Here is a 271,259-nt window from a genome sequence, read left to right as displayed (position 1 = left end):
TGGGGCTGGAGAGGCGGCTTGGTGGTTAAGAGTGCTTGCTCTTGCAGAGGACCTGAATTAGGCTCCCAGCACCCACATGATGGCTCACAATCCACTTTTAATTCCAGCTCCAGCAGATACCACACCCACTTCTGGCCTCTGGGTCACTGCTCTCCTGTGCACAAACCTATCCCCCCACAAACAGGTAATTAAACCCCCCTACAGCTGTGGGTGGTGGAAAGCACAAGGTCCTACCATGCCACCCTGGGTCCACCGGTTTCTCTGAGGGCACTGTCTCCTACCCAGGGACACCAGAAAGTATTCCAGTCAGCCCTGGTCCCACCACTTGCACTGATCAAATGGTGACAACAATGGGGTGAATATTCCCTAGCCTATACTCTTGCCAGTAGCCAGAAGACAAGGAAGGATTGTCAAGACAAGACTGGCAGGAGTAAAGTCATCCTTGCTTGCCCACCACATAGGGGCAGTGTGTGACAGAGTATCAGGTGCATGTATGTTTATAAAGTTTATTGAGTACAGTATAGGAGGGTATCGAGCTGGGCAACAACTAGAACATCACCTGCAACACAGGGTCTGGTCAGTGTCTGAGAATTATACACATTGTACAACACTGTGATCATATCCCCTTTCCAGCCTGGTTTTAAATCTTCACTATTCTAACTGTATTTTTGCTTCCCACTTCTCATCATTTGTAGTTCTTTGGCTGTCTTATTTCTGCCCCCACCATTCCTGTCATGGTTGGTGGTATCATGGTGGGTGTTTCTCCCTTTTCCTTGTTTTTATCGTCTGCATCCATACACTTTTGGTATGCTAGGCAACAGCTCCTCCACTTAGCTCTCTGCTCCCAGACCTCACCTTTGAGGTATCTACCTTCTCTGCTGCCACGTGACAGCCATGGATAGGGTAGCCCTAACCACTGTCCCTTTCCCACCATGACAGAATGTATCCCTGAGACTAGGCCAGAATAGCTCTTTCTACTCCACAGATACTTGTTCAGTTACATAAAACAAATGCACTGCTCTACTCCAATGTCAACATTTTCTTTTAAAGACAGAGGGGACATAAAACCCCAAGCCAGTGACTGTATCCAAGTGGGGACAGCTAGGAAGAAGGAAGGGAGGGGAGGGGCTCAAAACCCATTGCTGGACATCCACCCTACTGCAACAGAGGGAGAAACAGTAAGCTTGCATACCACCCATACGTGAAGAGCCGCACATATCTCCATATCCCTTCCCACCATATTGTTCACAAGATGAGGAGGAAATCTGAGTAACCCCATAGACACCACTGTCTAAACCTATCTGCCTACAAAGTACCAACTCGGGAGCTCTATGGAGAAGCACCAGCACAGTACTCAATGTGTCAAAATACACTCATCACTGAGCAGTGAAGGGAATAAGCACAGAATAAAGTTCTACTCTAAATATTTAGTTAGATGAAATTCAGGATAAGGAATTCTGAAGGGAGGTCTATCAAGAAATTTGATTGTAAGTAGCTGGAATCCAGAAACCAGGTAGAATAGCCAAACTCAGCTTAACAAAGCATAACTAGAAAAATAAAGATCATCATTATCACATATTGGCAAGGGGAACAATACATCAAGATATGCAAAAGGTAAAAAACAAACAAGAAAACTTCTTTGCCCAGTGTGGTGTTTCATCCCTTTAATCCCAGCACTCAGGAGGCAAAGATGGGCAGATCTCTCTTAAATTTGAGGCCAGTCTGGTCTACATAGTGAGTACCAAGACAGCCAGGACTACAGACATTACATAAAGAAAATAAACAAATGAGCAGCTGGCAAGATGTCTCAATGGTTTAAAGCACCCACTGCCAAGCCTGTCAACCAGAGTGTGATCTCAGGGCTCACATGGCAATCCTGCCAGTTGTCCTATGACCTCTACATACACCCCGTGGCTAACATTTCCAGTATCCAAATGGCCACTCACTATAATGTCAGTTCCCAGGAGATGCCATGTTTCTTTCTAGCCTGTGAGTTCCAGGCATGCCTGTGTTGCATTTACCCATGTTAATAACAGGACATTCATACACATAAACGTACTGTCAATGAAGTGACAGACACGGCAACTTCTTCAAACTATCCCAGAAAATACTGAGACTTGCTTCCTGTTGGGGAAGTCTTATGTCAATAAAGCACTGTTGAGCCAATAGGGAACCAAGATAGGCGGGACTAAGAGTCCAGGAGGACTCTGGGAAGGAGAAACACAGGAGAGTCGAGATGTGACGCCATAGGGTAGGAAGCCCGGAAACTTCTCCGGTAAGAGACATACTTAGATTAACAATTATGGGGTAATTACTTAAGTCAGAGCTAGCTGGTAAGAAACAAACAAGGCCAACAGCTTCATTGTGGGGAGCCGCCCCTACATTCTCCATTACAAGATGGCGCCGACATCCGGCTGTTATGCCTTGCAAACATGTAGAGTGCGCATGTGCCTGGTACTTTTCCATCCCTTACTCTCTGCCTCTCCCGTGGCGTCATATGGGCTGACGAGCAGGAGCCAGTCAGGAGATGACACGTCCGAGGGAGGGACTGTTGGGCTATATAAGGGTTGGGTTTTTCACTCCCCGGGGTCTCCGCTCTGTAAGTTTATGCTCTCCCTCTCAAGATGCATTAAAGCTGTTCTGCAGAAGGATCCTAAGTGTGCCGCATCGTTCTTGCTGGCGAGACAGTAGCGCGGGACACTTCATAATTAATATAGCCTCCTGTGTGTTTATTTGGGACTGATGCGGCTCTAGAACCAGGCTGGCGGGAAGGCTCCTCTCAAGGAAAAGCTTCTCTTTACAGAATGGTGTCAGAAGTGGGATTGAATTTCCATGTAGAATGACAAAAGCTTTAAAGGAATTTTAGAAACAGAAGAACGGAGAGAAGCACAGATTTTTGATAGCAGCATTTTTCTCAGGTGTTTTGCTAGCAACAAGCCGAGATTCACGCGGCTCGCTTACCGCAGTCTTCCTGACTCGGCATAAAAAGAAAAAAAACCAACAAGGTTCTTTTAAGAGACTCTGCTAACGATTGAAAGGTGTTTACATACAGCTGTAAGTGGCAGCTTTTGCTGGATGTCAGCATGGACTGAGGCAGTAAGCTGGAATCAGGCAGTTTAAAACAGACGCGGTTTTACAGATAAGACACGTGGCCAGAAAAACGTAAAGATTTACAGTAAAGTCAGACTTGGATGAACAAAACCTCTAAAGGTTTACAGTGTGTTTAAAAATATACGTGAGATTGAGAGGGAAAATGAAACGACAAAGTGGTATATAAATACAAAAGCCTGCGTTGTGGTGGCGCACGCCGGTAGGATTTACTCCAGAGGCAGAGGCAGGCCGATTTCCAAAGAGAAATCCTGTCTCAAAGAAAAATAAAGTAATAATAGATAAATAAATAAGCCACGTAAAGATGGAAAATACACAGAGAGTTTGGATACTGTATGCTATTGTGTTTTTCAGTTGATTGCTAAGGAACAGCTACTAAAGTACACTTGATTATAAATGCTGCTAAATTAATCCAACTTCTATCTTTTGAAAATGCCTTGACTTCAAAATTTAAGTATAATGATATGTTACTTGGGAAAGGAGATTTTATTTATGTTTCTACAGAAAATGAAAAGCTGAGGATTCCTTCCAGGCTTCTGTGGTTTGACGAACCAAGACCCCCGGAAGCAGTGGACCAGGTGTTCCAACAATTGAGACAGCTAAGATGATGCAGCATTACAGACCCCGAAAATACGGACTTATGCAGGTTTCTGAGTTTTGTCATGATCCCCACGGTATGAACAGCGCCCCCTTCCAGCACGAAGCAGTTTGGAATGAGCGATGTCCTAATTCCCATCTTGTTTATAAACCTTTGTTTTCATTTAAATGGGGTTGTTTATAATTGGCTAATGATCACATCCGATCTCTTGTTAATGGTAAAAAGGGGAATTAGGGTATGGGTATTGTTTTTCACTTATTGATACAAATTCAAGGTCAATTTTGTGATATGTATATTTCTCCTCTTGATTAAGTATTGTGCTTATACTGATCTTTTAAAATGTAATGCGTAATTAAATACAGATTATAGATAGTTACTTATTAATAGTCAGAACTTATAGTTAGGTAAGTTAGTTTTTCTAGATATACAGAAATATATTTGAGATAAATAAACAGTCTTCAAACTTCTCAAAGACCTTCAGAAAATGGCATTTAAAATGGTTTAGGGTTTTTCTTGACAATGAGAAATGTCTGCTCCTGGCAGCACCAATTACGTCTGAGAGGAAGATGGGCATCGAAGAAACTTGTTATGGAGTTTGCTTTCAACATGTCAAGATTAGCCATTTGGGCAAGAAACTGCTCTTGCCTGTACTGCTTGACTGTTGTTGTATAATCTGGACATGCAGGACCCACAGAAAAATGACTGCTGAACTCAGTCTTACAGGGTTCCTGCTTCATGGAAGAGTCTACTAGACTTTCTGCAGGACAAAGAAAATGACTGACAGACCAACGCAGATGGACAGTTTGATATCCTTCTGTGGTCTTTGATGGAGTTGAAGACAGATAGTTATAATTATAGTTTTCCTTAGTTATGATAAAAGATAAGCTACATACAGGACTTTGGACTCACAAGAATGAGATAGATGATATTTTCTTTAAATCTTGCTAAATGTTGGTAAACAAAATATTGTAACTATGTTCTTACTTGATAACTGTTCTGTTATATACAATTTGACTATGTTAAAGTTAAGACCTTTTTGTTTAAACAGAAGAGATGTTGGGGAAGTCTTATGTCAATAAAGCACCGTTGAGCCAATAGGGAACCAAGATAGGCGGGACTAAGAGTCCAGGAGGACTCTGGGAAGGAGAAACACAGGAGAGTCGAGATGTGACGCCATAGGGTAGGAAGCCCGGAAACTTCTCCGGTAAGAGACATACTTAGATTAACAATTATGGGGTAATTACTTAAGTCAGAGCTAGCTGGTAAGAAACAAACAAGGCCAACAGCTTCATTGTGGGGAGCCGCCCCTACATTCTCCATTACAAGATGGCGCCGACATCCGGCTGTTATGCCTTGCAAACATGTAGAGTGCGCATGTGCCTGGTACTTTTCCATCCCTTACTCTCTGCCTCTCCCGTGGCGTCATATGGGCTGACGAGCAGGAGCCAGTCAGGAGATGACACGTCCGAGGGAGGGACTGTTGGGCTATATAAGGGTTGGGTTTTTCACTCCCCGGGGTCTCCGCTCTGTAAGTTTATGCTCTCCCTCTCAAGATGCATTAAAGCTGTTCTGCAGAAGGATCCTAAGTGTGCCGCATCGTTCTTGCTGGCGAGACAGTAGCGCGGGACACTTCATAATTAATATAGCCTCCTGTGTGTTTATTTGGGACTGATGCGGCTCTAGAACCAGGCTGGCGGGAAGGCTCCTCTCAAGGAAAAGCTTCTCTTTACAGAATGGTGTCAGAAGTGGGATTGAATTTCCATGTAGAATGACAAAAGCTTTAAAGGAATTTTAGAAACAGAAGAACGGAGAGAAGCACAGATTTTTGATAGCAGCATTTTTCTCAGGTGTTTTGCTAGCAACAAGCCGAGATTCACGCGGCTCGCTTACCGCAGTCTTCCTGACTCGGCATAAAAAGAAAAAAAAAACCAACAAGGTTCTTTTAAGAGACTCTGCTAACGATTGAAAGGTGTTTACATACAGCTGTAAGTGGCAGCTTTTGCTGGATGTCAGCATGGACTGAGGCAGTAAGCTGGAATCAGGCAGTTTAAAACAGACGCGGTTTTACAGATAAGACACGTGGCCAGAAAAACGTAAAGATTTACAGTAAAGTCAGACTTGGATGAACAAAACCTCTAAAGGTTTACAGTGTGTTTAAAAATATACGTGAGATTGAGAGGGAAAATGAAACGACAAAGTGGTATATAAATACAAAAGCCTGCGTTGTGGTGGCGCACGCCGGTAGGATTTACTCCAGAGGCAGAGGCAGGCCGATTTCCAAAGAGAAATCCTGTCTCAAAGAAAAATAAAGTAATAATAGATAAATAAATAAGCCACGTAAAGATGGAAAATACACAGAGAGTTTGGATACTGTATGCTATTGTGTTTTTCAGTTGATTGCTAAGGAACAGCTACTAAAGTACACTTGATTATAAATGCTGCTAAATTAATCCAACTTCTATCTTTTGAAAATGCCTTGACTTCAAAATTTAAGTATAATGATATGTTACTTGGGAAAGGAGATTTTATTTATGTTTCTACAGAAAATGAAAAGCTGAGGATTCCTTCCAGGCTTCTGTGGTTTGACGAACCAAGACCCCCGGAAGCAGTGGACCAGGTGTTCCAACAATTGAGACAGCTAAGATGATGCAGCATTACAGACCCCGAAAATACGGACTTATGCAGGTTTCTGAGTTTTGTCATGATCCCCACGGTATGAACAGCGCCCCCTTCCAGCACGAAGCAGTTTGGAATGAGCGATGTCCTAATTCCCATCTTGTTTATAAACCTTTGTTTTCATTTAAATGGGGTTGTTTATAATTGGCTAATGATCACATCCGATCTCTTGTTAATGGTAAAAAGGGGAATTAGGGTATGGGTATTGTTTTTCACTTATTGATACAAATTCAAGGTCAATTTTGTGATATGTATATTTCTCCTCTTGATTAAGTATTGTGCTTATACTGATCTTTTAAAATGTAATGCGTAATTAAATACAGATTATAGATAGTTACTTATTAATAGTCAGAACTTATAGTTAGGTAAGTTAGTTTTTCTAGATATACAGAAATATATTTGAGATAAATAAACAGTCTTCAAACTTCTCAAAGACCTTCAGAAAATGGCATTTAAAATGGTTTAGGGTTTTTCTTGACAATGAGAAATGTCTGCTCCTGGCAGCACCAATTACGTCTGAGAGGAAGATGGGCATCGAAGAAACTTGTTATGGAGTTTGCTTTCAACATGTCAAGATTAGCCATTTGGGCAAGAAACTGCTCTTGCCTGTACTGCTTGACTGTTGTTGTATAATCTGGACATGCAGGACCCACAGAAAAATGACTGCTGAACTCAGTCTTACAGGGTTCCTGCTTCATGGAAGAGTCTACTAGACTTTCTGCAGGACAAAGAAAATGACTGACAGACCAACGCAGATGGACAGTTTGATATCCTTCTGTGGTCTTTGATGGAGTTGAAGACAGATAGTTATAATTATAGTTTTCCTTAGTTATGATAAAAGATAAGCTACATACAGGACTTTGGACTCACAAGAATGAGATAGATGATATTTTCTTTAAATCTTGCTAAATGTTGGTAAACAAAATATTGTAACTATGTTCTTACTTGATAACTGTTCTGTTATATACAATTTGACTATGTTAAAGTTAAGACCTTTTTGTTTAAACAGAAGAGATGTTGGGGAAGTCTTATGTCAATAAAGCACCGTTGAGCCAATAGGGAACCAAGATAGGTGGGACTAAGAGTCCAGGAGGACTCTGGGAAGGAGAAACACAGGAGAGTCGAGATGTGACGCCATAGGGTAGGAAGCCCGGAAACTTCTCCGGTAAGAGACATACTTAGATTAACAATTATGGGGTAATTACTTAAGTCAGAGCTAGCTGGTAAGAAACAAACAAGGCCAACAGCTTCATTGTGGGGAGCCGCCCCTACATTCTCCATTACAAGATGGCGCCGACATCCGGCTGTTATGCCTTGCAAACATGTAGAGTGCGCATGTGCCTGGTACTTTTCCATCCCTTACTCTCTGCCTCTCCCGTGGCGTCATATGGGCTGACGAGCAGGAGCCAGTCAGGAGATGACACGTCCGAGGGAGGGACTGTTGGGCTATATAAGGGTTGGGTTTTTCACTCCCCGGGGTCTCCGCTCTGTAAGTTTATGCTCTCCCTCTCAAGATGCATTAAAGCTGTTCTGCAGAAGGATCCTAAGTGTGCCGCATCGTTCTTGCTGGCGAGACAGTAGCGCGGGACACTTCATAATTAATATAGCCTCCTGTGTGTTTATTTGGGACTGATGCGGCTCTAGAACCAGGCTGGCGGGAAGGCTCCTCTCAAGGAAAAGCTTCTCTTTACAGAATGGTGTCAGAAGTGGGATTGAATTTCCATGTAGAATGACAAAAGCTTTAAAGGAATTTTAGAAACAGAAGAACGGAGAGAAGCACAGATTTTTGATAGCAGCATTTTTCTCAGGTGTTTTGCTAGCAACAAGCCGAGATTCACGCGGCTCGCTTACCGCAGTCTTCCTGACTCGGCATAAAAAGAAAAAAAACCAACAAGGTTCTTTTAAGAGACTCTGCTAACGATTGAAAGGTGTTTACATACAGCTGTAAGTGGCAGCTTTTGCTGGATGTCAGCATGGACTGAGGCAGTAAGCTGGAATCAGGCAGTTTAAAACAGACGCGGTTTTACAGATAAGACACGTGGCCAGAAAAACGTAAAGATTTACAGTAAAGTCAGACTTGGATGAACAAAACCTCTAAAGGTTTACAGTGTGTTTAAAAATATACGTGAGATTGAGAGGGAAAATGAAACGACAAAGTGGTATATAAATACAAAAGCCTGCGTTGTGGTGGCGCACGCCGGTAGGATTTACTCCAGAGGCAGAGGCAGGCCGATTTCCAAAGAGAAATCCTGTCTCAAAGAAAAATAAAGTAATAATAGATAAATAAATAAGCCACGTAAAGATGGAAAATACACAGAGAGTTTGGATACTGTATGCTATTGTGTTTTTCAGTTGATTGCTAAGGAACAGCTACTAAAGTACACTTGATTATAAATGCTGCTAAATTAATCCAACTTCTATCTTTTGAAAATGCCTTGACTTCAAAATTTAAGTATAATGATATGTTACTTGGGAAAGGAGATTTTATTTATGTTTCTACAGAAAATGAAAAGCTGAGGATTCCTTCCAGGCTTCTGTGGTTTGACGAACCAAGACCCCCGGAAGCAGTGGACCAGGTGTTCCAACAATTGAGACAGCTAAGATGATGCAGCATTACAGACCCCGAAAATACGGACTTATGCAGGTTTCTGAGTTTTGTCATGATCCCCACGGTATGAACAGCGCCCCTTCCAGCACGAAGCAGTTTGGAATGAGCGATGTCCTAATTCCCATCTTGTTTATAAACCTTTGTTTTCATTTAAATGGGGTTGTTTATAATTGGCTAATGATCACATCCGATCTCTTGTTAATGGTAAAAAGGGGAATTAGGGTATGGGTATTGTTTTTCACTTATTGATACAAATTCAAGGTCAATTTTGTGATATGTATATTTCTCCTCTTGATTAAGTATTGTGCTTATACTGATCTTTTAAAATGTAATGCGTAATTAAATACAGATTATAGATAGTTACTTATTAATAGTCAGAACTTATAGTTAGGTAAGTTAGTTTTTCTAGATATACAGAAATATATTTGAGATAAATAAACAGTCTTCAAACTTCTCAAAGACCTTCAGAAAATGGCATTTAAAATGGTTTAGGGTTTTTCTTGACAATGAGAAATGTCTGCTCCTGGCAGCACCAATTACGTCTGAGAGGAAGATGGGCATCGAAGAAACTTGTTATGGAGTTTGCTTTCAACATGTCAAGATTAGCCATTTGGGCAAGAAACTGCTCTTGCCTGTACTGCTTGACTGTTGTTGTATAATCTGGACATGCAGGACCCACAGAAAAATGACTGCTGAACTCAGTCTTACAGGGTTCCTGCTTCATGGAAGAGTCTACTAGACTTTCTGCAGGACAAAGAAAATGACTGACAGACCAACGCAGATGGACAGTTTGATATCCTTCTGTGGTCTTTGATGGAGTTGAAGACAGATAGTTATAATTATAGTTTTCCTTAGTTATGATAAAAGATAAGCTACATACAGGACTTTGGACTCACAAGAATGAGATAGATGATATTTTCTTTAAATCTTGCTAAATGTTGGTAAACAAAATATTGTAACTATGTTCTTACTTGATAACTGTTCTGTTATATACAATTTGACTATGTTAAAGTTAAGACCTTTTTGTTTAAACAGAAGAGATGTTGGGGAAGTCTTATGTCAATAAAGCACCGTTGAGCCAATAGGGAACCAAGATAGGCGGGACTAAGAGTCCAGGAGGACTCTGGGAAGGAGAAACACAGGAGAGTCGAGATGTGACGCCATAGGGTAGGAAGCCCGGAAACTTCTCCGGTAAGAGACATACTTAGATTAACAATTATGGGGTAATTACTTAAGTCAGAGCTAGCTGGTAAGAAACAAACAAGGCCAACAGCTTCATTGTGGGGAGCCGCCCCTACATTCTCCATTACAAGATGGCGCCGACATCCGGCTGTTATGCCTTGCAAACATGTAGAGTGCGCATGTGCCTGGTACTTTTCCATCCCTTACTCTCTGCCTCTCCCGTGGCGTCATATGGGCTGACGAGCAGGAGCCAGTCAGGAGATGACACGTCCGAGGGAGGGACTGTTGGGCTATATAAGGGTTGGGTTTTTCACTCCCCGGGGTCTCCGCTCTGTAAGTTTATGCTCTCCCTCTCAAGATGCATTAAAGCTGTTCTGCAGAAGGATCCTAAGTGTGCCGCATCGTTCTTGCTGGCGAGACAGTAGCGCGGGACACTTCATAATTAATATAGCCTCCTGTGTGTTTATTTGGGACTGATGCGGCTCTAGAACCAGGCTGGCGGGAAGGCTCCTCTCAAGGAAAAGCTTCTCTTTACAGAATGGTGTCAGAAGTGGGATTGAATTTCCATGTAGAATGACAAAAGCTTTAAAGGAATTTTAGAAACAGAAGAACGGAGAGAAGCACAGATTTTTGATAGCAGCATTTTTCTCAGGTGTTTTGCTAGCAACAAGCCGAGATTCACGCGGCTCGCTTACCGCAGTCTTCCTGACTCGGCATAAAAAGAAAAAAAACCAACAAGGTTCTTTTAAGAGACTCTGCTAACGATTGAAAGGTGTTTACATACAGCTGTAAGTGGCAGCTTTTGCTGGATGTCAGCATGGACTGAGGCAGTAAGCTGGAATCAGGCAGTTTAAAACAGACGCGGTTTTACAGATAAGACACGTGGCCAGAAAAACGTAAAGATTTACAGTAAAGTCAGACTTGGATGAACAAAACCTCTAAAGGTTTACAGTGTGTTTAAAAATATACGTGAGATTGAGAGGGAAAATGAAACGACAAAGTGGTATATAAATACAAAAGCCTGCGTTGTGGTGGCGCACGCCGGTAGGATTTACTCCAGAGGCAGAGGCAGGCCGATTTCCAAAGAGAAATCCTGTCTCAAAGAAAAATAAAGTAATAATAGATAAATAAATAAGCCACGTAAAGATGGAAAATACACAGAGAGTTTGGATACTGTATGCTATTGTGTTTTTCAGTTGATTGCTAAGGAACAGCTACTAAAGTACACTTGATTATAAATGCTGCTAAATTAATCCAACTTCTATCTTTTGAAAATGCCTTGACTTCAAAATTTAAGTATAATGATATGTTACTTGGGAAAGGAGATTTTATTTATGTTTCTACAGAAAATGAAAAGCTGAGGATTCCTTCCAGGCTTCTGTGGTTTGACGAACCAAGACCCCCGGAAGCAGTGGACCAGGTGTTCCAACAATTGAGACAGCTAAGATGATGCAGCATTACAGACCCCGAAAATACGGACTTATGCAGGTTTCTGAGTTTTGTCATGATCCCCACGGTATGAACAGCGCCCCTTCCAGCACGAAGCAGTTTGGAATGAGCGATGTCCTAATTCCCATCTTGTTTATAAACCTTTGTTTTCATTTAAATGGGGTTGTTTATAATTGGCTAATGATCACATCCGATCTCTTGTTAATGGTAAAAAGGGGAATTAGGGTATGGGTATTGTTTTTCACTTATTGATACAAATTCAAGGTCAATTTTGTGATATGTATATTTCTCCTCTTGATTAAGTATTGTGCTTATACTGATCTTTTAAAATGTAATGCGTAATTAAATACAGATTATAGATAGTTACTTATTAATAGTCAGAACTTATAGTTAGGTAAGTTAGTTTTTCTAGATATACAGAAATATATTTGAGATAAATAAACAGTCTTCAAACTTCTCAAAGACCTTCAGAAAATGGCATTTAAAATGGTTTAGGGTTTTTCTTGACAATGAGAAATGTCTGCTCCTGGCAGCACCAATTACGTCTGAGAGGAAGATGGGCATCGAAGAAACTTGTTATGGAGTTTGCTTTCAACATGTCAAGATTAGCCATTTGGGCAAGAAACTGCTCTTGCCTGTACTGCTTGACTGTTGTTGTATAATCTGGACATGCAGGACCCACAGAAAAATGACTGCTGAACTCAGTCTTACAGGGTTCCTGCTTCATGGAAGAGTCTACTAGACTTTCTGCAGGACAAAGAAAATGACTGACAGACCAACGCAGATGGACAGTTTGATATCCTTCTGTGGTCTTTGATGGAGTTGAAGACAGATAGTTATAATTATAGTTTTCCTTAGTTATGATAAAAGATAAGCTACATACAGGACTTTGGACTCACAAGAATGAGATAGATGATATTTTCTTTAAATCTTGCTAAATGTTGGTAAACAAAATATTGTAACTATGTTCTTACTTGATAACTGTTCTGTTATATACAATTTGACTATGTTAAAGTTAAGACCTTTTTGTTTAAACAGAAGAGATGTTGGGGAAGTCTTATGTCAATAAAGCACCGTTGAGCCAATAGGGAACCAAGATAGGCGGGACTAAGAGTCCAGGAGGACTCTGGGAAGGAGAAACACAGGAGAGTCGAGATGTGACGCCATAGGGTAGGAAGCCCGGAAACTTCTCCGGTAAGAGACATACTTAGATTAACAATTATGGGGTAATTACTTAAGTCAGAGCTAGCTGGTAAGAAACAAACAAGGCCAACAGCTTCATTGTGGGGAGCCGCCCCTACATTCTCCATTACAAGATGGCGCCGACATCCGGCTGTTATGCCTTGCAAACATGTAGAGTGCGCATGTGCCTGGTACTTTTCCATCCCTTACTCTCTGCCTCTCCCGTGGCGTCATATGGGCTGACGAGCAGGAGCCAGTCAGGAGATGACACGTCCGAGGGAGGGACTGTTGGGCTATATAAGGGTTGGGTTTTTCACTCCCCGGGGTCTCCGCTCTGTAAGTTTATGCTCTCCCTCTCAAGATGCATTAAAGCTGTTCTGCAGAAGGATCCTAAGTGTGCCGCATCGTTCTTGCTGGCGAGACAGTAGCGCGGGACACTTCATAATTAATATAGCCTCCTGTGTGTTTATTTGGGACTGATGCGGCTCTAGAACCAGGCTGGCGGGAAGGCTCCTCTCAAGGAAAAGCTTCTCTTTACAGAATGGTGTCAGAAGTGGGATTGAATTTCCATGTAGAATGACAAAAGCTTTAAAGGAATTTTAGAAACAGAAGAACGGAGAGAAGCACAGATTTTTGATAGCAGCATTTTTCTCAGGTGTTTTGCTAGCAACAAGCCGAGATTCACGCGGCTCGCTTACCGCAGTCTTCCTGACTCGGCATAAAAAGAAAAAAAACCAACAAGGTTCTTTTAAGAGACTCTGCTAACGATTGAAAGGTGTTTACATACAGCTGTAAGTGGCAGCTTTTGCTGGATGTCAGCATGGACTGAGGCAGTAAGCTGGAATCAGGCAGTTTAAAACAGACGCGGTTTTACAGATAAGACACGTGGCCAGAAAAACGTAAAGATTTACAGTAAAGTCAGACTTGGATGAACAAAACCTCTAAAGGTTTACAGTGTGTTTAAAAATATACGTGAGATTGAGAGGGAAAATGAAACGACAAAGTGGTATATAAATACAAAAGCCTGCGTTGTGGTGGCGCACGCCGGTAGGATTTACTCCAGAGGCAGAGGCAGGCCGATTTCCAAAGAGAAATCCTGTCTCAAAGAAAAATAAAGTAATAATAGATAAATAAATAAGCCACGTAAAGATGGAAAATACACAGAGAGTTTGGATACTGTATGCTATTGTGTTTTTCAGTTGATTGCTAAGGAACAGCTACTAAAGTACACTTGATTATAAATGCTGCTAAATTAATCCAACTTCTATCTTTTGAAAATGCCTTGACTTCAAAATTTAAGTATAATGATATGTTACTTGGGAAAGGAGATTTTATTTATGTTTCTACAGAAAATGAAAAGCTGAGGATTCCTTCCAGGCTTCTGTGGTTTGACGAACCAAGACCCCCGGAAGCAGTGGACCAGGTGTTCCAACAATTGAGACAGCTAAGATGATGCAGCATTACAGACCCCGAAAATACGGACTTATGCAGGTTTCTGAGTTTTGTCATGATCCCCACGGTATGAACAGCGCCCCCTTCCAGCACGAAGCAGTTTGGAATGAGCGATGTCCTAATTCCCATCTTGTTTATAAACCTTTGTTTTCATTTAAATGGGGTTGTTTATAATTGGCTAATGATCACATCCGATCTCTTGTTAATGGTAAAAAGGGGAATTAGGGTATGGGTATTGTTTTTCACTTATTGATACAAATTCAAGGTCAATTTTGTGATATGTATATTTCTCCTCTTGATTAAGTATTGTGCTTATACTGATCTTTTAAAATGTAATGCGTAATTAAATACAGATTATAGATAGTTACTTATTAATAGTCAGAACTTATAGTTAGGTAAGTTAGTTTTTCTAGATATACAGAAATATATTTGAGATAAATAAACAGTCTTCAAACTTCTCAAAGACCTTCAGAAAATGGCATTTAAAATGGTTTAGGGTTTTTCTTGACAATGAGAAATGTCTGCTCCTGGCAGCACCAATTACGTCTGAGAGGAAGATGGGCATCGAAGAAACTTGTTATGGAGTTTGCTTTCAACATGTCAAGATTAGCCATTTGGGCAAGAAACTGCTCTTGCCTGTACTGCTTGACTGTTGTTGTATAATCTGGACATGCAGGACCCACAGAAAAATGACTGCTGAACTCAGTCTTACAGGGTTCCTGCTTCATGGAAGAGTCTACTAGACTTTCTGCAGGACAAAGAAAATGACTGACAGACCAACGCAGATGGACAGTTTGATATCCTTCTGTGGTCTTTGATGGAGTTGAAGACAGATAGTTATAATTATAGTTTTCCTTAGTTATGATAAAAGATAAGCTACATACAGGACTTTGGACTCACAAGAATGAGATAGATGATATTTTCTTTAAATCTTGCTAAATGTTGGTAAACAAAATATTGTAACTATGTTCTTACTTGATAACTGTTCTGTTATATACAATTTGACTATGTTAAAGTTAAGACCTTTTTGTTTAAACAGAAGAGATGTTGGGGAAGTCTTATGTCAATAAAGCACCGTTGAGCCAATAGGGAACCAAGATAGGCGGGACTAAGAGTCCAGGAGGACTCTGGGAAGGAGAAACACAGGAGAGTCGAGATGTGACGCCATAGGGTAGGAAGCCCGGAAACTTCTCCGGTAAGAGACATACTTAGATTAACAATTATGGGGTAATTACTTAAGTCAGAGCTAGCTGGTAAGAAACAAACAAGGCCAACAGCTTCATTGTGGGGAGCCGCCCCTACATTCTCCATTACAAGATGGCGCCGACATCCGGCTGTTATGCCTTGCAAACATGTAGAGTGCGCATGTGCCTGGTACTTTTCCATCCCTTACTCTCTGCCTCTCCCGTGGCGTCATATGGGCTGACGAGCAGGAGCCAGTCAGGAGATGACACGTCCGAGGGAGGGACTGTTGGGCTATATAAGGGTTGGGTTTTTCACTCCCCGGGGTCTCCGCTCTGTAAGTTTATGCTCTCCCTCTCAAGATGCATTAAAGCTGTTCTGCAGAAGGATCCTAAGTGTGCCGCATCGTTCTTGCTGGCGAGACAGTAGCGCGGGACACTTCATAATTAATATAGCCTCCTGTGTGTTTATTTGGGACTGATGCGGCTCTAGAACCAGGCTGGCGGGAAGGCTCCTCTCAAGGAAAAAGCTTCTCTTTACAGAATGGTGTCAGAAGTGGGATTGAATTTCCATGTAGAATGACAAAAGCTTTAAAGGAATTTTAGAAACAGAAGAACGGAGAGAAGCACAGATTTTTGATAGCAGCATTTTTCTCAGGTGTTTTGCTAGCAACAAGCCGAGATTCACGCGGCTCGCTTACCGCAGTCTTCCTGACTCGGCATAAAAAGAAAAAAAAAACCAACAAGGTTCTTTTAAGAGACTCTGCTAACGATTGAAAGGTGTTTACATACAGCTGTAAGTGGCAGCTTTTGCTGGATGTCAGCATGGACTGAGGCAGTAAGCTGGAATCAGGCAGTTTAAAACAGACGCGGTTTTACAGATAAGACACGTGGCCAGAAAAACGTAAAGATTTACAGTAAAGTCAGACTTGGATGAACAAAACCTCTAAAGGTTTACAGTGTGTTTAAAAATATACGTGAGATTGAGAGGGAAAATGAAACGACAAAGTGGTATATAAATACAAAAGCCTGCGTTGTGGTGGCGCACGCCGGTAGGATTTACTCCAGAGGCAGAGGCAGGCCGATTTCCAAAGAGAAATCCTGTCTCAAAGAAAAATAAAGTAATAATAGATAAATAAATAAGCCACGTAAAGATGGAAAATACACAGAGAGTTTGGATACTGTATGCTATTGTGTTTTTCAGTTGATTGCTAAGGAACAGCTACTAAAGTACACTTGATTATAAATGCTGCTAAATTAATCCAACTTCTATCTTTTGAAAATGCCTTGACTTCAAAATTTAAGTATAATGATATGTTACTTGGGAAAGGAGATTTTATTTATGTTTCTACAGAAAATGAAAAGCTGAGGATTCCTTCCAGGCTTCTGTGGTTTGACGAACCAAGACCCCCGGAAGCAGTGGACCAGGTGTTCCAACAATTGAGACAGCTAAGATGATGCAGCATTACAGACCCCGAAAATACGGACTTATGCAGGTTTCTGAGTTTTGTCATGATCCCCACGGTATGAACAGCGCCCCCTTCCAGCACGAAGCAGTTTGGAATGAGCGATGTCCTAATTCCCATCTTGTTTATAAACCTTTGTTTTCATTTAAATGGGGTTGTTTATAATTGGCTAATGATCACATCCGATCTCTTGTTAATGGTAAAAAGGGGAATTAGGGTATGGGTATTGTTTTTCACTTATTGATACAAATTCAAGGTCAATTTTGTGATATGTATATTTCTCCTCTTGATTAAGTATTGTGCTTATACTGATCTTTTAAAATGTAATGCGTAATTAAATACAGATTATAGATAGTTACTTATTAATAGTCAGAACTTATAGTTAGGTAAGTTAGTTTTTCTAGATATACAGAAATATATTTGAGATAAATAAACAGTCTTCAAACTTCTCAAAGACCTTCAGAAAATGGCATTTAAAATGGTTTAGGGTTTTTCTTGACAATGAGAAATGTCTGCTCCTGGCAGCACCAATTACGTCTGAGAGGAAGATGGGCATCGAAGAAACTTGTTATGGAGTTTGCTTTCAACATGTCAAGATTAGCCATTTGGGCAAGAAACTGCTCTTGCCTGTACTGCTTGACTGTTGTTGTATAATCTGGACATGCAGGACCCACAGAAAAATGACTGCTGAACTCAGTCTTACAGGGTTCCTGCTTCATGGAAGAGTCTACTAGACTTTCTGCAGGACAAAGAAAATGACTGACAGACCAACGCAGATGGACAGTTTGATATCCTTCTGTGGTCTTTGATGGAGTTGAAGACAGATAGTTATAATTATAGTTTTCCTTAGTTATGATAAAAGATAAGCTACATACAGGACTTTGGACTCACAAGAATGAGATAGATGATATTTTCTTTAAATCTTGCTAAATGTTGGTAAACAAAATATTGTAACTATGTTCTTACTTGATAACTGTTCTGTTATATACAATTTGACTATGTTAAAGTTAAGACCTTTTTGTTTAAACAGAAGAGATGTTGGGGAAGTCTTATGTCAATAAAGCACCGTTGAGCCAATAGGGAACCAAGATAGGCGGGACTAAGAGTCCAGGAGGACTCTGGGAAGGAGAAACACAGGAGAGTCGAGATGTGACGCCATAGGGTAGGAAGCCCGGAAACTTCTCCGGTAAGAGACATACTTAGATTAACAATTATGGGGTAATTACTTAAGTCAGAGCTAGCTGGTAAGAAACAAACAAGGCCAACAGCTTCATTGTGGGGAGCCGCCCCTACATTCTCCATTACAAGATGGCGCCGACATCCGGCTGTTATGCCTTGCAAACATGTAGAGTGCGCATGTGCCTGGTACTTTTCCATCCCTTACTCTCTGCCTCTCCCGTGGCGTCATATGGGCTGACGAGCAGGAGCCAGTCAGGAGATGACACGTCCGAGGGAGGGACTGTTGGGCTATATAAGGGTTGGGTTTTTCACTCCCCGGGGTCTCCGCTCTGTAAGTTTATGCTCTCCCTCTCAAGATGCATTAAAGCTGTTCTGCAGAAGGATCCTAAGTGTGCCGCATCGTTCTTGCTGGCGAGACAGTAGCGCGGGACACTTCATAATTAATATAGCCTCCTGTGTGTTTATTTGGGACTGATGCGGCTCTAGAACCAGGCTGGCGGGAAGGCTCCTCTCAAGGAAAAAGCTTCTCTTTACAGAATGGTGTCAGAAGTGGGATTGAATTTCCATGTAGAATGACAAAAGCTTTAAAGGAATTTTAGAAACAGAAGAACGGAGAGAAGCACAGATTTTTGATAGCAGCATTTTTCTCAGGTGTTTTGCTAGCAACAAGCCGAGATTCACGCGGCTCGCTTACCGCAGTCTTCCTGACTCGGCATAAAAAGAAAAAAAAAACCAACAAGGTTCTTTTAAGAGACTCTGCTAACGATTGAAAGGTGTTTACATACAGCTGTAAGTGGCAGCTTTTGCTGGATGTCAGCATGGACTGAGGCAGTAAGCTGGAATCAGGCAGTTTAAAACAGACGCGGTTTTACAGATAAGACACGTGGCCAGAAAAACGTAAAGATTTACAGTAAAGTCAGACTTGGATGAACAAAACCTCTAAAGGTTTACAGTGTGTTTAAAAATATACGTGAGATTGAGAGGGAAAATGAAACGACAAAGTGGTATATAAATACAAAAGCCTGCGTTGTGGTGGCGCACGCCGGTAGGATTTACTCCAGAGGCAGAGGCAGGCCGATTTCCAAAGAGAAATCCTGTCTCAAAGAAAAATAAAGTAATAATAGATAAATAAATAAGCCACGTAAAGATGGAAAATACACAGAGAGTTTGGATACTGTATGCTATTGTGTTTTTCAGTTGATTGCTAAGGAACAGCTACTAAAGTACACTTGATTATAAATGCTGCTAAATTAATCCAACTTCTATCTTTTGAAAATGCCTTGACTTCAAAATTTAAGTATAATGATATGTTACTTGGGAAAGGAGATTTTATTTATGTTTCTACAGAAAATGAAAAGCTGAGGATTCCTTCCAGGCTTCTGTGGTTTGACGAACCAAGACCCCCGGAAGCAGTGGACCAGGTGTTCCAACAATTGAGACAGCTAAGATGATGCAGCATTACAGACCCCGAAAATACGGACTTATGCAGGTTTCTGAGTTTTGTCATGATCCCCACGGTATGAACAGCGCCCCCTTCCAGCACGAAGCAGTTTGGAATGAGCGATGTCCTAATTCCCATCTTGTTTATAAACCTTTGTTTTCATTTAAATGGGGTTGTTTATAATTGGCTAATGATCACATCCGATCTCTTGTTAATGGTAAAAAGGGGAATTAGGGTATGGGTATTGTTTTTCACTTATTGATACAAATTCAAGGTCAATTTTGTGATATGTATATTTCTCCTCTTGATTAAGTATTGTGCTTATACTGATCTTTTAAAATGTAATGCGTAATTAAATACAGATTATAGATAGTTACTTATTAATAGTCAGAACTTATAGTTAGGTAAGTTAGTTTTTCTAGATATACAGAAATATATTTGAGATAAATAAACAGTCTTCAAACTTCTCAAAGACCTTCAGAAAATGGCATTTAAAATGGTTTAGGGTTTTTCTTGACAATGAGAAATGTCTGCTCCTGGCAGCACCAATTACGTCTGAGAGGAAGATGGGCATCGAAGAAACTTGTTATGGAGTTTGCTTTCAACATGTCAAGATTAGCCATTTGGGCAAGAAACTGCTCTTGCCTGTACTGCTTGACTGTTGTTGTATAATCTGGACATGCAGGACCCACAGAAAAATGACTGCTGAACTCAGTCTTACAGGGTTCCTGCTTCATGGAAGAGTCTACTAGACTTTCTGCAGGACAAAGAAAATGACTGACAGACCAACGCAGATGGACAGTTTGATATCCTTCTGTGGTCTTTGATGGAGTTGAAGACAGATAGTTATAATTATAGTTTTCCTTAGTTATGATAAAAGATAAGCTACATACAGGACTTTGGACTCACAAGAATGAGATAGATGATATTTTCTTTAAATCTTGCTAAATGTTGGTAAACAAAATATTGTAACTATGTTCTTACTTGATAACTGTTCTGTTATATACAATTTGACTATGTTAAAGTTAAGACCTTTTTGTTTAAACAGAAGAGATGTTGGGGAAGTCTTATGTCAATAAAGCACCGTTGAGCCAATAGGGAACCAAGATAGGTGGGACTAAGAGTCCAGGAGGACTCTGGGAAGGAGAAACACAGGAGAGTCGAGATGTGACGCCATAGGGTAGGAAGCCCGGAAACTTCTCCGGTAAGAGACATACTTAGATTAACAATTATGGGGTAATTACTTAAGTCAGAGCTAGCTGGTAAGAAACAAACAAGGCCAACAGCTTCATTGTGGGGAGCCGCCCCTACATTCTCCATTACAAGATGGCGCCGACATCCGGCTGTTATGCCTTGCAAACATGTAGAGTGCGCATGTGCCTGGTACTTTTCCATCCCTTACTCTCTGCCTCTCCCGTGGCGTCATATGGGCTGACGAGCAGGAGCCAGTCAGGAGATGACACGTCCGAGGGAGGGACTGTTGGGCTATATAAGGGTTGGGTTTTTCACTCCCCGGGGTCTCCGCTCTGTAAGTTTATGCTCTCCCTCTCAAGATGCATTAAAGCTGTTCTGCAGAAGGATCCTAAGTGTGCCGCATCGTTCTTGCTGGCGAGACAGTAGCGCGGGACACTTCATAATTAATATAGCCTCCTGTGTGTTTATTTGGGACTGATGCGGCTCTAGAACCAGGCTGGCGGGAAGGCTCCTCTCAAGGAAAAAGCTTCTCTTTACAGAATGGTGTCAGAAGTGGGATTGAATTTCCATGTAGAATGACAAAAGCTTTAAAGGAATTTTAGAAACAGAAGAACGGAGAGAAGCACAGATTTTTGATAGCAGCATTTTTCTCAGGTGTTTTGCTAGCAACAAGCCGAGATTCACGCGGCTCGCTTACCGCAGTCTTCCTGACTCGGCATAAAAAGAAAAAAAACCAACAAGGTTCTTTTAAGAGACTCTGCTAACGATTGAAAGGTGTTTACATACAGCTGTAAGTGGCAGCTTTTGCTGGATGTCAGCATGGACTGAGGCAGTAAGCTGGAATCAGGCAGTTTAAAACAGACGCGGTTTTACAGATAAGACACGTGGCCAGAAAAACGTAAAGATTTACAGTAAAGTCAGACTTGGATGAACAAAACCTCTAAAGGTTTACAGTGTGTTTAAAAATATACGTGAGATTGAGAGGGAAAATGAAACGACAAAGTGGTATATAAATACAAAAGCCTGCGTTGTGGTGGCGCACGCCGGTAGGATTTACTCCAGAGGCAGAGGCAGGCCGATTTCCAAAGAGAAATCCTGTCTCAAAGAAAAATAAAGTAATAATAGATAAATAAATAAGCCACGTAAAGATGGAAAATACACAGAGAGTTTGGATACTGTATGCTATTGTGTTTTTCAGTTGATTGCTAAGGAACAGCTACTAAAGTACACTTGATTATAAATGCTGCTAAATTAATCCAACTTCTATCTTTTGAAAATGCCTTGACTTCAAAATTTAAGTATAATGATATGTTACTTGGGAAAGGAGATTTTATTTATGTTTCTACAGAAAATGAAAAGCTGAGGATTCCTTCCAGGCTTCTGTGGTTTGACGAACCAAGACCCCCGGAAGCAGTGGACCAGGTGTTCCAACAATTGAGACAGCTAAGATGATGCAGCATTACAGACCCCGAAAATACGGACTTATGCAGGTTTCTGAGTTTTGTCATGATCCCCACGGTATGAACAGCGCCCCCTTCCAGCACGAAGCAGTTTGGAATGAGCGATGTCCTAATTCCCATCTTGTTTATAAACCTTTGTTTTCATTTAAATGGGGTTGTTTATAATTGGCTAATGATCACATCCGATCTCTTGTTAATGGTAAAAAGGGGAATTAGGGTATGGGTATTGTTTTTCACTTATTGATACAAATTCAAGGTCAATTTTGTGATATGTATATTTCTCCTCTTGATTAAGTATTGTGCTTATACTGATCTTTTAAAATGTAATGCGTAATTAAATACAGATTATAGATAGTTACTTATTAATAGTCAGAACTTATAGTTAGGTAAGTTAGTTTTTCTAGATATACAGAAATATATTTGAGATAAATAAACAGTCTTCAAACTTCTCAAAGACCTTCAGAAAATGGCATTTAAAATGGTTTAGGGTTTTTCTTGACAATGAGAAATGTCTGCTCCTGGCAGCACCAATTACGTCTGAGAGGAAGATGGGCATCGAAGAAACTTGTTATGGAGTTTGCTTTCAACATGTCAAGATTAGCCATTTGGGCAAGAAACTGCTCTTGCCTGTACTGCTTGACTGTTGTTGTATAATCTGGACATGCAGGACCCACAGAAAAATGACTGCTGAACTCAGTCTTACAGGGTTCCTGCTTCATGGAAGAGTCTACTAGACTTTCTGCAGGACAAAGAAAATGACTGACAGACCAACGCAGATGGACAGTTTGATATCCTTCTGTGGTCTTTGATGGAGTTGAAGACAGATAGTTATAATTATAGTTTTCCTTAGTTATGATAAAAGATAAGCTACATACAGGACTTTGGACTCACAAGAATGAGATAGATGATATTTTCTTTAAATCTTGCTAAATGTTGGTAAACAAAATATTGTAACTATGTTCTTACTTGATAACTGTTCTGTTATATACAATTTGACTATGTTAAAGTTAAGACCTTTTTGTTTAAACAGAAGAGATGTTGGGGAAGTCTTATGTCAATAAAGCACCGTTGAGCCAATAGGGAACCAAGATAGGCGGGACTAAGAGTCCAGGAGGACTCTGGGAAGGAGAAACACAGGAGAGTCGAGATGTGACGCCATAGGGTAGGAAGCCCGGAAACTTCTCCGGTAAGAGACATACTTAGATTAACAATTATGGGGTAATTACTTAAGTCAGAGCTAGCTGGTAAGAAACAAACAAGGCCAACAGCTTCATTGTGGGGAGCCGCCCCTACATTCTCCATTACAAGATGGCGCCGACATCCGGCTGTTATGCCTTGCAAACATGTAGAGTGCGCATGTGCCTGGTACTTTTCCATCCCTTACTCTCTGCCTCTCCCGTGGCGTCATATGGGCTGACGAGCAGGAGCCAGTCAGGAGATGACACGTCCGAGGGAGGGACTGTTGGGCTATATAAGGGTTGGGTTTTTCACTCCCCGGGGTCTCCGCTCTGTAAGTTTATGCTCTCCCTCTCAAGATGCATTAAAGCTGTTCTGCAGAAGGATCCTAAGTGTGCCGCATCGTTCTTGCTGGCGAGACAGTAGCGCGGGACACTTCATAATTAATATAGCCTCCTGTGTGTTTATTTGGGACTGATGCGGCTCTAGAACCAGGCTGGCGGGAAGGCTCCTCTCAAGGAAAAAGCTTCTCTTTACAGAATGGTGTCAGAAGTGGGATTGAATTTCCATGTAGAATGACAAAAGCTTTAAAGGAATTTTAGAAACAGAAGAACGGAGAGAAGCACAGATTTTTGATAGCAGCATTTTTCTCAGGTGTTTTGCTAGCAACAAGCCGAGATTCACGCGGCTCGCTTACCGCAGTCTTCCTGACTCGGCATAAAAAGAAAAAAAACCAACAAGGTTCTTTTAAGAGACTCTGCTAACGATTGAAAGGTGTTTACATACAGCTGTAAGTGGCAGCTTTTGCTGGATGTCAGCATGGACTGAGGCAGTAAGCTGGAATCAGGCAGTTTAAAACAGACGCGGTTTTACAGATAAGACACGTGGCCAGAAAAACGTAAAGATTTACAGTAAAGTCAGACTTGGATGAACAAAACCTCTAAAGGTTTACAGTGTGTTTAAAAATATACGTGAGATTGAGAGGGAAAATGAAACGACAAAGTGGTATATAAATACAAAAGCCTGCGTTGTGGTGGCGCACGCCGGTAGGATTTACTCCAGAGGCAGAGGCAGGCCGATTTCCAAAGAGAAATCCTGTCTCAAAGAAAAATAAAGTAATAATAGATAAATAAATAAGCCACGTAAAGATGGAAAATACACAGAGAGTTTGGATACTGTATGCTATTGTGTTTTTCAGTTGATTGCTAAGGAACAGCTACTAAAGTACACTTGATTATAAATGCTGCTAAATTAATCCAACTTCTATCTTTTGAAAATGCCTTGACTTCAAAATTTAAGTATAATGATATGTTACTTGGGAAAGGAGATTTTATTTATGTTTCTACAGAAAATGAAAAGCTGAGGATTCCTTCCAGGCTTCTGTGGTTTGACGAACCAAGACCCCCGGAAGCAGTGGACCAGGTGTTCCAACAATTGAGACAGCTAAGATGATGCAGCATTACAGACCCCGAAAATACGGACTTATGCAGGTTTCTGAGTTTTGTCATGATCCCCACGGTATGAACAGCGCCCCCTTCCAGCACGAAGCAGTTTGGAATGAGCGATGTCCTAATTCCCATCTTGTTTATAAACCTTTGTTTTCATTTAAATGGGGTTGTTTATAATTGGCTAATGATCACATCCGATCTCTTGTTAATGGTAAAAAGGGGAATTAGGGTATGGGTATTGTTTTTCACTTATTGATACAAATTCAAGGTCAATTTTGTGATATGTATATTTCTCCTCTTGATTAAGTATTGTGCTTATACTGATCTTTTAAAATGTAATGCGTAATTAAATACAGATTATAGATAGTTACTTATTAATAGTCAGAACTTATAGTTAGGTAAGTTAGTTTTTCTAGATATACAGAAATATATTTGAGATAAATAAACAGTCTTCAAACTTCTCAAAGACCTTCAGAAAATGGCATTTAAAATGGTTTAGGGTTTTTCTTGACAATGAGAAATGTCTGCTCCTGGCAGCACCAATTACGTCTGAGAGGAAGATGGGCATCGAAGAAACTTGTTATGGAGTTTGCTTTCAACATGTCAAGATTAGCCATTTGGGCAAGAAACTGCTCTTGCCTGTACTGCTTGACTGTTGTTGTATAATCTGGACATGCAGGACCCACAGAAAAATGACTGCTGAACTCAGTCTTACAGGGTTCCTGCTTCATGGAAGAGTCTACTAGACTTTCTGCAGGACAAAGAAAATGACTGACAGACCAACGCAGATGGACAGTTTGATATCCTTCTGTGGTCTTTGATGGAGTTGAAGACAGATAGTTATAATTATAGTTTTCCTTAGTTATGATAAAAGATAAGCTACATACAGGACTTTGGACTCACAAGAATGAGATAGATGATATTTTCTTTAAATCTTGCTAAATGTTGGTAAACAAAATATTGTAACTATGTTCTTACTTGATAACTGTTCTGTTATATACAATTTGACTATGTTAAAGTTAAGACCTTTTTGTTTAAACAGAAGAGATGTTGGGGAAGTCTTATGTCAATAAAGCACCGTTGAGCCAATAGGGAACCAAGATAGGAGGGACTAAGAGTCCAGGAGGACTCTGGGAAGGAGAAACACAGGAGAGTCGAGATGTGACGCCATGGGGTAGGAAGCCCGGAAACTTCTCCGGTAAGAGACATACTTAGATTAACAATTATGGGGTAATTACTTAAGTCAGAGCTAGCCGGTAAGAAACAAGCAAGGCCAACAGCTTCATAATTAATAAAGCCTCCTGCGTGTTTATTTGGGACTGATGTGGCTCTGGAATCAGGCTGGCGGGAAGGCTTCTCTCAAAGAAAAAGCTTCTCTTTACACTTCCAAAGTTATTCCATGAAGGATTATGCTGGTTCCAAACTCACCAAATGACACAACAACAACAAAGAAAAAAAGAAAGCAAGCTAGAGACCAATATCCTCAATACAAAAATTCTCAAAATACTTGCAGACTGAATTCAACATTAAAAAGGCAATTTACCACCAAACTGGTTTAATTCCAGGACTGCTTGGGAGCCCAAGTCAAGAAGGTCAGGTCAGGTTCAAAGTCATCTGCACCTACATACCAAGTATGAGACTCTGTTTCAAAAGAAGAAGAAGAAAAAAATCCCTTGCTGGACTTTTAATCCCAGCACTTGGAAGGCAGAGGCAGTCCTCTATGAGTTGCAGACCAGTCTGGTCTACAAGCCCTATTTCAGGACAGGCTCCAAAGCTACCCAGGGAAAACCCTGTTTGGGGGTGGGGTGGAGATCAAGATCCTGGTATGGTAATGCATACCTTTAATCACTTAGTGGCATCTACATTTCAAGACAGCCTGACTTACATAGTGAATTCCAGGTCAGGCCAGCCAGCAGGATTTGCATAGTCCTATACTTAAGAACACCCTGAAGACTCTAAGAACTTTAAGACCTTATAAATTCAGTCAAGTGGCAAGACTACAAAACCAACATTTAAAAACCTGTAGCTTGAGACATTTCTGCAGGTAAGCCTAGATCCACATAAAAATGCAAGTTGTCCTCCAACACACACACCATGGCACACCCAGTCAGAAATATATCACACATTAGTGATAAAATATTACTAAAGAATCAGTATTTTTCATATACTAAAAACCTATCATGAAAGAAATAAGAACAATCTCGTAAGTTAAAAAAAAAATATCTAGCAACAAACCTAACCAAGGAGAAAGACCCTACAGCCCTGAACAAACACAAGACACATTTCCAGAATATTGTTAAAATGGCTGTATTGGGCCAGGTGGATCTCTCCGAGTCCCAGGTCAGCCAGGGCTACATAGTAAGACTACATCTCAAAACAAAAACAAAAAGTCATATTATGGAAAGCCATATACACAATCAAGGTATAGAATGGAAAGCCAAAGTACCCCCTCTTCTCTCTCTCTCTCTCTCTCACACACACACACACACACACACACACACACACACACACACGAAAAATGTCACAATGAAACAGTATCTTTACAGATCTAACATACAAAACCAAACTAACAAGAGGCATGGTCATCACTAGTCAGGCTCAAATGCATCTATAACTTTTTTTGAGACAGGGTTTCTCTGTATTGTTTTGGAGGCTGTCCTGGAACTCGCTTGGTAGACCAGGCTGGTCTCGAACTCGCAGAGATCCTCCTGCCTGTGCCTCCCCAGTGCTGGGATTAAAGGCGTGCACCACCAATGCATTTATAACTTTGACAAAGGATATTTTTTAGTTTTTTTTTTTCAATACAGTTTCTCTTTTAAAAGTCCTGGCTGTTCTGGAACTCACTTGTAGGCCAGGTTGTCCTCAAACTCAGAACTGCCTGCCTCTACCTCCCCAGTGCTGGGATTAGAGGTGTGTGCTACCATGCATGGGTGATGAAGGTTGTTTTTTTAAAGATTTGTGTATTGTGTATAGTGTTTGCCTACATGCCTGCATGCCAGAAGAGGGCACCAGATCTCATTACAGATGGTTGTGAGCCACCATGTGGTTGTTGGGAATTGAATTCAGGACCTCTGGAAGAGCTACCTCTCCAGCCTGACAAAGGTTATTTTTAACATAAGCACAACTGTGAAAAAAATTGAAGTTTATTTATTTTTGGTTTTTGAGACAGGGTTTCTCCATGGCTTTAACTAGCTCTTGTAGAGTGGCTGTCTTGAACTCACAGAAATCTGCCTTCCTCTGCCTCCTTAGTGCTGGGATTAAAGGCATGCGCCACCACTGCCTGGCAAAATTGAAGTTTATAAAGGCTAAAAATAGTCGAAGAACTATAAGAGATTAAGAGGTTAATAAAAAGCAGGTTAGGTCATGAGAAAAGAACCCACTTCAAAACTAAGCCTGTTACCAAACAATTGGTTATTTCTAGGAACATATTAGTAAAGCCATTGTTACCCCAAAAGACACCACCAAAAGACACCACAAAACTCCAGGTGTAGTTGGCAAACAAGCAAGGGTTCTTTTTTTTTTTTTAAAGATTTATTTATCACATACATAGTGTTCTGCCTACATGCCAGAAAAGGGCACCAAATTGAATTGTAGATGGTTGTGAGCCACCATGTGGTTGCTGGGAATTGAACTCAGGACCCCTAGAAGAGCCATCTCTCCAGCCCTGGTTCTTTAAGACAGGTTCATGCTAGGCATGGTAATACACACCTTTAATTCCAGCACTTGGAAAGCAGAAGCAAGTGGATCTCTCCAAATTAAAGGCCAACCTGGTCTATACTGAGTTTCAGGACAGCCAGAGCTACACAGTTAAGACCCTGCCTCAAAAAAACAAAATTGTCTCACTATGCAGCCCTGGTTGGCCTCGAACTCGAGATCCACCTACCTGCTTTTGCCTCCCAAGTGCTGAGATCATAGATGTGTCACCATGCCAAACGAAGCAGAGGTTCTTTTTTTTTTTTTTTTGGGTTTTTACGAGACAGGGTTTCTCTATATTGTTTTGGAGGCTGTCAGTCCAGCCTGGCTTCGAACTCACAGCGATCCTCCTGCCTCTGCCTCCCGAGTGCTGGGATTAAAGGTGTGCGCCACCACCACCCGGCCCAAGCAGAGATTCTTAACCCTAGATATACTTATGTCCAGATTTTCCTCCAAATAATTTAAAAACCTATATGGATATCAAGATTGAAAACCACAGAAATAATTGTTTCTAATGAAGCTAGGTCATTCTGAAACAAACAAAACCAGAATATAGACATTACACTTCCATTCAAAGCACATCCACTAAAACCAGCAAGTATTCAATATATAGTCAGGAGGGGATGAAGATGGCTCAGAGGTTAAGAGCACTTGCTGCTCCTCCACAGGTCAAATTGGATTTTCAGCATCCACACCAGCAGCCCACAACTCAGAAGCCCCAGAGGATCTGATACCATCTTCTGGTTTCTGTGGGCACCACACACATAAATAAATCAGAATAAGTAACCAGCCAAGAAAAGGAAAAACCTTTTGCAGGAGTAAGGAAGACCCTCCAACCACAATGATAAACACTTGAGGCATACTTTGTTTGACTTAATGTATAAGCCTCAAAATATTACTTGGTATCCTTTAATGAGATTGTTATGTATGTTTTTTAAAAATTATGTATATTTCCTTAAAATATTCAAACCCAACAATAAGCTTTGTAAGTTCAAACTTTTAATTAAAAACGTATTTATCTTAAAATTATGCATGTATATGTGTGTGAATGCTGATGTCCATGGTAACCAGAAGCACTGGATCCCTGGAGCGGGAGTTACAGACAACCCTGTGAAGTTTCAGATGTGGATGTGGGTCCTCTTCAAGAGTAGTTCATAACCATGGATCCATCTCTCTAGACCCCAATCTTGTCTTAACATCTGTGTATGTGGGTATACACATCACTGTGTACAGAGATGAGGGGACAACTTGTAGGAGTTGGTTCTCTCCATCTACCCTGTGGGTCCCATAGACTGGAGTTTCAGTTTGGTGATTAAGTGTGTACCTTTATGGTTTCACCAGCTCTGGGGTAAGCTTCTGTACAGACTACACATGTTCTTAATCACAGAGATCATCACCTGCCTCCAAAAGGCTGGGGTCGAATGTGTGTCACACACTTAGAGATGGAACCCAGGGCACAGCATACGCTAGGCAATAGTTCTACTAACACTTCTTTAAAAAAGATTCACTTTTATTTTATATATATTAAGTATTTTGCCTGCAGTTATTGTACACCACGTGTGTGCCTGGTGCTATGGAGTCCAGAAGAGGGAATGAAGCTGAAGTTACAGGCAGCTGGGAACTAACTGCTTAACTACTAAGGGCCTCTCCAGACTCCTTCATAACACTCATTCAACAATTCTTCGCTCTTAATCAAGAAGCTTAAAAATTTATGGCAACCTCATTATGGTACCCATTAAGAGATTCTTTTAGTGATTCCTATCCAAGGCTAATTAGATTTTTAGAAGAAATTACGAAGCTCATACGTTTTACTAATTTTACAATCAGGTTAAACTATTAACAACTTCAAGTTTAGATGAGAAGCCTTGTAATTTGCTCCAACTCACAAATGATTTGAAAACCAATCTTTGCCACAAGCTCCATTCTGAGAATTTGTATGTAGATGGCACATGTCAACTCCAGGACACTGTCTCTATTAGAGTGTACTCTATTATTACCAGGTTCCTTAAAGCAGCTGCTTGGTGTCCAGGGCACTTCAGGGTTATATCAGAAATTCTGTACATTAAGTGGCATGGGAAGGCAGGATTATCCACGAGTTCCAGGACAGCTTGGGCTATACAACAAGCTCCAAGTCACTCATGGCCACACAGTAAGACCCTGTCCCTCCCCATACCCCACCTTTACTTAAGAGAAAGTGCTGTACATAGATGATATTTGTTTGGTCAGGAAGAAAAGACAAAGTAGCAAAAGTAATAAGTAATAACAGGCTGGAGAATGTGTTTCTTTTAACTCAGAAAAGATACCTAGAAAAAAACCAAGGGCCTTTTGATTTGGACAATTAACTCATAAACCGGTTTGTTTATGCAGGGCAATGTTGTAACTTCACTATTGGTTCCAAATTCAACACAGTATAAAGCAAGGAAACATTTATTTACTACACTCACACAGTAATGATTAAGCATCCTGATGTTTGCCCAGGGAGCTTAAAATAGCAAATATTCAGTCCCCACAGAACTGTCTTCGTTTTTTAAAGCCAAGTCAAAGAATAGTACGGAAAACTCATTATTCACTGAGCATGGCACTCAGGCACCATTCTCGGGATCTGAACAAAACACGAACCATAACCCAAAAATCTGTTTCTACTTGGCTTCACTGATTTACCACTTAAGGAACTTAACACAGGCTAAGGTTCTAACTAACAGCTTATCTGAGACAAATTGAACTCCAAGATCACATGACTTGACAAAAAATGTACAAATGTTTGTTAAGAACTTACCATTCTGTCAATCATTTTAGAGTCATGAAATATACATAGCAATATATTTATAACCAGAAACTACACTAATTAGACACATCATTTAGTTTGTTAAGTTCTACCTGAAAACATGCCATTTTAAGTAAAATCCTAAAAACAAACTCTTCTATGGTTTAACAATCAAGTCCTACTGAAGCAGCACAGATTCCTTTCACAAGCGCAGGCCAGCAACAACACAAACTGCAGTATATGTCATATGTCAGACAGACAGGTCCCCAAGTTCTTCTGAAGAATGCCAAGGAGTTGCCAGAGAGGTTACACAGTGGCCTTGATCTTTATTTTTCTTTACCTGGAATTCTACAAATTCCAAAATTGATCAATTGATTTATCTTGTTTAATAAACAGCACCAGTCGTGCCCACTGATACAATTCAAACCTGACTTTCTCAGTTCTCAAGTTTATTATGAAAACACTGCGGTGACTTGTGCAGTAACATCATCTTACAGGAGGGAAACAGTTCTGTTCAAAACAACTCACCAGGTTTTCCGACAATAACAAAGAACAAGGTGGGGCTGAGATTTGAGAAGGGGATAAACTGAGTGCAGACAAATCATACAATTAAATTAAATGGTATCCCTGAAAAGAAACAAAACAAGAGGGGACGCCTTGGTACTTATTTAAAAATGTTCATTAAGCTCCAATGATTGTTTGCTATCCTCATCTACAGTCATGCTGAGTAAGCTACAGCTAAGTGGAAGTCAACTGGACTCACAGGTGTTAATGTTTACATCCTATTTCTGCAGTCTCTCAAGAAAGCAAAAGTAACTACAAATAGCGCTATGCCAGAAACTGGATTCTTGACCAACAATGTCGCGTCAGCATGCAATGAACTGGTTCATTCTAAAGTGGTCACGGCTGTTGATGACAAGAGGCTTTGTATTTTTATATGGCACATCTTTTGGTCCGTGTGAAAACAAGTTTTTTGAATGTTAACTATGTTCTGACACTTTGAAGTTACTGTTGCTCTTCCCATTTCCATTAGGTCAATATACGGTTCATGGCAATACTGTACAAGTTTAAATTTTCATTACAGGAAGTAGTCTGGGGTACGACGAGTGACGTGTGGCTCGCCTCTACGAGGTGCTGGATCAAACTGCAAGCTGAAAAACAAAACAAGATTCACCATTTCTATTCTAAGAAGACATCCATGTACTTATCAAGATTAAGATCTTCAGCTTTTCAGATGTTATGGTTTATTTTCTATCCAATTTCTGCCTATTTTAATAGGCAGAACCCAACTTTAGAGCTGGGTATACTGGGGAACATCTCTAAAAGCAGCATTTAGAGTTCTAGATCAGCTTGGGTTATAAATACAAAAAATGAAATCACCTTTAATTCTAGCACTTACGAGGCAGAGGCCAGTGTTGAGTTCCAGGCTAGCCAAAGCTACATAGCAAGACCCCATTCCAAGAGAGTAGGGAGCTGCTCATACATAGCTTTAAATGTTAACCTGACACAAGAAAGTCATTACCTAGGGACAGTTTTAATTAAAGACTTGTCTACATCAGGTTGGCCTTGTGGGTGTGTTTGTGGAAGACTCTCTTGACAACTGATATAGAAACACCAAGTCCAAGCCAGGCATTGGTGGTGCACACCCTTAATCCCAGCACTTGGGAGGCAGAGGCAGGCGGATCTCTGTGAGTTTGAGTCTACAGGGAGAGTTCTAAGACAGCCTCCAAAACAATACGGAGAAACCCTGTCTCGAAAAAACAAAACAAAAACAAACAAACAAACAAAAAAAGAAACACCAAGCCTGTTGTGGCCATTACCATTCCCTAGACAGAGGGCCCTAAACTGCCTAAGAATGAAGAAAGCTAACTGAGCATAAGCAAGGACTCACACATTTATCTCCACTTCTCTGTTTTGAGTCAAGGTTTCTTGATATAGCCCTGGCTGCCCTCAAATTCAGAGAGAGCATCCTGCCTCTGCTGTAATTAAAAGCATGTGTCACTATACCCAGCTCTGCTCTTGACTGTGGATGTATTTATTTGACTGCAGCCGTGTTTAGTTCTTGCTTCACCTTGACCTCAGTGGCAGACTATAACTTGAACTGTAGGCTGAACAACGGCTCCCTCAAACACGTGTTGCTTTTGGTCAGTATATTTTATCGTAACAACAGGAAAAGTAGTCAAGGATGCCCTTAACTTCCCAATACTCCTGCCTCATCTCTCATGTACTAAGATTAGAGCTCTCAGGCGGATCTCTGTGAGTTCGAGGCCGGGCTGGACCGATAGCCTCCAAAACAATACAGAGAAACCCTGTCTCGTAAAAACCAAAAAGATTAGAGCTCTGAGCCTGTGTTGTAATGGTACTTCAAAAACAGCCAACTTCAATTCTAGAGGCTACATTATCATACAACGGGCCCCTTCTAATAAGATCATTTAAACGTCTGACACATTGATCTGATCCATAATTAAAAACATGGGTTTAGAAATTGAAGATCACTGGTACAGGCCTTTAGTCCCGGCACTTGGGGAGGCAGAGGCAGGTAGATCTCTGTGACTTCAAAAGGCCAGCCTGGTCTACAGAGTGAGCTCCAAGACAATCAGAGCTATGCAGTGAGACTGTTTTAATAACAAGAAATTGATGACCTAGTGATTCATTCTGGGTTCCAAGTAAGAAAGCTAATTCCCATTACATGTAGGTCCATTCCCATGAAAATGCAATCAACCTGTAATTTGATTTACCAAGAGCTGGAGAACATGCAGCTCTAGCTCAGGGTAGATACTTACAAAGAATACTTAAGAGTATCGTCAAGTTCCATGATTGCAGCTTGGTTACCACAACGATAGCAATAGTTTGGAGCACTGAAAATTGTTACTACATTCCGGTCATGGCACCAGTTATATCCCTGTGAAAAAGAGGCAGGAAAAAAAGTTACTTAGCTACCTACACAGGTAAATAAGACAGGGGAAAAAAAAAAAAAAAAAAAAGAGCTTCCCTCCAAGAGAAATCGTGGCAGCCCATGTTGAAAGTTAAGAATCCACTAGAGGCTTCTTTTAAATCACCTACAGCCCAGTTATCTAAAGGACTACAACGCTGCTTTGATGGTCTTTCCCTTTCCTACACACAGCCATCCTAAATATGTATAAACAAACAACTGTACTGTACTATACCCTTTTCCATCTCTCTAGACCTTAACTCTTTCACCTTTAAATCCAAGTCCCTCCAAGTCATTAAAAATCTGAAGATACATTAAATATATGCTCCTACCACCACAAATTTGTCTTGTATTTGACTGCACATCTACTTAAAATAGTTTAGCTCTAGTGGCAAATTCTATAGGAAAAAAGGACTGTCTCACTAACAGTACCAACGTCAAACTCCTTTCTTCAGGTTTCAAAGAACATACCTCCATCACCAGCTGGTGAGCTCTGGACACCAACGTGAGGCCATTGGCATGATTAAATGTCTCAGAAATATCTTGGCCAAAGGTATAACCAGCTCCTCGAGGAGATATCCCCCATCCACCACGGTCATCTGGATCTGACCACAGCAAGTCACACATTGGACCCTAAAAGTTACAAGTTATAAACTGATTTTTACCAAAGTGGAAAAGTCTTGATTTGATAATTCACCAAACACAGCACTCTATAAAATCACTTTTTGAGCAGTGTCTGCTGAAAAAACTGTGAACTTTGCAGTTAAGGTCTCTCCAAAATTAGAAGCAATTCTAACAAGGCACAGTGCACATCAATAGGCACATTCCATCAGTAACTTATTCTATAAATCCAAGTTTCACTATTAGACAGGATGGGCTAATTTAATAGTGACGACACCAGAGGCTTCTAAACTTCTTCTTAGCAATAAGAAGGGCTCATATGTCATTTAATCTTGAAAATCTGAGTTGACATATAATGGATTAAGCTACAGGTCAACAATTTTCCTTTTTTCCTAAAGAGCTTCTGAGGAGAATTTATCAAAGAGAAGTCATACCTCATGAGGAACTTCTTGTAGACGATCAAGTGCTCGGATGTGATCCAGTGTGTCTATGGATGGAGACAGACCACCATGTAGACAGAAGATCTAAAAAGATGGATTACAACTGGTAACTATACCTGAGAAATCAAAATCTTGGGGTACACTTTAGCCAGGAACCTTCACCATTTGGCTGCATCAGTTCCTAGGTCCTCTCTGTTTCCATGAAGTGAAGAACTGGCCATTGTTTTGCACTACCCCCGACTACTGAGGATCCATCCATCCTTCTTGATCAACTGCCATCGCTGAGGGTCCTTACTTACAGCCCCACTAGACTACCAGGATTAGCAAACGGCCCCTCATATCTCCCAGGCTCCTCTACAAACAGCCTCCAAAGCTGAATGGTTTACATTTCCATCCCATGATCCCATTCTGTACAGTTCAGCACCTAATAACATAAGGGGAAATATATATATAACAATATTTACCAAAAAGCACCCCAAAAGGATGTGAGCTGTTAAGGGAGGAAAGTCAGCAGCTCCTAAACACTGAGAAAACAGATTACTGGAAAAAGGAAAAGCCAGCATGAGTTTTAAGATGCACACACCTGCCCATCCACCAAGGCAGTGAGAGGAAGATAGTCAAAAAGGTCTGTGAAGTATTTCCAAACGTTTGCATTTCCGTATTTTCTTAAACACTCATCGTAGAAACCATAAACTTGTGTGATCTGTCTGCTCTCATGGTTCCCTCGGAGTATGGTGATACGTTCACGGTAACGAACCTAAAGCAAAATAGACAACAGACAGTGAAACCCAGAGTTCTAATTTTGAAGAAAAAAACCAAAATACACATTTATACACTTCAATGAACTGAAATCAGATTATAAAAGGTTTTTTCCAGAAAAGGTTTCTCTATGAAGCTCTGACTGTCCTAGAACTTGTTCTGCAGACAAGGCTGGCCTCAAACTCAGAGATCTGCCTGCCTCTGCCTCCCAAGTGCTGAAATTAAAGGGGTACACCATTACGCTTGGAGATTATAAACATTTTTTAAAAAGTGTTTATCAATATCACCTTAATTAAAATCAAACCCCCTGTACCAGCCTCTGTGAAATAAAAATCATACATTTTTTCTATGACTTTTACTAAATTTATAGTTAAGCAGCAATCACCACAACCCAATTTTAGAGGTTTGTATTACTTACAAAGATCCCTCATGCCTATTTGTAGCCCCTCCCCCCTACTTCTACTCTCCCACCTCCCTTACATTTGTCTCTTGAGAATGACTGTTCTGGACATTTAATGTTAAGTGAAAAATTACAAAACAGTTTCTTGTGTTGTATATTCCTTAGAGCACTGTCCCAAAGTCACCATACTGCAGCATAGATGGGGTAAACACCTTTTACAGCTGTACACTAGCTCACAGGGTAGCTACACACCACAATTTCTGAATTTGCTCACATGCTTTCAAATTTCTCGAGCATATTCCTAGTGTGTGGCTGTTGGGCTACATGACTGGTTTATATGCAACTTTATCAATATTCTTCTAAGTGGTTGGACCATTTCACATTCTTGACAGGAATGGATGAGGAGTCTAACATCTTGGCATATTCATCTATGGTATCTGTTCACTTTAAGGTAGGTTTCCCTAATGAGTAATGAATGATGTTAACTAACCATGTTCTTATTAACCATCTATCCTTTAGGATGAAGTAGCTATTTAAGTACTTTGCCCATTTAAAATTAGATTATATATCTAAGGTCAGGCATAGTGGTCCATGCAGAGGATGAGGAGCTTAAGTCTTGTTCAAGTTATAGTATAATAATCCTGTCTCAAAAAAATCTGTTTTAGCTGGGTGGTGATGACAGACACCTGTAATCCCAACACTCGGGAGGAAGAGGAAGGCAGATCTCTGTGAGTTCAAATCCAGCCTGGTCTACAAAAGGAGTTTTAGAACAGTCAGAGCTGTTACACAGTGAAACCGTGTCTCAAACAACAAAAAAAGAAGAAAAATCTGTTGGGGCTGGAGAGATGACTCAGAGGTTAAGAGCACTGACTGCTCTTCCAGGGATCCTGAGTTCAATTCCCAGCAACCACATTGTGGCTCACAACATCTACAATTCAACCTGGTCCCCTCTTCTGGCATGTAGGGAGAACACTGTATATGTAATAAATAAATCTTAAAAAAAGAAAAAAAATCTGTCTTAACATGGTTGCCCATGCTTATAACCCCCAACACTAAAAAGACCGCAACCAACTGGAGAGCAGCCTGGGCTAACTACCCTGTAGAATAAACACCAAACCAAACAACAACAACAAAAAAAAAGAAACAAACCCCCACAAACAACAAAAACTTTATTATTAACTAAGAGGCTTTAAAAAAGGGTATATACAGGCAAGTGAGATGGCTAAGGGCAAATGTGTCTGCCATCAAGCCTAATTTTAAGATTACATTTCATTTATTCTAAGTGCATGTATTACATGCCTACGTGTATTCCAATGATCAAGTTTAGTGGCAACTGCCTTTACTCAGCCACCTCACTGGCCCAAGACAGCTATTACAAGACAAGCTATACACTTTATCTGTTAGGTACCAGTTTGCTCTCTAAGACACATATGGTAGAAAAACACAGTGTAAGAAATGTTTTACATTTGAAGTGAGGCTATGTTTCAGTGGTGAACCTGTGCTAGAATGCAAGAGGCTGAGTTCAACCAGAAGCGCCAAGAAAGTAATAACTGAACAAACTTTCTTTTTCTTGGCAGTATCTTTGAACTGCTCCTCCTACCTCCATTTCCTGAATGCTAGAATTACACATATCTATCAACACATACTTATACTGTGCTGGGGGTCAAATGCAGGGCTTCCTGCATGCTAACCAAGCACTCTAGAAACCTGCTGCATCCTCAGCCCTGGATTATCATTCTATGAACACAGCTGAGCAATCTGAGCCTAATTAAGAGTGCAGATATTTTTTTCTTCTTAAATTTACAGCCTTTGCTATTAATTTAGGCCAACAATCTGTTTTGATGCATTTGTTCAGACACTATTTAGGAAAGGGCCACCTTCCCCATAATGTTCATTTGCTAAGGACTGCCATGAGTTTTGGAGTGGGTCCATACACTACAGAGGCATTTTTCCTTAAAGTATCAGCAGAGCTGGGCCTTCTAAAGTCTTCTCTTAATTTTTTCCATGTGGTCTCTCATCTTCTTCCCTATGTTCATGTACAGCTGAAGGCAAGAGGACAACCTTGGGTGTCATGCTCAGAATCCACGTGGCCATCCTTGGAGACATCATCTCATTGACCCGGAGCTCATTAGGCTAGCTGGCCAGTGAGCCTTAAGGACTTTCTTGTCTCCAATTATTCAGGACTGGATTATAGGTACATGCCTCCATGATTGGCATTTTAAAAAACAATGGGTTCTGGGAATTGAACTTAGATCTTCCAAATGAGTTATCTCCCTAGTCTCTTTTAGAGAGAGAGGAACTACTCAGAATAAGACCTACCCTTTAAGGTACATGGAATTAGGGTTTGGGTCTATGACATGTATGAGGACACAATGCAGTCTAGTCCTTGGTACATAAATCTTTTTGTTTTGAGACAGGGTCTACTATGGAGCCTTGGCTAGTGGGAGCTTTGTGTTAAATGAGACTACCTTTGAACTCTAAGATCAGTTTGCCTCTGGCTCTGGAGTACTGGCATTAAAGCAGAGCCAACCAGGCCTAGTGGTACATGAATTCTAATAGGAAGTGGTAAAGTTCCCCACCCGAAGATTAAATCAAGCAGCTCCCTAAGGTAGAGGCAGCATTCACTCCACTTTAAAATCAATGCCACCATGCTTCAGGGTTGATTCTTCATCTCTACATTCAGAGCTACAAATGACAAGCAAGGATTCTGAAATGTGATTCATTCATTCATTCATTCATTTAAAGGAAAGATGTTTTTGTATAAGTCAGGCTGGCCTCAACTCTCAAGGCTTTTACCTGAGTCTCACCAGAGCTAGAATTACAGACTTCAGCTCTTATGTTTAACCATTATTACTCCAGGGGAAAAAGCTATTGTTTAAGTATTTGCTCACTTTGTACATTTAGACCAAATTCCTTTTCTAATATTAAAGACAACAAAATATTCACTTTATAAATCTCATCTTCTCTCAATTCTTTGTGAAATTTTCATAGGACTGTCAAATGTGTAAGTAATCCAACACATTTGTTCAAACTCTCTTAGCAATACGGTTATATTATTCCCATAGCCAACGCACTAAACTAAAACTTCTACTTGATCATCTTGTCAATCACAGCACTTGAAAGACAGAGGCAGGTTATGAACACTTTGGGTTTGAGGCCAGCCTAGTCTACATAGTAAGTTCCAGGACAGCCAGATACACTCTAGAATAGTGAGATCTTGTCTCAAAACAAAGGAAAACAAAACAAAACCCTGGGGTATCCCAAAACATCATGTTTTGAACCACCTTCTGGCTCCATATGCAGATGAGTAAGTTTGACACTCCCTGAACTATTTACATTGCTAAATATAGAAGTTTGTTCTAAAATTTAACATTCAGATGAAGAAAACAAATCATGGTAGGAAAATAACATTCCAGAAGGCTCTCACCCCGTTCAAAGGCCCAAACAGAAAAATTAAATTTACCTTAAGAGCTACAAGCAGTGTAACTGTTTCAACTGAGTAATATCCTCTGTCCACATAGTCTCCCATAAACAAGTAATTTGTATCTGGTGATTTGCCACCGATTCTAAAGAGTTCCATGAGATCATGAAATTGCCCATGCACATCTCCACACACAGTGACTGGACATCGAACCTCTTGCACGTTGGATTCTTTTGTCAGGATTTCTTTAGCCTACAGATAAAAAAAAAAATACATTCAGCATTAAACGGTGCTAAAAAGATGCTTTTGTTCATATTAATGCAAAGGGCAGACTTAGCAAAATATACAACCACAGGCATTTGCAACCCAAGATAGACATTAAAAATTTTAAATTTACATTTTGTGCTGGTTGGTGGAGGTGCACACTTTTACACAGAGAAGCCCTGTCTTGAAACTTCCCCCATCCCCAAAGCTTACATTTTATATATTTTATGTGCAAGTTCTCATTCCACCCATATGTGTTCTAGTGTTCAAATCCAGGTTCTTGGGTTTACTGGAAACACCAGTACCACCCATTCAAGATCAATGAAAATGATCAGGACGTGTGGTCTGGAGAGATGGCTCAGTGGTTAAGAGCACTGGCTGCTCTTTCAGAGGTTCAATTCCCAGTACTCACAGGGTGGCTCACAACTATTTTGTAACTCCAGTTCCAACACCTCTTCTGGCCTGAGGGCACTGTATGAAAGTGGTACAGACATACATGCAGGCAAATAAATAAACTTGGAGAGAGAGAAAAAAAAGCACTTGAGGTTGCCTCTCAGGCTTTGACATTTTTTGATCTAGACTTTTTTGGAGGTTAAGACATTTAAAGTTTTCTCGCATCTCATTCTATTTCTTTATAATAGAATATTCAAGATAGCACACATGCTTTCTAGGCTGCTTTTAGAAACCATCATTTAGTCAGACAGCTACATATGCTAAAAATGTATAGAGGGAGATAACTATCTGCTAAACCATCTGAATAACTCTGCCCTGTGCTAGCTAGCCACTGGACACTGGTGTACAAAACAGGTCATTTATATGGAGGAGGGGGAAAAGGAGAACAGACTGAATGAACAAAGCAGACTACCCTAAGTCTTAAGAAGGAAAAGGAGACTACTTTAAAATGGCCAATTGCCCATACCCAAATTTTGCAACCCTACAACCCCAGCATTCAGGGCCAAAGACAGGAGACTTGCTACAAGTCCAAGGCCAGCCTGGATACATATGGATATCACCTCTCAAAAGAATCCCCCCACACACATACACACACAAATAGAGAACAATATTACTAATGAGCCAACCTGTGACAACTAACATCACCACAACTTAGGGTTATACATTTGAAACACAGGTCTCTATTTCTTCCCCAAAATTGTAATCTTTGAAAACAGAATCCAAATCCAACATTTAAGTCTCTCCCCACACCTACCAATGTTGTCATCAGCACAACCATATTAAACAATTACTATTCCCTACTCTCCAAAGACTTTGGGGGAGCCTATTTCCAGACACTACGTTTAGAAGAATATTTTCAGTTTTAAAAAGAGATACTTCTAGAAACACTGGGATTAAAGGTCCCTGCTACCATGCCAGGCAAGATACACTCCAGTATTTAAAACACAACAACAACAATAAAATCACCCCCACACACATAAGACTAAACATTCCCATAGACCATAATCCTGAATTTCTTAGGTGAAATAACCATTAGTGGCATTTTGTTGTGTTCTTTCAAACTTCAGATATTTTACACATCTTGTATACAACAACTGGCAGTTTTCATTTGCATTCTATTCTAGAACTACATTTTCCACAGCCCACTTTTCTTTTTTCCAAGACTGGGTTTCTCTGTGTAACAGTCCTGGCTGTTGTGGAACTCAGAGATCCGCTGTCTCTGCTTCCCAAGTGCTGGGATTAAAGGTGTTCGGATTTATTATGTGTTTGTATCTAGAGAAGTCAGAAGAGGGCATCAAATCTCCTGTAATTGGACTTATAGGTGGTTGTGACCCCACCAGACATAGATGCTGGGAGCCAAATCAGGTCTTCTGAAAGAACACCAGGTGCTCTTAATTTAATTCAGTCATCTCTTTAGTTCCAGTTACACACAACAAAAAAGCCCCCAAGCTTATAAAGAACTAGTTTTATGTTTCAATCTTTTTTTTCAATTTATCAACACTAAGATAATGGCTACAGCAAGTAAATTATTTTAAATGCCAAGACAATAAAGGCTGCAAATGCACATGTTAAAGATTACTGTACAACTAGGAAAACTATTTGTGTAATAAGGCTGGCCTGGAGAGCACCATTAATCTTTACTGTTATTTGGTTTTTCAAGACAGGGTTTCTCTGTATTGCTTTGGAGGCTGGGTTTTTTTTTTTTCAGTTATAATATCTTATATTTTTATGTCTGTGTACTTCTCCCCTTTTTGGCCATTTGACCCATAATCTGACACTGTAGATTGTTACATTTCTCACTAGAACATCCCCTTTTATCAACATATATACAGACAAATCCTGCATCTTCTACATGGTGGGGATTCAGGTCATGAAAGGAGAAAACAAACAAAAATCAGGCTTTCTATATTTTCTTATGGGAATCAAGTTCTTCTGAATCAATGCAGAATTTAATTTTTTAAAGATTTATTTATTTATTACATATACAGTGTTCTGTCTACACGCCAGAAGAGGGTACCAGATTGAATTGTAGATGGTTGTGAGTCACCATGTGGTTGCTGGGAATTGAACTCAGGACCTCTGGAAGAGCAGTCAGTGCTCTTAACCTCTGAGCCATCTCTCCAGCCCGCAGAATTTATTTTTCAACTCTAGCTTTATTAATTCTATCTTCGATGATCATTTCTTTAGTTCTCGATAGTTTCCTTCCCTCCCAACCCATCTCCCGTGCCCTTGAAACTTTATTATTTTTTTATTTTTCAAGACAGGGGTTTCTCTGTGTAGCTTTGTAGACCAGGCTGGCTTCTAACTCACATAGATCCGCCTGCCTCTGCCTCCTGAATGCTGGTATTAATATACTAATAAAGACGTGCATCACCACCGCCCATGTTATTTTTTAAGTCAAGGTCTTGCTATGTATACCAGGCTAGCCTCCAACTCAAGATACTCTGCTGCCTTTGCCCAGTGTTGGGATTAAAAGTAAGCACCACCACGACCAGCTTCTATGCCTTTAATGGTACCCTCCAGAGATGTAGGCCTTTATCAACCTGTTTTCAAAGACAAAAATACTTTATTTTATGTGCACTGGTGTAAAGGTGTCAGACACCCTGGAACTGAAGTTACAGAAAGGTTTGAGTTGCCATGTGGGTGCTGGGAATTGAACCCCGGTCCTCTGGAAGAGCATCGATGCTCTTAACCACTGAGCCACTTCTACACACACACACACACACACACACACACACACACACACACACACACACACACACACACACACCCATGACAGAACCATTCAAAGCAATTTGATTTATGTTAGAACACTGAAGTGTTTATTAAAACAATCAACTTCACGCTGGCATTTTGAACCCAAAGCAAAAGAAAACATTTTAAAAGTTATTACTTTTATTTAGTGGAGCAGAGGAAAGATACACCTGTGAACAACTTGTGGAAATCAGTTTCTCTTCCCAGTATGTGCAGCCTGGGGATCAAACTCAGGCAGTCAGGTTTGATAGCAGACACCTTTCCCACTGAGCCATTTCGATAACCCACTTTTTGCTTTCACCAAAACATTTTCCCCAGGCTGGGTGTAGTGGTGCAAAACTTTAATGCCAGCAATGGGGAGGGGGAGGCAGACGGATCTCTGCGATTCTGTTCTACACAAATGAGTCCCAGAACAGCTAGAGCTATATATACACAATAGAGACCCTATGCCTAACCCAGCACTCTGCACAGATATCTATTAGGCATGTTTGTTGTTTTCCAAACCTACAGAAGAGGCACAAATCACAAAGCTACCCAAGCAGCAATTTGAGGGAGATGGTCATCTTTGTGACTCACCCAGTAGGTGGCAAAAAAAAAAAAAAAAGACCCCTGGGGCTTGGGAGGAGGCTCACAAGTTAAAAGCCAGTGCTTGTGCAGAAGACTGGGATTCGGTTTCCATACCTATACTGGCAGCTTACAACTGCCTGCAACTCCAGCTCCTGAGGATCGGACACCTTTCCTGGCCTCTGCAAGTAACTGCCTCTACATGGTGTGTGTGCGTGCACACAAATAATAAATCTTTCCCCTGCTCAGTGAGTACACTAGGAGAGTGTTCACTGCCATCGTCACGAGACACCACTGAGTTCACAACTGATGAGGAACCTGAGTCCTCCAGTCAAGGGGGCTGGAAGTCCTGATCCCAGGCCCAGTGATGCCAGATTCTTCACATCTAAGACCAGTTAGTTCGTGTCAGCTATCCTCAGTGTCCCTCAGCAAGGGTAGGAGCCATAACTTTTATCCAAAGCAAAACCCAAAGAATAAGACAGCATCCACTGGGTTGAGTAGATGGCTCAGCAGATAAAGCACTTGCCAGACAAGCCTAAAGACCAGAGTTCAAATCCCCAGAGCCCAGTAAATGCTGTCTGCATAGCAAAAGTATCTGTAATCCCAGTAAATTTCTCTGCAGAGATGAGATGGAGAGACAGGAGGCTCACTGAAGCTCAAGAGTCAGCTAGCCTGGCATACATAGCAGTGAACAAAAGGAATCCCAGAGAGATGGCTCAGTGGGTAAGAGCACTGGCTGCTCTTCCAGAGGACCCAGGTTCAATTCCCAGTACCCACATGGCAGCCCACACCTGCCTATAACTGCAGTTCCAGATAATACAACACCCTCACACAGACATACATGCAGGCAAAAATACCAATGCACAGAATAAAAATACATCATTAAAAAAACAAATAAAAGAATTAAAGTTATAGTTCAGATAGGAACAATCAAATCCAATGGAAAAAAGAGATTTCATAGAAATATCCTAAAATAAGGTTAAAACTAGAAATAGGCTATTCATTCAACAAGATCTCATGATCAGGAAATGCAATCCAAACAATGTGGAAATTCTGGAAGGAATGTAATCTTTGGGGATCATTAGCTTATTACCAAGATCCTTTCAGTATGTTTGAACAGTTTTGTTGTCAGCCTGCTGTTAAGTGACCCACAGATTAGACCTCCTCCTCATTTTTCCCCCTAAGACAGGGTTTCACTGTGTAGCTTTGGCTGTCCTGAAATTTTTTTTGGAGATCCACCTGCCTCTGCCCAAGTGCTGGGATTAAAAATGTATCACCACGCTTAAATATAGGCCATCCCAACCATCAAATACAATAAAATGAAAACAGGCTTATGTGAACTAGACTTTGTAACTCACCCACAGAATTATTCAAGGAAGACAATGAAAAGAAAAATCCAGCCAGGCAGTGGTGGTGCATGCCTTTAATCCCAGCACTCAGAGGGCAGAGGCTGTCGGATCTTTGTAAATGTGGGGCCAACCTGGTCTACAAAGCAAGTTCCAGGACAAATAAATCCTGTCTCAAAGAAAACCACACACAAGAAAGGGAGGGAGGGAGGGAGGGAGGGAGGGAGGGAGGGAGGGAGGGAGGGAGGGAGGGAGAAGGTAAGAGGAAGAGGGCGATCCAATTACTTAATCATTACCTTGTCATTTCTAGTTATACTGTAGAAAGAAGCCACCCATCTATTTAAGTTAAAACACAGTAGAATAGTGGTTCTCAACCATCCTCCTAATGCTGTGACCCTTTTTTATACAATTCCTCATGTTGTGACCCCCAACTATAAAATCATTTCATTGCTCCGTCATTAACAATTTTGCTGTTAATCAATTGTAATGTGAATCCTTGATATGTCAGACACGAGACCTCCCCCCAAATGGGTTGACTTACAGGTTGAGAACCACATTGACCTAGAAGCACAATACTCCAACTGTGTCAAAATCCTTGTATGCACTTAATGTATCAAGCTATTCATCAAAATGACACAGAAAGCACAGATGTTATTTCTGCTATCTCTAAAGCCAAATCCATGGCTTTGAAAACTGAAAGGTAGTGCTGAGACATCCATGACCATGTCTGTCATTCACCTTCCCCTACCTCCCAGCACTCCAAGCAGCCACAGCTCTATAGGAAGTCAAAACCCTCAGAATGCCCCCATGGAAAAAAGGGAGCTTTTCCAGTAGAAGACCAACACACTTGTACTCACTGTGGATGTCAAGGCCCAAATGAGCAACAGATCACCAAAGTGGCAAAACCCCACCTAGCCCCCACTGGGGAAGACTACACCCAGCTGCCTCCTGACCATTAAATGATGCTCAGGTGTTTAGAATGGGATCATCTCCTGGATCTCAGTTGGTTGTTTAAACAGACATAGTCCCCCCTACCCATTTAAAAGCATTTTGGAAACAGGCAGGATTGGGAAGAGGCAGGGGAATGGGGAGTTAAAGGTTGTTCTTGGCTACTAGATTACTTAAACCCATGAGACATTGTTTCAAAAAGTTCAAGTCCTAGACAACATACTAATATCATCCCAAACTAGGCTAATTAATGGCTGCAAGCCTTTAATCGTAGCAGTTGGGAGAAGAAACAGGGGATCTCAGAGTTCTAGGACAGCAGGGTCTACATAGAGAAACCCTGTCTCAAAAAACAAAACAAAAACCAACATTGAATCACATACCAAGAATCGTGATACTTTAGTGTACCAAAACAAATCCCTTGTTTCCAATACTGGCTCAATCATCGTATGCTCATTTTTTGTTCTACTTAAATAAAGCATGTTGAAAATAGGAGTCTTCTTTCCTTCTTAGCCAAGGGTTCTGCCACTCATCTACAGTCCCGCCCCTTGACATTTGACAGAGCTTCCCTAATAGTGTGGGCAGGTCTTAACTTCATTATATGGTCTAGGTTTGTCTACAACTTGGCCTCACATGGCTTAGATGCCTCCTCCTCCTTTTGAGACTAAGTATTTATATAGCCCTAAGCTGGGGAGTTTTTGTTGTGTTCTAAGATTTTTTTTAATCTTATGTGTGTTTTATGTTTTGCCTTCATGCACATTTGTTTGAGGATGCCAGATCCCCTGGAACTGGAATTACAAACAATTGTGAACTGCCATTGTGAATGCCAGGAACTGAACCTAGGTCCTTTGGAAGAGCAGCTACTGTTCTTAAATGCTAAGCTATCATCTCTCCAGCTCCTAGAAGCACTATCTTAAAGGTTCATGACTATAGTGTTTTCAAAACAATATACTCATGAGGTTGTGAGGAAATATGCCTGTAAATCCAGTACTCAGAAAGCAAAAGCAGCAAGATCTCAAATCCTAGGACAAGCTGGGCCACACAGTAAGACCATCTAATGCCCCTTACAATAAATAAAAATAAAAAATAAAATTTAACTAAAGTTCCCCAAGCAATTCCTATATTATGTAAAAAGTAGAATTTTAAGGTCTTTACTGAGGGAAACATGATACAGCTCACTGGATGATTAATGTTATGTTTTACTACAGAAATAATTCCGTGTTTCACAAATTCTGCCCTGGGTAGAAGACACTGCCATCAATTCTGCCCTGGAAGGAGACACTAACCATAAATCATCTTCGTGAAGAAGCTAACATTGGTTTTAATTTTTCTTCTTGTTTTGTTTTTTTTTGCTGTCCTGGAACATGGTCTGTAGACCAGACTGGCCTCACTACCACTGCCAGACTGAAACTTTGCTATTAATTAAAAAAAAAAAAAATCAAGGGCTGGAGAGGTGGCTCAGAGGTTAAGAGCACTGACTGCTCTTCCAGAGGTCCTGAGTTCAATTCCCAGCAACCACATGGTAGCTCACAACCATCTACAATTCAATCTGGTGTCCTCTTCTGGCAGAACACTGTATATGTAATATATAAATAAATCCTTTAAAAGAAAAAAGAGAGAGAGTAAAGTAATATAAAAAAATCAAACTGAATCTGTGTAGAGATATGCCATCAAGTTCAGCAGTGAAGGCCTAACTGAACCCACAGCAGCACACAACAGCACAACCAAGTTTGCAGTCCGTGAACTCAACGCCACACTTGGTTTTATCCAGGTAAACAATCGGGACAGTCTAGAACCAAAGTCTGCAGCCTTTAGCTCTGCCCCAACACAAGGGTAAAAATTATGACCTGTGAGATAACAGTAACCTGAAAATACAAAGCAGTTAATCCCAGACTGTTCAACAGTCACCTCTCACCCCCCAAACTGGCAGCTAGAGAGTTCTCCCTACTCCTATGAAGAAAACTATTTAAAACAATGACACCACCAACAAAATATTTCCCTCTCCTAAACCCAGTCCAGATCAAATATAGCTCAAGAATGAGAGGGCTTTTCCAAAGATGAAAAAATATTTTAATTCTTAAAGAAAAAAATGGAAACAAGTCACACTAGGAGAAAAGTGCTGGTCCCTTTAGAAGACTCAACTCAAAATTCAGTGTTTATTTTATGGCAAACTTGACTTACAATGAAAAAGAGAAGATATCGTTTACAATGAAACAGACTGAACATAGAAATGAATTTGCCCTACTGATTCCTACAGGGTGGGAATAAATAAAGCCTCTTTCTGTGGCTGGGCTTTGTGCATGCCAGGCAGGTACTGCACGGCTGAACTCCATCCCTTCGCTTTCTCTTCATTTATTTTCAGACAGGATCTCTAAACTAAGTGATTGCTTTTGCATATGAAAGCCTCCTGTTTGAACCTCTGAACAGCTGGGACTCTGCACTACCAGGTCTGGTTTTCAGGGCCCATCATTCTTTTTTTGATTTTTCGAGACAGGGTTTCTCTGTATTGTTTTGGAGGCTGTCCTGGAACTCACTCTGTAGACCAGGCTGGCCTCGAACTCACAGAGATCTGCCTGCCTCTGCCTGCCTCTGCCTCCCAAGTGCTGGGATTAAAGGTGTGCGCCACCAATGCCCATCATTCTTGATATAACATGAGACTCATCTTTATGGCCAATATTTGAAGACAGAATTCTGGGCTCTTGGCAGAGGACAGGGAGGACCGAGGAATCAGCATGTGAGCTTAATTAACTACGCCTTCTCATTCAGTTAACCCAAGCTGCAATACAACCCTATGCTGAGAGCACATGGACCGAACAAACCCTCACCGGTGTGTGGGGGCTTTGGAGATGACAAGAACATCATTTTCTGACCTCAGTTTTCATCTCACCAATCTTATTTGAGGGACAAATGAAGTTAGTCACATGTTTTCAAGAGGGGTAGGACAACCCTATCTGACGAATGGAGCTTTGTAGCAGAAGGAACACAATGCTTCAGTTTACAGAATCACTGAGCCCACAATTCAGGCTGACCCATCTACATGCACCTTCATTACCAACATCTCAACAAGGGTCTGCTAACAAAATGAGACCATTGGGACTAGAAGTCATAATTCATGCAACCTTACTCCAGCTTCCCTCACCAGCCACGGAACCTTTTGGGGTCTCTGCTCTGCATCTACAACCAACAGCAATGACTACAAAGTATAATGAAAACACTATGGAAACAGCCTTTTAAATTAAACCCAGAAACTTATTACACTTCATCTAAGAATTTTATCTTGGGGGATGGAGAGGTGGCTTGGTGTTTAGGGCACTAGTTGCTCTTGCACAGGACCTGGGTTTGATTCCCAGAACCTACTTGATGGCTTACAACTATCCACAGTTCTGATGCCCTCTTCTGACCACCTAAAGCACCAGGCATGCACATGGTCGGTGCACATACACATACACAGGCAAAACACCCATACACATAATTTTTTTTGTTTGTTTTTCGAGACAGGGTTTCTCTGTGGCTTTGGAGGCTGTCCTGGAACTCACTTGGTAGTCCAGGCTGGTCTCGAACTCACAGAGATCCGCCTGCCTCTGCCTCCCAAGTGCTGGGATTAAAGGCGTGCGCCACCAACGCCCGGCTTAATTTTTTTTTTTTGAGACAGGGTTTCTCTGTATTGCTTTGGAGCCTGTCCTGGAACTCACTCTGTAGACCAGGCTGACTTTGAACTCACAGAGATCCACCATAATCAGAATGACCATACAGGGTTTATTTCTATCTTTACATAAGGGAGAAGGACTCTGATGCTATCATTCCTTCTTATAAGGAGATCATCCATAGTTATTTTTGATGGGTGTAGCTCTTTAACAAACACTACTAAACTGATGGAAGATTTAGCTTATTTTTCAAATTATCTGTTAAGCTGGACATGGTGGCACATGAATCAGTAATATATCTCAACAATCCCAACATTTGGGAGACTGAAGCAGGGAAGACGCTGAGTTTGACATCAACCTTAAGCACACAAACATATCTGTCTCACTAAACAAATAATATTTAGAAGGCAATCACGCCAAAAGCAAATGTAGTTTTCACCTAGAGACAGAATTGGCAATTAAACATTACCTGTTTTATTTTACAAACCTTGTACAAGGTATACCAAGGCATGCATCACCCTACCTAATAAAACATTTTAGTCTTGTGTAAGGCTTACATAGTTACAAAAGTTGAAAAACGATTAAAAACAAGTCAGGCAACAACATTCATCAAAACAATCTACTTCAAGGAAACTTCAAAATACATTTAAGAATTTTTATTTTCATTTACCTTTTTTTTTTTTAGATGTCTCACCCTGTAATTTTGCTTTCCCCAGTATTGGGATTAAAGGCATGCACCAACCAAGTTTGTTGTTGTTTTTTTGGTTTGTCAAGACAAGGTTTCTCCATGTAGCACTGGTTGTGCTGGAACTAGCTCTATAGGACCAGACTGGCCTCTAACTCAAGAGATCCGTCTGTCTGTCTCCCCAAGTGCTAGGGATTGAAGGTGTGTGCCACCATTGCCTGCCAAGTATTATTTCTTTTTTTGCTTGTTTGTTTTTGTTTTGAGACAGGGTTTATCGGTATTGTTTTGGAGGCTGTCCTGGAACTCCCTCTGTAGACCAGGCTGGCCTCGAACTCACAGAGATCTGCCTGCCTCTGTCTCCTGAGAGCTGGGATTAAAGGCATGCACCACCAACGCCTGGCTTCAAGTATTATTTCTATGTGTCTCTAAAACTAAAACTTTAGGTTACTGAAATGGCTCAGTGGTTAAGAATCCATGCTGGTCTTGCAGAGGATTGAAGTTGGGCACCCAGTACCCAAGTTCAGTGGATCAAAATGACCAAACTCCAGGGATCCAACACCCCTCTGGTCTCCATGGATGCCTTCACAAATAATTTCATACACAATACACACATGCATTAAAACCCTAAAACCTGCCCATACTGAGAAAAAGAGATCTAAGCTGACTAGCCTCACATCTGAGTTTCACGAAGATGTGAAAAACATTACTGGATTCATTAAGTTTCAACCCTCATCATCACATCTTTCCAATGTAAACCTCTGACTTACTAGGTTCATGTCCCATATTTCGTGTAGTTTCCTCTTGCTGTAATAAAGACACCCCGACAAACACAACATTGGGGAGATAGTTTTGTTTTTCCTTCCAGAGATGGTTCTCTGGGGAGCCCTTGCTGTCCTTGAATCCAGAGTTCTGTAGACAGGGATCCTTCTGCCCCTGTCTCCTGAGTGCTGGGACTAAAGAGACACACCACCACGCCAGGCTGGGAGACAGTCTCAGTTCATCACAGCAGGGAAGTCAGAATGGCAGGAGCTCACATCACATAATCAGAAACAGAGCAAAGCTTACACATTTAAAATTGCATCTATTTGTGTGTGCAGGTCAGAGGAAAACTTGAAGGAGTAAGAGGTTTCTACCATACAGGCCCTAAGGGGTTAAACTCAGGTCACAGGGGACCTCTACTATAGGGAGCTTCCTCTATGCTTACACAACTGAGGGGAAACAACCCCCCCCCATCTAGGGAATGGTCCCACCTACAGTGGGTGTGTTTTCCCATCTCATCCTAATGAAGGCACTCCTAAAACATGCTCATAGGCCAACCTGATCTAGACAATTCCTGGAGTCCCTTTTCTGGTGACTCTGGAGCAGCCGTTCTCAACCTGTGGGCTGCATGACCCTTTCACAGGGGTGGTATATCAGATGCCCTGAATATCAGACATTCACATTATGATTCATAACAGTAGCAAAAATACAATTATGAAGTAGCAACAAAAATAATTTTGTGGTTGGGGGTCACCACAACACGAGGAACTTTATGTATTTAAGGGTTGTAGCATTAGGAAGGTTGAGAATCACTGACTTAGAGTGTGCCAAATTGACAATATCATCCTAATCTTTCCAACTAGTTTAAAAGTTCCTTGAGAATATGTATAGTTTATTCTTCACTGTCTTCTGATTCCCTCCATAATAGCATGCAATCTTAGATACTCAAAAACACAAGTGCCAGTTTAGGGCAAAATCCTCTCAGATTAGAAGTGACCTCAGAACATGTTTTAACTATTTTATAATAATTGGTCATCTGAAAACCAGTTACAATCACTTAGTTGGGAAACAAGCAGTGGTGGTCCAGTCTAACAGTCAAATGAGTGGCCTTACTTTTTCCATAGAAATGACTAGCTGACTCAAAATGTTCAGAGTCAGTAATTTGAAACTAAGACCAGGCAATACATATTAAGTTATTTTTTAGGATAGTAATTTTTTAAAAAGCTTATTTCTAGCCAGGCAGTGATGGTGCCTGCCTTTAATCCCAGCACTGGGGTAGCAGAAGCAGGTGGTTCTCCATGGGTTCAAGATTAGTCTGCTCTAGAGTTCCAGACCAGCTAGGGCTACACAAATAAACCCTGTCCCAAAAAAACAAAACTATTTCTAAATTTTAAAAACACCATCCTCATTTGATGTGAGAGAAACAACGATCAAACTAAATGAGATTCAAGTGGGATGTGTTATAGCACACACTTGTAATCCCAGCACTTGGGAAACTGAGACACAAGAATTGCCACAAGTTCAAAGCTACCCTGGCTACATAACCAGTACCAGGGCAGCCAGAGATACCTGGGAGGGAAGGAGGCTTTGTACAGAAATAAACCCACATTTGACTTACACCCCAATTGTTCTCAGCAGTTTCTGAAAAACGCATCAAATGCAAAAACCTCCCTTTTACATCAAACCACAAGGGAGTGGGTACACAGTACTCCAAAAATTCTTCCTAACACAAATTACTAATAATACTTAACTTTACACTAAAATATTAAAACTAATCGTGAAAAGTGAACCCAAAATGGAGTGAAGACGAATATTTTATACTAGAAAATTGTACTAATAAGACTTCAAAAATACAACACGACCGAAAGCTTAACAACCTGCTTTTCCAAGTCTTGGGGAAAACCAATGGAAACGAGATAACCTCAGATACATAACATAGTTATCACTTTGCTGAATAGACTCAGCACCACGCCTGAAATACAATAAGAAGTCAACTCGGGAGATTACTAACACTACTTGTAGCCACAAAAATACTGCCAAGAAACTTTTTTCGAAGAAGGAAAGACACAAGATTTGACTCTCTTCCCGTTTGTGTTGCTCATTCCAGAAATAAATGGCACCATGCCAACCAAGTACGTTACACCGAAAAGGATTTCAGACTCTCAATTTGAGTCAGCATATACATGATAAATTAAAATGACACTGGATTTCCAATCCCAAAGGTCTTCATGTAGTATGACTCACCAAATCCTCCATTTATTCTAACTATGAAAACTTTATACTCTCCCATGAAACAACCACTATGACCTTCGTAGAAATTGGGTTAGCTATTTTGTTTGTAATCGTTAGGAAAATGCACACTTGAAACAGGGCTCCGGGGAAACCGACAAGCCGACCTGAACGCGACGTGACCTTTCCACAGAAGCTGGGGTCTGGCCTAAAAGCGTGTGGTGGAACCCTGTAGGCGGCTCCGGCTCATTGAAGCAAGCCAGGGTGCAAGCGCAAGGCCTTTTCTCCACCTCGCCGCAGGTCCGGGTCCCGTTTTTGGGCCCAAAGCAGAACCAGTCCCCGTGTTCCCGGCTGCCCTGATTTTCAGCGTCGGGCCGGGCCGGCTCGAAAGCCCGGAGTCCGGCGCGCGGCGCCATCTTAGGCCGCGGCGGCGGCGCCATCCAATCAGCGCGCAGGAGGCGGGGGGCGCAGGGTCGCCCGCGAGTCGCCGCGGGCAGCGCCGGGCGCCGGTGTGCGAGGTTCGAGGGGCCTGGCCTCAGTGCCGCCATGTTGCACCGTCCCCGCGGCCTCCTGATCGGGGAACCCGGGCAGCGGCCGCACCTGGGGCCTAGAGTAGCTCACCTTCTCGCAGAGGCTCTTGACCTGGGACTCGGAGAGCTGCTTGCACTCGTTCAGCTGCTCGATCCACTGGTCCAGCTCCTTGGTGAATAACTTCTCGTCCATGATGACGCCCGCCCGAACCGGCTGCCGCTCCGCGCTGCTCCCGCGCCGCCGCCCGCACCCGGGCCACACGCACACGCCGCCGCCGCTCCCCGGGGTGCTTTCTGCGGCCCCTGGCGGCTGCTAGGCGCTGGCGCCGGCCCGCTGGCTCGCTCCGCAGTACTGGGCCGCCGGCCGCTGTGCCTCCTCCTCCGCTCGCCCTAGCTCGGGACTCGGCTTTCTGTAATGGCGGCCGCCCGGCGTGGTGACGTCACGCCGGCGTCAGGGGGCCGCGGGGAGGGCGTCGGAGCCGGGCCCGGACCCAGAGCGGCGCACCGTGGGGCCCCTGCGCAGGCGCAGAGGAGCTGGACGCCGGAGGAAGTGCCTCCGATTTCGGGGCGTGGTCCTTCTCCGGGGAGGGCGGCGGGGGAAGGGAAGAACGGAGTTGGAGCAAGCGCAGTGCTCGAAGCGCCGAGCCAGGTTAATCCTGGAGCTCCAGGCTCTGAAAGACGCCTGTGCGATCTCGGCGCATGAGCAGTCCGGCTAGGCAAGGGCTGGCTATCTGTGATCTGGTCCCTCTGGAAGGCCGCCAGGTAACACCTCTCAGATGAGTTCTTGGCGTAGCAGCCTGATCAGTGAAACAACAGTCACAACCCTAAGGCGCGTAGTCCAGCAGCCGTGGAAACCCACGTCTTTGAGGACAAGAACTGATGCCTAATGGCCGACTGCCTGGAGTGACCTTCCCCACCCCAGGGCGTTGCAGGCTGCTGTAATTAGGTCATTCGTAGGCGGAGGAAGGTGTACCTGCTTGGGGTATGTCACTCGCTCACCTGACATCCCCAGCAGACACCTGTCCTGGTGCGATGGCAGGGCCCTCGATCGTGGCCTTGTCCTGAGCCTAGCTTCCTCTCCTGTAGCCTTCCGCAGCTATGGTGTGCACTTTTCTCCAAGTCCTGTGCTCACTGGAAATGAGCCTGGCTTACTTTCTAGAGGACACATCGGTCCTGCTGTGTTCTGGTGCTGGTAGAAACAGAGACAGTAAAGGAAGCTGATACTCGTAAGGATCGGCCCTTGACCTGGTTATTGAATCCCTTTAGGGCTTGCGAAATGTTTTCACATTGCACTGTCCCTGCATTTACAGAGATACTTGGCTCCACAGAACGCCAACTATTTACCAGATCCCATGCCTAGAGGATAGAGGGGTCATGCGGACAAACAAGGGCGACTTGCCCTAGTGAAGCTTTAATTTTCCCTATGGTAGAAACTAATGGAAGGTATGGATGTTGCACACTGCTCTCCGCAGAATTTGAGAGGTAGTGAAAACCAAAGAATAGTTAACCATGACGGGCAAGGCAAGAGCTGGTCTTTTAAGCTCTACTGTGGGAAGCAACCACGTCTGGCACATGCTGGGCAAGACGCATTTACCAGACTCACAAGCTAAGAGAGGGCCTCAGTGGCCCCATCCACAAATGGCAGGGCTTAAAATCCTCCTTTAACAAGGACAACCTGCTTGGCGAGGCAGACCGGCTTGACCAATTCTGCTTTCCCTGGGTACCTCCCTCTAGTGTGCCAGAAGAAAGTACCTAAGATGTACTCTTCTAGAAGCCTCCTTACATACTTGTTCTGCCAGAGTGGGGTTAAGGTAATTTCAGATCAAATTCTGACTCTAGTTTGCAGTGAACAACCCCAAATAACAGACAGAGTATAAGGGTTAAGACTGTGTGAGATGAATAAAGAAATGATTGTTGGGTTCCCGTAGTTATAAAGCCATGTTCACTGTGTTGTCTTGTGGACCCGTGTGAGAACTGGTCCAGTCTTAAAGAGTAGGAAGCAGACGGAAACACACAAAACAGAAGGGATTTCTCCAAGGTAATGGTCAGGCCTAAGAACTTCATATTGCCAAGGTCTCAGCTACAGTCGTACAGGTCCTGAAACACAGAAGAGGATCAGCATTTGTCCTTTGCCTGCATTTTTTCACCTGTACAGACAGTGATGATGTTAGTTGGCAGACTGAAAAGTAATCAACACCCACTCTGTATGTGAAGGTTATATAATGAGGGTTCTTCCAAAGTACTAGCTAGGCACTCCTTGCTGGTAGCATTAATGTGTTATTTATTTCCTCTTGATGCAGGTTACTTGGCTCACCACCCTCACAAAATGGAGGGAAGATATAATTATATGTACTTAAAACATCCTGCCAAATAATTAGATGCTGTGACTTAACTTCTTGAGGAATGACTTCTAGGAAGCTCTCATTAGCATTCAGGCAGTGGAATAAGGCAGATCAGATCATAAACAATACAGAACTATGCTAATCAGGGTACCTTTTTTTTCCCAGCAGAAACCAAGAATGCTTCCATACTCTGTAGAGCCTCAAAATAATCAAAGGATCTGAAAGTTGGGTTTGGTTAATCTGGTCCCAACTAATTTGACCCAAATGACTCAATTTGAGAGCTGATGGATACTTGGAATAAAAATTTAAAAACAGCTAGGAGTGTTATCTCATGTCTGTAATATCAGCACTGAAGATGATGAGGAAGGAGGATTTCCTCCATTTCAAGGACAGCCTGGGCTACACAATGAGTCCAAGGTAAGTGGGGTTGCAGTGTAAGACCCTGTCTTGAAAGCCAAAAGATAATTTAAAAGAGGAAGAATTAAGCCGGGCGCACTCGGGAGGTAGAGGCTGAGGCAGATGGATCTTTGAGTTTGAGACCAGCCTGGTCTACAAGAGCTAGATCCAGGACAGCTTCCAAAGCCACAGAGAAACCCTGTCTCAAAAAAAAAAAAAAAAAAAAGAGTATCCTTTTAACCTCTGGACAAAACAAAAACAAACAAATACAAATAAAACATTTAAGATAACTCTGAGAATCATGGTTTAGATGACAAATCCAGGGTATTGTGAGTCTTCGTTGCCGTTGCCCAGGATGTTTAAACACAGCTATAAATAAAAGTCATCTGATGATGGGGGCGGGGTAGGAGGCAGATAACCTTGAGCAAATAGCTTTATAATAGGCACCCTTAGCCAAAATACTGAATTGACATTAAACATGGAGAAAGAATAAGTTGTATTTTGCCAGTGTTCTCTCCAACTACAATTTATTTTGTTGGTGGTCCTTCCCCAATTTAACCCAACTGACATGGAAAGGAGAGGAGTGTGAGGAACAGCTCTAGGGTCAATGGGACTGGGTTCAAATTCCTGTTTTACTGATGCCAAGCCAGGGAGGGCGCCCCTCCCTCCCCTTGTCTCTCCCTTCCCTCTTTCGGCCTTTTCTTTTTTTCTTACTTTCTTTTAACAGGATCCCACTGTGTAGATCGGTCTGGCCTAGCAGTCATAGAGCTCTGCCTGCTTCTGCCTCTGAGGGCTGGGATTAGAGGCACAGTCACTACACCCAGTGTCAGTTAGATAGTCCAAGTCCTGCTTTCCTTATTTATAGAGTAAGATAACTGTAAATAAAGTTTATTCTGGCGGTTAAATGAGATCATAAAGGTATAGCAAAGAGCAGCATAGAATACATAGCCGATAAATGTTTCATATCATTTTTATTGTAAATACGATTTTAAATATGCCCATTGCCCATTAGAGTCCCCCAGGTATATCAAAAACACCATGTGTAATAAAATCATAGCAGAAGGGGAAAGGGGTGAGGAAATTCAAGCAAGGAAAGAACTAGAACAAAAGAGCACTCCCTCTCTTCCCTTGTCATCAGAGACCGTTGTATAGAGACAGTTACTTAGGAATAAATCCAGTAATTAATATTTTGTCAAGCTCATGCCCCACTTAGCTCCAAATCCTGTGTCTAAAGAGAGCACCAGACCTAAAAAGGAGAACATGTTCTTTGTGCCTGTGTCTCCAATGTCTCAGAAGCCCCAGTCAACAACTTACTGGCCCTGTTCAGGAGAGAAGGCCTGTGATGCTCGGCAGCCTGGGCCTGCCTACCCACCAGCTTTCTGGACTCCACATTCCCAAGGCTATGGGCAATATCCTTTGTGCAGTCTTCAGGAAAAGAAAATATGCCTTTTCACCTAGACTGAGCTTTATAGTTGTGGCCAAAGTTTGTGGCTGGGAACTTTGTCACAGATACACTACTGACCTTCCTCCTAACTCCTGTCACTTGATTAAAGACAGAAAAAGGATCATGTCCCTGCCTGATGCCCATGACGTCCAGGCAGGTCTCAGTTACAGAGGGAAACAGCACAGGAAAAGAAAGGCAAAGTTCACCATCCAGAAGGCAGGACAAGCCTCACGAACACTGCCACCAGCCCTGCAGTTCCCAGGAGTTCTGTCATAAGTCTATTTATTGACACAGGAGACTGTTTACAGTCTAATATAAAACAAGAGGCATACCTAGGTGTAGTGGGACACACCTGTATGTACCAAACATTCAGCAGGCTAAGGCAACAGGATTGTGAGCTTGAGGCCAACCTGGACCGTAAGTGAGACCCTGGATCAAAGCAAACAAAAAACAACAGCCATTTATATGATAGAGTTTTATGAAGCATCTTGTTTGTTTGTTTGGTTGGTTTTTAGAGACAAGGGTTCTCTGTGTAACAGCCCTGGTTGCTCTGGAACTCACTCTGTAGACCAAGCTGACCTCGAACTCACAGAAATCCTTCTGCCTCTGACTCCCAAGTGCTGGGATTAAAGACCCGGCTATGAAGCATCTTTTACAAATACATGCTTCTAAGAAACACCAGCAAGCTACACAGGAGGTGGTAATAGTTGAGTGGGATTTTTTTTTGTCTCTGCTTACTTGATTCTTCTGTAATGAAAACATATTACCTCTTACCTCTATGACAATGAAAAGAAAACATCCAGGATATCTTAATAGATAAACCATATCTTCAGAGCGTCAGGGATTCAAAGAACTCATAGGTAGGGGCCAGAGAGATGGCTCAGGGGGTTAAGGCACTTGCCACTAAGCCTGAGAACCTGAATTTGATCCGGGCAGGGATCCACAATGGTGAAAGGAGAGCACTGATTTCCTGAGGTTTGTCCTCTGAGCCCAAATGTGCTGCGGCATGTGCAAATGCACACATAGACAAAGAGCAAAATTTAAAGGAAGAAATAAAACCTCATAGCCAGGAGGTCAGCTAGGAAGCAAATGAGAAGGCCACAGCAAAGCTGGGGTTCCTTTCCATAAGGAGGGGGGCCATACGCAATGACATCCTCAGGCACATTTGCTTCCTAACCTCCAACTTGTTGTCTGTGGTGCCTTTAATCCCAGCTCTTGGGAGGTAGAGACAGGCCAATCTAAGTGAGTTTAAGGACAGCCGGCTCTACAAAGTGAGTTCCAAGACAGCATAGCTATATAGAGAAACATAGTCTTGAAAAACCAAAAAGTAGCCGGGCGGTGGTGGCGCACGCCTTTAATCCCAGCACTCGGGAGGCAGAGGCAGGCGGATCTCTGTGAGTTCGAGGCCAGCCTGGTCTACAAGAGCTAGTTCCAGGACAGTTCTCCAAAGAGCTAGTTCTCCAAAGCCACAGAGAAACCCTGTCTCGAAAAACCAAAAAAAAGAAAAAAAAAGAAAAAGAAAACCCAAAAAGTGAGGAGAGAGAGAGGGATAGAGGGAGGGTGAGAAGGAGGGAAGGAGGGAAAGAAGGAGGGAAGGAGGTCGGAAGAGAGAGGATTCCAACCAATCTTTTCTCCTGCCTTCCCTGAAGGCTCTGTCCTAGGTGCTTGGGCTTCTTACCCCTCCTCCTCCCTGCCCCCACTGCCCAAGCTGTTCTTGCCCACCCTGCTCCTACTCTCAGCCTTTGCTTTTGGATGCTCCCTTGTGTCTATATGAGCCCTACCTGTCCACAGTTGGTTTGAACTTCCCTTATGACTTTAGGTCTCTCGTCCCCATCTTTTATGTTTGTTTGTTTTCCTGTCTCTGTCTGTCTCTGCCTGTGTCTCTGTGTCTCTGTCTGTCTCTGTCTCTCTGTGTCTCTGTCTGTCTCTCTGTCTCTGTCTCTCTCTGTGTCTCTGTCTGTCTCTGTCTCTCTCTCTCCTCTTTGCATGCAAGACATCACACCCAGTGCCTCTCCCATGCTAGGCAAAGGCTCTGTCACTCACAGGTCCATATAGCTCTCCTGTCTCCTTTCTCAGGGACATTTGTTCTCTAAGTTGACAGGGGAACCAGCAGGCAAGATAGCCCCTTGATTATTATGTATTTGTTTTTAAAATTTAAGTCAAATTGTGTGTGTGAGTGAGTGACAGAGCCACTTAGAGGAGTTGGTTCTCACATTCCACCATGTGGGTCCCTGGGGTGGAATTCCAGTCATCAGGCTCAATGGCCAAGTGGCTTTACCCACTGAGTCACCAACCTGGTCTTTCTGTTTTCATTACTAAATTCTGATTCTGGGGGATGACAGTGGAATTGAGTCCTAAAACTAAAGAAGGAACAGATAATGTGTGCAGAAAAAAAGTGATGGTTGACTTGGTGTCTACAAGCTGATGGTCAGTTCTCAGATGGAAGCATGCTAATTATTTACCTCATCTTTGGGGGAACAGACAAACGGCAATGAGCCTCTGTCAATCACTAACACTAAGAAGAGACAGCATTTGGTTTCTGGTTTTGTTTAGTTTTTTTTTTTTTTTTTTTTGAGACAGGGTTTCTCTGTGTACCTCGGCTGTCCTAGAACTCACTATAAAGACCAGGGTAGCCTCGAACTTAGAGATCCACCTACCTCTGCCTCCCAAGTGCTAGAATTAATAATGTGCACCACCATGTCTGACAAGAGCCAGCATTTGTTAATCATTGCTGCTCATCTCTGAGCTAAAACTTCTAAGTCACCTTGCTTGCAAATGAGACCATCTCTGAATATAAGCAGCCTGGGAAGGAATGAAAAGAGAAAGATTAGCAAATTGTTAAAATGAATTGCCAAAAGCAAAATAAAATAAAATATGAGTTGTCTTTGCTTGACACTGCTGTTTCCCAGGATAGGGTAATTGCTCTGAAGTGTTGATCTGCCTTGCCTTTAAACAAGTAAACAACCTATCAGGGACAGCACTCTCTTACTCAGGTGAATCGGCTCTCCTATAAGGAAAAAAAAAAAAAAAAAGCTGTTGTCATCTCCCTCCTGCCACCATCAATCTGAATGTCTTCACACTTCACACTAACACTGTGGAGACTGTATACATTTAAATTCTCAGTTCTGCTGAGAGAAAACCCTGTCTCGGAAAAGAAACAAACACAAACAAAAAAATTCTCAGTCCTTAATTCATGGATAAATGTAGACATAGTCTCTCAACCCTCAGGGGATGTTTGGTAATTTAATTTTCTTTTCCTTTATTTCTTATTTTCTTTTTTTCCTTGGGATCTCACATAGCTCAAACTGGCCTTGAACTCATTATGTAGCCAAGGAAGAATTTGAACTCCTGATCCTTCTGCCTTCACCTCCCAAGAGCTGGGATTACAGGCATGCAACACTATACCTGGTTTAATTTTGTTGTTGTTGGTTTTTTATCTGTTTTGTTTTGGTTTTGGCTTTTCAAGACAGGGTTTCATTGTGTAGCCCTGACTGTCCTGAAACATACTCTGTAGAACAGGCTGGCCTTGAACTCACAGAGATCCATCTGTCTCTGCCTTCTGAATGCTGGGATTAAAAACATGCACCATGACTACCTAGCTTGTTGTTGTTTAATAGACATTTTTATTGAGAGATTTTAATGAATTATTTATTGTTTATTTCATATGAATTTGTGTTTTGTCTGCATGTATGTCTGTGTGAGAGAATCGGATTCCCTGAAACTGGAGTTGTGAGCTGCCATGTGGGTGCTGGGAATTGAACCTGGGTCCTCTGGAAATGCAGCCAGTAATCTTAACCATTGAACCATTTCTCCAGCCTTGAGAAATTTTAGATCTATTTGCAGTAGTAGAAAACTAGTAGGAAGAGATCACCATTTTCCAGCACCAACATCTTTCAGTGTTATAATACAATGCTACAACTTGGATGCTGTCATTGACTCAGCCAGCATGCGTGACTCACATTTCCCCAGTTTTACATACACATTTGTGTGTTAGTCTGTATATAGTGTTCTACAAGCTGGCATCTTCTTTTGCATGTACCTTTTTTTTTCTTTCCATAAAAAGGACCTTAACCTTCACAGTTATAATTCTCTCAAGAGCCTGATTTCCAAAAAAATAATTTGGTTCCTAGTTCCGGGGATTCCAGAAGACTAAGATCCCCAAATCTCTACAGCTCTCAGGTCCAATAATAAGCCTGAACAATTTTGAGACAATGCCCGACTACTCTGTTGCCCAGAGTAGCCTCAGACTTGCTCTATAGCTCAGGCTGGACCCAAACCTGTAATTCCTCTCTTTCAGCCTCCTGAATCCTGGGACTACAGATGTATGCCACCATGACAGGCATAGGAATATAGTGGGTAAAAGGTGATAGGAAGATAGGGGAAAGGAAGGAAAAGTCAAAGGCATAATATATAGCCTGTCGTGGTTTGAATTCAAAATGTCCCTCCCAGGCTCTTGTCTGAAGTGCTTCTTTCCTGACTGGGTGTGGGTCCCGCTGGTAGAAGTAACTTACTAGAGAAAGGCCTTGAAGATTCTAACCCAGACTCTTCTTCCAACCTTCTCTGCTTCCTAGCCCACCACTGTGGTGGTCTAAATGAGCCCCCGTAGGCTCATGAGTTTGAACACTTGGTCCCCAGTTGGTGTCACTGGGACAGGGACAACCCAGCCTTAGGAGCCCATGTGATGTCACCATATGGCCATGAAGCCATAGCACTTGCTTGCTGGCACACTTTGGGTCTTGATTTGCTGCAGCACGGTGCTGCATTCCTATTCTTCCCTCTGGGGCTTGGGATGTCACTCTGTGGCACCGCATGTTGGAAGTACTTACTTTTGTATTCTACGAGGTCTCATATGTGAGAGACTGCCTTGAGTCTCAGAAGAACATTTGGATTTCTGAAAAGTGGTGAGTGGGACTGTTACACTATGTGAAATATTCAGGTTGAACTAAGTGCACTTTGTATTATGAGATGGCCACGATCCTTTGAGGGACCATGGCAAGACATTATGAATTAAGTCTGAGATGTGCCACACGGGCTCTTGAGATTGTTGTTGTTTCCCAGCGTGTTGGAATTATAGGCATGAACCACCATGCCCAGCTAAATTCCAGTGCTTGTTCCCTAGCTCTTGGCACTATTCTGGGAGACTTTAGGACCCTTAGGAGGCGGGCCAGGCTAGTATAGCTCACAAGGGGCAGGCTTAAGGCAGTAATAGACCAGACCCTGGTTCTAGCTGCTCCTGACCGGTCATATCCTTCCCTACCATAAGAGATGTAACCCTCTGAAAACATGAGTCCAAATAAATCTTTCCTCCCTTAGATTGCTTCTATCGGGTATTTTATCATAGTACTAAGACATGGAATATTACACAGTCCACTGAGCTTAGGGTCCAGAGGGAGGCAGGCTGTCCAACAGCTAAACAGATCACTTATTAATTATGCACCCAAGAGATAGGACATTGCTTTGGTGATACTGGGAAAGTCTTTTGACAGAAGCTGATGCTTGAGCTCCATTTTGAAAGATATCCTGGGATTCTTTAGATGAGAAGAGAGCTGTTAAAAACCATTCCCTCGATGGGCTGGACGGTGGTGGTACACGCCTTTAATCCCAGCACTCAGGAGGCAGAGGCAGGCAGATCTCTGTGAGTTTGAGACCAGCTCTGGTCTATAAGAGCTAGTTCCAGGACAGCCTCCAAAGCCACAGAGAAACCCTGTCTTGAAAAACCAAAAAAAAAACCCAAAACAAAACAAAAAATACAACAACAATAAAAAACATTCCCTCTTAAATCATATCTAGTCTATTCTCAGTGCTTGGAGAGAACACAGGAAACCATGTCTACCTTTGTTTACAATGTTAAGGTGTCAAATTCTTCAACCCCTGTATGCAAGTGCTAAGGCCAAGAGATTTTTTTCCCCCTTGAGTCTGTTTTCCACTATCTTGTCCAAATTGGACACCAGATCCTGCCCGCTGAGTTTGGTAAAGGCATTTTATCTCTGGAGCTTTGATCACATCAGAGCTTATATTTAAAGCATGAGAGATGAGAAGAGACCGCAGCTATGCCCTTGGCTTTGCCTCACAGCTGCGCTACCCCCCTCCTCTCTACTGAAGACTCTGGAAGCCAATCCTTCAACACTTGGTGAGAGTCAGAGCTGGTCCAGCCATGAATAAAGCATCTTAGCCCTCCAACTCCGGAGTTCTCCTTTTCATCAAGGGCTCATCAGAAACCACCATAGGCACGGGGTTTGCTCTTCCTGTGTTTGTTGGTTAGCTATCTTGTGCGTACTCTGGCTGTGACACCCAGGGATTTCTGTGAAGGCTTCAGGTTTCCCCATAAGGCTGCTCAGTTCTCAGCTCTGTTCTCACAGAAACCACACACTCTGCTGCAGCCATTTCTGGGTGTGGGAGACTGACTCCTAGCAGACCCATACTTAGAACAGCCTTTGGTAGCCATGTTCAAGGCACTGTTTTTTGTTTTTGTTTTTGTAAGATCTCTGTGTTCTGCAGGTTATTTAAGTCCCAAACCTCAGTATTTCCTCTGGAGCACCATCCTCATAGGGTTAGTTTACTCTTTAAATAAATGGCCTGGCTTGGTGTGGTGCATTCCTTTAATTCCAGCACTTGGGAGACAGAGGCAGGTAGATCTCTGTGAGTTTGAGGCCAGCCTGTCTACATAATGAGTCCCAAGACAGCCGAAGTTACATAGTGTGACCTTGTCCCAAATAAACAAACAGTCTAAGCCTACCAGAAGGGTCACTTTTAACCACTGTTAAAAGCATGCACTAATTTTTCAGAAGACCCACATTTGATTTCTAACACCGATATCAGGCAGCTCACAATTGCCTGTAACTCCAGCTCCTAGAGATCTGAACACTGAGGGCACTTGCACAGAAACACATATACACATAAGAAAAAATAAAAATAAAAAAGGTCCATATGAAGCGCTTAGCCTGTAGCCTATACTCCATCTATATGAGCTCTTATTAACATTATTAACATTATTTTGAGACAGAGACTCAGAAAAAAAAAACATACACTCATACACATTCATACCATACAGCTGTGTCTTTCTGCATATTTGTTTTTGTTTGTTTTAAAGTGGGGTCGTTCTATATAGACCAGGTTGGCCTGAAACTTGTAACTGTCCCATCTCAGTCTCTCAAAAGCTGGAATGACAGTATGTACCACTGTGTTCATTTTCCCAGCTTGTGTGTATGTGCTTGTGTGTGTCTATATACTTAGAGGAAATTGAAAGCTGAGTTCATATTATATCACCTGCTTTATTCATTTAATGGATCACAAGCACTGCCTCATATATTTAGTTATTATGTGACAATCATATTTTCAGCTACTGTCTGTTTTCTAACATTGATATTCATACAATTAATTCATAATGAATTATCTTGGCCTTTACATTGTTTCTTATTTTCATTTCAGTATACCGTGCTGTGGTAAATGTCCTTGTTCCTAAGTTTGTGCCTCTGGATCTCTCTCTTCAAGACAGACGCTTACGAGTGTTGTATCTCTACTCTGCTGTTGCTTCACTAATATTAGGTATGCAGAATTGCACCGTAATTCCTGGCTCCTGACACATTCTCATAGTTGGCAAGTGGATGGTCAGATCTTACTGACTAAGGTAATACATTTATTAATTTAATAATGTAATCAGAAACAAATATCTAGCCATAGTCTGTCATCTCCCTCTCCTTCCTATACAAGGGCACCATCTTGATCTATGTTCAGTCCCTTACTTTTCTTGTTAAGTTGTTTCATTGTTTCTATATATATTCCTGAAGAGTAATTTTAAAAAATTATGCTTAGCTTTATAAATAGGGTATCATGTTGTAAGTAATTGTTTAGGACTTTTTCTGTGTTTACTGTGAACTGACTAATGTCCAACCATATTACTACTGCACAATGCTGTGGGTTACTCACGTTGATGGATACAGAGGTATCCAAAGCATACATCTACCATGGTTCGTCATCCTCTCGCTCTCCCATGGATGACAAACACCATCTCCACGGATGTGATCTTCCACACAGCACATCTGTGGTGTCATCCACATCCCCACACTCGCACCAGCCACAAACTTGAGACCCCGTGGATACTCATTCTCTGGTGTTCATGCTTCTAGAGCCTGAGAGTCACGTTGTCAGGCCACTCTCCAGAGGGAGGGAGCAGTTTCTCCTCCTCCAGGGACAGAGTGTGCACCTTCCCACACTCTTCCTAATGACAGGATCATTTAAGCCATTTTGACCATTTCACAGACAAAAGGTGACTTCTCCTGGCTCTGTGGCCAGGTACTGATTCCTCTTGAAGCTGAGAACAGGTTTTTGGTTCTGAGAATTGTCCCCAGTCTGATGACATCAGTAATTTCTGGAAACCATTTCCCAATGGCTCAGCTGCTTTCCCATGTGCTGAAAGAAGTGACACTGTTGGAAGGAGGCTGTGAGGGGAGCCAGGGTGGGAAATGTGCCCAGCTTACCACAGTGGAAGATTGTCTCCTGGTCCCAGCCCCTGCCAGTGTCAGATCACGACTAATGAAACAGGCATTCTCTCTCCCTACTCACTATCCTAGGAAAGCCAGCATAATGCTACCCTTTGTTCTTGAATTGATAAATTTAAACCTCCTGCTTTGCTCTGCAGTAAAAGAACTTACTATTTTCGGCTTGGTGACATAGCCAAAATCCAGCAAGAGCAGCAGGCTGCAGCATGAGTTAATAGCTTTCTTTAGGGGAGACAGGATCCACAAGCAAAGGGAGAACCTTCCAAAGCGTGTCTTCTGCATAGCAACACGCAGCCCGTTTGTCCATCTTTCTGCTGACAGATGTATTTTGAGACTGAAAACTAAAGACTACTTAACATTCAGAGTAAACTGGGGGATTAACCCTCAACTGACAGCTACCCCTCCTGCTTCTTGAAAGTATCTCCTATAACCAAGACTGGCCTTGAATTCCTGATCCTCCTGCCTCTATCACTCCAGCTCTGAGATTTACAGGCATGAGCCACCATGCTCAGTTTGGATTTCTTAGTCAAATGCAAGAATTTGCTGATGCCCCGTGTCCCTAGAACTCAAAAGGCACTGTCAAAGAAGGCAGTTCTATCCTTATGAGATTCCTAGCCACCAAAAAAAAAAAAAAAAAGATACTAACTTGAGGAGTGTCGGAGCACTACCCAAGAATAGGGTTTTTTTTTTTCCTTCTAGTCTGCTTCTCTGTGAGGAACCAGCCATACTTGGGTAGGGACTCCAGAAGATCCAGGCTCCCAGAAAGGGCATGCTCACATCTATCCAGACTTGGTACCAGTTAGTACAAACCCAGGTCTGGAGAGACTGGGCAGCGGAGAGTGAGTCCTCTCACTCTCTCTTGTTACCATTTCTCTTATGAGATGTTTCAAGTGTGTCCAGAAGTACAGATGATAATGAGATTGACTCTGTTAAGCTACTGTCTGGTTTCAGCAACTATCAACATGTCAGTCTTATTCCATCCATACCCACCCCCCCACACCCATTTTAAAGCAAATTAGAGTCCTTTTTATCTTTATATACTTTATATGTACCTGGAGGAAACAGACTTTTTCAACAATTACTGTATGGGGGTTGAAAAAACAATGATGTATTAGTGTCATCTAGGGTCAGAGGTCAAACTGACCTGGTGTTCCTTGTTCTTCACTGACTTCCTGAAATGACAGGGATCTGACTCAGAGCAAAGCAATGCCATTTGAGCAGCTGGAGTAGGATAAGCCTGTAACTGCAGCATTTCAGAGGTAGACGCAGGAGATGAGGAGTTCAAGGCCATCCTCTGTTATATACAAGTCCCAGACCAGATTGGGCTACTTGAGACGTTGTCTCAAACAAATACATGTAAAACAAAAACTAAAATAAAAAAACAGGCCCACAATATGGCTTAGCTTGTGGACACTTGCTGCCAAGCCCAGGAACTCACATGATGGAAGGAGAGACCGCTGACCTCCACAGCTCAACGCTAACTAACTAACTAACTAACTAACTAACTAAAGGTAAAACATAATACTACTGCTTGCATTTGTTGGTGTCACTCATTGCCAAGGCCAAGCAGGGAGCAGGATTCTAGCCTTTGTTCATAGTTTCAGTTCCATTTAGTTAATAATTTTTAAAATTTTGATTTGTAACAGCATCCTCTACCCTTGCCTTTCCTATTTGTAATTTTTTTTGTTTTTTCCTTTTTGAAATTGTCTTACTCTGTAGCCCAATCTGGCCTCAAACTTACTAATAAACTTCTTGCCTCAGCCTCCTGAGCCTGGGATCACAGGTATGAGTCACCCTTCTTGGCTAGTTGCTCTTTCTTTCTTTCTTTCTTTCTTTCCTTCTTTCTTTCTTTTTTTTTTTTTGGAAACAGGGTTTCTCTGTATTGTTTTGGAGGCTGTCCTGGAACAGGCTGTCCTGGAACTCACAGAGATCCGACTGCCTCTGCCTCCCCAGTGCTGGGATTAAGGGTGTGCGCCACCAATGCCCGGCTACTTGCTCTTTCATATTGTCCACTTTCTGGTAGGATGGAAGACAACAGGTCTTCTACTTGCTGTGGCTATTTAACAGACTACTCCAGTCTAGTGGTATAAAATAACCACAAGTTTATCACACACTCTGGAGTCTATGGACAGGAATTCAAAGATGGCACTGGGGAGATGACTTCTCTCTGTTCCATACTTATTTGGGGCCTCCTCTGGGAGTCTACAACGTTACACCTGAGGTCTAGCAGCACCTGAAGGCTTGGTGACCCCCAAACAAGGGCTGTGGCCCGAACCCTGACACAGCTACTCTCTGTTTTCTGACAGCAGGATGGATTTGAGAGAGTCAGACTTTTTTGCTTTGTTTTGTTATGTTTTATGGGGATCAAAGTATTCCAGCCAACAAGCCAGAGGCTGTATCATTCTTTACAACCTCATTTCAGAGCTTAGTGCCAGTCTTGCTTCCTGTTGTGCTCTAGTAGATAAAAGTCAGGAACGATCTCAAGTGGGATGGGTCAGACTCTACCTTTAGAGTGGCAAGACCCCAGCAGAGCTTGGGGGATGACCCAGCGGGAGGTCAAGATGGCCAGTTGAGGTTGCCTCTCTTGCACCAACCAGGAATGATGTTGTAAACGGCAGAACCCTGGTGGAGGAGAGAAGAGGAAGTCAGGCACATCCCATAGTTGTGCACACTGCATCCTAGACACGTAAGGGGCTGACTGAGCTGAAACTCGGTTCCAACTGTGCCCACATCTCCAGGAGGAATAAGGGTATTCCCCACTTCATGTAAGACAGTACAGCATGGCAGGCTCCTAATAGTCTGCAGCCATTAGACACCACACAACTATTGAACATAAGTTGTTACGGAGCACATTAGGTCTTTTGTGCCTTAAGCTAGACCCACCATAAAACTTGAAGCTGTTGTTATTTAATATTGCTTTAAATTATATGTGTGTGCTTGTGCATTAGTGTGGGTGCCCAGAAACCAGAAGAGACCATCACATCCTTGAGAACTAAAGTTACAGATGTTGTAAGCCATCCAATGTGGATGCTGAGAACTGAACCCAGGTCCTCCACAAGAGCAACAAGTGCTTGTAGCCTCTGAGCCATCTCCCATCCCTCAAATAATGTTTTTAAATGGTATGACCTTTTACTTATAGGTCTTGCACACTTGTTATTGTGGTATTGGTCTAGAATGCTATAGCACTGTCTCAGAAGTTGAGACACCATGTCCTAACATCTAGGGACCCTAACTTGACCCATCTGCTGTCAGGCTTAGCTAGATATAAAATATGGACATCAGATTTTTAGGAAACCAAGCAAACATAATTAAAGATTTTCTTTCCTTTTCCTTATTATCTTTATTTTAGTCCTTATTAGTTGTTAGCATAGCTTTTGCATTTGGTATAAATACAAGAGTAAATACTTACATTCTACTTCTGGGTGTCAGGAAGCTAATATAAAGTAATTTCCTGGGGGCTGAGAGATGGCTTAATGGTTAAGAGAACTGTTTGCTCTGCCAGAGAACCTGGGTCACATGGTAGCCCACAACTGTCTGTAATTTCAGTCGCAGGGGATCTTCTGGCCTCTGCAGGTACCAGGCATGCATGAGGTGCACAGACATACATGCAGACAAAACACCCATATACATAAAATAATTTAGTTTAAAAATATAGATTTCCACACTTAAAGTATGTATTTTTAATTATGTGAATGGGGGGCATGTGTGCATGTGTGAACATAGATCCCTCAGAATCCAGAAAAAGACAAGGTGTCAGATCCCCTGAAGCTAGAGTTACAGGCTGTTGTGAGCAGCCAGCTCAGGTCCTCTGCAAGAGCAGCACATGCTCTTAACCACTGAGCCATCCCTGCAGCCCAATGTCTAAGCATTTTATGGAGCAGAGTAGCATCATACACCCCACACCTGACAAGGACAGTTGAGTTCCAAAACACCCCCACAGGAGCCACATCTAAAACTCTGTCAATGAAGCCTTCAGTAGGGGCACACACCTTTAATCCCAGCGCTCAGGAGGCAGAGGCAAGTGGGTCTCTGAGAATTCAAGGTCAGCCTGGTCTACAGAGAGAGTTCCAGAACAGCTAGTGCTACACAGAGAAACCCTGTAGTGAAAACAACAACAAATTTCTCTCAATGGGATTATCAAAACACTATGATAACACTATAAAGCTGATAAAGATGGAGTAAACACACAGGTGGGGGAAGCCTGGAATGCCATGATCTGGGCACTTGATTTTTATTTTCTTTTGAACTTTAAAGTTTTTCTAACTCATTAAACTTCAGATAGAGGACACTCAACACATTTTTTCAGTTCATAGCACATTATACCCTAGTCAGTCCATGAAAGTCTCCTCTCTTGTGTGTTAGCATGTATGCATATATTAGTATGTGTGTATGCATGCATCTGTGTATTTATGTAGTAGTATGTGCATATGTATGTATCTGTGTATGTATGCACACACACATGTATTTGCCCCATTCCTCTCTGGTCTTCTCTCTCAAGCAATCATTCTCATATACTTGATGTTTCCTGGTTTGTATGTGTTCATGTGTGCTATGGTTTGCATGCATTTTCACTTATATGAACAGTACCGAGTTGCATATCTCATTTTGTCTCCCTTTTCTTCACCCCTCAATATGTTTTCTAGACCTGCCCACATTTCTACCTGCACATCTCATACATTAGCTCAACTGCTGAACAGCCTTCTATAGGATACACCCATGACATTCGTCATCTCTGCTTCCCTAGTCATGGGTACCCAGTGCCTCCAGCTTCTCTCCCCAGACCAATGCTGCCGGGAGCAGCCATCTGAGTGACCCACATCAGACTCACATGGGAATCTCTCTCTTTCTCTCTCTCTCTGTGTGTGTGTGTGTGTGTGTGTTAATTTTTTCTAACTCATCATTGTCATCATGTGTACGTGTGTGTGCCCGCACACATGAGTGGGCATGCGGCTAGGGAAGGAGGAGGTCAAAGAACAGCTTCCAGGAGTTTGCTCTCTTCTTCCACTTGGTTGAGCCAGGGTCCACACTCAGGAGGCTGCAGGTGAAGGCTTTTCCTTATTAGCCCCTTGCTCTAGATCCCCTGAGCTGAGACAAAGGACTTAGGGACAACACTGCCTCATGTTGTAATGAAGATGGTGGAGACACATGTCCCCCTTACTACTGCTTCACTCTCTGTGTGGACACAGGCAACATAGCCACCATATTCACTGAGCAGCTTTGCCAGTGTAGAGCCCTGGTCCTGAGCCACTCATGTTTGCCCCTTGGTGAAAGGCTTGTGACAGAAACAAATAAGGGCAGTTTCCACCGAAGGACACCAAAATAGGCTTGGCTACAGCCAGCTGGTGAGCTTGTAAAATTGGTCCACACTGAGATCCAGCAGTAGTTTCACTGGCTGTACACAGACACATTTAAGTCCTCTTAAAATGTCTGTGTATGGAGGAGATGAAATACCTAGGTATAAAGAAAGCTGCCATTGTTGCTTATTTTATATTTTTATTGATTTAGCTTTTGGAGATAAGATTTTACTCCATAGCCCAGGCTGGCCTGGAACTCAGGATCCCCCTTCTTGGCATATCTAGTGCTAGTATTACAAGTGTGAGTTACCCTTCCTGAGGGGTGCCTGCAGCATAGCTTTGTTTTTCCTTGCAGCAGACCTGCGTTTGGTTCCTAGTGCCCACATTGGGCAGATCACAACAGCCTATGACTCCAGCTCCAGGGGATCAGCTGCTGGACCACACTGGCACCTGCACTCATTCAGAGTCTCTGAGCCAATGTGCTGGACAACTGAACATCAGAGAGGACACCCAATGTCCCTGAAGGTCCCTGAGCTGCTCAGAATGCACGATGAGTGTCCATCTAGCCCTGCAGTCCCCTCCCCTTGGGTCAAGCCCTTGTGTGAGAAAGTTTTGTGTGGTTGCCTTGTCAACAGCCCGGGACTCCTAGCTCCACATACCAGGCTTCTGAGGTCTTGATTAGTCAGCTCCTCTACTTCCTTACTACCAGCATAGCTCAGTTTCAGCCTGGAACCAGGAAGGGCTGCTGACAGTATCATACACTCCCACAGTGATTCATTCGGTTGTTTCAACAGCTTGCTTGAAAGAAAAGTTACCCCCCCCAAAAAAAAGAAAACCTATTTGGAAGTCCAAACTAGAAATCATGATTCTCAAAATCTGCATTCTAGTAACCAGTCACTTGATTCCCCACAGCCTCTAAGAAAGCCATGGCTGCGGTTGGCTGTGGTACTGCACTGTGGAGGGCACCTGGCATGACCTCAGGTACAGTCCCTGTACACATAAGGACTTTGGATCATATTTAAGATAGTGCGATGACATTAGCTATAGTATTTTCTACGTCTTTATGATAAAAGAGAACAAAGAACTGTAGGAATAACAGGATCACCTAGCTCTCCTTTTTCTTCCACCCAAAGTCAGATTATCCCAGCCCTCTTGGGCTTTAGACACAGAGCATCATGGAACCCAGTCTGGCCTTAAACTTACTATGTAGCCTTGAACTTCTTTTTTGTTTGTTTATTTTTCTAGACAAAGTTTCTCTGTATTGTTTTGGAGGCTGTCCTGGAACTTGCTCACTAGACCAGGCTGGCCTCAAACTCAGAGATCCACCTGTCTCTGCCTCCCGAGTGCTGGGATTAAAGTTGTGCACTACCAACACCCGGCTAGCCTTGAACTTCTAATCTTCCTGCGTCTACCTCCCCAGTGTTGGGATTACAGTTATGTGCCCCCATGCTTATCTATGCTAGCTAGTTTTATGTCAACTTAACACAAACTAGATTCACTTGGGAAGAGGGAATCTTAATAGGGAAAATGCCCATTCCAGACTGGCCTGTAGATAAGCCTGTGGTGCATTTTTTATTAGTAATTAATATGGGAGGGTTCAGCCCATTGTGGGTGGTGACACCCTTGGGCTGGTGATCCTGGGGGTATAAGAAAGTAGGCTAAGCAAGGCATAAGGAGTAAGCCAGTAAGCAGAACTCGTCCATGGCCTCGGCCATCAGTTCCTGTTTCTATGTCCCTGCCTTGAGTTCCTGCCCTGGCTTTCCTGGATGTTGGTCTATAAGCTGTAGGATGGAATAAACCCTACCCCCAATTTGCTTCTGGTCATGATCCTTATCATGGCGATAGAAACCCTAACTAAAACACTGCCCTTAGATTATTTCTATTTTGCAGGAAAAAAACAAAACATGCTGTGATCCCCTAGTTTCAGAGAGGAGCTCTGTCAGTGTCAAAATGAGCTAAGACATTTTAGACACTGAACCCAGCCTCAGATAATCACCATTTTGGGAACATTAACTTACATTCTTTGATGTCTTATTTTATCCTTAATATATCATTTTATAATCCTTGGGACACTCTAAAATGCAGTCAGGGTTACAAGGTGAGGGGCTGGTTGGGTAGAAAGCCCTGTAAAGAACAAAAGAAGCCAGAGGTGGAAGACCTCTGAGCACACAGACAGACGGTGCAGAGAAACGCACACACAGCTAGACACCGCTCAGTGGCTTAGGTGAGTCCAGGCTCGACTGAGATGGCTGATGGGCTAAGAGGATGCCACACATGAAGATGACATGGTACTGTGCACACGAGTCTCTGGAAACAATCAACAGTAGTTCTTTTTCTCACAGCACTGCTAATCCTGCCCTATACCTAAAGAGTGATTCATTGAAAAATATTCATATTTTCAAATATGCATATATGCATATATAATTAAACAAATGTAACATGTATAATTTCAAACACCTATAAAGCTCATAATTACTCACTAATTTATGTAATACAGTGAACAGTATAATGACTCCACTTCCCCAGGGAAGGCCTCATTATCTGGCTCCTCAGTCATCAACTCAAAGCCATTGTTACTTTTCTGCATCCTCCATGACACTCATCCTGGGCCATTCTGAAGGAAATCCCATGCATTAGAATCTCACTTGTATATATTTAATATTTGTCTCTAAAAGATAAAATTTCAGCAGGCAGTGGTGACACATGCCTTTAATCTCAGCACCAGGGAGTTAGAGGAAGGTGGATCTCTGAGTTTGACACCAGCCTGGTCTACAGAGTGAGTTCCAGGACAGCCAGGGCTACACAGAAACCGTGTCTCAAACAAACAAACAAAACTAAACTAAAGCCAGAACACCAAAAAAAATTCAATCTTATCACTGCTATACTTAAATTAATAGCTCCATCTGTCTTCATTTTAGGCAGCAAATGAAGCCCTGGTGAGTGAAGGCAGAGCTGTAAAATGCAGGTCAGTCAGCCCTTATCTCATGTAGATGAGACCTACAAATTTGAAAAATTTATATAGACTTTTCAGGTTGATCATCTCCAACCTGAAAACCACAAATGCTCCAATTTTGCACTTTGAGATGAAGGGTGTTCAACTATGCTGCAATCCCCATTGGCATTTATTGAATGAAGGACATGTCAGATTTGTTGCTAGGACCCCAGAGTAGGCTATGAGATTTCAAGAAGTTCAGTTGGGGTGGGAAGTCATGTGGACACACTCAACATGAAAATATTAGAGTCTGCTCTTCATGAGCAATCCCCTTTGTGACTCCATGCCATGGTGACACACATTACCTCAGGGTGACACATACAGCTCAGGAATGTGAGCCAGCACAAAGGGCAAGGGACTCACATGTGCATCCAGGACACAGGCAAGAAGCCACAGTCTGTGAGAGCTTTGCAGAGTCCAATGTTGTTGGTTTCTGTCTCCTTGGAAGTAGGAACACACACTTATTTGGCATGTAATAACTGTGCCATTCATGACAGGTAGAAGGGCTTCAGTTGTAAGGGATGCATGTGTGCATGTTCTCTATATTCCTTGCAAGGATTGGTGAGTGGGCCCTAAAGAATACCACATAAACAGGTCTTTTCACGAAGCTCCTGAAGATCCATGTGCAAAAATTTCTCTAGAACAAATTCCCATTCATTCTGTTTGTTTTGAGACAGGGTCTCACTATAATCCAGGATTCTCTGGAACTCGTTATGTAACTCAGGCTGAACTTGAACTCATGACAATCCTCCTGAGTGCTGGGACTGCAGGAATGAACAACACCTGTACTAATTCTAGTTCTCTAGTTGCTAACTGGTTTTCATGCCTCCTGTACCGCCCTTCACACCAAGTTGTCTTCCTAAAGCTCATATCTGGTCCTGCCGCCTCATTAATAGGCATCTAAGATTCTCTCACTTCCTTAGCTCAGCACCCTAAATTCTCCGAAATCCAACCCTGACTTACCGAAGAGCCCACTGCTCTCTGCCCACCACTCTAGCCTCCTGACAAGCAAAGCTTTCACAGCAGAGCATGCTTCCCCACTGAAGTGAAACACTGAATTCACTCCTAGAACAAAGAACAGGACAGCCCAGTATTAAAAGCTACCCTTCGTGTCAGACTGGATTGAATCCTGCCTGTGTCATTCACCAACTGTGTGTCTCTGAGAAAAATCACTTAATCTGACACAAATTTCTCCAGTTGTAACATGGGATAATGATAAATGATAGCACACATCTCACTGAGTTGCCAGGAGGGTTCAGTTGGATGAGGCAGGTACATGCTTAGCCCAACATCCTCACACGTAAACATTCAACCTACAATAACCTGTGTTAAATCCATCTACAGCTCAGCTGACTGCCATTCCGCCTTTCCAGCACCCCAGCCCCCAGAATCCCACGGCTCTTCCATACCTCAGCCTTCTTCCTGCCTCGTTATAATTATTTGTAGACACAACTGCTGTGGACCAATCTTTGTACACTGGAAATATATATTACTTTCATTGGTTAATAAAGAGCTGACTATAGCTGGGCAGGAAGAGATTAGGCGGGAGAGCCTGACTAGGAGGATGCTGGGAAAAAGGTCTCAGGGGTCACCAGCCAGACTTGGAAGGAGAAACGTGGAAAGTACATAGAGGTAAACAAGCCACGGAGTAGCACATAGATTTAATAGAAATGGGTTAATTTAGGTTATGGGCTAGCTAAAAATAAGGCTAAGCTATCAGTGGAGCTTTCATAATTAATTTTAAAAAAACCCTCCATGTGGCCATATGGCTATCTGGGATCTACTGGTGGGACTGAGCTGACCAGTGGTCCCAATAAAAACCCCCACCAACACACAACTTTACTGAATCCCTGCCCTTTGACACATGCTCTAAGAAAATAAATTGAGGAAACTTTAATCTGTAACTATGGAAAATCTAATTAGCAAACAGACACCAGCAATTCAGGAATAATTCACCAGTTTGCTGAATGAAGCAGTGGTTCACTGTCATCTATGTGATGTTTAGTTGCCCTGAGGATTTTTTTTTAATGACACAATCTCAGTTGGAGCTAAATTTCAAAGGGGAGCTGTTTCTCCTCCTACTAGGCAAAGTTTATTCCCCAAGAGCAAAAACTGAATTATAGTTGATCAAAGAAAACCTGTCAAGAGAAAAGCATTATCAGTAATATAAGGCTCAAAAGAGACTTTTGTAAGTAAGTAAGGAAGTAAGACTTTCCTACTCCCTAAGCTTTCACCAAAAGAAATACACAATGTGTTGGAGTTACAACATAGCAGAGGGCTGCAATCACTACCAGTCTCCCTTGCCTGATGATATGGTTGTGATGTGTTTTCTTGGCGTATAGATGACATTGAGAACAGGTGATGTCGTCTACATAGCTATGCTGTACCTCACATCCCCATGTCCTGTCTATAGACAGTTAAAGTTATGAGGGCTTCAGCTACAGCACGCCAGTAATCCTACCTGCTGCAGCAGTCATGTACCTTATATTGAATGATGCCCTGTCACTGCTGGGTGCTCACTGTCATCAAGACTTCAAGCAAGGCTATTTGAGCTCTGCCTCACCCAAATACCTGAAGATGACACCCACGCCTACCACAAGAGGAAGCGATGCACCTGGGCAGCATGTTTCTACCGTGTGAACTGAGTGCATGTCATCAAAGTGACTTCTTATGAAGTGACTTCCCTGGGCTGGCAGAGTTGAAGTGGCTTGCCTGCTGGGCACAGCTGCTTACTATCTTCCTACTGCTGCATTCATGCCAGGCTAGGCAGCATGGTCTGGTGGGAGGGTCTGCCTCATTGCCTCACCCCATCTCCAGATTTCTACCTCTGCCAGGAATTATGGAAGGGGGGGCTTTAGCTAATTATGGCCAGTTCTGTTTCTGAACATAGTTTGTTTCTAAAACATGGAACCAAACAATAAGCTATTCTAAGGACAGGTCATTCTCAGGAAGCTAGACTCCCTGGGAAGCCCCCGACCCCCTCCCCCATCCACATTCAGGCAATGACCAGCTGTCCTTCATTCCCTCCCTCCTCCCCTCCCTCTTCCCATTCTCCTCTCCTCTGCTCCTGCTCCTCCTCCCTCTTCTCTCCCTCCCCCCCACTTTCTCTCAAGTAGCCCATTCTGGCTTAGAACTAAGTGCCAAAGGCTGACCTGGATTCCCCAGTGCTAGGAATGCATTCATGTGACACTGCCCACTTTATGGGGAGCTGGGAATCAATTCCAGGGTTTCATGCATGCTAGTCAAATACTCTACCAACTGAGCCACATCTACAGCCCCAACCAATATATTTTCCACATTTTTAGATTGCTTTCATCTTATTGTACTTAGGAGTGGAACATATAAGGAATAGCTGTGACCAAGATTCAGCTGAGACTCCAGGTGACCTGCTCTCATTACTTTGAAGGAGTGAACCTCTCTGAATAGTATGACATTGCTGTGGGTGCTGGTTCTAGCTGTACCTGTAATGGCCTTGTCTGCTTCCTGCTCTATTCATTTCTGTTTTTCTCAAACAAGAGGGGGAAAAAATAAAACTGCCACAAAACATCACAGTGCTTACAGTGGAATCAAATTAGCAAGATTGCATCATGGGCCTGACAGCTGATGCCCCACTGCAGCAGCCCAGATGCTGGTGAGAGCCTGAACAGCCCCTGATGAGTAAACAGGGGGAAGTTTCCTTAGAGTTAGTATCAGATTTAAAAGGTGAGCCCTGAGCGAGGAGGCTGCCTGTTCTCTTTAAACACCTTTTGCACAGCACTCTCCTGTTGAGAATCACTTTCAGAACGTTATCTTGTTTGGTGAGTACCCCAATCTTTCTTCTTAGTTTCATGGACGAGCAAGGGTGGTAAGACCATGCAAATCAGTATTTGTTTAGGGAATACTGAGAAACTGCAGACATTTAATGAGATGGGAACAAGGAAGACACTAAAAGGGCATTTTCACAAGACCAAAGAAGGAAAAACAAGCCACAATATCTGATAAGCATTACATCAGAGATATGTAAACCACGCATCTGTGGAAATGGCTGTTGGCACCTGCAAGCCATGTGGAGTCTGGAATTACAATCACACCATGAGGTGAACAAGCTACTTAGTGCTTACAGTGACATGTTCAGCCCCAGATATGTTCAGCAGACTCTTACTCAGTGCCTTCACAGCCCATTACCAACTTAGGAAGATTAACAGGCACTTGATTCCAACAGACTATAAAACAGGATACATGAGAAACTTGGAAACTTAAATGTTGACTAGAGTGTCGACCGTTTAAGACAATTTGTAGGTGAGGTAAGTAATCACATATTTTTAAAGATACACCTAACTTTTAGAGATACATTTTGAAATATTTAGTGAAGAACTGATATCTAGGATGTGCCTCAAAATAATACAAGAGAGAAGGAAATGTCGGAGTGAATAGAGGGGACAAAAATCGACCATGTGTTTAAAATTGTTAAAGTCACACGGTAAAGGGGTGGGCTCCCTCCCTATGAGATATTGGTTAAGGGCCCCTGAGATCCCCCAAACAATACAGAAATTTGATACAGCTGTTGACTGACCACCAGAACTAGATGGTAAGACTCTACTGCTGAAGATGCCACATGCTTTGGTCACAGAACTTAAGAGAAATTCAACTGAAATGGGATGGAGGCTTCTCCTTGCTGGCTCATGGTGCCAGCAGGGGTTATACACACTGCTGGGGAGAACTGTCATCAATGGTCTTAATCAGCTGTGGACGGGGTGTATAAAGTTGCTAAGCAGCCAGGCAAGGTGCGTTCCCTGGTGCACGAGTGGCAAGTCTGTTATGGGGGTAATCAGGTACTTTCTGATTGGACTTGAGGCCCACTTCATAGGAGTAATTCATATCTGGTATTGTAAATCCAGTCAAAATCCTGTAGCTGGGAAGGTCTCAGACCCTAGTGGGGAAGTGACTATAGCTGTTTTTTCTAGGTGGACATGATAATGCCTGTCAGCTGCCTTCTAAGTAACTGTTTCTGCCCACAGGGCAATGCCCTTGTCAGCTTTGCTCAGAGAAGCTGTTCTTCTTCTCCTGGAGGCAGCAGTGTCTCAGAGGCTCACACTGGTCAAAAGCATTGAGAATAAATGAATATTGAGTGGGGAGCCACAAATGGAGCATCTACATAACCCTTTCAAAGCTGAGGAGACATTGTGGAAGTGGGGGTGGTGGAAGGAACCTAAGAAACGGAACAGGAAACACTGACCTCTGGGCTAGCTATGGCTGTCACATGCTTGAGCGCACAGTAGTTGTGACTGCCTGCATAAGAGCTGCATGAGATTGGTTCTGTCAACACCCTGACATGGAGCCGGGAAGGACCATTTCTGCTTCCTGAGGATATTATTTGCCATTAGTGATTGACAGGGAAAGAAACATATTCTTCAGTGGTGTGTCCACTACTAAGGTGCACATGCTCCTACAAATAACCCTAACAAAATTCACCAGATCACACATGCACACACAGACACAGGAATAGAAGGGGTGGGGGAGGAGGCGAGGGAGAGGGAGTTGGGATTGACATGTGAAGCAAGCTTGTTTCTAATTTACATAAATAAATAAAGGGAAATAAAAGAACCAGAAGGGGGCTAGGTGGGAAGAGAATGGCAATTAACAGACATGGGTAATAGGGGTGAATATGATAGAATACATTATGTATGTGTATGAGACTGTCATAATGAAATCCATTATTACATGTAATAAAAACATGCAAGTAAAACATTTTTGAAAAGCTTTATGGTAAGAACATGGGATGGATCATTATGAGATTCTATTTTCTTCAGCATGTGTGATTTACCCACAGTAAAAAGCTTTTAAAAATCTTAGAGGATTGGGTGCCTAAATTAAAAGTGGACACAAAGAACCCTGTCGTATTCATATTCCATCACACACACACACACACACACACACACACACACACACACACACACATACAGAGAGAGAGAGACAGACAGACAGACAGACAGACAGACAGACAGAGAAAGGAGCTGCACATGTCCCACATTATATCCTCATTAAAATGCCAGCCTAGCGGGGCGTTGGTGGTGCACACCTTTAATCCCAGCACTCGGGAGGCAGAGGCAGGGAGATCACTGTGAGTTCGAGACCAGCCTGGTCTACCGAGCAAATTCCAGGACAGCCTCCAAAACCACAGGGAAACCCTGTCTCGAAAAACAAAAACAAAAACAAAACAAAACAAAACAAAACAAACAAACAAAAAAAAGCCAGCCTAAGATAGGCAATGGCAGCACACACCTTTAATCCCAACACTCAGGAGGCAGAGGCAGAATCTCCGAGAGTTCAAGGATAGCCTGGCCTACAGAGTGAGTTTCAGGATAGGCTCCAAAACTACAGAAACCCTCTCTCAAAAAAAAAAAAAAAAAACACCACCACCAACAACAAAAATGCCAGTCTGATCTATGGAGCAAGTTCCTGGACAGGCAGGGATACACAGAGAAACCGTCTCAAGGAAACAAAAACAAAAATGGTACACACAGTTTGGTGTTTAAAAACATCTGCTTTTCTTACAGGTTACCTGGTTTCAGTTCCCAGGCCCCCCTCACAGCCATCTGTAATTCCAGTTTCAAGGGATCTTATGTCCTCTTCTGTCTGTGTTGAGCATCCACATGCACATACACAGATACACATAATTAAAAAAAAAACAAGATGACAACAAATATGCCAAACAATACAACCTATGGAAAAATTTTTAAAAGATTTATTTATTTATTACAAATACAGTGGTCTGCCAGTGTACATATACAGTGTACATACCAGAAGAGGGCACCAGATTGAATTGTAGATGGTTGCGAGCCACCATGTGGTTGCTGGGAATTGAACTCAGGCCCTCTGGAAGAGCAGCCAGTGCTCTTCACCTCTGAGCCATCTCTCCAGCCCTACCTATGGAAATTTTTACAGGCATGAGCATATTTAGACTCCAACACAGGGATGCTTCCCCCACCCCAGGTCCAGCCAGTCAGGGCCTCACAGTGAGACCCTGGTTCAAAAAATTTAGTTAAAATGCATTTAACTTAAACACATGACATCATACTATGACTTGTTTTTGCTTTATTATTAATTTACAAACCTGTGTTGTATTTTATTTATTGTGATGTGTACACATGCACATGCCACAGTACACATGTGAAAGTCAGAGGACAACTGAGTCAGTTCTTTCCTCCCACATGGGCCCCAGGGATTGAACTAAGGTTGTCAGGATTGGTGGCAAACACCATGTTGCTGTTCCAGAGTACATTTTAAATTTTTATGTATCTGAGAGTTTTGCTTGCATGTATCTGTGCAGCATGTGCATTTCTCGGAGATCAGAAGAGGGTGTTGGATCCTCTTGGGGCTTTCTACAGATACTTTTTTTTCCCTTTTTAATAAAAAATTGTGTGTATGTGTGTGTGTAAGAGAAAGAAAGAGATCTCGTGTGGGCACTAGGAATCAAACCGGGTCCATTGGAAAACAGGTGCTACCCACTGAGCCATCTCTCTAGTTCACTAGATTTTTGTTGTTGTTGTTGTTGTTTATCCCAAGACAGGGTTTCTCTGTGTAGCCCTGGCTGTCCTGGAACTCACTCTGTAGACCAGGCTGTCCTGGAACTCACAGAGATCCGCCTGCCTCTGCCTCCCCAGTGCTGGGATTAAAGAAAGGTGTAAGCCACCACCGCTTGGCTAGATTGTTTTTAATATTTTACACTTGTTTATGCAAGGCTACTTCTTTGCAAGTGAAATATATATATATATATATATATATTTTTTTTTTTTTTTGGTTTTTCGAGACAGGGTTTCTCTGTGGCTTTGGAGGCTGTCCTGGAACTAGCTCTTGTAGACCAGGCTGGTCTCGAACTCACAGAGATCCACCTGCCTCTGCCTCCCAAGTGCTGGGATTAAAGGCGTGCGCCACCAACGCCCGGCCTTTTTTTAAAAGATTTATTTATTTATTTATTTATTTATTTATTTATTTATTTATTATGTATAGAGTGTTCTGCCTGCATTTATTCCTGCAGGTCAGAAGAAGGCACCAGATCTCATTACAGATGGTTGTGAGCCACCATGTGGTTGCTGGGAATTGAACTCAGGACCTCTGGAAGAGCAGCGACTGCTCTTAACCTCTGAGCCATCTCTCCAGCCCCGTGAAATATATTTTTGATGAGATACTCTGCTACCTTCAACTTTCACACAGCTCCCCCTTCTCATAACTACATTTTTATGAAAGATGTAAGCTTTATCCATGTGAATGGCTGTAATTGCAATTAATTTTCACTGTGTAGAAATAACCGTTCATTAATACATTTGTGAGCTGCTGCAACATTTCCAGATGTTGTTGTAATAAACACTGCTGGGAACATCATCACACACATCTGAAGCCTGTGTCCAAGACTTTTCCTTAAGGTATAGGCTTCAGCATATAATGCCAGATTGTTCTCCAGAAAGGCGGGTCCACATTCCACTCCCACCAGCAGTGTACTGGTTCCCTGTCACTCTGTGTCATCCTCACTGACATCATGTGCCATGATTAGTCCTTGACAAATGGGCGAGAATGAAAAGTAGAACCTACTTTTCTGCTTTCTAATAGTCTTTTCTTGTTATTAGCCAGTTGTCTTCTTTATTATCTGAGGTCTTTTGTTTTTGTTTTGTTTTTAAAGAAAGGGTCTCCTGTGTAGCCTTTGACTGAAATTGCTATGTCCCAGGCTGGCCTGGAGCGTGGAGAGCTGTCAGTTTCTGCCACTGAGCACTATGATGGCCACTGCACCCAGCTTATCTGCTCCCCACTTTTTGCTGTCTTATTAAAAATATTTTAGGAATTCACTATATTCTAAAGATAACTGTAAGTTTCAAGTAGTGACTTTTCCATTCTTTTTATTGTTCTGCAATGAAAACCATATACTTAAAAAACGGGTTTTGGATTTTTTTTAAGTGTAGGTGTGTTTTGTCTGCACTGTTTATCTGTAAACCACTTTCCTTCAGCACTATAGAGGCCGGGAGTGGACACCGGATCTTCTGGGACTGGAGTTACAGACAGTTGTAAGGTACCATGCAGGTGCTGGGAACTGAACCCCAGTCCTCTGCAAGAGCAACCGGTGCTTCTAACAGTTGGGTCCATAGATAACCATAAAATTTTGTTTGTTTGTTTGAGATAGGTTTTTTTGTTTTGTTTTGGGGTTTTTAAAGTTTGTTTTTAGAGATAGGGTTTCTTTGTGTTGCCATGGCTGTCCTGGAACTTACTTCGTACACCAGACTAGCCTCGAACTCACAGATACCTGCCTGCCTCTGCCTCCTGAGTCCCAGTACTAAAGGTGTACACCACCACCGCTTGCAGATAACTATAAGTTTTTCTTGTTTTTAATATTTTTTATTTCATTACTTTTTACATTCCAGATAACCATAAATTTTACAGTTCCATTTGTCCATCATTTCCCCCTCTCTTTTTTCCTTCTCTTTTAAGTAATATGCATCTACCCCAAAGCATTAAGTGTATTTTAAGTTAAATGGCTCAGCAGGTAAAGGCACTTCCTAAGCAAGCCTGACTGACTGCTAGAGTTTCACCTGGAACCCATCGTGGAAGGAGACTCGATAGTTCTCCCACTGACACACACACACACACACACACACACACACACACGGTCTAAATTTTCATTTTAAACCTTTCAAGTTTCTTCAGTCACAATTCTTAATACAAAGTTGGTGTTTCTAACAAGGAAAGAGCCCAGTTCCTCTGTCCTTTTACCATAGTCCTGCCCCACTTTTAAGGGTGTGGTGTCTCCCTGGTGATTGGGAATGTCAATGGCTGAGTTTCTGAGCATGAATGGGCCTGTTTCCAGGCTCTTCATCAGTTACACTGGCTCATTTCCCACCCTTCAGCAGTGACTTAATTACAACTTCAAAACTGTCTTCAGTCTAGTTAGACAAGTTCTTTTACTCTGGTTTTTATGATGTGCTGGTAGCTCTCAGTCCTTGGATGGTCTGTATGAGTTTTAAAATAGTCAAGATCCCATACAAACTGTTGAGTTTTATTAACATGCCCTGTGAGATGCTGACACTTTTTTCACACTGAGTTCCTGTTGAAGAAGGAAGGTTCTCAGGGAACCCTTGTCTTTTTGCTGGTCCCTTGATATGTATATGGTATTTCAGTGGATTTTAGTTTAGGTTCCTTTTCAGATTCATAAAGTTTTCTGCCATTTCTATTTAGGTGTTTTCTTTTTCTTTTAATTGGGAATAGATATTGAACTAAATACTTTTTCCTGCAGTGACTAATATAAATGTGCCTTTCCCTCCCTCTCCCTCTCCCTTCTTTTCTTTCTCTCTTGGGATAGGGTCTTCTGTAGTTCAGGCTGGAATGGAAGTAGCCAAGGATGACCTTGAACTTCTGATCCTCCTGCCTCCACTTCCTGAGTGCTTGGACTCCGGTGATAACCCAGGCTTATGCAGTGTTGGGTATCCAAACCACCAAGGCCCCACGCATGCCAGGTAAGCATTCCACTGAGTTATACCCCTAGTTCTGGATTGTTCTTCAGTCTTTCCTTAATATTCACAGCCTTGATCCTTAGAGGGTTACAGGCAACCATCATTATAGTGTCTTCACCTGATACTTTCTCATATTTAGAGTCAAGTCACTTATCTTTTTGACAGGAATACCAGGGAAATAATGCTATAATGCTGTTCCCCTTGCTACACAATGTTATATATATCATGTGTGTCTGCTGTGCTCACATGCATGACGGCACCCTTGGACACCAGAAGAAGGGTCAAGGGAACACTCAGGTTCTCTACAAGAGGGGAGCCTTCTTACTTACCAGTGGACATCTCTCTAGCCCTTACTTTACCCTATTCTAAGCATGCTCGTTTTGATAAAGTTATAGATGCCTTCTAATATTCTCTTGGCACAAATCACCCATTTTGTGTATGGATTCATAAATACTGTTACGTGGGAGCCAGTCTACTCCAGTCTTATAACTGTAATTGTTTTAGTGCCCCATATTCAATTTTAGGAGCTCCTTCTGATTGGCTTCTGTGTCCTTTTGATATGCTGGCATAATTTATTTAGTCACTCATGCTTTGTGGCACAAAAACATTTCCACTGTGTCTAATAAAAACATGACTTCATTCCACAATATATTTGCCCAACCCTATCCTATAACACACGTAATTTCAGAATTACTAACACATACTGATATGGAACAAATTTACAAACTAGAGTGTAATAGTGGCCCACTATTCTTTTTGTTTTTAGCCTTATAGTATATAGGCAAATTTTTCTTTTCCAAATTCACCTAGATTAGTCTTTTTGGGTCAGCTACATAGTGCAGTGGATAAAGGCACTGCCAAGTCTGATGGCCTGAGTTCCACCCCCAGGACCCAGATGGTAGAAGGAGAGAGCTGACTCCTGCAAGTTGTCCTCTGCCTTCCAAATGAATTCTGTGACATGGGCATGCCCACAACACATATACATGTGCACACACAAAATAATACAAAATGTCCTCTAATCACCTCACAAATCATGCATGCATCTCTCTCTCTCTCATACGTGCACAAAATATATTAAAGTGTAATAAATGAAAACAGACTAGCCTTTTTCTTTGAAGAATGACTATGTTAGTCAACAGTTTGTTTAATTTGTTAGTGCTGGTGTTCTCTGTGGAGTCCTTTCCTTCCACACAAATACACCATGCCTGGTGCAAATCAGTTCAGCGGGAGAGCAGTTTGTGTGTTGTGTGCGTGTACTGTTCACATATGTGTGCACACACACATGCAGATCCAGAGGGGCATGACTAGGTGTCTTCTTCTGTCACTTTTTACCTTATTCTCTGAGATATGATTCCCCTGGGCTCACAGATCCACATTTTTTTAAATGAAGGTTCAAATAAAGATGCCTAAGTGCTTACCAAGGTTGGCAACTCACAACATGACTGATTATTAGGAAGATGAACACATTTCAAAACCACAGAGAGACCCACCACCCCATTCACAAAAACACCATCAAAGGAGCAAACAACAGCAAGATAACAAGGAGGACCCGAAGAGGGATGCATGGATTTCCCTGGGGAGGGAAAATAGAAGAATCTCCTGGGTAAACTGGGCCAAGATGTGGGGAATAGGAGGATGGGAACTTGAGAGAGCAGGTTGGGTGGGCTGGGCACAGGAGGCTGGTTGGGGGTGGGATGGAGGAGGAGAGTAAGAAAAGAGCCATCTTGATGGGTGACCATTTCAGGGTTAGGGAGAAACCTGGTGCCAGGGAAACTCCCAGGGATCCACAAGGATGACCCCAGCTAAGACTCCTAGCAATAGTGGAGGGGGTGCCTGAACTGCCCATCTACTATAATCAGATTGGTAACTGTCATCAGAGATACTCTATACAGTAACTGATGGATGCAGATGGCAGAGATCCACAGCCAAGCACTGGGCCTAGCTCGGGAGTCCCTCTGAAGAAAGGGAGGAGGGGGTATACAAGCCAGGGTGTCCTGATGGGGGACCTACAGAGACAGCTGACCTGAGCTCCTGGGAACTCATGGACTTTGGACCAACAGTTAGGAGCCTGCATGGGACTGACCTAGGCCCTCTACATGTCAACAGTTGTGTAGCTTGGTCTGTCTGTAAAGCTCCTAGCAGTGAGATCAGGACCCGTCCCTGGCACTTAGCCGGCTTTTGGGCACTCCTTCCCCACACAGGATCACCTCACCCAGCCTTGATGCAGGGGGAGGAGCTCCGTCCTGCCTCAACTTGATGTGCCCTGCTTTGTTCAAGACCGTGGGAGGCCTGTCCCTTTCTGAATGGGGATGGAGGAGGGGTGGATGGGGAGGGGGGGACAGGAGTGGAGACAAGGGAACAGGAGGAGAGGAGGGAGGGGAAAGTGAGGTCAGTACGTAAAATAAATGAAAAAATGTTAGTTAAATAAAATTAAAAAATAAAGAAAAAGTAAAATGAAAAAGAAAGAAAAAGCAGAAGCAAGCTGTGCAAACAGCACCGAGTGTTGGTGAGGAAGCAGGGACACAGACATAAAGGGTTTCAGAAAAACATGGCCTCAACAGATTTGTTAACAGGGTCTGCACTAAGGGAAATGCCAAAGAGCAGATTTTAGGAAGAGAAAAAATGAGCTTGGAGATGCAGGGAGGGATAAATAGAAAAAAATAGATAAATGTCAACCATGTAAACAACAGTAATGCAGGGTGAACACACACACACACACACACACACACACACAGAAGACACATGGCACCCATTGTTAGCACAGGAGTAGGGAGAGGAGGCATTCTAAGACATTTCACTGTGCCTAAATAATAGGAATGCAGCTGAGCTATGGGGGCACACACCTTTAATCCCAGCACTCAGGAGGCACAGGCAGGCGGATCTCTGTGAGGTTGAGGGCAACCTGGTCTACAGAGTGAGTTCCAAGACAGCTAGGGCAGTTATACAGAGAAACCCCACTTTGAAAAATCAAATAAAGAAAGGAAAGAAGAAGGAGAGAAAGAATAGAAATGCAAATTGTATCAAGCCCTGGTAAATCAAAGACACATGTAAAGAGAGAGGTGCAGCTCAACAAGAAAACAAACCTAAATTTCATGTACCTAATATGAAAGCCTTAATGAAGCTCTAAAAGAACAGGGATGGCTTGATGGATCCGTGGAGAAAGGTGCTTGCCATCAAGCCTAATGACCTTAGTTCAATCTCCAGGAACCACGCGGAAGGAGACAATCAACTCCCACAAGTTATCTTCTGGTCTCCATATGCACATACACCCAATAAAAATTAAAAAATGTAAAAAAAGTTAAAAAGAAACAGACAGGGCTGGAGAGATTGTTCAGAGGTTGAGAGCACTGGCTGCTCTTCCAGAGGTCCTGAGTTCAATTCCCAGCACCCACATAGCAGCTCACAACTGTCTGTAACTCTGGTTTCAGGGGATCTGACACCTTCATCCCAATGCAAATAAAATAAAGTTAAATAAATTAAAAAAAAAAGAAACAGACAAACCCACAATCATACTTGGAAAATTTAAATACACCCTCTAAAACTGTTAAGAGTAGGCACATGTCAAAGGATCAAAAAGTGACCCAAAGACCCAAAGAAGGCAATTCCACTCTTGGCATAATAGATGCTGCATCCAGAATGCATGCGTTTTTCAAGTTGAAGTTCAAGCACTTACTGTATTCTGGTAAGCAGAATCAAATACATTTCAAAGGATCAAAGCACTACAGAGCAGAGTCTCTGACCATGCAATATCAACCTCAAACATTCCCGAGTGTCCATAAACTGGGAAGTGAGTCCCTAAATAACATATGGTTCAGAGAAGTTACTGTGTTGGAAACTAGAGAATGCATTCACTGAGTAACAATGAAAATAACATATAGTAAATATAGTAAGTCTTGTCTGATGAAGCTAAAGATGCTCCTGGAGGCAAATGTGTGACATCAATGTGTTTCTTCTCTCTTTTTAAAAATTATTTATTTATTTATTTCGTTTTTTGAGACAGGGTTTCTCTGTATTGTTTTGGAGGTATTTATTTATTCTTATTTTATGTACACTGGCACTTTTGCCTGCATGTATGTATGTGTGAGGGTGTAAGATCTTGGAGTTACAGACAGTTGTGAGCTGCCACATGGGTGCTGGAAATAGAATCGAGGTCCTCTGGAAGGATGGTTAGTGCTCTTAACCACTGAACCATCGCTCCACCCCCAATGTGTTTCTTATTAACACATTCTTATTAGCAGCTGTTATTCAATGAGCTCTGCTAGACACTAGCAGAACTGTCCAGGTGTGATAGTGGGTACCTTTGATAAAAGTAGGGCAGACGTTAAAGGTGTAGAAAACAAACATATAGCAGAGCATCACTACTCAAAAAGTGATGAAGAAAAATTAGAAAACTCACAAATTACAAGGTTCTGGGGGTTTGTTTTGTTTTTGAGATAGGGTTTCTCTGTGATGCCCTGACTGTCCTGGAACTCATGCTACAGACCAGGCTGACCTCAAACTCACAGAGAACCACCAGCCGCTGCCTCCAGAGTGCTGGGATTAAAAAAAAAAAAAAAAAGGCATTCACCACCACTGCTCAGTCAAGATTCTGGATTTTTGTTTGTTTGTTTTTTGTTGTTTTGTTTTCCCAGACAGGATTTCACTGTGTAGCTCTGACTGTCCTGGAACTCACTCTGTAGAACAGGATGGCTTCAAACTCAAGATTCTGGTTTAAACATCAACCAGTAGATCAATTATCAATAAGTAAAAAGGGATTATCAACTTAAATCCTATAGACTTTTATAAAATACCGCGAGAACATTGTGAATATTTTCTTTTTTGAGACAGGGTTTCTCTATGTAGCCCCAGCCATTCAGGAACTGGATCTATATATCAGACTGCCTTGAACTCAGAGATCCACCTGCCTCTGACTTCTGAGGGCTGGGATTAAAGGTGCAGCCACTGCTGCCGGACATATTGTGAATAATTTACACTGATTGCTTTTCTTCATTTTATGTGTATGGGTGTTTTACTTGCTTGTATGTATGTGCACCACATGTGTGCCTGGTGCCCATGGAGACCCCAAGACAGCATCGAAGGCCTTGGAACTAGAACTAGAGATGGTTGTGAGGCAGGGAGTCAAACTGGAGTCCTCTAGAAGACCATGGAGTGCACCTGAGTCATTTATTTTTGAAAATCTCACGACACAGCACAGGACCACTAGTCTATGCCACACAGCTGCAGCCTCCGACGAAGCCAGTGTTAATGTGGGCTTTCATCTTAGCTTGTGCTTCTCACCAATCAAGGCTCCACCTCTCCAATTTAGATGATCCATGTAACCACACTATTTCCTACTCTCTTCTCTACTTGATATAACTCATAGCCCCCTGCTGCTCCAACACACCAGCAGAGCTGTGCTATCAGTGGGGCTATTGACATTCAAGTATCAGCAGGGCACACCTTTAATCCCAGCACTGGAGGCAAAGTCAGGCAGCTTTCTGTGAGTTTGAGACCAACCTGGTCTGCAAGAGCTAGTTCCAGGACCGCCTCCAAAGCCACAGAGAAATCCTGTTGTGGACCCCCCAAAAAAACTGAAAAAACAAAAACAAAATAAAAGACATCCAAGTATTACATATCACCATTGAATTCTAGAAGTTTATGCTGGTATTAGCATAAGCTTTAGAAAAGTTTGGGGGTGGTTAAAAAGTCCCTATGTGTTTGTTTAAAAACCAAAAGGGGTTGGTGGTGCACCCCTTTAATCCCAGCAGGGAGGCAGAGGCAGGTAGACATCTGTGAGTTCAAGGCCAGCCTGGTCTACAGAGTGAGTTCTAGGACAGGCTCCAAAGCAATACAGAGAAACCCTGTCTCAAAAAACAAATGAGTAAATAAATAAATACCAAAAGAAAAAAATGAAAAAGCAGTAGATGCTTCACAGTTCAGAAAATAACTAGTTCTGGTGTACCGGTGCTTCACCTCCAAAACAACCTATAAAAGGCTGAAAGATGGCTCAGTGGTTAAGAGCACAGAGGAGGGCTGGAGAGATGGCTCAGAGGTTAAGAGCACTGACTACTCTTCCAGAGCTCCTGAGTTCAATTCCCAGAACCCACATGGTGGCTCACAACCATCTACAATTCAATCTGGTGCCCTCTTCTGGCATGTAGGCAGAACACTGTATATGTGATAAATAAATAAATCTTTAAAAAAAAAAAAACAACACAGAGGAACCAGGTTCAGTCTCCAGTACCCACATGGTAGCTCATAATCACAGGTAACTCCAGTTCCAGGGGACCTGACACCCTCTTCTGGCCTCCACAGGCACAAGGCATGTGTGTGCTATACACACATATGTACAGACAAAATGCTTATACACAGAAAACAAAAATTCTTTAAGAAAAAGTAAAAGGAGTGGATGAAAGAAAAAAGGGAGAGAGGGAAGGGGATGCGGAAGGAGATAAAAGTAGAAATGAGAGAGAAGGGGATGGTGGAGAGGGAAGAAGGGGATGGGGAAGAGAGAAGGAGGGCAAAAGGGATGGAGAGACGAGGAGGGCAGGAGGTGTAGGGAGTGAGCTCTCACCAAGAGAACTCCATGGCATTGATGGGCTTTTTTCAAGGAGATAAGAGGTGAAACCAAAGCTACACAAAATTTTCAGATAACCATTTTAAAAAGATTTATTTTTAACTTTTGATTGTGTCTGTGTGTGTACATACACATACACTGACCTTGGAGGCCAGAGGAGGGCAGGCCGCCTGGTGTGGGTGCTGGAAAACAATTTTGCTCTGCAGGAGCAGTGTGTGCTCTGATTAGCTGAGCCAACACTCCTCTCCAGACCCTCAGAGATTGATTATATGTGTGTGTGTATTCATATATACATATACACATGTATACGTGTACACAGACACACACACATACACACACACACACACACACACACACACACACACACACACACACACACACACACACGGTTTTTCAAGACAGGGTTTCTCTGTGTAACAGCCCTGGCTGTCCTGGAACTGGATCTGTAGACCAGGCTAGCTTTGAACTCACAGATATCCACCTGCCTCTGCCCCCCAAGTGCTGGGATTAAAGGGTTTCATCACCGTTGTGTGATTTTTTTTAAATAAAAAGATACTTATTTGTTACTGGGAACTGAACCTAGGCACTCCCACATGCTAGGTAAGCACCCCACCACTGAGATGTGCTCCCAACCCAAAGGAACATTTTCACTATCAGCTGAACTTTCAACTAGGTGTGATGTAATTTAAGGAAAGTGGCAGGTGAGAGAAAGACACCATGTGACAAGGTTCAAGCAGAGGGTTTTTTTTTTTTAATTAGGGAAAGGGATCATAAAAAGGAGAAAGGGAAGTGGGGAGACTGGCCTCGGCAGACAGGAGCAGCAGAAGAGAGGAGAAAGGAAAGAGGGGAGAGAGGGGGAGGAAGAGAAGGAGAGAGAGGGGAAGAGACAGAAGGAGAAAAAGAGAAATGGATGGGAGGTGGGCAGGACCCTTTTAAAAGGGAACATAGTGAATACACACAGGTGCTCTCGGTGGCTGCTGCTGCGGTCAGAACCCCAAGGACAGGCTAGTACAGATGCGTGAATACTTCTAACAGGGTCCACTTGGGAGGCTGAGGCAGGAGGATCACAAGTTCAAGGCCAGCCTGGGCTACATGATGAGACCTTGTCTCAAATAAACCTCATCAACATAAATAACCCTCAAGTTGCATTAACTCAAGATGAGAGAGATTCCTTTGTTTTCTCACATGTCAGCTGGGAATTTGCTGTGGCTCTATCTCTGGGCTGAGGGCAACTATGGCTTTCAGCCCTGTGGCTTCTTTGGCCTCTGTCTGGGACTTGCTGTTCTCAGGAGTTGGCAAAAGAAATGATGACTTTCACAACTGCTGCTCAGATGAGGTACTTGTCCCATCCATCCACCTACTGGCCAAGCAAGTCACTGGGCCAGGTCTCAGCCTGCTGGGACAGGGGTACTTCTTCCAGAAGCATCTCTACTAATCACACTATGGAAGACAGGCATATACATTCTTTTTGGAGGAAGGAATGGCTACTTGTGAATAGCAATACACAGCCCACTATCCAGCTAGCCTTGGTAAATCAGCATGACCTTGATGTGAAGTTTTTAAGATTGCTTTACAAGAAAAACCTTACACTCCAGGACCCCTGGTCACATAGATATAGATGCTCTCACATGGAATCAAATTCATATTGGTAATTTGTAAAAAGCATGGGAAAGCATTAAAAAAAAAAGATTTAAGAATGACATCTAGCTGGGCTTTGGTGGTGCATACCTTTAGTCCCAGCATTTGGGAGGCAGAGGCAGGTGGATCTTTGTGAGCTTGAGGCCAGCCTGGTCTACAGAGCAAATTCCAGGACAGCCTCCAAGACAATACAGAGAAACCCTGTCTCGAAAAACCCAAAAAAAAAAAAAAAAAAAAAAGAATGACATCTAGAAACTTAGTGGGGAGGGAAGAGCCTCTGCGTAGCCCTGGCTGGTCTGGAACTCACTATGTAGACCAGGTTGGCTTCAAACACATTGAGATCTGCTTGCCTTTGACTCCTGAGTGAGTGATCAGGCACCACCCCGCCAGGCCTAAGAAACATTTTTGGGGGTGGGTGGGTGGGTGGCTTATTAAGAAGGGTTTCTCTGTGTAACAGTCCTAGCTGTCCTGGAGCTGTAGACCAGGCTGGCCTTGAATTCACAGGGTTCCACCTGCCTCTGCCTCCTAAGTGTTGAGATTAAAGGCACGCACTACTACAGTCCAGCTCTAAGAAACGTTTCTAAGGCATTTGTTTTTAGTTTATTAGTTACTTACTGTGTGTGTGTGTCTGTATGTGTGCCACAACCTGAGGACAACCTGAAGGAGTCAGCTCTCTCCTTCCCTCATGTGGCTTCTGGGGACTGAACACAGGCCATCTGACTTAGCAGCAAGTGCCTTGACTTACAACACCCCCCTCTCTGGCCTGAGGGAGGGAAAGCTTGTTCCCATCTGGGGTCAAACTTATTGGCACAAAGTTTATTGTACACCCTATGGCTTTAACACCATGCTTTGTGCACAGCACTCTGCCTGCCCTGTGTCTGCACCGCGTGGGTGTCTGTCACCTTCAAGGCCTCATGTCTGTGGACTCTGCAATTACATCCCCTTCATCCCACATACTGAGGAATCTCTTTTTCTTTTTTCACTTTATTTTTCCTTTTTTTCTTCTTCTAGTGTTTTATTTTTAACGTGCATGGATGCATTGCTTGCATGTATGTCTGTGCAGCACACGTGTACCTCAAGTCCACAGGATCCAGAAGAGAGCGTTGCATCTCCTGGAACTGGACTTACAGAGGGTTGTGAACTGCTGTGTGGGCGCTAGGAATTGAACCTGAATCCTCTAGAAGGGCTGCCAGCGCTCTTCAACAGTGAACCATCTTTCTGCCCCCCCACTTTCTCTTTTATTTTATTTTATTTTTTTATTTTTTATTTTTTGGTTTTTCGAGACAGGGTTTCTCTGTGGCTTTGGAGGCTGTCCTGGAACTCGCTCTGTAGACCAGGCTGGCCTCGAACTCACAGAGATCCGCCTGCCTCTGCCTCCCGAGTGCTGGGATTAAAGGCGTGCGCCACCAACGCCCGGCCACTTTCTCTTTTAAATGACATTTATTTTGTATGTATGTGGTTATGTGCTCAGATGTGTCTTGAGGACAACCCAACATGTGGGTCTCAGGGACTTAATTCAGATTGTCAAAACGGCTACAAGAGCCTTCACCTGCTGAGCCATCTGGCTGGCCCTCTCTCTTCCATTTATTAATTCCTTTAAAAGCAGTTGTATGGTAGCAATCCTTGAAAATGTATTGTTTTATGTTCCCATATATGGTTGTCTTAGTTAACGGTTTCTGCTGCTATGATAAACACCATGTCCAAGAGCAACTTGAGGAGGAAGTGTTTATTTCGTTTACGTTTCCAGGCAACAGCCCATTACTAAGGGAAGTCAGGGCAGGAACCTGGAGGCAGGAGCTGATGCAGATGCCATGGAGGGGTACTGCCTACTGGCATGTTCTTCCTGGCCTTCTCAGCCTGCTTTCTTATAGCATCCAGGACTACCAACCCAGAGGTTTCCCACACACAGTATGCTCAGCCCTACCATATCAACCATCAATTAAATAAATGTTCCACAGGCCAATCAGGTCGGGGGCATTTCTCAATTGAGGTTTCCTCTTCCAAAATGACTCTAGCTGGTATCAAGTTGGCATAAACTAGCCATCACAATGGTCTATGGAGTAAAGGTTATATTCACACTTTTTTTTTTTTTGGTTTTTCAAGACAGGGCTTCTTTGTAGCTTTGGAGGCTATCTTGGAACTAGTACAGTAGACTAGGCTGGCCTTGCGCTCACAAAGATCCGCCTGCCTCTGCCTCCTGAGTGCTGGGAATAAAGGTATGTGCTGCCACCACCGGGCTATATTCGCACTTTTAAAAGTATAGTTCTTGGGGCTGGAGTGATGGCTTAGTGGTTAAGAGCACTGGCTATTCTTGAGAGAACTGGGATTCTGTTCCCAGCACCCACATTAGCTGGCTTACAATCACCTGTAACTCTAATTCCAAGGAATCTGATGCCCTCTTCTGGCTACTGTAGGCACTCACATGCAAGCATACATACACACAGACACACAAAGTGCATATAAATAAAAGAAACATTTTTAAAATGTGTATGTCAGCTATCTTAAGTGTAGTATTCTAGAAGCATCTGTTATTCAAGCTGGCTGGTTTATTCAGCTTACCTATGTCCCTACTAACTTTCTTATCACTTGTTTGAAAGAGTGCTAAAGGTGGTGTAGTCTGTAATCCTATTTACCTGGGAGGCTGAGACAGGAGCACAAGTTCAAAGACTGTCTAGGTGTGAGTTCAAGGACAGCCTGGGCACTCAATGAAATTCTGTTTCAAAATAAAAGGTAAAAAAAGAGGGCTGGGGTTGTCACTGCTCAGCAGAGCACTTCTCCAGCATGCGTGAGGCCATGGGTTCAGCCATCGAAACACAAAAAAAAGGATGAAATATCCGTTATGTTTATGAGCTTATCTACCAGAGTTGCTTTGTGCATCTCAAGGCTCTCTTATAGAGTGCATTTGCATTTGAAATAGCTGCATTCTAAGAATGGACCGTTTATCACCATGAAATCTCTATTCCTGCATTCCCTGTCCAGGATTTGACTGCCAGACAACAGACACTTCAGTTCTCTCATGATCACTGTTAGCACACTTTCTCCTTCCTTTTCTTTTTATGATGCATCTTCACAATGAAGCATGTTTTGACTAGTGAATAGGACTCTTTCAACTGGACAATTTTTGGTCTTGTAAATGAAGTATTTGAACCATTTATATATTTGAATTTTTTTTTTTTGGTTTTTCAAGACAGGGTTTCTCTGTGGCTTTGGAGGCTGTTCTGGAACTAGCTCCTATAGGCCACGATGGTCTGGAACTCACAGAGATCCACCTGCCTCTGCCTCCCGAGTGCTGGAATTAAAGGTGTGTGCCACCAACGCCCAGCTTATATTTGAAATTTTTACAAACTATTTTGGTCAGACTCTTTTCCTTCCTAAGCCATTTGTATCTGTTGTAACTGTTTACATGGCTGGAACATCAGTTCCCATAACACCACGTTTATACTGAGCCAAAAATGATGCTAACCTGTATTCTGCCCTGATACATTTCCCTGAACTGAATACTTCACATGAAGAGAGTTGCTATACTAAGTGGATCTTGTAGCTTTCTTATTATCTTTGTTTGGTCTCACTGTGTAGCCTTTTGTGCCCTGGGACTCACTATGTAGTTCAATCTGGCCTCAAACCTGCTTCTGCCTCCGGAGTGATGGGATTAAAGATGTGTGCTACCAAACCTGGCTCTCTTTCACTTTTTTCCTGAGGTTATTCCATGTTGTAGCATGGTATCAGTTAATTCCTTAAAATGCTATTATCATGTGTGTGTGAACACATGTGTGGTGTGGAGGGGTGATGCATGCATTTGGGGATCAGAAGATACTTGTAGAGTTGATTCTCTTCCTGTGGGGTCACACTCAGGTCACCAGGCTTGCACATCTTTGCCTGCTGAGCCATCCTGCAGCCCCTTTGTTCCTTCTCATGAGCAAGTATCACTCTATTCCATGAGTATGACACAGTTTTACTCATGCTTCTTTGTAGACGTGTGCTTTCACTTCTGATGGACATACACAGGAGTAGGATTTCTGTGCAAGAAGCTAAGGACTGATGAGACCTTTTCCCAAACCACTCGAATCACTTTATACTCTACCTGCAGTATGAATAAAGATTCCAGTTTCCCCAGGTTCTGATTAGTGTTTGTTATTAACTGACCTGCTAATTCTGTCTAAACTAAAAGATGGTAAAGTTGTATCCAATTTAAGGTTTGATGTGGCTTCTCTGAGAACTAAGGATATTGCAGTTTTTGAAGATACTAATCACCTGTACATCTTTTTTTTTTTTTTTTTTTTTTTTTTGGTTTTTCGAGACAGGGTTTCTCTGTGGCTTTGGAGGCTGTCCTGGAACTAGCTCTTGTAGACCAGGCTGGTCTCGAACTCACAGAGATCCTCCTGCCTCTGCCTCCCGAGTGCTGGGATTAAAGGCGTGCGCCACCAACGCCCGGCTAATCACCTGTACATCTTATTCAAGTCCTGTTTCAATCAGTGTGGGTTCCCATAATCCACATTCATACACAGAATCATTCCACAGACATTTATGTTCTCATAATTCTGGAGGCTGGAAATCCACCATCATGTCAGCCTGGCAGGGGCTGGGAAGGGCTCTCCTGGTTTGCAGGTGTTCACTGTTCACTGTGTACTCACGGCCCTGCCTCAGAACATGCTCAGTTGTTTTTATTGTTAATCTACACCCTGAGTCTCCCATGGCTCTTCTTCCAATGACACCAACCCTATCAGATCAGGGTCCTGTCCTTACAACTTCAGTTAGCCTTAATTACTTTAGCAAAAACTCTGTCTCCAAAACCAGTACACATCTGACAAATGTGGGAGTGGATGGGTTACAGTAACTCAGCCCACACAAATTCCTTTGCTCATTTTTAAAATTGGGTAAATTGTCTGAGTTTGCTTTCTGAGCTGTGATAAACACTATAACAAAAAAAAACCAAACAAACAACAAAAAACAAAAACAAAAAACCTTAGAAAAGGGCCTACTTCAGCTAATACTTTTTTTTTGGGGGGGTGAGGTTTTGAAACAGGGTTTCTCTGTATTGCTTTGGAGGCTGTCCTGGAACTCACTCTGTAGACCAGACTGGCCTCGAACTCACAGAGATCAGCCTGCCTCTGCCTCCCGAGTGCTGGAACTAAAGTCATGGGCCACCAACACCCAGCCCCTTTCTTCTTTGATGTTAAGCTATTTCATTTTTAGTTCTAGGAGGTTCCCTTTGTTTTGTGAGGTGTTGGGGGATATCAGTCATGGTCTTAAGCATACAAGGCAAACACAGTCTTTGATTCTTTGGCTGGTTTTGCAAACTCCACCCTCAGCAGAGTTTGTCAGCTTGAGTGCACAAAGAGCCATATGGCAAGAAGAGGACTTGACATGTAAGACATCTGTCAAAGGAACTGTGGTAAGACAGTGAGAAGGAGCCGGGGCAGCTGAAAGGGAGACAGGCTGAGTGGAGGACACAGACAGACACCTGTGTTCTCCAGAGGACAATCTTCTCATCCCTGAGAAGCCAGTCAGAGGTGGATACAGGCAGTGTGGCCTTGTGAAAATACAATGAACTGCAGAGCGCAGCAGTGGAGGCCATCAGGCCACAGTGTTCCCCCCACAATCCCAGAGGTACGTTTTGGAGGCCTCCACATATCCGCCAAAATACATGTGTTCCACATTTGGAGAGGGGCATTTCCATGGTTCCCATTACCCTTTCTTCCTGAGGGAAAGTTGGGAAAGTGACATCTGATCTCAGGCCAGCAGCAAATCTATCAGTCTTCTCATGGGCCACTGAACTAACTGAGCTCTCAGGGCAAATTTGGTGGTGCGGAAAACTCTTGGCAAGCATATCTTCCCAGTTGGGCTTCCGTATGTGTCCACGCACAGCTAACGGAAGTGTAAGGTAACACAAGAGGACTGATGTGGCTACTTTGGGTTCACTCTGTCATCCTTGTTTCACAGTAGTCCTGCCCCATCCTGCTGACCACAGCAACGTGCTCCTGTTCTATCACAGTGGTGACTTCCTTCCTGTCTGCTGGTCCCTGGACACAAGGAATGCCTTGGCAGTTTTTTAAATGGGATTCTTGCTGACCCGACAGGGGCTTGTCTTTTGGAGACAAGGAACTCCAAGACTCCAAAGCCCAAGATTACAGGAATGGGAGCACAAAACTTTCTAAAAGGGGTGTGAACCCCTATGTTGGGAGCGATGGTCAGTGGAACTACTTCTGGTTCCATGCCTGGACTTCCAGACTCAAATATCTTGTCTGCTGGGAACCCAGCACTCAGGTCTCTGGCTTAATGCACAGCTCACAGAATAGCTCATCTTTCTTTTCATGTATTTCCTCTGACTTATTTAAGGCTGGTCCTGCATTCCACAAGGCTGGCTGTCTTAGAATGGGACTCAGTGTGACACTACCAGTGGACATCATGATCAAGAGCACTCCCTACCTCCTTCACAGTGCTGTGTGTGATCCCATGTCCGGGGATTAAATATTCTATGAACCTCAGGCAAGAATCCACATGCAATAAAGACACAGCTACACACACTGTCCCCATAAGTATGAAATCCAAGGACAAAGGGGCGGACATGTAGGACTTGGTCTTCCCTGGGAAAGCAAAGTGTCTGTTGCTATGGTTTTCAGCATACAATGTTTATGTGGGGCTTTCTTAGTGGCCACGGTGAGTGGGTGCTGTCTTCTGTAGCCTCATGTGGAACACAGTTCTCAGTTTGGGCATCTGGCTTTCCACAGTACATTTACTTATTCTAGCATGCTTACTCAGTCTCTTTATGCCTTCCTCTGCCATTTATAAATGCAATCCAGGCCTTTCCATTTCCCTGAGTGTTGAGATCTTTTCCCGAGCTTCTTAGAGCCACCTCAGTGGTAGATCTGCCTTATGACCTATGTCCTGAGAAAATATGTTAAAATCAATGAACTGTCTTTATCTAGGGGTACATTCTCATCTCTGATTAACATCCTAAAAAACTAATTCCAAGGGTTTTTTCTCCCCTGGCCCCTGCCACATGCAAGCTACTTCTCTCAATTCTTTTGTTGTCTTTCTGTCCTCATCAGGTCCAGGATGTTTTCACTGGAGCTGCACGACCTGACTGACACAGTGTCACTGACATAGCGGTAAGAAGTCAGGGCAGCAGCTGAAGCGTATCTGCAGCACCCAGCAAGGTGGAAGAGCTAGTTCTTGCAAAGGAGAACGGTGCCACCCCCACAAGCCCACAGGAACCAAAGGCTGCTGCACAGACACCAGTATCCTCACACACATCCACCCAGATGTTTCCATTCTGCTGCTGCTGCTTCTTTTGGGGGCGTGTGATGAGACAGGGTTTCTCTGTGTAACAGCACTGGCTGTCCTGAAACTCGTGTTGTAGACCAGGCTGGCTGCATACTCTCAGAGACCTGCCTGCCTCTGCCTCTCAGAGTGCTGGGATTAAAGGTGTAAGTGACCACGCTTAGTTTACCATTCTCTGTTTCTGAGTTCTGGGCTTTCCCTCCATTCAGAGCCCCTGAAGTTCTGCAACTGTAACAACTACACATTCCCCCCACTGCACAGCTACCTCTGTTCTCCTGTTGAGATTTAATAAGACACTGAGGCTACTGGCTTTGACATCCAGCCTCAAATTCTGAAGGACTTTGTTTCTTGGGCTGGAAAGATGACCAGGAACTTAAGGACACTTGCTGCTCTTTGCAGGGGACCTGAATTCAGTTCCTAGTATCCATGTTGGGTGGCTCAAAACTACATGTAATTCTTCTGGCTTCTATGAACCCCAACATGCATGCACCCAACCCACACAAATAAGTAAATCTTCAAAAGAACTTTCAGTCTGTCCCTGTGCAAGGAGCAACACAGCTCAGTGAGCTGTCAACTCTATCCCTGTATCATTCTCCCTACCCTGCAGGTTTCACAGGCCCTCATCACACCCTATAGAGAATTCCTCCCTAACAGAACACCCTTCAGGTCGTCAGCTATGAAATACTTAGTTGTTGAGATCCAATTTGTGCCAGGATCTATCTATGGCTCATATGACAATCAGAATGATGTCCTTTCTGCCTAACCCAAGGTGTTCCAGCCAGTCTCAGATCCTAGCTTAACATTTTTGCCTTGGCACCACTGTCTTGTCCCGGATAGTCTGAGGAATGGGTCAAAACAGAGAATCAGGAATTCAGGAGATTTACCAGGGAAAAAACAGCAGTCGGAGTGCAGGGTAAACACACCACAAAACATGTTTGGCTTTGTGAGAAAAAGACAAGTTGAAGGGCTGAAACCTGGTCTGTAGGGCAATTTTAAGGAAGACTGGCAAGGCTGATGAGGAAGTTTTCAGCCAAGACTGCAGTACTGCCACAAACAGGCCTGCCTTCTTTATTCTCTGCAGAGTCTTGTTTTGTTAGTGTTGTCTCATCGAGTCTCACCACCACAGCCTCTTGATGCTTCTATCCTTACTTCACTTCAGCAAACAACCAGGCTTTGTTTGGGTCACTGCTATGGTTCAGCAGCTGCCTAGATCTAGGTAGAAGCCCTTTGTGACAGTTAGCTCACCTCTGCTCCAGACCCCTCAGGCCAGTGTGTTACCCAGCAAGACTAAGCATCACAAAGCTGTTCCCTCATGGCAGAAACAAAGCCCCTTAGTATTTTCTTAATTTTCCAGTTTCCTTTAGAGTTTACTGTTTTTGTTTTGTTTTGTTTTTGTTGTTTTTCGAGACAGGATTTCTCTGTATTGTTTTGGAGGCTGTCCTGGAACTCACTTTGTAGATCAGGCTGGCTTAACACTCACAGAGATCCGCCTGCCTCTGACTCCCAAGTGCTGGGATTAAAGGCGTGTGCCACCAATACCTGGCTAGAGTTTACTGTTTTTGACGGGCTTCTCTGAGTTACAAACTTAGGTCTCCGGTTGGTTGCTATGGATTCAGTAGGCACCAACAAAGGCCTGTGTGTTTAAAGGCTTGGTCTTCACCTTCTATGCAGGAGGTGAGTGGCTGTGGGTTCCCACCAGACAGGTCCTGAAGAGAGTAAATTAACTCATGAGGGTGCCTTTGAAAAGAATCCTGCGACCCTGGTCCTCCCCACCCCAACCCCGTTTCCTGGCTACCAAGAGGTAAAGCTTGTGCATGGCAGGTATATGTTCCAAGAAATCCCGGAGTACACCTCTTCATCCCATCTTCACTGGCTGAGTTGTAGGCACTTCCTAATTTCTATTCTTTGAACATGTGGATTATTTTTAAGTGCACTGGTTAAACCACTTTTTCTAGTTATTATTTTCTATCTTAATCCTAGTGTGGCCAGACGACATATTCTCGAATTTGCTTTATTGTCACTTTTGATAAACTCACCACATAGTTAAAAGTAGTGCTGTTCTAATCTTGTGTGCAGTGTTCTGTTGTGTGGATAGGGGCTCGCTCATTAGTTATTTCTGTCTTGCTTGCATGTCGTTACTGATTCATGTACACCGTTTTTTAAGTTACTGGGAGAGCCGTGTTGACTGTTATTACTGCAGACTGCTCTGTCGTCTCCTTCTAGTTCTATTTCTGCATTTTGTGTTCTGAAACCATGTTATTCAGTGCACACTAACAGGATTTAAATCAATATATTCTTTTGACAGACGCCTTCTTTGTGATATCCCTTTTGTCTCCTCACTCTTGCCTTAAGATGTACTGTCAGTTTTCTTTTGTCTCCTCACTCTTGCCTTAAGATGTACTGTCAGTTTTCTTTTGCTTCATGTTGGTTACTAGATTTCCTCCATCTTTTATTCTCAATATTCCATGCAAAGCTTTTTCAGAAGTAGCATAGGGGTGGATAGTTTTTAATCTATCCTGATACTTGGAGTATTTGTTCCATATAATTATTAACATAGTTGTGCTTATTGTTTTTGATTTGTCTAGGTTTAGTATAGATAAAAAATGTTCACTCTCAAAGCTAAAGCACATTAGCTGTATTGACCCATTCCTCGTGGTCTTCCTGTGGTCTTTTATTTTTACATTCTTGTAGTGCTGGAGACTGGATCCAGGTGTCCATGCACATTAAGTAGACATTCTACCACTCAGCTACACTCTCAGTTCTCCACACACATTAAACCCTTATCCACACTTTTCCCCTTTGTTCCTTATTTTCCCCAAATTTCCCATTTCCATTTGGGGCTATTTTTCTTTGATCTAAAAAGAGTTCCCTTCAAGGGACTGGCAAGATGACTTAGCAGGCAAAGGAGCTTGCCACCAAGTCTTACAGCATGAGATTGATACACAGAATCCACTGGAAGGAGAGAACCAACTCCCGTGGTTGTCCCTCTGACCTCCAAAGGAGTGCTACAGCACACTCTCACACACACAGACACACAGACGCACAAACACAAAAACACACAGACACACAAACGCACAGACACACAGACAAACACGCAGACACACATGTAAGATTGGGGGCTGGATGGCTCATTGGGTAAGAACACTTGCTGCTTTTGCAAAATACCACAGTTCAGTTCCCAGAACTCACACAGGGAAACTCTCAGACACTTAACTCCTATTCTAGGGGACCTGATGCCTTCTTCTGGTCTTCATGGGCAACCCCAGCATGTGGCATGCATTCACAAACACAGTTTTCTTTTTTAAATTTTAAGTAAAATAACAAGCATTGACAAAAATGAAAAAAAAATAGAAGAAGCTATTGCCTTAAGGCTAAACTGCTGGTAACATGTTCTCTCTGCTTTTGTCTGTACAGACAAAACTTGCTATTTTCCCCTCATCTTTGAAGTAAACCTCACTGGTTGTCAGAACCTCGGCTGGCAGCTCTCTTCTCTCAGCACTTTACGCCTGCGTCTGTTTGTCAGGCATGGTGGACCTTTGCAGGAACCACGCTCCGATGTCAGTTTGTTCTCTTGCTTTTTAATTTTATCTGAGGCTTTACATTGCTTGCTGATGTCTTCCTACAGTGTTCTCCTGTTGCATTTTATTTTCCCTTTTGGGATCACAGGGTGTCTGTAATCCAGACTGCTTGTCCAGCGCTTTGGGAGTGGTTTAGGGCATCAGCTCTTTAGTTTGGTTTCACCTCTCTGGCCCTTGTGAACTCCTACTTACATCTATGCTAGCACATAGTTTTGAAAGGGAAGCTGAGGGTGATGCTCTCACTCTAAAAGCCTAAACAGTGCCATTCGTTTCTCTGAACACCCCTCTTTTTTTTTTTTTTTGAGACAGGATTTCTCTGTATTGTTTTGGAAGCTGTCCTGGAACTCTCTATATAGACAAGGCTGGCCTCAAACTCACAGAGATCCACCTGCCTCTGCCTCCCGAGTACAAGTGCTGGGATTAAAGACATGCACCACCACCGCCGGGCAAACATCCCTCTTTTAAGAAGTTGGAAATTTCAGTTGTTTCTTGTTTCAAGATCAACATATACTCCTGAGAACTGAGGACTGTGGGTCATCATACAATGCTTCTGAAATAATCCCCTCAAACTATTTTTTGCCATCAGTTTGTTGTCTGGGTGCTGATCTGAGGCAGGCTCTCACGTACACCACACTTGATCATAAACATGCTATATAGCAATGAGGACGACCTTGAATTTGATGCTGCCTCCCAAGCACTGAGGGCATGGCATGGGCCACCATGCCCTGCTTACCTTTAAACAACAGCTTCTTTTGTTCAGCTGTCAATTCTGTTCTAAGCTATTGAAGTCCACCCAGAAGCACAGGTCTACTGTCCTGTGTTAAGATTCTACCTTCATTAATGCTTTTTTGTTTTCTGATTCTCATCATTATTTATTTCTTGACACATTTAGAAAATATATTTAAAATTTCCTATGTATGGGTTATTTTTCATTTCTGGATAAAAAAAATTCTCCCACATGTGCATCATAGCAAAGTTAAATATTGCACTACTCAAATACATATTCATGTTTTGTTTGGTTCGTTGTTTCATTTTGATATGTTTGCTCTGGCAGAGGCAGAGGCAGCTCCTTATGTTTGAAGTCAGCCTGGACTACATGAGTTTCAAGACAGCCAGAGCTATGTAAGAGACCCTCAAAACAAACAAAAAAGAATCTGATACTTTGATAAGACTTCAATAGTACTCCTTAGGCTCACTAAATTTGTCTTTTATGTATTCTGAAAATATGCTGTTAGATACAAGACCTTTTTGGGTGGTGTTGGACATGCAACCTGGGGCCTGATACATGCATGCGCTCTGCCACTGGGCTACACCTCCAGATGGTTGGTGCAAAACGTCAGCATTTAATCATAAAGTGCCTGTCTTACATATACTGTTTTTTCTTTATAATTTTATGCTTATTTAGTGTGTGTGTGTGTGTGTGTGTGTGTGTGTGTTGTTCTGTGTGTAGCATCTGGCAGAATTCTGTTCCTCATACTCAGGCAAGCTTGGTAGCAAGTGCCCTCCCTTACCTACTCAATCATCTTTCTGGCCTCAAATTTTTCTGATTTAAATAGTTACCAAAAAACTACTTTCCTCAGTGTTCTCTGTATCTTTTTAAAACAAATGTTCTCTCTTTCCTCTCTCTCTCTGAGACCGGGTTTCCCTGTGGAACCCTGGCTCTCCTGGAACTCACTCTGCACACAAGGGTGTACTCAGATTCAGAGATCCACCTGCCTCTGCCTCCTCAGTGCTGGGATTAAAAGTGTGCACCACCACTGCCTTGCTGTTTTCTCTATTTTTTTTTTTTTTGGTTTTACGAGACAGGGTTTCTCTGTTTTGGAGGCTGTCGGTCCAGCCTGGCCTCGAACTCACAGAGATCCGCCTGCCTCTGCCTCCAGAGTGCTGGGATTAAAGGCGTGCGCCACCAACGCCCGGCTGTTTTCTCTATTTTTGTGTCCTAATATTTTATGAATTGTGGCAGTAGCTATCTATTAATACCTTACATTTTACATTTATACCTTAGCTAGTCACAAATTTTTTATCTCATCTATATATCATCTATCTATCTATGTGGGGTGTGTGCATGCATGTGCATACATACATATCCCAGTATATATGTATGCATACATACATACCCTAGCAGACAGTTTATGGGAGTCTGTTCTCTCATCTCACCATATGGCTCCAAGGAATCAAACCCAGGTTGTCAGGCTTGGCAGCAAGTGCTTTATCTGCCGAGACATCTCACCAGCCATAGATTATGTTTTTAAATTACTGACTGACATATTGAACTAAATTATGTCACTGTTTTGTGTGGTCGATCCATTTTCTATATCATTTCTTTGTAACTTTATCCTTTCCTTGGGAAATGTTGATGGCTAATATGGTTGTTGGTCTGACTTGATGAAGTGGTATCTAGAAGATTGTAAAAGAAGAGCTGGGGTGGAGTCTTCTAGAGAAGACTACTGTGCAGGGTGGTGACATGAGAGGTACAACCATGAACATGGCAATCCCCAATAGGCAGGCGACAGACGGCGCAAACACGAGGCAGAAGCGCGGAGCTGGCAACTGTACACTCAACTGACCCTTCCTGAGTGGATGTGCTTTTGCCATTACTGTGTTCCGTGGACGCCAGATTCTTCAGTCTCTAAGGATAGATTTGCACCAGTGTCCTTCAGGTGTCTGGCCTCAGACTAGGGCTGCATCATGTCTTATGAGCTGAGGCTTCCAGCTTCCTAGACTGAGCCACCAGTTTTACCTGGCTTTGTGTGTGCAGATGGCCATTGTGTAACTGGTCTGCCTCTGATGATATCAGCCAGCATAATGACCCTCCTCTTGCAATCATATTCTATTCTATTTGTCCCACTTCTCTGGGGATCTCTAACACAAAAACTAAGCATAAAAATGTAGATGTTTATCTCACATAGACAAACTTAAGAGTTAACTCATGTCACAAAACAGGATATGAATTAGTTAAAAACAATTCAAAAGAAGTGAGAATCCAGAGGGAAAAGAGATGACTATATATATATATATATATATATATATATATATATATATATATATACACACACACTCAAATGTGGAAAACTTATAATTTGGGAGAGCTAGAATGTGACAGCAAGAATAAATTAAGTATGCCTGCTGCCTAAATGGCTATCAGACACACAAGAGACTGAAAAGCACCAAGTTGATGCCAAGTTTCAGACTAGGGAGAACCATGGGATTGAGACAGGAGTCAGCTCCCATGGGAAGGGAAGGACAGTAGTAAGCCATGAGATAATTAAGCAGTTTGGAAACAAAAAAGATGGTTGCCACTCACAACCATTCCCCTGACTGGATGAGTAACAAGTGATAACCTTTCTGGTTGAACCAAGGGAGCATGCATAGAGGGTATAGACTCCTCGCAGGTACAGCCCATGATACAACCAAAACTAACCAATCCCAGAAAAGTTCACCTAAGTATCCACCCAGGTCCTACCTCACAACAGAATGCCACTAGGCAGGTCCACAGCAGTATCCCTCTTGAACCCCTCCCCCATCCATTCTCAGTTTCTTTAGTAAATCTGTGTTCCCTTTGCTCACTTCTTGTTCATATTTCCTTATTATTCTTGGGCATAATAAGAAGCCAGGGGCTGGGGGCAGCTTTGGTGACTGTTACTTGCCCAGATCCCTGGGTTAGGCTGATCAAGAGCCCAAGACAGATCCCTTCACATCCAAGGAATCCACATCAGCTCCACTTTAAAAACAAGAAAACCTAGAAGGAAAACATGGCTTATGGATAAGTCAATCCTGTTTAGAACTGAACGTCTGTGGGGACCTCAAGATGATGAAGTGGACTTGTTAGCATACATACAGAGGCTAGAGCTTCAAATAAAGGTCAGTGTGAGAACTACAAGGTTCTGCTCTCCACTCCTGGGAAGCAGCAAGCTAAGCTCTCAAAGAAATGGAAAGAACAAAGAACTGAAGACTTGTACTCCAGAAAATGCTGACAGGGAACCAGGTAGGAAGATAAAATTATCCGAAGAGCAGAAAAGCATCTGGAGGTAAAAAGAGAATGATGACATGTGACAAAAAAGATGAGAACTGTTCCAGAAAGGGAAGATGATTCATGGTGTCAAACGTGACAGAAAGGTCGGGGGTGGGGTGGGGGAGCTATTTGAAGAAAGCCACTGAACTGAATGATTTGGGAGATAATGGGAGCGCAGTCAAAGCAGTATTTTATGATGGGTGAACAGCAGCCAGACCCACTTATTTAGTGGATCAAATCTTATTCTTCAAGGCGTTAGTGCAGCAAGGCATGCCCTAACAGTACATCCTGTTTCTTTTTAAAAGTGGGTACCACACAGCAATACCCACTGAGCCACCAGTTGTCACCCTTTCTGCTTGTGACAACTGTAGGCAAAGGACTGTAGCCAGGACTTCTGCCTTCATCCGATGAATGGCAAGCCCACAGATTTAAAAATCCAAGCACCCAATTACTGGTTCAGTTGCACTGTGACAGCATGCTTGCAGGAATGAGTTGGTGGCCAAAGACTCAAGTGGCAGTAATCCTGTCAGCAGAGGCCTACCTGCTGAGAGGTCATGTGACCCATCCCTTACCCACACTCCTTCCAGGGCCACAGAAGAAGCAAAGTAATTTTGCATTTGAAATGTGAAATTCTCCTCAAAAAAGACCTCTCCTTTAAAAAGTTTCAACTTCTGTAAAGCCGAGAGACACCTAAAGTAAGTAGAAATCCACTAACCATAGCCCTGTTTGTAACATCACTTTAAAAACTCCATGAGCAGGGTGGTGATATACACCCTTAATCCCAGTGCTCTGGAGGCACACAGGCAGGTAGATTCTGTGAGTTGCAGGCTACCTTAGTCTACAAAGTGAGGTCCAGGCAAGCCAGGGTGAGACCCTATAAAACAAGAAAACAGGAATGAACTCCATGAATGCACAAAAGTTCTGAGGGAACAACAAAACAAAACAATGTAAACCCCCCAAAAAGAAAGACTATGACCTGTGGTCTTGATGGAAAATAACTACAGCACTAACTAACATCTTCCCTATGAGAGGAGGTACAACACCAAAGAGCCACCGTGTACCACACTGGCTTTCTTTCCAAGAACAGTAGATGTGAGTGTTTACCTTTAGTATAGTTTTATTATTTATTCAATGGGTGTCTTACCTGTGTACCACTTGCATGCCTGCTGCCAACAGAGGACAGGAGAGGGTGTTGGATTCCCTGAAACTGGAGTTACAGATGGTGGTGAGCCACCATGTGGGTCCTGGGAATTGAACATGGGTCCTCTGGAAGAGCAACCAGTGCTCTTAACCTTTGAGTTACCTCTCCAGTCCTGTCTTTTTAAAGTAGCTCAGACCTGTGCTCTCAAACACACGGGAAGGTGAGGTTGGAGAATTTTGAGTTAGAGGCCAGTCTGGGATACACAGGGAGATTAAGTTAGCCTGTGTTATACAATAAGATTCTGAAAATAAAACTAATCAAACAAACAAACAAGCCTCCCCTGAATACAGCATTTCTTCTATTTAATGAAATACTGAATGTACACAGAGCAGACAGTGGATATGTTATTGCTTGTGCCAGCTTCATGTCTAAAGCAAATGGATCTACTTAGACAGTATACCACAGAACAGAGGGCACTTCTGGACTGAATTTATTCCCAGAGTAGAGAACTCAGGATGTACTCTGACAACTTAGACATCAGAAAACCAAAATAGAATAAAGCCCACAATCTGCCTTCTTGAAGGAAATTCTGCAAGTCCTACAAATAACTGACTTTGATCAGTGCAAACCTACTATACCTTAAGTGTATCAAGTGTCATCTCGAGAATCCTCACAATAGTTCCAAGAAATGGGGCTCAGTGGTTAAGAGCACTGGTTGCTCTTCCATAGGTTCCAGGCTCAGTTCTCAGCACTCACATGGCAGCTCACAACAGTCTATAACTCTGATGCCCCCTCTGACTTCTGTATGAGTCCAGCACATGGTGTACATGCACACATGCAGGCAAACACTCATACACACTGAAAAAATAATATTCTAAGAAAAAACTATTCTTTTTATGTTAATTTACTTGTTGTGTGTGTATATGTGTGTAAATAAACTATTGTCCCCTTTTCCAACCAGAACACCTGAGTCAACACAACAATACACACACACACACACACACACAAACACACACACAATCCCCCTCTGAAGAAGTGGTTAAAGGGGATGGCTCAGCAGTTAAAAACACTGGCTACTCTTCCTGAGGATCTGGGGTTCAATTCACAACACCCACATGGTGGCTGATTACCATCTATAACTCCAGTTCCATGGTGGCTGATTACCATCTATAACTCCAGTTCCATGGTGGCTGATTACCATCTATAACTCCAGTTCCATGGTGGCTGATTACCATCTATAACTCCAGTTCCAGGGGATGAGGTGCCCTCTCCTAGCTTTGTGGGCACTAGGCACACATGTGGTCACAGACATACATGCAAGCTGACTGCCTACACACATAAGATGTAAAGAAATGGTGAAGGGCCGGGCGGTAGTGGCGCACACCTTTAATCCCAGCACTCGGGAGGCAGAGGCAGGCAGATCTCTGTGAGTTCGAGGCCGGGCTGGACCGATAGCCTCCGAAACAATACAGAGAAACCCTGTCTCGAAAAAAAAAAAAAAAGAAAAGAAAAAGAAAGAAATGGTGAAGGTGTTGAGCACTGAGTAATTTACATTTTCATTCAGTCAGTCTGACGCTCTACTGGACTCTGATGGTTACACTCTTAGTGGCTTTTAATAAAAACAGTATTTGTTCAATAAGATTTTTTTTTTTGTTTTTCAAGGCAGGGTTTCTCTGTATTGCTTTAGAGGCGGTCCTGGAACTCGCTTTGTAGACCAGGCTGGCCTGAAACTCACAGAGATCCGCCTGCCTCTGCCTCCTGAGTGCTGGGATTAAAGTTGTGTGCCACAAGCACCCGGCCCCAATAAGATTTTTCAAAGAAAGGATTTGCAGAATTGTATAGTATAGTTTCAATGAATGTTCTAGCTAGATGGTGTCTTTGCAGAGAAAGATGAAAGGAAATTATTTTCCATACTGGACAACAATCCAAGGACTACTGGTAGCAAAATGATTCCATAATAAATCTTTCCCACAAGGTATCAGATGCTTTTAGTGTGGTAATAACACATTTCAATGTAATAATTAATAACCACAAAGAAATTACCCAAAGGAGCCACCCAAGTGTAAACACAGCTGGAACCACATGTGGGTTCTTCCAGGGCTTGCTCTGCAACATCCCAAGATTAGGAATCATTCACCTAAGGAAACCAATCCCAAATCTTGTCTTTTATTACATCCTCATTTAGGGGATCTGAGCAAAAAGCATGGAGGCATAGGTGCCCATCTTCACAGCCTCGCCCAGTCCAACAGGCACTAGGGGCTCTGAAAAGGCTGGACCTTGGGCTCCCTCTGGAGGAGACTATCTTCAGGGAGGGAAGCACATGTAGTCCACTTGGCAGCTACTATAAGGACCTACTATAATCTATATACTGAGATGAAGAAAATGAAATTAATATTATCACATGGTATCCAGGCCCAGTAGCACATGCCCAGTCCACGCTACACAAGAAAATGAATACGAAGAATCACTTGAGTTCACGGATTCAGAACCAACCTGGGTTACGCAGTGAGACCCTGTTTCAAACAAACAACAGAAAGATATATATGGTGGCATGCTACTTTTGCTTTATCAATGACTTAGTATGTGTGGTGCTTACATTCATTCACCACATATCAAATGTTATTGAGTGCCAATATATGTTAAGCACTACTCAAAACATGGGAAATACGAGAGTGAATAAAACAGTAAATCCATGACTTCCCAAAGGTAGTTTTTAGTAGGTGAGATAAACAACATGAACAGCTTACCAGACTGGAAATGCTGTATGAAAATCAAACAGGAAATGGGAGTATGGATGGAGCTGGAAGCAGCAGGGTGTCTCACCCTGAGTACAGATGGGTGAGGAGATCCTTCGGTAACACCATTGGGGGTAGTGTTTCTAAGCAGAGAAACCCACAAGCACAGGAGCACTGGACAGCTGACTTTCACAGGTCAGGGTGGAATGAGGTGAGGTTTTTTTTTTTTAAGCAACATTCTGGCCATGTTCTTGGGAAGAAACTGAAGGTTGAACAAGGGTAAAAGCATGAATACCTGTTAGGGAATTTCTACGAAGCTTGGGCAAGAGATGTCATGAAAGACAATAGGGGGCTAAGTAGTTAGACCCTGGAAATACTTCAAAAACAGAATGCAGGTAAGAGGAGTAGAAATTTACTTGACAGTTTTTCTCTTGAGCAACAAAAAAAAATGGAGTTCATGTCAACTGAGATGTGGAAATCACTGAGGGAGTGAGGAAGGTGATCACAGACCCTCTGCCTCTTATATGTTTCAATGGCACTGTCAGACAGTTGAAAATCTTAATGTGGAGTTTGGGGACCATTTAGGTTAGAGAGAAATAAATTTGTTCTTTTTGTGATCTAAGACTTTTTTCAAGACACGGTTTCTGTGTCTTGGCTATCCTGAAACTCACTATGTAGACCAGACTGATCTGGAATTCATGGAGATCCTACTGCCTTTGCCTCCTGAGTGCTGGGACTAAAGGTGTGACCACTGCCACTGCCCAGTGATCTAACAATTTTTTTTTGGTTTTTTGAGACAGGGTTTCTCTGTATTGTCTTGGAGGCTGTCCTGGAACTTGCTTTGTAGACCAGGCTGGCCTGAAACTCACAGAGATCCACCTGCCTCTGCCTCCCGAGTACTGGGATTAAAGGTGTGTGCCACCAACGCCTGGCAATCTAAGACATTTTTAAGAAGAGTGGTATGCTAGTTTCCCCTTAAGAGGTTGCCCAAATAAGAAATTAAAACTACAGGCATACATGAGAGTCTGCTTCAAAAACAAAACGAAATAGAAAAGATAATACAACACCCAGAGAGAAGAGATGAAAACTAATCTATAACAACTCTTTCTTAACAATTCTAAAATAAAAACTAGTGTACTGGACAAGCCTGACTAAGCATACCCTGAAGAACTTGTCAGTATGGTCTGAGTGTCACCTGTCACAGATGCCACTCCTGGTTACCTGACCTCAGAATTACCTTTTCAGAAAAGAACTGCTGTAAACCTGTCTCCATGGTCAGTTTAACCCCTTCCCTACCTCTGCATGGAAAGAAAGCTGGGTAGTTAGTAGGAGATTGGTAACAGAGAGTATTTTCTTTCTGTGCTTTGATTTCCAATAAACCAAAGAGTGCTTTCTTGAAATCACATGGCACATAATGTGTTTATGTTTGTTTGTTTTTGAGTGTTGTTTTGTTTGTTTGTTTTGAGACAGAGTTTCTCTGTGTAGCTTTGGAGCCTGTCCTGGAACTCACTCTGTAGACCAGGCTGGCCTTGAATTCACGGAGATCCACCTGCCTCTGCCTCCTGAGCTTGGATTAAAGGGGTGCAGCACCACACCCGTCTATGTGCAGTGTTTTTCTGTTTGTTTTGGGGTTTTTGAGACAGGGTTTCTCTATGGCTTTGGAGGCTGTCCTGGAACTAGCTCTTGTAGACCAGCCTGGTCTCAAACTCACAGAGATCCACCTGCCTCTGCCTCCCAAGTGCTGGGACTAAAGGCATATGCCACCACCGCCCAGCCGTGTAGTGTTTTTAAAAACTAATTTTATTTAAAAATTTTTAAGGCTTTCTTGTTTTTAATCATCTTGACCACAGTTCCTGTATCACTTAAGATATACATTATTTCCCTATACAATCCTGTTGACTGTTTTAGTAACATGGCCCAATTTCCATTTAGGGCACTTTAATTTGCACTTCAGACAATGTGGTTCTGAATTTGGGCAGCTTTCCTTCTCTTGATGTTTCTACACAATAGTGTCGTGTGTTCCTATGTCCATGCACAGCCACAGTGTGCTCCTATGTCTGTGCACTGATGCAGTGTGCTCCTATGTTCTTGCACTGATGCAGTGTGCTCCTATGTCTGTGAACTGATGAAGTGTGGTTCTATATCTGTGCACAGATGCAGTGTGCTCCTATGTCTGTGCACGGATGCAGTGTGCTCCTATGTCTGTGCACAGCCACAGTGTGCTCCTATGTCTGTGCACGGATGCAGTGTGCTCCTATGTCTGTGCATTGATGCAGTGTGCGCCTATGTTCTTGCACTGATGCAGTGTGCTCCTATGTCTGTGCACAGATGCAGTGTGCTCCTATGTCTGTGAATGGATGCAGTGTGCTCCTATGTCTGTGCACTGATGCAGTGAGCTCCTAAGTCTGTGCACTGATGCAGTGTGGTCCTATGTCTGTGCATGGATGCAGTGTGCTCCTATGTCTGTGCACTGATGCAGTATGCTCCTATGTCTGTGCAGTGATGCAGTGTGCTCCATGTCTGTGCATGGATACAGTGTGCTCCTATGTCTGTGGACTGATGCAGTGTGCTCCTATGTCTGTGCACGGATGCAGTGTGCTCCTATGTCTGTGCACGGATGCAGTGTGCTCCTATGTCTGTGCATTGATGCAGTGTGCGCCTATGTTCTTGCACTGATGCAGTGTGCTCCTATGTCTGTGCACAGATGCAGTGTGCTCCTATGTCTGTGAATGGATGCAGTGTGCTCCTATGTCTGTGCACTGATGCAGTGTGCTCCATGTCTGTGCATGGATGCAGTGTGCTCCATGTCCGTGCATGGATGCAGTGTGCTCCTATGTCTGTGCATGGATGCAGTGTGCTCCTATGTCTGTGCATGGATACATGTGCTCCTATATCTGTGCACAGATGCAGTGTGCTCCTATGTCTGTGCACGGATGCAGTGTGCTCCTATGTCTGTGCACGGATGCAGTGTGCTGCTATGTCCTTGCACTGATGCAGTGTACTCCTATGTCTGTGTACTGATACAGTGTGCTCCTATATCCATGCACTGATGCAGTGTGCTCCTATGTCTGTGGACTGATGCAGTGTGCTCCTATGTCTGTGGACTGATGCAGTGTGTTCCTATGTCTGTGCACAGATGCAGTGTTCTCCTATGTCTGTGCACTGATACAGTGTGTTCCTATGTCTGTGCACTGATGCAGTGTGCTCCTATGTCTGTCCACAGATGCAGTATGCTCCTATGTCCTTGCACTGATGCAGTGTGCTCCTATGTCCTTGCACTGATGCAGTGTGTTCCTATGTCTGTGCACTGATGCAGTGTGCTCCTATGTCTGTGCACTGATGCAGTGTGCTCCTATGTCTGTGTACTGATGCAGTATGCTCCTATGTCTGTGCACAGATGCAGTGTGCTTCTATGTCTGTGGACTGATGCAGTGTGCTCCTATGTCTGTGCACGGATGCAGTGTGCTCCTATGTCTGTCCACAGATGCAGTATGCTCCTATGTCCGTGCACAGATGCAGTGTGCTCCTATGTCTGTGCACAGATGCAGTGTGCTTCTATGTCTGTGGACTGATGCAGTATACTCCTATGTCTGTGCACTGATGCAGGCCAGAATAGGGGATCAGATCTCCTGGAACTGTAGTTACAGGCAGTTGTGAGCCTCTGTGTGGGTGCTAGGAACCAAACCCAGATATTTTGCAACAACAACAAATGCCCTTAATCACTGGTCTATCTTCCAGCCCTCAAAATGCTTCTGGAGGTAGGAGATCTTTTTTTTTTGACAGGGCCTCATGCATGTCACAGGGTTTCATGCATGCTAGACAAGCACTCTGCACTACATCACCAGCCCTGAACCAAAACTTTCCTAAGACTCCCAAAACCATACAGGCTATTGCCATTGTTCTTGGTTGCACACTAGAACTTAATGATAAGCTCCTGTTTTGCTAAAGACAGCACACGTTTTTGTTTCAGGCTGTGGAAAAATCAAGTTTGTATTTTCCAAGGAATTTTCCTCCCAGCCTGGCTAGTTACCAGAGTACTAGAAGGTGTTATGTAGGCTGATAAGGGGAAAAGTCATCAGCAGTCTTACCTAGCTATAAACTCTGTGCACTACAATAATGACTGGAATGGCAAGAGATGCCAATGAGTACAACAGTCGCATGAATGTTATGGGGATTAACAACAACTGCTTCCTGATTGCATATAAGGCCTGCAAAGGAGGAAATGCATACCTGGTACTGCTAATCTAGTTAGGAATCTACAATGGAGAGTTCATAGATTCCAGGGTTGGTTCTAAATGGACATAGTATCAAACTGTCCTCTAAATTCATGTCTCTATATCCATAGATTAGTGTGGCTCTCAGAAGCCACTAGGGAAGTTTCTTTGTGCAGTGGATGGTGGTTAATGAGAAACTCACACAACTGGCCAGAGTACAGAGAATAAGTGTCAGTAGAGTGCTCAATCACAGAGGAGACATCTCTATCACTCAGACTCTCACAAGGCTCAGAGAACATCATGGAAGAAGCAGTAGACCGATATAGGAGCCAGAGGTCAGGGAGGACTGGAATCAAACAGTATCTTCTAGATATGTCATAATCCCTGCTCTCAAGATCTCATGGCAGCTGTGGATGCCTGAGCAGGATCAAACCAGTCATTCTAACATGGAGGGTATGGAGCATCATAAGCCCTTACCTCTGATTGTGTAGCCTTGGGCAACTGATGGCTTCTGGAGGAAGGGGAGTCAGTTTTCTTTAAGGGTGTGGCCCCTGGTGGGTTGCTCACACTCCAGTGGATGACCCCACCCCCAGGAGAACATAGGCAGCACAAATTGAACTTTACAGGTTATTAAATATAAAAATAAATACATTATATGAAATTGGGAGTAGGATAGGAAGGTGGGGATGTGGCGCCTAAAATGGGACACAAACCCACGACCCTGGGATTAAGAGTCCCGTGCTCTACCGAAAAATGTAATGCATAATTAAATACCGATTATAGATAGTTACCTATAATAGTCAGAACTTATAGTTAGGTGTTAGGTTTTCTAGATATATAGAGATGTATTTGAGATGGATAAATATTCTTCAAACCTTTCAAAGACCTACAGAATACATGGCATTTAAATGGTTTAGGGTTTTTCATGATAGTGAGATACAACTACTCCTGGCAAACCAATTACATCTGAGAGGAAGATGGGCATCGAAGAAACTCATTATGGAGTTGGCTTTCAACATGGCAAGATTAGCCATTTGGGCAAGAAACTGCTGTTGTGTGGAATGATTGACTGTTGCTGTATAAACTGGACATGTAGGACCCACAGGAAAGTGACTTCTAAACTTACAAAACCAGATGGACAGTCCTACAGAGTTCATGCTTCATGAAAGAGTCTGCCAGACATTCTGCAGGACACAGAGAAAAATTACTGACAATCTGCCAATGTAGGTGGACAGTTTAAAATTTCCTACTTTGCTGAGAAGTCTGTCAGACACACTGTGGCCTATGGGCTGAAGATGGATACCCCAACGTTACAGAGGAACTTTGGGTGACTGTCCACGTAGCGAGATTTCTGTCAATTCTAGAGTTTATATATTATCCTTCTGTGGTCTTTGATGGAGTTGAAGACAGATAGTTATAAGTATAGTTTTCCATAGTTATGATTAAAAAATAAGCTACATATAAGACTTTAGACTCACAAAGATAGGATAGATGATATTTTCTTTAAATCTTGCTAAATGTTAATGGACTAAATATTGTATTTATAGTTCTTGCTTAATAACTATGTTAAAGTTAAAACCTTTCTTTTTATTTAGACAGAAAAGAGGAGATTATGGGGAAGTCCTTCTGTATAAATGTTGTCCTATTGGTTGATAAATAAAGCACTGGTGGCCAATAGGGAAGCAAGATAGATGGGACTAGGAGTCAAGGAGGATTCTGGGAAATGTAGTCAAGAGTAGAGAATCGCCATGTGATCCTGGGAAGAGAGGACACATGAGGCTGCATCCTCAGTAAGATAAGACCTTATAAAAATACATATTAGTAATTATGGGTTAATAATTAAGTCGGAGCTAGCCATTAAGAAACCATACCAAATGGCCAACTGCTTCATAATTAATATAGTGTCTCATGTGTTATTTGGGGGCAGAGACAGTGGTGGGACCCAGGCAGCTGGCAGGAAAGAATACACGTTACAGGGATGGATTTGGGAGTTGTTAGGGAAATGAGTAGGAAGTAAGTATGATCAAAATACATTGTATGAAATTCTCAAGGAATTAATAAAAATAATGTATTAAAAAGAAATTCCTGGCTAGGCAGTGGTGGTACATGCCTTTGATCCTAGAACTCGGGAGGAATTAGCAGGCAGATCTCTGAGTTTGTGGCCAGCCTGGTCTACAGAGTGAGTTCCAAGACAGCCAGGGTTACACAGAGAACCCTGTCTCAAAAAAACAAACAAAAATTTGTTTTCTTTTCTTTTTCATATTTATTTAGTAACTACAAAACTGGATTTTAAGCCTGGTAAAACACCAAGTAAGATAATTATTTATATAATTGAATAATTTATTCCAATGTATTTTATGTGCATTGATGTGAAGATGTCAGATCCCCTGGAACTGGAGTTACAGACATTTGTGAGCTGCCATGTGGGTGCTGAGCATTGAACCCAGGTCCTCTGGAAGAGCAGCCAGTGTTCTTAACTGCTGAGCCATCTCTCCAGCCCATAGTTTTATATTTTTTACAGGGTGAAAAAAAAACTAGAATTTTGGTAGTACCTTGGTTTAAATATATTCTTCAAAAGTTCATGTGTGAAACATAGCTATACTCCGAGCATTCAGGAGACTAGGAAAGGAGGATTGCTCCAAGTCTGAGGCTAGCCTGGACTACATACAGAGAACTAGGTCAGCTTAGGCTGTATCCAATATGAAACTGTCTTAAAACAACAACAAAAGGTTCATATTCTAGCTCAGGGGCAGAGATCCTGCCTCCCCCATGTGCATCTTGAATTCATTTCTCAGCATCCCCAAAGGAAAAAAATTAATGTGCTATAAACTTAATCCCCAAGCTAATATGTGAACGGCCTGAGGCAGCTAGGGTCTTAAGGAGGTAATTCATAACAGATGAAGTCATGAAGTGGCACCTTCATGTATTGTGGATTGCTCTGCCTCTCCATGTAGTGACCTCCACCATGCTTGACTGCATCAAGGCCCTCCCAGATGCCAAAAGACACCGGCCTGTGTCAGTGGAGTTCTAGCCTAAAGTACTATAAGTTAACTACCCAGTTTTTTTATATTAACTACCCAGTATTTATTATTCAGCAGCAGAAAACATCCCAGGAGAGAAAGTAAACCTTTTTCCAGGTCACACATAATTTCTTTTCAGAATTTCTTCCAGTCTAGGAGACTGGGAGAATGGAGGCAATTGATTCACTTACAGGAATTTAACACTGGAACATCATATCACTGCTAAATGTTATTTAACTACTATAAATGCTTCACTGCTGACCAACAGCATGTCTTTCCTCATGTGATGGTAATGAATAGTTACTAAGACAACAGACAAGAAGTTCATTAAGCATTCACTTGAAGAGGCCAGGGCTTCCCAGGAGACAACTGGCTTGTGAAATCTGACTCTCAGCAGGCTGAGAGCAGTGAAAACAGGGCACATACTGTGACGTTGTGCTACCCACTCAGTAATCATGGCAAGGAAGGAATCAAGCAGTGGTAAGGTGACTTTATAATTCCAAATCACAGCATCAAAATAACAGTTTTTAGAAGAAAGAGAAAAATGGTTAAAATTCTGCTAACAAAACCAAAAAAGCAGATGATCTGATGCAGATAGGATGGATGGCTATCTTAACAGCAATCTATATTACATTCTATTGTGTATAAAATAAAAAGGAAAGAGTTGCCAAGATTGTATTTTTAAGATTACTTAAAAGACAAAACACTATCGGGAAAAAAAAAATCTGTTCCTCTTCAAATTCTTCCCCTCACAATCGCCATCTCCACCCTAAAATTAAAAACCAAGCCAGTAAGAACCAGGGATAAGAAATGTAAATATCTGCTGTTAAAGCCATGTCCATACTAATGTTACACTACAGGCGATCTACCGAATGGTAAGAGCTGCTCAGTAAGTCCCATCCTTTCAATCAAACTATGGGACAGGACTCAGTGTCTGGCAAGCATGTTCAGTGTGGAATCCAACACCTCCTCATGCTTATCTTATTTGCTCAGGAATCTTTGGCACCTAGAAACTGGGACCTAGGAAATGTATTACATATTTGCATTGGGATTCTCTGCTATTACATATTTACAGTGAGACTCTATGTATTACATATTTACAATGAGACTCTGTATTATATGTTTACACTGGGACTCTCTGTATTATATATTTACATTGGGACTCTGTATTATATATTTATATTGGGACTCTCTGCGTTACCTATTTTACACTGAGACTTCCTGTATTACATATTATATTACATATTTATATTGGAACTCTGTACTATATATTTATATTGGGACTCTCTGCATTACCTGTTTTACACTGAGACTCCCTGTATTACATATTTATACTGGGACTCTATATTACATATTTACATTGGGACTCTCTGTATTACATATTTACATTGGACTCTGTTATATATTTAGTAACTTTCCATTCTATACTTATAAGGTTCTTAACCAAACATAAGAACAAGTGCTAATCAACATGCTAGAAATAATGTGTGATTAAATAAAATCACATCTTGATGTGAGATGTAGTTCTATTAACAGACATTGGTGAACTAAATGTTCAAATTAAGAAAATAGGAACAATATTATAAATTTAAAAGCAAAAATAGGAGATTATACCCAGATATCCAGGCTTCACTGCTAGTCAGCACTTCTGTGTATGAAGCATTAACAAAATGGTTGTTTTAATCACACACACATCTGAGGTTCCCTGAATTTTCATCTGCCGTATTTTCTATTCTACAGCTAAGAGGTTCCTCTCCTTTTAGCTGCTGCATTTCTTGCATCCTAAAAACAGGAGGTGATGAGTCACTGGCTAAGGGAACTCAAGGTTGAGATAAAATATCTGTACTTTGCCCTAGGGGTTGCTTCATAAAGACACAGGGGGACTGGTGGCAAAGGACTCTTCCTCATCAAACAGAGCTACTTTCTAATGGTCTCCCCACGGCTCTTTCGCTCTTGCTGAGGCTATCTACCTACAATCATGTGGGGTTCCTTCTGTGCACCTACATTTTGTCAATGTATTGCTAAGCCTCCTGAAAGGGTTTAATACACATCAAGGAAGTGCTTATATCTGATGAAGTAATTAAAAAACTAAGTTAATGTAAGAGTCAAGACTAGAACACATAAGTTTCTATTCCCTGTCTTCTGGTTTTTATTTGTTTCGGGGTCCTGTTGACTAAGCCCATGCTGGATGAGCACTAGCAGCTACATTTGTAACTCCTATCCCATGTTTCGATATTCTCTCAAACTATAAAAGAAACTACAGACTGAAAATTTCTAAATTTCTAAAAGGTTTTGAGATAGGGTGTCACTATGAAGTCCTGGCTGGCCTGGAACTCACCATATCGGCCAGGCTGTCCTGCCTCTATCTTTCTCTCAAAGTGTTCTCTGCTTATTTTTTGTTTTGTTTTGTTTTGTTTTGTTTTGTTTTGTTTTTCGAGACAGGGTTTCTCTGTATTGTTTTGGAGCCTGTCCTGGAACTCACTCGGTAGACCAGGCTGGTCTCGAACTCACGGTGATCCGTGTTCTCTGCTTCTTAAGTACTGGGATTAAAGGCACCTAAAACCATACATGGATAAGGACATTTTTTTAATTTTACATATATTTACTTTGTATGCGCATGAATGTGTATGTCATGATGTTCGTATCAGGGTCGGGGCCAACTTGTGGGGTCTCGTTCTTTTTCTATTATGTCAGTTCTGGGGCTAGACCTCAGGTCTTCTCACCTGCTCAGAAATTTTCCTAACTCTGACATTAGCTCACCAAACTGTGTTAGGACTAGCATTACCTCAGTCCTAGTTATGCACTGGTACTGTGTCTGAACGGTGTACAGTTAAGCTCTGAGCAGCCCTGACAGCTCCCGGGTGTTCCTAATAACTGTAACTGGTTTTGGTTACTCTCTTTTCAAGACTGTCTTTTTAGGAATTCAACACCATGTAAACACCTGAGAGCTCTGTTTTGATTTATTTTTCCCTGCATGTATATGTGGTTTGGGTTTCTGGGCCTCTCATGGAATAGCAAGATGAACACTGGTGGCACATCACAAGTCTCTTCAAACCTAAGAGCCCTAATTCACCCAATTAGTCAACGTATCTGCAAATGGTGTGTTCTGCAGGCTTCCAGGACATGAGGACACCCTTAAATGCACAAGCTTAAAGGATCTTGTGACTTATAACAAACTCAAAGATGGTCGTTAATGGCTTTCCTGTTCCATAACAGCGTTGGGTCTGCAAAGTAGACTGTGACATATGGAAGAAAACCTGGGACTGTTGAAACAAAGCTACAGCTCTAAATGTCACAATTAAAATACTTTCTTATAGGGTTTCAGAAAATTTATATATGCATATATAATGTTTGTTTTTCTGAGACAAAGTCTCTTAGTCCAGGAGAGCCCCAAAGTCACTGAGAATGACCTTGAACTTCTGATCCTTTTGCCTCTACCTCCCAAATTCTGGGATTAGAGATCTGGTTCATGTGGAGCTAGGGCCTCGTGTATGCTAGGCCAGCACACTACCAAATGAGCTACTGTCTCTCCCCAGCCTTCCATATGTTTAATTTACTCAAATTTCTTTAATAAAGTAGAAATAGCTTTATCATGAATTAAAACGTAGTCAATTGTATTTGTAATGGGGATAATAAAACTGATCAATTATGCAGAGATGATCTCCCTGGGGAATCCAAGGCCACATGCATGCTGAGACTCAGTGACTGTCAGATCAATCTCCTCTTAAGAGAAAGCATTCAAATGGGTATTGACAACTACAAGATTTCCAAATAAAGTCTAAGAATCACTGTGGTGGGTGGGGGTTGGAGCTGACAGCAGATATTTGTGAAAATAGGACAATCTCCAGGGAACAGTCAAAGACAGTAAACTGGAAGAAAACAGAAAGGAAGAAGCCAAAGGCAAACACAGCTGGGGCAGCCAGCTACTACCTATCCCATGGCATGGGTCAACTGAATACGGCTAGCTGAGGAACATAACACAACTACTATTTGTCCTGGATGCTGTCTTTTCTAACCATTAAAAGTTCAATGAGAGATGGAGTACCAAAAACCAACATTTAGAACATAAATATTTGGGTATGGTGGCACATGCCTTTAATCCCAACACTGGGGAGACAGAAGCAGGCAGATCTCTGTGAGTTTGAGGCCAGCCTGGTCTACAGAGTGAATTCCAGTCAGCTAGAGCTATATAGTGAGGACCCTGCCTCAAAAAGCCAACAACATATATAAATAAAATAAAAACAAACCTGTTTCTAGAGTTTAAAGATTATAAAAGTTTTAATTTTTACAAAACTTTCCAATAAGAACTAAATTCAAGCACTAAGGAAAAGACAAAACAATATTCTATAAAATAGTATAAATGTTTACCTCTTGTTTTTCTTGATTTGGGTCCACAGTAAGTAAAGTTGGTATTTTAGGTGAATCTGTTTTCTTTGACTCTCTCTTCAGCACTTTTATCTGTTTAACTTTTGAAAAAAAAAGAAAAAATAAAGAGGGGGAAAAAAAAGTAATTTGTTGGCCTGCCCACCTAGAAACTATCGTTTTAAGGCGTTCAGGTTGGTACTCTAACTGCCAGTAAGCCCACTTTTGAAGTTAGCTGCAAAGGAACTGGCACCTCTAAGTTGTAAAATATGGTACCGTTTATTTCACAATCTCATCAAGCAGGTCTATTATTTTTACTGAGAGGCCCTCATGTGGCACATGTTCTACACCTAGCTACTGCATCACATTTTCATAAGGTCTGTTTTCCAAGGAAAGGAAAGAACATTTGCTCACATCAATACATTTCATCTTAAGATAAATATCTGTTTAATTATTACATTCCATTTATCATTCCTTTGTTTATTGAAATGAGGCCAATCCTCTCCTTATACAATGTGAATCCCATGGTCAAACTCAGGTCATCAAGGCTTAGCATCAAATGCCTTTACCTGCTAAGCTGCCTCTCCAGCCCTTAAATTAAATCTTAAGATTATGATAAATTTTAAATGTATAAAATCTACCCAATGTCAGCATGCCCAAAGCATCTATAACACTTTTGGGCAAACAACCAGGGAAGGTGCTTTTCTACAGGTTATACACTGGACCAAATTCATCTTCCTCAAATTCTGCCCTGCATCTCAACACCAAGCTAATAAAATGTCTGCCCTCTGGAGCTGTCTTTACCTGTCTTTGAAATTATCTCTATTAAGCCAGGCAGTCTCAGCACTCCAGAGGCAGAGGCAGGAGACTCTGTGTGAGTATCAGGAGAGATACATAATGAGACTGTCTAAAATAAAACAAAACAAAACATCTGACCCTTTACTTAACTATAAAAGAAAGAAGTCTTATCAATGGAATTTATTTTTTCAAACCAATTTACTACTTTCTACAAAGATCACATGCAAGGTACCTTACAAAAAGAACCACCCAGCCAGGCATTGGTGGTGCACATCTTTAATCCCAGCACTCGGGAGGCAGAGGCAGGTGGATCTCTGCGAGTTCAAGATCAGCCTGGTATACAAGAGCCTAGTTCCAGGACAGCCTCCAAAGTCACAGAGAAATCCTGTCTCGAAAAACAAAACCAAACAAAGAAAAGTCCCACCCCTTACTCATGTCACCTGCAGAGCATTGTGGAGTTGCACACCACGAGGTACCCACCTTCCATTCCTTTCATTTCCTTCGCCTGTATTGTGAATGGCAGTTCAGGGAAATGGAATTCTTTCCTGTCACATCTGGGAAAATTCAGCTTTCTTTTGTTTCCACTTGCCATTTGATCACTCTGGCCTACTCGATCATTAAATATGTTCTTCTCTGCTTGGCTCTAGACAAACAGGTACCAGTTAGCATGAAGAACCAATGTAAAACTAACCATAGAAACACAAACCTAGATGTGCTGGCTATTTGGATAATGGAAAACAGTTCCAGTGATTATCTTAACAATTAAAAAATAGAACAGAACCAAGTATGTTAGACAAGCCTGTAGTCCCAGCACTTGGGAAACAGGTAGAAGGATCTCTAGTTCAAGGCCAGCCTAGGATACATAGTGAGACCCTGTTTCAAAGAAAACAGAAGCAAAAACAAACACACAAACCAAAAGTACAGAGCACCACCACACATAAGTAGACCAGACACCCTGCAATGTTTCCCAAGCAAGGTTTTCAGTCCTTAGTATTCTTGATTTTTAGAACCACAACCCTTTTGTTTTGTTTGTTTTTGTTTTTGAGACAGGTTTGGGTTCTTTGTGTAGCCTTGGCTGTCTTGGAACTGTATAACAGGTTGGCCTCGAACTCACAGAGGTCCTCCTACTCCTGCATCCCCAACACTGGGATTAAAGGCTTGTGTCACCACTGCCTTGGATAACTTGTAACTTTTAATATTATTTGCTTCAACCTGACTTTGGACAACTGCTTCAGCTAATGTTATCAATAATAAATTTTTCTATTTATGAAATGATATGCTTTATGAGCCCCGGGACACTCCAATGGAAAAAGAAATGTGTATACATGTACCATCTGGAAAACCTTTTATGTTACCTATTTTTGGATACTGGATCATAACAACTTTTTAAAATTTTTATTTATTTATTCCATATACATTGTTCCTGCACTCCAGAAGAGGGCAACTGATCTCATTATAGATGGTTGTGAGCCACCATGTGGGTGCTGGTACTTGAACTCAGGACCTCTGGAAGAGCAGCCAGTGCTCTTAACCTCTGTGCCATCTCTCCAGCCCCTAAAAACTTTTTTTCCTTTTTTTTGAGATAGGATGCGTCAAGGCTTGAATTCCTGATTCTTCTAACTCCACCTGATATTACAGGTGTGCACCTGGCTCAGGTAGGGCTATGGATGAAGCTCAGGACTCTGCCTGCTGAGATACCTTCATAGCTTTCTTGGTAGTGGTAAGATGGGACAGTAGGTATAGATGCTTGCTATCAAATCTGGTGATTTGAGTTCCATCCTTAGAAGCCACAAAGTAGAAGTAGAAACTGACTCCCACAGATTGTTCTCTGCCTTCCACATGCATGTCCCCCCAAATAAATAAATGCAATAAAAAACTTTTCTAAAACAGTGAACACTTTTTCACAGTGTAAGATGCAGCACCACATCACACAAATGTACCCTGGTATACTTCAGAAACTATCAGCTCTTACACAAGTCTGTGTTGTTTTTTATATTTTATTTATTTTGAGTCAGGGTCTCACTATGTAGCCCTGGCTATCCAGGAACTCGATCTATAGAACAGGCTGGTCTCAAACTTAGAGATCATCCTGCCTCTGCCTTCTGAGTGCTGGGATTAATGTTGTGCACCACCACAACAGGATGTTTTCAATTTTATATTATTATAAATAATGTTGTGCCTTGAATGTAATAAATGGATTACACTATGTAAAGAAATGATGAGAAAAAAAATAAAGACATGGTTAACATTTCTAAAGCAAGGAAACTACATCTATTTGGCAAGTGTTTTTAATCCATAAAGATAATTTTTGTTTTGTTTTGTTTTTCCAGTCAGGGTTTCTCTGTGGCTTTGGAGGCTGTCCTGGAACTAGCTCTTGTAGACCAGGCTGGTCTCGAACTCACAGAGATCCTCCTGCCTCTGCCTCCCAAGTGCTGGGATTAAAGGCATGCACCACCACCTCCCGGCAAGAATCCATATTGTAATGACTAGCGTCTTGCCTTACTTGCGTGGGACCTGTGTCCTCTTGTTTGCTATTAGACAAAGTTTGTCCAATAGTTTGTGAAGAAGTGCGCCTCTTTTTTGCTCTTTCAGTTAACCTATTAATTAAAAATAAAGAAGTTATTAGAACCTTCAATAATTGCCCTTGCTTTAGCTTTAAGAACAAATAAATTGCCAGGTGGTGGTGGTGGTGCATGCTTTTAATCCCAGCATTTTGGAGGCAGAGACAGGCAGATCTCTGTGAGTTCGAGGCCAGCTTGGTCTACAGAGCTAATTTCAGTACAGTTAGGGCTGTTGTACATGGAAACCTGTCTGGAAAAATAAAGAAAAGGAAAAAACAAAAACAAAAACAAAACACACACACACAAAACAAGTAAGTTATAATAGGTGGATCTGGAACCCTGGCATTCAAGTGGCTGGTTCAGGGTTGTTAATTTAAGGACATCCTGGGCAATATAACCAGGCCCTAGCTTATGAAAAAGATTTATGCCATGGTACTGTTAGAACACTGAGTGTCAAAAAGCAATTGTCAGTTCTGAGAACTCTAGGGACAGAACAACTAACACATGGCTAACTGCTGGTGAAAATCATGTCATCAAGTTACTCTTATGGCCCATCTGCTCCCTTGTATCTGTTCTAAACTTGGATCATGTAACCTCTGGAGTTCTCAATTGCTGTCTGAGACTGGATTAAACGATGGTTACTGTAGTGTGGCTTGAGGGTCACTTCAAGAACATATTGAATTACTGCAGCCTATGGCCTAATGTACCTTTGAACTACACAGACATATCCACTAGCCTATATTTACAGACCACTCATCTTTACAATCTGTAGCCTAAATCAGTCTGTGAGGATCTAGTTAAGGCACCTCATAGTGTAAGTTTGCTAAGAGACCTAATGCCTTCACTGTTCATTACCAGTCCCCACATTAAGCAGACTCAGTATCAGTCTCTCAATCTACAACAGAAGCTAGTTCTAAAACTGGCCTGATATACCATTTCCTTACCAAAATACTTAACACTGAAAGGCTATTTGCCATGAAAGACTAATTTTGAACTATTCTTCTTTCATTGAGAGACACTGCTGTGAGGCAGAAATAAAGCTTACTTTGCAGTGCTGAGTGCTAAGGTTAGATATGGTTTGGCCTCCAATGGTCCACATACTGGAAGCTTGTTCCCAGTGGGCAGGGTTGAGAACCTGTAAGTGGTGAGGACTCTCAGAAAGGAGATGACTAAATCTCAAGATGGATTGGTGACTGTTCTCCTTAGGAGGCATTCTTGCACTTGAAGGATGCTCCATAAAAGAGGGTCTTTATAAGGATCCTGGCATCTCCCCCAAACTCTCTCTCTTCCTTGTCTGCACATAAGTCATTCCTACAGGTGATCAGTTTCCTGCCTCCTTCTCTACTATACTGTGACACAGTCAACGAGCCCTTGCCAGAGCAGTGGCAACCATGCTGCTGGCCTCTCCAGCCACTATGTCTATGAGCCAAGCAAACCTCTTTTCTTTATAAAGACTCCCACGTCTCAGTTATTTTGTCATAGCAATACTAAGTGGAATAACACAAGGACATAGATGCAAAACTTAAGTCAAATCACCCCTTTTCTCTTAAAATAGAAGATATTTCTTTTAAAAGGATATTCCAGGCCAGGGTTGGATAAATGGCTCAACAGTTGAGAGCCCTGGTTGTTTTTCCAGAGGATCTAGGTTCAATTCCCAACACCCACACGACAGCTCACAGCTGTCTGTAATTCCAGTTCCAGGGGACCTGATAGCCTCATACACACATACATGCAGGCAAAACACCAATGGACATAAAATAAAAATAAATTCAATCATTAAAAAAAAGTTCCAGGCTCAGCAGTAAAGAGTGGGTATTGTCCACGCAGAGGATGTGGGTTCAGTTTGCAGCACCCACACTGGGTGACTCACAAGGACTTATAACCCCATCTCCAGGGGATCTGATACCCTGTGGCCTTCATAGACACTGAGTGAATGTGGTGCACATAAGTATACTCAGGGACACATACAAACATAAAATAAATATCTTTAAAGCTATCCCAAAGATACCAGTAAACAATTAAGACAACTAAATTTGTTGTGGTGGTACACATTTGCAATTCAGTCACTGAGGAGCCTGAGGCTGGCAGACCATGTGTATGTAGGAGGCCAGCTTGGGTCACACAGCCAAGTTCCAGGCTAGTCTGGGCTCTATGGCAATTTGTCTCAAACAAAACAAAACAAAAACAAAGCCGGGAATTGGTGGTGCACGCCTTTAATCCCAGCACTCCGGAGGCAGAGGCAAGTGGATCTCTGTAAGTTCGAGACCAGCCTGGACTACCAAGCGAGTTCCAGGACAGCCTCCAAAGCCACAGAGAAACCCTGTCTCGAAAAAACCAAAAAGAAACAAAAACAAAAACAAAAATACCTATATTTCTAAGAAAAAATTTCTCATATGGCATTCCCAAAATCTACTCAGTGAATGCCCTGCTACATGACTACAATTTCAACAGATCTTTTTCAAATTCAGTCTACACTGACACTATAGAAGTAACTCTTTGAAATGCTGTCATACAGAAAACTGTTTTACTTAGGTCTCCTCTCTGCCCCAGCTCACCGTGAATTGGGGTGGGAGAGGTTTGAATTGAGATTTGCAGCCATCAGATTACTGCTTGTCAGGTTGATGGGTGGCATCATCATACAACCTCCAGTATGCAGGTCTTCACTGACACCATCAGAGTTCGTGCTGGGATTGACAGGGTTTGGCACTTCAGCGACGGCAGGCTTTCTATCCTGAGACAAAGTGTGCATGTCCTCAGCTGTGCCCTGCTGGCGGTGTTCACCTTCACACTCTATCTTTTTCAGGTCTGGGACGTCTCCTTTCCCTCTGACTTTAATAACTCTGACTTTGATCTCCTTGGGCTTTTTGTCTTTGTCCATTTCCTGAAACAGGAATGTTGAGAATCTGAGTCATGAGAGACCTAACTATGATGTAACTACACAGGCAAAAACAAAAAGCCAGAAGCAGCTCACCTTTCCATAGAGTGGCATGTTTCCATAAAGCAGAGTGTTGGTAAAAACCGGTTTCCTCTCATCTCTCACGGGTTCATTTTCTTTAAAATTCTCTTTTGGCTTTACGAAGGAATTAACCTTTGCTTCTTGTAATAATTTAGCTCTCAGCTCTGGTAAGAATCTGATGAATAAAGCAATATTTATCAATCATCTTTTCACTTACATAGAATCATTTAATGAATCATAAACAATGCTATAAAATAGTTGATACCAAGAAATAGTACCATTTGATATTTTTTTCTGACAGGATACCACTGTAGCCCATGTTGGTATCAAGCATAAAATCCTCCTGCCTCAACTTCCTGAGTGCCAGGATGACAGGTGTCATCATACCTGGCCAAGATGGTGTAATAACTTACCTAACAATAATTGTGTGCAGGCAACAGATCTTTTGGACATTTTGCTATGGAAATCTACCACATAAAACTTACAAAACAGGCCAGGTGGTATGCATGCCTTTGATCCCAGCACTTCGGAAGCAGAGGCAGACGGATCTCCAAGTTTGAGGTCAGTGTGGTCTAGAGAACTAGTTCCGGGATAGCCAGGGCTACATAAAGAAGCCTGTCTTGAAAAAAATTATAAAACAGACTTATATTAGATTCCCTTTGAGAAGTGAATCTAATGCAATATCAACTTGAGCTTTGATAGAGAACCTGTTTGTGTCTCTGGGCTTACAAAGAATTCCTTTTTTAGCACTAGTGTTAGGTAGCTCACAACTGCCCACAACTCCACCTCCAGGGGATCTAATGTTCTAACTTCCATAGGTACCACACATGTGCATACACACATAAACAAAAATAAAACAAATCCTTCATCCTTGTATTAAGTATGACCTCTGGTCTGAGATGAGGCTGCAATTGTAGAATGGGATCTTGGTACACTGCCTACAATCCCATGTCTCTGTAACGAATGCTGCTGCAATTACTTGCATAACTCTTTCATCTACATCACCTGCTAGACTACTACGTCCTGATCAATACCTGACAGAGTAGCTCCATTAGGTTTCTGTTTAGTTGAATATTTTTGCTTTGTAACATTATTCTATTTAGTGATTCCCCACTAGTACCCTGATAAAAGAGTAGAAAGACCACACAGGCTTACTTCTCAATAAATCCATCTCTAGTAAAGTAATCATGGTGCAAAAGATCAGTAGATGATATCCTCTCTGCAGGGTCAATTTGTAAACAAGCCTGGAAGAGAAAGAGGTTTAATAAAAGATAAGCTTTGGGCTCTGCCTCTAAAATTAAGACTTTAACAGGGTAAAAAAATTGATTTGACACCTGACAAAGTAATTAATCAGAACTAACAGAGTTTGTGAATAATAAAGAAAAAAGAAATTTGCCTTGTTTTGATGCCGTTTTATTGAGACAGGGTTTCTCTATGCAATATCCCTGGCTGTTCTGAAACTCACTTTGTAAACCAGGCTGACCTCAAACTCAGAGATCTGCCTGAAATACACAGATTTCTAACTACATTCTGACCATCTATTTACCTAAGAAATGTATTCTCATGGTGTAGGGAGAAGGGACCAGTCAAAGAAACACACCCTGAGCAGAGCCAAAGGAACACACTTTGGCCCTGCAACCAGAACCAAAGAAATGTACCCTGACCCTAAAACCAGTGCCAAAGGAACACACTTTGTCCCTGGAATCAGAGTCAGTGAAAGAAATGCACCCTGGCCCTAAAATTGGAGCCAAAAGGCTAAAAAGGACCAGAGAAAGAAACATACTTTGGCCCTGAAACCAGGGCCAAATCTGACCCTAATCCTGTGCAGAAAACTAACCAATCCTCGAGCAGAGCTCTAGCCAATCTGAGCTCAGCACTGAAATCAGACCAATACCTACCCTGGAAAAACTTCCCCAAGAGCAGGGCTGTAACACTTGCCCGGGAAACCTTCCCTTGGCAGAGCGGAGTTGTTACACTCCCTCCCAGCTCTCTGCTCTCTAGGAGCAGAGATGAACTATAGCAACTTCGCCAGAGAAACCTCCTGCCCCTCCTGCCGAGCAAAACTGCTACAGTAGGCGAACATCCCCTGCTCACTCTGCTCCACCACCGCCACAAAAGAAGATCTTCACCCAAAGCTCATCCAAAGGGGTTTATTGGAAGGAAACAGCTGGACCAGCCAAGCTGAACATACACAGGGTTTACATTGGGACTCTAAGTAACTACTTAGACTGTCCCTATAACAATGAAGACAGGATTTGAATAAAACGCATCTGCTTTATAAAATGCATTCTTCCTCAAGAAAAGACACTTTCCCTGCACTTCTCTACAGTTCACATCACAGCACTGTCACCCTGTCTACATCAAAGAAGACCCAGCCCCACAGATGTTAAATCATCTAAGATCTTCCAAACTTGTAATTTCATTATTTGTTGGGGAGGAGGCATAGCACATGTATGGAAGTCAGAGGACATCACTGTGGAGTTGACTTTCTCTTTCCATGGTTATGTGAGTTCCTGGGAAGAAACTCAGGTTACCAGGCTTACACAACAAGCCCCTTGACATGCAGACCCGTCTTGCTGGCCCTTGCCTAAGATCTAATGTAGAGGGACCAGAATTAAAATATGAAATGTGCTTCTGCTATCTTCAATATGCACAGTATGAACTAATAATTCTATAGCTCTACTGTACAACAGTATGCACCGGGTTTTAACTACTGCTCCTTAAGAATGCTGAAAAGGGAGACTGCACGCTACGTGTAGAAATTCACCAAGTAAAACTATGTCTGTGTGGTGTATGTGCTCATGTGTGCAGCTCTGTATACACAGGTGGAGACCAAATTTTGATGTTAGGTCTTTTCCTCCATCACTCTCCACCTTAACTCTTTGAGATCCTCTCTCACTAAACCAGAGGTTCACTAATCCCACATCTGACAGGGGGCTGATCTCCAAAATTTAAAAAGAACTCAAGAAACAAGTCTCCAAAACACCAAAGGATCCAATTAAAAAGTGGGGTACAGAACTAAATAGAGAATTCTCAATAGAGAATCTAAAGTGGCTGAGAGACATTTGAGGAGAAAGTGCTTAACATCCTTAGCCATCAGGGAAATGCAAAACAAAACAAATCTGAGATACCATCTCACTCCCATCAGAATGGTTAAAATCAAAAACAGTTTATGCTGGAGAGGATGTAGAGAAAGGGGAACACTCCTCCAATGCTGGTGGGAATGCCAACTTGTGCAGTCACTTTGGAGATCGGTATGGAGATTCCTAAGGAAAACGGAAATCAGCCTACCACAAGATCCAGCAATTCCACTCTTAGGTATATATTCAAAAGATGTAAACTCATACAATAAGGACATCTGCTCAACTATGTTCATAGCAACATTATTTGTAATAGCCAGAACCTGGAAGCAAACTAGATGGCCCTCAACTGAAGAGTGGATAGAGAAAATGTGGTACTTCTACACAATGGAGCACTACTCAGCAGAAAATAAAAATGGAATCTTGAAATGTGTAGGCAAATGGATGGCACTATAAGAAACCATCCTGAGTGAGGTAACCCAGTCACAAAAATACAAACATGGTATGCATTCACTCATATATGTATTTTAGACATGGAGCAAGGGATTGCCAGCCTACAATCCCACTTCCAGAGAGTCTGGGAAGCAGGGAGGACCCTAAGAGAGATATGCATGGTGACCTAGAGAAGGGTTATGGAAGGAGATCTCCTAATTGGATTGGGAGCAGGGGGGAGGAGAGGGGAGAAGGAGATGGGAGAAAGAGAGAGGGAGAAGAGGAGGGGAGAAGAGGACACGTGGGGAGCAGGAAGGCTGAACCAGGGCAAGAATAGAGGAAAGAAGGATGAAAGATATCATAATAGAGGGAGCCATTATAAGTTGGAGGAGAGATCTGGCACTAGTGAGATCTTCACAGAGCTACAAAAATACACCACCTGGCATTAAGGCTACCTTAAATGCCCTCCCCTGATAATGAGATTGATGACTACCTTATATGCCATCCTAGAACCCTCATCCAGTGGCTGATGGAAGCAGAGGCAGACACCCACAGCTAAAAACCACACTGAACTCCTGGAACCCAGTTGCAAAGAAGAGTGATGAGCAAAGGAATCAAGACCAGGCTGGTAAAACCCACAGAGGCAGCTGACCTAAACAAGGGGGAACGCATGGACCCCAGACTGATGACTGAGGGGCCAGCATGGGACTGATCCAGACACCCATTCCTCCCCAACCTAGGTGTTATAGAGGAGGCCTCGGCAATTTATGGGACCTTGGAAAGTAGAGCAGTATTTATTCCTGGCATACAAATGGACTCTGGGAGCCCATTCCACAGGAGGGATGCTTTCTCAGCTTGGACACATGGGGAAGGACCTAGGCCCTGCCCAGGATTATATGATAGACTCTGAAAATCCCTCATAGAAGGCCTTACCCTCTCTGGGGAGCAGAGAAGAGATGGAGTGGGATGGGGGGTTGGGAGGAATGGGGGCTGGGGGAGGAGGGGAGGGAGAGGGAACTGAGAGTAACATGTAAAAAGTTAAATAAAAAATTATTATATATATAAAAAACAATTTAAAATTTTAAAAATAAAATAAAAATAAATCTTAAAAAAAGAATGCAACACATCTTTGCATCATTAAACAAATATTCCACAGCAGAAACGAATGTAACACATCTTAAACTAATATTCCACAACAATGGTCATACAACCCTCATCTAGAAATAAGCACCTCACTCCTGGTATAGGAAACAGGCTAGTTAGAGAAATAAAATCAGATTTGCTATTCATAGTAAACCCACCTTACATTTTTGAATTTTGTACTGTGTTCATATGCTACCTAGTTTAAATATAATTTAAAATTTAAGAAATAAAGGCCTGGGAGATAGCTCAGTTGATAAAGTGCCATGTAAGCTTCAGGACCTGAGTTTAGATATCATGGCTAAATGTATCTGTAACACAGCATTAGTGAAGAGGAGACAGATGGATTAAACTAATTGGGCATTAGCTCTAGATTCACTAAAAGGCATGTAAGTCTCCTCTCTTTCCTGTATCCCTCCCTCTATACTCCCTACCCTGCCCCCAAGCTGGGTATTGAACTCAGGCCCTCATGAATGTTAGTCAATTATGTACTATACCTCAGAAAGAGATTCTGTCTAAACAATAACAACAAAGCATGGCAAGTTTCAGGGAAGAACACCTGACACCAAGTTCCGGCTTCTAGAAATACATGCATACAAGATGCACCTATGTGCACACACACTCATACTATCAAGTATGCATACTGCACATACAGTACACAAACCAACACACACACAGTACACAAACCAACACACACACACACACACACACACACACACACACACACCTCTTAAAATGTTTGTGTTTCCGTGCAGAGTGGTGGTGGTGCATACCTTTAAACCCAGCACTTGGGAGGATCTCTGAGTTCAAGGCCAGCCTGATCTACAGAGCAAGTTCCAGGACAGGCTCCAAAACTACAGAGAAACCCTGTTTTGAAAACAACCAAGAAAAAGTTTGCATTTTCTCTAATGTGTGAATTTGGGTGCTGTTGTACCCTCAGCATTCGAATGGTAATTGTCAACAGTTGCCTCTGTAGAAAGTTAGGGTAACACAGGACAAAAAAAAGCCCTAGTCTGGTAGACCAGATGCTGAAGGTGGTGGGAAATATGGAAAGTCCTTCAAGTGTTCCCAATTTACCCCTCAGTTTCTTACATTTAAATTCTATTATTTCTACATAATATGTAACATGTTAATAACACTTTAGGAGTCTTTCTGGAATCTCTTTCTTTTTTAGGTTTCTCTGTATTGTTTTAGAGGCTGTCCTGGAATTCACTCTGTAGACCAGGCTGGCATGGAACTCACAGAGATCTGCCTGCCTCTGCCTCTGGAGTGCTGGGATTAAAGGTGTGCGCCACCGCCGGACTTGGAATCTCTTTCAAGTGTGGCTCAGTGGTAGAATGCTTGCCCAGCTGTGGACTCCATTTGTAATACCAAAGAGAAGAAAAGACTCCATATTATTATGATTTTTGCAAATTCTTAGTCATTCTTTACGTCTTAACATACATGAACTATATCTGCCAGCAATCCATTGAGCTTTGGGTATTTCTTTCTTGCATTTTTTGGATGTTGAACTTGAGGAAGAACCACCCCGGCAAAGATGGGACTCTTGGAAAAGATATTGTGCAGGTGCGGGGTCAGGTTGCCTGCAAAGAGAAGGAAGTGTCTGAGTCATGAAACGGCTTCAGTGGAAATCCCATGTGATATGCTCAATTATGAATGTGAAGAAAAGGAAGAGCACCAGTTTGTACTTTACAGTGAAAGAAAAAATCTATATCATAAAAACAGAGGTTCTGGGTTAGGAACACAGCTCTGCAGTAGAGTGTTTGTCTAGCAAGTGTGAAGCCTTGGTTCAATCCCCAGCTCTGTAAAAAAATTACATAAGTTTTAAACACTGAGGTTTCCTCCATAAGCTGCTGACAGGTACATAAAGCCATATGGTTCTTTTACCCCCAAATCCTAAGACATATATAATTACCAGCAAAAGTACTTTAAAAAAATTTTTTTTGGTTTTTCGAGACAGGGTTTCTCTGTATTGTTTTGGAGGCTGTCCTGGAACTCACTCTGTAGACCAGGCTGGCCTCGAACTCACAGAGATCCGCCTGCCTCTGCCTCCTGAGTGCTGGGATCAAAGGCGTGCGCCACCAATGCCCGGCTAGTACTTTAAAATTTAACATGTTTCTCTACTTATATCTTAATGGTTTAATTGTCAGGTGTTCACCAGCCTTACAGACTGAAACCTTACTCAAAACAGCTAAAACAGCCGGGCTGTGGTGGCGCATGCCTTTAATCCCAGCACTCGGGAAACAGAGGCAGGCAGATTTCTGAGACCAGCCTGGTCTGCAAGAGCTAGTTCCAGGGCAGCCTCCAAAGCCACAGTGAAACCGTCTCAAAAAAAAAAAAAACAAAAAACAAATAAACAACAACAACAACAACCCCAGCTAAAACAATAAAGCCAGGTGGTGGTAGCATACAACTTTAATCCTAGCATTCAGCAGGCAGAGGCAGAAAGGAATGTTTGAATTCAAGACCAGCCTGGTCTACAGAGCAAAGAAAAAACACAGTAAAATAATTCAGAAACCAAAGTATGGTATAGAAGAATAGTGGTTCTCAACTTGGGAGTTATGACCCCTTGGCGTTCTTGTAGGACCATTTCACAGGGGTTGCCTAAAACCATTAGAAAACAGATATTCACATTACAGTAGTGAAATTACAGTTATGAAGTAACAATGAGGTAATTTTATGGTTGGGGGTCACTGCAACATGAGGAACTGTATTAAAGGATCACACCATTAGAAGGTTGAGTACCACTAGTCTAGAAGAAAGACCAACAGCAGCCCCAGAGTGCAAAGAACTGTGAACATTAATGGAGACTACGCTCTGGCACCTTTCCCTACCACTAATAATGTGCCATGGAGCGAATCTCTTCATCATGTATGGCTTGGTTCCCTTTGTAAGATGACAGGGTTAGTGTTATCACCTCCAAGCTCTCTTCTAACACAGTCTCATAACAGGTCTTTAAAAAGGCACATAAAGTAGATGCTTCAAGGCTCTGTCTGACTTTTATTAATCTTAAATCATCTTCAATCAATGTTAATCCAGGTTTTACTGCTTTAATGACTGTTCACAGTACCGTCTTCATCAGAATCCTGCAATTATGTGTTTATGAAGAGTTTCCCCAGCACACTTGGGGCTCCTCAAGCTCCAACACCATGTGCAAAACTACTAAAATGTTTAGGTAGTTATGGTGATCAGTGTTAATTGTCAATCACCTGGAAGCCTCAGGGCACGCCCTGGGGAGTTATCTTGATTGCATTAATTGGCCTCTTCCTGTGGATGGCAACTCCCTGGCTGGGTCCAGGAGGAAGGGAGCCAAGCAACATGAATGTATTTGTTACTCTCTGTTCCTGATTGTGGCTGTGATGTAATCAGGCCCTCAAACTCCTGCCATGATTTCTGCACCAAGATGGACTGTAACCTGGGGCCATGAGCCAAAATAAACCTGATGGCCCTTAAACTGCTTTATCAGATATTTTATTAGAGCAACAGGAAAAGCATCTAAGACAGGAGTTAAAACAGATTGTAAGATAATTAAACTCTTATCAAGTATACTCTTAAATTTTACTTTTCATCAACTTATTATTAAATACATTATTTAACTACATGGTTTTCTACTGTGGGTTTGTGGTGGTTGTTGAAAAAGAGGATGATTTAAGGGGACTGGAAGAGGTCCCTCAGGGGTTACAGGCATGCTGCCCTTCCAGAGGATCCAAGTTTGGTTCCCAGCACCCACGTGTGGTGGCTTACAGTTGACTGCTGTAACTCCAGCTCCGGGGGATCTGACACCTCTGTCTCTGGGCTCCAGCACTTAATGCACATACCCACACACAGATGCACACACATACACACCATTAAAACAAATCCATTTTAGTAAAAAGAGAATTAGCAAATAATTGATTTTCTATCTCCAATACTTTTAAAAAGCATATGACTCAAATTTGTTACTGAAAAGCCCTTGTTTAGAAGAGCAATATTTGGGCTCCAAAACAATACAGAGAAACCCTGTCTCGAAAAAACCAGAAAAAAAAAGAAGAGCAATATTTGCAGAGGCCAACTATCAGTTCTAGAACAGCACAACTTTTAGAAAAATTGTAGTACTGGAGTTGGAGATTTAACTCAGTGAAGTATACCACTATTGTACTACTTTTCTTAGCAACAATGATTAACAAGTGACTCTGAGGTCCTCCAGAGAAAATATTACTTGTCACAACAATTTTTTGCCTTGTTTGTCAGCATGGAAACCCATCTGCCATCACCTGTCTCACAAGGCTCTTCCTTAGTGTTCATTCCCTAAACATGAGCATCAAGTATAACTGATCTGGAAGCAGTTACTTAGACATATAACAGAGTATTGCAGTAATACCTACCTACTTTTAAAACAATCTTGTGGAGCAAATCCAAATCTGAACTGCTAGGAAGGTAGGGATTGCCAGTGGCCATCTCAATTATCATACAGCCCAAAGCCCAGATGTCCACTGGTCTGGAAAAAAAGAAAAACACAGTAAATTACTTTGTTAGGCACAAATATGTATGATAATTAGTCTAAAAACATTTTACATCAGATCACAGTTAAAGAGTAAGAATGAAGTGGGGAAAGAGAACAGAAACTAAGGGCAGATGAACATGATTAAAGTGCTCATGCAAGAAAATGTTGCAATATATGCCATTATGTTATTTGATTACTACAACCAAAAAAGGGGGAGAGCCATAAGTGATGGTGGCATGCCTTTAATCCCAGTACCAGGGAGGCAGAAACAGGCAGATATCTGTGGTTTTGAGGGCAGCTTGGTCTACATATTGAGTTCCAGGACAGCCAAGGCTATATAGTGAAGCCCTGTCTCAAAACCAGGGAAGGGGGAGTGATAATTTTTTTGGGGGGAGGGTCGAGTCAGGGTTTCTCTGTGTAGCTTTGGAGCCTATCCTGGCACTCACTCTGTAGACCAGGTTGGTCTCAATCTCATAGAGATCTGCCTGCCTCTGCCTCCCGAGTGCTGGGATTAAAGATGTGTGCCACCAACATCCAGCCATTTTTTTTTGTTTTGTTTTTTCGAGACAGGATTTCTCTGTATTGTTTTGGAGGCTTTCCTGGAACTCGCTCTGTACACCTGGCTGGCGCCTCGAACTCTGGCCTCAAACTCATAGAGATATGCCTGCCTCTGCCTCTCAAGTGCTGACATTAAAGGTATGTGCCACCAACACCCAGCTTCAGCCTATTTTTTTTTAAGATTTATTTATTACATATACAATGTTCTGCCTGCATGCATGCCTTCAGGCCAGAAGAAGGCACCAGATCTCATTACAGATGGTTGTGAGCAATCTTGTAGCTGTTGGGAATTGAACTCAGGATCTCTGGAAGAACAGCCAGTGCTCTTAACAACCACTGAGCCATCTCCAGCCCCAAGGGACAATGTTTAAGTGGTATTATTTACAAATTTTCACTGTAGGATATTCATTAATTATGAGAATGTGCTTCTTTTTGAGCCATCTGGAACAGCACAATTTTTAAAAAATCATGACTTTCTGTCTTTATAAGAAAAGTGTCAAAAAAAGTGTCACTTTTTCCAACATCCTATTTATTTATATAATTTACTTTTATTTTGTTTGCATTGGTGTTTTTCAGGCATATTATATCTGTGTGAGGGTATCAGACTTCTAGTTACAGACAGTTGTTAGCTGCCATGTGGGTGCTGGGAATTGAACTCAGGATCTCTGGAAGATCAGTCAGTGCTCTTAACCACTGAGCCATCTCTCCAGCCCTCCAAGACCCTAGTTTAACACAGAATTATGGAAGCTCAGCAGGCAAAGGTACCTGCCACTAGATCTGACAACCTGAGCTGAATCCCAGACACCCACATAGTTGGAAAGAACTGATTCGTGAAAGTTGTCCTCTGATCCCCACATTCCAGCCATGGGCCCCACCGCATTAATAAATAAAATATATATTTCTTTAACCATTGCAGAACATGGGAGCAGAACCTCAACAGAGGGAAGACAGCACTGCCAGAGGTGTGGCACAGATTAAAGCAAGCCTGCACACAGTGTAAGAACATGTGCACAGGCCTCCAGCAGTTGCAGTCATTAAACACTCTAGTGTAAGCACAGACACAGTCGCCAACAGCACAGGTGCCCACAGGGTCTTCGGAGTACCTTTAAAGGTGTCCCTCTTCTTTGACTAAAGCCAGACACAGACAGCAGAGTGTCAGTAGTACAGGAAAAATGACACACCTGGGAGAAGCCAGGTGGATTCCCAAAGTATACATACTTTCCATAAGAGGTGTCTTTTAATACCAGTTCCGGAGCTCTGTACCAGCGAGTGGCCACGTAATCTGTGTAGACATCCCCAGGAGCCGCTAGTGTCCTTGCAAACCCAAAATCACAGAGTTTAGTAATTCCTGACTGGGAGACTAAAATATTTTCAGGCTTTATATCTCGATGGATAATCTAAAAACAAACAGAAAATTTGACATATTAAAATAGTTTCATTTTATATAGAATCAAAAACTATTCAGAGGAAAATCTGGCTCACAGTTAAGACAGTGAAGACATTTCCTAATCATGGGTAAAATAGTTACATATTCTCCATCCATCATTTCCAAATGAAATGAAGCCAAAATAGACACTGAAAGGGTGAATCTGTTGTGGAATATTACTTTAACTATGTAAAGATGTGTTACATTTGTTTATGTGGCATTTATTTAATTATGTAAAGATGTGTTGCTGTTTCACCTTACCTACTTAAGGCTCCTGATTGATCTAATTGGCCTAATAAAAAGCTAAACAGCCGCCGGGCATTGGTGGCGCACACCTTTAATCCCAGCACTTGGGAGGCAGAGGCAGGCGGATCTCTGTGAGTTCGAGGCCAGCCTGGTCTACAAGAGCTAGTTCCAGGGCAGCCTCCAAAGACACAGAGAAATCCTGTCTTGAAAAACCAAAAATAAATAAATAAATAAATAAAATAAATAAAACTTAAAAAAAAAAAGCTAAACGGCCAATAGTTAGGCAGGAGAGGGATAGGCCGTACTGCTGGACAGATGTTTAGATCTGAGTGCTGCTCTGTAGTGTGGATACAGCATACACCAGCTGGTGAACTTCTAGCTTGTTACTAGTTCAGAATTTATGAATAATATTGCTGTCAACAGCTTTATTTATTTTGGTGGTGGTGGTTGTTTTAAAGAAAATACCACTGGGCGTGTTGGTGCTTGCCAACACTTAGCACTCAGGAGGCAGAGGCAGGACTCTCTTTAAGTTCAAGGCCAGCCTGATGTACAAAGCCAGTTTTGGAGAAACCATCTTGAAAAACCAAAAAGGAAGGAAGGAAGGAGGGAGGGAGGGAGGGAGGGAGGGAGGGAGGGAGGGAGGGAGGGAGGGAGAAAATTGCGAAGCTGTTTTCCAAAGTGACAGTATCATTTTGGCTTTTGGTAGAACTTTAGCAAGTGACAGGCTACCTGATTATCATGAATTCCAGACCAGCCACACCTACTTAGCAGGTATGTATAGGATGGGTAGGTAAGCCCAGAGAGATATGGAAAACTCTGATTTCTGTAACTGCCACATTATTTTAAATATCCTGTTTTCAACAAAAAGTTAGGGGCATGTAAAAAATGTGTCAGAAAACAGAACACTCACTCAGTAACTCAGTAGATGTGTTTCTAAGAATTCAACACTGTACTTGCTGAATAGCTTTTAAATCAATTTAATTATTTATTCCTTTTTGTTAGCATATAGTACTTGTATAAAACGGTGGATCTCTCATGACATTCTTTTGCTTTCTGAGACAGGATCTCACTTAAGTGCTGGCTGTCCTGAAGCTCACTATATAGATGAGGTTGCAGTCTGCCTGCTTCTGCTTCTGGAGCACTGGGATTAAAGGAGAGCATCACTGTCCCTCCTGACTTTTCTTTTTAAATGTTTATAGATTTTCATTTCTTTTGTGTGCACATGTGCTCTGGAAAACTGTCCAGGGCAACTGTGTAATCATGTCTTCTCCTCCCTGACTTACTGCCACCCTCTAAAGTCCCCTGCTCAGGTTGACTTCCATCTTACAGTAGCAGCCTGGGTACACTTCTCTAATGAACTCCTAGCTACATTTCAATCCAGCTTACTTTATCTCATCCTCAATACTTTGCTGTTTGTCTGGCCCACACTCCCTGCAGACACCATCCATGCATTTACACTTTTCAATTTGCCGGGAGTGTTGGGGGAGGGCACATTCTATCTACAGCCTATTTGGTATTATATTTCACTTTTTCTTTTTGGTTTTTCAAGACATTTCTCTGTACAGCCCTGGCTGTCCTGGAACTTGTTCTGTTGACCAAGCTAGCCTCAAACTCAAAGACCAATCTGCCCCAGTGCTGGAATTAAAGGCATGTGTCGTCACTGCTCAGCAAGTTATTTGCTTTTTTAAAGTCAGTAAGGTATGGTCATGTTATTTTACAGATAAGAAAGGGAAGCTTAACAAGGTTAAGTCTCAATGAGTGTTGTGGTGCTAGCCTTTAGTCCCAGCACTCAGGAAGCAAAGGTAGGCAGACCTCTGTATGTTTGAGGCCAGGCTGGTCTGCATAATGAATTCTAAGACAGTCAGAACTACGTGAGAGACCCTGCCTCAAAACAAACAAATAAAAACAAACTGCACATGTAGCACTGCTGGTCTGAACTTGCAGTGATCCTCCTGCTGTGGCCTGCTGAGTGCAAGTGTGTACCACATACTCAACTCTATATGCTCCTGATGATCTCATAACTGCCTCCTCTTGGATCTAGGGGGCAAGGACATTATCACATGAACTAATACGTAGTTTTCAAAGCCATAACAAAATGACCTCTGATATACAAGCCAGTGGCTCACACTATGATGCTAGTACTCTGAAGCCTAAGGCAGAAGACCTGGAACTTAAGGTTAGCCTGGGATACATAATGAATTTGGCATTAGCCTGGGCTACCCATTGAGAACTTTGTTTCAAAAAACAAAGGATTTTACTACTTTTTCCTAGATATATAATTTATTGCTAGTTCCTGGCTATTTGTATTTTCCAGAAAGTACAGCCATCTGAAAAAAATAAAGTGCCACAAAAAACTGCTGAACTAGGCTGGGCTTTGGTGGTGCATGCTTTTAATTCCAGCATTTAGGAGGCAGAGGCAGAGGCAGAGGCAGAGGCAGAGGCAGCAGGATCTTTGTGAGTTCAAGGTCAGTCTGGCCTACACAACAGGTTTCAGACCATGTCTCAAAAACCTCAATGAGCTACATTACTATTTAAATACTACTGAAGTCAGTACTAAAATTAGCTGGGCTTTTTCTCCTTGATTATTTCACAGGTCAAGTGGTGACACTTTGCTCTGTCTTCTTCCCCAAAGACATCCACTGACTGCCATCCCCTATCTAACGTCTACCTCCTGATCCCAAATCTCCCTTCATTTAAAGGGATCTTCCATGAAAGCACAGCTCATTTTCTCAGAGATGTTCTTCAGTTCAATGGTGATTCCTTTAAACCAAATCATTGATACTGCTTTTAGTATCTGCCACTGACTGGATGTGAAGTATCCCCTTCAAAAAGGCTCATTGAAGGGTATATTCCCACTGCTGCTACTGGAGGTGGCTCGCTTCAGGAGGATGTCTAGCTAGAAGTGGGTTATCAGGGCATATGCTTGAAGGAACCCTTTCTCTTTCTGTTCCTTGTCTACCATGATATAAGCACACTGTTCCATGCTCCTACAGCCAAGATGCTCGAAGAGAATTATGGGCTGAAATCATGAGGCAAAACAATAATTCCTCCCTTTAAGTTATTCTAACAGTTATCATTACTGTTACTAAATAATAAATGCTTCTGGGTTCTGCAAATAAAATGAAAGGCAATATCCCCCTTCTCATTTTCAGGAAGCTTATTAGTATTACACACAGAAATTTCTTAGCCACCTTCATAAAAACAGAACTATTCACATGGCACTGGTGAGTCATACCCATGCCAGCTGGGCTCACTCTGAAGCACTTACATTATTATTGTGAAGGTACTCAATTGCTCGGAGAATCTGGAACAGGTACTTTCTCAATCGCTTACTCTCTAGTCCATGACAGTAATGCTGTAACTCATCTAAGACCGTGTGGTCAATAAATTCAAATACCAAATGAATTTTCTTTTTTTGTCTAAAAACTTCAATCAGATTGACCAGGTTTTCATGACGAAATTGCTATTAATAAAAGAAACAAGAGTTTTAAATAAAATTGTTGGAAACAGTAATTCAAACACCTATATAATTTTGAAAGGAAACAGCAACAGTTTCAGATTATTTTCTTTCAACAGAAATGTCTCAAGTGATCTGGTACATTCTTAATGTATAAAAATTACTGTAAGCAGTTTCTTGTAGAGACAGGGGAGACATGTTGACATCTGATTGATTATTGAAATAATTTAGAACTAACATACTACAATGTAATAAGAAATGTTTTACTACCTTTTAATTTGGTTTGTGTTTAACACATGGGTCAGGCATGATGGCATGGGCCTTTAATGTCAGCTTGGAAGGCAGAGCCAAGCCAATCTCTTGAGTTCAAAGCCAGCCTACTCTACACAGGTAGTTCCAGGGTAGGCAGAGCTACAGACAGAGACCTGGTCTCAAAGCAAAACAAACAAATAAAAACCAATCAATAAAATAAAATGGATCTTGTTTTATGTTTGTTATCTTTGTAGTTGTTTTTCTTACTTTGATTTTTCAGAGACAAGGGATTGCTATGTATTCCAGGCTAGACCAGAACTCACACCTTTTCTGCTTCAGCTTCTGGAGTGCTGAATGCTGGGATTAAATGAGGAATGCTGGAATTAAAGATATAAGTCACCACATTCATGTGGTTGTTTTGTTTTCTGGAAACTGAACTTGGGGTCTTCTCACACACTGAGCTGAATGTATCTAGCCCCTAAGGTCCTCATGCTTTCCAATGAGCATGATTTTTTAAAAATCTTTTTTATTTAAATTAGAAACAAGCTTGCTTTACAAGTCAATTCCCTCTCCTTCCCCTCCTCCCCCAAACTCCACCAACTCCTCCAACCCCCCACCCAATCCCCACTCCATTCCCCAGGGAGGGTGAGGCCCTCCATGGGGGATCTCCAGAGTCTGTCATTTCATCCAGGGCAGGGCCTAGGCCCTCCCCCAGAGCATGAATTTTTGTATTTTAAGAATATATATGAGTGTTGGTCTACATGTATATGTGTACCATGTGCATGCCTGGCACCCAGAGGTCAGAAGAGGATGACATCGAGTCCACTGGAACTGGAGTTAAGAATGGTTGTGAAGCACCAGTGGGTGCTGGGAAGCAAACGTGGGTCTTCTGCAAGAGCAAGTGCTCTTAACCACCGAGCCGCTTCACCCCAAGCTTAGATTTCAACATCAGTAAGCACCTGCTATACATTTACACAACTTACTCTCTAATTTTCTCTTAAACTGTAGAGAACAAAGTCAGGCAGTGGTGCCACACGTCTTTAGTCCCAACACTGGGGAAGCAGACACAGGCAGAGTTCGAGGCCGGCCTGATCTACAAAGCTACACAGAGAAAGCCTGACTCGAAAAATCCAAAAATATAAAATGTAGAGAATAAACCATAAGTTTTAGGGGCCATTTATTAACTCATTTCATAAGCAAAAGAATACCAAAAATATGTTTTGGTTTTTTTTTTTTTTTTTTTTTTGGTTTTTCGAGACAGGGTTTCTCTGTATTGTTTTGGAGGCTGTCCTGGAACTAGCTCTGTAGACCAGGCTGGGTTCTCGAACTCACAGAGATACTGCCTGCCTCTGCCTCCCAAATGCTGGGATTAAAAGCGTGTACCACCACCGCCTGGCTAGGGGACTTCTTTTTTAACATATTTAATTACATTTTTTTTCTATTACTAGATAACCTTTCCACAGCTATTCTAACTGCTGACGGTAATTTACTCAGATTCTACCACAAAAATTTAGGTAAAGTTGAATTATTTGGGCAATCATTTTAGGTTAAGACTACTAACAAATGCAAGAACCTCTTACTAGATTATGCTAAATTGAAAAGAGGTATGTGCTGGCACATGCCTGTACTCCCAGGGCTCCAAAAGCTGAAGCAGAGTGAGGAAAACTGAGTTCAGCTTGAGATATACAATGAGTTCCAGGCTAGTTGGGACTAATCAATAAAATTTTGTGTAAAAAGAAGGGGCCTGGAAGGATGAAACAGCGATTAAAAGTACTGGCTGATCTTCCAGAGGACTCTAGTTCTTTTAGATTTATTTATTTTACTATTTTATGTATATGAGTTTACTTTCATATAGTTCTGTACACCAGATGCATGGCTGATGCCCAGGAAGGTCAGAAGAGAAAATCAAATACCACCATGTGGCCTCTAGGAATGGAACCCAGGTCCTCTGGAAGAGCAACAATTACTCTTTTGTTTTTGTTTTTGTTTTTTGAGACAGGGTTTCTCTGTATTGTTTTTGGAGGCTGTCCTGGAACTCGCTCTGTAGACCACGCTGACCTCAAACTCACAGAGATCCGCCTGCCTCTGCCTCCCAAGTGCTGGGATTAAAGGCATGCACCACCAAAGCCCGGCCAACAATTACTCTTAACAGCTGATGAGTCAACTCACAGGTTCCTAGCTCACAGCTCTGTAACACCAGTTCCAGGTAATATGACACTTTCTTCTGGCCTCTGTGGGCACTACACCAACATAGTATAAACATACAGGCAAAACATCCATACACATAAAACACCCACACACATACAGTGAAAATCTTTTAAGTAAAAAAAAAATATTTTAAGCCAGGCACTGGTGGCGCATAGTATTCTTTTTAGAAGCAAACTGATTTATATCCGTAATACAAATAAAAAGAAAGAAAATGCTGGGCAGTATGTTCCCAGCACTCAGGAGGCAAAAGCCAACAGATTTCTGAGTTTGAAGCCAGCCTAGACCATACAGAGTGAGTTCCAGGACAGCCAGGGCTATACAGAGAAACCCTGTTTTGAAAACCCAAAAATAAAAGAAAGAAAATGCTTCTTTTGTACCAAATAAAGATAGGCATGAATAGTTGTACTCTTCATCACATATAAAACATCTGGACTCAAAGCACCTAGATTCCAGTAAAATAGAACATCTGTATTTGGAGGCTTTGTTTTCAGTTTCAGTCTCCAGTTTTGGACCAGGTCCCCAAGGAATGTTCACACTCTTCACCTCATCATGATGTTCTTTGCCCAAGTAGACCTATCACACCTGATCTCTCTTGATACTGTTTGTAGAAGCCTAATAGTCTTTAGTTAAATATTCCTGTCATCTCCAGGTCCACATTTCCAAAACTGAACTAGTTCTCAAATTCTCTTCTAACTTACACCAACTGCAGCATTCTCTGGACTTCAAGGACATCTCCAACTCTTTTCCCTATGTCATTTACACTGCTGAATTCTAAAAAAGGCCTCACGATATGAGCAGGATCCTTGAATTAAATTCTTTATCAGACCTCTTGAGGTTTCAGTCTTCTAATACACTCTACAGAGCACTGCCGCATTAATACTTAACAGATTAATTCTTTACAATTAATTTAAATCTTCACTTTTCATCTCTTAAAAAATCAGGTTTGTGCTTTTGAGACAGGGTGTCATGTATCTCAAGCTGGCTTAGAACTCAATATAAACCACTCAGTTTTATGTGGTTCTGGGGATCAAACCCAGGGCTTCATGGCAAGCACTCTGCCAACTGAACTACTATGAATCAAGCCCTCAAACCAAGTTTCAACTTCCTAGCCTAAAACATTTTAAAACGAACTTCCAATTTACTGCAATAATCACACCTCTTTCTGAATCTATAAGAGAAACTCACAAGTGAGTTTCTCTTCTATTCCTTTTCACTCTTGCTTTGTCTGTTTTAGTCTTTCTGAGCATATGCTGTTCCCATTCCCCTAACCCAGAACTCAGCAACAGCTCTACTGCACCCAAATGCTACACACCCTTCAAGGCCAAGAACATACCATATTTTCTTCAAGAAACCTACCCTGGCAAACTGAATTTTGTGGTACTTAATATTAACCATTAAAACAAAAAAAAAAAGAGGGTGTGGGTATGTGAGTATGCACACATGCCTGCAGGTGTCCCTGGAGGCCAAAGAGAGCTGCAGGGCAGGCAGTTTGAGCCTCCTCAAACCGGTCGGGGAACTACTCTAGTCCCCCACAAGCAGCAAGTGGTCTTAACCACAGAGTATGAACCACTCTCACTCAGGATTGTTTCTATGCACCCTCCTGCCTGGTTATAAGTCTTCAAGGAATAAATTTTTACTTCTTTCTAGTCTTAGCTTCTTCCACAATCCCTTGTATAAAGCGGAACTTTTTTAAGTGTTACAGTTGAATAGTTCTGAATGTCTTCACAATATTATAATTCTGCTATACAGAAGCACACAGATCGCTTATCACTAAAAAAAATTACAAATTGTAGACAATGAGAATTTCTCTATGCAGGTCTTAGTATATCTGTTAATGGAAATGTTCTTTCATAATTTAGTTTTTATTCTATAACAATTTCTCCTTTAATCCCAGCACTCAAGGCAGAGGCAGGAGGATCTCTATGAGTTTGAGGCCAGCCTGGTCTACAGAGCAGAGTTCCAGGACAGGATCCAAAGCTACACAGAAAAACCCTGCCTTGAAAAAAAAACAAAAAACAAAAAAACAATTTCTCTCTTGACTTATACTATCAGGGCAAAAGCCGCCTGGTGTTGTGATGTAGCCTGTAAATATCAACACTGGAAAAATTAAGTGTTCTAGGCCAGCCTGGGCTTCATATTTTCCCAAGGGGGGGAAATATATGTATATAAAATAAAAAGCAAAAGAAACAAACCTTTAGAAACTTTATTTCTCTCGTTGCAATTTTGTTGACAGATTTTTCTGGTTTCTCATAGAATATCTTAATGGCCACTATCCGCCCAGTATCCTTATGTTTGCATTTCATGACCGTTCCGTAACTTCCCTCTCCCACTTTTCCAAGAGTTTCATACATCTCCATTTTCAAGGCTGGTTTCTGCTACACAGAAATAAAGAAAATGTTAAAAACTCACACCTTACAATTTTAAGCTGGATAATGTATTGATAGAAGAACAAAAACCAGTAAAGTTGGCTACAACACAGCCTGTTCATGGGAACTCTTCGGTTGTTGGAGAAGCTCCAACTTTCACCTGAACACAGGGGTGTCCTGCATTTATCTGGCATTTTGGGACTGAGAAATTAAAGGAAGGTCTGACTCACGCTTAATTCAGAAATCCTTTTAGAATACGGGATTTAGAATATGAGTTCCCTTTCATAAAGCAGCAACGACAACGGAAGCCGGGTTAAAAAGTCCCACTAACGCTGGGCATTGGTGGTGCATGCCTTTAGTCCCAGCACTCGGGAGGCAGAGGCAGACGGATCTCTGTGAGTTCGAGACCACCCTGGTCTACAAGAGCTAGTTCCAGGACAGCCTCCAAAACCACAGAGAAACCCTGTCTCGAAAAACAAAAACAAAAAAAGTCCCACTAACTGCGGATCCGTTGAGGCTACGTACGCTCCACCAAGCGTGGGAACCCCACTTCGGTACTGCAGTCACACACGCGTCCCACTCTCCCCTCAAACCCACAGTCTAAGCAGCCCCGACCGGAGTCGGGCTGTCGACCTCGTCCGGAAAGCCGCCGCCACCTCAACCCATCCTGTAGTCCCGCAGGCCCGACTCTAAGAGCCAGCGGGCCATAGGACGCCACGCCTCCTTTCAGGGCCGACCTCGCCGGCTCTGGGCGGCCCGGTGCCCTGGCAACGGAGTGGGGGCGGGGCCTGACCGCATTGGAACCGCAGTACGCAAGACTGGAAATCGCTGGGGTCCCGACCCGGAAAGGAAAGTGACATGAAGCGGAAACTAGATGCAAGGGGAGGGGTGCAGGAGCCTAGGTTGCTTGCCGAATGGGGAAGGCGGTTTCTGTGGCAGATTGAACGCCCTTGTGGGCTCATTCTGCGCTGAGAAGGGAGCGTTTTGTCGCCAGGCTGACTGACTGCAGGTCACCTGTTTGTGCCTGGTCCTAAGAGGTTGATTTCCAGTAAAGACAACTGGTCCAAGGAAGACTTGTGACTACAGTTTGCCAACGGTATTTTAATACTCCATACATCTGATTTCGACCTCAGAGTCGACATTGATCCTTAAACCGGACAAAATGGTTCTGGGGCAAGGGGCGTAGCGCAGTGGTAAGCCAAAAAACTCAGCGCTCGGCTACTCCCCTGACTTATTTCTAACACCAATTCTTTAACACTCTCGATATTCCTATGTATTTTCTAACTACTGGTAATCCTTTTCTGTTTTGAGACAGGTCTACTTTGTAGCTCTGGCTGGCCTGGGGCTCACCATGTTGACCAGGCTGGCCTTGAACTCCCAAGAGCTCATCTGCCTGCTTTAAGTGCTGGCCCTAGCAGTCCTTTAAAAAAAGTTTTCTCACTACACATGAAACGCAAAACTTTTTAGGAGAGCAAATAATTCACTGGGCGGAGTGATACACAAGGACATTTAAATAACCCGTAAAGGGCTCCACTTCTGGAGATCCCGGTTTACCTGGGATGATAGTAAAATTAGGTCAACTGGATAGATAGCTCAGTAGGAAAAGGCTAGGAAGCCTGACGACTAGATATCAATCCCTTGGGTCTGCTTGGTGTAAAGAGAACCAGCTTTAAGACAAAGGAAGTACATGGAATTTGGCAAAATATTTCATCTTGGAAAAATCCATTTCTAAATTATTAGATAAGCAACAGGATATGAATAAAAAATGTCTCAAGCATTTCACTGCATATAATCCCACATGTTTGTCTTCCTTCTTAACCATGTGGAAGATCAGGATTGGTATGGTTGGATGGCAAATTAATAATTTTAAAAAGGAGCCGGGCGTTGGTGGCGCATGCCTTTAATCCCAGCACTGGGGAGGCAGAGGCAGGCAGACCTCTGTCAGTTTGAGACCACCCCGATCTACAGAGCGAGTCCCAGGACAATCTCCAAAGCCACAGAGAAACCGTGTCTCAAAAAACCAAAATAATAGCTGGGCGGTGGTGGCGCACGCTTTTAATCCCAGCACTCGGGAGGCAGAGGCAGGCAGATCTCTGTGAGTTCGAGGCCAAGCTGGACCGATAGCCTCGTAAAAACCAAAAAAAAAAAAAAAAGAAAGAAAGAAAGAAAGAAAGAAAAAAACCAAAATAATAATAATGATAAGTAAATAAAATTAAAAAGGCAAGGCACTTGTTACCTATGCTAGCTACTCAAAGGGGGTTGAAGGCCAGCCTAGGAAACTTAAGGAGGCTGTCTCACTATTTTTCCACAACAGTATCTCTCCATGCAGATCATGGTGGCATGGAGTTTGCAATCCTGTCACCACCTGTGCAGTGCTGAGGGTGTGCTTGTGCACTGTCATACCCCGATCGATAAAAATATAAAGGGCCCGCCAGGCGGTGGTGGCGCACACCTTTAATCCCAGCAGAGGCAGAGTCAGGTGGATCTCTGTGAGTTCGAGACCAGCCTGATCTACACGAGCTAGTTCCAGGACAGCCTCCAAAACCAGAGAAACCTTGTCTCGCAAAAACCATATATATATATATATATATATATATATATATATATATATATATATATCGCTATGGCCCTGTGAGGGCCTAGGGTTCTATCGCACACATCAAAAAGGAGAAAAGGCTATTTAACTTTTAATTTAGTCGCATTGTGAGTGCACAGCAGCGGCTACGGAGCTAGACCTACCTAACAATCGTCAAGGTTTTCTTTTCGGTGGTGGGGGCGGGGAAAGAAATGACGTCCTCAGGCCGCTCAGGGTGGCTGCCATTCCACTGTTACTGAGGCTACCCTTAAACTCCTTATCCTTTCCAGTACTTGAATGGTGGGATAAGCAGAAGATGCACCACACATCGGGTTCTCAAGGTTACTTTAAATCAAGAGAATTCAGAGTTTGGAGAAAGGAGAGATGAAGACAGTAGCACTCGTAAACCCTTCCTGGTTTCACGGGAGTATGGGCAGGAGTGGAGCGGGGCATTCTCATTCCTTTCCTCCTTCTAGAGCTAATTATTCCGCGTCTACTAAAATGTTCGGTACCCCAGAGTAGCAAATTCTCACAACTGGAGCTAGAAACGGAGGGTGGGTATTCTGACTCGGAAAAGGAGGAGCCTGCTGCGCATCATCACCCACGACCGGGCACTTCCGGTTCTTTTGCAGCCTCCTTGCAATTATTTAAAACCTGTACTGAGTTATCTTAGACTAAAGAAGTACCTCCCACTTATGTCTGCACGGTCTCTCCCCAATCTGAATCATTTTTGTAGGTTTGGCGACCAGCAGCCCACTGATACGCTCTAAAATCACACCCCCATATTTCTTGAGAAGTACAATTGTGCCTCAAACGCAGGCAGATTCAGATCCCAATTTCCTTAATTCTGTGCAGTCTTTAAGGCTGGGACAGTTTATTCCATTCCCATTTCCGTATCCCACTAGCACGAACAGGCTACTGGTCCCAGTGCCCGTGAGCCCATCTCATTTGCGCCGAACTTAGTTAGCAGTCAAAGATATTTATTGTAAGTCTACGCGACCCTTTGAGTACCTGCTCCACGTACCAGAGTTGCTAAGTCACTTGGAACTGAGAATTAAATCCAGGTTTTTTTTTTGTTCCGTTCTTTAGACTTAGAACACAAGCGGCTCCTTCCACAACGTCTGTTTAGGCAAAGTCCTTGTACTTGGAACCAAAAGAACGAAGTATAACTAGAGGTGTCAAGCCCTGAAACTCAACGACCCGCCTCCTTAGATCTAAAACCAAGAGCTAGCTGACGCTGTCACGTGACCTGTTCTAATGGCGTCACAGGAACACGTGGTTCTAGATACTTCGCTCCCTCCCCCTCAGGGGTGGATTGTTGACAACGCCGCCGGTGGTCACGTGACCTGACGTCATCCCACCTCCTCTCCCTGAAATCTCAGGCTCCGGATGCGTCCGTCTCTCCCCGTCCGGCCGAACCTGAAACTAGCGACGGGGGTTGAGAGGCAAGGTAGCGTGTGGCCTCCAGCGGCCTTGTGCCTGCTGTGTCAGCGTGAGCAGGGAACGCACTCTGCTCAGCTCCCCACAGGAAACCGGCCCGGAAGACAGCCCCTCGAGCCGGCCGGTGCCGCGCGCGCGCCCGCTCGCCCCGCCCCTTCCCCCCTCCTCCCACGGTGGTACTGGCGGAGGGCGGAGGGATCTGGAGGCGGCGGAGGGAGACGTCATTGCAGGGTTGTTTGTGCAGTCTCGGCGGCGGCGGCACTCACAGTGATTCGGCCGCTGCGCCGGGGGGTGGGGGGGCCAAACGGGACTCTTTTCTTTCAGACTGACCGCGGGGCAGCTGCGGAGCATGTCGACCCCGGCCCGTAGGAGGCTCATGCGGGATTTCAAGCGGTAAGGGCCCTCGCATTAGTCCAATATGACGGTTCCTTCCCGAATCCGTGGGACTGCAGGGCGGGGATCCGGGACATAGTCCCCTGTTGACCCTGAGGGGGTGGACTGTGGGCCTGCGGGATCCGCGGCAGTCCCGGTTTACCGGCGGCTCCCACTCCCTAGCCTGGTACCGCCTTTTGAGTAAAGGAGGTCGGTACTACTGCCTCCTGCCCTTCCCCCAAAGAAGAAGGTGGCCATCGCTGGGCCTAGGTGTCCCCAAGGCCCACCTAGGCCAGATGCCGCCGTCCCACCTCCCGCCTCTGTGCCCTGCGGCGTCCCCTCCCCAGCCGGTGCGAGTGAGCGCCTCGGGCTGGGGCCTGGCTTGGTAGACCAGTCCAGCTTTGTTACAGCGCCCCGTGGCCTCCCATTTGTATTGGGGTTAGGGTGAATATTGTCCCTCGTCCCTTCCCTTTCTGCAGTGATGAGGGTGGGGTCTGCTGCGCGAGGGCCGGAGGTGGTTAGCCCATCCCCCGAAACCCGATTCTGCCCCCGCCCACCTGGAAGGACCTTGAGAACTGGCTCGGGAAACCTGGCCCAGGAGATGGCCACTCGTGCTGCCAGTGCCTTCTGGAACCGAGATCTGGCTGCCGAATAAAAGCCTATCTATAGCCTCCCTAGCCTGGAAAAATGCCTTCCGTCAGCCTGATGCTAATCTGATACTCCACCTGGGCCTCCTTTTGGAAAATAGTGGTTTGTTGGGAAATACGGGGCTTGGAGGAAGAAAACGACCTCTTCCCTCCTCTTCCAGTTGTTTATCTTTCCTTGGAAACGTACGAGTGCATAAACAGTACCTAAAGTCCAGCGTCCAGATAGTTTTCTTTTTTGGGCAGACCTGCCGTGATTGAGACAAATCTGTAATACAGAAACTTAGATTTGCCACTCAGGAAGTAACCTCTTAACTTCACCACTCTAGAGCCCTGTGTGAGGCATTTAGAAGCCAGTCTTGGACCCTAGACATCATTTAATTCATTTAACCACGTAAAAGTGGGGAGTCAAGCAATAAGTAGTTCCTGTAAGCCCTATCAGCAGCCTAATCTGCTTGAGAGTGACCAAACAGTACACTTTTTATGTGGACTGATAGCCAAGTGTCCTACCATCTGAAAATAACGTGTGTGTAATGGAGAAGTTCGTTTTGTTTTTTTAATCTGACAGGCAAGGATGCCCTTTTTTGGTGCAAAAGTCACCCAGGGCTTGAAGTCACTATATTTGATTTAGCTCCTTGAAAGTAAAACTTACCAGTTACATCCATTATTATCTCTTGCTGGTTTTTGCAATTCCTGTATTTGATTCTGAGTTGGTGATTTTCCAAGGATCTTCACATTACAGGAATTTGATGATGGCGTCTGTTGGAAGCTTTGTGAAGTCTCCTGGTCCGAGGTAGATTTGGCCTTTAAAATAGGCTGCTGGGAAAGCTAGCCGGAGCTTCTGGCTACAGGAGCACAGGGCATGAAGTAAAACTTGATTTCTAGTTGAATTGAATGTGGTGGTTTTTAGCCATTTACAGTATACAGAGATTTTTTTTTTTTTTTTTTTTTTTTGCGTTTTTCGAGAGGTTTCTCTGTGGCTTTGGAGGTTGTCCTGTAAATAGTTTTTGTAGACCAGGCTGGTCTCGAACTCACAGAGATCCACCTGCCTCTGCCTCCTGAGTGCTGGGGTTAAAGGCATGTGCCACCACCGCCTGTCCTCGTATATAGAGATTGACTACGATTTTGTCTGTGGCTAGTAATGGTGATCCCTGCATGATTAAGGTAGGAAAGTTGCAGATTCTCTCTCCTTTTTTTTGTTTTGTTTTTTCCAGACAGGGTTTCTCTATGTAGCTCTGACTGTCCTGTAATTCCCTATGTAGACCAGGCTGACCTCCTACTCACAAGATACCCACATGCCTCTACCTCTGCCTCCTGAGTGCTGGTTTATAACGGTGTGTGCTGCCACCGCCCAGCATAAGTTGCTGGTTGTCTAGCAGTAGTTTTTACTTCGAAGATTGTAACCCTTTAATGGGTTAAGAGTGCAGTCTGAGCTGGGCGGTGGTGGCACAAGTCTTTAATCCCAGCATTCGGGAGGCAGAGACAGGTGGATCACTGAGTTCGAGGCCACCCTGGTCTAACCAGCAACTTCAGGACAGGCTCCAAAACAATACAGAAAAACCCTGTCTGGAAACCCCCCCACCCCACCCCCAAAAAAAGAGTACAGTCTGTAAACATGGCTTCTTCAGGAGATCATATCTTAAATCTTGTTGTTTGAAGAGGGATGATCTCTTAGCCCTTTGGACTTAAGAGATCACTTGTAGTATTAATAAGTTTATTAACCTGATTGATTGATTTAAGTTGTGGTTCATTCTGGCTCCAACAATAACAAGAAAGTCAGTCTAGTCAGTTTCTCAGAATAGGTTCAGTAGAATTTGAACTCGGTGGCCTTTATGTTCAACTCTGAAAATGACTATTCTGGATTTCTAGATTGCAAGAGGACCCACCTGTGGGGGTCAGTGGTGCACCATCTGAAAACAACATCATGCAATGGAACGCAGTTATATTTGGGTGAGTTGAAATCGTTACTGGATGATAAGTGTGTGGGGACTCCATAAGAAAAATAAGCATATGAGCACTAAGGAAAGAGGCTGAGTAAAATCTGAAACTCACTGGGTGGGGAGGGTGGGTACCACTTCTTTTGAGAAGCTGGCATTGAACCCAGGGCCTCAATGTGTGCTTGCTTACTGGTGCTCCACCAACTAAGCTGTACACCCAACCCCTAAAACATTTTATTGAGCCTGAGACAGTTAATAAAATTGGTTTGCTCCTTGCTGTTATATATATATTTTTTTTGGTTTTCTTTCACTTGAGCCAGAGTATTGAAATGTTGCCCAAGGTGATTTTTGAACTGGCCTGCAGTGATCCCCTTGTTTGTGTTTTTTTTTTGTTTTGTTTTGTTTTTCGAGACAGGGTTTCTCTGTGGCTTTGGAGGCTGTCCTGGAACTCACTTTGTAGACCAGGCTGGCCTCGAACTCACAGAGATCCGCCTGCCTCTGCCTCCCGAGTGCTGGGATTAAAGGCCTGCACCACCACCACCCGGCTCACCACCTGGCTTTATAGTATGGTTTTTACAGCCGCTTCGGGTAACTGATAGAATGAGGGTTCAAAGGCTTTGCGTGAGCTTGAGTGGTAGAATGCTTGCCTACCATGCATTTGGCCCTGGTTTTGATTCCCCAGCACTGAAAATCAATAAATATTTTATGTTAAATTGAGTGGCAAAGGAAAGGAAATGAATTAGCTCATACAAAATGTGCCATGCAAGTAAGTGTGCTCATGTACAAAGACTTGGAACCAAAATACTAAGAACTTTGCTGTGACAAGAATTTCAGCTAAAAATTATCTGTATGCTGAGAGGAAATGTTTCAGAAGTAGTGGTTTACTTTGCATGATGGTAGGATTGAACTGGTGCATGGTACACATTGTAGGCAAACGCTTCCTCACCAAGCTACACTCAGCTCCGTTAAAAATTTATTTTGAAACCTGGCGTTGGTGGTGCACGCCTTTAATTCCAGCACTCGGGAGGCGGAGGCAGGCAGATCTCTGAGTTTGAGATCAGCCTGGTCTATAAGAGCTAGTTCCAAGACAACCTCCAGAGCCACAGAGAAACCCTGTCTGGGGGTGGGGTGGGGATTTTTTTTGTTTAGTGGTGGACTGTTGACAAAGGTTGGGGTGCAACCCTTTGATTCAGCAGTTTTAAATAAAAGTGCAGTATCTCCATAAATTTCCCAGATTCTCTTGCCTCAGTCTCCCAAGTGCTGGGATGGCAGGCATGGGCCACCATACTTAATACTTCCTTAAATTCTTGTTTATTATTATTACTAATATTTCTTTGTGTGTGAGTGAGTACACTGTACTTAACAGCAGTACAGTGTACACCATGAATATACTGTACAATATACACTGTAACCCACAGCACTCAGTGTAAAGATAAGATGGCAACTGTTAGGTCACTTCTTCCCCTCCATCATTGGGTTCAGGGATAATTTAAAACTTAATTTTTTTTAGGCCGGGCGGTGGTGGCGCACGCCTTTAATCCCAGCACTCAGGAGGCAGAGGCAGGCGGATCTCTGTGAGTTCGAGGCCAGCCTGGTCTACAGAGTGAGTTCCAGGACAGCCTCCAAAGCTACAGAGAAACCCTGTCTCGAAAAATACCAAAAAAAAAAAAACTTAATTTTTGATTATGTGTGTCTGTTGATGTATGGAATTGTGAAAATTTGCCACTGCAGCTGGCTGTGGGATGATTTTACAGTCAGTCCAGGTAATTAAAAACTAGAGTTTGAAGGGGGTGTCGTGTACAATAGAACAGGTGCCCATGATAGATGGGCAGGTAGGAGTGGGAGAATCAGATCTCTTTCTTGAAGCTGTAATTGAAGTTGTGCGCTGCCTGATATGGATGGGTGCTGAGGACCAAACTCCTGTAAGAGTTTCAAATACTCTTTTAATTCCTGAGCTGTCTTAGAATGTAGCTCAGTTGGTGGAGTGCTTGCCCAACTTTACCTGAAGCCCTGGGTTCGGTCATCTGTAATCATACCGCTTGGAAGGCTGAAGCAGAGGAATCACAAACTAAAATCCAACCTGGACTATTTAGCAAGACCTTGTATCAAGAAAAAATAGTTAGGTATACTGCCTCGTGCTTATAAACCCTAGCACTCAGGAATCTGAGGCAGGGGGATTGGTGCAGAGTCAGGCCAGTCTGGGCTATGATAGCCAATTTTTTTTTCTGTGTGTGTTATATCATCCCTTTTAAAAATTCTAGTTTGAGACAGGGTCTTGCCAAGTTACCCAGGCTGGCCTCATACTCACTGTGTATACTAGGCAGGCCTCAAATTTGACATCCTCCTGCTTCAGTCTCCTGAATACCTGGGATTGCAAGTTTATGGCACCATGCCCACTTATATACTGCTACTTTGAGTTTCTGTTTTTCGAGATAGTTTCTTTGGATAGTCCTGGCTGTCTTGGTACTCACTCTGTAGACCAGGCTAGCCTTGAACTCAGAGACCTACCTGCCTCTCTTCTGGGATTAAAGACTTCAACCACCAAGCTGCACTGTATGTATTCTTCTTGCAGCAAAATCATAGACAAGTTTGCTCTATCGGGAAAAAGCTAAGGCTACATGTTGGTTTACTCAATGGTGTTTGTACAACTCTCCTGGTAGCTGGATGACTGCAGCCTTTTCTAGTTTCCCAGTTTATCCTTTCCCTCCTTGAAGAGAGAAAACAGCAGAGTAAAAAATTTCTTTTAATTAGAAATCTTCTTGTTTTCAGACCAGAAGGGACACCTTTTGAAGATGGTGAGTAACTCTTAATTATTTTCTGTATGATATTAAAAGGGTGCTTTTAAATCAGAGATTTGAACACCAAAACACCTATTTGAAGTCAGGTTTTACTCTTAATGAACTCCATGGATATTAATCAGGCAAATGAAAATTTATAGTTAACAAGGATCCTTTTTTGCAGAGATAGGCTTGGACACCTCTGTCACCAGTTTCCAATGTAATATGATTTGCCTGTAGCGCTATAGAACTAGATAGTGGGTCTGTGTTATGGGTAGTTTATATTTAGGCAGCCTAGCAGAAGGTGTTCCTGAGGTAATACCAAGAGGGTGATTATAATTTACTACTGTGTTATCTGCATTGATTACAGTCTTGTGATAAAAATTTTTCTTTTTGTCTCCCCCAGTGCTAGGGATCAAACCCAGAGTTTTGTGTGTTCCAAACAAGCACTCCACTCTGAAGCTCTCCCTGAGTCCTGAATCCATAGCTACCAGTAGCTTCACTACTTAGCATGTAGCACCCAAAGCATTCTGCAGTAATTTGCATCTCAAGTTAGGTATATCTAATAGGAGCCAGGAAAATGGGAGTCTGGTTCTAATCTGTAATCATAGTTATGTTTATTAGATTGATTTTAAACAGGTACTTAAAGATTTTCCCTAATTATAGAAGATTTTTAAAAAATTAAACAGCTTTGCAGTAATTATCAAAATGACTTCAGAATTTTTCTATTAACACATTTGGTAAGAACAACTGAATTATTTGTCAGGGATAACCTGAAAGTCTGCTAAGCAAGTGATACTGTACTTATACTCTGGAATATACTGGTTGAAGAATAATAAGGCCGATCTCGGTAGAATAATCTAGATCCGTATGTGAGATAGATCTCACTGTAGCCCCTTCTGTTGCCCTGGACTCAGAAAATTCTCCTGCCTCTGCCTTCTAAGTTGTGGAATTATCCTCTTCCTTACTAATTATGTATGCATGTGTTAGAGATACGTGCCACACTGTCATACTTAATTTCTAGGTAGGTATAAGGAATCCAAGGAGGTACTGAGTGACTGTAGCAGGCTTTTTTAGCTATCTCAACCCTTCTCAGTTGTTCAATCCACAAACCCTTCAGGGTGTCTGATTCCCCTTTCAGGAGACTGTGTGACTGATCGTCTTGATACCAGTACTTGTTGACCTTTGCGTTGCTGGTATAGAAGCAGTCTGAGCTAGATCTGTTCCTAAGTAGTTGGGCATCTAAGAACAAATTGAGACCTCGGCCCATACTATACTAGGAGTCATTGTGTTGTTGTTGTTGTTAGACAGGGTTTCTCTATATTGCTTTGGAGGCTGTCCTGGAACTCACAGAGATCCGCCTGTCTCTGCTCCGCAGTCCTTTGCCAGGTGGAAGTCAACTCTCTTAGAATCCTTTGACACCCTCCTTTTTTTTTAAGGTCCCCCCCCCTCTTTTTTGATTTGCAACGTTGGGCATCATACCTCAGGCATGTTAGCTAAGTGCTTTTTCACTAAGCTACCCTAGTCCGTTAGTGACTTTTTATTTATTTATTTCTGTCACTCTCCTTTTAAGTTGTAAAAAAACTTTGTAGTCCCTTAAGTGTGAATTTTAAAAATTTTAGTAGTTAGGGTCCAGTTGCCTTTCAAAAAATATGATATGACAGTTGGGACTGATGAGATAGCTCAATGGATAAAGGTGCTTGCCTCACAAACCCTGACAACCTGTTTGACTTCTAGAACTCTGATAAAGGTGGGAGGAAAGAGCTAACTTGAAAACAAAGTTGACCTCTGACCTCCACACACAAACCCTGGTGTGATGCCATCTGTACACATAAGTCATACACTCCCATTCAGTCAGCCAGATGTGACCATTCCCACTTCCACACTCCTGTAGTAGCCCGTGGAAAGTGTTTGTCCTCCAAGTACTTGCCAGCTTCGCTTGTCCGTGGTCTAACACAGAAACATGTCAGGTGTTTTATATGCTAAACCAGAGTTCTCTGGCTAACATGCGGCTGTGCAAAATTTGATATGGAATTAAGAATTATTTGATGAAGACGTTTAAAAGTAATGTTTGTCTTACTGTGATTTGGTTTGTTTTCTACCTAGGTACTTTTAAACTAGTAATAGAATTTTCTGAAGAATATCCAAATAAACCACCAACCGTTAGGTTCTTATCCAAAATGTTTCATCCAAATGGTAAGTGACAGCTTCTTAGGTTTTGTCAGTAATGGGATGAGGGCATGGGAGGCTTTGTCCCTCCCCTTGGGTGTGACTTATTCTTATAATTAGGCCTGTCATCAGATACTGCTTCCATACCCATGTTAGCTAGACTCCTAACGAGGTTCCATGTGTGAGCTAAAGTAATTATAATAACATAAGAATTAAAAGTAATAAACATCCATTTGGTTAACAAAAATTTAACCTGGAATTTGGCTTTTATAAACCACACATTCAAGCCAGATGGTGGACCATTGGGAGTTCAAGGCCATTCTCAGCTACTTAGCAACTTCAAAGCCAGCCTAGATTTCATGAGACCCTGTCTCCCAAAATAAAAATAAACATTTTAGGGTGTTGAGAATGGTTCAGTAGGTAAAAGTACCTTGCCATTAAGTCTGGTAGCCTGAGTTCAATCCCCAGGATTCCCATGACAGAACCAATTCCTATAGGTAGTCCTCTGGCCTCTATACCTGTTTCTTGAGCTCCCAAGTACGTGTGTGCATGCTCAAATGAGCAAAATGAGCTGGCCTTCATTTTGATATACAAGGATGAGTTTGAACTCAGGATCTCCTGGTTTCATCTCTTTGTGCTTATGTGCAGATGCCACCACACCCAGTTTATGTGGCACTAGGGATCAAACTCCAAGTTTACACAGTAGGCAAACACTTTACAGACTAGACTATATCCTCAATCCTGGGCTAGTTGATGGATACATACATACATATATACATACATACATACATACATACATACATACATACACACACACACACACACACACACGAGTGTGTATATACAAGTGTATATACAATGTGTGTGCCATTCTACTTGTTCATTTTACTTTTTTGGGTTTTTTTTTGTTTGTTTTGGTATTTTTTGTTTGTTTGTTTGTTTGTTTGTTTTTGAGACAGGATTTCTCTATTGCTTTGGAGGTTGTCCTGGACTCGCTCTGTAGACCAGGCTGGCCTCGAACTTAAAGAGATCCACATGCCTCTGCCTCCTGAGTGCTGGGATTAAAAGCATGCGCCACCACTGCCCAGCTTACTTTTTTATTATTATTATTAATTATTTACTTGTGTTTCTTTTTTTTGTTTTGTTTTTGGTTTTTTTACGAGACAGGGTTTCTCTGTATTGTTTTGGAGGCTATCGGTCCAGCCTGGCCTCGAACTCACAGAGATCCGCCTGCCTCTGCCTCCCGAGTGCTGGGATTAAAGGCGTGCGCCACCACTGCCCGGCTTTTACTTGTGTTTCTAAGGCAGGGTTTCTCTGGGTAGCCCTGGCTGTCCTGGAACTTACTTTAGTGTCGATCAGGCTGGCCTTGAACTCAGAATCTACCTGCCTCTGCCAAGTGTTGGAATAAAGGCCTGCACCACCATATCTAGCCTACTTGTCCATTTTAATTACACAATTCAGTGGAGTTGTGGTATAGTCATAGACACAGTAAAACCATCAAAATGGCCAATTTCCCTTTCTCTTGTGAGGTAGCAGTTGGACATTTTGTGTTAGTGGATTCTTTAGCACATGGCCTTACTGATCATGAACCTTTTGATTTGTCTGTTGTGGTTGGACTGCATCCCCATCTTTGTAGCTGTGCTTTGTCTCTATTGCTTGAATAAGTTTTACTATTTAGATATCTTCTGTTTACCTCTTGATCAATTGATGGACATTTGGATTCAAGTTTCCTTTTGGCATTTCAAAATCAAAACTTAAGTTTTCAATTGCTTTTTTATTTTTTGACTTGGGGTGTGACATTTGATCCTAGGACAGATGAGAAGTGACTAACTTCTACTTTCAGGCCAAAAGATATGGACTGAGGTTAACCGTTAGTAATACTGAGCACACAGAGAACAAGGTCAGGCCAGGGGAGTAGATATGATTGCCCAGAGATGAATAATGGGAATAGAAATAAAAGAAACCCTAGGATGGACATATCTCTAATATATTATATTATTATTAATAATAATATATGTATCTAATATAATATATATATGTATATATAATAATAATATGTATCAATATTATATTAATATTATATAATATATAATATATAGTATTAATAATAATAATAATATTATTATTAATAATATATATGTGTGTATATATAATATATATAATATAATATATATATGTATAATAATATATAATAAATAATATAATAATATAAATAATAATAATAAGTATAGTAGTAATAATATTATTTATAATAATAATAATAATATATTAATAATATTAATAATAATAATAATAATATATTATTAATATTATTAATAGTATTAATATAATATATGTAATGATATAATAATAATAATAATAATTATTATTAATAATATAATAATAATATATATGTGTAATAATATTATTAATATTAGTAATAATAATAATAGTAAATAATAATAATAATATTAATAATAGATATAATAATATTAATATATATATATACATTGTATATATAATAATATATTATATAATATGGTGATGATGTTAAGTGATGATATATGTATATTATATATGTGATGGTGATATGTGTATGTGATGATAATATGTATTATTAGTGTTTGTGTTGATATTATGTGTATGTGTTAATATTGATAGTAGTATTAGTGTGTGTGATGTATACTATGTATCCTTGCCATGGAGGATATCGTGATTCTGGGTTTTTCAGTTTGCCAGTATTGCCAGGAGCATGTTTAATAAGCCCAACACTTGAGATAGAGAGAGGCAGGAGAATCAGAAACGCAGTGCTGTCCTGGGCTACATGAGACTCTTCTAAATGAATGAAATCCTCCACATTGGCAATATCTGTAACATGGGCCTAAGAGAGTAGAAAGTATGTCCCAGGTAGTCAAAAGTTATAGTGCATGTTAACCTCCTGCCTTTTTTGTTTTGTTTTGTTTTGTTTTTGTTTTTTTGAGACAGGGTTTCTCTGTATTGTTTTGGAGGCTGTCCTAGAACTCACTCTGTAGACCTGGCTGGCCTTGAACTCACAGAGACCCGCCTGCCTCTGCCTCCCGAGTGCTGGGATTAAAGGCGTGTGCTACCAATGCCTAGCTAACTTCCTGCCTTTTTTCTTCTACTTGTGTGTGGTTTTCTTCCACTTGTATATGACCAGAGGTTGGGGGATGGGGTATATTACAAGGAAAGGTAAAGGTCAGCTGTCAGTCTTAGCTGCTAATGTTTTGACATAATTTTGCAAATATTTGTTACTTCATTTACTCAAAGTGAAGGTACTTACATACTTTTTTGTTTTGTTTTACGAGACAGGGTTTCTCTGTATTGTTTTGGAGGCTGTCGGTCCAGCCCGGCCTCGAACTCACAGAGATCTGCCTGCCTCTGCCTCCCGAGTGCTGGGATTAAAGGCGTGCACCACCATTGCCTGGCTACTTACATACTTTTTTAAAAACAAAATATGGAACTGCCGGATGTCATTTGTTAACTTTTCTTTTTTTAGGCAGAGGCAGACTAATCTTTTAGTTCAAGGCCAACCTGGTCTACATAGTTCCAGACCAGTCAGAACTACATAGTAAGAACCTGTCTACAAACAAAAACCCCTTGTTTTCATGAGTAACACAATAGATAAATAACATTTATGATGGCTACACTACCAATATACCTTGAATGTGTCATCATTTACTATTAGGATGCTGGGAACCTAACCTAGGACTTTGTCCCTAAGTGTAAATACTCCACCTCCAGGCAGGAGCCTGTTTAGCCAGGCTCCCTCTTCTTTTTTTTTTGAACCACAAGGAGTACTGTTTTTCTTTAGTAGATCATGTCACTGTGAACATCCTACAAATACTTTTTTTTTTTTAAAGAATTATTTATTTTGTATTCAGTGTTCTGTATGCATGTATCCTTGCAGGTCAGAAGAGGGCATCAGATCTCATTATAGATTGTTGTGAGCCACCATATGGTTGCTGGGACTTGAACTCAGAACCTCTGAAAGAGCAGCCAATGCTCTTAACCTCTGAGCCATCTCTCCAGCCCCAAATAACTTGACACTGTTCTGAGAATAGTCTCTAGGAGTGGTGTTTTTTTTGTTTGTTTGTTTGTTTTTGTTTTTTGTTTTGTTTTTCGAGACAGAATTTCTCTGTGGCTTTGGAGGCTGTCTTGGAGACCAGACTGGCCTCAAACTCCAAACTCATAGAGATCCACCTGCCTCTACTTCCTGAGTGCCGGGATTAAAGGCGTGCACCAACAACACCCTGCCATGGAGTGGGTTTTTTTTTTTAGAGTTCAGTTCGAGACTTAAGAAGGGTAGGGTAGTTATGTGTGGGTTCTGGGAGTGATTAATATATGTTGTGCTTTGAAAAAGTCTGTCCCTCAGCCTTCTGAAGTGAGGCTGACATGACTTTTCAAAACAAGTTTCCCTGTGAGATGGTAGGGTTTAGTTACTACCTGACATTCAGAACTGTTATTTGGTCAGGTATTGTGTGCGGTCACGTTCTCTTAACTAGGTTGTGAGGTAGTGGTAACTAACTTTAGTGTTGTCTTTGCAGTGTATGCTGATGGTAGCATATGTTTAGATATTCTGCAGAATCGATGGAGTCCCACGTATGATGTCTCTTCCATCTTAACTTCAATTCAGGTATGTGTGTGTTCAGAAGCATCACAACTTTTCTGCATTCTGTGGGATATCATCAGTTACTTAGAGCAGTCTAACGACCAAGGAAGCAAACTGCCAGCCATTGCCCAGGAACCCTGGACTGGTCTGCACTTATGTTAGTTGACATCTAAGATCTAAATCCACAAACTTGTTTCCTCTGGTGGTGGTATCTGTTGTTACCTAGGCTGTCTCATTTTAACCTCTGATCCTCCTGCCTCTCTTCCTATGCTATAGGTACAGTCCTATGTACCATGCCTAGTCACAACCTGTCAGTCATGTTTTGCACATTCTCACAGGTTAGACTTACTTGTACCCACATAGTGCCTGTTTTTGGTTTTTTGAGACAGGGTTTCTCTGTAGCTTTGGAGGCTGTCCTGGAACTCCTTGAAGACCAGGCTGGTCTTACAGAGATCGCCTGCCTCTGCCTCCAGAGTGCTAGTGTTTTGAGAAGTTAAGATTGCTTAGAAAACCATAGGAATCTCTAGGAACTGCCAAGTCAGAGAACTCTGACCTGTTTTGTCTCACCCAGGAAAGTCTGTAAAGAGGGGGCAGTAACAGTTTGCCCGTGAGTCTGGGGAGACTGTTGTGGCTGTGCTGATTTGTGAGTCTTTTACTCTATTAGTTCTGCTCATCTCTAGATAGAGAACATCGTTATGTTAATACTGTGTCATTGACCCTGTTCATACCTGCTTCCCCACTACCTGTCTGTCCATCTGCCCCATCCCTGTGTGGTGTTTCCTCCTCCTCCCACAGCTGTGCCGCCCCCTCCCCTTAGTTCCTTTTTCTGTTTCCATGTTCCGTGTATTTGAAGGTATATCCCACATAGAATATACCTACATAGAAGAGCAACCATTGCCCTTAGGTTGCTCGTTACTCATTGCTCCGTCCCTTCCCACTCTGGTAAGCTTTGCTGTTTCATCCCCTCCCTGCTAAACATGGGTGTTTTATTTATCCCAGGAGCAAAGCTTGCCTACAGATTTGCTGGGTGACTTCAATAATGTTTAGACCTGGAGATATGCTTAGGAGTAAAGCACTTACCTAGCATGCTGGAGACCTGAACACCACCAAAAAAATGATAGTAGCAGTAAAAAGTAAATGAAAATAATAGTTGCTAACGTATTTACAGGTGTTAGAGCCTAACCAAATTCAGCCGTTTATTTCCTAGTGAGGAAGTTCTTATATGCTAATGAATATTGTTCTTGACTGATCCTTGAAATGGGAAGTCTCAAAGCAACTGGGAATTGTTTTGGAAACTTATGTTGTTTAGCAGCAAGTTTTGAGACCTAAAAGATGACATGGGAACTTCCAAATAATTCTGACATTTTGAGGAATTTTTTTTGTCCTCATCTGAGCCATGTTAATAGACACATAACTGAAAAGCATTTTCTTCTCTCTCTTAGTCTCTGTTGGATGAACCGAATCCAAACAGTCCAGCGAATAGCCAAGCAGCACAGCTTTATCAGGAAAACAAACGGGAGTATGAGAAGAGAGTTTCGGCCATTGTTGAGCAAAGCTGGAATGATTCATAATAGACACCTGGTCTGTTCATCTTTTCATCGTTGTTGTGTATAATTTACCTCCCAGTAGAAAGGCTAGCAAGTTTTAAGTGCCACGGGTTTTAAGGATTCTGCAGAGAAAAAGAAAAGTCCTTCAGTTTAGAACCTACAAAAGCTTGTGTATCTCGATTAATGTGCTTTTTATTGCATGGTGTGAACTAAGTTATTGCTGCATAAATTTGTAATATATCCTGTTTGTATTTTTTTCCAAGTGTATAATGTTGGTGTGGAGTTTTCATGACAGAATATACACATTTTGTAAATCTGTACTTTTTTCAAATATTGAATGCCTTATTTTTGAATTCTTTAGATTTTTAAATTGGAGAAAAGCACTTAAAGTTTTTTATATATGAATATTACATGTAAAGCTGTTAAAATACATAACTTCAGTGCAAGAGACTTTGTCACTTATTTCCTTATCTGTGCAGGAGGGACTGAGAAGTCTCTAGCTCTCCACCAGTTGAGAGCTCCATTTCCAACTGCAGAAGATCATACTTATATTTTATCAAGGAAGTCTGCAAATTTGAGTCTAAAACCAATTCTGATCTCCGGCTTTATTTTGAATGTACTTATGTTAGTTCAGTTGAGTGATTATAGACTTACTGGTCTGATTCTGTCCAGCTCTGTATTTGGGCCACTTGTTAACGTGCGTTTCTCATGTTAAACTGTATCTATTTTGACTTCACAATTGGCACCTCGGCCACGAGCAGAGCTGATTGACTCTGTTGTATGGCAGCACCTTCACAGGCTTTTGATTAAGAAGAAAGTAAAACCATCACCATTTACCAAACGCCGTGCCACAGTATTAGCAATGGCCGGTTGTGTTGGTTTGAGCAAGGCAGAGATTTGGAAGGAATCTTGGTGTAACTTGAATATTTGCAAACTACCTTTTAATGCAGCTGTGCGCTACCTGTTTATTCTGGAACTGTTGAGCACCAGGGCCTGCCGAGTTGCTTCTCACATCCTCAGTTGTATACAAGTTGTACTGCATCTTAGTTTACTGGATAGATTTAAAACACAGTATTGTAGAAAGCTAATACAAAGCTATTCTATGCCTTCAAATAGCATAGAAAAATGGAAAATATACAAGTAAATTCTGTTGAACCACTTGTGTAGTCTCTCTAGTAGTTGAAACAGCTATTATAGTGAGCCTGAGTTTCTTGTCATCCATACCAGCCTTCTAGAGACGTGCTCTGGTAGCCTCTCTGTTGGAAAATTGGGTTGCAGAATGACTGTCTTCTGTTACAAGCAAAGTTTAAGACTGGGATGGATAGGCGCTGGTACCTCCCTTTAGAAGTATTACTCCAAGGAACTGAAGAGATGGTTCAGTGGTTAATAGCATATACTATTTCTATAAGAACCCAGGCTTGTTTTCCTGCACCCACAGCTCACAGCTCCCTGTAACTCTAGCTCCAGGAGGATCCAAAACTGGCCTCCTCAGACATTAATACTCACATACACAGACACATACATAATTAATAAAAAAGAAATTCAATCTATTTAAGCAGAGCATGGTGGCACATATCCTCAGGAGGCTGGAGAGGGTCATGGGTTTGAGTCTGGTCTACATAGTGAGTTCCAGGCCACTCGGGTACATAGTGAGTCCCATATTTGATGATACCTCTGCCTTTCGATTTAAAATTCTTTCCCTCCAGTGAGCCAGACAGTAAACAAGCAATACCTGTAAGAGACTCTCCTGTTTGGCTAAACACCTTCCTTGATAACTGTCAGCCCTGGATTTCTTTTTCTTTTTTGGTTTTGGTTTTGGTTTTTTGAAGCAGGGTATCTCTGTGTAGCTTTGGAGCTTGTCCTGGAACTCGGTCTGTAGACCAGGCTGACCTTGAATTCACAGACAACTGCCTGCCTCTGCTCTCTCCCCCTTCCCTCCAAGTGCTGGGATTAAAGGCATGCACCACCACCACGGCCCAAGTGTTTCATTTTTGCCATGCAAAATGTTCATTTTTACTCTCTAGATAGATTTGTACGGCAAGAAACTAGAACTGATACTGAGGTAAATTGGTGTTGGGGTTTAGGTGCACTTGTGATGCAGTTCCTCAGTAATGGCTAGCAGAAAGCAGCCCACTAGTACTTTTCCCAGCACATTAAGTTTCTTGTTTTTTTTTTTTTTTTTTTTTTTTTTTGAGACAGGGTTTCTCTGTAGCTTTCGAGCCTGTCCTGGCACTCGCTCTGTAGACCAGGCTGGCCTCAAACTCAGATTCACCTGTGTCTGCCTCCCCAGTGCTGGGATTAAAGGCATGCCCCACCACTGCCCAGATCTCCAACTTTCATTACAAATCAGGGAACTAAGTGCACAGAGATAAGGTGTCTCACTCAGGTCAGCCAGCTGGACATGAGCTGGCTTTAGAGTAGTCTGGCCCTGGAACCATTAGGGAATATTCAGGGGAATTTCCCTTTTGGAGAAATACTGATAGAGTTACACAGACACTATCCAATGGGAAGGTTATCTTTGTCATCATTTCCCACATGTCAAGAAGTCTGGGTGTAGAAACTTCCCTGGTCTCATATAAAGGACCAATTCCTCAATAAGCCATTTTCCCCTTTGAGGGAATACTGTTGAGTGTGGAGCTCCTCTGGCCTACCCCCCCTTCACAACAAAATGGTTCCATTAATGTGGATAACTTTCAGATGCTGACTGAGATGGCTCAGCGGGTGAAGGAGCTTGATGGCAAGCCAGAGTCAGATCTCAGGGACCCCAGGAAGCAGAGAACTGACTTCCATAAGTTGTCCTCTGACCTCTAACCACAGCCTGGCACATGTGCTCTCATACACAAAATCAGTGTAATATAAGGTCTGAGGACTGACCTAAAATTCAGGTGGAAAGTAACAAAAGCTAAGAGTGATGCTCTGATTACTAATGGTCTGTTTTGTGTTATTTTCTGGTGGAACAGAGGATCGAACCAAGATCCTTGTGAGTGCCAGGTAAGCACTATACTGATGAGCTTTACAGCTAGTTCCTATTGCCTGAGTCATAGGAATAACACTAGAGGTTGGAGAGATGGCACAATGTTAATTAAGGTCACATACTCCTCTTAGAAAGGACTTGAGTTTAGTTCCCAACACCCACATCAGGTAGCTCAGCTATAACTCCAAAAGACCTGAAGCTTCTGACCTGTGGGCACCAGCACTCACAGACACAGATAACATATAAAGATTTTAAAAGAACACGGGTATAATACATGTGGTGTGGTTCATGACTATAGCTTACTATTTGGGAGGCCAAGGCAAGAGCTACACAGAGACCCTGCCTTTAGAAAAAAACATTTGGACTCAAATTTTTAGGTACCGGGAGTCACAATTGCCTCAAGCATGTTAGGCAAGTGTTACGTAGCCCTGGGATACTTCAATTTTCCTAATTTTGGGGGTAGACAGTGTGGATCATAGTTCTTTCTGTTGTGTCCAGCCATGGGATGTGTCATGGGCTAAATGTGTAAATAGAAATCCAGTCGTTGGAGCTGTTGAGGTTGTATAGAGTTGTCAGGAGAGACTTGTGCCAGGTTTATGCTTCATTCCCATCTAGTTAGGGAGAAAATGAACTACTATCCAATAGAGATTATTTTCTGTCCCAGTACGAGACAAAGCAAAGATGGTAGAAGTCATGTGATTGAAAGGATTGTCTTCACATCACTATTATAACTTTGAAGAAGAAAAAATCAGTAAAGTTTTTAATGTTTCTCTTACTCATAGGAAGGTTAGGGAATTGCTTTGAGTTGGGTCAAAAAGATAAATGGCCTGTATCCTTTACAAATGGGTATGTCAGCAGTCCACACAGTTCAGCAGTGGCTCCAGGCGGCTTCTTAGGTACATAGAAGTTCAGGCCTGGATGAGGAACTTGCTCGTGGAAGGACTTAACTGACATTACATAACTAACACAACTAACTCTCTGGCCACGTGGCACTTATCTGACAGTGACTTGCTGAGAGCAGGTAGCCAACCAAGTTTACTAGAGAAAGAATTCAGAGTGATGGTTACAAAACACCACCTCTGGGCTGGGTGTGTGGTTTGGTGGTAGAGCACCTGCTGTAGCAAGTGTAGGGATCTGGATTTGATCCCCAGTAACATCCCACACACTGTGCCACTCAGCTCAGATGGAACTGAGTCCCTAAAACGTGGTTGGGCTGGGAGGGTGGGAGTCTGAACTCCTTAGTCACCATCCTTAGAATCTGAGCACTTTTCTGGGTCCTAAGCATTGCTCCTTCTGTAGCGCAGAGGAGAAAGTTGCCCCTTCACAAACAAAGTCTTTTGCCAAGAATACCACTGCCCCACCAGCTGAATTGGCACAGTTGTGCGCCTAAAGAGTGTTAAAGAGGTTTGGACACTCTGGCTGATCACATGAAGTTATTTTTTTAGAAAACAGAATTGGCAGTTTTCTAACAGTTGGTTCAGAGAAAACAAACAGGAAACCCCTCACCTACGTCCTCATTCTGGGCGTGAGAGATACTCTCCCTTTCCCTAGGAAAAGGTGTGTTTGATTGACCTGATAACTTAGACACTCGCAGAAACTACAGAAGGCTCTGGAGCTACATGCTTATGCCAAGAAAAGCTATCATTTGGGAGGCAGGGGCAGGCATGTCTCTGTGAGTTTGAGGCCAGTCTGGTCGGCAGAGCAAGTTCCAGGGCAGCCAAAGCTACACAAACTCTTATCTAAAAAAACTAAAAAAAGAAAAAGAGATACTGTCATCCTACTGTGCTGTGACGGGCCTTGGTCCTGGAAACGTCCTCCTGTTTGCGCACACAGATGTGCTATCAGGCAGAATGGGAACTGCAAGGCTTCCTTCCTTTAGAGTGAGGCCTCGTCGCTGGGGTCCTCTGCAAGCCAGCAGCAGCACAAGCAAAGTCAAAACTAATGCTTACTCCTGGCCTTGTTATCACACATTTATTTGGTTGTATGTGCTAGAAACAGTCTTCTACAGCTCAGGCAAACCTAGACCTCTGTGTAGTCCAGGATAGCTTCAGACTTAGAATCCTCCTGCCTCAAACTTCCAAGTGTTAGTAATAGCTGGTGTCATCATGATGAGTTACATTGTTGTGTTTACATGTATAGGTATTTTGCCTGCATGGATGTCTTTGTGACACTTGTGTCCATGATCGTTGCAAAAGAGGGCATCATCAGATTATCCTCTTAAACTGGAGTTACAGACAGTTGTGAGCCACCATGTTAGTGTTTGGAATCGAACCAGGTCCTCTGAAAGAGCAACCAGTGCTCTTAACCACTGAGCTATCTCTCCAGACCCATTTGTTGTTGTTGTTTTTTGGTTTTTTTTTTTTTTTTTTTGAGACAATCTTAGATAGCCCAGACTGGCCTGAACTTGGAGTACAGTCAAGGATGACTAAATGTCTGGTCCTCTTTCCTCCCTCTCCTAAGTGCTAGTATTATAGATGTGCATCCCCTCCTGGCTTACACATTGCTGGGATAAACTCAGAGCTTCATGTACTTTAGGCAGGCACTCACCCCCCAGCCCCACATAATTTCTTTGAGAAACTGGATCTTCAGCATGGAGCAGCTTGAGAAGTGGCCACAATCAGCATCAAAGATCTGGTGATAAGAGCAGCAACATACAATACCAAAGGAAAATGAGGATCACTTGCTTTACAGCTAACCTCTGCAGGCACAGGCCTGGAAGGTAGCAGAGGACCTTTGGGGTCCAAGGTGCACACCTTTAATCCCAGCACATAGGAGGCAGAGGCGGACAGATCTCTGTGAGGCCTGCCTGGTCTATATAGCAAGTTCCAGGCCAGCCTGGGACTCTTGGTGGCTGACCTGGTTTACATAGTGAGGCCCTGACTCAAATCAAGGTCCATCTAGATGGTGGAAATGATAGCTCCTGGTATGACTTGCAAAGCATTTGTCACACAACCAAGGAGAACTGGATTGTGCTATCTCAATACAACAATAAAATTTAACAAGTTATAAAGATAGATAAATACAAAAACCTAGAGGGAAACACAGATCACTGACTCAGCACCTGAGATGCTGAAAAGGAATGGTTTAAGAAGTAGGGTCAGCCCAGGGCTCTAACCAGAGTGAAGGGGAGTCTGGTGTTTTGCACGCAGGGCAGGGCAGGGGCACGCTGACACTCCACAGGAGTTCTAGATCCCAGACCCAGAGCTGTCAAGTCCCAAGATACCTAGCATTTGGAGCTGGAGGCTGCAAGTGGCCACCAGAGCTTTAGCCATGATCTGCCACTTTCTCGGGTTTGTATTTGGTTGTTGGCCTGTTGCTCAGCACCTCCCATCATTTGTCGGTCTCAACTCTTGGGTGTCTGAGGCCACATGCATGCTACTTCTTCTCCGTAGAAAAGTCCTTCCTCTTGCAGCCCTGGGGTGGGAGAGCATGGCACTGTGGAAACTTGCTTTTCTTTTGTGTGCACCCAAGTTTGTCAAAAACTTTGGTTCCAACATGTTCCAGCTTGGCCTCAGTGGAAACCCAGGACAGGACAGAAGCAGTGACACACTCATGCCAGGCGTGTGCAGACACTGGTTTCCCACAGAATCTTCCAATAAAGGGAGTCCTTTTTGTCAAATGTCTCCACCAAGGGCAATGGCAATGGGAAGTGTCTACAGTCACATTCACTGTGTCACTCTAACCACATGGGAGGCTGAGGCAGGTAGAGTACCGGGCCAGCCAGGGCTATACCAAGACTCAAACAAAAATGTCAAAGTGAAAAGAGAACACAGCCCAAGAGAAATAGATCTTGATGCCAATTTTAACAGCGAAGCTGTTAGTCACCATCCCCATAGAGCTCAAGGATGACCTCTAATTGCTCATTTATTAAACCAAGGGAAGTAGGGCTGGCTCAGTGGTTAAGAGACTGACTGCCCTTCCAGAGGACCTGGGTTCAATTCCCAGCACCCACATAGTGTTGCACACCTGTCTGTAACTCCAGTTCCAGGAGATTGGATCCAAGGATCCAACACCTTCTTTTGACCTCCAAGAGCACCAGGCATACAAGTGGTACACACACATGCATGCAGACAAAATACCTATACACATAAATTTTAAGCCAGGCAGTGGTGGCACACACATTTACTCCCAGCAGTCAGGAGGCAGAGGCAAGCAGTTCTCTGAGTTCGAGGCCAGCCTGGACTACATAGTTTCAGGACAGCCAGGGCTACACAGAGAAACCTTGTCTCCAAAAGCCAAAACAAATAATAATGTTAAAGCAGAGAAGGACATGGGCTGGAGAGATGGCTCAGAGGTTAAGAGTACTGACTTCTCTTCCAGAGGTCCTGAGTTCAATTCCCAGCAACCACATGGTGGCTCACAACCATCTACAATTCAATCTGATACCCTATTCCAGTATGTAGGTAGAACACTGTATATGCAATAAAGAAATAAAATCTTAAAAAAAAAAAAGCAGAGAAGGACTGAGATGGGTTCTAAACCACTAGCAGTGACATCCCCCCAGGCAAATGAGGTTGGAAGGCCACAGTGAAGGTTTTTTTAAGCCATAGCCTGTGAAGGCTGGGAAAGCGAAGAGCTGCTGGGTTGTATTCCAGAGGCATCGCTGTCTGACAGAGCTCTCTGGCTCACATGCTCACTTCTAGGACGAAGTACAAATCTAAATGAGCAACAGACTCATTAGTTTCTAGTCTTTGATTTTGTGGGACCCTGAATCTGTTCAGGTGACGCAGTGGGTGATTTTACTCTCCTCAGGCGGCTCTCAGTGTGGATATCCAGGTCCCCCTCCGTCACTGACAAACACATGCCAGACTGCTCTGCTCCTGGCAGCCAGCCTTCGTCCACCTGGCCCAAGTGTGTGAAGTTCATTTCACACAAGTGCACACATATATACACAAGGAAGAGATTTCCTTTCTCATTGTGTACTCAGTATTTGTTTTTCTTAAGTCTGGTTTCTAAGTTCTGAAATTATTGTTTCTGAAGATCTGTGTACTCTCCTAAACTGACTGGCATCACTAAACGTGTTACAAACAAGAGCCACGATGGGGTATCATGAAGCACACAGGCCGCAGACAACAGCCTCATCTCCTTGCCACCATAACCAGTGCCACCATGATTGGTGCCCAGAACCTTAGAGCTCAAGTGGGCAGCACAGGGCAACATTTTACTACACATGGCAAAGAATTCACCAAGAGGCAGTTATTTCTGCCAGTGCTCAGCCAGTAGTCCCCATCAATCCTAGAAAAGCTCAGAGAAAATCCTTACCTTTTTCAAAGATTTATTATATACACAGCGCTCTGCCTGCATGTATGCCTGCAGGCCAGAAGAGGGCACCAGGATCTCATTATGGATAGTTGTGAGCCACTATGTGGATGCTGGGCTGGGAATTGAACTCAGGCCCTCTGGAAGAGCAGTCAGTGCTCTTAACCTCTGAGCCATCTCTCCAGCCCAGAGAATCCTTACCTTTAACACCATCAATAGGTGGACCTTTTTATTAAGGTCACATGTAGCCCAGGCTAGACTTGAACTCAGTATCAGCTGAAATTGGTCCTGAACTTTTGACCCTTCAGCTTCCACCTCACCAGTGCTGAGATTACGGGGCTGCACCACCACATCCGGTTTATGTGGTGTTAGGGATCAAAACCAGGGCTTTCACTACTGAGCCACATCCCGAGCCTGCACTGTGCCACAGGTTTCTCAGGAATCCTGGAGAGCAATTTCCTGGCTATAGCGCGACCAACCTGAGTACCTCCTGTCTGAAGCTTTAATGCTCACTTCCTATGGCCTGATACACACTTTCATGGGAAGTCCTCTGCTGGGCATGCTCTGTACCTCATTCTCATTTCAAGCTTGGGAAGAAATACATAAAAGAATAAAGTATTGGGTAATTTTATAGGTGAGTCAGCCAACGGGTGGTAAAAATATGATGAAAAGAAAGGCAGACAGCTTAGCTGAGGAAATAGAGAAAACTCAGTATAATCAGAATTTAAACTGGGAGGCCTGGAGATTTAGCTCAATGATGCAGCCCTTGCCTAGCATGGATGACACTCTGGATTTCACCATCACCACCAAAAACAAAGAAAAGTGAAAGAGAAGGCTGGAGGGAGCATCGGAGAACTGAAGGCGACAATTGTGCTGTGCTGGCCCCAAAACTTAAGGCCCTCAAGTCAGCTCTGCTTCCCGAGATTCTGGCTGGCCAGCTACCTACATGGAAGTAAGTAAACTGAAGGGGTGCGGGAAGAAACCACACAACTCAGACTTCATTCAATGGAAAAGCTGTTTTATTGGGGGTTGTATACAGAAAGTACATTTTAAAGTGAATCACCTCCATTTTTGTTTCTAAGCCTCAGAAATTTGACAAAAGATTAGAATGGAAGAAGGCGAGGCTGCGTTTAGGAGACAGCTAAGTCTCAGTACAGAGCTCAGCTCACGGTCACTGTGTTGCCAAGGCCTCTGTGACTGGCAGCCTGACCTCCATTGCCTGGGGACGTTTGTCTTGACTACCACTCTATCCTGGTCACTGGGGACTACAGCTAGGAAACACAAAGATGTGTCCTTCATCTCAAGCCACCAAGAATGTCATCCCACTGCTCTGACTCCAGACACCACCGGCCCCAGCTTCTGGGGGTTCAATTTCCTGAATTCAGTATGTAAGACCAAGGCAGCCCCTACTCTTACTGGCCATAATGGGCCTGCCATTGATGAGTCCAGCTGTGGCACTCTGTTCCACTGCTGTCCATGGTGCAGGCATTTACCTAATGGTGAGACTAAACAGAAGGAACTGGAAGGGGGTTCAGAACAGACATATCAGCTGTCAGGTAGAATACCAATACCACCGCCTCAGAGCAAAGCACGATTGCACTACAACCTAGAAGCAATGTGCAAGGCAGTTCTTCAAGTCTGAAAGCCTTCTAGAAACAAAGAGAACGCAGGCACGTGAGCAGCCTAGGAGAGTCTAGAAAATCCGCTAGCCAGCTGGACAAAGCTGTATATACTTCCAGGAATTTAATTTTTAATCTGCCTAGCTATTTTTTCCTCTGCAATACTGGGGACCAAGCCCAGGACCTCAAGCATGCTAAGCAAGCACTCTCCCGCTAAGCTACATCTCTGGCCCTCAGTGAATTTTAAATTGAGGCCTGCAACATGATTCCCATTTCCTCCACAGAAATCTGAGAGTCCAGCAGCCGGGGCGCTCCAGCGAGGCCGTCGTTAGCGCGGTCCTTTGGTGGCCATCAGCAGTGAGGACCAAGCATAGAGTGGGTTCAGATAGAAGGAGAATCTGGCTTGCCTCAGAAGGACAAAACTGGGTGGGGGTAGGGCAAAAGCCAGAATTACATCGAAAAACCAGAATTACTCTGCTAAAAAAAAAATCAGATTATAAAATCCATCACTGTCATTATTATAACAACATAAAAGGCATTTCAAGAAAAGTTTGGCTTGGATGACGCTGATGAAATTTCAGAAAGTTTGCTGTTTATAAATATGTAAGTATGTACATGTACTTTTACAGCAATGGCTTCTAGAAGAACCAAGACTTCTTTGAAGCCCTTGTAGACACGTCCCTTTCCATTCCAGCTGCTTCTATGCTGCAAACACCAGGAATCTCAAGAGCTGACATGGTTGAGTCAACTCCACCCTGGCCTCCTTTTTAAGCCTGTCCCCAGGGGTGGAAATGTGGTAGATCTGCGTTAGAGTTGATGCTGGGGAAAAAAAGAGAAGAAAAAGTTATATAGCCATTGAGACCCATGAATCAAGTTTATTTTCACACATTCAAATAAAGCAGTAATGGAATATTTATGTTCGACCAAGATGGCAAGTCTACTCAGAAATTATTAATATTTGACTACATAAGAAAATGCAGCTAAACGCTGAGTGCACGATCCATTTGGAAAGCAGAAGCTTACTTCCCTGACTTGTGGCTTGGTGTCTATAAGTGTTCATAATTTAAGTGATAACAGAAATACTTAAAATGCTACTCCTGCCACCAGCCTCTGCTCTCACACTCACTGTTCTAGATTCAACACAGGTGGTAATTTGCAGTGTTCCACACTGAGTCAGGGCACTTAGGAGATGTGAAGGTCACATATTCCTGGAGTTCACAAGATGAGTATCTGTAAAAGTGAGTTTGCAAACAGTGGTGACCTGGAGCCTACAGATTCCTTCCTGGTGCCCTCTAGCACTTGTGGTAAATTTAAACTTAGCTTTAGAAAACTTTTAAGGAGGGTGTGAAGAAATCACTGACTGTCACCTTGTGTTTGAATGGATTCCCTTAACACTGAGCAGTGTGAGTGAATCAACAAAGTCTTTTTAGTAATCAGAGATTTCAAGGTATGACCTATTTTCTAACTAAGCCAAAAATGCTCAGCAAAGACCAGTTTTTCTCCTCTTGGGAGAAGGTAGTATGACCAAAGAAACAACTTGCAGTCCAGAGGAAGGCATCCCAAGCCATTTCACTCAGTTTCTTTTTCTTTTTAAAAATTATTTCATGTATACAGGTATTACATGTCTGTGCACTATGTGTATGCCCTACCAGAGAAGGTACCAGGAAAGTGAATTAGATCCCCTGGGATTAGGGTTACAGAAGATTGTGAGCCACCATGTGGGTGCTGGGAATTGAACCAGGATCCTCTGAAAGAGCAACCAGTGCTTTTAACCACTGAACTGTCTCTCCAGCCCCTTGCTCAGACTTTCAACTAGATAGACGCAGACTACTGTCTTTTCCACACGGTACTGTCAGGTGATTTACCCATCCTGGAGTTGGGACTACAACAGGGTCATACTTTTTCTTCCTTCTCCTTCAACAGGATCTGCATAGCCCAGGTTTCTCTCCAGCTGGCATTGCAGCTAATAATGACCCTGAGCCCCTGACCTTCCTGCCTCTACCTCCAGAGTGCTGGGATAAAGGTGTGGACCCCCATGTCTGGTTATGGCTTCCATGAAAACAGCTGGCAGAGACTGCACAAGCGGAGAAGAACTCCTGACATGTAGGCACAGCTGCTTTCCTGCTTTTTCACATCGTTACCTGAGGTCACGTTGACACTGCTGTTTTTCCTCATGGGATACACATGTTTTCAGAAGAATCAAATTATGACATTTACAACTTCTTCTGTGAACCAACAATGACAACTTTTTTGTCACTCATTCTTGCTTTGTTTTGTTTTGCTTTTTTTTTTTTTTTTTTTTTTTGAGACAGGGTCTCTCTACGTAGCCCTGGTTGACCTGGAACTAGTTACGTAGACCAACCTCACTTCAAACTCACAGAAATCCACCCACCTCTGCCTTCAGAGTGCTGGGATTAAAAGCATGTGCCACCTTGCCTTATAACTCAGGGGCAGGGGCTGCAGGCTGCAGGTGAGTTCCAGGGTGGGTATTAAGACAGCCAAGGCATTTGCTCAACATGCTTGTGCTGAGTGTTCTCTCTCAAGAACCCACACTCCAACTGTTGAGCAAATACCACCTGTCACACTCACTCCTCAGACTAAAAAGAAAGAGAGTTGGACAGAGATACACCTGCCCAAAAGTGTCAGGAGGGCAAAATGTATTTTTAAAACTACTCCAGAGAGTTTACATCTAAGTCATCAACGTTGTCTGGCCTAGAGGTGTCAACAATGCTGAGTGGTTCATTTCCTCATGCCAGCTAACTCTAAAACCCAACTAAACTCTAAGTTTAGAGCAAAGGATCAATTCTGGCTGGCACAATGACAGGGCTTTTACATTTCTGGCCTACTACTCCAACTTCATCTGACATGAAAGGAAGGACAAACTACTTGGAAGACCCCAGGGCTCTCTGCAGAGGACTCTCAAGAGATGGCCTGCAACAGCATGAAAGCCAGTCACAGTTTATAGATGACTTTTCTCAGGAGGGGCTTATCTACACAAGTTTTTGTTTGGTTGGGGTCACATGATACTACCCAACCTAGACAAGCACTCTACCACTGAGCCACAACCCCAGGCTCCTAGAAGAATGCGTGTTGTAAGTTTACACTGCTATTTATCCACATGTGTGTGCTGATGTGTGGGCAGGTCACAGCATATGTGTGGAGGTTAAAGCCAATTCCAGAAGTCAGCTCTCTCTCTCCACCATGTGAGCTCCAGGGATTGAACTCAGGTCATCAGGCTTGCTGGCAAACACCTTTATCCGCTAAGTCATCTCACAGGCCCAAGACTGATACCTGTGACTAAGGACAGAAGACAAACGAGGAAGAATATTCTCACTTGGTCTCCACACATGGTCTCCTTCAAAGTCCTAGAGTACGGTGTCATTTGTACAAACAATGGCTTTCCCATGTGAGCATTAGTCCACCCTTTCCACATTGTAAGTATCGACAAGATGTTGACTTGTAGTTCTGTGTGGGGTTTACAGGCTGCAGACAGAATTTGAGATGCCTCTGGGAAGCCCCAGGACACAGTGGCCTGGGTTCACACTGGTTAGATCATGTCCCTCTGTGCTAAGCTAAGACTAAGGAGCACATGAGGGAAGCCCTGCATAAGCTCAAGTTCAAGTTCACTAGCTGCCAGAAAATCCATACCCCACAGAAGCCGTGCTTTACCAAGCTTGATGCAAGTAAATCTGAAGACTTGGCAGTTGAAAAGTAGGTCACCACCCATGTCTGTGGCATCCCAGCAGGCCCTGAACTCTCGGTTCTTACATGGTTACACTATCTCCCGAATAATTCTCAGCAGTAAATCTTATACTTTCCCCAAATAAATAATTTGAAATTTTATATGAAAAGCCTAGACAGACATTGAAGGGACTTTAGGAAACAAGGGAGCAATTCTACTGCCTGACGAGACCAGGGCAGACGTAAGAAAAACAAATATTCTGGGGTACTTAGCTGAGACCCCATTCTCCAAAGTTCTTTCTGCCTCTCCCCAGCCCCAGGGATCCAGGATCTAGAAGTAAGACTCTAGGGCAAAGCTCACTGTTTACTAGGCCACAGCAATAAGACTAAGACTAAGCCCGGGGACCAGAACACAGCTGTGGTGTCTGGACATTACCCCACCACATTCCTTATCAGCAAGTCAGAGAGTCCACACAAGTTGGGTCCAGCCCTAACCTGCTGAAGCAGGGATACTCGGTATGAATTAATCTAAAATGAAGTACTTCTAACTTTAGCACTCTAAGCAAGCTTTTTTAATAAGCAAAATAAGCCAAATCTGGGGGCTTATTCCTATAATCCCAGAAATAGGGCGGCAGAGGTAGGAAGACCATATCGATTTTAAGAACATTCTGGTATACATATTAAGCTCCAGGCCAGCCAGGGCTGTAGTCTCAAAAAACAAAAATAAAAACCAAACCAAACCAAACCAAAAACCCCTAAATAAGTAAAAGAGTAAATAAAAAAATAAATAAACAGCTGTTCCTGGGGGCAGAGATCTGTCATCTAAACCACCAGGGAGGCAGAGGCAGGGGGATTGGAAGCCCAAGGCCTGCCTGGCTGAAGGGCAAGATCAGCCTGGGCAAGACCCTGTGCGAAGAAAGAGAAGAAGAAAAGCACTACGTAGAGCGCAGGGGCAGAGCACTGGCCTAGCACACACCAAGCTCTAGGTTCAATTCCCATTAACACAAAACAATACATTTTACCGACGAGAGAAAACACGATACTTGTTTTTCTGAATTCTAGCTTATCTTGCACAACGTGATCTCCATTTCTATCCATGAACATCCAACTTCATTTTTCTTCATATACAACAGAATTTCGTTGTGTACGTGTATGGACTGCATTTCCATATCCATTCACCTAGCATGCCCGCAGTGCAGCCGTAAACACGGATGTGTAAAATCTCTTTGCCGTGTTCACTCAGAGTCCTTCAGGAGCAGTACAGCCGCAAATGTTTGTAGCTTTGGAGGATCCTCCTTACTGATCCCCAGCTTATCTAGCATAAAGGACCTGGCTTCACTCCCTGGCATCAAGAGAAGTATCCTGGACAAACCAAGGAGACTGAAATACCCGTGTGTTACTCCACCAACAATGCACAGTTTATCATGCTGAGTTGTAATCTAGTTCTGAGAAGGTTTACACCAACTGTGAGGAAGTAAAGGACTTAAGATGTGGAGCCGGAAACAAGGAAGTTCAAAGGCAGTGTGATAACAGTGGCAAGGCTGGGACTGCCGTGCCGAGCCATTACCTTTTTCATTAATTCACCTCTGGTTGTAAAGTGTGGCAGGTCTTCCACTTCAATCCCATTAGCCATTTCCATCACCTTGTCCAGAAGGTCTTTATTGTAACTGCACAACAAAAAGCAGTAAGGTAAAAACCTGGGAAGAGTCACTGTCACTATGAGCTAACAAGAAAGTGTAGGTTCTTAGACTGCAAACGCAACTCCTAGACTACAGAACTGTTTTCCATTGGTAAGGTCATACTATGCCATCTGAGGGTTAAGCAATGTTCCTTTCGGCCTTCTCGGTAGCTGGGACTACAGATACACACCACTATCTGGTTTTGCAAGTCGCTGACTTCATACTGCAAGGAAAACTACAGTGTTCAGCACATGGTTAACAAGTGGCTCTCCCCACCTGTGGATACAGCTCTAGGCTTGAAGAATGCCAATATAACAGATGTCTGAAGAATTACAAAAACAGGGACTGGAGAAACGGCTCAGTAGCTACGAGCACTTGAGGCTCTTTGCAGAGGACCTGGGTTCAGTTCCTACATGGCTATAATTTCAGTTCTCAGAAATCTGATGCCCTCTTCTGGCATCTGAAGATACTGGGTACATATTTGTTACCTATCCATACACATAAAATAAAAATAAATAAAAAAATATTTGTTAAAAAAATGACAAAAACAGGAGCAGTTAAGAGCACTGGCTGCTCTTCCAGAGGATCTAGTTTCAGTTCCCAGCATCCATATGGTGACTCACAACCATCTACATCTCCAGTTCCAGGGAACTCAAAGCCCTCTTCCGGCCCCCACCACCATGGGGCACTCAGAGTGCAGACAGACATGTAGACAAAACACACGCGCGTATAAAATTTAAAATAGCCGTAAATAAATAAATAAAATTGCAAAAACAGGAGCACCATACATCAGGTAGTACATATTCATGGATGAGATTTGAGGGCCAAAAATTTGATTTGTAAAACACACAGAATGTTGGTCTAATGTTGGTTCTCAGCTATTTGTATGACCTTGGCTCCTATAAACTAGGATTTTAGAGGGTGAAGGCAGAAGGGAGGGTGAGCCTGTGTGTGATGGGTGTGTCTGGCACAGCTTCCCCACATCTTGTTCTAACAAATATGCCAAGCTCTGAAGCCAAGTACTTTCAGGGCTGGAGATGTAGCTCAGTGGTAGAGTACTTATTTTTGACATGTCCAAGGCTGGGGTTTCATGCCTAACACGGAACCCAAAAAGCAAACTAAGGGGCTTGTCCTGAAGGGGCCATGTGACCAGCTAGAAGCTACAAAAATTTTAACACAATTTCAAGAAACTCTAGAGCTTGGAGATGCATGCTCAGTATATGGAATTCCAGGACTACCTGGATACATAATAAACTGGAGGCCAGCCTCAGTTATAAAGGACGATTGCCAAAAAAAAAAAAAAAAAAAAAAAAAGACAAACAAACAAAGCCTAAACCTAACAAAACAAAAAACCATAAGGGAGTGTAAGAACCTGGTGTACTTTCCATGTGGAGTAAAAGGAATGCCTTGCCAGGAATCTCAAGGCCAGGCTCTTGCCCCCCTGGTGTGATTGCAAAGGTTCAGGGAGGTTTTGGGACAGCAAGAAAAAAGCACCATTACTTTCTTTAGAAGGAAAGCAAGGAGGCAAATGAAGAGGTGAAGATTACATCGTGCCGACCAAAGGTGCAATATATCACATCCTCTTGCTGGGTGTCTTCAATTAGAGGAGGAGGGGGAAGTTTCAGTTTCTGTCTGCACTTTTGCCACGTGGATGACAGGAACTAATGGACTTCAAGCACTCTGCAAAGGCAATCTTCTGGGCTAATAAACAGTAATAAAAAATGACCATGGCAATACAGCCACCTTCGAGCCCACCTGCGTTGCACTCTGCATCATTTAACTGCTGCAGTCATCACAGCCATCCATTTACCAGGGGAAAGCGAGGCTCAGAAAGAGATACATCTTCCCCGAGGGAATGCTAAGAGGGGATCAGCCAAGGCAGTAGGAGGCTGGGCCGGGTTCAGCGTGGGGCAGCGTAGGGCCAGACTAAGGGTGGGCAGATGGGGTCAGCCGGCCGGCGGGGATCCGCACCTGCAACCCAGGAAGAGGTGGTTGGCCCAGACCATGGATAGGGACAGCAGCTGGTCCAGGCGGCCGCCGCCGTCGGGTGGGTCTCGGTAGTCGGGCAAGTGGCGCAGGATGAACTCCATGCGCGCTTTCCATTGCTTCTCGCTCTCCGAGTAGGAGCGGAACTGCTCGGCGAAGTCGGCCGCCTGCCGCACCCCGGAAACTAGCTCCTCTACTGAGATGGTGGCCTCGCCACCCACCATGACTCCCGCCGCCGCCGCCACCGAGGGTCGCACTTAGCCCGCCGCCTTCCCGACACGCCCCGCGCCGCCGACACGCCGCTAGAGAGGCTTCGGCCGAGCGCTACTGCTCAGGAGGACTGTTTGGAGCGCCCTCGAGGGGCACGGAGGCCTAGTGTACTCAGGACTGCACAGGCCGGTGCAGGCAGGGTCTGCTGTGTAGACAGATGCTGGGGAAACTGAGGCCCAAAAGCACGGGGTCGGCAGCTGGGTGCCCGCTGGGGCTCTGTGGTACCCCTTCTGCCACAGCTGAAGCTTGCCCTAAGTTCTGTGAATCGTCCTGGGAAGTGATGCCCTCTTTTTTATGGATCCCCTGCGGTTGTGCTCTGCCTTCCTGCAGAGTCATTCATACAACGAGTGCCCTCCAGGCACTTCGGTGCCCAGGATGCCCCGCTCTAAAGAACTTTGTGAGGGAAGTGGATGTTAGCGAAAGAATTGCCCAAATAAATGGGCCGTTGGCAAATCATAAAATAAGTCAGATTGCCACAGACCCGAAGAAGCAAGGTGTGGAGGTGGTGGTGGTGGAGAACTAAGTGAACAGCGCCCGAGTTAAACTTTGGAACCCACATGGTGGAAGGAGAAAACCAACTCCTGAAAATTGTCATTTGACCTCCATATGCTAGCTGTGTGGTACATGGGTGTCTACACACACACACACACACACACACACACACACACACACACACGCACACGAGAAAGAGAGAGGGGGGAGGGAGGAAGAAAGGGAGGAAGGGATGCAGGAAGGGAGAGGGGGAGAGAGAACAAATAAATAATTGTGAAAATACGGTTGGGTCAGAGGAAAGCCTAGAGCCCAGGATCTTGAGCTCCAGTGAAGGTCTTAAGTGGTGAATGGGCCCTTCATTATACGATGTTTGCTATTGCAGACGCTCCCGCTCCTCCAGGGTCTTACACCATGTAGCCCAGGCTGGGTTACAACTGCTTTCCTCCCTTCTGCAGCTTCTATTGCCATGTTAGGGCCCCAGCGGGTAGAAATACCATCCAGTAAACAAATGGCAGAGCAGTGTAGGGACAAGCACCGTGCTGTGTGACATGCCAGTCATTTCAGTAAGTCATGGTATTCATACTCTGACAGGGAGCATCTGAACCAAACATGAGAACCCAAAGACAGAAGCAACTTCTCCCCAGGGCTCAGGGATCTAATGATAACAGCAACCAGAGCTGAGTTCCCAAAGTGCTTGTGGCAGACCCTGACAAGCTTATTGCAGTGGCAGATTCCCAACTAAACCCCTGGATACTCAGAGTCAAGGTTCTAGGTAATTCTGATTCTAACTTTAGTGTGCCAGACTTTTGAAAACATTCAGTGTGCCGGGCGGGGTGGCACAGGCCTTTAATCCCAGTACTCAGGAGGCAGAGACAGGAGGATCTCTGTGAGTTCCAGACCAGCCTGGTCTATAAGAGCTAGTTCCAGAACAGTCTCCAAAGCCACAGAGAAACCCTGTCTTGAAAAACAAAAACAAAACAAAACAAAACAAAAAACCAATATTAAATCTTCTACTTTACAAACATGGTAATGATATATCTGCTCATTTATTTAGCCTTTGTAATGTGTGTGGTTTTGTTTTGCTGTTATTTTACTTATTTAGTTTTTAAATGAGGATCTTTTTCTGTAACCCAGAGTGTCCTTGATATCTCAACCTTTCTGCTTTAGTTTCCCAAATGCTGTGTGACTATTGTAGTGTGTGTGTGTGTGTGTGTGTGTGTGTGCGTGTGTGTGTGTGTGTGCACTCAAACACTTTTTAAAGGCAGGGTCTTATGTACTCCAGGATAGCCTCAAACTCCCTTTATGGCTGAGGCTAGCTTTGAAATACTGATCCTTCCGCCTCCACTTACCAAATGCTAGGATTGCAGGCATGAGCAACTACATCTGGCTTTATGGTTGGTTTGTTTGCTTTGGATGTGAGAGTTACCAGCAAACATGATTGGCAGAATGTAGAACTTAGCCCAGTGGAAGCCTTCAGGAGTGCAGGGTCACCACTGTTCCAGGAAATCATGAATGGGGATGTATTTGACCCCACAGACATGAGGGATGAGCTGCTTCTCAGCTACCACATCTTCAAATCCATGTGAACTGAACTGGGTGAAGCCCTTCTTCTTTTAAGATGTGGATCTTCTGGTGGCCAGGGAGCTTGAACCTGGCCTTTCCTAGGGCCTCAAATGCATGTTGCTTATGCTGCAGCTTAAAGCAGATGGACATGATGACCTGGCTTGTCTGAAACTGGCCACTGTGTCAGGTCTGGAGTGCAGTGTAGGGACAGCATGAGCTCAGAGACATGCATATCCACCAGAAAACAGTTTCAAAGACCCCTCAGGGCAACCCAAACAAGGTACAGGTTGCATACTCCCAAGGAGACTGTTGCTTGGAACTGTTGTACACAGGGCCCCATGAGTATAAAAACCTGGTCGATTTCGTTGACTGCAGAGGCAGTGTATTTTTAAGTCCCATGAGCCATTAGACTTATATACCCATTCCCACTTTGTTTGTTATTCCTTTATACCATCTGGTTCATTGTTGTTTTTTTTATTCAAAGTATCTATTTACTCACTGGAAATGATCAAAGTAGGAAAAGCAGTAATGTATCTTTTTCTTACATGGTCTCCTTAAGTTCCATTACATCAACCAATAAAGTAGGCTTAACATGTCACTTAAGATAGTTCAGCATCATCAGTTTTGAAAAAAGCATCCTCAATAACAAATCAAAAATATGTAACACTTCACAAATTTGCATGTCACCCTTGTCCAGAGGCCATGTTAATCATCTTTGTATCATTCCGATTCTAGCAAGTGTGCTGTCCAAGCAAGCACATGGTTTTATCTCTTTATCCATTCTTCGGTTGAGGGACATCTAAGTGGTTTCCAGGTTCTGGCTATTATGAATAAAACTGTTATGAACATAGTTGAGCATGTGTCCCTGTTGTATGATTGAACATCCTTTGGATATATGCCCAAGAGTGGTATAGCTGGCTTTTCAGGTAGATGGGCCTGGTTTTCTGAGAAACCGCCAAAGAGGCTGTACAAGTTTGCACTCCCACCCGCAGTGAAGGAGTGTTCCCCTTGCTCTACATCCTCTCCAGCATGAGCTGTCACTTGTGTTTTGAACGAAACACAACTTGAGAAAAAAAAAGTTAATGTAAAGATGCCTAATGAGCCAGGTAGTGGAAACACACACCTTTAATTCCAGCACTCGGAAGACAGAGGCAGGCAGATCTTTGTAACTGGAGGTTTCTTGTTCTGCTAGGTCCTGCCACCCTTCAGTCCCAAATAAGCACACAGAGACATATTAATTATAAAACTGTTGGCCCAAGGCTAGGCCTTCTTATTGGCTAGCTCTATCTTAATTATTAACACATTTCTATTAATCTAATATTTCCATGTGGTCTTATCTTACTGGACAAGGGTCTGGACCTGTTACTCCTTCCTCCACTACATGGTGTATCCTTGAGTTATCTCTCTGCTTACCTTTCCCAGAATTCTCCTCGTCTCCTAGTCTGCCTATCTTCCTACCGCTAATGACCAAACAGTATTTTATTCATCAATCAATAGGAGAGACATATATACAGAATAACATCTCCTATCAGATCTCTATGAGTTCGAGACCAGCCTGGTCTACAGAATGAGTTCCAGGACAGCCAAGGATACACAGAGAAACCCTGTCTTGAAAAACAAAATCAAAACCAAAACAAAATTTAAAATGCCTAACAATATTCTACTATACTAATAGATTAGTGCCTAGCCCAATTGTCATCAAAGAGGCATGATCTAGCAACTGATGGAGGCAGATGCAGAGACCCACAGCCAAACATTAGGCTGAGTTTGGGGGAATCCAGAAGAGGGCATTGGGTGCCCTGGAACTGGAGTTATAGGCAGTTCTGAGTCACCATGTGGGTGATGGAAACTGAACCTGGATCCTTTGCAAGAGCAGCCAATGCCGAGCATCTCTCCACAGCCCCCAACTGTTTTTGAGAAAGGGTCTTGTCATGTAACCAGGCTAAGATGGAGCTTGCTGTGTGGACCAGGCTAGCCTTGAACTTATTTAAATCTTACTCACTCTGCCTCCCCAGGTCTGGGATTACAGGTGGAAAATATCATGTCTTGCCCTTCTTGTTGTCATTGTCACTGTTTGAGACAGGGTCTTCTGTAACCCACCTCCATAGGTGTTGCTATCCTGTGGGTGTCTCCACAGTTTACCCCCAACTCAGCTTGCTCTACTGATGATAAATACCAAAGTATCAGCTCACAACCATCTATAACTCACTTTCAAGGGATCTGACACCCTCTTCTGACCTCCACTGGCACCAGGCATGCATATGGTGCTCAGATATACATGCGGGCAAAACACCCATACATATAAGATGAAAACAAATGCACCTTCAAACAAAAGTAAAGGGCTGGAGAGATGGCTCAGCTGTGTTGAGAGTGCTCACCACCCTTCCAGAGGCCTCGAGTTCAGTTCCCAGCAGCCACATCAGGGGGCTCACAACTGTCTATCAACGCCAACTTCAGGGGCTCCGACACCCTCCTCTGAGCTCCGCAAGCACCTGCACTCACATGGCATACACCCCCATAGACACACACACATAAAACAATACATGTAAACACACACATCCATATACACTTAAATAAAATTGTTAAGGTGGAAGACATGGAGATGGCTCAGTGGATAAGAGCCCTTGCTGTTCTTTCAGAAGACCAAGTTCAGTTCCCAGAAGCCAGACAGGTGCACTTGCAACCACCTTTAGCTTCAGTTCCAGGGTATCTGATGCCTTCCTCTGGCCTCTGAGGACATCTGAACATAAATGGTATAAACACACACACACACATATATTTAAATATGTATTTACTTTGTTTACAGTTGAAAAGTAATAAGCATGGTATGGTAGCACATGCCTTTAATCCCAGCATTCAGGAGGCAGAAGCAGACGAATCTCTATGAGTTTTAGGTCAGCGTGGTCTACATAGGTAGTTCCAGGAGAGCCAGAGCTACACAGTGAGACCCTGTCTCCAAAAGCAAAACAAGGCTGAGGAGATGGCTCAGCAGTTAAGAGCATTGGCTGCTCTTCCAGAGCACCCAGGTTCAATCCCCAGCACCCAACATGGCAGCTCATAACAGTCTGTAACTCCAGTTCCAGGGTATCTGACACCCTCACACAGACATACATGTAGGCAAAAATACCAATTCACATAAAAACTAAATAAATCAATTTGAGAAAAACAAAACAAACAAAAAGGTAGGTAATTGCTGGGCGGTGGTGGCGCACGCCTTTAATCCCAGCACTCGGGAGGCAGAGGCAGGTGGATCTCTGTGAGTTCGAGACCAAGCCTGGTCTACCGAGCGAGTTCCAGGACAGGCTCCAAAACAATACAGAGAAACACTGTCTCGGAAAAAAAAAAGGTAGATAATTATAAAAAGAGAGAGAAGGGGCTAGAGAGATGGCTCAGCAGTTTATAGCACTGACTGCTCTTCCAGAAGATCCAGGTTCAATTCCCAGCACCCACATGGCATTTAACAACTGTCTATAACTCCAAGATCCAACAACCTCACACAGACATATAGACAGGCAAAACACCAATGCACATAAAATAAAATATAATTTTAAAAAGAGAAAGAGAAGCACCGGGCGTTGGTGGCGCACGCCTTTAATCCCAGCACTCGGGAGGCAGAGGCAGGTGGATCTCTGTGAGTTCGAGGCCAGCCTGGTCTACAGACCGAGTTCCAGGACAGCCTCCAAGACAATACAGAGAAACCCTGTCTCGAAAAACAAAAAACAAAAAACAAAAAACAAAAAACAAAAAAAAAAAAAAAAGAGAGAAAGAGAGCCTTTTAATGGGCCTAATGTCACAACACTAGGGGGCAGCACAGAAGGGGATCCTTTGGTTGACTCAAAAATACACTGAACAGCCTGCTGTTACCCTGTCAGAAAGGGGGTAGGCAAGTGTTTGGGGTGTTTGGGGTGTGGCATAATCCTTCATGCAAATGAAAGACTGTATTTGGGCCAATCACAGCACAGTCCATTCAGATGAAAAACCATGTGTATACCAATCACAAGTCTTCTTCTGGGCCTACAGGAAGAAGCATTGACCCTCTAGCCTGGGTAAAAACAACTGAGAATTCACCAAGACTTGCCATGGCAAAGAATTTGGCATAAGCTGTCTGAAACAGAAGAATTTGGAACAGTGCCTTTTGGAACTGGGGTAGTGCTTTGGCAGCAAGCAGCTGTGGTCACAGTGTAGCTTTCTCAAGACATTGGTGAAGTGTTCAAAGCAGCCTGCTGGCATGAGGGCTATCCAGCTGGCTGCCAGATAGGGATTGCTTGGCTAGTAAGCCTGAGCTCAAGACAACCCGGGCAGAAGGGAAGCATCTAACAACTGTCAATTAGAGAATCAAATTGCCCTGGCCACAAACATCTTACTGAGAGAGAGAGAGAGAGAGAGAGAGAGAGAGAGAGAGAGAGAGAGAGAGAGAGAGAAGAGAGAGAAAGAGAGAGAGAGAGAGAGAGAGAGAGAGAGAGAGAGCTAACAGTGAAGGCCTATCATTACCATTAACAGTGCCTTATTTAATGGTATATAGTCATCCTAGCAAGGCCCAACTCCTACCCTACTGTGGTGCCCCAGAGAGAGATGGGTTCCTCTGATCTGCCAGAGTCAGGGAGGACCACCCTTTGTTATCTATAAAAGACTTTTATAGGGTTATTTTCTTGTCCTCATGGTTAAAATACACATTAGAGCCAACTTGAGAGGAATGGTTTATTTTGGCTTGCATATCCAAAGGGCCACAGATCTTCCATTATGACAGGGACAGCCAAGCATAACATGTGGGTTCTTGGTGATAGTAGCTTGTGGGGGGAGGAGTTTTTCACATCGTGACCAACTAAGAAGTAGAGTGCTCAGGGCAAAACCAGAAGCTAACGAAACCTTCAAAGGTCTACCTCTAGTAACCTGCTTCCTTCAGTGAGAATCCATCTCTTAGAGTTTCCACAGCCTTCAACATAGCCAAGCAGCTAGAAACCGAAGCATAGGCTAGGCCCTATGCCCAACCCCTAGTAAGTACTACAGAAAATAATAATGATAATAATGATGATGATATTAGTAATAATGGGAATCACTACCACCATCACCATGACCATCATCATCATCACCATAATCACCATGGCCATCACTGCCACCATGACCACTATTATCACTATCATCATCACCACTACCATGACCACAATCATCATCATCATTACCATGACCACCACTATCATCATGACCATCATCATGACCATCATCAACACCATTATCAAGAACTCTATGATTTATAGTTTCGACTACATTTCTATGGACACCTAGTGAGTGTTTTCCTCCTGACAAATTTGACTTCTCTCTGATTTAAGAGCAGGTGTACACTTTCAAAGCTTTTACTATGTTTTGACAAATTCTGCCTTAAAAAGCTAATGCTGCAGCAGGAAAACAAAATAAAAAACAAACAAGCAAACAAAAGAATGTGAGACCAGTGACTGTTGCAACTATCCACCAACTTTAAAGGGAAAGCCATAGTTCATAGATATGGAAACATTGGCATTAGCTTTTTTATACATGTATTTTTTTAAATGTATGAATGCTCTGTCTGCAAGTATGCCTGCATACCAGAAGAATGCATCAAATCCTATCATAGATGGTTGTGAGTCACCATGTGGTTGCTGATAATTGAACTCAGGACCTCTGGAAGAGCAGCCAGTGTTCTTAACTTCTGAGCTATATCTCCAGCCCCAGCATTAGTTTTTTTTCCCCCCCTGAGACACAGTTTCTCTGTGTAGTTTTGGAGCCTATCCTGGCACTCATTTTGTAGACCAGGCTGGCCTGGAACTCACAGAGACCCATTTGCCTCTGCCTCCCGAGTGTAGGATTAAAGGCGTGTGCCACCACCGCCTGGCTAGGTCTCACAGCCTTGACTGTCCAGGGTCAATCAGCCTATCTTCTCTTTGTGGCCCGAGGCTCCAACACTAAAATATTTATCTATTCTCAGTACTTTAGGCTCTTCTGCTCTGTTTTCATTTGTTTGATTATTTTTACATGGTTGTCTGTGTGGTTTGGTTCTTTGGGGATTTTTTCTTTAAATTTTGTTGCTGTTCTGATTGTTTTGAGAGGGTCTATCTTATTTAGGGTTACTATTGCTATGATGAAACACACTGGCCAAAGACAAGTTTGGGGAGGAAAAGGTTTATTTGGCTTACACTTCCATTTCACTGTTCGTCATCTTCATCACCGAAGAAAGTCAGGACAGGAATTCAAACATGGCAGGAACCTGGAGGCAGGAGCTGATGCAGAGGCTACAGGGAGGGATGCTGCTTACTGGCTTGCTCCTCATGGCTTGCTCAGGCTGCTTTCTTATAGGACGCAGGAGCAACAGCCCAGGGATGTTACCACCCACAATGGGCTGGGCCCTCCCCCATCAATCACTAATTAAGAAAATGCCTTACAGCCAGATGTTATGAGGCATTTCCTCAATAGAGGTTCCCTCTCTCAGTTAAGTCTAATTTGTGTGTCAAGTTGACACCAGGCTAGCCAGCACAGTCTCATGTAGCCCAAGTTGATCTCAAACTTGCTCTGTAGCTGAGGATGCCTGAGTTTTCGATCCTCCTGCCTCAATCTCCTACCCACTAAAATGGAGTGTGTGTGTGCCATCATGCTGGTTTGGTTTTTGAGACAAAGTTAACTAGGTAACTATCTTAGTTACTGTTCTAGTGCTGTGAAGACACCATGACTATGGCAACTCTTTTTGTTGTTGTTGTTTGTTTTGTTTTTCAAGACAGAGTTTCTCTGTATTCCTCTGGAGCCTGTCCTGGAACTCGCTCTGTAGACCAGGCTGGCTTCAAACCCACAGAGATCCACCTGCTTCTACCTCCTGAGTGCTGGGATTAAAGGCATGTTCCACCAACGCCTGGCTACGGCAGCTCTTATAACGGAAAGCATGTAATTGGGGGCTTGCTTACAGTTCAGAAGTTTACTCTCTTATCATCATGGCAGGAACATGGTGGTGCCCATGGCACTGGACCAGTAGCTGAGAGCTACATCTTGATCCACAGTCAGAGAGAGATTGGACTGGGCATGGGCTTTAGAAACCTTAAAGCCCACCCCCTAGTGACACACTTCTTCCAACAAGGCCACACCTCCTAATTCTTGTAAATCCTTTCAAAGAGGGTCACTCCCTGGTGACTAAGCATTCAAATATATGGGCCTATGGGAGCCATTCTTTTTCTAATTTCTTACAAAGAAAACATTTAATTGGGGTGGCTTGTTTGCAGTTTCAGGGTTCAGTCGGTTATCATCAATGGCAGGGAGTATGGCACATCCTAGTAGAGCCACTCCCTTTGGGGGTCATTTTTTTTTAAACCACCACATTCTACACCCTGGCCCCCAAAGGTTTATAGTCGTATCATAATGCAAAAATTGCATGGAGTCCAACTTCAAAAGTCCCCATAGTCTATCACAATCTGAACAATGTTTAAAAGTCCAAAGTGTCTTCTGATACGAATGGCAATATCTTAATTATAATCCCCCTGTAAAATTCAAAATCAAAAAGGAGATCACATACTTCCAACATATAATGGCACAGGCTATACATTACTGTTCCAAAACACAGGGAAGGAAACATAATGAGGAAATAATGGACCAAAGCAAGACCAAAACCCAACTGGGCAAACTCCAAACTCTGCATCTCCATGTCTGGTGTCAAAACGTTCTCCACATCTCCAATTTTGTTCAGCTTTGTTGACTGCAACACGCTTCTTTCTCTTAGGCTGGTTCCACTCCCTGTTGCAGCTCTTCTCAGCAGGTATCCCAGGACTCTGGTACCTTTAACATCTTGGGGTCTCCAAGGCAATCCAGGTTGCAACTTCACAGCTTCACACAATGGCCTCACTACTAGGCCTCCATTCAGAGACACCCCTGACACATGCCTGACCTCAGCAACTGTCCTTAGGCTCAAAGGCAACTTCTTCTTCTTCTTTGTTTTTTTTAAACACCTCAGGCATTTATTTATTTAATTTATTTGTTATGTATACAGTCTTTTCTGCCAGCATGCCAGCAGAAGGCACCAGACCTCATTCAAGGTGGTTGTGAGCCACCATGTGGTTGCTGGGAATTGAACTCGGGACCTCTGGAAGATCAGTCAGTGCTCTTAACCGCTGAGCCATCTCTCCAGCCTCAAAGGGCAACTTCTTTAGCCTGTTTCTTCTATTCTTAACTCTAAAGCCAGAACCACATGGCCGAAGCTGCCAAATTCTGTTGCTTAATGAGACTGTAACATGGCCATCTTGTTTAATTACATCTTCACCAGCTTTCTGTTTTTCTTTACTGCCTAAGCTTGTGTGTTCTTGAACTTGATCTTTAGAATAGGCTGGCCTCAAACTCAGAGCTCCTCCAACCTCTGCCTTCCCAGTGCTGGGGTTAAAGGAGTGTGCACCACTATACCCAGCTCTGAACTTTTCTTTAATTCCTTTCTACACGTTCGAAACTTACCTGGATGGGATCTTGCTCTGAGGTCTCACTCCCTTTATTCCATTACTTTAATCTGTTTGTCTCCTTGAACAAAGATTTTAGCTCCATGCTACTTTCTGGGTCCCCTTTTCTCCTAAATATTTTTAACCTTCTTGCTTAAGGCAAAAATTCAAGATTTCTCTCTCCACCACAGGGATCTTCAACTTGAAGTTCCCAAAACTTGCCAGTTGATCCAAAGTCCAATCTTACTCTAGTCATTGCCTATACTGGGTTGTTTTGAGATTTCTTCTACCAACAGAATTAATCCAAAACTCTTCATTTTAGCCTCAGACAGACTCTTTGGACAAGAGTAAAAAGCAGCCACTTCTTTCACCAAAATATCACAAGAATGATTTCTAGGCAACATACTAAAATTCTTCTCTGAAACCTCTGGAGCTAGCTCCCGAAACTTCAAGTCATTATCAGCACCATTGTCTTCCATGCTCCTACTAGTGTGGCCCATTAAGCAGTGCTTAGAGCATTCTACTTCTTTCCTAACCCAAAGTACCAAAGTCCCTATTACTCTAAACAAAAGCGTGGTCAGGCCTAAAACAGCAATACCTCCGTCCCTGGTAATAACTTCTGTCTTATTTAGGCTTTTTATTGCTGGCTGGATATTTTAAAATACAAAAGAGGGCTGAGGTTGCGGCTCTGCTGCCAGTGCGCTTTCCTAACAGACATAAAGCCCTGGGTTCGATACCAGAACAGCTCATACTGGACATGGTGGCACACGTGTAATCCCTGCAATTAGGAGGTGGAAGCAGAAGGATCAGAAATTCAAAGTCGGATCAGCAAGATGGCTCAGTGGGAAAAGGTGTTTGCTGTGCTATGATGTAAGCCTGAGACCCGAGTTCACATGGAAATGAAAGGTGAGACCTGACCCCACATAGTTGTCCTCTGACCTCCGCTTGCACGGCTTGACACGTACGCCTCCCCACACATCACACACATGCATAAGCGGGGATGAGACCCTGCCTCAAAACACACCAAGCAACAAAAACAAACAGGCAGAAGAGCACAACTGTGAAGCATCTTTAGCATTTTTAAGTTGATTTTTAAGAACTGCATGTTAGTTGTCAGGCAAGTGTCCCAGCACTGACCCCCACACTCAGCTCCCATCTTGTGTTGCTGGGAAGTCAGCAGTGGCTCTTGTGGTGGGAGCTACCATTCCGGCCACAATCCCAAATTGCCATCAGCTTGTGACCAGGAAGTGTGGTCAGTTTCTGCACACATCTCTCACATTGTGTGTATTTACTATACTGGAACTTTGCAGTTTGCCATTGTCCTTTTGGTCAGAGTCCTACCTGTGGGGCTAGTGAAGGCACACCCTGCATTTACAGCCCCTGATGCATCCTGCGTGAATACAGGATGGGTGTTAGGGATGTCTCTCAGTAATAGATTGTTCTCTTGGTGTCAGTTTCCAACACTGGCACCACCCAGTGCCCCTCCCCAAAGGAAACCACTTTCTTTTCCTTTTCTTCTTTTCATTTTAGGGATAGGATGTGTTGGAGCAATACATAAATCAGGCTGACCTCACAGAAATCCACCTGCCTCTGTTTCCTTAGTGCTGGGATTAAAGGCGTGCGCCACCATGCTTAACTCAGTTAATTTTAATTTAATTTAATTTTACTCTTTTTGAAACCGGGTCTCACTGTGTAGGTCTAACTGTTCCAAAACTCATTATGTAGACGAGGCTGGTCTCTAACTCATAGAGATCCTCCTGCCTTTGCCTCCTGAGCACTGGGATTAAAGGCCTGTGTCACCATGCTTGGCTCAGTTAATTTAAAATATGAAACACTTCACAAATTTCTGTGTATCATTTCAACTTAAGTCTACACGCTGCTGAAGCACAGGGGGACTTGAATTTCAGATAAGCAGTGATAATTTTTTTTTTTTTTTAGTGTAAGTAATATCCCAAGTGTATTTTATCTGGCAACGTTACCTCATTTTCCAGTCAAGATTTAGTCTTTGAAAGAAAGAAAATAAACAGAGACAGAGATGTTGACGTAAAACAGTTCTCACCCCCAAAGGGAATATGAGAGATTTTACTCCGGGCCAAAATTGAGTGACTGTGGCCCTGAATGAGCACCAGGTTTCTCTAAATAACACAGGCCGCCACCACAGAAAATCTCAAAACAAAAGAAAACCACAGACTGAGGCATCTATCAAGTGTGTTGATGGGGACCTGGTGAGGGTCACAGCAGAACAGTCAAGCCTGCACTGTAGGTAGCAGATACTACATTTTTGTTGTTGTTTTGTCTTTTTTGAAGCAGGATCTCACTCTGTAGCCCAGGCTAGCCTTAAACCGACAACCTTGACTCAGCTTCTCAAGGGCTGGGGTTGCAGGCAGGAGACACCATGTCTGGCTACAGATAGTATCTTGAAGCCCGACTGCTAGGAAGACATTCCAAACATTTTTACTTGATAATCAACAGGATGTTAGGTTAGATGTAGACATGGGCAATAAATGGCTATTAGGAGGATTTGAGATAGCCCAAGGTAATGTTGGCTCTCCATGTGCAACATTCCAGCTCTCGTCAGTCACACAGATTCTGATCATTGATCAGTCCTAAAGTAGGTGTGGCCTCTTCAGAAAACAGACAGGAAGGTCAGTAGCAGCGGAAGAAAACCAAAATAGAGATAATTAATTCACAATAATCTCTTTATTTTTTCTCAATATTAATTAGGGTGAAGGGGGAGATGAGGACTAACCCCGGACTTTGTGTACATTTGGCAAGTATTCAACCCCTGACCTACATCCCCAGGCCTGATTTTATATTAATTTTTATTTTAAAACTGACACTTTGAAGCCGGGCGTTGGTGGCGCACGCCTTTAATCCCAGCACTCGGGAGGCAGAGACAGGTGGATCTCTGTGAGTGTGAGGCCAGCCTGGTCTACAGAGTGAGTTCTAGGACAGCCTCCAAAACAATACAGAGAAACCCTGTCTCGAAAAACCAAAAAAAACAAAAAACAAAAAAAAAACAAAAATCAAAAAAACTGACACTTTGGGGACACCTCTGTGGTAGAGTGTTTGCTTAGTGTACCCAAGGCTGGGCTTAATCTTTACCACTGGCTGGGGGGGAAGAAAGAAAGAAAAAAATCATTTTTATGAAAACATTGGGTACTTGTACAAAAATAATAGAAAGCTGAAGTCACTAAAAAGCACACAGTGGGACGGCAATTCCCGTTCCTGCCAGCTCTGCCCTCTGGTCCCCGAGGATGCTCAGGGCAGCGCTCAGCCACTCAACTGTTTCCCTCTTTTCTGAATGTGGAGCTTTTGTTTTCCTTTTCTTTTCCTTTTGGTGTTTTGAGACACGGTTTCTGTGTAGCCCTGGCTGTCCTGGAACTTGCTCTGTAGATCAGGCTGGCCTCGAACTCAGAGATCCACCTGCCTCTGACTTCCTGGGATTGAAGACCTGCCCAACTACCACCTGGCTGTGCTTTGTTTTTAGAACAGGCATCTCACTCTGTAGCCCTGACTGGCCTCCGGAGTGCTGGGAGATGTGTGCCACCAAACCTGGCCTGTTCATTCTGTTTTAAAGACTTATTTTTATCTTGGTCATCTGCTCAGTCACCAAGTTACAGTCCCAGCCCCAGGCTGTGAGAGCGTGTTTCCCTTCATCATGCTCCCATCTTGGGTGAAGTCGATGCTACGTTACCAGCAGTACTGGAGATTGGGCCAGCGACTTATGCATGCCAGTCCAGCATTATACCACTAAGCTATGCCACCTGCAAAATCAGTGTTCTCTTTCCTTCATCGCAGCTATACTTTTCATTTTTTACATATTTTTACATCGCATGTGTTATCCTCTAAAGTTCAGGTGTGTTGATGTTACTGGTCGGTAGTAACTGCCTCACTTTTGGTTTTGCTTTTTCAGTTTTTGAGACAGAGTCTTGATTTGTAGCCCTGACCTTGAACTCTTTGTCATCCTCCTGCCTCAGCTTCCCAAGTGCTGGGGTGACAGATATTGTCACCAGGGCCAGCTCTTGTTTCCCTCCTCTTAAAAATATTTATTTATTTATTTATCTATCTTTGATTTGTGTGTGTGGTTGTGTGAGGTTGTGTAAGGTTTGACCCCCAATGCATGTGGGATCCTGTGGAGCAGACTAGGGCGTGTGATCCTCTGGAACTGGGGTTACAGAGGGCTGTGAGCTGCCGTGTGGGTGCCAGGAACTGAACCCAGCTCCGCTGTAAGAGCAGCCAGTGCTCTTAACCACTGACATCTCTCCAGCCCCCTTCATTTTTCTCCTGTGCCTGTCTGCTCTCCTCCTTCCCTTGAATTTGGGGTGCAGACATGTGAGCCACGAAGTTCAAGTCCAGTCGGAGGACAACTTCACATGCTGGTCCTCACCACGTGTCTGACAGGACCACTTCACGTGCTGGGCCTCACCACATGTCTGACAGGAGTTCAACTTCACATGCTGGTCCTCACCACATGTCTGACAGGATAACTTCACGTGCTGGTCCTCACCACGTGTCTGACAGGACCACTTCACGTGCTGGGCCTCACCACATGTCTGACAGGAGTTCAACTTCACATGCTGGTCCTCACCACGTGTCTGACAGGAGGATGACTTCACATGCTGGGCCTCACCACATGTCTACAGGGGGACAACTTCATGTGCTGGGCCTCACCACGTGTCTGACAGGGGGACAACTTCACGTGCTGGTCCTCACCACATGTCTACAGGACGACTTCACGTGCTGGGCCTCACCACGTGTCTGACAGGGGGACAACTTCACTGTTGTGTATACCAGGCTGGGTGGTCTGTAAGCTTCCCATCGTGCCAAAGTTCTGGGGTCACAGAGATGCACTACTGTGTCTGTCTTCAGGCGGATTCTGGGGATCCCAGCACTTTATCCATCAGGATATTTTCCTCTCTCTTCTCTTTGGTCTTTTTGTTTTGCTTTGTTTTTCAAGACAGGGTTTCTCTGTAGCTTTGGAGCCTGTCCTGGAACTAGCTCTTGTAGACCTTAGACCTGGCTGGCCTCGAACTCACAGAGATTCACCTGCCTCTGCCTCCCAAGTGTTGGGGTTAAAGGTGTGCGCCATCACTGCCTGGTTTCTCTTAAGTCTTTTTTGTTTTGAGACAGGGCCTCCTTATATAAGCCTGGCTGTCCTGGAACTCGATGTGCAAATCAGGTCTTGTTTTTTTTTTTTCTTGATCCCTGCTGTTTTTGATAATGAACCATTGAGATGTCTGATTGTCTTTCTCTGAGGATTTTGTACCATTTTAAAGTTTTCTTCCAGAACTTATGAGTTCTTCCTCTGTCGCCTCCACTGTTCACCCACAGGCACACCCCTGCCTCTCACGGCTGAGGCTTTCCTGAAATGTCTGGAGAGTCCGGCCTTGACCGCGTTACAGGACTGCGTGGTGAAGATGACTAGATGGCTAGCATGCCTGGGTGGAGCTTGTCTGGTGGTGACTTCCAGGCCGGGACATTGATCCTCAGTGGCTTTTCCACTGGAGACTTCAAGTGTCTGGTCCCCACAGGCCTTGCCTGGAGCCTCCTTAGTTTTACAGAAAAGGGCTGCTTGGTCTGCAGCCTGGAGGAGGCAGGGGCCTGACTGTAGGCTGTCTGGGAGCAGGGTGAGGAAGGGGGCTGGAGGCTGAGCTTTCAGTATCTCCATTGCTATCCACCACCCCTACTCCCGCTGCACAGCATCTGATGTACAGACCCAGGTTCCTAGGAAGCAGCATCCCCCCACCCCCAGCCCCTCCTCCCCCCCTCCCCACCACCCCCACCTTCTCACTGGGCCTTCCCAGCCTCCACCAGTCCTCTCCGTTACAGCCTTGCTCTCCCTTTCCCCAGCAGTGGCCCCAGTCCTCCACAAACCCCACTGCAGGCCACAGGCCTCTGCTCCCTCCTGGATGCTGTGGTTGTCACTACTGTGTCCCCTTCCGACATTCTAAAACTGGGTTGACATCTTTGCCACCAGCTCTTTTTCTATTCTCAAAGGTCATGCGATTTAGTTCTCTTCTGATTCCTTTATGTTTTTTTTTTAGTATGGTTTGGGGACAGAACAGTCAGATTCACGGGGCATACTTCTGCTATATTTAATTGAAAGTTTCTTTCTTTTTTGAAACTGAATGAAAAAAAGAAAAAAAAGGGAAGGATCCCCTGCTCCTCCCCCCAAAAACTAGGAAAGGAAAGGACATGACTGGTCCCAGGTTTCGGGACCAGATGAATGAAAAAGAAGACAGGGAAAGGTGAAAGGTCATGACTGCTCCCAGGCATTGTGGAGGAGAAGGTTTATTGCAGATAAAAGGGAGATCATAGTCAGAGGCAGGGACATCTGGGAGAGTCCAGAGTGGACATGACCAGACTGAACTAGACCATGTGGGGAGGGGAAGGGGTAGGAGAAGGGGAGAGAGGGAACCAGGTGCAGCAGCCAGAAAGCCCAAAAGAGAATAGAAGAAAAAGGACCAGGTAACCAAGACGGCTGACTATATTGGGAAAGGCTGTCCAGCCTCAGGGCTGGAGAATTCAGGGTAGGGGACAGCGGACACAGTGTGCCAGCTAGGAGGGCTGTAACAGGTAGGGACTGGGGGATGCTGGGAGAACTTCACTGCCAGCATCACTTTTTTTTGTTTGTTTGTTTGTTTTTCGAGACAGGGTTTCCCTGTATTGTTTTGGAGGCTGTCCTGGAACTTGCTCTGTAGACCTCACAGAGATCCGCCTGCCTCTGCCTCCCGAGTGCTGGGATTAAAGGCATGAGCCACCAGTTGCCCCAGCATCGCTTTGGTGTGTTAAATAGGCACCTCAGCCATTTATCCCAGGTTTAAGACCTAACTGAAAGAAGGATTTTTGTAGCTCACGATGACCTCAAACTCTCCTACGTAGTCAAGGACAACCCTGAAAGTGTTATCCTCCTGCGTCCACATTCAGCGTGTTAGGGTTACAGACCTGTACCACCATGCCTGGTTTATGCGGTGCTGAGGATGGAACCCTGGGCTTCATGCTTGAAGTGCTCCATCAACTGAGCCACATCCCCAGCCTCTTATCCAGAACTTCTTTAGGGTCAGTTCATGCTCACTTTAAGGAGATTATTTCTTTAGGGTCAGTTCATGCTCACTTTAAGGAGATCATTTCCAGGACCCGTTGTGCAGCAACTTTTGCTCCAGTCAACAAGGCTTTCCTTCCCTCCTTTCCTTGTCTTTCTTTCTTTTTTTTTTTTTTTTTGAGACAGGGTCTCACTATGTACCCAGGCTGGCCTTGAACTCACAGAGATCTGTCTCCAAGTGCTGGGATTAAACGCCAACATGCCAAGCCTGTGGCAAAGCTTTTCTTCTGCTCTTCTGGGTAGATGTCTGGTAATGGTGCTAGTTACTAAGGGTGTTCGAAAAGCACAAGACATCTTGCACGACATCAACAAAACCCAGCAGTAGCTTCCCCCTGAGAGGAGGAGGAGCAAAGATCTGGAGAGGGGCTTTGAACTGGGAGTACGGAGAAGCCCAGGAACTGTGAAGTCCTTTCCACCTCCCAGTCTCCTGAGCTCACTGTTGCTTACACGCCTTGTCTGTCTGGGTAGTCCCTTTGATCCAGTGACTCTAGAATAAGAACTTTTTATTAAAAATTATTTATTCATGGGGGGCTGGAGAGATGGCTCAGAGGTTAGGAGCACTGACTGCTCTTCCAGAGGTCATGAGTTCAATTCCCAGCAACCACATGGTGGCTCACAACCATCTGTAATGAGATCTGGTGTGTAGACGTACATGGAGGCAGGGTGTTGTGTTTGTAATAAATAAATAAATATTTTAAAAATTATTTATTCATTTATTTTTCTGTCTTTGACAGGGTCTTGCTATGCAGCTAACCTGACCTTGAACTCCCTATACATGCCAGCCACACTGGCCTCCGCCTCCCCAGTGATAACATCATAGGCATCCACGCAGTGCTCAGCACAATGGTACAAGGGTTCCTTATGCCTTGTCCTGAAGGCTCAGAATTTTAGAAGGGAACACCAGTGGCTTCAGCTTACCTTCGCTACCAAAGGCTTTTGACAAGACAGCCTGTGCTTCAAGAAAGTTCTGCTGGACCAGAATGGTCAGACTGGGAAAGTCTGGACTGGGGGGGGGGTAATTAAATAAAGGGGTTTCCCGACTAGACAGGTCACAGGGCTTTTTAAAGATCCAGACCCTGGAGCTGAGGAGATAGCTCACCTGGAAAAGCTGCTTGCCAAGCAAGCATGGGGAGCTAAGTTTGATCTCAAGTATCCATGGGAGAAAAGCCGAGTGTGCTGTGAGTGTTTCTGAAGTGCTGGAAAGGTGGAGGTAGCAGGATTCCTGGGGCTCCTGGCACCAACACACCTAGCCTAATCAGCGAGCCCAGTGAGAGCACCTGTCTCAAAAAACGTGTGTGGGTGTCATCTGAGAATGGCACACCTCCACACACGCAGGTACACCTGTCCACTGCGTGCACTAGTACACCCCTACACCAATACAGATATGCGCACACAAAGAAAGACAAACAAGGATCTGAATCCTAGTTTCTGCCCTTCGAGATTTACACACACACATCCCCACACACGAACGCACGCACACACACACACACACACACACATTTTTTTCTATGCAGGGTCTTACAATGTTACCTTGACTGACTGGAACTTGCTTTCTGAACCAGACTGGCCTCTATCTCATGTAGACCAGGCTGTCTTCTAACTTATAGAGATCCACCTGCCTGTGCCTCCTGAGCACTGGGATCAAAGGCGTGTGCCACCACACCTGCCTGGCACAACTTTGAGATTGTCTTGCAGGTGGTCGAGAGGAGACTAGGAATCTGCATTCTGGAAACACCTCATTTCAAACCCGGGATGTGACTCTGAATAGGAAGACCGGAACCCCTCCTGCATGAGAAGGCAGAAGGAAACCAAATTTGGGAGAAGATGATGGTGTAGAACGTCGAGGATGCCCAGGGAGACCTTGGATAAATGAACCTTTGGGCATCTCACTCCCACACACAGTCATGAGTGTATAGAGCCCTCTGGGGTCCCCCGTGTGTGGACACACACAATCCTCGTCCCAGGAGGTAGATGGGGCAGTAGCTGAGAACTCAGGCTCTGAAACTGGATTGCAGTATTATCTGTGAGTGAGTGAGTGAATCACCTTCCATAGCAGACTCTCCCCTGAACAATGCAAAGCCTACAAGCTGTTAGCTTCATCCGGTTTTTGTGACGACTCCATGAGATGCCGCACGGGAGGCTGGGCATGGTGCCTGACCCACAGGGAGCACCCTGCACAGTAGTGCTAGGAAGAATTCTGAGAAATACCATGTCATGGCAGAAGTCAAAGAGTCATGTCTCTGTCGCTCAGCAATAGGTGACAAGTCCCCAAGAAAGCATAAGCCCTTTCATTTGTTCCTATCCGCCTGGGTGGCTTTTTCTAGGTGTAAGTTTGGTGACTCCTCTGCCTTTGATTTCTAGGGCTGGGAGAGAAATAACAGTCCCTTGCTGCCGCATTTAATTGGTGAGGAGCACACAGACCAGGGATTGTAATTATGACGTTTTAAATGTCAAGCATTTCAAAAGTCTGCCGTTGCCCTTGCTGTCACCCTGAACCCAAACCCTGCCTCCCAAACCTAGAGTGTGCCCTGAGTCTCTCCGGCAAGCTTCACCTGGGAAATCTGAGTGACAGGTGACGTGCATGCAGCTGGAAGACGCACAGTAAATGGAGCCTACGATGATCTCACAAGAGGTGAGTTGATGATCTGCTATTTATAGCCTCACTAAGAGGCTCTGGCCGCCAGCTCCATGTGAGGCTGGGTGGAAATGATGCCTTTGCAGGCTGAAAGCACAAAATGAAATTGGTGATTCATGGGCATCCGCCAGCTGAAATCCAAACACACTCCTGCTTCTCCAGCCCTGCAGGCCCTTCACACCCACCGGGAGGAGGCTGAGAAGAGCTCTGATACAGCCTAGACTGTCTGTGCTGGTTTTGTGCAGGTCTGGCACAGCTCTGGTAGCCTCGGCCCATCCCTTCCGGAAACTGAGGCTAGAACCTAGGTCTAAATTGAGAGGTCATCCCAGAGGGATGGGGCAGGGGAGACAGAGAGAAAGGGCTCCTGTAGACTCTGTAAATACTGAACATGCAAACCGTTTTCCAGTTCCATAGGCCTGCACCTGCCTCCTGAAACAGCTGTTTATCACCCTTGGCCGCACCTCCTTCCCAGGTCGATGTCTTCCTGGAGGCCTTCTCACTCCTCTCACTCAACATGAGGCGACACTGGAGGATCCTCCCTTCCCTGCAGCCAAGATGACATCCAAAGGGCCAAACCAGGATAAGGAATCACAAACCAAACTGGGAACCCAGACGGATCACGCAGAGCTAGGCATGGAGCTGGCCTCCTGGATTCAGCTCTCCGGAGATGGAAGCCAGAGGAGTGCTGTGCTTTCCAGGCTAGCCTGGGCTAGAATGGGACGGTGTTTCACAGAAAAACTGGGGGCTGGAGAGATGGCTCAGCAGTTAAGAGCACTGGCTGCTCTTCCAGAGGATCTGAGTTTAATTCCCGGCACCTACATGGCAGCTCACAGGCACCCACAACTCCAGTGCCAGGTGTCTTGACCCTGTCTTCTGTCCCCACAGGCACCAGGTACTCACAGACACACACATGTATACATGTAGGCATAAACATTCATACACATAAAATAAATAAATAGGCAAATCTGAAAAATATTAAGAAAAACTGAGGTCAAGCTGGGCATAGTGGTACCAGGTCTTTAATTCCAATAGTCAGGAGGCAGAGGCAGGTGGATCTCTGTGAGTTCGAGAACAGTGAGACCCTTAAAAAAAAAAAAGAAGGAAGAAAAAATAGATTTGAACAGTTATACTTTTGTTTATTCATGTTTTTTAAATATATAATATATGTATATATATACATACATATGTGTGTATATATTATTTATTTATTTGGTTTTTCAAGATAGGTTTTCCCTGTGTAGCCCTGGCTGTCTTGGAACTTTCTTTGTAGACCAGGCTGGCCTCAAACTCAGAGATCCATCTGCCTCTGCCTCCTGAGTGCTGGGACTAAAGGAGTGTGCCACCACTGCCAAGCTCTAATTTTTCTTTAGGAAAAAAACCAACCCATTCTATTCCAGCTACTCAGGAAGCTGAGGCAGGAGGATCACAAGTTCAAGGCCAGATTGAACAAATTAGCATGATGTTATCAGTTTCCTCACTGACAATATGGGAATAGTAACAAACCCACCGTATGGGGTTGTGGAAAAGAGAATAAGATGCAACATCTGGGGTGCGGATGATGGCCTAACAGGTAGAGCCCTGGCCACAGAAACATGAGGACTGATCCCCAGATCCAAGATTAAAAACTGTGGGGGGTGATTGTGTGTGCTTGTAACCCCGGTGCTGTGAGACCTGGGTGACAGGAGATTTGTGGGGCTGGATGGCCACCAGTGGAGCTGAAGAACAGCAAGCTCCAGGTTCAGGGAGAGGACAGAGAGGGGAGGGGTCATCAGAGCATGACTGAGCAAGGCACCTGGTGCTGTCCTTTGATGGCTGTGTGTTCAAGCACACAGACACACACACACACACACACACAATACATATACACATACACACACATACACAATACATATACACACATACACAATACATATACACACATACACAATACATATACATATATACACACATACACAATACATATACACATACACACATACAATACATATACATATACACACACATACACACATACACAATACATATACACACATATACAATACATATACACATACATACACATATGCAATACGTATACACACACGGACACACACAATATATATACACATATACACAGACACATACACGATACATATACACATATACACATACAGACACACAGGCATACACATTTGTGAACTGCACATGTCTAGCACAGGGTCAGGTTTCATGATGGGGCCTCAGCAGACACCTGACCTTTATGCCTATGTCCCTTTCTTGGTCTGTCCCTGACTTTGTGTAGAAACCAAGTGCCTGTCCCTCAAGGTCTGTATCTTGTTTGGGGTTAGTAACCCACTCTTCTGCTGCCCTGGGTCCTGGGGTAGCTTCTACTTTCCACCTGAGGTGCTCCCTGAGTTCTGTAGGCAGCACAATGGCATCAGCAGAGGACCTGGAGAGGGGCAGGAGGAGCCCACCCCACCTCTAGCTGGGTACACAGCACGGAACTGCTGATTCACGGACACTCGTGTGGCCTGGCTGCTTGTATGTCCTCTCATCTCCAGCTGTCGGCCAAAGCATAATTGTAGCTGTCACTTTGGCAGCAAGATGCTATGATGTGTCCTAATACAACTGCCTCTGCTCTGCAGCAGAGCTCTTGGGGGGTGGGAGGGATCTGCAGCTGCTCCCACAGAGACAGCCATTCTGGAAATCAATCTGCATGAGATTTGTCCAGGTGCAGTCCCAGGGGCAGTGTGAGCCCCAGGGAGGGCTCTGTGCTTGAACCAGCTGGGTGCTGCCTGCGTCAGCATCTTCCATAATGCAGTCCTGACGGCATCCATTAGTAATAGACAGGCTGCCATTGGAGGGAGGCAATGTTGGCAGCTCTGAGGAGTTGGAAAGCATCCTTTAGACAATGCATGAGTTGAGCTCCAGGGTGAATGGATAGTTAGATAGTGGTGAAGGGAGATAGTGCCAGAGACATAGCAGGGACCAAATTGAGAAGCAAGGAAGCTGACGGCCAGACCTGCAGCTTGGATTGCATCCTGGAAGCAATCGAGAGCCTCTGGAGAGAGTGAAATGGTCAGATGATGGGGGCATCAGGGAGAGGGGGCAGTCTGAGCTCAAGCATCCTAGAGGAGTGTCTGAAAATATCAGGCTTTCCCTCCACACCTATTTTTCAGGAAGAAGTTCATGCATCTCTGGAGCACCATTCCCTGGGTTAGAGGTGATGGAGGCATGGAGACTCTGTGCTCAGTGGGTCATTGCATCGGGGACCTGTCCCCATCATGCCAGCAAGGGTAAGTGCTGGGCCCATGCATTCTTTCCTTTTCTGTCTGCTTGACCAGGAGGAGTTCATGATTAAAGCACCTATGTCCAGAGATGCCAAATGTGGGTGAGGCTGCAACACACAAAGGTGGAGACAGGCTTCTTCTGAGGCTGGGGATGTGGCCTCATGGCCATGAGTGGAGCTAACTTCTCAAGTTGCTACCCACAAAGAAAACAGCAGAGGGCCTGTGGATGTGGCTCAGTTGATAAGAGTTCTTGGCTAGCATGCTGAAGCCCTTCACAAGCTAGACATGGACATCAAGAAGCAGGGAAATCAGAAGTTTAAAGTCACCCTTAGATATATAGAGAGTTGGAGGCCAGCTAGGCTTACATGGGTGCTGAGAACCAAACTCAGGTCCTCTGGAAGGCAGCACTGTGACTGCAGCTCCAGAGGATCCAACATCCTTTTTGGCCTCCTTGGACACTCGCACACAGGGACACAAAACCACACAGACATACACAGAAATAAAAACAAAATGAAAATCCTTTAAAAATTAATTAAAAAACTAAACAAGTGGCTGGAGAGACAGCTCAGCAGCTAGGAGTATCAGTTGCTCTTCCAGAGGACCTGGATTTAACTCCTACCACCCACATGAAAGTTCACAATAGTCTGTGACTCTAGGTCTAGGGGAATTGGACACCCTCTTCTGACCACCTTTGGTACTAGGCAAGCAAGTAGTATATAAGCATACATACAGGCAAAACACATCAAATTAAAAGTAAATCTTAAAAGTCAAAAACAGCACTTGGGAGGCAGAGGCAGGCAGATCTCTGTGAGTTCCAGACCAGCCTGGTCTACAAGAGATAGTTCCAGGACAGCTTCCAAAGCCATAGAGAAACCCTGTCTCAAAAAAAAGTCAAAAACAAAAATATAAATAATCCAAAACAAGCAAACAATCAAATAAACCACAACAGAGGCAAAAAGCATATCAACTTGTCTGATGAAGAAATTCCTGGAAGGAAGTAAGGGTTTTTTTGGTTGTTGTTTGTCCGTTTGTTTGAGGTGAGGGCTCCCTATCTCCCTATGTAGGCCTGGCTGGCCTGGTACTTGCTTTGTAGACAGAGATCCACTTGCCTCAGCCTCTCAAGTGCTGGGATTAACAACAGCACCACCATGGGTGACTCAGTGAGTTTCCATTCTTACAAACCAAAATAAATACTGTCTTGTAGGTTAGTTAGGAAGAAGAGGAATAGGAAGTGTTTGGAGCCATTCCCAGTCTCTGACCCACCCCCACGCACGGATGCCAGTGCATATCTGGACCATCGTGTAAGTCAGAAGGAAGACACAGCTCAGTCAACAAATATTTGGTACACCTCCTCGGAAGTGAGCTGTTGTGCAAGCAATGGCTGGATGGTGATTCTCCTGCTCAGCTGCAAGATGTTCATTTCAAGAGGGGGAGGGACAGGCAGAGTCACATCCCCACTCCTGCGGGGTGTTCCCCGCTCTGGACGGCCAGCTGCCAGTATTGAGCAGTGACAGGTCCTGCCACAACAGTAGCTCATTCAGCAGGATTACTGTTGGTGGGCAGGGCCTGTGTCTCTCCGCAGAATTCAGGCAGCATGTCATAACATGTAATAGCCCCCTGTAACTGCCATGGCCAATTTGGAGCAACATATCAAGATGTAGTCTTGCCTGTTTGGTACACTTTTCCCTTAAAAATTCACAAGATTTTAGAATTGGGTCAGTGCCTTGAGACAGGATCTCCCAGAATCTGTCTCTGCTGCTTTGTGTGTCTGTCTGCATTGTTTTTGTTTTTGTTTTCTCAAGATAGGGTTTCACCGTGTAGCCCTGGTTGTCCTGCAACTCACTCTGTACACCAGTTTGGCCTCAAACTCACAGAGATCCACCTGCCTCTGCCTCCCAAGTACTGAGATTAAAGACATGAGCCACCACTGTCTGGTCTGCTTCTGCTTTTCAAGGCAGCTATACCAGCTTTCTTTGTGGAGGCTGAGGATTCAAACCCAATTCCTCACATTTGCAAGGCAAGTGCTCTTACCCACCAGGCCATCTCCTTAGTCCCTTGTTCTTAGGTTTTTGAGAGATGTATCCTAGGATGGCCTGGGAGTCGCTGTACATCAGAAGATGACCTTAAACCTCTGATCCTCCTGCCTCACAAGTGCTGAGGTTATGGGCGTACTCTACCATGCCTGGTTTTATGCAGTGCCAGGGAATGGAATCCAGGGCCTTGTGCATGCTAGGCAAGCACTCTGCCAACTCTACTACATCCCCGGTTGTTTTGGTCACAGGGTCTCACAATGTAGCTCAGACTGGCCTCCAGCTCATCATTGTCTTGCTTCAGCCTCTCAAGGACTAGGATTGCAGGTGCCTACCAGTGTATGCAGCTGCAGATTTTTTTTTTAAACCTAAACTGGTCTTCATCTTAGAAACACTGTGGTTTCCGCATGCTATGTTCAGAAGGATGGCGGAGACAACCTGAAAAGGGCACTTGCAGGCGTGAACTGTTAGAAGTTTAGAGTGAATATTACCCAATATTATAAATAGGAAAAGGAGTGACAGACACACAAACTAATTGCAGTGAAGACAGGGGGGTTACTTCTCACTAAAAACTGGACTGTGGTGGCTGGGATGGGGACAGAGATGGCTTGACACCAAGTCTGATAACCTGTCTTTGAGCCCTGGGACCTCCATGGTAGATGAAGAGACAAACTGATTTTGGAAAGTTGTCCTCTGAGTGGCATGTGTGTAGCTGCATGCATAAGCACACATGCATAACATAAGTAAATAAATAAGTATAAGTTTAAAAAAACTGCTGGAGAGACAGCTCAGTGGGTCAAACATCTGCTGTGCAGACGGGGGGGACCCGAGGTCAGGTTCCTAGAATCTGCATACTGCCCAGACACAGTAGCAAGAATACATGAACCCAGTGCTCCTATAGGAAGCTGTGAGGTGGAGACAGGAGAGTCCCCAGGACCTCACAGGCCAGCTAAGTTGAGTGTGCAGAGAACAAAAGACCCTGCTGTCTCAAACAGGGTGGAAGGCAAGGACTGACACCCAAGACTGTGCTCTCACTCCATGCCAGTGCCACGGAATACACATGATGGAATTCATACATGTGTGCACACACACGTGATGTGCAAAGACACACACATATGATGTGCAAACACACACACACACATACACATACACAAATAGTAGTAGCCCATGTTTATATTCCCAGAGCACAGGAAGCAGAGTCAAGAGGATCAGGAGCTCAAGGTCATTCTCAGTTACATAGTGAGCTCCAGGCTAGCCTGGGCTACAGGAGGCCCTGTCTCAAAATGAGCACCTGTTGCTTGGGCTTGAGGTATGGTTTGATAGTGGAGCATTTGCCTAACACACACAGGCTCTGTTTCCATCCCAGTTTGCAAAAGAAAAGAGCACCTTGGTGGCTTCAAATAGGATCAAAAATCACTGACTAACCTCACACTTCCTGTGGCTCAAGATTCAGAAGTGATTTAGCAGGGTGGTTCAAGAGGCTTCAGTTTGGATGGGGACTGTGGTCATCTGAAGGCTTGAGTGGGGCTACAACATGCTGAGAAGTTGATCTTTGCTGTTGGCAGGAAGCCTGGGTTCCCTATGACCTTGATCCATGAGTTCACTTTCGTGAACCTAAGGCACAGCCCCTGGCCTTTGCTGGCCTAGAACGAACAATCCCAGAGAAAGAAAAGCACAGTTAATGTGTTTCATGATACTGTCACAGAAGTAACACGCTCTGCTTTCTATGACTGTATTTCTGTGATATCTCAGGTAATTGGCACACAGGCCAGTCCTACTGAGTGGAGAAGAAAATGGAACAAGAAAGAATATCAGGAACTGAGAGTCACAGGGGGTCATCTTAGAAACTGGCAACCGTATTTGCTATCCTCAAAAAGGAGCTTCAGCCTCGAGTTCCAAGATGTCTGCTCTAATTCCAGCTGTCAGTCATAGACCACCCTTTGCAGTTAAGGTGAACAAGGAAGAAAGGAGGCAGGGCATTCCTTTTTTTCTTTTCAGGATGCTTTCTCGATGTTAGACACAACATTCTACATGTATCTTATTCATTAGAGTTTGTTGCATAGCTGCAAAGGAGGCAGGCAAATTTAGTATTTATTTTGGGAGAGTCTATGTTTGTAGTTCATACACTAGAGGACAAATGTCAGTCTCTGCCACACTGACAATATTCCAGAGTACATTTCAAAAGTTGGGGGGTTGGGGACAGAGAGAACATCACAAACCTTGGGTTTCTGACCTGGAAAAGAACTTATGAACCTTCTTGGCTGGTGATTGCATGTGTGCGTGCATGCATGCGTGTGCTATTGAGAAGTATATACTAGTAATTCATGAATCTCAATATAAAGGAGAAAGCTCAGCAGACAAATGAGCATGAAAAACAAACCCAGGAAGGTGAGATGGTTCAGAGGACAAAGGTGACTACTAACAATCCTGAGGCTCTGATTTTAATCATTGGGGCCTACATGGTGAAAGGAGAGAACTGACTTCTGCAAGTTATCGTTAGACTTCCAAATGGGTGTTATGGCATGTACACACACACACACACACACACACACACACACACACACACACACACACACAATGAAAATAAAACAGATTCAGTCCTAAACATGAAGCAAATCCCCAAATGAAATCCCATCACAGGAGGCCTAGTGAGAGCAACTTCCTTGTATATGCACAACTGCAGGTTTAAATAAATTCCAGGCTGCCGAGTAACGGATCCAAATGCAGAAGCACAGATGGGCAATTCCACCAGCTGTGTTTTGAAAACGATCATATGATTCCTGATCAATGAACCGAAGAGACCAAATGCAGGCAAGCTCAGAGCTGAGCAGTGGTGTTGCTCTGAGACCTCCTGGAGGCCACAGCCAGGGCCCTAGCAGCATGATTCCGCTGGGAAGGGTGTGGTACACTGAAGCCTGGCCACATAGAGGATGAGCTCTCTATCTCTCTGCCGGCTGGAGGAGAACCAGGTTCTAGCTTCACTGAGTGGCCTGTGACAGGGACCCTCCTGGCCTTAGAAGAAAGCAAAATTAGCCAACAGAAAACTTGGGCTTGGCATTCAAAAGACAGCAGGGTCTCTGATGAGGCCCTTCTATGGGACTGCTGGTTGTCCTGCTGTGGGCAGCATGGACACTGGGAACCTAACTGAGGATGAGGTGAAGAGATTGGACTGAGTGAGGACGCTGTGATACTCATTGTATGGAAGGGTAGTATAGAATATTCTACCTACCTGGCTATGCCCACACTCCTTGCCCATGACTGGGGGAGGTGCCCAAGCTAGATGAGGTCCTGCATCCCCAACTGGCTATCTCTGTCAGGTTCTGTGTTCCTCTACTTGCTGGGGACAAACTTACACTTCCCAATACACTGGGCTGTTGGTCACCACAGCAAACACTCTTCTAACCTTCCTTGCCTGTCTTTCTCAGTGTCCCATGTTCACCCACAAGGTTTGGAGAGCTCTGCAGGCTTCTCATTAGATTACCTGCTCAAGAGAGACAGCTACAGAGGCTGGAGCTGGAGCTCAGTTGGAAGAGGACTTGCCTCATATGCACGAAGTCCTGGGTTCTATCCCGAGCTCTGCACGAATGGGGCGCAGGCCTGTAATCCTGCATTCAGGAGCTGGATGTAGGAGTATCAGAAAGCCAAGGCATCTTCATCTTCAGCTACATAGCAAGTTTGAGACCAACCTGAGCTGTATGACACTGAGAGAGGGAGAGAGGGAGAGAGGGAGAGAGAGAGAGAGAGAGAGAGAGAGAGAGAGAGAGAGAGAGAGAGAGAGAGAGGGAGGGAGAGAGGGAGAGAGGGAGAGAGGGAGAGAGGGAGAGAGGGAGAGAGGGAGAGAGGGAGAGAGAGAGAGAGGGAGAGAGGGAGAGAGGGAGAGAGGGAGAGAGGGAGAGAGGGACAGGGACAGGGACAGGGAGAGGGACAGGGACAGGGACAGGGACAGGGACAGGGACAGGGACAGGGACAGGGAGAGGGAGAGGGAGAGGGAGAGATATCCAGCCAATGACTGAGGCCAGTCTCCAACCTTGGGGAGAAGCAGAACGTTGTAGGGTGACTGAGTTGGCAGAGTGTCGGGTTGAGCTAAGGAGAAGGAAAGCAAAGTGAAGAGCCCAGACTGCCCTTTGCTGTCTGCAGCTTGCTTGCCCCGATGTTTATCGAGCACCTGCTCAATAATGAAGACAATAGCCACATCCCACATCCTAGGGACCCAGAATAGAGGAAGACTCTATGACATCATCACGACAGACTCACAAACAAAGGAAAACAGTAGAGAATGTAACATCCAGAGATGGGTTAAGTGCGAGGTCCCCAAATGATGGATCTGTACTGAGGAAGCTGCAAGGGAAGGAAGCCCAGAGGAGGTGACACCTGCAGGAAGGACCAGGCATCTAAGGAAGCATGCATCCCTGCATCTGCAAACTCCCCAGGGCAGAGGTTAGGGGAATCCCAGACCTGCCTGTTCCTGCTCTCTGAAGTCTCCGGTTCCCTGGGGGGTAAGTGTGGCCTTGATCTTTTGTCATTGAGCAACCAGCAGGGTCAAGGGAGGGGCAGAGTTGAGGACTCTCTGCCATTATCTGCCGGGCTTCCTGTTGTCTTTGGATCTTTAGTATCTGACCATGATGGTGGAGGACCTGAAAATTAAAAAGGGATGGGATGAATCTGTCCTTGGAGAATCTGAGTTCTTCTAGTCCTTCTCCATGGAGGTGGCCCACATGACCTAGACAGATTCTCCATCCTAACCACACAGCCATCTCTAATGGTGCAAGAGACAAAGCTAGAAGTTGTATTAGAGCCACTGCAACCTATGTCCTGTCATCAGATCCAGTCCCCAAGATCTCTGGGTCCCTTAAGAAACCATGCAAATCCCCCCCCATCACCTAAATATCCATCTGGCCCCTGCAGTCAGTTCTACAGTATGAAAAGGGTCCAGTTTCATGCTAACACACTCTAGTCACACATGTTGTGCAAGCTTGCTTTCCCTCCAAGACCCAGGAAAGTGAGATGCATATAAGTGATCAGATGACTTCCAACTGAAGGGCCCCTCAGGAATCAATAGAATGAAGGAAGCTTGGGCTCCAGGAAGTCCAGAGGGCACCAGGTCCTCAAAGACTCAAGTAGCGCAGATAAGACCAGTGCTGCCCTTGGACATCTAGAAAACCCCTCTTTTGGCTGTTCTTCATTTGCTGGGGAGTGCAGGGAGTCTCCTGGCAGCCCTGGGCAGGTTCTAGGTCCCTAGCTCAGGAACAAATTTAAGACCTATCTGCTGTCATATGAACCAACCTCTCACAGTATCCCTTAGTCTCTTTCTGCAGCCCAATGTGTGTCCATCGTGGTGTGTGTGTGTGTGTGTGTGTGTGTGTGTGTGTGTGTGTGTGTGTGTATGGAGGACAGAGATCAACTATGAGTAGCTTCCTCAGTCACTCTCCACCCTGTTCCTTGTTTATTTTTGAGACGGGGTCTCTTGTTTTTATCTGGAACTTGCCAATTAGGCTAGGCTGCCTGGCCAATCAGCCTTAGCTCTCTACCTATCTCTGCCTCCCCACCTCTGGAATTACAAGTGCACACAACCACTTCTGGTTTATTATGGGCACTCCAGGGCTGTTCTCAGGTTCCTGAGCTTGTGCTGACTGAGCCGGGCATTAGCTTTTATTTGTTTGCTTGTTTGTTTATTGTCGCCCCCTGCAAAGATCTCCCATATTCGCCAGAGCCCTGATTTCTCTTCTGTCATATCCATTGCTCTCTCATCACTGCTGTCATCCACTGTCCCACCTGACCGGGGTCAGCTTCCGCACCGTCTCACCTACCAAGTTTTTCCTGTCATCCTCTGTCCTCTGAAGCCATGGCCTAAGGGCTGGGGCTTTTTATTGAATTTGCATCTTTAATTACAGAAGCCATACAAGCTTGTAAAAACATTCCCACATTACAGATGCAAGCTCAGTAAAGCAAGTGTGTCACCCCGACCTCCTTTTCCCTAGAACTCACTGCGGTGAGCTGGACGTGAACATGGGTACTGGTAGGCTCTTGGGGACCTTCCCTAACTATTTGATGTGGGATGGCGGAGTGGGTGGGAATGACCAGTCAGTGGAAACTTCCAGAGTGCGGTGATATGGGTTGGCTTAGAAAAAAAAAAATCCAAGGTCAGTCTGTGGGACCTCTTGATTTCTTTTACAAGACAGTTCAAAGCACAGAGCCCCAGGGAGGCATTCCTAGTTCATGTGGGAATAAGCATTTGAATTCACCCAAGAGCCAGAAATCAAGTTCAAAAGGCACACAGGTCTCTAGAGAATGCCCTTGGCCTAGCATAACCAGCCAGAACAAGCCTAGGCAGAGTGACTCCAAGCTTGGCCGCTTTCTCATTGTGGTCACTTGGTGAGGTGGAGAAGGGGAGGCTGTGAAGCCCAGCCTCCCTCAGGAGAGAATGTAAGAACCACAGCTGTGCTGGCATGACCTTCTCCGGGGGAGAAAGGACTGAACAGTATTTATGCCATGTTAGGTCACTCTGCCTCAATTTAAAGACGGCATGGGAGGCTCAACCAAGTTGTTGGCATCTCCACTAAAACTTAAAAGAGAAGGAAGCAGAGTGGCCAGAAAAGGGGAGGACAGCCGAGTGGTGGTGGTGCAGAGGCAGGTGGATCTCTGTGAGTTTGAGGTCCTGGTCTACAAAGAGAGTTCCAGGACAGCAAAGGGTACACAAAGAAACACTGTCCTGAAACAAACAACAACAAACAAAAGAAAAAATAAAAAAAAAAAGAGGAGGGCAGCATGCCCTTGCAAGAGGGGATCACAGACATTGGAGAAGCTGAAAATTCAGGGTGGAATTAAGTGTAGTCAACTATCCAGACCCTCTCTGCCAAGTCAAAACATCAAGGCTGCCGGGCGTTGGTGGCGCACGCCTTTAATCCCAGCACTCGGGAGGCAGAGGCAGGCAGATCTCTGTAAGTTCGAGACCAGCCTGGACTACCAAGCGAGTTCCAGGACAGCCTCCAAAGCCACAGAGAAACCCTGTCTCGAAAAACCAAAAAAAAAAAAAAAAAAAAAAAAAAAAAATCAAGGCTTTGTCCTGATGATCAAGATGAGTTAAGAAAAGCTTGACAAGTTGAGAGGAAGTGAATACCTTTAGGTGAATGCCAGTGGTGGCCAAGACCAGGGTCCCAGCTTAGAATTCAACGTAGCATGCAAGGGGCGGGGGATGAAAAGGATCCAGGCTTTATGGTCCAGGGTGTGGATCTTAGACCACAGGGCAGTAAGTAGTGAAACTGTCAAGTGGACTGGACTATATGGGGAGCCAAGGACCTACCCCAAATGAAGGCTAGTAGCAAACGTTAAGGCCGGATGTGGCCGTCTAGTCTGCTGAAAACACTGAGCACCTATTGCAGGCCTCTGTTTGAGAATATCATGTTTGAGACCCTGCCAGACACCACAATCTTGGAGTAGGCACCCAAGGCACATAGATAGTCCCTTCCAACCATTAACTAAGCTGAAATGTCCTGCCAATCACTGGCTTGAGGGCCTTCAACATATTTGGACTCATTCTGGTTCATCTCTGGGCTCTCCTGGGTTTATGGGGGGTGGGGTTCAGCAGTGGGACTCTGGGATGCTGCCTAAAAACTGGGGCATTGGGCTGTGGGTGTGGTGAGGTACATGCATTGAAACCAAAAGTCTCCAAGTCTCTAGTTCCCTGAGTGACTTTGACATGGCTTTCCTTTCTAGGCCTCTTCCTCCAGCTCCAAGACCTTTGCTCAAATTCTTGATGTCTTTCTCTTCTTTGCCTACAGGGTACCTGCTTCTCCTTATCTTTCATGCTTTTCCAAGAAACAGTTCGCCAGCTTCCTAGGTCAGAGTCTATGAGTAAAGAGTCCCACAGTCTATCACTGTCTCCCATCCCCCAAGGCTGCCCACTGGCTTGCTACCTCCCCAAACAGCTTGGGATATGCTCACATCTGTATGCCCAGCACCTGCCAAGGGGGTCTGTCCCTGGTAAAGACACTGAGTGACAGACTGCATTCGAGACAACAAAAGGGCTAACAAGATAGCTCAGCAGGTACAGGCTCCTGCTGCCAAGCCTGAAGACCTGAGTTCAATCCTTGGAATCCACACAACAGTGGAAGGAGAGAAATGAAAAGTTGTCCTCTGACCTCCTCGTGTTTGGTGCGGTGCATGTACACATGCAAAACCGCTGGGAAAAAAATCCAAAACTGTAAAAAAAAAAATTAAAGAAATGTTAAACGAAAAAAATGGGGGAGGGGCATTGCACTCATGAACTCCCAGAAGCTGTGGTTGTGTAAAACCTGTACAAGGTCAAGCAGGGATGATTTTAGCACAGAGGAGGGGGGGTTACAAGTCCCCACCCCTAACCATGGTAATGGCTTCTGAGGGAGGGGGTGTCAGTTTTCTTTAAGGATGTAGCCCCCTAATAGGTCAGCACAGCACTGAGGAGAGCATGGCAGTATAAACTAGACTCCATGAATTATTTTAAAATAGAGACTACAAAGCTGGGGGCGGGGTGGGGAAGTGGGTGGATTGGGAGGGAATTAGGGTAACTATGATAAAAATACATCGTATGAAATTCTCAAAGAATTAATTAAAATATATTAAAAAGAGGAAGAGGAGGAGAAGGAGGCTGGGCATCCTGTGCACTCTAACCGCAGCACTGGAGAGGGAGACAGATGGACCTTGTGAGTCTACACGGTGAACCCCAGGCCTGCCAGGGCTACACAGAAAGACCCTGCCCCTATTTTAAAAAGGGGGGATGGTAGAAGAAAGAAAGAAAAGAAGAAGAGGAAGAGAGGAAGAAGGAAGATGAAGGGAAACAGAAAGCTCCATTGGACAGGTTTCCTTCCTGACTGAGAATTTTTTAGGTCTCATTGCCTCATTCTGAAATGGGGAGGAGTGCTTGCTGCTTACATCTGTGTCTGAAATGGCTGGAACTCTGGTCCTCATGGGTCCCTGGCAGGCACTCTGCCACTGAGCTGCACCCCCAGCCTAAGGCTCTGTAGTAAGTCTCAGGGTGTAAGTCATGGACCTCTGCCTCTTAAGTGTGTGGCTGTGATGCAACCTTTCTGAAGCTGAGCCACAGGTCTAGCTTAGGGCCTAGTGAGTCATCTCCCAAGAGTGTGGGGTGCACAAGGCCACATGTGGCAACCTTTGCTTTCGCTACTACAGGTAAGCCTCCCCTAATGAGATCTACAAGACACCCCAGGGACTGGGGGTGTAGAGCTCAATGGTAGAGAGTGCCTAGCAAGTGTGAGGCCCATATGCATTCCTAGCATGAATAAACACACACACACACACAATGATGCTATTACCTGTATGAATCTTCAACAAATGATTCTTTCTGGCCCACTCTGTCAGGGTTATGAGCTGATAGCGATAGTGCTGTGTGTGTGTGTGTGAGTGTGTGTCCATCATGTACTGGAGATAGAATCTAGGATCTCTTACAGGTAGATCAAGTTTTCTTTCATTGACATACACCCCAGTCTTCTCCATTATCTTGAGGAGACATGCAAAGCAACAGGCTGACTACAAGAATGACCTAAAGGTTAGAGGAATCACAGAATGTCCATCCACTTAAAACACTGGTAGTGTTCCTGTTGTGATTTGAGTGTGAAGTGTTTCCCACAGGCTCACACATTTGAACACTTGGTGCCCGCTGGTATTCCTGGCTTTGGAGGCTATGGGACCTCTGGAGAAGAAGGTCTGATTGGTGGAGGTGGGTCACTAAGGGTGAAACTTTGAGGGTTATGATCTGTGCTGGTTTGAAAGAAAATGGCTCCCAAAGGGAGTGGCACTATTAGGAGGTATGGCTTTGTTGGAGTGGGTGTGTGACCTTGTTGGAGGAAGTGCATCACTGTGGAGGCAGGCTTTCAGATCTCATATATACTCAAGTCACACCCAGTGTCTCAGTTCACTTCCTGTTGTCTGCAAGATGTAGAACTCTCAGCTCCTTCTCCAGTACCGTGTCACAATGTCCAGCATGATGATAATGGACTGAACCTCTGAACTGTAAGCCACCAATTAAATCTTTTCCTTTATAAGAGTTGCTGAGGTCATGGTGTCTCTTCACAGCAACAGAAACCCTGACTAAGACATGATCCAACCTGTTCCCAGCCCAAACACTCTGGTTCCTGATCCATCAACGTCAACGAGATCTAAGTCACACACCCCTGCTGTCACAGACTCTACCATGCCTTCCCCACCATAGTGGACTATGCCCTCTTAAACCATGAATCCAAATAAACCCTCCCTTCCTGCAGATGCATCTGTCAGGTATTTCTCACAGTTCTGAGTATAAGTGACTCTGCTCTAAGAGCCCAGGCAGGAAGCTCTCCTTCCAATAAACCAACAAGGGACACGAAGAGCTGAAGACCTGGATAAAGGGAGGAAAATGATGAGCATACAATGTTCATTAAGCTGACGATGATGTCATGACCATCTCCCACCCTAGTCCCCTTTCTGATGGCGGAAGTCTTGCAAACCCCAGAGGTTTAGGTACCCTGAAGGACAGTCCTCTGCTATCACACCTTCATGTGCCAAGTGTGAGCCTTCCCCATGTGCTCAGACCACAATTCGTCCTCGTTTCCTTCATGGCTACTCAGTACCTTAGCTGGTCCAGGCCCTCCTTAAAATTGCGTAGGTGAGATCATCACCATTGTCAAAATCTCAAAAGCAAACTGGGCACCATGGTGCTCTTGGGGTGGGGGTAGAGGCAGGTAGGATCAAGAGTTCAAGACCCATCTGGGTTCCATGAGATTCTGTTACAACAACAACAACAACAAAACAAAAACAACCAAATCTCAACAAGCAGTTTTCAGAAATGTAAAACTCCTTCTTAAAATTTGGGACTGGAGAGACGGTTCCACAGTAAAGAGCACTGGCTGCTCTTTCAGAGGACACTTTGGTTCCCTGAACCCACATGGTGGATCACAATCACCTGTGACTCCGGTCCAAAGGCATCTGGTGTCCTTTTCCAGCCCCCTATAGGCAGCAGTCACAAACATGCTGCACAACACACAGGCAAAGCACCTGTATACATAAAACAAACACTTAGAACAAATTTTACATCTACACAACATTTCAAGAGATGCTATTTAGTTTCACTTTTCTTGCTATAATGAAACACCCTGACAAAAAGCAACTTAGGGAATAAAGGGATTTATTTCATATCACAATCCCTGATTTAGTCCATTATTGTGGTGAGGTCAAGGCAGGAACTTCAAACGGCTAGTCATGTAGTCCCCTCAGTGAAGAGCAGAGAGAAGCAAGTGTGCACACGCTTGCTTGTACTCAGCTCAATTTCTCTACTCTTAGATCAGGACCCTTTATGTAGGGAATGGTGCCACCCATGGTGGGCTGGATTGTTCCATCTCAATTAATTTAGGTCAGTACCACACAGACATGCCCACAGCTAACCCAATTTAGATAATCCTTCATTGGGATATTCTTCTTAAGTGACTCCAGGTTGTGTCAAGTTGACAGTGAAAGCTGACCATCACAGAGGCTCCCACAGTCAAAGCCATCTTGAAAATGAGTAGAGTTATAGTTTTCCATTTCATTCCTGACTTCAAAACTAAGTTAATCAAAACACAAGGCTATTGGCATAGACAGGCATAACAGACCAGCACCATGAAGCAGAGCTCAAGAGGAACCCACATATGTGGTCAAGCAATTGGGGGAGGGGAGCACTGTTGTGCGTTTAATGAGAAACACCCTCCATAGACTCATGCATTTGACAGTCAGTCCCAGTTAGTGGTGCTGTCTGGGGGAGTTTACAGAACCTTCCTGGGGTGCAGCCTTGCTGGAGGAAGTACATTACTGCAGGTGGGCGCCGAGGGTTGACTTTGATCCACTTCCTTCTTCCTTCCTGTATGTGGGTGAAATGTGATCAGCCGGTTTCCTGCTCCTGCTGCTGTTATTGACTCTAGCTCTCTGGAACTGTAAGCCAAAATAAACTGTCTTCCGTAAGCGGGCTCTGTCTCAGCACCAGGAAGTGCCTAGCGTAGGGGCTTTGCTGCTGTGTTCTTGTTCTCAGTTAGCAGTCTTGCTCTATCCTAGGTTGACTTAGCTCTCACGGCGACCTTCATACCTCAGCCACCCATGTTGGGAGTACAGATACAAGCCACGACACACTGGTATCAAAGGAGTCTTGATATGACTGACAAGGTTACTCAGTGAAAAAAAGGACATTCTTTTCAACAAACAAAGCAAAATTGGACCTTTAGACCATGTGCGAATATTAACACAAAATGGATCAAAGACCTAAACACAGGCTGGAGAGTAGGCTCTGTGGCTAAGAGCATTCATTGCTCCTAGGACCTGAGTTCTGCTCCCAGCACCTTCATTGGGTAGCTCATGACCACCTGCAACTTCCCATCCTGGGAATATGAAGACCTCCTCTGCCTTCATGGAAATTCACATTCACATGTATACACATGAACAGACAGACAGAAACACATACATACATACATACGTACGTACACACACACTCATATACGTAAATAAAAATTAAAAAATAAATATTGTTAAGGTGACAACTGTCCTGGGGAGATGGTTCAGTGGGTAAAGGCTCTTGTTGCCAAGTCTCGTGACCTGAGTTCAATTCATGGAAACCCTTATAAGAGAAAGCACTTATTGGGGGCTTGCTTACAGCTTTAGAGAGTTAGTCCATCCTGATCTATAGGCAGTAGGCAAAGAGAGAGAGACAGAGAGAGAGAGAGAGAACGAACTAGGCCCACGCCATGCCTCTTAATCGTTCTAATCCTTTCCAAACAGTTCCACTCCCGGGTGACTAAGCATTCAAATATATCAGCCTATGGGGGCCCTTCTCATTCAAACCACCACACATGCCATACATATTTACATTCACACATAAATCTTTTTTAAAGATGGAAACCTGAGGGACTGGGGGGAGGGTGATGGCGTCACAAGTCTGAGGACCTGAGCTTGGGTACCTAGCACCCGTACGGAAAGTCGAGCTGGGCTACACGTGTCCTGCCTAGACAGGAAGGGCAGAGGCTGGAGACCACTGGGCTTCCTGGCTGCCAGCCAGCTGAACAACAGCTCCAAGTTTGGTGAGAGATCCTGTCTCAGGGGAATAAGGTGGAGAGCCACAGAGGGAGACACACAATGTTCTCCAGTCTCAGCATACATGACAGCACATGTAACACACACACATACACAGAAACAGGAAAGTGGGGAGTAGTGGCACATGCCTGTCATAGCAGCACTCAGCGTAAGGCAGGAGGATCATGAATTCATGGCCAGCCTGAGGCACAGAATGAGACCTTGTCTCACAAAATCACCCGTTTACTCATTCTTCCATCCACACACAAACATGCCCCCCCTCCACCCAAGTATGACAATAAAAGGTGGCAGGTGCTAGGGGGTGGACTTAGCAGAGGACCTCAGAACCCTGGAAACGTTGATGCATTGGAACTTTCTTCCCTATTTATATGTCTTCTTGTTTATCCATCTATTCATTAGCTCAAGGTTTCACTATGCAGCCCTGGCTGACCTGGAGCTCACTATGTAAACCAAGCTATCCTTGAACTAGAAGAGATCAGTCTGCCACTGGGATTAAAGGCATTTATCACCACACTAAGCCTGTCCTCCTCATCTTAAAAGATGAGCGACACTCAAGAGGCAAGATGGGAGGGTCCCAGTGAAGAAGCTAGGGATAGACACTGAGGTGACACAGAGGTAAAAAGTGCTTGCCACATGAGCCTGAGTTTGAGTCCCAGGTCCCAGGTCCCACAGTGGAAGGATAGACAGGACTCTCACAGCTGTCCTCCATACATTCAAGGTGTCATGATGACACATGTGAATCTGCTGTCTCTCGTCTCACAATACTAACAGTAACGATAAATGAAATGAAAATTTTAGTGTTTAAAATATTTATCCTTCTTAGTCTTTCCTCAGAAAACACATTTTTTTTGTTTTAGTTTGCCTTTCTTAAAGACAATGGTCTTGCTGTATAGCCCTAGCTATCCTGAAACTCATAAAGACCTGCCTGCCTCCACTTCCCAAATGCTCAGATTGCAGGCATGTACCACCATACCTGACTGCAATTCTTTTTTCAAGACGGGGTCTCACTATGTATCTTCCAGAACTCACTATATAGACTAGGCTGGTCTCAAACTCACAAATATCCACCTGCCTACACCTCCTGAGTGCTGGGATCAATTTCACCACTATGCTCAGCTTGCAATTTTTACAAAAACAAACTTTATTACCAAAAACCTTGCAAACAAATGGAAACATTACACACCAAAATTAACCAACGCCAGTGTCTGTACAATTTAGTGAACTTCTACATAGTTAGTACTGGCATTTGAAACGGAAGCTAGGGAGCCTTGAATTAAATTTTACAGCGTCAGTATTGGCGATGTTTTATGCGTTTATCCACCAAATCAAAAGGTCCATGCCAAAATCAGAACTAGGAAAACAAGTTAGCTTTATATAACTATTCATTACTCTCAAACACACTCAACAACAACAATAAAGTGAAATGTGTAAGAGAAGAAGCTAGGGCACAGAGGATGAGTTCTCTGAGTGGCCACAGGTACTAGGACTCAGATGGGCAGGACTTTCACTCAGGGAGGGACATTGTCACCCAAGGTTTCCAGCAGCAGAGAGATCGCCAGACTTTGAGGAGCTCACTAGGCTGTCAGGTGAAGAAGGAACATTGAAAGCTCAGGAAGATGGCTCAGCAGGTAAGAGCACTGGCTGCTGTCTTCCAGAGGACCCAGGTTCAAGTCCCAGGACCCACATGGCAGCTCACACCTGTCTGCAACTCCAGTTCCAGGGGATCTGATGCCCTCACACAGACATACATGCAGACACACACCAATGAACATGAAATAAATCATTTAAAGAAGAAGGAAGAGGAGAAGCACTGAGGGAGATGGGTAGGAGGAGGCAACCAGTGCAGAGGGGAAGCGGCCAAAAGATGAGACCAGATTGTCCATGGCCAGCATCCTTGTTATACAGGGATCTTGGATGCAAGGGGGTGGGGTGACACCTGCTCCTCACACAGACCAGGACTCCAGGGTCTGAAGAGCTGGATCACTTTCCCCACCTTCCCCATCTCCACACAGTTACCTGTCATTGTCAGAAAGCTTTCTGAGGGCTTGGGTTATGGCTCACTTGGTAAGGTATTTGTCCAGCACACACGAAGTCCTGCACACACGGTTTGATTTGTTACGGCATAAACTAAGCACAGTGGTATACACCTGTAATTCCAGGGCTCTGGGGGTGAAGGCAAAGAATCAGAAGTTCAAGGTCATCCTTGGCTACATGGGGACTTTGAGGCCAGCCTGTGCTACCTGAGGCTCTGTCTTAAACAAAACAAAAAAGAAAGACAACTCTATGAGAACTCGCAGCTGTCATTTGAGCTCTGTTGCACACTGCCTTGTCTGCCCAGTGCTGAGGAAACCATGGGATGAGAGACGGGCTGCTGCCAAGGGCCTGAATGGCAGGCATGCCTCCTGCATGACCGCTATCAAGGGAGCCAACCCCTGGTGCCCAACAGACTCAGACCCAGACAGCCTGAGCCAGGGTGCGTGGGCTGGAGGAGTCAGCACAGAAGCTTCCTGCTCCAGGCATGCCAGGTCTGTACAGGCCCTTCATCCCACCTCTGGAGACTGCTCCTGCATCAGAACCTCCCCCGGGGGGCCCCACCATAGGCTCAATGGGCTCATGTCCTCTGATTCTTTCAGAGGTGGGAGGCAGAGAGCAGGAGCTCTGATCCTCACGCCAGACACAAACCCTGGGAAATTACTCGCCCTGGGGTTAAGTTTCAGAAATCCTGGCAAGGGACCCAAACCCCAGGGACAGTAAGAATGGCTAGTCAGCAGGAGCTGTGGTGCTGGGGTGGGGTAGGTCAGCAGGGGCTGTGGTGCTGGGGTGGGGTAGGTCAGCAGGGACTGTGGTATTGGGTGTGGGTAGGTGGGGGGGCTATGGTGCTGGGGGAATAGGTCAGGGGGGACTGTAGTGCTGGGGTGGGGGTGGGGACTTCTAAACTTGGGTTATCATAGACTTCATCTTCCCAAAATGCAAGTAAGAACTGGAGGTTGACCCATGGGTTGACCCACACTTGACAAGGAACTTGCTTCTCTCCTGACCGGCTTGGGACTCTCAAAACTCTCAGTCTTACCAATTGACCTTCTTCTCCTTCCTCCTACTCCTCCTTCTCCTCTTGACAGGGTAGTATGCATCCCAGCTGGCCTCAAAACTGCTGTCATGCCAAGGATGGCCTTAGACTTCCTCCTACTTCCACTTCCTGAATGGTAGGATAACAGTTTCTGAGGTTGAGGATCGAACCCAGGTCTTCATGCATGCTAACTGGCCCTCTACCCCTTAAGCCACATCCTTAAGCCCCAAGACTGACTACACATACGTGGGGTTCCACTAGTAGCTTCCTGATTTCTGGTCCCCCAACTTGCCCGTTTGGAACTTGTCAATTGGTATTGTGTTGGCCCTGTTCTAATGTCTGCTCCCCAATACCCCTTAGGAAATTTCCCAGTCAAGGATTCTTATCAGTTACTCTGTCCCCAGGAAGCAAGATCTCATGACTAGCCTGCTCAAGTTCCCTCCTCTACTTTCTTCAAAAAGACAGAAACCTCTGTGCTCCATGCACTCAGCTTTCCTGGGCCTGGCTCATCGCCACGTGTGGTACCGTCACTGTCTGCCAGAGAGTGAATGGAATCCGGTGGCCTAGGCTCCAGCCACTGGGTGAATGGAGGCCAGGAAGAAAGGTGGTGAACAGAGAGGAAGAGGAGAGATCTTCAGGAAGGAGCCCCCAGAACCTGAGGCCATTGGGTTACATGTAGCATTCCTTGGAGTCGGAGAGACCCCATTCTTACCAAAGCCTGGTTTTTGCTGAGCCCTGCAGGGTCAGGTTAGCCAGGGCCTCTCATATACTGAGAATGGGTCTCAGGCTCCCTTTGGCCCCTTGCCAAAGCGGTGTGCATTCCCCGCCTCTCAGAACCTTAGGTGTCACCTCTGTAGAAATGGTGTCATGATTCCAAGAGTGCTAAAGAAGTTGGTTTTATTCCCAAATATTTCTGTTCTCTACCTGTCGTGCAATCCAAAGTTCCCCTTCTTTTGCAAGCTTGGCAACTCCCATCTGTCACTCAGGAGGTAGCTAAGAATATGGAGCTGGAGAGGTAGCTCAGCAGGAAAGAGCACTGGCTGCTCTTGCAGAGGACCAGGGTTTGGTTCCCAGTATCCAGATGGCAGCTCACAATCTTCTGTAACTGTGACACCTTCTTCTTACTTCATAGGCCTGGTGTGGCATTTCCACACACAGGTAGGCAAAACACTCATACATGCAAAATAAAGTAAGTCTAAAAATACATATTTTTCAATTTCTAGTAGCCATAAGTGGTACTTACTGTTTTAAATAAATAAATAGAGCCGGTCGGTGGTGGTGCACACCTTTAATCCCAGCACTCGGGAGGCAGAGGCAGGTGAATCTCTGTGAGTTCAAGGCCAGGCTGGACCGACAGCCTCCAAAACAATACAGAGAAACCCTGTCTCATAAAAAATAATAATAAATAAATAAATAGAGCTGGAGAGATGGCTCAGAGGTTAAGAGCACTGGCTGCTCTTCCAGAGGGCCTGAGTTCAATTCCCAGCAACCACATGGTGGCTCCCAACCATCTGTAATGAGATCTGGTGCCCTCTTCTGGTGTGCATGCATGTAGGCAGAAACTATATACATAAATAAATAAATCTAACAAACAAACAAATAAAGGCAGCTGAATGTCCAGTCTACTGCCTATCTCTCAAGGAGGGTTTTTTTTTTGGAGCCTCCAGATCTTTCTATGGGGGGGGGCTTATAAACAGACACCTCCAGATGACTTCTTTACCATGTTGTTCCCCATGATATTTCCAGATGGTTCCATTTCACTGGACCCCAAAAACATGAACACAAATGTTCCTTTGCTGACAGTAGGCTGAGCTGTCACTGGTCCAAGCAGGTACTCTGTCACTCAGTCACGCCATCCTGTATTTCTTGTGACACCTGTTTTCTCTTCCTGCACACGAGACCTGTTGATTGGCTTGGAGGAAGGGGTTGGGCAGAAAGGAGGGTTAGCAGGTTAGCCATGTGGAAGACCACTAAGGCTGTCACTGGCCAGTGACATTTATACAGAAATGGTCTTGAGGTTCAACTGCAGCAAACTTCTCAAGGAGGGAACCCCTTCCAGGTCCAAAGAAGGCCCAGAAGGTTCAGACAGGTCTCCAGGCCTTAGTGAGACAGAGACAGGCTGAGCAGAGGCTGAAGGCCTGTCACATTTAGGGGCAAACAGGCTGTTGAATTTCCTATCAGACTCAGAAGCCAGGAGCCGGTAATAAATCAAGAACAGAAAAGTGATGTTAGTGCTGCAAACGAAATTTCCAAGCCCAGGAAACAATTGAGCATTAAAATCCATCGGAGGGGAAAAAAATCTATTAAAACTTCAAGAGAAATGCTTTGCTATAAATTAGGTTTCTCTGCCAACTGGGATAATTCAATAATTTCCCCTTGACATTCTCAAGATTGCTCTTCGGGGGGAATTATGATTCACTGAAGTCGGGAGTGATTTGTTTCCAAAGAAAGACAAAGGTAGTGTGTGCCTGTAATCCCAGCACTAGGAAGCTGACAGGAGCTGCAGTTCAGCTGGCAGACTCTTCCCAAGCATGCCCAGAACCTTGGGTTTGGTCCCCAGCATACACTGGGCACATGCCTTAAATCCTAGCACGAGGAGACGAAAGCAAGAAGGTCAGAAGAACAAGGTTATTCTCATCCATAAGTGAGTCTGAAGCTGGAGTTAGGTACATGAAACTCTGTGAAAAATAACAACAACAATAATAGACAGAAAGACTCAACTAGGAGTGGAGGTAACAGGTACAAGGCTTCTAACTTAGACTCCTATGCGTGGATCAGTCCAGTGAACTGAGATTCCACAATGGAGAGGTGTGTGTCGCCTCTTTTTTTTTTTTTTTTTTCGAGAGGGTTTCTCTGTATTGTTTTTTGGACCATGTCCTGGAACTCGCTCTGTAGACCAGGCTGGTCTCAAACTTACAGAGATCCACCTGCCTCTGCCTCCCGAGTGTGTGTCGCCTCTTTGAGGAGCTAGTTAAGGGCACATTTTCACAGTAAAGCAAGTGAGAGGCTTAAAGAAGTCCTTGGGGAAGCCGGGCGTTAGTGGCACAGGCCTTTAATCCCAGCACTCGAGAGGCAGAGGCAGGTGGATCTCTGTGAGTTCAAAGCTAGCCTGGTCTATGGAGCGAGTTCCAGGACAGCCTCCAAAACAATACAGAGAAACCCTGTCTCGAAAAACCAAAAAAAAAACCAAACCAAAACAAACAAACAAACAAACAAAAAAACCACCAACAACAAAACAGAAGTCCTTGGGGTCCTCCAGAATCTTCTAATACTTAGGGCAGTCTGTTTCCCAACTCTAAAACCTTTTGGAACCAGATCTAGGCCCAGGTCATAGCATGCTGTCTTAACTTTAGGTGGTGGGGGGTTGGGCCCCCAATTTGTTTTTGCCCCCCCCACAACACGTTCTCCTATCATTTGGAGCCTCCATTCCGGCACTTAGAGGTTCTGGTCTCTCTGTACAAGGTTCAATAGAGTTGTGATGCCAGCCTATGGGCCAGAGTGATCCTGAAGAGGAGGGAAAGGTGTCCCGGAAAGGCAGGAATCTTTGAGCACAGGACACAAAGAATCTGACATACCCCTGGCACTAGGCTCCAGGACAGCTGAGGGGAAGGGATGTAGAGCCTGGAGGCTGAACCAGGAGCCCTATGACATCCAAGGTGGATGGAAGCCGCAGGGCCCTGCCCTGCACACAGAGGCGGACTTACTAGTGTCCTGAGCCCTTCTCAGTACTGAACACCGATCCCATGATCTTCTTCCCTCTTCTGTCCTCTTCCTGGTTTTGGGAACTTGCTTCCTCCAGAAATAACTGAGAAGGACACAGTTTGCCCACAAAGCTAGGCGAACTGAAGAGTTCCAGCCCTCACCATGCTTGGTCACAGAGTCACTCAGTGCTTTTCCCGGAAGGACAGTTGGCATTTGAATTCTCTGCTTTTGCAGAGGTCCTAGAAGGTTAAGTAAATTTTGCACAAGGTCATGCTTTTCTGAGAAATCCTTTGAACCTAGACTGGGGACCAGGTCAGACCAACTCAACCACCAAGTAGGGTCCCATCTCAATTTTTCCTCTTCCCTCCCCTCCTCAGATTTTCCCATGAGTCAGAGCCTCGAAGATCTGCAAACACAGGTCACTGAGACCGAGGGAGACACTGAGGCAGGGATGTACATACGGCAGAGATATGCAGTGCCCTCTTTCCTGCTAGCCTGTAAGTCTCCAGAAGTTAAGATCACAGGGCTCAGCAGAAAGAGGTCAAAGGGGAAGGAAGTGGGAGAGCCTGGGAAAGTTTCCGTCCACGCAGCTGTCAGAACCAGGCTTCACACAGACACCGCTGGGCTGATAGCTCAGAGGGCTGGGAGCAGAGGGGTCACCTCATCCGGCCTCACTAAGCCACTTCTTCCACGCCTGCTGCCCATTCCCCCACACCTCCCATTGGCCGTTTTTGTTTTGTTTGTTGTTTTTTTGAGACAGGGTATCTTAGTTAGGGTTTTTATTGCTATGAAGAGACTCCATGATCACGGCAACTTGAATAAAAAAAACATTTGCTGGGTGTTGGTGCCACATGCCTTTAATCCCAGCACTCGGGAGGCAGAAGCAGGCAGATCTCTGTGAGTTCGAGACCAGCCTGGTCTACAGAGCTGAGTTCCAGGACAGCCTCCAAAACAATACAGAGAAACGCTGTCTTGAAAAACAAACAAACAAACAAACAAACAAAAAGAAAACATTTAATGGGGTGGCTCCTTCATAGTTTCAGGTGTTCAGTCCATATCATCATGACAGGGAGCATGGTGTCGTGCAGGCAGATGTGGTGCTGGAGCTGAGAGTTCTACAGCTTGTAGACAACAGGAAATCAACTGATAGTCTGGGTGGTATCCTGAGCATATGAAACCTCAAAGCCAGATCCCTCCAACAAGGCCACACCCACTCCCAAAAAAAGAAAACAAACAAAAACCACACCTCCTAATAGTGTCAATTACATTCAAACTACCACACAGGGTCGCATTATGTAGCTTTGGCTGACCTAGGGTTCTCTATGTAGATTAGGCAGGCCTTGAACTCATAGAGATCTGACTACCTCAGCCTCTCAAGTATTGGAATTAAAGGCATACACCATCATACCCTTCTACACCATTGTTTTTTGCTCCTTGGCATTTTGAAATTCTCTCTCTTCTCTCAACTCACTCTGTCGACCAGCCAGCCTCAAATGCACAGACCCCCTGCTTCTGCCTACAGAGTGCTGGGATGAAAGGCCTGGACTAACACTCTTGGCAACACCATCCTCCTGTGGCACTGCCCTGGTCTTGACCCCACATATGTGAGCAAAACAGAGCTGGGCACCAAGGTGGTAATTTCTCACAGGAGACCCAACTTAGCACCCAGGAGGTTGCTTTAGACAGAGGAGGTTACAAGGAGACTCAAGACCAGGCCACTTCTACCAGCAGGCCAGACTGTCAGCAAATGCTTAGCAATGCCATGGTGTGTGTGTGTGTGTGTGTGTGTGTGTGTGTGTGTGTGTGTGTGTGTGTGTGTGTGTGTAGCTTTGGGTTTGTTTTGTTTTTCAAGACAGGATTTTCTCCATGTAGCCCTGGCTGTTGTGCAACTCTGTAGAAGACCAGGCTGGCCTCAAACTCTGCTTGCCTCTAACCCCCAAAAGCTGGGATTAAAGTCGTGTGCCACCAAACTGGTCAAGAAGGATATATTTTTGTACAGTTAGCCTCCAGGCCCAGGGAATCTCCAGGTTCCTGTTTTTGCCTTAGGAAGATAGCATTGGGCTCACCCACTATCACATAGCTGAGTGTGACTTGGGACAAAGTTGAGGAGGAGGCTGCTTGCTTGGAAGCTGCAGTTCAGTCACTCAGTAGCTTGGTCTCGCTGTGCCTCAGTTTCCTTATCTCTATAGGAAGGTAAGTCATCACAGAGTGCTATAGGCAAGTGCCAGCCTTTGTCAGTAACTTTACACAGAATGGAAACCCTTGGGACTTGCAGGCTCCTCTGAGAAGCTGGGCGTGGTGAGCCGGCCTTCCCGGATCGAGGAGGGGGGGGGGCTGGGCGTCCAGACCCGTTTCCCGCCCCCCACCCCCACCCCCCCACCCCCGCAGAGCTTCCTTGCTGCTGGCGGCAGCTGAGTCACCGTGCGGGCTCGCCTGGTATCTTCATCTCTGGACTTCGTAGTCCTGGAAGTCCCGTGTCTATCCTCCAGGCTACATCCAACTTGCGCCAGGTGCCTCCAGGAATTCTGGAAATGCTCCTGGGGGCCCGCGGGTTTGGGGAGTGGAGGAAGCAGAAAGCCATTCTCAGCTGTCTGGCGAATTCCAGGAAGCCCTTGGGAGTCTCCCTGGCACTACTGGGCACCGAGCCTATCTTTGCACCTTTTATCTCAGCTTCCCTCGGGGCAAGCGCTGTCTCTACAGAACCCCCTTGAAATGCACCTGCCCAGGGGTGGAAGTGCCGCTCCAGGCTTGGAGAACGACGCCAGAAGAAAGGATGCTGGAGGCAGATGAATATCCGAGCCTAGGTGGGGAGGCGGGCGACTAGAACTCCCAATGGCCCCGCCTGTCCCCTCCCAGCCCCCAGGACTCCAGGGGAAGTGGTGGGTGGGGGAGGGGAACCAGGCTGACAGATTCTGTAAACAGAGCCGGTTTGGGCCTCAGCCAAGGACTGGGTGTCCTGGCCCAGCCTGGGTGTGAGGTCCATCCGCGTCTCTCCAGGACACCCCGCCCTGCCCAGCTGCCCTGGGGTGCCCGGCCCACAGCCAGCTCCAGCCAGGATATGTCTGTGTTTTGGGAAACAGCCAGATCCCTTCGGGGGCGGGGGGGGCTTGCCGGGACTGAGCACCGCGGGAGGCTAAGTGGAAGGGGGCTTCTCTCTCTAAGAACCGTCTTTCATCTTTCATTTACATAGTATGGAGTTCAGGGACCCAGGCAGACTCGGTTCCCCCCTCTCCCAAGACGCGGACGCTGCGTTGTCGCTCCACCCCTGTCCCCACCTTCAGTCCCTCTGTCAGAGGCCTAGTCCTAGGTAGGGAAGCTGACCAATGGGTTTCAGGTTCTGAGCGATGCCTTCAGGAAACGGTGCCGCCCCCATAGGTTCTTGCCAAATGTGGTCTGCGGAGCCAGTGACCTCAGAGAGGCAACTCAGAAGGCAGAGAAAGCCCTGGAGAGGGAGGCTGGGGAAAAGGCAAGCTTTCGGGGTGACTCAAGCTACAGCGTGAGGAGGAGAGGAGGAGGTCCTGGTGGTTATTTAAAGCTCTCTCTACCTCAGCAGGTGGAGGCTGCACAGGGCTGTACCTCGTCAAATGCAGAGCCGAGTATGTGTGTCCACCACCCACCCCACCCCACCCCACCCCACCCCACCCCGCCCCGGGTGGGAGGAGAGGAGAGGGTGGCCAAGGGGTCCAGTGCTAGGTGCCGAACTCACTGCGGGGAGAGCTGCCAGGGGATCCTTCAGATACACGTGCTTGGGAAACAGTCCTACAGACCTAGGGCTGGGGATGTGCTTCAGTCGGTAGGAGAGTCGGGGTTCAATCTCAGCACTGCATAAACAGCATAGTGACACAAACCAGCAATATCAGCATGGCGGAGGTAGAGTCTGGGGGTCAGAAGTCATCCCGGGACTACATCCAGCTATATGGGGAGTTTGAGGCCAGTACTGGCTATTGGCTATTGATTCTGTCTCAAAAACAAGATTAGTCAGGGACTGGCGTGAGAGGCAGAGGCAGATGGATCTCTGTGAGTTCAAGGACAGCCTGGACTACATAGAGGGTTCCAGACCATCCAGGGATACGCAGTGACAGTGTCTTAAAATAAATAATTAAGTTAAATTAACACAAAACAAATGACCCACACCCACAGACCGTTCACTGTGTGCTTTCTCAGAGCCTTCCTTTTAGTTACTAAAGAACATCTTGGCTCTTCAAGAGAGAATTGAATGTACAAGGCCCTTGTGCTAGTTAGTTTTTGTCACCGTAAAGCAACCTAGACTTCCGTGGGAAAAGGGAATACCGTTGAGGAACTGGGTCCCGCAGAGTGGCCTGTAGACACACCTGTGGAGCGCTTTCGTGATGGCTGACTAACGTGGAGGGGCCCAGCGGGAGGGAAGTAAACGCGTGTGCAGCAGTCTTCACGGTCTCTGCTTCTGTTCCTGCCTGCAGAGCCCTGCCCTGGTTTCCTTGGATGATGGACTGTAAAGTGTAAGATGAAATAAACCCTTCCTTCCACACGTTTCTTTTGGTCACTATTTTATCACAGCAACAGAAAAACAAAATCGAATAGCCTCCTTCCACCCCAATCCCTTAGAACTTGCTTGAGTCCCAGTTTGTAAAAATGTCTTACTTGCTGGCTCTGACCCAGATATATATATGTATGTATGCATGTATATATATGTGTGTGTATATATATGTGTGTGTGTGGGTAGGCACCTAGAAAGCCAAATACAATGACTACCTCCTCCAAAGTCAGTCAGCCTTTACAAACCCATGGCTCTGATTGAACGCTAAGTGAATGCACTGGTAGATGGATATGGTAATATATGGCATGGGAAGTAAGGGGGATCAAGAACTTTGGATACCTATAGAATTTGAGGCCAACTTGTGCTACATGAGTCCCTGCCTTTAAGAAAAGGAGTTTGGCCGGGCTGTGGTGGTGCACACCTTTAATCCCAGCACTCGGGAGGCAGAGGCAGGCGGATCTCTGTGAGTTCGAGGCCAGGCTGGACCGACAGCCTCCAAAACAATACAGAGCAACCCTGTCTCATAAAACCAAAAAAAAAAAGAAAAGGAGTTTGGCAGACTCTGAAAAGCTCTAGGCGCTAGACCCCTGTCAGTTTCCTTCCCAGATCCCGTCTCCAATTCAGCATCTGAGACTCTCAATATCCTGGTTGGGGAACTGGTAGCCTCTACAGTGTACATGCTAATTAGAGGTTGGAGATTATGGCAGGGCCCGTGGCTTGAGGCTGAATTTAGAGTTGGTTCTACCAAGACATAGTTGAAGTTAGGCCCTACAAGGCTACACATCTAAATCCATAGGAAGCAGGGCCACAGCTGACCTCTGGTAACAGGTTCTCTTCACCACTTCAGTAAGGCACTCAGGAACCCCTCTGCTGAGATGGCGTAACACTGGTAGGACCTGCATCTCCGCTGGGAGCAGAAGGCGGCTGGAGGACCTGCATCTCTGCTGGGAGCAGAAGGCGGCTGGAGGAACTATAAGGGAAAGAGAATGAAGACTCGAGTCTCCCCGCAGCATCCCTCGGGGCTCCCAGTAATCCCTAGAATGGATGCTTTAGCAGGTAGTGCGAGTGTGTATATGGGTGGTCAGTCTTCACTGTCTACTTCACTGGATTTGGATTCACCTAAGAGATATACTCCTGGGTATATCTAGAAGTTTCTGGAAAGGTTTGACTGATGAGAAAAGCCTTACTGAGGTGGTTTGAATAAAAATGGCCTCCGTAGGCTCATATGTTTGAATACTTGTCTCCCCCACCAACTACTGTTGGTAAAACAGTTGGGGAAGGGTTAGGAGGTGCAGTTTTGTTGGAGGAGGTGTGCCCCTGGGAGGGGGCTTTGAGGTTTGACGAGCCCACACATTCCCAGTAGGCCTCTTGTTCTGCCGTATGCTTGTGAATCAGATGTGAGCTCTCAGCCCCAACACCAGGCCTGCCGCCATGCTCCCCACCACGGTGGCCATAGACTCTAACCCTCTGGAACTGTGAACTGCCAAATTAAATGCTTTCTTTTTAAATTTATTTTTATTTTATGTACATTGGTGTTTTGCCTACATGTATGTCTGCGTGAGGATGCTGGATCCCCTGGAACTGGACTTACAGACAGTTGTGAGCTGCCCTGTGGGTGCTGGGAACTGAACCCAGGTCCTCTGGAAGAGCTCTTAACCACTGAGCTATCTGTCCAGCCCTAAATGTTTTCTTCTATAAGTTGCCTTGGTTGTGCCGTTTGGCCCTGGCAATAGAAAAATAACTGGACATCCGCCCACCCTGAATGTGGGCAGTGCTTTATCCTGGGCTGGGTGATGAGGGAAGATGGAGAAAGTAAAGAAGGTACTGGGCATGCATCTCTTTCTGCCTTCTGACCGTGGATGCCATGTGACCAGCTGCCTTGCGCTGTCATCCTCCATCATGGACCACATTCCCTCAAACTGTGAGCTGCTGGGATAAACCCTTCCTCCCTCAGGTCGCTTTCCTTAGGTATTTTGTCACAGCAACTAGAAGACAGTAAGTAACGGAAATGAGGCAAATGGGTTGTGATCCTGTTGGGTCCCCTTCCTCTCGCTGGCTTCAGAGAGCTCCCTTCACCCCTGAAAAAGTTGCGAGATGCTCTTGGAAGTCCTTAAACTTCAATCTGGCCAGGCTAGGTTGCCTGGAGAAGAAAGTGGTCAGTGGGAGTGGGCGTCAGAGGGAAGACGTCCAAAGGTTAGGCTGCATGTGGTTTTCCCAGGTGGCTACACTTCAGTGGCAGGTGGCCGGCCTGGCCTGTGTGGTCAGTGTCGGGACAAGGGGCTGGCGAGCCAGCCTATGGAATGCCACAGTGTCTCTTATGGAATAATAAACAGCCCTGCTTCCATCCAGGCCCATCTGTCTGCCTTTGTGGCCAGCACAGCCACCACAGCAGTCTCTGCGTCTCCCTTGCTCGTCTGCCTGCCATGTCCCACCAGCCCAGTATAGCTGACTCAGACACCTTGTTGTAGTTTCTGGTTTCATGAGACAGGATATCGCTATGTTGCTCTGGTTGGCCTCAAACTCATTATGTAGACTAGGCTAGCCTGAGACTTGCAAGGATCCTCTTGTCACGGCCTCAAGTGCCAGGGCTAAAGGCATATATACGCCACCTTACCTGGCGTAGTAGCTTTTTAAAATAGCAGCTCAGAGCACTGGGTAGATGGCTCAGAGGTTAAGGGCAGACAAGGGGGCACATAACCACCAGGAACTAGGATTGTGGATCCCCGGAACTGGAGTTATAGGTGACTGTGAGCCGCCATGTGAGTGCTGGGAACCGAACCCAGGTCGTCTGGAAAAGCAACAAGTACTCTCAACCACTGAACCATCTCTCCAGCACCAAATAAAAAAATTTTTTAAATAAAAAAGTGGGCTGGGTGGTGGTGGCACAGGTCTTTAATCCTAGCACTTTTGAGGCAGAGGCAATTGATCTCTGTGAGTTCAAGGTCAGCCTGGTCTACAAAGTGAGTTCCAGGACATTCAAGACTACACAGAGAAACCCTGTCTACAAAACAAAACAAAACAAAACAAAAAAGTGAAGTAAAATTTTCACAAATTATATTTATGTGTGTTATTTTTGTCAGTGTGCCAGCCTGGACTATGCAGCAAGACGCTACCTCAGAAAACTGTTTTGAAAAGGAAAAGAAAAATATTCATCCCTTTCCATGGCCAAATGTATACTTATATTCTGTTACATAGATATACCACATTTCCTTTTTCCATCCATCAGTTCATGGACACTTAGAAGTTTTTATACATTTTGGGCATTATCAGTACTGCTGCTGTGAACACCCATGGGTAAATTATTGTTGGGTGGACATGCTTTCACTTCCCTTTTGAATGTGCCTGGGAGTAGAATTGCAGGATCATACAGGAACTTAGTGTTAACTGTTTGTGGTTAACCTCTGTTAATTGCTTTCCAATGCAACTGGGCCACTTTCCATTCCTACAGCCATGAATGAGGGATGTCCCCACATCCCTGCCAACACTTGTTACTCTCTGCCCTTTTGAGCACAGCACCCTAGTGTATGAAGTCAGATCTCATTAGGGTTTGTGTTTTCCTGATGATTAATCATATTGGTGAGTTTACTATCAACATGCTGGGAGTTTAATTCCAGACCTCCTCTATTGCTGACTGAGAACACCACCACTAAACTATTTCCCAAAACCTCATTAGATATTTTTATATCTTCTTTGGATAAATGTCAGCATCTCTCTTTAGCTCAGGCCAGCCTTAAACTTGAGGTTATTCTCCTGCCTTAGCCTCCCAAGAGCTGAGAATATGAACATGAGCAACCAGTACAGCCTTAGATACGGCTCTCTTACCACACATACACTTGGTAAGCATTTTCTGGTTGTATTATATTTTCATTTTTATTTTTTAAATTATTATTTTAAGTGTATGAGTGTTTTGCCTGCATATATGTCAGTGCACTGTGTGTGTTCCAGGTACCCTCAGAGGTCAGAAACAGGTGGCAGGTCCTCTGGAACTGGAGTTCTGGATAGTTGTGAGCTGTGTGTGTGTGCTGGGAATTGAACCGGATCTTCTTTGGAAGTGTAGACAGTTGAACTGGATCTTCTTTGGAAGTGTAGACAGTGTTCTTAACTGCTGTGCCATTGCTCCAGCTCCAACTTTCTTCTTGCTATTTGGTTTTTGGTTTAGTGTGTGTGTGTGTGTGTGTGTGTGTGTGTGTGTGTGTAAGAGAGTGGTCTTAGTTAGGGTTTCTATGACCATAGCAACTCTTATGAAGAAAAACATTAGTGTCATGACGGGAAGCATGGTAGCACACAGGCAGACATGGTGCTGGAGAAGGAGTGGAGAGTCCTGCATCTTGATCTGCAGGCAGCAGGAAGAAAAGACTGTAAGTCACTAGGCCTGGCTTTGTGCTTCTGAGATCTCACAGCCCATCCTCTAGTGACACACTTCCTCCAACCAAGCCACAAGACCAACAAGGTCACAGCTCCTAAAAGTGTGCTCCCTATGAGCCTGGGGGGGGGACATTTTCCTTCCTTCCTTCCTTCCTTCCTTCCTTCCTTCCTTCCTTCCTTCCTCCCTCTCTCCTTCCCTCCCTTCCTTCTTTCTTTTTTTTTTCTGAGACAGGGTTTCTCTGTATTGTTTTGGAGGCTGTCCTGGAACTCACTCCATAGACCAGGCTGGCCTCAAAACTCACTAAGATCTACCTACCTCTGCCTCCTGAGTGCTGGGATTAAAGGCGTGTGCCACCACCACCTGGTTGACATTTTCTTTCTAACCACTACTGTATAGCATGTGTATTTTCCTGTAGATTGGTACATATTCATGTGCAACTGTGTTCCGAGCACTCTTTCCTGCCAGCCTGGACCCACAGCCTCGTCAACCCCAAATGAACACACAGACGCTATATTAATTATGCAATATTGGTGGATGACTAGGGCTTCTTATTGGCTAGCACTGTCTTAATTATTAACCCATTTCTATCAATCTATGTATTGCCACGAGACTGTGACTTACCCGGAAATGCCTGGCATGGTGTTACTCCTCCAGCAGCATCTTGACTCTGTCGGGGCCACCTTCCCAGAATTCTCCTCATCCCCTAGACATGCCTATCTTCCTGCCCTGTTGACCACTAGCCACACAGTGTTTTACTCATCAACCAATAAAAGAGCATATATATATATATAGTCGGACTTCCCGCAGTTCAACTGCATATGGAAGACAAATTTAAAAGTCCAAAGTCTCACCAGGCGTTGGTGGCCCACGCCTTTAATCCCAGAACTCAGGAGGCAAAGGCAGGCAGATCTCTGTGAGTTCGAGGCCAGCCTGGTCAACGGAGCGAGCGAGTTCCAGGACAGCCTCCAAAACAATACAGAGAAACCCTGTCTCGAAAAACCAAAAAAAGAAAAAAAAAGTCCAAAGTCTCTTAACTATGGGCTCCTATAAAATAAAACAACAGATTTCATACTTGTCATTCCAAACAGGAATCAGAGCATAGGAGGAGTTGGATCAAACCTATCATGGTTAATCTTGACTGTCAACTTTATTGGATCTGGAATCAACTAAGAGACACATCTCTAGGTGGCTCTGTGAGGATACTTTCTAGAAGTGTTAACTGAAGGGGATGACCCTTCTAAGAGTAGGCAGCTTCACCTGACAGCACCCCAAATAAACAGAGGTCTCAGGGGAAAGCGGTGTTGCTGTTGCCTGCCCACATACCGCTCTTTGCTGGTGAATGCATCTACTCCGTTGCTGCCACTGCTGTCCTTCGCTGCATCAGAACCCATCTTCTTCTGCCTTCCAGCACAGACCGAAGGCCAATTGCTCTCCGGGAATCCAACAGACCTTCAGCACCAAATTGAGACTGCTGAGGCCTCCAGCCTCGTACCTCGCGCAGTGGACGTGCAAACGGCCATGGTTGCACTACACAGCCAGTGTTGTACAAGCCAATTGCTGTGTGTGACTCTCCTTGAACCAAGTGACCTCCATCTTGTGCATTCTACTGTGAAAGGATTACCTTAACTGAGCCAGCTGACTGCTTATGCTTCCTCATGGAGGGCTAGAGAGGGCCTCAAGACTCTCCCCTGAGTGTCTAACACTCCCTGCCGTGTATTGCATGTGGCCTCCGTGAGGGTTAGAGTATACAGGTAGGAAAGACCGGAGAAGCGGACTCCATCTATGTGGCTATGGGGAAGGCCTCATCTCCGACGAGTAAAAGCTTCCCAGGGGCAGCCTCATTCCACATCATTGGTTCCCCAGAGTGAACCTTGATGGAATTGTGTCTCAGTCTGTCACTGGGACTTGTCTTAGTTACTTTTTTATTGCTATGATAACATGACCATGGAAACTTACAGGAAAGTTTATTGTGGACATAGAACCTCAGAGGCTGAGTCCATGACCTTCGTGGTGGGAGCATGGCAGCAGGCAGGCAGGCGTGCTGGAGCAGGAGCTGAGAGCTCACATCCATCTAAGAGTGGGAGTAGAGAGAGACAGGCAGGCAGACAACTGGGACAAACTTCAACTTTTGAAACCTCAAAGCCCACCTCACCCCCACCCTTTGACACACCCCCTCTAACAAGGCCACACCCCCTAGTCTTCCCCAACTCCTTCCACCAACTGAGTGAGGATCAAGTGTTCAAATGTATGAACCTGTGGTGGTCACTCGCCTTCAAACCATCATAGGACCTTAGGAGTGGGATAAGCATCGTTTTCGTCCTCCACCCCCAGGAAGGTTTTAAGCAACATCTGTCTATCCCCCTTGCCTAATACTCATCCCATGAGGTCAGTTCCTCTAGAGAACTCTGATCCAACACTGTCAAGGCACTGGAGAGGGACCTCTCTGAGTCTCAGCTTTACTTAGTTGTTCTGTGTGTCTGAATCTCATGCCAGGAGCTCCCAGGCTTGATCGCTGGAGCTTTGTGTCAGTTTTGAAAATGAAAAGCGTGAGTCCTAGATTTTTTTTTCCACATCATGTTGACAATCCTGAGTGTACTACCACCATCACCTGGCGTATTTCATGAGATTTTAAAATTACGATATGTACCTATTTCCTTGCACGGTGAATTAAAGTAATAGCTGGGGTTTATATGCACAACTCGAGACCACGTGGTGATTTCCTGATGGTTATGGGGTATTTCATTAGACATAATGTCTTATTTTACTGTACATCTAACTCGCCTAAATTTTTTATTATTATATATTATGCTTTAATGACTCTCCTTTCCATTGTTTCTTAGAAGTGACTCATTATTTCCCGAGAATCATTTCCTTAAGATTGATTCCTAGAAGTGAGTGATTAGGTCAAAGGGGAGACATCAACACTGGCAAAAGTCTTCAAGGGCTGGTGAAGAGGCTCAGTGATAAAGGCTTGCAACATGAACACGCCTGAGCTTGGGCCCCAGCACCGAAAGTCACATGTGGTCCTCTGAATGGCCTGTGTGCCTGTAGCCACAGAGCTGGGGTTTTGGGGTGGAATCACTGACCATGGGACTGCTAGGGTTTTCTGGCTGCCAGCCTAGCAAAAAAGAGAGCTCCAGATTCAGGAAGAGACTCTGTCCCAAGAGAATAGGGTGAAGAGTGACAAGAGGACACCCAGTGTCCTGCTCGGGGCCTCTGCACAGGTGCCTCCCTATTCTCTCAAACCCTCACATGTGCACATTCAAAAACAACACACACGAGCCGGGCCGTGGTGGCACACGCCTTTAATTCCAGCACTAGAGAGGCAGAGGCAGGCGGATCTCTGTGAGTTCGAGGCCAGCCTGGTCTACAGAGTGAGTTCCAGGACAGCCTCCAAACAATACAGAGAAACCCTGTCTCGAAAAACCAAAAACAACACACACACACACACACACACACACACACACACACATACACACAGCTTCTTCAAGTACACTTCTAGTTTTCTTCTACAGCTTCAGTAACACTGTGAATAATTATGTTGAAAAACAATTCTTGTTGGGACAGACACACCCAAAAATAAATAAATGGACATCTGTGAACAGAGCTAAGGTAAAATTGAAAGAAAAATCTGCAGCATTATATGCATATGTAATATTGCTAAAATAAAAGGGGTGGAGTTTTACTCAAATGAACTAGAATAATGAAATAATAAATGTGAGATGAGTGGGTTTTGTTGTTGCTGTTGTTTGGAGACAGAGTCACATAACTAACTCATGTGGCTCAGGCTGGCCTTGGACCTGTTAAATAGTCAAGAATAACTTTGAACTTTAGATCCTCCTGACTCCACAGGGACAGTGCTGGGTTTAGAGGTATGCACCACTGCACCTCGTTTATGCAGTGCTGGGGACCGAACCCCACCTAGGCTTTGTGCACTGGAGCCAAGCCCTCTGGTAACTGAGCTCCAGTTCCAGTCTTCTATTTTGGAGACAAGGTCTGTTGCAGCCCAGGCTGCTCTCAAACTCACTACAGAGCTAAGCATGACACTGAACTCCGGATCTCCCTGCTTCCACCTCCCAAGTGCTGTGAGTACAGGCATGAGCCACCATGTCTGGCTGTAGAAGAGAAAAATAAATAAACAGAAGGCAAGCATACAATAGGGAGAATTTTTTGATTACTGCTGAGAGCTGCACCACAACCTTGGGCATACTAAAAACAGGGTGCTCTTACACTGGACCTGATGGCTCATGACTATCATCCCAGCATGGGAGACCAAGGCAGGAGGACTGCCCTGAGTTTGAGACCAACCTGGGCTACAGAGTGAGACATTGTTTCAAGAAAAGAAAAAAAAACCTGCGGGACCACAGAATTAACACTCAGCAAGACTTTAGGCTGATAAAACTCTGATGAGACTATTAATTAAAGGTGAGCCACTGTGAGGAATGAGGACGGGGTCATTACAAGAGCTCCACATATGTCTACAGATACTGAGAGCGGGCCTGGGAGACACTGTGGGTGAAGTGCCTGCTGAGTGAGCACTGAGCTCAGAGCATCCGCACCCACATGACGGCTGGGCCAGCGGGCACTGGGTCAGAAGATAAGGTGAGGCATGAAACGAGGACACCCAGCGTCTGCCTCTGGTCTCCACGTGAATGCTCACTCACGTACGCTCCCATAAACGCATACACATGTAAACATACACGCACACATACCACACAGACAGTGTAAGTAAAAATAAAGCCAAGACACCAAGAGGATATTATGAGTAGCTTAATGTGAACAGCTAGAAAAGGCTTAGATGAAACAGAAAATTCCTAGAAATAATGAATTATCAAATGACTCATGGAAGACATGGGAAACCACAAGATCCTATAAATCCTGTAGGTTCAAACAGCAATTATAAATCTGTAGTTAGGCATGGTGGCATGCATGGAATCCCAGCATGTGGGAACTTAGGGGATGAACTCCGAAGAAGCCTGCAAGATGTCTCTGTGGGCAGGTGCTTACATCAAGTCTGGATTCAATCCCTGGGGCCCACATGGTGGAGAGAGAACAGATTCTCCCACAGTTATCATCTGCCCTCCACACACATACTCTGGCATGTGCACTGTGGTGTACATGGTGCATGTACACTAGATAATTAAATTTATATTCAAGGCCAGGCTTAGCTACACAGCAAGTTTGAGACCAGCCTGAACTTGTCTCAGAAAGAAAGAGAGAAAGGGGGGGGAGAGGGAGGATGGGGAGAGAAGGGAAGAGGGGACAGAGGAAGAGGGAGAGAGAGAGAGAGGGAGGATGGAGAGAGAAGGGAAGAGGGGACAGAGGAAGAGGGAGAGAGAGAGAGAGGGAGGATGGAGAGAGAAGGGAAGAGGGACAGAGGAAGAGGAAGAGAGAGAGAGGAGAGAGGAAAGTGCCAGAGAGATATCTAAGTTGGTAGAATGCTTGCCTAGCATGTAAGGAACCCTGGGTTCGGTCCCCAGCATAAAGCAGGTGTGGTGGCACATGCCTGTAACCCTAGCCTCTGGAGCTGGAGGCAGCAGGATCAGAAGTTCACCGTTATCATTGGCTACACAGCATGTTTTAAGCCAGCTTGGCAGCGTGAAACCCATTTTAAAATAAAAAGTCTTCCTAGGAAGAAAACTACAAATTCAGACAGCTTTACCTTTGGCCTATATTCAACATTCAAGGGAAAAAAGGCCATGATTGCACTTTTTTCTGTAAGTTTAGGTATTTCCACACAAGGGACAGAGATTGTCCTTAACTCACCTTATGGAGTCAACATAGACCCTGACCTCCAAATCTGAAGATCAATAAGGGAGAATTAAAGGCCAGACTAGTTTGTGAACGCAGTTATGAAATCCCTAAACAAGTTTAATAAGCAAAATTTGCCAGACATAAAAGGGATAAGAGGAGTGACCACCAAGTTATATTCAAGTCTAGGAATATAAAGTTTGGTTAATGTTCAAAAAGCAGTCTGTGTAATTGATCAGGACAGACTTCAAAAGGAGAAGATTTGGCTGGTTATCTCAATGGAGGCAGAAAAAGCGCCAGCTACATACAATCCAGCACTGATTGGATTAAATGGGTGAGTAATTTTACAAAGTCTTTTGCCAAACCAGAAATGGAAAGAAACTTCCTTGATCTCATAAAGACCGTCTTTGGGGGCTAGAGAGATGATTGAGGGTGGGGGGTCATTAATTTCAGACTGCCGTAACAGTTTTTGAATCTTAAAACTCTTTAAATGTTTATTTATCCATTATTGGTTTGATTTGGTTTGGCCTTTTTGTTTTGTTTTGTTTTAGATAGATTCTCTATACACAGTCCTAGGTGTCCTGGAACTCACTATGTAGATCAGGCTGACTTCGAACTCACAGAGATCTGACTACCTATGCCTTCTGAATGCAGGGATCAAAGGCACGTGTCACCATGTCCAGCCCTTTTTATCCATTTTTTTATGTATAACAGGGAGGTCAGAAGAGGGCATAGGGTCCCCTGGATAATTCTTAAAATGTTTACATTTGCTCTCAGGGCAGGGGTTAGGTGGGTGAGGGTGATGCATTGCACGCCCTGAGTGTGGAGTCAGAGGACAACGTGGAGGACCTCGTTGTCTCCTCCCACCACGTGTGTCCTGGGAATCAAGCCCAGGTCACCAGGTTTGATGCAGAGTAGCTTGACCCTCTGAGTCATTGCACCTGCTAAGTTTTTAATTTTAAATTTTTGTTGTTTTTTCAAGACAGGGTTTCTCTGTGTAACAGTCCTAGCTGTCCTGGAACTATCTCTATGGAACAGGCTGGCTTCAAACTCACAGAGATCCCCCTGCCTCTGCCTCCAGAGTGCTGGGATTAAAGGCATATGCCACCACCTCCAGCTCCAGTTTTTAATTTTTCATGAAATTCAATCTATCAATTTTTATAGGCTGTGTTCTTATAACTCCATTTAAGAAGATTGATAGTTTCGCTTCCTAAGTGGGGAGCTCATGATGGAAGAGTATGAGTCCATTCCTCTTCCAGAGCTGAGAAACTTCCCCAGCTTCACTGCTGGCAAAGTTAATCCATGGTTTAGCAGTTTCTGCTGAAAGTCAACGGGCTGCTTATAAATGGCTACTTACAACAGTGGGTTTTTATTTATTTATTTATTTTTATTTTTATTTTTTTTGGTTTTTCGAGACAGAGTTTCTCTGTGGCTTTGGATGCTGTCCTGGAACTCACTTTGTAGACCAGGCTGGCCTCGAACTCACAGAGATCCGCCTGCCTCTGCCTCCTATGCCAGCATGTGTGTTATGTACACCATGTGCATGCCTGGTGCTCACAGAAGCCAGAAGAGGGCGCCAGATCCCCTGGAGCTGTTGCAAGCCACCAGGTGTAGATGCTGGGAATTGAATAATGTTCCTCTGAAAGAGCAAGCACTTTTTTTTTTTTTTTTTTTGGTGTTTTCGAGACAGGGTTTCTCTGTATTGTTTTGGAGGCTGTCCTGGAACTAGCTCTGTAGACCAGGCTGGCCTCGAACTCACAGAGATCTGTCTGCCTCTGCCTCCCAAGTGCTGGGATTAAAGGTGTGGGTCTCCACTGCCCGGCTGCCACATCTGCTCTTAGGAAGGTCTGTCTCAGACCCCGTACCACCATCAAGAGTCAAGAAGAAAGCCAGGCATTGGTGGCACACGCCCTTAATCCCAGCACTCAGGAGGCAGAGGCAGGCGGATCTCTGTGAGTTCAAGACCAGCCTGGTCTACAGAGCGAGCTCCAGAACAGCCTCCAAAGCCACAGAGAAACCCTGTCTCGAAAAACAAAAACAAAAACAAAAAAATCTGTCTTCTACCAGCCCAGTGACTGACCGCCCTTTCTGACTTCATTCCACACCTCCCCCTTTACAGAAATTCATGGCTCTGTGAATCTCAGGTGAACTCCATTCCCATATTCTCAATCTCCTTTCTAATTGTCCCCATCACTTTCTTGCTCTGACAGAAAGCTGCCTCTTAGGACATGTGTTTTATGTTTCCCTCTGGGTCTGAGGATGGGAAGTTCGGTTACTAGGGATTTTCCCCCAAAAAGAGTTGCCACCATGTGAAAGTTGTGGTTTTGTCTTTTTATTTGAGACGTGGTCTCACTGTATAATCCAAGCTTGCCCGAGAGCCCCTGCCTCAGCATCCCCAGTGCTGTGATTACAGGGAGTTGCCACCATGCCCAGCTGACTGTACTTTCTTGGGTCACTTCCTGTTTATCCTCCCTACAGAGACCCACGGCAGGGCAGCGAGATGGCTCAGCGATAAAAGCATGTGTGCTGTAAGCATGAACTGACAACCGGAGTTCAGTCCCCAGAACCCATGTTCCGATGCAGCGCTGCTGCTCTGAAACCCCAGCATTCTTTCGGAGAGATGGGAGGCTGAGACAGGGGAATTGTCAGAAGCTAAGGGGCTGGCCAGCCTGGCGCAATCCAGCGCAGCCTCAAACACACAGTGGAAGGTGAGAGCTGTCTTCAGGAAGCTGTCCTCTGACCTCCATACCTGTGCAGTGGCTCATGAGTACCGGCATGCATACACATACACAGTTAATTTTTAAAAAACCCAGCAATGTCTGGGGCATTGGTAACATGGTAAAGAGGTTGACTGGAATGCAAAAAGCCCTGAGTTTGGTCCTTAGCAAAGTGAGGAAGATCAATGGATGAATGCTGCTGACGGTTGAATACAATAGGTCTCTTGAAGCCCAGGCTAGCCTCAAATTTACTCTGTAACTGAGGCTAGTCTTAAAAGTCCTGATCCTCTTGCCCCCCCCCATGCCCCAGTGCTACGATTATAGGTGTCTGAGACTGTACTGGGGTAGATTTTTGTTGTTGTTTGTTTGTTCTTGGAACAGGGTCTTAATGTTAGTCCTGGCTGGCCTAGAACTCACTATATAGATCACACTTTTTGTAACTCACAGAGATCTGCCTGTCTCTGCCTCCTGAGTGCTGAGATTAAATGTATATGCTACCATAACGGCTGGAGTATTTTTGATTCCAGCATTCAAGTACACAAACAGGTCTTTCTGTCTCTGTCTGTCTGTCTGTCTGTCTGCCTGCCTGCCTTTCTCTGTCTCTGTCTCTCTGCCCTTTGTCTCCTCTTCAGTCTTCTAAAACAGCTCAGCTTCCCCTCCTACAGCCAGGCTTCCAAGGAGTGTTTATTGTCAGTGAGATCCTTTTATCTCTCAACTTCATGAATCCTCTCTCTCATAGGCAGTGCCCTTCTCTGTAGCCTCGCCTCCCCTACACCCCAACACTCCATCCTGAAACCCATCGATGTGAGCAAATATCTGTACCCTCACCTGCCAAGTGTCTCACTTTACCCCTGCCCCAGCCTGGAGGCTGTGCTGATTTTACAGTACGGTCTGGTCACCTGGCAAAGCCACACAGCTCTAGTAAATTCAGCCCTTTATCCCCACCCCGGGTCCCCCAGGCGACCAAAACTGAAGGTAAACCAGCCTCCACTCACTCCTTATTTATTTACTCTGCAGAGCTAGAGGAGTCAAGGCCTCGTGCAGGCTCCTCACGGTTGAGCTGCAGACTCAGCCCCCAGTCCCACTGCAAGGACCACAACTGCCCAGCCACCACACTGCATCCTTCAAGTCTATTCACACCCGCTCTCCTAGACGACTGCTTCACACCTCCTCCTCCACCTCACTCGCAGCTGACAACCTCTTCCGATTTTGCTAAGAAAATAGAAGCCCTTGGCACAGGGGCTGTGCTGGCTCTGCGCTCCCCACCCACCTGCATCTGTGCCCATCCGCTCCGCCTTGCCTCCCACTGAGGCAGCAGCCGCCCTTGTCCCACGGCAGGGCAGCCCCGTTTCTTGTTTCCTTTTCTTTATTTCTCTTTTTGCTGTTTTCAGTCAGGGTCTTACGTAGCCCAGGCTAGCCTATGGCGCCAAGATTAACCATGAGCTCCTGATCTTCCTCCTGCCTCCACCTTCCGAGTTCTGGGACCACAGGCGCGTGCCATTCCACCCGGCTGTGAAGCAGATGCCAACCCCACCTGCCTCTCCAGGGCTCCAAGCCAATGCTCACCCTCTCCTCACCCATACTTCCCTGTCTCTGTGATTATTGCCACCGACACACAAAAAGCCTCCCGTTTTTCTTTCTGAAAGAAAAAGAAAATTCCTCATGACCTTATGTCATTCTCAAATATCTTCCTTCCTTTTGCCCTCTGTGACACGACTCCTGGAAGGAATGGGCCCTTTGGACCTCCTTCAAGCCTCCCCCTTCTCCCTTCCTGTATTGTACTCACTCCAGTCAGAGCCCCTACCCCTCACAAGCCCAAAAGTGCCATCAAAGTGTTCTCTCTCCAAAGCCTTAAGCTCAGTGTTCAATCATTCCTCACCTTCCTCCTGTCTCTTTAGGACACAAGAGTTCATCTTGGAGCCGGGAGGTGGCGGAGCACGACTTTAATCCCAGCCCTCTAGAGGCAGAGGCAGGTGGACCTCTGTGAATTCAAGGTCAGCCTGGTCTACAGAGAGAGTTCCAGGGCAGCCAGGGCTGCACTGAGAGACCCTGTCTCAGCATTAGAAATAAATAAATAAACAAACAAATAAATAAAGAGTTCATCTGGGACCAGCAAGATGACTCACTGGGTGAAGGGGCCTGCACCCAAGTCTGATGATCTGCGTTCAATCCCTGGAACCCGGGCAGTGGATGGATAGAACCAACTCCAGGAAATGCCCTCTGACCTCCACATGCACACACCCACCTACCCCACCCCCACACAAATAAGTAAACAGATATCTTTAAAAAAAAAGAAAAGAAAGGAGTTCATTTTCCATCCGGGCACTGTGGGAGGTTGACCCAAGAGGATCTTGAGTTCAAGGGCATTCTGACCTAACCGTGAGTTCCACGCCTGCCTGTACTACAGAGTAAGACTGTCTCAAAAACAGATAAAGAGAAAGGAGGGGGAGTTCATCTCCCCACATCATCAACCAGTGACCCCCCTCTCCACCCTTTTGCCCACAACTGCTCATCTCCAAGGCACATAAACACCTTGCCTCCACCTACTGTCCCCGCCCTGATAACCTCCTCCAGGATCCTGGCTTTAAACACCATTTAGCTGTTGGTAACTGCCAAATATATATGCCAGCCTGAACCTTTTTCTGAATTCCATTGCTATTGTCTCCTAAGGCTGACTCACAGCCACCCCTAACAATCAGGCTCAGCTTGCCAATTCTCCCAGTCCATAGCTGGCCCACTTTCCTGCAGACATTCCGGTTTTGACTCTCAAACTCTCGTCCTGCATCCGGAGCACAGCAGCAGCTCGTCCAACATGGCCGCCGGTGGGCCCTCTCCTCCCTAACCTGGCTCAATGGGCAGCACTCCAGGACTAGGGGGTCACCGTGGCTGCACCGCTCACCCCACAGGTCTCACAGATACAGGAATCGGCTTCTTGACCCTTGTATTTCCGCCTCACCTCCCCAGATGGGGTTGTAATGACACATTCCAGGAGGACATGGCTGAAGGCTCAGTCCTGAAGACAGGGCCATTCCATTGTGTGGCTTCCATGCCATGCTGATATGAACTCTCTTCTGGGTTTGATTTTTTTAGGACCCATGAAAGTCCTTTCGGGGACCTCTGTAAAAACACATCCTGGCTCCTGACCTACTTGGTTTTCATTTGTTTGTCTGATTGGCTTGTTTTATTTTTTAAATTTCTAACAAATTTATTTAATTTGTTAAATTAATTCATTTTTGAGACAGGGCCTTACTATGTAACTCTGGCTGGCCTGGACTCTCTCTGTAGACCAGGCTGGCCTGGAACTCACAGAAATCCTCCTGCCTGTGCCATTGGAATGCTGGAGTTAAAGGCATGTGCCACCACACCCAGCATTTCTTTTTTAAAAACAAGGACTCTCATATCCTAGGCTATCCCCAGATTTCCTATATAGCCAAGGATAATCTTGAGCTCCTGATCTTCCTGTCTCTACCTCACAAGTGCTGAGACTATAGATGTGTGCACCCCCATTTTATGAAGCATTGGGGATCGAACTCAGGGCTGTGTGCACACTAGACAAACCTTCCAAGTGAACCACATCTCCAGACCCACAACCTGGCTTTCAAAGTGGGTTGGGTCCCCCTGACCCAGGAATCAAGAATGGGAGGTGCCTGTCCCTCAAGACCCCTCCTGAGTGGGCTTCTCAGCAGCAAATGCCAAGCTGACTTCCCCACCCAACACTACTCACAGCTCCAATTTACAAACCAAAAATTAAAGCCTGGAACACTCAGCGCCCTGCAGTCTCCCAGAGTGGGAGGGAGGAGCCTGCAGCAGGCTCCACTGCCCTTGGAAGCCAGGCACAGCAGCAGCAGCTCCTGGGGTGAAGATACATCCTCCCGGTCGTGCTAATCTGCTGTTTCCTCTTCTTCGGGGTGTCTGGCTGAGGCTAAATTGAATTATTTATCTAGCCCTGTGTGCCCGTGTCACTTACCCAGACAACCAGTTTATTCATGACTCTGCACTATCAATTCCAACATGCAATCTGCAATGAAATTTGACTGATCAGCAATACCGTAATTAGTTGCAAATGTCTGTGCTTGTGTTTGTTTGGTGTGGGGTCTATTTCATTAAAGTGACAACAAATGCTATGTCTTTGCCCTGGGACATGGGACGAGCAGCAGTTGTGTCACATGGCAGGGCCAGGCCCAGGCCGGCTGTAAGAGAAATTACAAAGATCTGAAGCTGTGGCACCAGAGTTGTGTTATTGCCTCCTGGGTTTTTGTGGTCGTTGTATTTGTATATATACTTATTTGTCTAAGTTTTGTTACACGTATTTATCTACTTACTGTGTGTACAAGTATGCACATGTGTGGGTCATAGCACATGTGTAGAGCTCACAGGACTTCTAGAAGAAGGTTCTCTTTCCACCATGTGGGTCCCAAAAACTGAACTCTGGGCACTATGCTTCACCTCATACACCTCTGCCCACTGGGCTGGGCCTATTTATTTATTTATTTATTTATTTATTTATTTATTTATTTATTTATTTTGGTACATGGCTCCTGTGGCCCAGGCCGGCCTCAGATTTACCACGTAGTTGAGGTTGACTTGGACCTCTGATCCACCTACTGAAGCCTCCCCAGTGCTGGGATTACAGCTGTACACCACCACACCCTGCAATGTGTTTTCATCCTAAACTGCTTGTTGGTGTCACCCAGAGTGCCAGGGTTTTGAGCCACCCTGAAAGTCTCTCCTGCTCCCAGATCTTCTGTCACCTCCAGTGACAGAGGCTTCTAGCCTGAAGTGGCTCTGCTTTTGAGGACATTCTTTTCTTCATGGAGACTCCCAGCCGGAGGCTTTCTCCACCTTGCTCTCCTCTCAACTCAGGAAATGTCATATTGCCTGGGTTCAGGCCCAGTTGCTAAGCCTCAACTGTTTGACAAAAGGAGACTACTCAGCCATCCTTCCTGGGGATTGGAATGGTCAGTGCTCCAAGCTTCATGCAACCTGACCCAGGGCCTTGAGAATGCTAGGCAAGTGCTCTGCCACTGACCTCCAAGTCCTAAAAATGACCACTAACTAAGTAGACCGACATTGGGTCCAGCATGAATATGTATGAAACAATATAATCAAACAATCGAGTAACTTGGAGATTCTCTGGGCAGAGCTGACCATGGCCGCAGATCACACTGCAGGTCAGGCTCTGTCAGGCACGCAGTGTCACTTTTGTCTGCTCCCACCGTTCACCAGACACTGCAGGCTATACCCTCACCCCGGGATGCAAGAATCAGCAGTGTCCCAGGCGCGTCATGGCTACCCATGGTACCTTCCATGGGGAACTTTCTGTGGTACTGGCTTTTCTGGACTGCCAGCCCATGGGTTTGACTGGCAGAGCCTATGTCTTGTGCCCTTTTCAGTGATGAAAGGACAGGACACAGTATTTCCGGTCTCCCAGTGAGGGAACTTCCCATCACAGGAAGAAGGTCTCAATTCTGAACAGTCAATGGGAAAACTAAGAATCAAACCAAACATCAATAGTAAAGCAGTCTGGACGATATTGAACTCTAACACACAACACACGGATGCACATGCACTCAGCAGGTGTTTCTGTAGCTCTGGGTGTGGGAAGTGGTTCCTGCCCTCACAGACAGCACATTCAGAGGCCAAGGACCTTAGCCCAGACATTGACTCTGAGAGAACCAGGGTGCCCAGATTACACAATAATAATAAGATTGCAGGTCCTGGAGGGGTGACCTGAGAGCAGGGACTGCCAAGGAGACCCCATACTTCCTTGGAGTTGGACAACACCTCACAAGCTCATTGCCCCCAAGCTGTGTATCGGCACATGGATGTCTTAAGACAGATCCAGGCCGGGCATTGGTGGCACACACCTTTAATCCCAGCACTCGGGAGGCAGAGGCAGGTAGATCTTTGTGAGTTCGAGGCCAGCCTGGTCTACAAGGCAAGTTCCAGGGCTTCCCTACCTTGTCTCTGTTCCCCTCTTCAGTAATAGCAAATCAATTTTTAAAAAATATTTATTTTTATTACTTTTAAATTTTTTATGTGTGTGTGAGCACATTCATATGTTCACTTGAGTATGAGCACACACACACACACACACACACAAGGGCAGGTAACCATGGAGGCCAGAAAGTTGTGAGCCATGGAAGTGAGTGCTGGGAACTGAACTCGGGTCCTCTGCAAGAGCAGTTCATGCTCTTAGTGTTGAGCCGTCTCTCCAGCTGGTCCCAGAACCCCAATTTTTACCTGGGCAACTACTACTCTCATCACTTCCAGCTTGAGTGCTTCAGCTGGGGTTAACTCCCTGGCATGAACCATGCCCAGCCCAGGAGAGCTATGGAGCATCTCACTTGTGCTGCTGAGCTGCAGGGTGCTCTATGCACAGTGCCAAGATGCAGACAGCCTTGCCACATACAGAGCTGTGTAGCATCTTATTCACAGTGCAAAACTACAGAGCACTTTCTGCCTGGTGCCCAGCCGCAGAGCGCTTCTGGGTGGTGCAGAGTGCATTGTGTTCAATACAGGGCTTCAGAAGACCTCACGGACCACGCAGAGCTGCACAGTGGTTGGTTTGGAGGTGGCTGCGACCACACGCCAAACTGAGTGGTCTAATTATGAGATATTTGGAGAGCCGGGAAGGCATGGTTTTTCCATTCATCCAGGCTTGAAGGTGTGAAAGTGTCATCCTGGAGTTGCTGACAGCTGTGCTGCTACCACAGCATCTGGCAGAGGGGAGTTGGCTCAGCAAGTCAATGACCAACCACTGCCAGACCAGCGACCACCTGAGCTTGACCCCAGTGGATGGTCACTGCAAATCTGAGCCTGGCCTGATTTGGCCAAACCCTGTCTAAAATAAGCAAACAATCAAACCCAACAACTACAAATAACCGTCCAGGGCTGGGGAGACGGCTCAGTTGGTACAGTGCTTGCCAGCACGAGGCCCTGATTTCAGATCGGTAGCTCCATGGAAAAGCTGGCGAAGGCAGTGCCACCAGCACTGAGGTAGGGACAGGTGGACCCTGGAGGTCACCCATTAGTCAGTCTAACTGAATCTATGAGCTCAGTGAAAAGAACTACTGTATCAAAAACTAAGGTAGAGGGCTGGTGAGGATGCTGAATGGGCAAAGGCACCCAATGCCAAGCCTGATGACTTGGGTTTGATTCCCAGAACCCGTGATAGAGAGGACCAACTCCACAGAGTTGTCCCTTGACCTTCACATACACTCTGCTACACACAACAATGAAAATTAATGAAATATAATGCGATGGAAAGTGATCGAGGAAGATAATTAACACCAACCACTGGCCTCCACATGCACATTTGCAAACACAGGAACGCATACATACAACACACATGAAACAAATAAACTAATAAAAAATTACACCTACTTATTTGTTATGTGTGCATGTATGTGTGTAAACATGCCTGTGCAGAGGTCAGAAGTCAGCAAGGGGGAATCAGTTTTCTCCTTCCACCATGTGGGCTCTGAGGATCAAAGGTTATCAGGTTTGGTGGAAAGTGCCTTTACACTATCTTTGTGTGTGTGTGTGTGTGTGTGTGTGTATGCGTGTGTGTGTGTGTGTGTGTGTGTGTTGGGACTGTCAGAGCCATAGGCATTGGTCCTAAACACTGGTAGCTAAAGCCAGCTCAGAAAGGGACCACATGAAGACCTTTCCCTCCTGGCTTCAGAAACAGGCTACCGCCCTTAGCTATTTCGAATCAGTCCCTCAAGGCAGCAGCCTTGGAATGTGTAGGGAGACCTGTAGGCGCACATGGAACCCCTCTTTTCCTGACATCTTTATGTGGCAACATTGGGGTGCCTGACCCTACATGTTCTCATCCACAGTCAGAAAACTGTACTTCCTGGGAGGGTCTAACCTCAATGTTCTAACCTGGATTGGGCCTCCAAGTCACGAATGGGCTCAGTGGCCTCTGGGGCTGAGGGCCTCCCAATGTATGTTTTCTGCAGGTTCCTGGCACCCAGCTGGCCTGAGCTCTAGGGTTTACTTAGCCCATACTCATCCCTTAGATCATCATCTTGGAGCCCTCTTTGGGAGTTGGCACATAAATATTTTCCCTTAGGCATACCACGACTACCCCCTTACCATCACAGAGCACAGATACCTTTGGTCCTGTAGTCATGGCAACAGAAAAAAAATATAGGTAACTTCTATTTCTGGTCCCTAGTAGGAGAGAGGGATTCCTCCCACCACTCCCCTCTGGTCCTTGGCTGCACTTGATCTTGGGGAGGTGCTAGAGTATATAAGAAGTAGAAAGTGTCTGAAGGCAGATGAAGCTTTGAAGTCATCGCTCGTGCTGGGACGTTATGTGACTGGTTTTGAATCACCTATGCTCTTACAACTCCTCTTCCAGGTTCCTATACATAAGCCCAATAAACCCGTTGGTTCACCAAGTTGGGTTTGAGTGGACTGGTTCACTTGGTTTGTTTGCAGTGTCCTATCTGGGGTGAAAAGACGGTATCATATGTCACCTTGGCAGGTATTTTCCAGAAATGAAAGGTTGAAAAGGGTCTGTGGAGTGGGGTGGTGGTGGCACACGCCTTTAATCCCAGCATTTGGGAGGCAGAGGCAGGAGGATCTTGTGAGTTTAAGGCCAGCATGGTCTACAAAGGCTGGTTCCAGAACAGGCTCCAAAGACACAGAGAAACCCTGTCTTGAAAAACCAAAAAAAAAGGAGGGTCTGTGGAGTGCTGGTCATGGTGGCACACACCTTTAATCCCAGCCCTTAGGAGCCAGAGGCAGACAGATCTCTGTGAGTCTGAGGCCAGCCTGGTCTACATGATGAGTTCCGGGATAGCCAGAACTACATAGTGAAGCCCTGTCCCAATAAACAAACAAGCAAACAAACAAGCAAAAAAAGCAAGGGTCTGTGGATGTGGTTGCCTGGTGTGCACACATCCCTGAGTCTGATCACTGGGTATAGTGGCAATAAAAAATGAAGCCAGAAGGGTCGCAGTTCAAGATCATCATCAGCCGTATAACAAATTCAGGACCAACAAGCTCTGTCATTAAGAGAGGGAGGAAAGAAGAACAAAACAGGTTAAGAAGCTGCCCCTGATAATATAAACAGTGAAGTTTCAGCCTATCGTAAAAGCAATGAGCCTCCTGTGTAAAACCAGTCAAAGATGTTCAACAGTCACCTCCAGTGTCAAACACAGGCAGTCCCTTTCCCCCAACAGTTCGTTCCTAACTGTATATGTCTGGCAAAAAGGCACACAGCTATAGCCCAAGAAACACGTGCAAACGTGTAACAGCCTAAGTAAGGTAGGAGCAACTCAGACTCCCAGCAGCAGCAGAGTGGATAAATAAAGTGATACAGTCATAAAACAGAGTATAGCAAGAGACTGGGAAAGTATTTTATCCTCCACAGCACGAGTGAGTAGAAGCCAGACATAAAAATAGCCCATACTATAAGATTCCATTGACAAAGTTCAAAAATAGATAAAGCTCATCTGTGGTGGCAGAGGCTGAAACGGTGGCTGCCCTTGGGATGCGACTGGGGAAGCACAAGGAAGGGGGGGGAGCCTGGGCTGGAGGTGTCGGTTCCATTCCTGCGAGGGAGAGGGCAGGGCTGGGGCATTTGTGCACTTTTCTGTGTGCATTTGTACTCCAATAAAAACTGTATTCAAGAGGCCAGGAGAGACCGCTCAGAGGTTAAGGGCATTTGTGCTTGCGGAGAATCTGAGTTCAATTTCCAGCACCTACACAGCACTCACAACTACCCATCACGCCAGTCCCAGGGACTCCAGCATCCTCTTCTGACCTGTGAGGGCACCAGGTACACACATGGTGCATGGGAACAAAATTTTCATACACATAAAGAGATAATTGTTTTGGTTTTACGAGACAGAGTTTCTCTGTATTGTTTTGGAGGAAGATAATTTTTTTTAATGAGGCAGGGTTTCACTATGTAGTTCTGGTTTTCCTGGAACTCACTATGTAGACCAGGTGGAACTCAAAATCACAAAGGTCTGCCTGTCTCTGCCTTCCCAGTGTTGGGACTAAGGTGTATGCCACTATAACCAGCTCAGTAAATAAATTTTTAAAAATTTAGTTTATTTATTTATTTTGGTTTTCAAGACAAGGTTTCTTTGTGTAGCCTTGGCTGTCCTAGAACTAGCTCTGTAGACCAGGCTGGTCTCAACTTCAGAGATCTGACTGCTTCTGCCTCCCAAGTGCTGAGATTAAAGGTGTGCCACCACTGCCTACTTTTTTTTAAAGATTATCTAGGCTGGGTATGAGGGCACACACACGTAGTAGCTAAATGAGACCCTGTCTTAAAACATATGCACACTATATTTATTTATATGTTAAGAGCACTGACTGCTCTTCCAGATGACCTGGGTTCCATTTCCAGCAGTTACATGGCAGCTCACAGCCACCTGTAACTCCAGTCTCAGGGGATTCAGTGCCCTCTTCTGATCTCCTCTGGCACATAGGTATGCAGGTAGTACACAGACATACATGCAGACAAAACACCCATACAAAAAATAAATAAGTGGGCTGGAGGGATGGCTCAGAGGTTAAGAGCACTGACTGCTCTTCCAGAGGTCCTGAGTTTAATTCCCAGCAACTACATGGTGGCTCACAACCATCTACAGTTCAATCTGGTGCCTTCTTCTGGAGTGTAGACAGAATACTGTATATGTAATAAATAAATCTTTAAAAAAATAAATAAATAACATGCGCGCGCGCGCACACACACACACACACACACACACACACACACACACACACACACACACACGCTCGCGCACACACACACACAGCCTCTGTGACCCAAGCCACTCCATGCAGGAATGTCAGTGCAGCTCATCCTGTGCCAACCTCTGCTGACCCTTGATTCTCCAAAGCACAAAACCTGAAGTCAGCAAACAGAGTTCTGGGGATATAGGAAAAGAGAGAGGTGACCTCCTGGGGTGACATCCCTAGGAGGATACTGAAGGTCTCAGAGGCTCCCTAGCAGCCTGAAGAGGGCTTGTCCTGGCCTTGTCTGAACAAAGCACATGGATCACTGTGGAGGTGCAGCAGAGGTTGGCTCCCCGCAGGCCTTGCAAGAGAAATCTATTCCTTAGCTCTCCGGGAAAGCATTTCGGGGGCTGAAGGAGCATATGTTCAAAGTTAGACCAGACTATTTAGTGAGTTCCAGGGCAGCTTGGGCTATGTGGTAAGACTGTCTGAAGAAGAAAAAGGAGGGAGAGGAGGGAGAGGGACAAGGTGGGGAGGGACAAAGAATAAAGGGAGAGTGCACCTGTGGCAGAGTGAAGGGGTGGGTGGAGGGGTTGAACTTGGCCCTGAGCCCAGCTGCTCTCTCTGCTGTTTCAACTCTCAAAGCTTGTCTACTTCCTGCTGGCTCAGCTCAGCTTGCAGGCACTCAGGGCAGGCAGTCTGGGCACCTGACAGGTTTCCAGTGATGGGTAGGAGGCGCTGGACTATGACCCATCTGCACCTGCTTTCAGGGCAAATAGCTGCCATTCCCACAACTGAATGCAACAGAAAGAGGGACCCTGGGAACCTTCCAACGGCAAGAGGCCGTAGGAGTGTAAAGCGTGCCATGGGCTCTTTGGGACCCCTGTAGGAAGTCTGGCTAGGATGAAGTTTCTGCTTCCAAACCATATAGGCACCTACCCAATGGGTTGAAGAGACCTCAGCTTGGGTCCTGATCGGGCACACAGCAGTCTCTGGAGGCGGACGGCTTATTGGAGAGGAGAGGTGCTTTTCTCTAGAAGCCTAGACCGTGAAACCAGAGAGAAGGGTGGCTTCACTCCATTGTACAGACAGGCAAATCAAGTCACAGAGAGATCTGGTGCCCTGCCTTGTAGCTCATCTGCTGACCTTGGCTTTGCTTGGTGCCAGCATGCCTCTGCTCCAAGTTCTCTTGCCCCACCTTGGAGTTCATTTACCGTTACCACTGCCTTTTCTCATGCACACCCTTCTGCCTTGTGGAACCAGGCAGGGCATCTGCTTCCAGGAAGGGTCAGCTGGGAGTCTCACTGGGTCATGGGTCCCTAAATTCAGCCTGCAGGCACTCAGCTCCTCTCAGACAGGTGGAAGCACAGAGACCAAATGCAAATGACTAGCATGGCTAGGCCCTTTATTCACATGCACTGACATCTGAAATTTGAATTTCATGTAACTAAAAATAGTATTTATTTTTATGTGTATAAGTGTTTTGCCTGCATGTTTTTCTGTGTACTACACATGTGTCTGGTGCCTGAGGAGGCCAGAAGGTGGCATTGAATCACATGGAACCAGTTTACACTGGTTTTAAACTGCTATGTGTGGGCTGGGAATCAAACCTGGGTCTGCTACAAGAGTAGTCGGCCCTCTTTTTGATTTTACTTTGGGCTGACCTGGAACTTGCTTGCTGAGGTTAACCTCAGACTCACAACAAAGATCTGTCTGCTTCTGCCTCTCCAGTGCTGGAATAAAGGTGAGTCCACCACACCCAGAGGCAGAAAGAATTCTTATTTTAATTTTTATTTTATTGATTGTTTTCTGAGACAGGGTTTCTCTGTGTAGCCCTGGCTGTCCTGGACCTAGCTCTGTAGACCAGGAAGGCCTCAAACTCATAGAGATCCACCTGCCTCTGCCTCCTGAGGGAGATGGGATTAAAGGCATGTGACACCTTGTTGGGCGGTGGAGACACACGCCTTTGATCCTAGCACTTGGGAGGCAGAGGCAGGTGGATCTCTGAGTTTGAGACCAGCCTGGTCTACAGAGCTACACAAAGAAACCCTGTCTCAGGAAAAAAATGCAAACCTGGGAGCTGGGATGTAGCCCAGATGGTAGAGCGCTTACCTAGCGCACTCCAAGTGCTGGGTTTGACTCCCAGCACCACGTAAACCAGGTAGGTGTACACACCTGCAATCCTAGCACTTGGGAGGCAGAGGTAGTGTCCCAGTTTATTTCTCTATTGTTGTGATAAAAACACTGACCAATAGCAACCTTCAGAGGAAAGCGTTTATTTCATCTTAAGTGTATATTTCAGTCCATCCAACAGGGAAGTCAAGGCAAGAACTTAAGACAGAAACGAAGCAGACCCCATGGAGAAACATTACTTACTGGCTTGCTAAACGTGGCTTACTCAACTTGCTTTCTGCTACAATCCAGGACCACCTGCTCAAGGCACCCACGCCTCATAGTAGGCTGGACCTGTCCAACAGACATGCCCACAGGCCAATCTGATGGAGGCAATTCTTCAACTGAGGTTCCTTCTTCCCAAGGTGACTCTAGTTTGTGCCAAGTTGACAAAAACTGACCAGCATGGATAGGAAGACCAAGGTCATCCTGGGCGCTATAATGAGTTCCAATCAGCTTGGGTTTTGTGAGACCTGGCCTTAAAAACAAAACAAAAAAAGTAAAAACTGTTCTTAGCTTGTAGACTATAAAAATAAATAAATGGATAAATCAACATATAAATAAATAAAAAAGTACCCCGAGGGTGGGTCAAGTGTGGCCTTTGGGCCATAGTTTGTTGGCTCTCTGTTCTAGAATGTCCTGCCCTGAGGTTTAGAGCGCCAGTCACCACAGCCATCACCACAGCCATAAGTCATGGGTAGTGATACAGTGGCCAGCAGCTGCGGTTGGCCTCGGACGGGTGATTTCCTAGGATTTGGGATTTTAGGTGTTAAAGCCAGGGCAGTCCCAGGCAAAACAGAACAGCTGGTCACCCTATTTGGCAACTGTTAACCCAGAGAGGCCAGGCTTTGGGAGACAAGACAGGGCTCTAGTTGGCCCTCTGGGTCTGCCCACGCACTGCCTGGTCCTCGGCCCCTGGGTTGTACGGTGGCGCCCTGTGCCATCGCAGTTGGCCTTCTGCAGGGAGCTGCCCGGTTCTTCCCAGCAAGGAAACCTCTGTGGTCAGGGCTCTCTCAATAGGCAGGAAGTTGAATCATCAGCTCCGGTAAGGTTTCTGTGGCGCGTGGGTCGGCCCCAGAGTCCAGGCTTCACGCCCAGGGGCTGGCTCCAAACTTTGTTTTCTGCTTTCTCCAAAAGCTCCAGAGCGAGAGAGTCTGATGAAACGAGAGCCACTGTGTCATGCACATGTGAAGAGAGGGTTAAAGGAGCCTCTGTCCCCAGCTGTGTGACCTGCAGTGACTCCCTTACCCTCTCTGTTTCTTAGCTTTGGCTTCTAACACAAAATTCTGATTCTTGACGTTTTGTGGAGAATGAATGTGTGCCCAAAGTGAGAGGGCACTGGGTTCCAGGAGACGCCAGGAGATTGGGCAGGGACCAAGGACGCTTCAGTATACATCCTTGTCCCCAGCTTACTGGGGGACAAAAGCTGTCCAGGCACCCCAGTGCATACTGAGGAGGTTCAGGAAAGATTTTTGTCAAGAGGTGGGGGATGGTGTGGAGGGAGCTGCAGAAGAGGGACTCGTTTAAAGAACTTCCAGAACAACAATAATCATAGCAACTATTGTTCTCATTGTCTCATTATCTTATTTGTTTGTTTGTTTAATTTATGCACACATGTGGCGATCAGAAGACAATTTGCAGGAGTCAGTTTTCTTCTTTACCATGTGGGTCCCAGGAATCAAACTCAGGTCTTCAGACTTGGCTGCAGGCACCTTTTCCAATTGAGCCCTCTCTCCAGCCCCAACCTCTGTGGGCTAAGGACAGAGTGTGTGTATAGCATGGGTAAGGCCCTGAATTCCATGCCCTGCACTGGGGAGGGGGACACTTGCAACATTCCCTGCCCCTGGGTTATCTCCTTTGATCCTTATGATGACTTTGTTTGTTTGTTTGGTTTGTTTGGTTTTTTGAGACAGGGTTTCTCTGTATTGCTTTGGAGTCTGTCCTGGAACTCGTCTGTAGACCAGGCTGACTTGGAGTTCACAGAGATCTGCCTGCCTCTGCCTCCCCAGTGCTGGGATTAAAGGCCTGTGCACTACTAACGCCTGGCCCTCACAATGACTTTTAAGATAAGAGTGATCATTGTTTCCATTGTGCAAGTAATGTAAAGGAGGCCCAGAGAGTTAGAGACCTGCACAGGCTGAGCAGCATTATATCCAGGATTACAATGACATTTTAGGGCAGGATTAAGGGAAGATATGAGCTTTTGAGGGAAGTCAAGCCTAGGGATGTGGAGGCGTGTTCTCCTCCTGACGCTGCGCCAGAACATTGGAGAACATTAGGAAGTTGGGAAAGGAGCTCCCAGGTGAGCTAGAGTTGGCTCTGTGTGTAAGAGCACTCACTGCCCTTGCAAAGGACCTGGTTTCAATTCTCAGCACCCACAATCATCTGTAACTCCAGTTCCAGGGAATCTGATGCTCTCTTCTGGCCTCAGGGGATCCTACAGGAAAGTGGGTGGGGCCTACAGACACATGCCCCCTTGCAAAAGATCATCCCATGGGCTTGTTGACTGTTTACACTCCCTTATGGAGGGTTGGGAGGAAAGGCTCACTTGAGTATCCAGCCCTCCCAGCCACATGCAAAGTGGTCTCTGTATGCAAATATATGCAAATATGCACTACTCACTCATGGCTAGGGAGAGAAGCTAGAGTATACAGTTCTTGAAATCACAGGGGAGGAGGCTCATCCCTGTTGGGTAAAAGTTTTTCAGGTGATGCCTGTTCCGGGGAAGAGTACCTACACTCCTGTAAGTAAACCTTCACCTACACTCTCAATAAGGAAACCTCCCCCACCCCCCAAAAAAAACCTCGTTGGTTCCACAGAGTCAACTTTGGCTGTCTGCCACTGGGACCTTAAGAGGAGGGGTAGGCATCTTCATCTTCATAAGGGAAGGAGTTGTAATGGAGACATACACACAGAGACAGGAGAAGCCCTAGAAGTTGGTAGACCAGATAGCCCAGGAGGAATGCCACTCACTGTCATCCTCTGACAAGCACACACACAAACACCACAACACAGCACATGCACACCTGTACTCAACACACATCAACATGCATATACAAGGAATAAAAATAAGTGGATAAAAATGTTGGGAGCTGGGAGACTGGGGCTGTAGATTGGGTGGTAGACTGCTTCCTTGGGTTCAATCCTCAGTCCATAAACCAGGCATGGTGATGCGCCCCTGTAGACCCAGCACTCAAGGGTGGTGAACTTTTGTTTATGATCTAACAAATAAAGCTTTCCTGAAGACCAGAGTGCAAAGCTAGCCACACTAGTTAGCCATAGAGGCCAGGCAGTGGTGGCACATACCTTTAATGCCAGCACTCAGGAGAGACAGAGGCAGACAGATCTCTGTGAGTTAAAGGCCACCCTGGGCTACACGAAATTGATCCAGTGTAAAAAGAGAAATAGAGCTCACACAAAGATGATCCCAGCATTGGAGTGGCATGCCTTTAATCCCAGCGTTAAGGAGGTAGAGACAGGAGTGAAATGACTGGCAGAGAAAGGAATATAAGGAAGCAGGAGACAAGAGAGAGATGTAGTCTGAGGATTCATAGAGACGAATGCAGTCTGGAGCCGTGCAATCTGAGGCAGTCAGTCAGAGGCAAGCAGTCTGAGGAATCAGTCTGAAGACAGGATCGCCCCTTTGGTCTGAGCACTGTTAGGTAAGAACTCTAGTGGCTGGCTGCTCTGCTTCTCTGATCCTTCAGCTTTACTCCCTGATAGCTGACTCTGAGTTTTTATTATGAAAACCAAAGAGAATTCATGCCACACTCAAGATGTGGAATTCAAGGTCTTCCTCAGCTAGATAACAAGTCAAGAAGAGGTGTAATGTACCCCTACGTAAGCAGCCTGTTGGGCAGGCTGTCCCCATAGTCTCTGAGACCATGGTGAGAACTTGGCACACAGCAAGGTCTTAATGGATACAAGGCGCCTGAATAATGTCAAGCAGGCTGGGTGTTCCTGTATGTCTTACCCCTCTTAGCATGGATGCCATACTTAAGGTGGACCACAAACTCCAGGCTTACTAGGAGGAGACAGTGAAGACATAGCAGGGCTTACCACCTTTACTAGAGGACCAAGACTTGAAGGATTAGTGCATCCCCTCCATGCCCCACTGGGGATGTGCATACTCAACTGAGACTGATACTGTCTCAGTGGGGAAGTCAAGGCCTCAGAAGACACACCTGGCATAAGGCCAGGAGAAGGATGTAAGAAACGGGTCAAAAGATGTCCCTCTGGGAATTGTGTGATAGAGTCAATGGCCCTAAACCAGAGTGCTTCCTGGGAGAAGGGCAAGATGGATGATTCTGGAGAAATAAGTCAACCCAATCGCCTGCACAAGCTCACACCAGCTGCAGAGATGACTTCTCCCCTGAGCAGTAGGTTCAAAGCCCTGGGAACTCATTCTGTCCTGAAGTCTCCCATGAAGCCAGTCATCCAAGAAGCATTTTGTTTGTGGCAGCTGTGTGATTGCTGTTTAGAAGTTGTTAGGGCCAGAGTTCCAGAAGCATTGATAGCTTAAGGACATCTAGGGGTCAGAACAAGTCATGCCTTAGATTGGAGAAGGGGAAGAAGGAGGGAGCAGAGGCTGAGGTTAACTCCTGATACCCCACTTGGGACTGTACTAGACAATAAGAGCTTCAGGACCCTAAACATTCCTGCAGACATTGACTTCCATTAACTGGCTATTTTGGGCAGCCCCAGACTAGACTAGCGGCTCAGAAACCTGAAATAGTTCTGTATTAGACGTGGCTGGCTCACCTTCCTAAATGAGTCTTTGGGCCTCTTGGGGGGGCTGGTGGGTCTGGTGGTGAGCACACCTCACTGTATTCCACTCCAGGGGTGCAGGAGTAGCCAGGGCCTCCACCCAGAGGCCAAACTCCATAGCACCACACATGTGGGCTGAGGGCAAGTGGCCACATGGTGCCTGCAGCTAAGCCTGTCCTGTGCGCTACTCAGACCTCCTCCAGGGCTAGTCTGAACTCCACCTCTGATCAGGAGAAGGCAGAACAGGACTGGCTGGTTGAGGGCCCTGTGGGACTGCCCTGTGGGTGTTACAGAGTGACAGTTCTGAGCCTCTCCCTGATTGCTGTGAGTGCCAGCCTGGCATGGGGCCCCAGAAGCTGTACTTCCCCAGTCCAAAGGCCACTAACAGCCAGGGGCTGGGAGTGCACCTCGGCTGTGCTCTAGCCAGGAGGGTGCAGATGAGGAAAGAGGGAGGGGAAGCCCCAGAGCAAAGAGGCCTGAGACCTCTCCAGCTGTCAACCAGGGCTGCCCGACTTCCCTCACCACATAGCCAGCTGACTCTGGATGAAAACGCGCAGACTAGCCCATCCCAAGCTTGGGCAGCAGGTCTCCTGTAGGATTTGAACCTGCTGTGTGTAACCTGCCAGGCTCCTGAAGGGGAATGCCCAGTTACTCCCAGGGCATGAGACTTCGTGGGGTAGCACTGACAGACAGGTAAGGGAAATGGTTGGGTCAGGAGTCCTTCACCTGGATTGTAATCTACTGCAGGCCAGGCTTAGATGGGGCCAAGGGCACTCTGCGGGGCTCTGGAGGTTGGAGGGGGAGCCCTAAGAAGAATACAGTGGGGGCCAGAGTAAGGAAGCCCAGCCAACAATCAGGAATTTTGCCTCTGTGCGCACCCTGTGAAGACATCCAGGCCCAGGTAGGAAGTCTGGCAGGGACAGTGAGAGGCGATTGGGATGTGACTGAGGGACCAGAATCAAGGCTTCTAGGCCAGGCTTGACAAGGGGCTCAGAGGAGGCTTCAAGGGTCAGAAAGATGCCCACCTGAGCACTGTGCAGAAGACTAAGTAGACTCCACCAGAGGCAGGTGCCCACACAGCAATGCCAGCGGCAGAGGTGCTCCCTGAAGAGACAGGTTGCCAACTGAGAAAGGATCACTGCCAAGCTAGATAGGATGCTAAGTGCCAGGACTAAGGCTGAGGCAGGAGGATAGTGAGTGTGAGGCCAGCCTGGGGAGCATTTCTTAAAGTTGTGGATGAACAGGAAATAGCCAGCCATCTGCCCCTGAGCTCTCTCCTTCCACGCCTTTTTGCTCAGTTGTGTCCCAGTGCTCCAGCTGTAAGAAGATGAACCACTGGCACCTTCAAGGTGACCTTATGTGGAGCAGGGTCTTTGCCAGTTTAATACAGTTAAATTAGATCCTTAGAGCAGAGTGGGCCCCTATCTAGTATGACTGGTATCTTCTTAAAACAGGAAAATTTGAAGCTGGGTGTAATGGGACAGTGCACATGTTATCCCAGCACTCATAAGTCTGGGCAGGGGGATTGCAGGGCCACCTGGGCTATACCGTGTACACAGTAAGTTCAAGGTTGGCTACCGAAAAAAAAAGGTAGGGGAGTGGGGTAGAGAGGAGAAGGGGAGAAGAGGAGGGAAGGAAGGCATGATTCGGGAGAAGGAGAGGAAGAGGGGAGGAGGAGGGAGAGCGATGGGAGGGACGAGGATGAGGATCTGGGCATATACACAAGAAGGAGAAGAAGGCATGTAAAGACACAGAGACATACAAGCAGGCCACAGAGGAAAGACAGCCATGTGGTGATGAAGGCAGAAACCACAGAGATGTGGCCACAAGCCAGAGAATGCTTGAAGCAACCAGAAGCTGGAAGAGGCAGAAGCATCCTCCCCTGAGTCAGGCATTTGAAGGAAGAGGTCTTGTCAACACTGATTTCTGGCTTCCAGATTCCAGAGCAGGCGAATAAATTTCTGTGACTAACTCGTCCTTTCCGTGGTACTTTGTTACATCATCCTTAAGAAAGTAATGTACCCAAGCTGGCTTTGGCTCCTTGCAGAGTGCCCCTACCCTGACTCTTTAACAGGTCCCCTTACTGCCCATCATCACCTGCCGGACACACCCTCCCCTTTGCTCTCCCACTCTGAGCCCTTCCCTCTCAATTAAGCTGCAGACTTGGAGGTAAATTGGTCTCCCTGCACAGATTGCAGGCTCTTGGAGTGCAGGGTCTGACCTATGGTAAGGCATGTGATGCCCAGCACATAGTGGGTGGATAAATGGATAGTGAGACCACTGTAAGTACCATCTGCACCTGCATAGCCTGCTTAAGCTTAGGTTGGGGACACAAAAGTCCTCAGAGAGCTTCTTGCATTGTCCACATGAGGGCTGGAGACGTGACAGTCCTCAGAGAGCTTCTTGCATTGTCCACATGAGGGCTGGAGACATGGCAGTCCTCAGAGAGCTTCCAACATCATCTATACAAGCCACCCTCAGCTATCCTACTCTCCAGTTCCCTCCTGGACCTGTGTGATTCTGAGGAACTTGGGGAAATTCCTAACCTCCCCTTTCAACTGAGCCCTTGGCTCTTGGAGTTAGCCACAACATAACTACTCAGGTCCCTCCAACAAGGGGACTGTGTCTGTGGCCGATGACTCATGCACACTGCTCCATCCCGCAACCTTGGGCGGGACTTGGGCTGGGGAGGATGCCAGCCAGCTCAGGCTAGGAGCTTGTATCCTGTTGCCCCAACCCAGTCCTTCAGAACAGAGTGTACTCAAAGCTCCAGGACAAAAATCTGGAAGCAGAGAGCCGGCTCGCATTTGGACTGAGGCTGAGTGATGAAAAGAGCAGACAGAGGAAACAGCAAGTTCAAAGTTCCTGAGGTAGGAATGCACTTGGCGTGATCAAGAATCGAAAAGAACTCAGGGAGGCGGGAGCAGTGCTTGCACGAGGTCAGGGTAGGCGTGAGACTGGAAGGGTCTTCACTTGGACAATCCAGAGTAATCACCCTTGTCTCCTTATTCGTGTTTGTTTTTTGTTGGTGGTGTTTGTTTTGCTTTTGTTTTTTGAGTCAGGGTTTCTCCATGTAACAGCCTTGGCTGTCCTGGAACTTGATCTGTAGACCAGGGTGGCCTTGAACTCACAGACACCTGTCTCTGCCTCCTGAGTGCTGGGGTTAAATGTGCGCACTGCCTCCGCTCAGACTAAGTGCCTTAACTTTTTAAGAGTTATATTGAATTTTTATTTATGTGTGTGTGTGTGTGAGGATACACAAGTGCATGTGGGCACCTGCAGAAGCCAGAAGAGGGCGCCAGTTCCCTGCAAGCTGGAGTTACAGTTGCGAGACATCCAACACGGGTGCTGGGAACTGAACTTGAGTCCTTTGAAACAGCAACAACGGTCTCAACTGCTGAGTCATCTCTCCAGACCCAATATTCTTAATTTAATGATCCCATAAATAAGGGAACACACTTCTCAGGTTCTGGGAAATCCATTGAAGATAAAGGGATGGATATTGTGTCCCCCCATCCTCTTTATCTATTCCCTATCAGCTCATCAGCAGGTCACAACTTATGTCTTCCTTCCCTTTATCCATGATTCAGCATACCTTTGATCTTTCTCTTAATCTGACACTTACTCTTCAGTCATCTAATAAGCAGACTTATAAAAAGTCAGCTGAGGGGCTGGAGAGATGGCTCAGTGGTTAAGAGCACTGACAGCTCTTCTGAGAAGACTTGGGTTCAATTCCCAGCACCCACATGGTGCCTCACACTCATTTGAAACTCCAGTTCAGGGGGTCCAATTCCATCTTCTGGCCTCCTTGAGCACCAGGCACACATGTGGTACACATACAGTCAAAACGTTCATTCATGCGAAATAAAAATTAAATCTTTAAAAAAGTGCCTTTTCCAAAGGACACCATCAATAGGACAAAGGGCAGCCTACAGAATGGGAAAAGATCTTTAGCAACCACACATCTAACAGAGGACTGATTTCCAAAATACATAAAGAACTCAAGACATCAACTAGTCATCAACAAACCAAACAATCCAATTTAAAAATGGGTGCAGTTCTAAACAGAGAATTTGCAACAGAAAAATGGCCAAGAAACACTTAAGGAAGATGTTCAACATCTTTATCGTCAGGGAAACGCAAATCAAAATGACTCTGAGATGCCATCTTATACCTGTCAGAATGGCCAAGATCAAAAACACAAGTGACAGTTCGTGCTGGAGATGGTGTGGAGCAAGGGGAACACTCCTCCACTGCTGGTGGGAGTACAAGCTTGTACAGTCACTTTGGAAATCAGTGTGGTGGTTTCTCAGAAAACTGGGAATCAATCTACCTCAAGAGTCAGCTATACCACTCTTGGCCATATACCCAAAGGATGCTCAATCATATTACAAGGACACTTGATCAACTATGTTCATAGCAGCATTATTCATAATAGCCAGAACATAGAAACAACTTAGACATTCCTCAATCGAGGAATGGATAAAGAAAATGTGATACATTTACACAATGGAGTACTACTCAGCTCTTAAAAACAAGGACACCAGGAAATTTCAGGGCAAATGAATGGTACTGGGAAAAAAATCATCCTGAGTGAGGTAACCCAGACTGATAAAAACAAACATGGTATGTACTCACATATAAGTAGATATTAGCTATAACATAAAAGAGAAGAGGGACTAGAAGAGATTTTGAGTGGACTGAGGGCAGGTGGGGATGGGACCATGAGCAATCAGGTTGGGGATGCCTGGAGGGGAAGAGTGCTGAAGGGGATAGCTGGGGGGGGGGACATTTAGGGGTTGAATGGAAGCCTGGCACAGGGGAATCTCCCAGGAGTCTACAGGGAGATTCTGTAGCAATAGCAATAGCAGATACTGGCCTGGCCATCTCCTGTGACCAGATTGGTGCCTGGCCCAGTTGTCACCAGAGAGGTGCCGTCCAGCAACTGATAGAGAAGGATGCAGAGACCCACAGCCAAACATTGGGCCAAGTTTGGGAATCCTTTGGAAGAGAAAAAGGAGTGTAGGAGTCAGAGGGGTCAAGGACACCACAGGACGACGGCTCACAAAATCTACTAACCTGGGTTCGTAGGGGCTCACGGAGACTGAACAGACAACCAGGGAGTCTGCATGGGACTGATCTGGGTACTCTGCATATGTGTAACAGTTATGTGGCTTGTCCTCTTGTGGGACTCCTAACAGTGGAGCAGGGGCTGTCTCCAACTCTTTTACTGGCTTTTGGGACCCTACTCCTCATACTGGGTCGCCTTGCCTAGCCTTAATACATGGGAGGTGGTTAGTCTTACTGTAATTTGGTATGCCATGTTTTGTTGATATTCTTGGGAGACCTGCTCTTTCCTTCAGAGATGGAAGAAGAGGAGATTGGGGGGTAGGAGCTGGG

At 44.4% G+C, this 271,259-nt stretch overlaps 4 protein-coding genes, 1 long non-coding RNA gene and 2 other non-coding genes across 23 annotated transcripts; 2 read left to right on the top strand and 5 right to left on the bottom strand.

The window, feature by feature from the left end:
• Positions 1–30,904: 30,904 nt before the first annotated feature.
• Ppp2ca (protein phosphatase 2 catalytic subunit alpha) lies at positions 30,905–54,386 on the bottom strand. The gene is made up of 7 exons (XM_005067781.4): positions 54,095–54,386; positions 39,873–40,082; positions 35,834–36,007; positions 35,245–35,334; positions 34,661–34,822; positions 34,041–34,159; positions 30,905–32,408 (listed from the first exon to the last, which is right to left on the bottom strand). Exons 1-7 carry the CDS (start codon positions 54,194–54,196, stop codon positions 32,336–32,338), a joined length of 930 nt encoding a protein of 309 aa, XP_005067838.1. The 5' UTR covers positions 54,197–54,386; the 3' UTR covers positions 30,905–32,335.
• A 148-nt stretch (positions 54,387–54,534) lies between these two features.
• LOC121141328 lies at positions 54,535–73,182 on the top strand. 2 transcript variants are annotated; one of them, XR_005878201.1, is made up of 4 exons: positions 54,535–54,765; positions 56,514–56,762; positions 65,614–65,812; positions 72,333–73,182. It is a non-coding gene; the product is annotated as an uncharacterized LOC121141328 (long non-coding RNA). The 2 variants fall into 2 exon arrangements; XR_005878202.1 differs by lacking the exon at positions 72,333–73,182 and having other exon boundaries at positions 65,614–66,254.
• Positions 68,652–153,711, bottom strand: Cdkl3 (cyclin dependent kinase like 3). 15 transcript variants are annotated; one of them, XR_005878200.1, is made up of 14 exons: positions 150,542–150,723; positions 149,771–149,953; positions 144,930–145,124; positions 141,208–141,386; positions 139,313–139,425; positions 136,392–136,531; positions 131,452–131,540; positions 130,312–130,471; positions 129,896–130,221; positions 127,283–127,376; positions 125,260–125,422; positions 123,988–124,085; positions 100,394–100,523; positions 69,250–69,305 (listed from the first exon to the last, which is right to left on the bottom strand). XR_005878200.1 is itself a non-coding variant. In XM_013111731.3 (13 exons), exons 2-13 carry the CDS (start codon positions 149,933–149,935, stop codon positions 69,240–69,242), a joined length of 1,788 nt encoding a protein of 595 aa, XP_012967185.1. In that variant the 5' UTR covers positions 149,936–149,953; positions 153,544–153,711; the 3' UTR covers positions 68,655–69,239. The 15 variants fall into 15 exon arrangements, 14 of the variants coding, with proteins under 14 accessions (XP_021081570.1, XP_012967185.1, XP_021081567.1 ...); XM_013111731.3 differs by lacking the exons at positions 100,394–100,523; positions 150,542–150,723 and adding an exon at positions 153,544–153,711 and having other exon boundaries at positions 68,655–69,305; XM_021225908.2 differs by lacking the exons at positions 100,394–100,523; positions 150,542–150,723 and adding an exon at positions 153,544–153,711 and having other exon boundaries at positions 68,655–69,305; positions 149,771–149,950.
• Positions 153,712–153,852: 141 nt separating this feature from the next.
• Ube2b (ubiquitin conjugating enzyme E2 B) lies at positions 153,853–169,172 on the top strand. Of its 2 annotated transcripts, XM_013111733.3 has the most exons (7): positions 153,853–153,969; positions 154,284–154,352; positions 156,845–156,925; positions 159,682–159,707; positions 161,796–161,885; positions 166,403–166,491; positions 167,910–169,172. In XM_013111733.3, the coding sequence occupies exons 2-7, from the start codon at positions 154,309–154,311 to the stop codon at positions 168,036–168,038; spliced, it is 459 nt and encodes a 152-aa protein (XP_012967187.1). In that variant the 5' UTR covers positions 153,853–153,969; positions 154,284–154,308; the 3' UTR covers positions 168,039–169,172. The 2 variants fall into 2 exon arrangements, with proteins under 2 accessions (XP_012967187.1, XP_005067842.1); XM_005067785.3 differs by lacking the exon at positions 153,853–153,969 and having other exon boundaries at positions 154,198–154,352.
• An 8,076-nt stretch (positions 169,173–177,248) lies between these two features.
• Positions 177,249–185,502, bottom strand: Cdkn2aipnl (CDKN2A interacting protein N-terminal like). Its single transcript, XM_040748596.1, has 3 exons — positions 185,198–185,502; positions 183,115–183,214; positions 177,249–178,685 (listed from the first exon to the last, which is right to left on the bottom strand). The coding sequence occupies exons 1-3, from the start codon at positions 185,434–185,436 to the stop codon at positions 178,674–178,676; spliced, it is 351 nt and encodes a 116-aa protein (XP_040604530.1). The 5' UTR covers positions 185,437–185,502; the 3' UTR covers positions 177,249–178,673.
• Positions 185,503–187,780: 2,278 nt separating this feature from the next.
• LOC121141640 lies at positions 187,781–187,912 on the bottom strand. Its single transcript, XR_005878606.1, has one exon. It is a non-coding gene; the product is annotated as a small nucleolar RNA SNORA70 (small nucleolar RNA).
• Positions 187,913–188,189: 277 nt separating this feature from the next.
• Positions 188,190–188,296, bottom strand: LOC121141603. Its single transcript, XR_005878584.1, has one exon. It is a non-coding gene; the product is annotated as a U6 spliceosomal RNA (small nuclear RNA).
• Positions 188,297–271,259: the final 82,963 nt, after the last annotated feature.

This window comes from Mesocricetus auratus, unplaced genomic scaffold (genome assembly GCF_017639785.1).
Source record: "Mesocricetus auratus isolate SY011 unplaced genomic scaffold, BCM_Maur_2.0 Super-Scaffold_100007, whole genome shotgun sequence".
NCBI classification, from domain to species: Eukaryota; Metazoa; Chordata; class Mammalia; order Rodentia; family Cricetidae; genus Mesocricetus; species Mesocricetus auratus.
The sequence above is the reverse complement of the archived record's forward strand: the minus strand, read 5'-3'. Positions and strand labels throughout refer to the sequence as shown.

Excerpts from the sequence above, each read along its gene's own strand:
- Cdkn2aipnl (XM_040748596.1), bottom strand. The coding sequence starts at position 185,436 with ATGGTGGGTGGCGAGGCCACCATCTCAGTAGAGGAGCTAGTTTCCGGG. Across the intron at positions 183,215-185,197 it reads CACCTCTTCCTGGGTTGCAG|TTACAATAAAGACCTTCTGG; the intron begins GTGCGGATCCCC and ends TTTGTTGTGCAG.
- Ube2b (XM_013111733.3), top strand. The coding sequence starts at position 154,309 with ATGTCGACCCCGGCCCGTAGGAGGCTCATGCGGGATTTCAAGCG. Across the intron at positions 154,353-156,844 it reads CTCATGCGGGATTTCAAGCG|ATTGCAAGAGGACCCACCTG; the intron begins GTAAGGGCCCTC and ends CTGGATTTCTAG. Across the intron at positions 161,886-166,402 it reads CAAAATGTTTCATCCAAATG|TGTATGCTGATGGTAGCATA; the intron begins GTAAGTGACAGC and ends TTGTCTTTGCAG.
- Cdkl3 (XM_013111731.3), bottom strand. The coding sequence starts at position 149,935 with ATGGAGATGTATGAAACTCTTGGAAAAGTGGGAGAGGGAAGTTACGGA. Across the intron at positions 136,532-139,312 it reads CAAGATTGTTTTAAAAGTAG|GCAACCTGACCCCGCACCTG; the intron begins GTAGGTATTACT and ends TTCTCTTTGCAG. Across the intron at positions 69,306-123,987 it reads CAAATCAAGAAAAACAAGAG|GGTTCTGCCGTTTACAACAT; the intron begins GTAAACATTTAT and ends CTCCTCCACCAG.
- Ppp2ca (XM_005067781.4), bottom strand. The coding sequence starts at position 54,196 with ATGGACGAGAAGTTATTCACCAAGGAGCTGGACCAGTGGATCGAGCAG. Across the intron at positions 36,008-39,872 it reads CACTGCTTGTAGCTCTTAAG|GTTCGTTACCGTGAACGTAT; the intron begins GTAAATTTAATT and ends ATTTTGCTTTAG. Across the intron at positions 35,335-35,833 it reads CTGCCTTGGTGGATGGGCAG|ATCTTCTGTCTACATGGTGG; the intron begins GTGTGTGCATCT and ends CCATCTTTTTAG.